The sequence below is a fragment of the Microcebus murinus genome, chromosome 4 (genome assembly GCF_040939455.1).
Source record: "Microcebus murinus isolate Inina chromosome 4, M.murinus_Inina_mat1.0, whole genome shotgun sequence".
NCBI lineage: Eukaryota > Metazoa > Chordata > Mammalia > Primates > Cheirogaleidae > Microcebus > Microcebus murinus.
The window spans coordinates 100,763,101-101,017,992 of NC_134107.1; the positions used below are offsets into that span (position 1 = coordinate 100,763,101).

General features: G+C 45.4%; 3 protein-coding genes, 1 non-coding gene and 1 pseudogene across 7 annotated transcripts; all 5 read left to right on the forward strand.

Annotated features, from left to right (window-relative positions):
• The first annotated feature begins 1,190 nt into the window (after window positions 1–1,190).
• Window positions 1,191–84,162, forward strand: LOC105885144 (UPF0235 protein C15orf40 homolog). Of its 3 annotated transcripts, XM_076001324.1 has the most exons (3): window positions 1,191–1,563; window positions 71,047–71,097; window positions 84,062–84,162. In XM_076001324.1, the coding sequence occupies exons 1-3, from the start codon at window positions 1,191–1,193 to the stop codon at window positions 84,160–84,162; spliced, it is 525 nt and encodes a 174-aa protein (XP_075857439.1). The 3 variants fall into 3 exon arrangements, with proteins under 3 accessions (XP_075857439.1, XP_075857441.1, XP_075857440.1); XM_076001326.1 differs by lacking the exons at window positions 71,047–71,097; window positions 84,062–84,162 and adding an exon at window positions 1,969–2,267 and having other exon boundaries at window positions 1,191–1,580; XM_076001325.1 differs by lacking the exons at window positions 71,047–71,097; window positions 84,062–84,162 and having other exon boundaries at window positions 1,191–1,672.
• On the forward strand, window positions 6,342–59,189 carry LOC105885143 (centromere protein T-like). The gene is given in 7 exon segments (XM_076001224.1): window positions 6,342–6,717; window positions 25,655–25,783; window positions 25,786–26,441; window positions 26,444–26,978; window positions 26,981–27,403; window positions 57,265–57,393; window positions 58,930–59,189. Coding segments are annotated over 7 exon segments (2,508 nt in total).
• On the forward strand, window positions 24,009–24,149 carry LOC142870696 (U4 spliceosomal RNA). Its single transcript, XR_012919045.1, has one exon. It is a non-coding gene; the product is annotated as a U4 spliceosomal RNA (small nuclear RNA).
• LOC105885153 (ubiquitin-conjugating enzyme E2 C pseudogene) lies at window positions 79,815–80,324 on the forward strand (annotated as a pseudogene).
• Window positions 84,163–97,825: 13,663 nt separating the features above from the next.
• On the forward strand, window positions 97,826–240,804 carry UBASH3B (ubiquitin associated and SH3 domain containing B). Of its 2 annotated transcripts, none has more exons than XM_012789887.3 (14): window positions 97,826–98,079; window positions 206,520–206,573; window positions 207,335–207,521; window positions 209,192–209,390; window positions 212,997–213,166; window positions 217,430–217,638; window positions 222,312–222,444; window positions 224,144–224,264; window positions 224,897–225,019; window positions 226,393–226,485; window positions 228,106–228,250; window positions 233,065–233,171; window positions 234,440–234,549; window positions 236,145–240,804. In XM_012789887.3, the coding sequence occupies exons 1-14, from the start codon at window positions 97,919–97,921 to the stop codon at window positions 236,280–236,282; spliced, it is 1,950 nt and encodes a 649-aa protein (XP_012645341.2). In that variant the 5' UTR covers window positions 97,826–97,918; the 3' UTR covers window positions 236,283–240,804. The 2 variants fall into 2 exon arrangements, with proteins under 2 accessions (XP_012645341.2, XP_012645343.2); XM_012789889.2 differs by having other exon boundaries at window positions 97,942–98,079; window positions 206,520–206,577.
• Window positions 240,805–254,892: the final 14,088 nt, after the last annotated feature.

The window sequence follows — 254,892 nt, forward strand, 5'->3', positions numbered from 1 at the left end:
TTTAATAACAGGCTAGATTAAGCAGAAGAAATAATTTCTGAATATGAAAACAGGTCTTTTAAAATAGCCCAAGCAGAGTGAAAAAACAGAAAGTAGAATAAAAAAGAATGAAGAAAGACTACAGAACTTATGGGACACCATTAAGAAAACAAATATTCACATTAAGGGATTTCCAGAGAGAGAAGAAATGGAAACTCCCCAAGTCTTGGAAGAGGTATGGACATCCAGATCCAAGAAGTTCAAAAGTCCTCAAATAGATTCAACCCTAAAAGGTCCTCTCTGAGGCACATTATAATCTAACTGTCAAAAATCAAAGAGAGGATTCTAAAAGTAGTAGGAGAAAAGTGTCAAATTGATTATCAGGGAATCTCCATTAAACTATCAGCAGATTTCCCAGCAGAAATCTTGCAGACCAGGAGATAATAGGATTATATATGCACAGTGCTGGTAGAAAAACAACCTTCTTGCCAAAAATACTACACCCAGCAAAGCTATCCTTCTGAAATAGAGGAGAAATAAAATCCTTTCCAGATAAGCAAAAGCTGAGGGAATTCATTACAACTAGACTGGCTTTACATGAAATTCTTAAGGGAGTGCTACACCTGGAAGCAAAAGATCAATAAATACTATCATGAAAACACATGAAAGTGTAAAATTCACTAGTAGCTATACATTCATAATCAAACTCAAAATACTCCAGTAGTGCAATGGTGCAATAAAAATCTTCTAAACCTCTAGTATTAGAGCTAAAAGTCAAGTTGGTCAAAATAACCACAGCTAAAATTAGTTGTTAATAAACACACAATATATAAAGACATAAATCAAGACAACAAAACTATAAATTGTAAAGGGGAGCACAAAAGTCTAGAGTATTTTTATGAAACCAAAGTTAAGTTGTTAACAGCTTAAAATAGACTATTATAAGCACAATATTTTTTTATGTTAGCCCCATAGTAGCCACAAAGAAAGAAATTGCAGCAGGTACACAAATGAGAGAGAAAGGAATAAAAGCTCAGCATGACAGAAAACCACCAAACCATAAACATAAACAACAGAGAAAAGAAAGAAACAAATGATCCGCAAAACAAGAAAACAATTAAGAAAATGGCATGAGTAAATCTGTAGGTATCAATAACAGCCTTGACTATAAATGGATTAAATTCTCCAATTAAAAGAGATAGAGTGGCAGGATGCTGAGGGCGGGCAGCGGGCTGAGGCAGCTCGGGGCAGCGCCAGGCCCTCGGGCTTCCGCTCAGCTCCCCTCGGGCGCCGGGATGCCTAAGAAGGCTGGTGCGACGAGCAAGGGTAAGAGCCAGAACAAGGAACCAGAGAGACCACTTCCTCCCTTAGCTCCTGTGGCTGTTGATCCTAAAGGTTGTGTCACCATAGCCATCCATGCCAAACCTGGCTCCAAACAAAACGCCATAACAGATTGGACAGCAGAAGCCCTAAGCGTAGCTATTGCGGCACCTCCGTCGGAGGGAGAGGCCAATGCCGAGCTCTGTCGGTATCTTTCCAAGGTCTTAGAACTCAGGAAGAGTGATGTGGTTTTGGATGAGGGTGGTAAATCTCGTGAAAAGGTGGTGAAACTTTTGGCCTCCACAACTTCAGAAGAGATCTTGGAGAAGTTAAAAAAGGAAGCCAAAAAGGAATAAAAGCAAGAAATGAAAAATACATCATTGGGAAGCTTTTTTACTGCTAATGATGATGAAGAGTCTTTTAAATAGGAAAATATATTTGAATGCACAGAAGAACATGGGAAAATATGCATATATTTAAGTAAGATTGAAAAAAGTAGAAATTTTTAAAGTACTGTACATTAATACATAGGTTCTAAAATCCCTGACCCCAAACAACCTGGAGCATGTTATTCTGATTTCATGGCACTACAAAATCCCAGAGCTGGAAGGGTATTCAAGGAGACCTGACTTAACTCCTTTCATCTGTGATGGGGCTTCTTACATGCAGAAGTTGAGAGACTTATTCAAGGTCAGACCGTGCAAGATGGCAACTGGAACCCAGATCCCTAGACTCCTTGTCGAATGCAGTTAATCCTGATTATAAATGAAAATGATAATATCTCCACAACAGTCCTGGAATTCTGGAGATTGCCTTCTAATCCAGTTTACAAATGACAGAGAAAAACCTGTCATGCTGCTTCGTAGTCTTACCTTATATTTTAAGATGTTTAAATGTAAAAATGTTTTTCACATCTTTTAAAGACTATATGAACATTTTGTGAAAAAGTAAGAATAATCAAGACTTTTAATTTAAAAAAAAAAAAAAGAGATAGAGTGGCTGAATGGATAAGAAAAATAAGACCCAAATATGCTACCTACAACAGAGACACTTCACCTACAAGGACACAGACTGAAAGTGAAGGGATGGAAAAAAATATTCTATGCAAATAGAAACCAAAAGTGAGCAGGAGTAGCTATACTTATATCAGACAAAATATACTTTAAGTCAAAAATAATAAAAAGACACAAAGAAGTTCATGATGTAATAATAAATGAATATATTTGGCATGAGGGTGTAATAATTGCAAATACATATGCATCCAACACTGGAGCACCCAAACACATAAAACAAATATTATTAGATATAAAGAAAGAGATGTACTACAACACAATAACAGTAGCAGACTTCAACACTCCACTTTCATCAATAGATAGATTATCCAGACAGAAAATCAACAAAGAAACATTAGATTTAAACTACACTCTAAACCAAATGGACCCTACAAACATTTAATGAACATGACATCTAATAGTAGCAAAATAATGCATTCTTCTCAACTGTGCATGAAAAATTCTCCAGTACAGATCATATGTTGGGCCACAAAATAAGTCTTAAAAAATTAGAAAAGAGGGGAAGCCGTCCACCTGCGGGACCGCTCAGTGTAGCTGGACCCTGAGCAAGGGCTCAGCAGGTCCTGGTCCTGGGCAGCGACGATGGACACTAGGGGCCATGAGGCAGGCGAAAGGGCCTCTCCCCAGTGCCTTGCCTCTGGGCTCCTTCCAACCGGCCCTGGCCCTGCTGGAGGACCATCCATCACCCTGAAGGTGGCGGCTCAGTCACCCGCTCTCATGGCTGTGTGCTTTCTGCACAAGAGCCTGTACCCTTACCCGCCATGGCTTGGTGTCCCGTGCGTCCAGACCTCGCTGGGATGGCCTCCTGTTCTAGAGTTTGGATTTTTTTCTGTCTGCAATTTTGGCATAGTTGGCAGGATCTCAGAGAAGACTCAGGACCCCCGAAGGAGTCGCCCGAACTCGGAGCTAAGGTACCATCAAGGGCCCATTGATGCCCCCAGGCTTCGAGCTGCTCCTCCGGTGGGAACTGGCCTAATTAGGTCACCTATCAGGGCAACTGAAGTTTGCCATGTGAACAAGTTCCAGTCTCATCAGAAGAAATTTGAATGCAGCTGTCTTTTACAGACTCTGAGTCCTGACAAATTTTAAGTATATAACAAGTTTACCTAATCTCTGGGACCTTAGAACCATGGAATCTGCCAAAGCCTTGTTCAAATATCCTCCCTCTAGGCCCAGGGTATATCGCGGAAGAGGGGGCGTGTCAGATTGTAAGGGCCAATTCCGAGGGATGGAATTAGTTTAGGCCCTCCAGATCAACGAGGGGCACACAGAAGCCTAAAGGAATACTGACTGAAATACTTTGTCTTTGCAGGCCACATACTGCATCATAAAAGTTTTCTTTCCTGCTTCTTATAGACTTAGAACTTACTGAGTATAATTTTTATCAGTTGTGGATTTATACAAAAGAAAATCAGCCACCTTAATATAAATTACTAAAGAGACCGAAATGTTGTGCCACAATAAAAGTCTCTAAAATTCCCTTAGCTTAAGTGTTAATGATGCTTATATTTGGTACAAGTCTACCACTAAACCCAAGAATATTGTACCCCAATACTTGTAGGTAAATTAGTTTTGTAGCTTTTCCTTTGACATTTTGCATTTTACTCTTATGTCATCTAGAAGGTTTTAGAGTATTAATGAGTGCCTGTCTACCTCCGGTCCTGTTTGGCTTATTTAATTGGCTGTAAGCCCCATTTTGGCTCTTCAGTCCTTGGCCACAAGGGTCTCACCCAGGGACTAGATGGGCCCAGGGCAGGTAGCCACACCACCCTGGCAACGGATGGGACAAAATGAAAGTTTGGCCATAGATGCTGCCTCTGACAGATCTTGGCCAAAAGGGGGGAATTGTGAACTAAAATAAAATTTTAAAGGCTCACCCCTCCACCGGCTGACTAAATGGACCCCCTTCTGGTCAAAGGAATAACCTAACTAAACTGCCTGCCAGGAGGAAGGAGATCAGACAGGCCTTAGCATGCTCCCCTCCCTTCTTGGGGACATCCTTTGTAACCCATTAACAGGTCTAAGGGTATGCAAGACAAACCTGCAGGCCCTCAATTTACACAACAAATCTATGTCCAGGTGGCTTATCTCTGATAACAGCTCCTTATGTTAAAATGTCCCAAACCTTTAAACAAAACTTCAGCCACAAAAAAGAATGAATGAAATCCTATCATATGTGACAACATGGATGAACCTAGATGAAACTTCAGTGTGCAGCAGAGTTACCTGGAGGGCTTGTTAAAACAAAGAGAGAACTCCCAGATTTCTAAACTTGTCAGACCTAGACGGGTCCAAAAATTTGCACTTCTAACAAGTTCTCAGGTGATGCTGATGCTATAAGTAAAGGGGCTATGCTTTGAGAACTACTGCTCTAGAAGAAAAGAGAAAAAGATGGGAGAAACTGTGTATTTATAGAGACAGCTAATATGATACATGGTGCTTTGTCCCGTACTACCAATAGGACTTTGTGATATATGTGATTTTTTTGCAACAAATTTAATTTCCTAATTTTGTTTAGTTTCAGCCCTTTGGATATAGGTTTCCTGAGCACCTAAAAAAATAAGAAGCCCAGAAGGGTGCTGCTTGACACTTTGTCAAACACATAACTTTAAAAATAAAATTAAATCTCTATTTGATTCTACAGTGTTCAGTTTCTATTTATGTGTTTTAAAATACACTACTCTGTCAGGAGTTCGAGACCAGCCTGAGCAAGAGTGAGACCCCGTCTTTACTAAAAATAGAAAGAAATTAGCTGGACATCTAAAAATATATATAAAAAAATTTGGCCGGGCATGGTGGCGCATGCCTGTAGTCCCAGCTACTCGGGAGGCTGAGGCAGAAGGATTGCTTGAGCCCAGGAATTTGAGGTTGCTGTGAGCTAGGCTGACGCCACGGCACTCTAGCCGGGGGAACAGAGTGAGAATCTGTCTCAAAAAAAAAATAAAAAATAAATAAAATACGTTACTCCATGTAGTGCTGATAATCACCTGGGAGGTAGGCAAGGTAAGAATTTCTATTTGAATTTTACAGGGAAAGACCTGAGACATGCAGGGATTAAACAATTTGTGCAAGAACACACAGCTTGTAACTAACAGAGCCAGAGGCAAATCCAAAGATTCTGATTCCAGAGCTTAATACTGTCTGTACTAAGCCCCACTGACTTTAATGAGATAGTATTGAATTATTTCCCTTCATTCCTATGCAATGTATTCCATTCTCCCCATCTTGTTGTTTAGTTCTTATTGAGCCATAACTCACAGCCATATAAATGTATATAATTAAGCCTTGGTATTCCCAAACTTCTATCAAGGTTGATTTTTGCAACCATCACTTCTAACCTTGATATTTTATGTGTGTCACCAAGCCACCTCCATCCCCAGTGATGATGACATGAAAAATGTATTCTATATAGGACTGGGAATAAATTCTCATATACTTTAAAACCTATCTTGTTATTTTAGTTCTCATTGCTCCATAACTCACAGCCATGAATGTATATAATTGGGCCTTGGTATTCCTAATAGGGTCACTGGGCTAAACCAGATTTTATTAGAGCATTCAACAATCACTTTCAATGGTATTCTGTAGGGAAAAAATTAACAATGACAAAGAAGTATGAGTTTAAAAATAATAATAATAACTGAAGTGATGTGAACAAGATGGCTATCTAGAGATACCTAGCACTCGATCCCCTCCCCACAAGAGAGGGCCAAGGCAATGAATGAACAGCTTAGATTCAACTGGAGTGTCAGAGGGAGAGCGCTGGAGTGGAGGGGGAGTGGAGACTCACCTGTAGTGACTGGAAGTCCAGCAGGGCAGTGTGGAGGCACCCGACCTCTGCAGTCCCGTCTCCCCGCCCAGATCAGAGTCAGGAGGGACTTCCCATTTGGGGGAATAGGTAAGCAGAAGAATCCCACCAGCCCCCGTTACCCCCACAAACACCTACAGTCCTTACAATAGGAGGATCCCATGATTCTCAAAAGCCCTGAGCCCACTTTGGGAAGCTGCGAGGAACTCACACAGCTGCATTGCCCAGGATTAGGAACACAAGGTGTGCACTCCCTACCCCCCAGCTACTCCCCGCCAGCCACGCTGTGGCAGCACAGCATCATCTTGACATCACAGCCACCTCTGGAGTGTGCCCTCTTCTGGGGGGCAGTAGCTACTGCACCTCTCCCGCACTGGGGCTCCATCTCCATTCCACCAAGTCCACTTGGCTGGCTGAACGCCAGCTGTGCAGAGCCTGGCACCAGGATCGGCCGTGACTCTGGTCGTGCACAGCAGGGAAACCAACCTCTGCCACCACACTTTCAGCTGGCAGAACAGTCTGGCGGCCCCACTCTAGGTGAACTCACCCTTGAGCTGTGCAAGGTCAAACCACTGTGTACCCTTCCCCAAACACGAGAGGCCCCAAGCCTTTAAATAGTTGATATGTTCCTAGGATGACGACGTGGCTACGCTTCTTCCACACTCAGGACCTGAGAAACAACCCTGCAGTGTCTCCGTCCTACAGATACCTGGCATGCCCAACAGCCCTGCACTCACAAGCAGGGCCTGAGAAGCATTCCTGTAAACCACCCCTGCAGACACAGCCTCAGACCAGCCAAGCAGCCTCACACCCAGGTCCAAGACCTATAAACCAGCCCTGAGGGCCACCCCCTGCAGTAACACTCCCAAGCGAGCCAAGCAGTTGTGCAGCCATGTCACAGGCCTGAGAAACCGTCCCATGGCCCACTCCTAGCTGACACCCCCCCAGGACAGTTGGGCAGTCTCACATCATGGACCTGAGAAACATCCCTGTGGGCCACCCCTGGTGGGCACACCCCTCAAGTCAGCCGAGAAAATGTGTGATCACATCCTGGGCCTGAGAAATAGCTCTGTGGAGCATCCCCAGAATACATACCTGCCAGGCCAGCTAGGCAGCCATGAAACCATGTCCCAGGCCTGAGAAACAGCCCCATGGGCCACCCACAGCAGACACATAAACAGGCCAGCTGAGCAGTTTTATGCCTGTGTCCCAGGTCCACCTCTCAGTGGACTTGCCTCCAGGATAGCTGAGCAGATGCCTGTGTCCTGGGCATAAGAAACATCCCCACAGGCTGCTCCTGGCAGGCATGCCCCCAGGCCTGCCAAGCAATGGAGCTCCATGCTCCCTGCCAAAGCAATAGTCTCATGGCACCAATCCCAGTGAGCCAAACTGCAAAGTTAGCTAACCCACCATGTGCATGAATATGCCCCCACCTGAGAAATAGCCCAGTGAGCCCACCCCTGCCAAAACTGGGTCACTTCTGCCACAACTCTCTCAGCCTGGGCCACTGAGACACTCACAAACATCACAAGTATGGATTACAGCTAACAAAACTATGTGAAGGCTACACTACTGTATCCAGCTAGAACAAAGGCCAAGGCACCCCCTTCCAAACTAACACCTCAAGACCCATTCATATGAATAATTCTTTCCCTATGAAACCTAATCCATAAAATTAGAAAAGGTGACTTTTCAACCAGATGTGTAGAAATCAATGTTGGCTGGATGCAGTGGCTTGCACCTGTAATCCTAGCACTCTGGAAGGCCGAGGCGAGCGGACTGTTTTTGCTCAGGAGTTCAAGACCAGCCTGAGCAAGGGCAAGACCCTGTCTCTACTTAAAAAAAAAAACAAAAACAGAAAATTAGCTAGACAACTAAAAATATATAGAGAAAAAATTAGCTGGACATGGTGGCACATGCCTGTAGTCCTAGCTACTCGGGATGCTGAGGCAGGAGGATCGCTTGAGCCCAGGAGTTTGAGGTTGCTGTAAGCTAGGCTGACGCCACGGCACTCTAGCCTGGGCAACAGAGACTCTGTCTCAAAAAAAAAAAAAAAAAAAAAAATAGAAATCAATGTAGCGACACATTAAACACAAAATAGTAAGGAAACGTTACACCTCAAAAGGAAAACAACAATTCTCCAGGAACAGACCCAAATCATAAGGAAATATATGTACCAGGAAAAGAATTCAAAATAATAATCTTAAGGAAACTCAGTGATATACTAAAGAACACAAATAGGCTGGGGGTAGTGGCTCACACCTATCATCCTAACACTCTGGGAGGCCAAGGCAGAAGGATTGCTTGAGGTCAGGAGTTTGAGACCAGCCTCAGCAAGAGCGAGACTATGTCTCTACTAAAAATAAAAAGAAATTAGTCTGGCAATTAAAATATAAAAAGAAAAAAAAACATTAGCCAGGTATGGTGACTCACGCCTGTAGTCCCAGCTACTCAGGAGGCTGAGGCAGGAGGATCCCTGGAGCCCAGCAGTTTGAGGTTGCTGTGAGCTAGGCTGATGCAACAACGCTCTAGCCTGGGCAACAGAACAAGACTCTGTCTCAAAATAAAATGATATAAAATAAAATACAAAATAAAACAGGACACAAATAGACAATTAAATGAAATCAGGAAAACAATTCATGATTTGAATGACAAATTCAACAAAGGAAAAGATATAACAAAGAACCAAACAGAAATCTTATAACTGAAGAATTCAATAAATGGTATAAAAAGTATGATCAAGAGATTCAACAACAGACTAGACTAAGCAGAATAAAATATTTCTAAACTTGAAGGTAGGCCTTTTGAAATAACACAGGCAGAAAAAAAATTAAAATACAAGAGAATGAAGAAAGACTACAGGATTTATGAAACACTATTATATTATTGAACACTATGAAGTGAACAAAGACTCATGGGTGTTCCAGAAGGAGAAGAAAAGAAAAGAAGCAAAGAAAGTATATTTCATGAAATAATAGCTGAAAACTTCCCAAGTCTTGGAAGAGAGATGGACATCCAGGTCTGAGAAGTTCAAAGAACCAATAGATTCAACTCAAAAAGGTCTACTCTGAGGATCTCTGTTACTATAGTCAAATTGTCAAAAGTCAAAGACAAAAAGAATTCTAAAAATAGCAAGAGAAAAACACTGGATAACATATAAGGGAACATCCTTTAGATTAATAGCAAATTTCTCAGCAGAAACCTTATAGACTGGGATAAAATAGCATGACATATTCAAAGCATCAAAAGAAAAAATCTATTAGGACTGCAAACTAGTGCAACCTTTGTGGAAAGCAATATGGAGATACCTTAAAGCAACACAAGTAGATCTACTATTTGATCCAGCAATCTCATTACTAGACATCTACCCAAAAGAACAAAGGACACTACAAAAAAGACACCTGCACTTGAATGTTTATAGCAGCACAGTTCACAATTGCAAAGATGTGGAAACAACCCAAGTGCCCATCAGTACATGAGTGGATTAATAAAATGTGGTATATGTATACCATGGAGTATTATTCAGCTATAAGAAACAATGGTGATATAGCACCTCTTGTATTTTCCCGAATAGAGCTGGAACCCATTCTACTAAGTGAAGTATCCCAAGAATGGAAAAATAAGCACCACATGTACTCACCAGCAAATTGGTAGTAACTGATCAACACCTAAGTGGACATATAGAAATAACATTTATCGGACATTGAGCAGAGGAGAAGGAGGAGGAGGGGATGGGTATATACATACATAATGAGTGTGATGTGCATCGTCCAGGGGATGGACAAGCTTGAAGCTCTGACTCCAGGGGTGAAGAGAGGGAAAGACAACACATGTACCCTAAACATTCGTACCTCCATAATATGCTGAAATAAAAAACCAATCTGTCACTCAAGAATATTATACCCAAAAAAGCCATCATTTAGAAAGGAATAAAAAAATCTTTCATAGACAAGCAAAAACTAAGGAATTCATCACCACAGGACTGATCTTATAAGAAATGTTTAAATGAGTCTTATAGCTGGAAGTGAAAAGATGATAATCATTAAAATGAAAAATATCAAACTATAAAACTCACTGGTAGAGCTGATAAATAAAGGAGAAAGAGAAGGGAATCATATCTTATCACTATAGAAAATCACCCAAAGTACAATATTGCACAAATCTTGTCTGAACATAAGAAAGATAAAAAGTAAAAAAATTATGTTATTAAAATAAAAAAAAGAAAGTCACCCAATCACAAAAATAAACAGGAAGAGAGGAAGCAAAGAACAAACAATATACAAAACAACCAGAAAATAATCAAGAAATTAAGAAAGTAAGTCCTCACTTATCAATAATCACTTTAAATGTAAAAGGATTAAATTCCCCATTTAAATGATACAGACTAACTTGCCTCACCTATAAAGACACACATAGACTGAAAATGAAGAGACAGAAAAAGATATTCCACATAAAAAGAATTTGGAGATACCTCAAAGAGCTAAAAATAGAAATACCATTCAACCCAGCAATAGCATTGTTGGGCATCTACCCAAAAGAGCATAAGACATTCTATTATAAAGACATCTGTACCTGAATGTTTATGGCAGCACAATTCACTATTGCAAGGACATGGAAACAACCCAAGTGCCCGTCAATTCATGAGTGGATAATCAAAATTTGGTATATGTTTATAAGGGAATATTACTCAATTCTAAGAAATGACAGCGAGCTAGCACCGCTTATACTATCCTGGATTAAGCTTAAGCCCTTTATCCAAAGTGAGGAGACACAAGATCAGGAAAATGGGCTCCACATGTACTCGCCAACAAACTGGCACTGACTGATTAAAACTATGATGCTCAAATGGTAGTGGTGTTCACCAGGGATTCAGGGATGGGGGTAGACACACATCTTAGGGATGTGGTGATCATTGTGGAGGGGAAGGGCATACCTCTAACCCTTCTTAGGGAGAGGCAAAGATACAATATGTAACCAAAATGTAAAAAAAACCAAAAAACTTTTATCCAGTGTCTTGCAGGTGGGAGGGGGGAGGAGAGGATGGGTAGATGGGTGTATACTTACATAATGAGTGTGCACCACCTGGAGGATGGACAGGCTTGAAGCTCTGATTCGGTGGGGGTAAGGGGGTAGCAAGGACAATATATGTAACCTTAACAATATTTGTACCCCCATAATATGATGAAATAAAAAGAAAAAAAACATAAAAAAGATATTCCACATAAATAGACACCCAAAGCAAGCAAGAGTAGCTATATTTATATCAGATAAAACTGACTTCAAGTCAAAAGATGTAAACAAACACAAAGAAAGGCATTATATAAGTTATTCAACAAGGCCACTATAGCTCTAATACCAAAACCAAAGATGCAACAACAACAAAAAAGAAATCACAGGTCAATATCCCCAATGAACACAGATGCAGAATTCTCAACAAAAATACTAGTATACTGAATCTCACAACACACCATCATCAACAGAGAAAAAATTTTTTTATGAAATTCAACATCCCTTCATGATAAAAACTCTCAATAAGATAGGTATATAAGAAAAGTACCTCAACATAATAAAGGCCATATACAACAAATCCACGGGTAATATCATACTGAATAGGGAAAAGCTCCTCTAAGAAATAGAACAGAACAAGTATGCCCACTCTCAACACTCTTACTCAACCTAGTACTAAAAGTCCTAGCCAGAGCAATCAGGCAAGAAAAAGAAATATAAATGGCATCCAAATTGGAAGGAGGAAGTCAAATAGTCTTTATTTACAGACAACATGATCTTATATATAGACAAACCAAAAGAGACTCTACCAAAAAAGCTTAGAACTAATAAATACAGTACAATTGCAAGATATAAAATCAACATATAAAAATTGGTAGCTTTTCTATACATGAACAACGTACTAGCTGAAAAAGAAAGTAAGGCAATCTTATTTACAATAGCTATCAATAAAGTAAAATAAAATACATAGGAATAAATGTAACCAAAGACCTTTACAAGGAAAAGTATAAAACATTGATGAAAGAAATTGAAAAAGGTACAAACAAATGGCAACATCCTATATTCATGGATCTGAAGAATTAATATTGTTAAAGCGACCATACTACCTAAATAATCTACAGATTCAGTGCAATCCCTATCAAAATACCAATAACATTCTTCACAGAAATTTTTTTAATCCTAAAATTTATATGGAATCAGAAAAGACCCCAAATAGCCAAAGCAATCCTGAGCAAAAAGAACAAAGCTGGAGGTATCACACAACCTAACTTCAAATATACTGTAAAGCTGTAGTAACCAAAACAACATGTTATTGGCATAAAAACAGACATATAGACCCATGGGACAGAACAAAGAACCCAGAAATTAATCCACATATCTATAGGTCACTGATTTTTTACAAAGGTGCCAAGAATACTTTTTGAGGGAAGGGCAGTCTCTGCAGTAAATAATGCACAAAGGATGAGCCTAAACCACCTCTCACTCTATCAAAAGTCAACTCAAAATGAATCAAAGACCTAAAATGATAAAAATATTAGAAGAAAACATAGGGGAAACCCTTCAGGGCATTGATCTGGGAAAAGATTTTATGAGTAAGACCTCAAAAGCACAGGCAACAAAGCAAAATAAACAAATGGAATTATATCAAACTAAAATGTTTCTGTACAGCAAAGGAAACAATCAACAGAATGGTAAGACAACCTACAGAATAAAAGAAAATATTTATAAACTATTCATCTGACAAGGGATTAATATCTAGTATATAGAAGGAACTCAAACATCTCAACAGGAAAAATAAATCTGATTAAAAAATGGATAAATGGACAGGCGCAGTGGCTCACACCTGTAATCCTAGCACTCTGGGAGGCCAAGTCGGAAGGATTGCTTGAGCTCAGGTGTTCAATACCAGCCTGAGCAAGAGTGAGACCCCATCTCTACTAAAAAAGTAGAGAAATTAATTAATTACTAAGAAAGTAATTAATTGGCCAACTAAAAATATATAGAAAAAATTAGCCGGGCATGGTGGCACAAGCCTGTATCCCCGGCTACTCGGGAGGCTGAGGCAGGAGGATAGCTTGAACCTAGGAGTTTGAGATTGCTGTGAGCTAGGCTGACATCACGGCACTCTAGCTGGGGCAACAAGAGTGAGACTCTGTCTCAAATAAATAAATAAATAAATAATGGATAAATGACTTGAACAGACATTTCTGAAAAGAAGACCTACAAATGGACAGCAGGCATATGAATAAATGCTCAGCATCACTAATTATCAGAGAAATGCAAATCAAAACCACTATGAGGTATCATCTCACACCAGTTAGGAGCAGTATTATCAAAAAGACAAAAAAAAAAAAAAATAAATGCCGGCAAGGACACAGAGAAAAGGGAACTCTCATGCACTGTTGGTGGGAATATAAACTTTTAATTGTACAGCCACTATGGAGATCAGTATGAAGCTTCCTCCAAATAGAACTACCATATGATCCAGCAATCTCACTATTGGGCATTTATCCAAAGGAAAGTAAATCAGTATATCAAAGAGACATCTGCACCCCATGTTTATTGCAGAACTATTCACAATAGCCAAGATATGGACAACCACGGTGTCCAACAGCAGATGAATGGATGAAGAAAATGTGTTACATATACATAATGGAATACCATCCATCCTTTAAAAAGAAGGAAATTCTGTCATTCCCAGCAACATGAATAGAACTGGAGGACATTATGTTAAATAAAATAAGCCAGAAACAGAAAGTTAAACACCACATATTCTCATTCATATGTGGAAGCTTAAAAAAGGTCCATCTCAAAGAAGTAAAAGCAGCAAAGAGTATACTGGAAGCTGAGAAGGGTAGGGAGAAGGAAAGGATAGGGAGAGATTTGTTAAAGGATTCAAAATCACAGCTAGATAGGAGGAATAGGTTCTGGTGTTCCACGGTAGGATGACTATAGTTAACAACAATATATTCTATAGTTGTAAATAGCTACAAGGAGGATATTGAATGTTCCCAATGCAAAGAAATGATAAGTGTTTGAGATGACATGATAATTACCCTGATTTGATCACTATACATTATGTGTATCAAAACATCATTATATACCACATAAATATGTACATTTCTTATGTATCAATTTAAAAAATAAAATAAAACCATGGAATTGAAAAACCTAAGGGAATTAGCAAGTGGCAGAAAAATAATCAAAGAATTTGTTGAATAAAAATATGTACATTAGGAAGTTCCTGCTGATAGATCCTGAGTCAACAAATGAAAATTAGATTTAATGTCACAGGAACTCAAGATGGCTGCCTTAAATGCTATGGGAAACCTTATAAAGTCACTATTTTTTTGTAGATCAAAAAACGTTCAAATATTCAACCTAACATGAGAGGATCTGTCCCATCACAGCATCCCTCTGTTCTAAATCTTTTGATGTTGCTCAATTTTCGCTGATATACCTACCAATTCCTCACTCCAGTATGCCCCATAGACACCCAACATTTTAGCCAAATTGGATTGTGCACTATTCTCCAAACTTCCTTTCTTCTGCCTTTTCTTATGCTACAGCCTCTAAAATTTCCTCCCTCTCTCCTGTATCCCTCCTCTGCATGACACACGAGGTTGGAAACTTACTCACAGTACACTCAGATGTGAGAGAAATAAAGCTTGTTGACTTTGTGTCTCACTGATTCAGTGTTCTCATAAGCCCCAACACAGTGGGTAAGTAGGAAAGAGTGTCTACCTAGATTTAGCTGAATCTAGTACAGTTACCTAAATCGCCCCTGTAAGGAACACTTGCTTGTCTCTATATGGAATATAGAATATGGAATATGGAAAACTGAATGTCTGTCTTCTCAAAATGCTCAGTCTCCTGCCTGCCTCTCCAGCTCTTCTCCATAGTGTCATCTTAGTGTATGGCGGGGAGGCAGGGAGTGGCTTGCTGAATCTCACGGTGGAAGTAAAGACTCTGTGGTTCCCGAATGTCTCAGCCTCAAGGGGAGGGAAAAAATGAAAAGGTGGAATTTGCCTTTCCCATAGCCCTCTCTCACTCTCTTCCTTTCCTTTGCATTCTTTACACAAGAACCCTAATCTACCTCTAGATAGATGGATACATCAGATCAAAAAAGAAGATCATGTGCTCAGAGTCTCTTAAAAAGAAGAACATATATTAATATTTACCCTTCTTCCTCACTCCTTCATCACATTTCACCATTGCTATAATTGTATTGTTTGCATTGTTCCAGTGTTTCTTGTATCTCTGAGGAAAGACTCAGCAAGATGAAGAGCCAGGGGAAGGAGTGAGCCAGGCCACTCCAGCAGGGACAGAAGCAGGTGTGACAGGAAGGGGAGGAGAAAAGTGGGAAGTTAGTTGACTAGAAGGTTCCAGAGAAGAAGAAGGGAAAATATTCAACAGAACTAGCCAATCTTAAAAAAAAAAAAAAAAAAAAAAGCAAAAGGAGATTATATATAAAAAATTATAAAAAAAAAAGAAGGGAAAATAGCACATGAAGCAGAATGCTGTCACAGAAAGAGCACATCCTCCAAGAAGCCTCCTCCTCTGTCCTCCGACTTTGTCCTGGACGCCTCTCTTAACGTGCTCCCACTGTGGCACAGGGACGGAAGTTGGACCCCAAGCAGGGAAGCCCAAAGCCTTGGAAATTTTTCCCATGTTCTGCAGGTGACATGGAGACAGCAGGGTAATAGCCCTGAAGGGACAAACTCATGAAGACGTGGGCCACTCGGCAGACAGTGGCTGGCAACCACTGACCAGAAGGGCCTCCCCAATGATTCAGCACTGGGTGACCTTTGAACCTTTGTATGTTCTCGGGGTGAGAAACTTCCAATAATGACTAAGGTTTAATTTCCTGTCAGCAAGTTGGAGATTTTGAGTAAAATGCAATTTGATTTTAAAGGAAATTAAGAAATCTGATATGCTTTGCATACCCGGGTTTGTACACTGAGATCCATTCCCACTATAATAGCTTAGCTTATCTAGAGATAATTTGAACCTGGAGGTGAATCCGTGCTTGCCTTCTTGTAATGTAATTCCTTACACCCTGCCCAGTGGCCAGTCAGCCTGGGCACATGTCTAGGCTGCTCCAATTATCTCATCAAGAATTAATATGAATACAAAAGAGCCATAAACTACACAAGACTTCCCGACCCTTCTCTTTTAAGGTTATGCGTGCTAGGAGATGCATATATTATATACATATGTATGTATGCATATGTATGATATCTATTTTGTATGTATATGGAAAATGATATAACACAATATAATATCTTTCCCATTTACAACAGTGTTGGAAAATTAATTGACCTTATTTTTGAGTAATAAGCATAAGCAACTGATCCCTCTCTCTTCCCCCTCAGCCAAATCAGCAGGTTCCACACGCCTAGACCGTGATTCAGGTTGCTCCACACACATGTTGAACAAATCAGGTTCCCAAGGCCCTAAGCATCCCAAGGCTCTTCACATTCTGACTTTAAACTGCCTTTCCAATTTTATCTTCCACCACCCATGTGCGACACATACACACACATACACACAAAAACAATTCAGCCATACCCAGCAATTTCCCTTTCCTGGGTGTGCCCTTGTCATTTGCACCTTTGTGTCTCTCCTTGGATGTATTCACATGGGTATTTTTCTCATACCTCAAATCTTGGCCAAAATCAAGCTTGTTGTCTGCTCCCACCACTGCCTCCTCCTTCCCCTGCTTCTGCTCATGGGACCAGCTCCCTTCCAGTCACCCAAGTCAGCATCTCTGTCCACTTTCACCCTGAATCTTCCTCAGCACTCAATCCATCCAGTCAGCTCACCCTGTCTTTTGTGTCCATCCCCCTTTCCTGCTCTGGAGCAGGTTTCCTGCGCCTGTACCATCACAGCACTCTCCCACCAAGCTCCCCTTCCATCCAAACTCCCTGGTGGGAACAGACACATAAAGCACTTGAGGGCTATGCATCTCTACTGAATAGCAATCCACTCTTTGTCCCAAATCCCCACAGATTTATTTTCTGGCAAGCTGTAGTAGTGGGCCAAATGCCAACCATCACCCTCTAGAACATGACTGTAACCTGAAGTCCCATTTGGAATCTGTGTCTTCACCAAAGTTCAGCCTATGGCCCAAACTGGCTTGCTGCCGGAGCAAAGAGCAGCTTTTACTTTTTTTTTTTTTTGAGACAGATTCTCACTCTGTTGCTTGGGCGAGAGTGCCATGGCGTCAGCCTAGCTCACGGCAACCTCAGACTCCTGGGCTCAAGCAATCCTCCTTCCCCAGCTTCCCGAGTAGCTGGGACTTACAGGCACATGCCACCGCACCTAGCTAATTTTTTTCTATTTTCAGTTGTTTGGCTAATTTCTTTCTATGTATAGTAGAGACAGGGTCTTGCTCTTGCTCAGGCTGGTCTCGAACTCCTGAGCTCAAGCAATCCGCCCGCCTCGGCCTCCCAAAGTACTAGCATTACAGGCATGAGCCACCGTGCCTGGCCTACATTTTTAAATGGTTGCAAAAAATCAAAAAAAAAGAAAACTACTTTGTGTACAATAAAAATTATAGGAAATTCAAATTTCAGTCTCTATAACAGAGGTTTGTGGGACCAAAATCATGCTCATATGTTTCCCTATCGTCCATGGCTACTTTCACGCTACAATGGCAGAGTTGAGTAGGCACCATGGAGATGTACAGCCAACCAGAAATATTGACTAGTCTTTTACAGAAAAAGTTTGCCAATCTCTGATCTATACTATACTCTTGCCAATCTTGATTATTAAAATTGTTTTTAAAATATTTCTGATGGGAATTTCTATTCATACTTTTTAATTTCATATTTGAACTTTTTCTAGTTTGTGTATGATTTATAATGTACATAATGAATAATTGCACATTATGCACTTCATAAATATACTACATAACAAAGAGTAGGTGCTCAGGCTTACTTTGCACAATCAACAGAGACAGCACAATCAACAGAGACAGCCTAAGTAAGACACATGCAACCACCAGGAAAGTATTGTGAAAACACTAGAATGAGGCAATTTAATCCCAAAACAGCAAAAGATGGAACAAATGTGAGAACTCTACAGGAATCCTCAAGACTCAGAAACAAGTGAAATAATGAGAATTTTTTAAAAAGATAATGTTTGTTTGAAAATGGGCCCTAATGACAATTTTAAATATGGTGGTTTAAGTCCAAGTCCCTATCCTGAAACATCTCAGAGTACTCATATATTTATAAAATATTTACATGAAATGTTTTAGACCAGTGGTTCTTAAATACCAATCCGTAGACCAATACCAAACCTTGATAAATTTTTCACTCCTTTCGCAACAAAATTACAAAAATAAGAAAGATGTAATGGTAATTCCATTACACCAAATATTCGATTAAAAGGGCTATCCTTTTTTTTTTTTCTTAGGAAAAATGAAAAACACTTTCTCTTTCAGTTTGGGAATTTCCAAACACTTTATCTTGAGGAGTTATTATCCTTTAAAAGATAAGATCGCCAAACATGGGTGCAATTTTAAAAAATATTACTTAGCAAAGTAAAAAGTTGGCAACCTTTTATTAGCCTTATTTATTTATTCAGGATTTTTATGTATTATTTTTTGTTTGCTTGTTTGATAGTTTGTTCTCTTGTTTTGCTTTATAATTCATGAAAACCTGGGGGCCCTAGAGTACAATTTACAAACTGCAGGTGCCACTTTGTCCACCAGATGGCAGGGCAGCTCTACACGTAACTTCTTACCGCGCCACTTTCTGCTGCCTCCGCCTGAGCCCTTGGCAGAGAGCGCCAGTTCGTCCTTTAAAAAATATCCTATTTCTTTCCATTAGGATTTTTCCCCAAAGTATATTTTGAGCAGAAGTCTTTTACATCTCAGCCTAGAAATGAATTTCCCCGACAGTGTTGTGTTTTGGCCCTTTTTTATCAAGCATTCGTTATAAATAATCTCTCCTCACAAAACAAAGACCTAACCAAACAGGTCTGAGGTGCAGAAAGGCGGTACGAGGAAAAGGAGGCGGAATTGATCCTGAACGTTTCTCCTTCTCTCTTTTAAATCACTACACAGCTGACGCTCAGCATGTGCGGGGACAAAGACACAGGCAGCGGGACACGCAGGAAAGCGTAGCTGGGCTGGCCCTGAGGAACACGGTTCTTTCAGTGTGGACGACACGGGATTGCCACTTAGGAGACACAAAGGGAAACGCCATGCTGCCACCCGGCGGTGGGGACGGCTTCTCTCTACATTTAAGCGAACAGGACAGTCAGTCCCTTGGTGGCTGGCATCACCGTCTCAAAGAACCGTACACCACACTGCTCCGCTGCGTCCCCCAGTGCCTGTCGCAGGTGTGAGGCCGGAACCAAACAGTCAGGATATTTATTCCCAGACCTCAGCCACGGAACCGCAGTCCGGCCCGGATGCGGGGACGCGCGCACCTGTTCTCCAGACTTGCCATCTCACGGCCCGGTTACTGTCACGACAGACCATTCGGGCACCCAGGAACCAAAGAATTGCCCTAGGGCCCCGCTGTCACTTGGGCAAGAGACTCATCATCACCTTTAATTGGTCAATTTTCCCTAAAATCTCCCATTTCGGAAAACTTGAGTAAATCTGTGATTCTCCCTCAAATGCTTAGCCTCAATGGGAATTTATTGGCTGCATAAAGAAAGTTCCCAATCTTCCTGCCCTCACTTCTTTTTCCTGGCCTCTGGGCCAAGAGCAGAAAGCATACAAAAAGACCCAGAAAAAGTCTGGGTGCAGCACAAGGAAAAATCAAGGCACGGTGTTTCCTCCTTCTTCCTCAGTTTGACCTAAGGAAACTTCTAGAGTACCTGAGTTTAGCTCCAGCCTCCTTTCCTTCCTTCTTTCTTCCCTTCCCCCTTCCCCCTTCCTTCCTTCCTTCCTTCCTTCCTTCCTTCCTTCCTTCCTTCCTTCCTCCTTCCTTCTTTCCTCCTTCCTTCCTTCCTTCCTTCCTCCTTCCTCCTTCCTTCCTTCCTTCCTTCCTTCCTTCCTTCCTTCCTTCCTTCCTTCCTTCCTTCCTTCTTCTTCTTCTTCTTCCTTCCTTCCTTCCTTCCTTCCTTCCTTCCTTCCTTCCTTCCTTCCTTCCTTCCTTCTTTCCTTCCTTCCTCCTTCCTCCTTCCTTCCTTCCTTCCTTCCTTCCTTCCTTCCTTCCTCCCTCCCTCCCTCCCTCCCTCCCTCTTTCCCTCCCTCCTGTGTTTTTCTTCTATTCCCAGAGCACCTCTCTTCTAATGACTTCCCTTGCTAGCTGGGCAACATTATCATACCTGTTTCTGGAACCTTCTTTCTCATCTGTGACGGGAAGATAACACAGCCTCACCAGCGCCCTCTTGTGGGGCTTCATCCTCTGTCTTACCTTTTCTTAAAAACCCCAGTGTTTCCAAATTATGTGCCCTGTTCTTGCATTCCAATCAAACCTCATTTTTCTTCAATCCTAGACTATGTCAGTGTTTAAGAAAGCAGATTACTTGGAGTAATTTACAATAATATGAAAATGAATAATAACAGCCTGTCCCTCCTAGAGTCGTCTAATCCCATCAGAAGTGTAGAAACACGGAGGGTTGGAAGGGGAAGATCCTTAGGGATCAACTGGTGGAAATCTCATATTCTCCAGATGACGCATCTGAATCCTGAAGACATTAAGCAGATGGCCCAGCACAGAGTATTTCATAGAACAGCCCAGACAAGAAGAGGATAGATGCAGGGTACTGACTTCTGCACCGGATTCTTTCCAACATTCCACGCTGCCTTTGGAATTCTATTCCTGTCTCTTGCTCTTGGTTTCTTCCCATTGTCCACCTCTGAACCCATGAGTACATTTTCCTCTCCTCCCCTCCTTCCTAATTATCTCACGTGGGTGGCAGAAAGGCTTCATTCACATTTTCCAGGCTTCGTTGCTTAGAACTCCGGAGGGAATGGTTCCAGTCTCGGCATCCAAGATAATTAAGTGTGGAGTTATTTCGTAACAACAGGTGGAAGAAATTTCTGGAAGAGAGAATTGCATGAGCAAAGGCATGTTGGTGTGGCGTGTGCACATTAGTGCACCTAAGGCCCCGTAAACACAAATTGAAAGGAAACAGAATAGTGGCCTAAGTTTCCAGGTGCAAGAATGGCAAACAACTGACGGTAGGAGAGGAGCAAGAGGAAACAAGGAGGTTGAAAATTGAGCTGCTGGTCAGGCGTGGTGGCTTGCACCTGTAATTCTAGCACTCTGGGAGGTCTGGGGGGGAGGATCACTTGAGTTCAGGAGTTCGAGACCAGCCTGAGCAACAATGAGACCTCGTCTCTACTAAAAATACAAAAATTAGCCGGGCATAGTGGCACACGCATGTAGTCCCAGCTACTTGGGAGGCTGAGGCGGGAGAATTGCTTGAGGCCAGGAATTTGAGGTTGCTGTGAGCTAGGCTGACGCCACGGCACTCATTCTAGCCCAGGCAACACAGTGAGACCTTGTCTCAAAAAAAAAAAAAAAAAAAAAAACAACTTCAAAAAAAAATCAACTGCTGAGTCTAGTAAGCCTATTGTGAAAGACTATCAGAAAATTGTACAGCGGGTGGGAAGAAAGAATCCTTGTGAGGAAGTGGAGAGAATGGTATGACACCACAGACAGCTTTACAAGGCATTGCCTCTCATCACTGGCCCTGGCCTTCCCATTCTCACTGCCCTGGGGAAATTCATAAAACATGAAGGCTCAGGCCTTCCCAGGCCCATTAAGTCAGAATTTCTGTGAGTAAGGCTTAGGCATTGGCAATTTTTATTCCAACATATTATTATGAAAAATTTCAAATCTACAGTTTAGTTGAAAGGATTTTACAGTGAATATGTACGTATCCATCATCTAGAGTCCACCATTATTAATGTTTTTAATTTTTTTTAATTATCATATAGTTACATTGACTTCCTTTGGTGCACAGGCCTTGGAATTTGAACACATGCATATGTGCAGGTAACCACCCCTCAGCCAGGGTACAGAACGGTTCCCTCACCTCAAAGCTTCCTCACACTCTGCTCTTATAGTCACACACCGTCTGCACTTCTAATCCTTGGCAACCACTGATCTATTCTCCATAAATGCAGTTCTGTGTTTTGAGAATGATATATATAGGATTGCACATTATGTAACCTTTTGAGATCGGCTTTTTTTCACCCAGCATAATGTCTTTGAGATTCATCCAAGCTGTTACATGCATCAACAGTTCATTCCTTTTTACTGCGAAGTAGTATTCCTTTGTGTGCATGCATGACAATTTATTCTTTAACCTGTTGAAGGATATGTGGTTTGTTACCAATATTTTACTGTTACAAAGTTACTATAAATATTTGTGCACAGGTTTTGTGTATACATATGTTTTTGTTTCTCCAGGATAAATATCTAGGAGTGAGAATTCTGTGTCATATGGTGAGTGCATATTAATTTACAAGAGATTTCTAAACTTTTTTCCAGAGTAGTGGTACCATTTTTCATTTCTACCAGCAATGTATGGAATTTTCAGATGTCCTCCATCTTTCTCAGCATCTGATATTCTCAGTATTTTAATTTGAGCCTTTCCTGCATGTGTACAGAGGTATCCCACCGTGGTTTTAATTTGCATTTTCTTAATGGCAAATGATGTTGAACATCTTTTCCTGGGCTTATTTGCTATTTATATATCCTCAATGGTGAAGTGTCTGTTTAAGTTTTTCCTCATTTTTAAATTTGGTTGTTTGTCTTACTGATGAGTTTTGGGAGTTTTTTTATATACTCTGTATACAAGTCTTTTGTCAGATATATTAAAATATTTCTCTCTCCCAGTTTTGTTATTCTCTTAGCAAGATCCTTGTTATTTTAAACGGAACATTTAAATTTTATCAACATATAAGTCTCTTTATACACACACACACCTTTATGTCGCAGTTGTGTTATATATTACATCTAATACACTGATAACTCTTTCAGACAATGCTGTAATGTTTGCTTTTAAACATCATATTATAAAGAACTCAAGAGAGATATATTCTCTTATACTTACCCAGATATTTATCATTTCTATTTCTTCTTCGTTCATTTCTGATGATTCAAATGTCTTCCTGGTATTATTTTCTTTTTTGTATAGTGAACTTCCTTTAGCAATTCTCTTAAAGTGGGCCCTCTGGTTCTTAATTTTATGTGTGTGTCTCTGTGTGTCTAAGAATGCCTTTATTTCATATTATACCTGAAAGACATTTTTTGCTGTATTTGGAACTCTGGGTTTATAGTTCTTTCAGCACCTTAAAAGTGTTGAGCCATTTCCATCTGCACTCCATGTTTTCTGATGAGACACCTATAGTTGTTTGAATTATTGTTACTCTGTAGGTAATGTGTCATTTTTCTCTTGCTGCTTTCAGAAATGTTTTTTGTCTGTAGATTTCAGTTTGATCATGCTGTGTCTAGATGTGGATTTCTTTGGGTTTATCCTGTTTGAGGTTCACTGAGCTACTTGAATCTGTAGGTTTACATCGTTCATCAAATTTAGGAAGTTTTCGGCCATTAGTATGTCAAACATTTTTTTAATGTTATGCTTTTCTTCCTCTTCTTCTAAAATGGCAATGACATGAATGTTAGATGTTTGTTTTTGTCCCACAGGCCCCTGAAACTTTATTCTTTCTTTTTTCCATCTTTTTTTCTTTCTGTTGTTCAGATTGGATGATTTCTATTAATCTATCTTTAAGTTCACTGACTCTTTTCTTTGGTATCTCTATTCTGCTATTGAGCCCATCCAGTGTTTTGTGTGTGTGTGTGTTTTAAATCATTTATTGTATTTAAAAATTCTAAAATTTCAGCTTTGCGCAGTGGCAGTATCGTAGCCAATGAGGTTTATCCGAGGCGCGATTATTGCTAATTGAAAACTTTTCCCAATACCCCGCCATGACGACTTGCAATATAGTCGGCATTGGCAATTTTTGACGGTCCCCACGGGGACTGGATTTAAAAAAAAAAAAAAAAAAAAAATTCTAAAATTTCTACTTGGCTCCTCTAAATATCTTCTAATTCTTTGCTGAGGGTTTCTCTATTTTCTTATTCATTTCAAGAGTATTCATGATGGCCAGTTGAAGCAATTTTATAAAAGCTGCTTTAGTCTTTGTCAAATATTCCAACATCTGTGACTTCTCAGAATCTCAGCATTGGCATCTGTTGTCTTTTCCACTGTACGTTGAAATTTTCCTGGTTTTTCTTATGCCAAGTAATTTTGGATTGTATTCTGGACATTTGGGATATTATATTATGAGACTCTGAATACTTTATTATGCTTAAATCCAAAGGAGAATGTTATGTTTAAATCTGATGGAGAATGTTGATATTTTTATTTTTATAGGCAATCAGACTGGTTAGATTCAGGTCACTTTAGTAAACAGTCACATAGTAAACCAGTTTAACAGAATTGCTAAAGCAGTGCCAATTTTTTTTTAAAGATGAAAAATGAAATCATGACTTCTGGTTTTAACATGGTCTAGAATAAAGATGCATTTCCCCCTTTTCTTCTTGGAAATCACCTAAAGGTAACCAACAGAATGTGAAGCAGAAGTGGACACCATTTTGAATAAAAGAAAACCTGAAAATACCTGTGAAAGGTAGAAGGAAGATACTCAGTATACAGCCTTGCGGCTGTTCATCTCTGTCGATTATAGAAACTTAAGTCCGAAAGAACCCACTGAGACACAACACGGGGTTTGGAAGAAAACCTTCTTGGAACAAAATAGTTTGTCCTCCACATAGTTGGTCTTAGAAGAATTCATCTCGTTCAAAGATGATTAATAATTTAAAAGAAGAAAGAACAAGAAACCAATAGATATTCTATTAAGGATACTATAAAAGAAGCTTCCAGATAGACGAACACATGGCAGTTACTGAAGGGTGGAATGCCCAGGGGGGATACAGGCTCTGCACCCCGTAACTCACCCTACACATCTCTTCATCTGTATCCTTGGCAATATCCTTTATAACAAACTGGTAAGCATAGAAAGATACTATAAGAAATAAAGCCAAAAATGGCAAAGCAACAGAAAACACTAATGAGAGGAAAAAAGATCTTATCCTCTTAAATAACTCTTGGGTCAAAGAGAAAACCATAACTAAAATATAAAACACTTTAAAATAATAATGAAAATATTCCATAGAAACAGAAGGAATTATTAATGTCAATAAAAAATAAAAGCAGAAATAAATGAATTAGGAAATGTGGGGAAAATTATAGAATTGATAAATAAACCTAAGACCTGGTTCTTCGAAAAACAACAATAACAAAAAAAAATTTTAGCTAACCTGATTTTTTAAAAATAAATCGACAGCAAACACACAAAATAAGAAATATTACTAGATATCGCGAGAGTTACCTTAAACGTGGTGGAGGGAACTGGGCACCTGCCTCGGACCGGGCAGTGGGGAGGGGTCGCTCCAGAGGCGGTGGCCGACCAGGGCACCCACAGGGAGCCTGCGCCGCGGGCCGGATACTGCGGATCTGCACACCCCGGGGCGACGCCTTAGTGCTCCAGCTGGTGCCCAGAGAGCCCTGCTCCAAACACCTTCCTCCAGGAGCCCGAGAAGCCAAACCAAGACACTGCTGGAGGGAATTCCCATGGAACCAAGTCTAGTGGCAGATTGGTCCATGCTCAAGCCAGTGGGCACCTGGAGGAACAGACACCCCGGACTCTGCTGAAGAACATCCTACTAACTGCCCCAGAATCTTCCATCCTGAAGCCAAAGTCCGCCGTGAAGCCAGTGCCAGCGCCGCAAGTGGTCCAGCTCTCCAGGCGGGAAAGCGGTCGGGGCAGCCCGGAGCTGCAACCTCCTGAGCCTGAGCCCCCCACCCCCACCCCTATCCCCATTCCACCCCCCTCCATGACCCTGGCTCCAGCTTTGCTGGCCCCTGGCAGGAGGAAGCAGAGGCTGAGACTATCGGTGTTTCAGCAGGGAGTGGACCAAGAGCTGCCTGTCTCCCAGGAGCCTCGTGGGAATGCCGATGCCTCGTCTCTCGCCGGCTCCCTCACCCTGACCTTTGCCACACCTCTTCAGCCCCAGTCCGTGCAGAGGCCTGGTTTGGCCCGCAGACCTGCCACGCGCCGAGTCTTTTTGCAGGATGTGCGTGGTGATACTTCCTTGGCTTCTCCAGACACCGTGTTGGAGGAGACCCAGCCCTTCTCCCAGCCCTTGGTGGGCCGCTCCCCTGGTGTGCGTAGCTCCCCGCCCCTCCCCTCTCCCTGGAGGGCTGAGGACACACTGAGAGGGCTGCCCGTCCTCGCAGGGCACGGAGCGGTGGGCATGCCCCACGGAACAACAGCCCCGGGAAGCCAGCTCAGTTTCCGGCAGGAAAGGCAGAGGAGGTCAATGCCCTTGCTCCGGGCTTCCCGAACACCAGCGGTAGTATCCCTGGACATGGAGCAGAGCCCTGACAGCATGGAGTCGGTGAGGAGGCTGAGAAAAGGATGGAAGAAGAAGAAAAAGGCTTGAGCTTGAGTGAAGCGAAGGAGGTGACAGGAGCACTAGGGCCTTGGTGGGTAGAAGAGCCTTTGGGATACATGCAAGTGACAGAAGCAGAGGGACCCCTCTGGGCCGTTGAAGCTGAGGAGCCAGAAGGGTCATCAGAGGGTGAGGAAACCTCTGGTAGGACAGCAAGCCCAGAGTTGGTCTCCAGCACCCCAGAGTTTCTCCAGCCCAAGCAACTTCATCGGCTTCTTGAGCCACCCCCGCCGCCTGGTGCTGCGGTCTTGTCTTCAGAGCCGCTGGAGCCTGTGTGGGCCAGGCTTCACCCTAGGCCCGAGCCACTGGCCCCGGGCCCTGCCAAGATCCCTACAACACCAGACTGAGCCACTATGCAAAACTCTTTAGCTTCTATGCTAAGATGCTTACGGAGAAGAAGGCTCTTGAGATAGTGGAGAAATGCCTAGATAAGTATTCCCAGCATCTTTGCGACGACCTGGAGGCATTTGCTGCCCATGCTGGCCGCAGGACTGTAAAGCCAGAGGACCTGGAGCTGCTGATGGGACGGCAGGTCTTGGTCACCAACCAAGTCTCACTGCATGTGCTTGTGGAAAGGAACCTGCCCCTGGAGTACCGGCAGCTGCTCATCCCCTGTGCATTCAGTGGCTACTCTGTCTTCCCTGCCCAGTGGTGGCCAGGCCTGAATACTTACCCTGTCCCCACCTGGGGCCCCTTGATACCACTTACTATTATTCCAGGTCTTTTCACCATCCCCCCAGCATCAAGAAAGTGTTACACACACACACACACACACACACACACATACACACACACAAAGAATTATTACTAGAGAAAAATTTTCACCCTTACAGAAGAGATTGAAGCCACCATAGAGACTACTTTGCTCAAGACTATGCATATAATTTGGGGAAGTTATATGAAATGGTTGACTTCTTGGAAAAAGATTAATTACCTAAACCAGCCTCACAAGAAATGGAAAATTGAACAGATCAATTACTGTTGAAGGACTGGAACATTTTTTTAATGTGCAAACTCTAGACCCGGAGATTTGCCAGAGGAATTCATCAAGCATTTAGAGAAGTCATTGGCTACTGTGTAAAAGTGATATGAAGAAATAGATGTATGAGCATATTACTTAGAGATAGGAATGTAAATAACAGAAAAAGCAGATGAAAGAGCTCCATGGGCTGCCGCCCTGGAGCAGGACTCTGGAGGGAGGAGAGATAGGAACAAGAGCTGGTCTCTTTTTTCTTCTTTTTCAAGTTGGGACTGGTCTTTTTGACATAAGCTTTTCAGAATTCTTTGATTTTTAACTATGGACATGCACTACTTTGCTAAATATAAAAAATAATTAAATGTTTTAAAGGGTTCATTTGAAATAGGACAAGGGGTCAGGAAATCTATTATTCTGGGAGCCAAATGAAATGCCTGGGGAGGTCAGGTCTCCGCAGCCTCAGATCGAGCTGGCTCTCAGGGAGTGAGCAAATGCCTGAGCTCCCACAAACACTCCCCTTTGCTTAGAATATCAACTGCGCTGGGCTTTGAAGCCCTTCTGACAGCCGTAATGTGGTCTCCATTCTTCTCTCCTATAGACTCCCTGCTGAGCCTGGTTAACATGATCTCTTTCTGCACATAATTCACCTACTGCCCCAGAGTGTCTGAATAATGCCTCTTTCTAAAATACCCTCCATGCCAATAGCATTTCCCCCATAACTTTGGATATAACAGTATCCATAAGACGCTTTACCTAGGTGACTTCACTTTGTGATGTCACCTGCCTTATCCCACTTCTTAGCTTCTTAAGACTTACTTACAGGCACGTTGATGCCTTGTTGATAAGTTTAGCACCTGGTAGAATGCTAGGCAGCTAGCTGATAGTCGGCAAGTGTTTGTTAAATTTTTTCTTCAATAAATATTTTTCTCATGTGTTTAGTCCCTCCAACTAGGCTGGCAGGGCAGCTCAAGCATAGTCACCCTTTTCTTCTGTTCATCTTATCCATAAAGTCACTCTGACTAACTTACTTGGGTAGGATAGTGAGTAAACCAAAATACTAAAACTCTGGCCCTTCTGAGACTGCCTAGTGTGTCTCTGCTTCATTTTTTCCCTCAAACTATGAGCTACAAAACAATGTCATCTCTTGAAAGGTTAGTAGGTGTTTTGTAAAAAAGAAAAAGCATTTTGTCGTAGGCAGTTTTTAAAGTGACCCCACTAATGCCCACCTCTGGTATTCATATACTGCATAATCTCTTATCATTGAGCGTGATTTTCATTTATTGATTGACACCTAATGAATAGAATATGGCATATAGGATATGATATACAAGATTGGGTTATAAAAACACAATGTCTTAAAATAATAAAGTCAAAATACTCACTTCTTAATTTCAAAGCTTAGCATAAAGCTACAATAATCAAAACGGTGTAGTACTTGCATAAAGACAGACATACTGGCCAAATAGAATAGAGAGTCAGAAATAAACCCTCACATATATGGTCAAATTATTTTCATTTTCAAAAAGGATGCCAAAACTATTCCATGAGTAAACAACAGTCTCTTCAATAAATGGTGCCCAGAAAACTGAATATTCACATGCAAAACAATGAAGTCGAACCCTTACTCTATATGAAAAAATTAACCTCAAAATTATCAAAGACTTAAACATAAGAGCTAAAACTATAAAGTTCCTAGAAGAGAACATAAGGAAAAAGCTTCATAATGTTAGATTTGGCAATTATTTCTTGGAAATAACACCAAAAGCATAGGCAACAACAACAAAAAAACTAGATAAATTAGACTCCATCAAAATTAAAAAGCTCTGTGCAGCAAAGGGCATTATCAAGAGAGTAAAAAGGCAACCCACAGAATGGGAGATGTGAATAGATATTTCTCCAAAGAAGATATATAAATGGCCAAGAAACATATGAAGAGATGTTCAGTATCAATAATCATTAGGGAAATGCAAATTAAAATCACAATAAAATGCCACCTCACATTCATTAGGATGCCTATTTAAAAAAAAAAACAAAAAAACCAAAAAATGTGCATAGAGGGAAGTAAATCTCAAAGGAAATCAAGCAGAGGGGAGGGAGAAGGAGGGTATGGATGAAAACCTACCTAACAGGTACAGTAAACACTATCTGGGTGACGGGCACACTTTAAACCCTGATTTGAGAGTTACAAAAGCAATCCATGTAAGGAAAAACATCTGTACCCCCATAGTACTTTAAAATAAAATATAAAGATAGAAAAGAGCAAGTTTGATGATGATGTGGAGAAGAAATTGGAACTTTAGTTCACTGTTGGTGGGAATGTAAAATGGTGTAGCCACTATGGAAAACAGTGTGATGGTTCCTCAAAAACTTAAAAACATAATTACCATATGATTAAACAATTCCACTTTTAGGCCGGGCGCGGTGGGTCATGCCTATAATCCTAGCACTCTGGGAGGCCGAGGCAGGCGGATGGCTCGAGGTCAGGAGTTCGAAACCAGCCTGAGCAAGAGAGAGACTCCATCTCTACTATAAATAGAAAGAAATTAATTGGCCAACTAATATATATAGAAAGAATTAGCCAGGCATGGTGGCGCATGCCTGTAGTCCCAGCTACTCAGGAGGCTGAGGCAGCAGGATCGCTTGAGCCCAGGAGTTTGAGGTTGCTGTGAGCTAGGCTGACGCCACGGCACTCACTCTAGCCTGGGCAACAGAGTGAGACTCTGTCTCAAAAAAAACAAAAAAACAATTCCACTTTTAAGCATATACCCAAAAGTATTGATTTTGAACTCCTGCCCCCAAAAGTATTGAAAACAGGGACTCAAACAGGTATTTGTACAACCATGTTCATAGCAGCATTATTCACAAGTACTAAAATGAGAAACCAACCCAAGTGCCCATTGATAGATGAATAGATGAACAAAAGGTGGTCTATCTGTACAATGGAACGTTATTCAGCCTTTAAAAGGGAGGACATTCTGATGCATATTACCACATGGATGAACCTCAAAGACATTATGCTAAGTGATGTAAGCCAAACACAAAAAGACGAACACTGTGTGATTCTTTATGAGGTACCTTGGGAAGTCAAATTCATAGAGACAGAAAATAGAACGGTGGTTGCCAGCTGCTGTGGGGAGGAGGAATGGGAAGTTATTATTGAACAAGTACAGAGTTTTAGTTTTGAAAGATGAGAAAGATTTGGACTTGAATGGTGGTGATGGTTGCACAACAATGTGAACATACTTTAAGCCACCAAATTATACACTCAAAAATAGTTAAAATGGTAAATTTTATGTTACATATATTTTCCCACAATAAAAAAATAATTATTTTTTTTTTTGAGACAGAGTCTCACTTTGTTGCCCAGGCTAGAGTGAGTGCCGTGGCATCAGCCTAGCTCACAGCAACCTCAAATTCCTGGGCTCAAGTAATCCTTCTGCCTCAGCCTCCCGAGTAGCTGGGACTACAGGCATGCACCACCATGCCCGGCTAATTTTTTCTCTATATAATAGTTGGCCAATTATTTCTTTCTATTTATAGTAGAGACAGGGTCTTGCTCTTGCTCAGGCTGGTTTCGAACCCCCTGACCTTGAGTAATCTGCCCGCCTCGGCCTCCCAGAGTGCTAGGATTATAGGCGTGAGCCACCGCGCCTGGCCAAAAAAATAATTTTTGAAGACACTGTGTTGTATCTTGAATTTTTTCCCCCTACCCTTCACCTCACGTCTCTCTCTCTCTCTCTCTCTCTCTCTCTCTCTCTCTCTCTCTCTCTCTCTCTCTCTCTCTCTCTCTCGGCGAGACCAGCTGGCATGTGTGGGGCAGCTGTGGAGACTGCAAGGACCCCAGATCTGCTAACAGCAACTACATGAGTGAGCTTGGAGGTGGATCTTCTAAGGCCTGTCAGCCACCAGGAGAGTGAGTTTAGACACAAGTTCTCCCAGACAGGGCCCTTCAGTGACCACTCCCCGGCCAACACCTTGCTTTCAGCCTTGTGGGAGACCCTAAGACAAAACCACCTGACTAAGCCACGCCCAGACTCCCGACCCACACAAATTGTGAGAGAGTAAGTGTTTGTTGTTTTCAGCTGTCAGGTTGTAGGGTAATTTCTTAGAGCAATAGGCAGCCAATATAGGTACTGTGGTCAAATACATTTGGGAAATGTTCTAAACTATATACCTCTTTTGTAGATTCCCAAAGGACACTGATATTAAAAAAAAAAAGTCTGAAGCCCTTCTGCGAAGACTACCTATTAAAATTCTTTTATTCCAGCATTACTTAAATTCACTGGACCGTGGAACTCTCTTGTTATAGAATACCTATTAACATTTCACAATATAATGTTCTTCCAAGAAACATAATCGGGAAAAAATATAAGTATACATTTAGTTTGTATCCAACTTGTAAATTCTTTCTGATTAGTATATCATTTTGGAAACCAGAAGAGAGGGGTATTATGTAGGAATCATTCGCCTACAAATAACAGAAAACCTAAATTTTAAGGATTAAATAAATACGGGTTTATTTTTCTGACTTAAGAGGAAATCTGAAGGTGGGCAGCTGCTGGTGCTGGCTCAGGAGCCTGATGAATTCAGGGTCAGAGTCTCTGTCATCCTTGCTCTTTCTCTCACACTTGATGTCTTTGGGAAGAAGGATGCACCAGCTTCAGGCATAATAACAATTGTCAGTCAAGAAGAAGACACAGAACAGGGTGAAATCACTTCTGTCTTGTTATCGCAAAGAGCAAACACCTTCCAGGGAAGGCTTCCCTTTATACGTTATTGCTCAGAACTGGATTACCTGGCCACTTGGAAAAGTGAGTCTGGGGCTAGGCATACTTCTTCCTTGAATGAAAATGGGATTTATTACCAGGAAAGAAGGGGTAAATGGATATTGAGTAGGCAAATAATTGGGTCTATGGTGGAGAGTTCTAGGAGTAGCAGGAGAAATCCACCCCTTACTCCCAGAAGGACAATTCCAGGTTCATGTGTACTTGAATTGTATGTGCTCATAAAATAGTTAAACTACCAAACAGTGAGGAAGCAGAAATTAAAATGTTTAAGCCCAGCTGTGGCAGAGAGATAGATATTTGAGAGGGGGACATAGAAGGCAAAGGGTTTATCATTGTAGCATGAAAATCTCTCAGGAATCGCTCAGCTAGGAAGTTCTTCTTTCCCTGCCAAAATGCAAACATTCTGAATATATCCTCACTTAACAACCTCAGAGGGTATTAACATGAAGCTGGAACAAACCTATTTGCATCTAAACAGAGTAAGCAATCAGAAGAACAGAAACTGCTAGGGAAATGCAAATCCAGGTGGTGAACGGGGAGCAGTTTCAGGATGAATAACCAAGAATTCTTTTGCTACTAGTATGTTAGAGTGATGATAAAAGGGAGATGGGTACTGCTGGAGCACACAGAAGATAATCAGAGAATGACCACAAAAGGAGAGGTAGGATGGGAGGGACTAAAACAAATCAAAACAGATATTTTCCAGGCATTCCTGATCAAGAGTTTCATGAATGAAACGGATACGAATGAATGGTAAGCAGGTATGGGCCAGAATCAGTTCATCTATCATTGCAATTGTTGTGTCTAATAATAATTATTGAGCACATTCTATGGCCAGAATGAGAATTGCTTTGTTTACTTATATTATCTTTATTCTCACAGTAATTTTGCACATGAGTTACTATTTTTCACCAATACTCAAATGAAAAGAATAACATTCAGAAAGGTTTAGAAACTTTCCCAAATCTATATTGATAGTAAGTGGCTGATGCAGGATTTTGACTAAAATCTGTATGTCACCAAAGCCCAAGGGCATCTTTGGTCACTACAACACAGGCAATCTCTATCCATAATATTTTCTTATTTGCAGTTTATTCAATAGATTTTAACTGTTTAGTAAATCTAGTAAAATCTAGTCTTTAACACTTCACTAACTATATAATCAGTTTACTTTTTAATTGAAAAGAACCTAGTGGCATAAGAACTTATTAGAGACCCAGCCAGGCGAGGTGACTCACGCCTGTAATCCTAGCACTTTAGGAGGCCGAGATGGGCAGATCGCTCAAGGTCAGGAGTTTGAAACCACCCTGAGCAAGAGCAAGACCCCATCTCTACTAAAAATGGAAAGAAAATTAATTGGCCAACTAAAATATATAGAAAAAATTAACCAGGCATGGTTGGGCATACCTGTAGTCCCAGCTACTCAGGAGGCTGAGGCAGTAGAATTGCTTGAACCCAGGAGTCTGCGGTTGCTGTGAGCTAGGCTGACACCACAGCACTCTAGCCCAGGCAACAGAGTGAGACCCTGTCTCAAAAAAAAAGCAACTTATTACAGACCCTACCCTAAGTGCAATCCTAAAGAACCTTAGATTTTTGTTGGATGATTGACAGATCATGCATTGCTTTGGTCTGAATGTATGTGTCCCCTCCCCCAAATTCAATTGCCGAAATCCAAACTTCCAAGGCAATGGTATCAGAAGGTAGATTTGGCAGGTGATTAGGTCATGGTGGTAGAGTCCTTGTGAACAGGATTAGTGCCCTTATAAAAGACAGCTGCCTTCCCCCTCCATCATGGGAGGACACAGCAAAAAGGCTTCATCTATGAATGAGGAAACAGGTCTTCACCAGTCTTTGAATCTGCTGGTGCCTTGATCTCGGACTTCTCAGCTCCCAGAACTCTGTGAAATAAATTTCCATTGTTTATAAGCTACCCAGTTTATGGTAACTTGTTGTTGCAGCCCAAGAACACTAAGACACCCATCATCTGGCTACCAGGACCCATGACCAAAATTTTGATAGCTGTGGCTCTGAGAATCCTGGGATGAGTTAAGGCCAAAACCATTTTGTCCGAGGAGTTATGATATTGTGTTGGTACAACAGACCATGGACGTTAGGTAAGATTTCTGTTTCAGCCTGAATCACATAGAAAGGGGGCCTGTAGCATGACTCAAAGCATCAATAAAAAAGAAAAAAAAGAGAGAGAAAAGTAATTTGAAGAAAAAAATAAATAAATAGGCCTGTTTCTCATCTCAGTGAATAACAAACTTGCTGCCCACTGAAATCATCCGGGATCTTTAGGAAACTCTGGTGACTGACACACACCCCAGACATTCTGATCTTATGAGGATGAGGTGCAGCCTGGACACTGGGGTTTCTAAAAGCTCACAGGGTGATTCTGGCATGCAGCAAGCTGGGGGCTACTGAACTGTGCAGTTCTCCTTCTCAGGCATGACCCATGGGTGCCCACCTGGAACACAGCCTTTTGATTGGCAGATCTGAGCCAGGCCAATCCCTTCAGAACAGAGCCTTTGTGGTCCCTTTTGCTAGTGTCTAATCCACATTATCATTCTGGAAGGAATATAAAAACAAGTAGTATTAAGTTAAAACTAGAAAGTACCCTGAGCTGCCTAGCAAAAGAAAAGAAAAAAAAAAGGAATTAAACTCATGATTATATTAGCCTGTCAAGTACAATGTTAAAGCCAATATCTTATACATACAGGAAATGTTGACTTCAATCAAACCTTTATCATCCTTTTTAATAGCTGCTCTTCTGGAAGGCAACAGTGGAATCTACACTCTAAAAGTGATCCATGTATATCCCAGAAAGGTGAAAACCTTATCGTACGGTCATATGGTCAGTCTATGGTAAACCCGGAACCGAAAGAACTCAGGTGTCCTATGAAAATGCTTAAGCAAGTCAAAATTGCCATCAAAATTCTACTAAAATTATTATTGCATTAATATAACTCATGACTACCACTGATATTTACAGTACTAATTTCCTTTGGCTGCAACACTGCCCATAAATAAGAAAACGATGGTGACTTCTAGATAGCCTCTCTCCATAGAGGAATGCTCGTATTAACCTTCTCCATCTCTGTCATACTCCCTAGAGGATCTGACTAGATTTCCTGATGATGATACCATGAGCTTTTCACTGAAAAGTGATGCATTAGCCTGAGTGACTGTGTGGTCCCTGAGAACAGCCACAAAAGCATCCAAGGTCATTTGATTTCAAGCACAGTCGGCCACCCAGAAGGAAGAAACCTGCTGAGTTTTCCTAAGTTCCTAAACAGTGATGGACAACCTGGTGTAGAGGAAATTAGGGTTCCCAAGCTTGAACCCCAGATCTGGCTCCCCACTATCAAGCAGTGTGGTCTCCGCCTGCCAGGCCAGCTCCCCATCTGGAAAAGGAGGGCCGTGGGCTGAATGATCTCGAAGGGCCCTTCCAGCTCTCAGATTCATGGATTTCATAATCCAACTCACAGAACAGCAATGCAACTAGCTGCAGCGCCAGGCAGGCGTGGAAATTTGCAGCTCCCTGGAGTTCCATAACCTTAACTGAATAAGCTTCTTGGAGCGGACTGGAAGTGGTGAGAATTATATGCTTCATTTGTTGACAAAGAAATCTACATGTGAACAGAGAGGTGGTGTAATTACAGAAAAACCAGAAGTCCAGATTTTCCAAGATATTTCAAATGCTAACTGCTTAGTCCTCCCCATTAAGTACATCTTAGTTGTCAAACTATGGTCCCTGATAGTTGGACAAGAAAGTGTACTCTCCATTAATGTAAATCTTTTAGACCTGTACAAAACTCATCTTTGACTTCCAACAGAGGGATGTGCACATTTCTTGTTCTTTAGTATTATTTTGCAGAGATGAGACTTCTATGTATTTTGTCTCAAGAAATGCTACTTTGGCCGGGTGTGATGGCTTACACCTGTAACCCTAGCACTCTGGGAGGCTGAGGTGGGAGGATTGCTCAAGGTCAGGGGTTCGAGACCAGCCTGAGCAAGAGTGACACCCCATCTCTACTAAAAATAGAAAGAAATTAATTGGCCAACTAAAAACATACAGAAAAAATTAGCCAGGCATGGTGGCACATGCCTGTAGTCCCAGCTACTCGGGAGGCTGAGGCAGAAGGATTGCTTGAGCCCAGGAGTTTGAGGTTACTGTGAGCTAGGCTGATGCCATGGCACTCACTCTAGCCTGGGCAACAGAGTGAGACTCTGTCTCAGAAAAAAAAAGAAAAAAGAAAAAAAGAGTCCAGTCGCAGTGGCTCACACCTGTAATCCTAGCACTCTGGGAGGCTGAGGTGGGCGGATTGCTCAAGGTCAGGAGTTCGAAACCAGCCTGAGCAAGAGCGAGACCACGTCTCTAATATAAATAGAAAGAAATTAATTGGCCAGCTAATATATAGAAAAAATTAGCTGAGTATGGTGGCGCATGCCTGTAGTCCCAGCTACTCGAGAGGCTGAGGCAGCAGGATTGTTTGAGCTCAGGAGTTTGAGGTTGCTGTGAGCTAGGCTGATGCCACGGCACTCACTCTAGCCTGGGCAACAAAGCGAGACTCTGTCTCAAAAAAAAGAAAAAAAGAAATGCTACATTATAGGGCACTTTCACATGTATTATCTCCATTTATGGATTCAGGGTCCTTATTCATCAACCCTTCGGGGAAGTTAAATACTTTGCTGGTAAATGTCAGAGCCTCTGCTGACTCAACTCTGGTCTTCCACCTCATTTCTTGTTCAACTTTTGTTTGGAACAATAACAGTTTCCACCCTGAGGAAATTGAGCTACCACTTGATTTCAGGTCTGGGATTTACCAGGCATAAAACACACTTACTAGTATGAAACAAGGATCAAATACTGGCTCACGGTTAGAGTCAATGGCTATAGATTGCACTAGAAGGTTCAGAGTCGACTCAGGACCCAGCAAGCAGGGGCAATGCACAAATAAGCTCTGGGCCCACAGACACTGACTTTTATGAAACTCTAAAATTTTGTTATGCAACTAAACATGGCTACCGATGGTAGAAGCCAGGTATCGAGTTGGAAGCAGCAATCTTTCAGACTGACTCAAATGGCATGGGTCTATACTCTTGCTACTCAAGTGTGATCCAGCAGCATGGGTGTCACCTGAGAGCTTGGTAAAATGCAGACTCTCCACTCCACCCCAGATGCTCTTAATCAGAATCTAACAAAGGCGTCAGGTGGTTCATGTGCCCACAATAGCTTGAGAGCACTTCTCTGAACTCCCCTCCACCCATCCTTGAGGTTCCACAAGCAATGGTTTTATACATGCAACCTCCTCTGCGTGTTAGTAAGTGGGGAAGGTAGCATAAGCCCATAGCTGGTGCCCTGGACATCAAGTTTACACATTCACAGGTCCACAAAAGCAATTCCAACTGTGGAGTATCCCGCACTGTGTGAGGTGCACGGAAGTCACTTAGAAAGTAACTTGTTGGCCCATTTTATAGGAAGAGTAATGCAATTACCAGACCTTCTCACTTTCCTCAAGTGGAACTTGAGAAGATGAGAGGTGAGCTTTCAAAAGCTGATGCCACTAACCGTTCTTCTCATTGCCTGTGCAGAGTAGGGAGCAGGTTTTCTCCCTCCACCCTCCACTGGCATTTCTCTGTCTCTCCCTGCCCCCCGCCTCCTTATTTCTCTCCCTTACCCAGTGTCCCCTGCCACCCCCAACACACCCACACGCACAAAGTTACGCTTTCAAAGTTGAAGAAATGTGAAGATTCATCTCTTCTGATCAGGGCCCAGGAGAGAAGTTTCTGCAGAGACATTTGCATTAATTACCACATTAATTTTTTGTCCCAGCGAAAGCTCAGCAAACCTGAAAGCCTTCCTGCAGGCAAACACCTGCGAGGCCTGGCAGTGGCCTGGGGGCTCTGAGTTAGTGAGGTGGCAATGAGTGCGCTGGAGAGGAGCCCGCTGATGGCTTCCGCACAGGTGTTCAGCATAATAGGGTGTTAATTGGGTAACAGGTGGCAGCACAGAGGGTGCAGTGAGCAGCAGGTTAGGTGACTGCCATAACCTAATTTTAAATAGAGTGGAATTTTCCTTCTCTTTACTTCGGTCTGGACTTAGAAACCTCAGTCGCAATAGAGCGGAACAGTGTATCATCATTTATGCCAATTAAAATTAATGATACTTTCTAAGCACCCAGCACTGAGCTAAGTGCATTATCTGCTTTATCCCTAATCTTTAAAGAAATTCTGTAGAAGAGGTATGAGAATCTTGGTTTTAAGAATGCAGACGCCAAGGCTCAGAACAAGATAAATAACTGCTCAAGAGCACACAGCTGGTAGGTAGCAGTGCTAGCGTTCTCTATCACCAAATAGTCTATGCATAAATCCACTGCACTGTACTATCTCTCTACAGCTGTTTTGTTGTTCTTACGTGAAACAAGAAGCTTCTTGGTCACCTGCATCTGGAGTGTTGTCCTCCAGATCAATCAAACTGATTGATGAAAGTCTAGAAACCACATGAGAACTGGCTAAATCAGGGATGGGCAAACTACCACCTAAATCCAGGCCCACTGCTGTTTTGGTAAATAAAGTTTGATTAGAACATATCTATGTATTTAAATGTTATCTGTCACTACTTTCATGCTACACTTGTAAAAGTGAGTAGTTGCAACAGAGACTATCAGGCCATTTACAGAGAAAGATTGCCCACTGCAGAGATGCATAAATCATTGCCCCTGAGCCTAATTGCAGAGCCTCTACTCAATGCTGCCAACAAAACTGGGGATGTTTTGCCTGAAACAGAGAAAACTCAAGGGCATATACTTGGCATGATGTGGAAATGGATTTGTTTGCAGACCAATGGGTAGAAATTTCCAGGCCTTGTTTCTTGGCCCAACCTAAAGAGTTGTCTGTTCCTAATATTATGAGTTAACTTATAAGGTAATAAGCTCTCCATCACTTTAAGTGTTCACATAGTCAAATAAGCACCCACCAGAAATGTCATAGAGGTTGTCCTTCATGGTATCTGCGTTCCTTTACAACTCCTATGATCTCATGACTGTGAATATCAGTAGGACTAATGAGCCATGAGAACTCTGCACTCTAGTCTACTAGGGTAAGTTCGTTATTCCTCCCCCCACACACACATAGATTAGTAATACTTAAGTTATTAAGTGTCATTAAAGAATAAGCTATTGCAACTTGAGCAGAATTTCAGATAACTGAAGTTTGACATATGGTCAAGATGTATTTATCTTTAACCACCTTTTTTTCCCCAAATTCAACTATAAAAAATTATTTTCAAAGCCAAAAGGGTATGGCTGCTATCAAAAACAAGATGAATTGGTTTATCCATTCAATAAATATCCATCGAGTGCTATAGTGTACAGGGCGAGAACTGCAGCAGCTGAAGACACAGGCCTGGGACTCCTGGTCCAGAAATAGGCAGAGGTGGCTGGGAATCCCAGCCCTGTGGGATAACAAGGAGAGCCAGGCTCAGCAGAAAAAGGGAGCTGGAAAATCTGTGACCACCACCTGGAGCTACGGTTTTTGTTAAAGGTACCTGTGGTCAGGCCAGAGAAAAAAAGGGAGGCTGAGAGAGAGGCTGAAAGGGAGGCTGAGAGGGAGGCACACATGGAACCTGGGCCAGGGCCTCGCTGGACCTGAGAAAATTCTCCATTAGCACCAGCAGGGCGAAGCCTGAGCTGTGAGGACGGGACCCAGTATCTAAGCCAGAGGCTGCTAGGGAACGATTGGAGCTAGTTGCAAAACTACCATACAGGGACAAATGACAGCAAACAGCGGGAGAGGGAACTCTCACTCAGAAACCCGCATTTCAAATCACTCTAAGACTGTTTTACTATATACACTTTGTGGAAAGTGAATTCAACTTCCGAATATTGATTTTTCGGGACTGTTTTTCAAAGCACATGAGGAAAATGAACAGTAAGAATAAAGAGCTGGCCAGGCGCAGTGGCTCATGTCTGTAATCCTAGCACTCTGGGAGGCTGAGACGGGCAGATCGATCAAGGTCAGGAGTTCGAAACCAGCCTGAGCAAGAGCGAGACCCCCCCCATCTCTACTATAAATAGAAAGAAATTAATTGGCCAACTAAAAATACATACAAAAAAAATCAGCCGGGCATGGTGGTGCATGCCTGTAGTCTCAGCTACTTGGGAGGCTGAGACAGTAGGATCGCTTGAGCCCAGGAGTTTGAGGTTGCTGTGAGCTAGGCTGACGCCACGGCACTCACTCTAGCCTGGGCAACAAAGCAAGACTCTGTCTCAAAAAAAAAAAGAATAAAGAGCCAAGAAAATTGATCCTAATAAAATGTAAACAATAGAATAAACCCAACATGATTTTTAAGTAAGTACACCTAAAGCTTCAAAAAGACAATAGATAGAATAACAATACTTAACTTTTAAAAAAGAAATTATGAAACAAAAACAAAAATGAAGCTCATCCCTTTGTAGTAGAGAAAGAAAAAAAAGAGATAACAGCTTTTGTATCTTTCCTGATGTTTCTTCCCGTTCCTCAAAAAGGTTTTGTCTCCCTTTGGTTGCATTCCTACCTTCCTAGGAGGATACTACCAGGCCAGACCCATTAGGTATTGTAATGCCAAGTAGGAAAAAGTAGATTAAGCAGACAAGAAGAATGAGGATCTGTTAGGGGCCAAAGCTGGGGGTAGAATATGAAAGGGGTGGGGGCCTGTCTGAGGACAGCTGTGTGCAGTTAGAAGACATTTTTTGCTGCAATCTACATATTCATCACCGTGTAGGGTAAGATACTTTGGTTCTTTTAAAACCATTTTAGTTGCTGCAGCGTATCTTTGGATCACAGAACTTCCTTGATAACTAGGATTATGGCATTATATGCGTATATAACTTAAACTTAGTTATTTTTTAATTCATTTGGTAGAGATCTTTCTAGAGTGTATTACTTATGTTTCTATTTTCTTGAACTAAATAAATAGTAATTTAACTTCTCTTCCTGACTATATCAGAAGTGTTTCCCCATAAACACAATCCACTTAAATGTTTGAAACAAGATGTTGGAATCAACAGGCCTAAAGGTGGTTCCATTCTCTCCTGAAGGAGAAAGGAAAGGACACAGTCTTTCTGAAATCTACCTTCTGGCTATTTTACATTGCTTTCTTCTGAGTTCACAGCTATGCCATAAATACTTGAGAATGCTAGAAATCCAAATTGGAGGAGTGAACCATTACTGTGATGTGAGAACCTGAGTGCGAATTGTTGGTTGGAACTGGAAAAGCTTCATCCTGCCCTAGTGTTGGCAAAGGAGACACAGGCAACATTACAGAAAGGAGGAAGTTCCCCTGAACAATCTCCCTCAAATCCTCTTCAGATCACAGCAGAAGCTCAACTGTGGACTAGGCTTTTTCCTCTGGAAAGGGGTGCAGATTGGTGTTGTAGGGTGGAGCTAGGGGCCATTATGCTGACCCCAGAGAGTTCCTGGGCGTACACACAGGGTACCAATGGGATACTAGGCAGAGTCATGTCATCCATCCATGGAGCCAAGGAGAACCGACAGCAGAGCCCTGCCCTAAACCCACCTTCTTTTATCTCATCCTCCCCACGAAAATTCAATTTATTTTTTATTTCTCTTCTTTCTTTAATAATAAAAATTATATTTTCTCTTTTCATTTCTTTTTATTTGGATCCAGTCTGTATGCAGAAAATTCAATTTATCAACATTTACTATGTGCTAGTCAGTTTCCTAGGCACTGGAAGAATATGAAGTTGAAAAAAAAAAAATCCTTCTCCCAAAGTGAGTGGAGGAATACAGAGAGAAGTGAGCAGAAGACTAAAGCGTAAGGCAGGGTGAGAGCAGTGTAGAGATAAAGCAACCTGCTTTGGAAACACAGTAGAAACAACCCATTTTTAATAGAGGACCAAAGGAGTCTCACAGAGGAGGTGGAATTTGAGCTTGATCCTGAGGGATGGGAAAGATTTTGATTCCCAGCAAAGGTAGGGAAAGGCATGAAGACCTGAGGGAGCGGCATGAAGAGAAGCCTAGGGGTGTGGAACTCAAGGGCGTGCCCATGACAGTCATCTGCAGGCTGCAACCTGTGGTGGACGAAAGATGCAGAGATGGAGGGTGAGTCATGTGGGGCATGTTACACCCCAGCGGATCCTGAATTTAGTCCGAAGGAATTTGAAATGACTCTGCAGACAATAGAGTGCACGGCCAGCCTTTATGGAGGAGAGACGTATCCTCTGTTCTGGGAGCCCAGCTGTGTGGACTGTGCACACAGGAGGGGACGGCTGGAGCTGTGTACATAAACGAGGAGATCCTCACAAGAGGCAGTGCTGTAAAATACCAAAAACTTCTCTCTGCCTTTTCTTTTCTTTTTTTTTTTTTTTTTTGAGACAGAGTCTCACTTTGTTGTCCAGGCTAGAGTGAGTGCCGTGGCATCAGCCTAGCTCACAGCAACCTCAAACTCCTGGGCTTGAGTGATCCTTCTGCCTCAGCCTCCCGAGTAGCTGGGACTACAGGCATGCGCCACCATGCCCGGCTAATTTTTTATATATATATCAGTTGGCCAATTAATTTCTTTCTATTTATAGTAGAGACGGGGTCTCGCTCTTGCTCAGGCTGGTTTTGAACTCCTGACCTTGAGCAATCCGCCCGCCTCGGCCTCCCAAGAGCTAGGATTACAGGCGTGAGCCACAGCGCCCGGCCTCTCTGCCTTTTCTGTTAGGTGAAAGCTCTTGAAAGAGCCTCCACCTTACTGTGAAGGAATAAGCAAGTGCAGTATATGGAGCCACAGTCTTGGCAAAGACTGGCCCAGGCCCGCTTGCCCATGTTGGACTTTGCTCCATTAATTCCTGGCCCTTCACTGCCTGGAAGGGAGTTTGCCCCACTGCACCGTAACCAGCTCTGTTGATCTCTGCGGGCCATCTCCGTGGGTGCACAGCACTCAGAACAGTGTCTCACGCCCAACCAGCACTATATAAGCAACTGTTGTGTCTGGCTGCACTCTGGGCCTCCTAGTCCCACCTGTGCAAGCTGTACGTGAGAGCCCCAGTCCTTGGCTGCAGGCTGCAACGTTCCAGCAAGTTCCCAGTCTAAGCCAAATAGACCCCCATCTAGGCCAAGAGTTCCAACCTGACAAGGTGATTTGGGCTCAGGGGACCCCAATGGCTGGTTTTTCTTGCATTAAAATAGGTTTCCAGATTGGGCACAGTGACTCACACCTGAGATCCTAGCACTCTGGAAGGCCAAGGCTAGTGGATCACTCAAGGTCAGGAGTTTGAAACTAACCTGAGCAAGAGTGAGACCCCATCTTTACTAAAATTAGAAAGAAATTAATTGACCAACTAAAAATATATAGAAAAAATTACCCAGGCATGGTGGCACATGCCTGTAGTCCCAGCTACTCGGGAGGCTGAGGCAGGAGGATCACTTGAGTCCAGGAGTTTCAGGTTGCTGGAGGTAGGCTGATGCCAGAGCACTCTAGCCCAGGCAACAGAGTGAGACTCTGACTCAACAAAACAAAACAAAACAAAAACTAGGTTTTCAGTAACCCCATAGATATAGCAGTACATGAAGGTCTTTCAAGTCAGAAAGAGCCAACAGGTTGTCCAAGTAGTTTCTAGAGTTTCTTGGCTTCACAGCTCAGCATTTCTTTCCTGCATGGGGCTAGGTGTTTCTGTCTTCATTCTTCACCCCATAGTCAGAGTGATTTTCTAAAATGCAAATGCCTCCATGACATCCATATTAGTTATTGATTCTTGTGTAATAAATGACCCCAAACTAACAGCTGAAAACAATAACAATAACCTATTATTATTATTTCTCAGGGAGCTGGCAGTTGGCTGGGCTCAGCTAGGCAGTTCTGATGCAGGGCCTCACCATGGGTGCAGCCAGGCAGTAGCCAAGGCTGGGGTTGTCTGACACCTTGCTCACTCCTGTGACTGGTACCCAGACTGGGAAGACTCAAACAGCTGGGGGATCCTCAGGCAGCTTTCTCTCTTTATGTGGTCTCTACTCGTGGGACCTCCAGTGTGGCAGCTTTGAGACAGCCAGACCTCTTACATAGCGACCCAGAGCTCCCAAAGGAAGAGCCCCTATAGACAGCCAGTCTGAAGCTATATTGCCTTTTCTAGCCTAGCCTTGGAAATGATTCCGTGTCTTTTCCACCACTTTCTATTTCATAGAGCTGACTCACTAACTCTGGCCCACGTTCAAGAGGAGGAGAATTAGACTTTACCTTTTGCAAGGAAGAGTGTCATAGACTTTGCAGACACATTTCAAAACTATGACACTATCCCTCTGCCTAACATCTTTCCATTGTCCCCATGCCTTCAGATGAAATTCAAGCCCCTTTGCAGGCTTTCAAAATCCATTCTGTCCTTTCTTTTTTTTATTATTTTTTTTTGTGCTTTTTTTGTTTGTTTGTTTTTTGTGGTTTTTTTGTTTTTTTGTGGTTTTTTTTGAGACATAGTCTCACTCTGTTGCCCAGGCTAGAGTGCCATGGTGTCAGCCTAGCTCACAGCAACCTCAAACTCCTGGGCTCAAGCAATCCTTCTGCCTCAGCCTCCCTTGTAGCTGGGACTACAGGCACGCGCCACCATGCCCGGCTAATTTTTTCTATTTTTAGTAGACACAGGGTCTCACTCTTGCTCAGGCTGGTCTTCAACCCCTGAGCTCAAACCATCCACCCGCCTCGGCCTCCCAGAGTGCTAGGATCACAGGCATGAGCCACCGAGCCCGGCCATTCTGTCCTTTCTGATCTGGGTCCCGTCTGGCCATCTGGACTGCAGGCTCGTCCATCATTCCATGCCCCTCGTTCTTGACTCCTCATCCCTAAGATCCAGCCATGTCAAGAGTCTTCAAAAATTCTGCCCTGGGCCAGGTACGGTGGCTCACGCCTATAATCCTAGCACTCTTGGAGGCCAAGGCGGGTGGATTGCTTGAGGTCAGTAGTTCGAAACCAGCCTGAGCAAGAGCAAGACCCCGTCTCTACTATAAATAGAAAGAAATTAATTGGCCAGCTAATATATATAGAAAAAATTGGCTGGGCATGGTGGCGCATGCCTGTAGTCCCAGCTACTCGGGAGGCTGAGGCAGGAGGATCGCTTGAGCCCAGGAGTTTGAGGTTGCTGTGAGCTAGGCTGATGCCACGGTACTCACTCTAGCCTGGGCAACAAAGTGAGACTCTGTCTCAAAAAAAAAAAAAAAAATTCTGCCCTGGCACCTAGAATTCAGACTTATATCTGTATATTCATCCTTATATATGAAAAAATCTTTCTGGAAGCTGCTTAAACACATTGTATCTATAGTAGTGTTTAATCTGGGTTCCCCAGAAAACAGATCCTGGTCCTTCATTTGTGAGGTCTAAGTCTAGGGCAGAAAAATGAAGAAAAAGGAAAACAAGAAAGACATGGAAAGATTGAAGGCAATGTGCTACTCTTCTGGCTGCAGCTCACGGCATGACGCCAAGGGACACGCTAGGTCTTTGCAGGTGTGCCCAGTTGGCTCATGGGATAGCTTCAGAAAGGCCCCGTAGAGAGGATGGCAGGGGAATGGGTCCGCCCTGTCCCTCCCACTGCCTGCTTCCTGTTGGTAGAAGTTCGCCTCACAGGGAGCCGATGTACCCCCACTTTTAAGTTGCGTCCTATTATCCTGTGGTGGCCATTTAGGTTGCCCAACCCCATACCCTGTGGTGTGGTGTTTCTTTCAATTCCAGAAGTACAGAGAAGAGCTGAACATTCTAAGTGAGTTTCTGGCCAAAAAGTGTGGGGCAGGGCATGGGGGGTCGGGTATTCCAGGCAGGGATGAATCCGAAGAATCCGACAGCCTACAGTCACCACACCCCCGGGGCAGGCAGGGCAGGATGGGAAGCTGGCAGTGGTGACCAAATCAGAAAAGATGCCAAAAACGTGTGACATATACAGTTACAGGGCACTACAAAGTGCACCATCGAACAGCATGCCTCACACTGTTTGGTGAAAGGACCAATTTACAATGTTTTCCTATCTATCACACTGGTACTCTTGTAGCATACTATAAAAATGAAAATTTTTTTTGAAAACTGACAAAATACATTCTGAGCAGCACAACTACAGAACGTATGAGTCACTCTTGGTGGGGGCAGGAGGATGTTTTATGGCCAAATGAATTCGAGACACAGCGTTTGCCTGCTGTCTCCTCCTCTCTGAGAGCCTCTGTGTGTCCTAGTTTCTAAGAGACTCTGCAGTGAAGAAGCTGGTTCCCTTGTTTAAGCCAGAGTGTATACAATGTGTTCGATCTTAGAACACATTTCTCACAAACAAAAAAAAAAAAAAATCCAGTAAATGTTATGGATTTTCGCACCGGTAAACTGAAGGTACTGGTTTCTTAGGTACATTTCAGGAAACAATTCAATCAACCTACATATCAATATTAAGCAAAGTAGATGGTGCCCAATACTGCCGGGCAGTGTGGTCATTATAGTCTTGAAAGAGAGATAAAAGCATTATGTATGAAACATTTTAACTAGTACAGGATAACATATAGCCAAGGACTAATGAAAATGGCACAGGGTTTAAGTGCCCTAAAAAGATTTAAAAGACAATAGAAAAAAATTGAAAATTTTATCCAAGATCTTCCCATCTAAAAAGCATGAGAGGCCGGGCGCGGTGGCTCACGCCTGTAATCCTAGCTCTCTGGGAGGCCGAGGCGGGCGGATTGCTCGAGGTCAGGAGTTCGAAACCAGCCTGAGCAAGAGCGAGACCCCGTCTCTACTATAAATAGAAAGAAATTAATTGGCCAACTAACATATATAGAAAAAATTAGCCGGGCATGGTGGCGTATGCCTGTAGTCCCAGCTACTTGGGAGGCTGAGGCAGAAGGATTGCTTGAGCCAGGAGTTTGAGGTTGCTGTGAGCTAGGCTGACGCCATGGCACTCACTCTAGCCTAGGCAACAAAGTGAGACTCTGTCTCAAAAAAAAAAAAAATAAAAAAAAATAAAAAAATAAAAAGCATGAGATGGGTGGTGTCAAAGGTAAAACAAAACTCAGTAAAATATTTCATCAAGGTTTATTCTGAGCCAATATGAGGATCATGGCCCAGGGAAAACACAAACCCAAGAAGCCTTGAGCAAATGATCATGAGTTGGTCAGATCATAGTTTGGTTTTATACATTTTAGGGAGGCGGGTGTTACAGGCAAAGACAAACATCAGTACACGGAAGGTATACATTGGTTTGTCCTGAAAAGGCAGGATATCTTGAAGCGGGGACTTAACATGTCTTAAGTACATTCAGAGATTCTTTAATTTGCAATTGATTAAATCAACAAAGTTTCGTCTAAAATCTCGGAGTTAGCAGAAAGGAATGTTTAAGTTAAGATAAAGATGCAATGTTCGAGTCAGGTTGGCAGAGCAAGCCACAGTATACTGGGTCAAAATGACCTGGTTAGCAAGACTGAAGGTCTGTAGGCATGACTTAACTCTTACCTGGCCGTAGGTCCTGTTTATAATTTAGTATCTTATTGCCACAAAGAGTTTGTTTTGTCAGTCTTTCGATCTCTGTTTTAACATTAATGCTGGTCAATTATTGTGTCTAAGCTCCAAAAGAAAGGGCATATAATTAGGCATGTCCTACTCTCCCTCATGTCATGGCCAGGAACTTATTATTATTATTATTATTATTTTTGAGACAGAGTCTCACTTTGTTGCCCAGGCTAGAGTGAGTGCCGTGGCGTCAGCCTAGCTCACAGCAACCTCAAACTCCTGGGCTCAAGCAATCCTTCTGCCTCAGCCTCCCGAGTAGCTGGGACTACAGGCATGCACCACCATGCCCGGCTAATTTTTTCTGTATATATTAGTTGGCCGATTAATTTCTTTCTATTTATAGTAGAGACAGGGTCTTGCTCTTGCTTAGGCTGGTTTCAAACTCTTGACCTTGAGCAATCCACCCGCCTCGGCCTCCCAGAGTGCTAGGATTACAGGCATGAGCCACCGCACCTGGCCCAGAAACTTAGTTTTTAAGGTCCCCTTTTAAGGGTCCTAGGGTCCCCTTTGCCAAGAAGGGGTCTGTTCAGTCGGAAGAGGGCTAAGGATTTTATTTTTAGTTTACAGTGGGAGTGTAAATTAGTACCGACATTTTGGAAAACTATATGCAAGCTCCCCAAAAACTAAAAATAGAATATCATATGATCCAGCAATCCTACTTCTGAGTATTTATGTAAAAGATTTGAAATCAGTTTGTTGAGATTTCTGCACTCCCATGTTCATTACAGCACTATTCACAATAGCCAAGTTATGGAATCAATCTAAGTGCCCATCAACACATGAATGGATAAAGAAAAAGTGGTACATATACACAGTGGAATACCATTCAGGCTTTAAAAAGAAGGAAATTCTGTCATTCCCAACAGCATGGATTGGAGAACATTATGCTAAATGAAATAAGCCAGGCACAAAAAGGCAAATACCACATGTTCTGAATTATTTGTGGAATGTAAAACAATCAAACTCAAAGAAGTGGAGAATAGAGTGGTGATTATAGAGGCTGATGGAAGTGGGGAACCAGGTGATGATGGCCAAGGGTACAAACTCTCAGGTACACAACAGTAATAAGGTAGCTTTCATTTTTTGAGATTTATTGCACAGTATAATGAATATAGTTAAAAACAGTATATTATACATTTCAAAATGGCTAGAAGAGTAAATTTCTAATGTTCTTACCACACAAAAATATGATAAGTATTTAAGGTGATGGATATGTTAATTAGCTTTATTTAATTATTCCACAGTATATTTGTAAATCATAACATCACTCTGTACCCCACAAATATATACAACTATAAATTGTCAGTTTACAATAAAATTTTCCTTAAAATGTAAATAAATTAATTAAAGGCACCAGAAGCAAACAACAGAATTCTACAAATGTTTACCAGACAATTCCAATTGAGTAAACTATTCTAGAACATTAAAAAAGAAAGTTTCCAAATTCTTTTTATGGAGTCATTCTATATTGATACCACACTTAATAAATATATTATAATATAAAAACTTACAGACTAATTTGTGAATATGAATACAAAAGACCTAAATAAAAAGTATCAATAAATATAATTTAGGAACTTGTCAGAAAATAATTTACCAGGACCAAATAGGATTTAAACCTGGAAAGAATGGCTAAATATTAAGAAATCTAGTTATTCAATTTACCAACTTAGCCTACTAATTAATCAAAGTAAAAAAATAAATAAAATTATATATCCAGATACGCTATAAAATCTTTTGATGAAATTAAATATCCTTTCTCAATTTTAAAAAAATTATTTGTTAATAAAGTATAGCCATGCCTATCTACATCTATATATATCTTTTTAGCTATAGAAATTCTAAACCAAAGCCTGGTATCGAGCTTAATGGTGAAGCGCTATAAACAGTTCAATTAAAGTCACAAAGTAGACAAGTTTTTTTTTATTATCATTTCTTCAACTTAACATATTTCTGGATACTCGACAAGGCGGATAGACAAAAGAAATACATATTTGGAAGGAAAAAAGCAAAATTATTTTTCGCAGGTACTATGATTAAGTGGGCAACTATAAAACTATTAGAAGCAATAAAAGAATTCAGTGAGCTGACTATGTAACAAAATATAGATTTTGTAATAATAAATGTCTAAAAATAGACTCCTTGAATAATATTAATAAGAATAGCTTTATTACACATAAACAAGAACATATTTTTTCCTACTAACCAACATGTTTTTTCCCTACTAAATAAAAATCATATTTCACCCTACACAGGCTAAAAATTTAGTCTGCCGCATTTTCACGGATGCTGGCAGAGGACATGAGACTCCTGAGTTCCAGACAAAGGACATGCACAGTAATCACAGTAGTCAGACTATCAGCATTTTCTTTTGACAATTCCCTGAGCTGTAAGGGCAAAAAAGGGCCAAGTGACATCTGCACATGCTTTAGGTGGCATTACTGGAGAAAAACCCTGAGTTAGGGAATCTGAATATTTTATTTTATTTTTATTATTTTTTTTGAATATTTTATACTAGACATTAAGCATGCATGCCCTTGGCTCCAGAGGAAGACACTATCTTTTAAGGCTATTTGCTATGCAAGCACTCTTGAAAAAATAATCTAGAACAAAGGCAAAAGCACAAGATATGTAGAAAGATGAGTGAAAAACCCTGGAGAATTGTCTCCCAATACTATTTATAGAAAACTTTAAATGGCTGGGCGCTGTGGCTCACACCTGTAACCCTAGCACTCTGGGAGGCCGAGGCAGGTGGATTGCTCAAGGTCAGGAGTTTGAGACCAGCCTGAGCAAGAGCGAGACCCCATCTCTACTAAAAATAGAAAGAAATTAATTGGCCAACTAAAATATATATATATAAAAAATTATCTGGGCATGGTGGCACATGCCTGTAGTCCCAGCTACTTGGGAGGCTGAGGGAGGAGGATCGCTTGAGCCCAAGAGTTTGAGGTTGCTGTGAGCTAGGCTGATGCCACGGCACTCTAGCCGGGGCAAGAGAGTGAGACTCTGTCTCAAAAAAAAAAAAAAAAAAAAGAAAGAAAGAAAACTTTAAATGCTACTTAGGGATATAAATGAAGATTACATAAATTGAAAGATCTACCCATATTCTTGGATAATACCACCAAATATATGAAAAGTCAAATTACTCTTAAATTAATCTACAAATTTAATGCTATCCCAATTAAAACACCAACAGGTGGAGCAACAAACACTCTCATTCATTGCTGGTAGAAATAGAAAATGGTACAGCTACTTTGGAAAACAGTTTGGCAGTTTCTTAGAAACCTAAACATAGCCTTACCATATGATCCAATCAGCATGCTGCTAGGTATTTACCCAAACGAGTTGAAAACTTATGTTCACACAAAAACCTAAACACAAATATTTATAGGTGCTTTATTTATAATTGCCAAAACTTAGAAGCAACAAAGATGTTCTTCAGTAGATGAAGGGATAAAGTGTGGTACATTCATATAATGGAATATTATTCAGCAATAAAAACAAATGAGCAGCCGGGCGTGGTGGCTCACGCCTGTAATCCTAGCACTTTGGGAGGCCGAGGCGGGCGGATTGCTCAAGGTCAGGAGTTCGAAACCAGCCTGAGCGAGACCCCGTCTCTACCAAAAATAGAAATAAATTAATTGACCAACTAAAAGTATATATACAAAAAATTAGCCGGGCATGGTGGCGCATGCCTGTAGTCCCAGCTACTCGGGAGGCTGAGGCAGTAGGATCGCTGAGCCCAGGAGATTGAGGTTGCTGTGAGCCAGGCTGACGCCACGGCACTCACTCTAGCCTGGACAACAAAGTGAGACTCTGTCTCAAAAAAAAAAAAAACAAAAAAAACAAAAAAAACAAATGAGCTATCAAGCCACAGAAGCACATGGAGGAGACGTAAATTCGAATTGCTAAGTGAAACACATCGGTATGCAAAGGCTACATACTGTATGATTCCAACTCTCTGACATTCTAGAAAAGGCAAAACTATAGAGATAGTAGTAAGATCAGCTGTTGCCAGGGGGCTGGTGAAGAACCAGGGAGAGAGAAATAGGTGAAGCACAGAGGATTTTCAGGCCAGTGAAATATGTATTCTGCATGCTATCGTAATGATGGATACCCGACATTATGCATTTGTCAAAACCCATAGCATGTACAACACAAAGAGTTAGCCTTAATGTACAGTACAATCTTTAGTTAATAATAATGTATCAATACTGGTTCATCAATTTTAACAAATGCACCTACCAATCCAAGATGTTAAAAATGGGTAAAACTATGGGGTAGGGAGGTGGAAGTGTATAGAAACCTTGTACTTTCTGCTCAATTTTTCTGTAGTTTTCTAAAACTATTCTAAAACAATAGAGTTTGTTAATCTGAAAATTTGAATGAATAAATAAATAATTTAAAATATCAACAGGGATTTTTGTTAATATAAGACAATCTAATTCTAAAGCACATGTGAAAAAATATACATAAAAGAATAATCAAAAAACCCTGAGAGGGCCGGGCGCTGTGGCTCACGCCTGTAATCCTAGCTCTTGGGAGGCCGAGGCGGGCGGATTGCTCAAGGTCAGGAGTTCAAAACCAGCCTGAGCAAGAGCGAGACCCCGTCTCTACTATAAATAGAAAGAAATTAATTGGCCAACTGATATATATATAAAAAATTAGCCGGGCATGGTGGCGCATGCCTGTAGTCCCAGCTACCCGGGAGGCTGAGGCAGAAGGATCACTCGAGCCTAGGAGTTTGAGGTTGCTGTGAGCTAGGCTGACGCCACAGCACTCACTCTAGCCTAGGCAAGAAAGCGAGACTCTGTCTCAAAAAAAAAAAAAAAAAAAAAAAACCCTGAGAGGCCAGGTGCGGTGGCTCACGTCTGTAATCCTAGTTCTCTGGGAGGCTGAGGTGGGCGGATTGTTTGAGTTCAGGAGTTCGAAATCAACCTGAACAAGAGCAAGACCCCGTCTCTACTATAAATAGAAAGAAATTAATTGGACAACTAATATATATATGTATAAAAAAATTAGCCAGGCATGGTGGCGCATGCCTGTAGTCCCAGCTACTTGGGAGGCTGAGGCAGAAGGATTGCTTGAGCCCAGGAGTTTGAGGTTGCAGTGAGCTATGATGACATCACTGCACTCTAGTCTGGGCAGCAGAGCGAGACGTTGTCTCAAAAAAAAAAAAAAAACAAAAACAAGAACTTGTTATAGTGATTGACTGTAAGAAATGGTGGGCCAGTACTCAGAGATAAAAGACTCACCTATGTCTTTTCACTATGTGCATTTATTACTTAGAGAAAGGGGGTGAGGGGAGAGAGAGAAGAGTGAGGGCAGAGGCAAGCTTCCTACAGTCTGGAATGGTTTGGGGAGGTTTCCTGGAGGTGAATTCAAACTGTTTAGAAGAATGGGAAAATCAGAGCAAGCATGGATGAATTTGAGCTGTACATCCTGAGACATAGGCATCAGCTAACTAAGCATCAGATAACTTCAAAACACAGACAAGCAGCCCCCAGTCCCAAGGAGCCCTGTGCACATGTGGGCTGAGCCTCCAGGTTCTGAGATGGGGGTGGGGCAGAGGGAAGAAAACTTTCCCTCTATGTGTGTCTCATCGAATGGGAAAAAAAAAATGACAGGGCTTTAAGGGTTGTTTCAAGAGGCAGCTTAGGGTAATGGAAAGATCACTGATTTGGCAGTTAGTAGAAGCTCCTGAGGTGGGACTTGGCAATGCCATGCTAAAATGAGAGACGTCCTTTCCTCACCGTGTTACTTTCCAAGACCTAGGGTTCCAAGACCCCCATCCTCCAAATAGTTTCAGAGTTTAGGATAAAACTGTTCTTCCCACGTTGCTTCACCTGAGGCCCTGTCCTCCCATCCCATCTGCTCCTGGGATATGGAACCCAAGGGGTAGGGTGAGGACCAGGGTCCTCTGTGTCACTTCAGTGGACCTTGACCACAGGAGGGATGATGTCCCCATGCTGAAAAGAGACTGCGTCACTCCTTCCCCAGGACCCTGGAGCAGCACACATTAGTCTTCATAAAGGTCATATATCTGAGCACCATCCACCTCCTACCTCAAGCAGAAACGTGCTTCTGGTCTCTTCCTGACTCTGGAGAACCTCCACTGAGACTCTGTGGCCTAAAGGTTGATGACCTTTGGTTGGTTTGGCTCAAAATCACTAACTGGAGCCTTCCACTCTTGCCACCTTAGACGAGCTTCTTCTCCTGCTCATCAGCTTCCCACTGTAACTGGGCCCTGGCTCCCAGCTGGAGAGAGTAGTTGTCTGCCTCTTTGCAGATTGCTGCCTTCCAGCACCAAGCTTTCCAGAAATTCCACCCTAAGTTACAGTGTACAATGGTGCCGGGCTTTGGAAAGGCCACACATGGTTTAGACATCCCTCTTTCACTAGCAAAGGTGACCTGCCACTCTCTGTACTACATTTATTCCTATTTTGCTGCAGGAAGCTAGAGGCTGCTCTTCCTTTTTCCAAAGTCCCAGCCCTTCTCGAAACACTTCACTAAGCGCATCCCTAGTAAGAACCTGCTGGAAGGGAGCCTGCTCCACTGCCCCATTTCTACCACTTTCTGAAACACAGAGAAGGCAAAGAGGAATTGTAAACATACTCTCACAGTCACAGACCTCCAACAGAGTGAGACTCTGAAGCCAGTGAACTTAAGGGTCATTCCCTGAGAAATACGGGCAGAGAAACATTCCAAGCTAGTGTCATTCTTTTGTGATGTTGGCAGATCTCTCAGTTGAAACGAAACAAAAAAATTCCAAATACTTTTTAGCATCATAATAAGGACAATTATTTAAGGACATACAGAGCTTTGCTAATGGGGGAAATATTCTTTCCCAGATATGGATTCGGGTGGTACTATCTCTAGACAAACCTTATGTTTGTCTTTGAGAGATGTTCTTATTTGACAGGTCAACTAGTAAAGGAATCGACCATAACAATTCTCCTTGGAGGGAAGATTGGAAATCAATTGGGCACCAACATTCACTGCTAGTCGTAGCACCCAAGTTCATCCTCTCCCTAGAATATGCAGTGTTGGGCAGACTTCAGTTCATTGCCTGTCTGGTGGAAGCCCAGAGTGACACAGAGATTGCAGGACTCAGGAGGGAACCAGGGAGTAAGACTCCTTCCTCTGAAATGGAGTGAGCTTTCCCTAATGGATCCTGTGTCACCTGGTTCTAATCCCAGGCACGATGACAGATCACGGCACCAGGATTCATATGGAACCCAAACAAAATACCAACATTTGTTTTCTAAACTCTGTAAGGGATCAACTAGAAAAATCAGGGCCCAATAAAATACCTCTAACTTTTCCTCATTGCCTAACACAGCTCTTTGAATACAATACACATAGGCAATACATATTTGCTATGCATTTCAACTAAATGGCTTCCATTATCACTGAACATTAATTTATCTGGTTTTATCCTTGTAGCAGATTTCCTCAGTTAAAAGTCCTGAAAAACTCTTTGAAAATGTAAACATCATTAAAATTTCATCCTATGGTTTTCAACTCCCGAGGTCAATAGTGCCAGTATTTTTCATCTCTGTTCAAGTACAAATTAGCTCTTAGATCAGATGGCTGTTGCAGCCCTGTGCTCTTCTTTTCCAGAATAATCGTTTCACTGTGCTTGGAATCAGCACGGCGGCTGTCGGAAGGGGAGGATGCAGGGAAAAGCTGTGAGGAGGCTTTGTGGGTTGGCAGATGCTATGGTTTTCCTCTCGGTGCAGCAGTTGTGTTGAGCTATACATTTTTGCAGACACATTCCTTTGGCAAACAGACTGCTCATTTTGATTTATACTTCCAACAGACTGGTGCCATTATGTGCCAGCAGGGAGAGGGGTGTTTCTCCAGGGACGGGAATCCAAGGCTGACCACTCTCATCAGAGCCAGCCCCTACGGGGTGCAGGCCCCAGGGGAAACCACAAGGGGTCGCCTCTCTGCACAGGTGAAATCTGTGTGTGACAGTATAGGGGCTAGAAGGCTGCCGGCTAGAAGGCTGCTGGCGAGAATGGCTGGAGCTGTGAAAAGGAGAGGCGATTGTAAACTGACTAAGCCACTTCAGCCTCGCACAACTCCTAGGTCCATTTTGAAGTTTAAAAAAGGTGAAATTCGGCCGGGCGCGGTGGCTCAAGCCTGTAATCCTAGCACTCTGGGAGGCCGAGGCGGGCGGATTGCTCAAGGTCAGGAGTTCGAAACCAGCCTGAGCAAGAGCAAGACCCCCGTCTCTACTATAAATAGAAAGAAATTAATTGGCCAACTAATATATATATATAAAAAAATTAGCCGGGCATGGTGGTGCATGCCTGTAGTCCCAGCTACTCGGGAGGCTGAGGCAGCAGGATTGCTTGAGCCCAGGAGTTTGAGGTTGCTGTGAGCTAGGCTGACGCCACGGCACTCACTCTAGCCTGGGCAACAAAGTGAGACTCTGTCTCAAAAAAAAAAAAAAAAAAGGTGAAATTTAGCTGCTCCCTTGCAACCTTGCTACCAGATCAAAATGAAAATAAGCCTCAAGTCAAATACATACAAAAGGCCCAGTGTGGTGGCTCATGCCCGTAATTCCAGCGCTTTGGGAGGCTGAGGCAGGAGGATTGTTTGAGGCCAGGAGTTTTAGACTACACTGGACAACATAGCAAGACCCCAGCTCTTCAAAAAATCAAAAGAATTAGCTGGGTGTGGTGGTGCATGCCTGTACCAGCTACTCAGGAGGCTAAGGCAGGAGGATTGCTTAAGCCTAGGAGTTCAAGGCTGCAGTGAGCTACGGTCACACCACTGCACTCCAGCCTGAGTGACAGAGCAAGACCCTGCCTCTAAAAAATATATAAATAAATAAATAGCAAATATATACAAAAATTTCTTAAGCAGTTTTTATCAAACTGGTAGAGAACAGTTCATATAACTTGTTATGTAAACACAATGAACTCCCAGCTCTTCAAATATTCTGCAAGGGAGGCAGGCACAGCATTCCAAGGGAAGGATTCTGTTACCCTAAGGGTCAATATTGGGCAACCAGAAATCTTCCTAGACCAATAGCTGGACACAGGTCCACAAAGGGAGAATTCCTTTGGGAAAGAAACCAGGTCTTATTCACACTCTCTTCCCCTGTTGTAGACTGTCCACAAAGCAGGCCACCAACATTTCTTGCCAGGCCATCAAGAGGTAGAGTGTAGTTCTCATTCCCTTGAATCTGGGCTGGTCTTGTGATTTGCTGTGACCAGTAGAAGCTGCTGGAAGTGACATTGTGCCAATCCTAGCCCCAGACTATCTGAAGACTGACAGCTTCTTTCATCCTCTTGGAAGCCAGCCACCATGTAAAGAAGTCTGGAGAAAGAGGCCACATGGACAGAGTGGAGCCCTGGAGGATGAAAGAGAAACAGAGGCCCAGCCAGTCCCTGGCCACTCCAGCCACACCAGTTAAGGCACCACCGAGTGAGCCTATCTTGGACCTTCTAGCCTTAGCTGAGCTACCCCAGCCAGGACTACAAGGAGCAGACATGAGCCAGCCCTTCCAAACCCTGCCAAAATTGCAGAATCAGGAGCAAATAAATAGTTGTTTTTTCCATCCACTGAGTCTGGAGGTGGTTTATGACATAGCATTAGGTAACTGAATACCCCATTCTGCCTGCCCCAGCACAAAGCCACTCACATACATAGGAGTAGCACAAAGATAGGCTAAGTACAGATATCACCTCCTCCAAGAAGCCTCTCTTAATCTCCCAGACTTTGATGCCTCCTTCCTTATAAGATGCTAATATCCTGCACATTGCTCTATTATGACTCTTCCAACATTGTTTATTATAACAACAATGATAAATGTACTATGTGCCTGTGCCTCCCCCATCCATTTGGCTTAGGGTCAGGAAGCATGTTACCTCCATGTTCGTATCCTCAATGCCTTAACTATTTATTGAAGGAATAATTCACTGAATAAATAAATGGAAAGTGAGATATAGGTCAGAGTGTAGACACCCCCCAGAAAGAACAATCGTACATAACTTTAACTTTGTAAACCAACAACACAATCGGGAACAATCAAAATCCAAAGGGAATCCAAGCCAACGATATCATTCTCCACTCCCCAGGAATCCGACCTGAGCCCCTAATCAAGGGAGACTTGAGTTTCTGTCTCCTCTCTCAGAGTCCCTCCAGGGAGGTAGCTAAAAACCTGGCAAGGCCAAGATGCAGCTGTCAGGAAAGAAGGGACTTGGGACATGAGCTGTGCACGCATGGGACAGCCAGGCCCTGGAGATTGTCGGCCATGTGGGGCCCAGGCAGGCAGAGGTGATAACAGGGTCATAGCTAAGAACTGTGGGAATCATCACTGCTGGCGGCCCAGTTGGTGTCACTAGAACACACCTCCCAGGGGTGGTTCCAATGGGAAAGGTCTCCAGCCCCTTCCTGGTGTGAGCCAGCCCCCAAGGGAAGCACATTTTCTCTAAACCCCTTCCTCACATCCCTCCTCCCACCGTGTACACACATGCACACACACACATCCCTGCCTGGACACTACCTGCACACTTTCACCTGCACTGTGAACAGGGAAGACAATGACTTCAATACCCAGGTCTCTCTGAGATGACGGTTCCCACAGGTTGGGACCTGGAGCAGAGAGAAAGGCTGGACAGCAATGCCAGGAATCCAGGGCTTTGCACCTTGCTGCGTGACCCTGAATCTGTCATCTTTCATTTTTTGTGTGGTATAAACTCAGACTGAGGGCTTGTTCATTTGTTTTTTTCATGAACTAGTCAGACAGTTGAGAATCTGATGCTATCACTTAGATTTCCTGATATCCAACTGTCCATCCTCCCCCACCCCCGAAAAGAGAAGGCCATTGTATCTACTCCAGGCTTTTTGAAATAGTTAATCATTGAGCTCATCAGAAGCACCTGGAATTTGACAGGTTGAAATAATCGTCTCTAGGTAGGTCATAAGATACTATGGTGCTTTTGTACTGTGTCGACTTAGCTAAGCTAGAACTGTTTCCCAGAATCCCCTTGCCTGTGAGGTTCTGGATCAGGGTTGCCCTCCAGGGAAATGTGCATGGGATCGAGCCGGTGGAAGGGAAGCAGCAGCGATTACCAGGAGGGTCAGGTGTGAGACTTCAGGCCATGCACCAGTTGGTAGGTGTCGCTGCTCACCTGCTGGCTTCTCCCATCAGCAAGGGCAGTAACAGGACAGTGGCAAGGCTGCAGTTTCCCCAGGTCCTGTTGGATCACCCCCTTTAGGTCTTCGAGTCCCAGGCCAGGCATGTCTGCAGTTCCACAGTGCAGGGTACCAGCCTCTTCCCACGTTATTAGGATCAGATGTAGTGGGATGGGCGGGTGGGTTTGGGTTCTGCCTTGACTTTATGGGTATGCTCAAATTTGTCCTCACGGGTTCCAGTTTATTCCTGTGGATTCCTGTTAGTCCTCACTTCGCCCTGCCCAGCTTTTCTTCCCAATTATCTGCCCCGCTAGCCTTTGGCAACCTGGTGCCCACAACCAGAGACAGGGCCTTCTGTGGACATCTTCACCTATTGTGTAAGTGCCAACCCATGTGATAAAGTCCTTATTCTATGTCACTCATAGTCCTTCTGCTTGCCGGATGGAATCCCAACTGTTAATACTTATGACAGGCCAGGCGCAGTGGCTCACGCCTGTAATCCTAGCACTCTGGGAGGCCAAGGCTGCCGGATTGCTCAAGGTCAGGAGTTTGAAACCAGCCTGGGCAAGAGCAAGACCCCATCTCTATTATAAAAATAGAAAGAAATTAATTGACCAACTAATATATATATAGAAAAAAATTAGCCAGGCATGGTGGCGCATGCCTGTAGTCCCAGCTACTCGGGAGGCTGAGGCAGCAGGATTGCTTGAGCCCAGGAGTTTGAGGTTGCTGTGAGCTAGGCTGATGCCACGGCACTCACTCTAGCCCGGGCAACAAAGCGAGACTCTGTCTCAAAAAAAAAAAAAAAAATACTTATGACAGTATTTTTCTGCCTCAAAAGTGTGGTTCTGTAGGTGAATAAATAAACAAATGTGGTATACCCATACAGTGGACTATTCAGCCTTTAAAAGGAAAAAAAAAACCTGACACAAGCTACAACATGGATGAACCTGGACATTATGCTAAGTGAAGAAATCCAAACACAAAAAAGGCATGCACTATTTGATCCCACTTATGCGAGAGACCTGGAATAGTCAAATTTATGAAGAGATAAAGTAGAAGGGTGGTTGACTGGGCATGGGGGAAGTGGGGAGTCATTCTTTAATGTTAGCTTGTATAGAGGTGATAAGGAAACCTCCATCTATTACTTGGCATTAGCCACTGGAGACCCCCACCATTCATGGAGGACCCGCATCCCCATAGTACTAACCTGTTACCTGGCCCAGCAACTAATCTATTACCTGGCATCAACATAACACTAAGCCTATTACCTGGCGCATCAACTAACCTACACCTGATATCCCACTCCTTGGGCCACCCCAACTTAATAAAAGTGGGAAAAATCGGACGGGGCTCAGAATTTGGTGGCGAGGCCCCTCTGAGCCCACCAGCAAAGTAAACTTTGATTCTCTGACTCTCTGTGTGCCACTCGGTTTGTCCTTGGGGCCACCCGCTGTAACACTTGCTATAACAGAGGGTCAATCTGGGGAAATGAAAAAGTCCTGGAGGTGAATGGTGGTGATGGTCACACGACAACGTGAACGTGCTTAATGCCACAGAATTGTACACTCAAAAATGGCTAAAATAGGATATTTATTATACACAATTTAATACGCATATTTACACATATATACACATGTTTAATATACATATTATATTATGTATATTTGATCACAATTTAAGATGTGGTACTTATTTGATAGTTTGACAAATGAGAAAATTCTCCTCCCCCATCTCCTGTTTCCCTACACCTCATCTCAATTTCTCTCTAAATCTGAACATTTGGCACATATGTGCCACCTGGTATACTAGATGTAGGCCAAAGATGTCACTATTTAAAAAGCCAGAAAAAGAAAAGCTTGCTGCCCTACAGTGCCTGCAAGGTGGCAGCCTGGGGACAAACTTTATAGACACTGAACTTCCCAGTACCGAAGTCGCAGGGCCAGCTGCGCAACTGGCACGCAAGCACGCCGTCCCTGCCAAGTGAAGCAGTTGGGTTAAAAACATTAATTATTTGAGTAGACATTTCAGAACAGCTCTAGAAGGGGAAAAAATAATCGATGACTAAAAATAGGTCAAAAATAAAAGTAAAAGCCTGAGCAAGAGCGAGACCCCATAGCTACTAAAAATAGAAAAATTTAGCCAGGCATGGTGGCACATGCCTGTAGTCCCAGCTACTCAGGAGGCTGAGGCAGGAGGTTCGCTTGACCCCAGGACTTTGAGGCTGCTGTGAGCTAGGCTGATGCCACGGCACTCTTGCCAAGGCAACAGAGTGAGACTCTGTCTCAAAAAAAAAAAAACAAAATAAAACAAACAAACAAACAAAAAGTATGACACCTTAAAATCTGTACCCCCATAATATGCCGAAATAAAAAAAGTAAAAAATAAATAAATAAAAGTAAAAAAGCACTGATTTCCTATTTCTATCTGGACTTTCCCAGTGCCTTTAGATCATCAAATCTGATCCTGAGCCTCCATCTCTGCCCTAAAAATACCTAATCTTCATTCACAGTCTCTTTCCTGAACCTCTCACTCTGTCCCATCCTATATTCCACGGCCAGTCTTACTGAATTTGTAGTTTAGGTCTCCTTTTCTCACCTCACCATTGGAGACTCGCACTTGGCATCACCTGAGTGGCTTTGGCATTGCTTTGGTTTGGTTTGGGTTTTGCCTTTTTAACCACAACTTAGTTTCCCCCAGCATTTGGCCACCATGACCTGGGCTCTGCTGGTATCTCGTAGCTCCTATCCCAGTAGATCCCCCCCCCCCCGCCCAGATTGCAGACACTTTTGCATATTTCTTGGGCTGTAGCTATTCTTGCACTATTCCCTGCTCCTTACGAGGAGGCTTAGTGAAGTGGTGGGTGTTAGGGATGTGGAATGAGCAAGGTATGCCCTCACGAAGCTTCCACTCTAATCAGAGAGAGAGAAGGACTATAAATACATAATGCAACTTTTTTTTTTTTTTTTTTTTGAGACAGAGTCTCCCTTTGTTGCCCAGGCTAGAGTGAGTGCCATGGCGTCAGGCTAGCTCACAGCAACCTCAAACTCCTGGGCTCAAGCGATCCTCCTGCCTCAGCCTCCCGAGTAGCTGGGACTACACATAATGCAACTTAAGATAGAGATAGCAGGGTAGGGGAATGCCCTGCACCAGCGATGAGGGGAAGGAGTCTGGTAATGTCTACTTTTAGATCAAGAAGATCCCTCCAAGCAGGTGGTATTCGAGCTGAGACTTGAAAAGAAAAGAACCTGCCTTGAGAAGATCTGAGGAAAGAGTGTTCTAGGCAGAGTGAACAAGGAACGTGGAGTGTTGGGGCAGGAGCTGGCTGGGACTGTGAGGAGATAAGGTTTGAGAGACTGCAGCAATACGTGAAGGACTGTTTGTTCAGGCAGGTTGTGCCTCGGGAAAAGACATGCAGATGAACCTTTCTGAGGATGCTCCCAGTGCAGAGAAAATAGAATGGGAGAGGAGAGCAGAATGGCAGCGGAGAGACTGAAGATGCGAATGCAGAAAAGTCTAGGTGAGACTGAACAGTGACCAGAGTGTGGCAGAAGGGGTGGAAATGAGGGAAGTGATGAGAAGCGGTTAGATTTGGGACATATTTGAAGAGAGAGATGACAGGTACTGCTAATACACTGGGAATGGGAGCTTGGGAACAGAATGAAATCAAGAATCTTAAGAAATTTTGGGCTGGGCGAGGTGGCTCATGCCTGTAATCCTAGCACTCTTGGGAGGCCAGATTGCTCGAGGTCAGGAGTTCGAAACCAGCCTGAGCAAGAGCGAGACCCCGTCTCTACTATAAATAAGAAGAAATTAATTGGACAACTAATATATATAGAAAAAATTAGCTGGGCATGGTGGCGCATGCCTGTAGTCCTAGCTACTCGGGAGGCTGAGGCAGGAGGATCGCTTGAGCCCAGGAGTTTGAGGTTGCTGTGAGCTGGGCTGACGCCATGGCACTCACTCTAGCCTGGGCAACACAGCGAGACTCTGTCTCAAAAAAAAAAAAAAAAAGAAAGAAAGAAAGAAATTTTGCCCTGAGCACCGATGAATGGTATCAGACAGGGAGATTTGGAAGAGGAGCAGGTTTGGCAGGGGAAAATGAAGGATTCTGCTGTGGGCACCCACATACAGAGGTTGTAACAGCAAATGACCTGGAGAAAAAAAAAAAAAAGATTTTCTTTCTCTTTAACACTTCCCTCACTCTTTTTGGGAACTGCAGCCTGGCCTGCGGATTAAGGCTTTTGTTAAAGCTCCCAGGTGGTGGTGGCCATGTTGCAGCCCCCAAGGTGGACAGCTGGTGGAGTTCACCGGCTTTGTCTTTGGCAGAGATGGGAGGATTAGAATAGTTAGCCACTGTAATTGTTTGAACTGAGAACGCGCCCTTTAAAAGTTCTGTATTTCCACCTACGTTCAGGAAATTTGGGATTTTGAAACAAGTCTACCATCTTTCCTCCTTTGCAAAGTAAACTCTCTTTTCTTCCTCCCCAAACTGCTTGTCCTCATTCTTCTGATTTGGCCTTGTAGACAAGTGGCCGAGCTTTTGGTAACAAGGTGATGTGGTCAATTATAGGTAAGAGTCTCGAGATGAAGAGAGAAATTCAAACCAATGATATAAACATGGGAGTCACAGCCAGAGAGAGAGCAATAAAAGCTGTTGTAAGGTTTTTCGGTGGTGGCGAAAAGAAAAGAGACACAGAAAGAGAAAGAGTAGGGGGGGCCAAACCACGTGGCTTTATTATACACTCGTGGACGAGGTTCTGGGGCCCCAAGAGCGGGGGCCCCGGAAGTCGCCGCAGTTTGAAGGGGCTGAGGCCTTTTATACCCTTTGGGCGGGGCTAGGGACTTGTGGCGGGAAGAGCTGGGATTCTCTATTGTGACCTTGGAAGGTCGTTGAGAAATAGGAGGGGATGGAGGTATTGTGGAATCCAGGAGCGAATCCAGGTGGAGATCTGGGTGTGGTTCCTCTCAGTGGGGCCTGGCAGTTTGTCCTTGGCAGGTCAGGTCACTAAGCATTTTCTTTTTCCATCTAGGGAGGGGAGGGGGCCCCTGCCACCAGCCTTACAGCTGTGACCTAAAATAAAATCTTTTTTTGAGAGAGAGAGAGAGAGAGTCACACTCTGTTACCCCAGGCTAGAGTGCTCTGGCATCAGCCTAGCTCACAGCAACCTCAAACTCCTGGGCTCAAGCAATCCTCCTGCCTCAGCCTCCTGAGTAGCTAGGACTACAGCCATGCGCCACCATGCCCGGCTAAATTTTTTTTTCTATATATTTTTAGTTGACCAATTAATTTCTTTCTATTTTTAGTAGAGACGGGGTCTCGCTCTTGCTCAGGCTGGTTTTGAACTCCTGACCTTGAGCGATCTTCCCACCTTGGCCTCTCAGAGTGCTAGGATTACAGGCGTGAGCCACTGCGCCCTGCCCAGAAGGATCTCTTGAGCCCAGGAGTTTGAGGTTGTTGTGAGCTAGGCTGACGCCACAGCACTCTAGCCCAGGCAACAGAGTGAGACTGTCTTGGGAAAAAAAATTATTTTACAGAGTCTGGCTTATTTTTCCATTGACAAAGCCTTGAGCCTGACAGCAGTCGCTTGAACACGGCCAGCATGGACAGAGAAGGATGCCTGAAGGAACCCAGCAGAGCAACAGGGCACCGTGTTTAGAGGCCAGCCCTGGGAGGGAAGGTGGGAAGGACATCAAGAGAGTGGGGTGTTCTTGAGGCCAAACAGACAAATTAGAGCCCAAAGTAGAAGAAATTGTAATCCCCCTTTACAGGCTCTATTTATAAAGCAGATAGAAAGTTTTGCCAAGGTGTTTGGACTCCAAACCACCTGTAAACTTACCAGAACATCTTGGCTATGATGAGAACACTAAGTCTCAGAATCAATCCAACTCCACACACAATTGACTGGTGTTCAGATTATCTCAGATCCAGAAATCTAAAAGCAAATCGTGTCACATTCACCAATATAAAACCATTGTCCCATTGTCCCTAGAAAGGGTCAGCCCTTCTAGGAACTTCAGAGTGGTTACTTTTAAGTATACAACCAACAGAGTCTATAGATAACAAATAGTTCTTTAGCAAAACAGCAAAGTTTGCTTTGCTTTTCTTTTTTTAAACAAGTCATATAATTTGCCTTGGTATGCAGGAGAATGTTTTTGTTTTGGGAACCAAACTCCATACTCAAAAAAAAAAAAAAAAAAAAGTTGTTGTCTTTTTTATCTAATATTTCTCTGAAATTCAATTTAGGTCCCAAAGACTTTTTGCCTAAGGCTTCAAACTGGGTCCTGTGTGCAGTGACTTTTAGCAGGAGGCCCTGGAGTGGTGGGGTAGCCCGGGCATGGAGGAGACCTATGTCCTATTTCCTTCTGTTCTTATCTCAACGTACTGAGGGCATCTTCAGCCCACCAAGGGCACTGGCACGGTCAAAAGAAGGACAAAGTATTTGAAAGTAGATTTATTTCTAAAAGTTCAAGCTGTATTATTGCCGTAAGTATAAGAGAACGTATTGAAATAGAACAATTGTTTGTTCTATTGTTGCCCAAAGGTTTGATTTTGGGGGAAAAAACATACTATAGCAGCAAACGAAATCTTCGGTTGAGTCTAAGGAGAGTATTTCTGAGAACACAGTTTATTTCCTATGTTGCCAAGGTAACTGGAACATCAGCCCCACCCATCTTAAGTGCACACCACGTGGACACAGAAGCAGGACAGTTTGTACGTAGACAGGTTTCTGCTGGGTTTATCATGTGGCAATGACCGTCACAGGTGTCTGGGAGTGACTTTGACAAATTAGACGTGTCACCATGCAATCCTGAAAACAGACTTTTTTTTTTTAAAAGCCAAAGAACACAGAGGAAATGGCCTTATACCAGAAGAAGTAAGATAAATGTGTAGAGGGGGAAAAAACTTAACTCACATTAGGAGGCAAGTAGACCTCTTTAACTACAAATGTGAGAGAGGAAATGCATTTGGGGAAGATAAGCAAGCAGAGTCCAGTCCATATGATAAACAATCTCAGATCTGAGTCAACGGTCCAGTTGAACCCGAGTAGGCAGGATAATAGATACAGGCACGGACCTGGAAACCAGGCATTGCTGGAGTCCAGCCCCAGCTCTGCTGTTCCCTGTTTAGGGAAGTTATTAATCCGCACTGAGACTCAGTTTGCGCCGCTATGGTAAAAACACCTCCCTCGCATGTTCAGGAGAATTAGAAGAGACAACATATGGAAGCAAGTCACCACAGTGCCTGGCACACAGCAAATTCTCAATTAATGAAAATAAGCATAATGATAGCTAGTTCCAAGTGAGACACCAAGTGAAAATTCAGTAAGAGAGACCTGGATGACAAAGAGATTAAAATTATATCATATAATGAACTGAAGTTTTTATCATGGAAAAAAAAGATTCAAGAACTATCTTTAAAAAAAAAAAATACAGGGTCTAGTCCTATTGCACAGGTGGGAGTGTAGTGGCTATTCACAAGTGCAATCTTACTGCACTGCAGCCTCAGATTCCTGGGCTCAAGGGATCCTCCTGCCTCAGCCTCCCGAGTAGCTGGGACAACAGCAGCAAGCCACCAAATTCAGCTCAAGAGCTCTCTGGAATCTACTGGTATGAGGGGCTTGAAGCTAAGCAAATTTAAAAGTGTTTTATATTCCTCCAATGGATGCTTTCAGATCAAAGATAAAAGATAAAGGGAGATAAACAGTAGCCCTGAATAAGGAAGACTTTCCGTCTGAAGCGATGCCTTGATAAGCAGTGCATTCCCCAGGATGGCAGCTGCTCTGGCTAAGGGGGAATGACCTTCGCAGGGCTGTTGTCAGGGAGTTCAGGCCTAGGCTGGATGCTTGCAAAGTTTCCTTGCAGCATTGAAATCCTGGTCTGCTTCGTTGTGTTGCTTACTGTGAATATTATCAAATCTTTATCGATCATCTCTTGAGCATGACGGTGGGGCAAGAAGAGAGAAAAGGGTAAACAAAGAAGTAGAGAACACAGTTCCTTTTTTTTGAAATTTTTTCTAGTACCCTTAGGCAAACAAGATACACAATTCAGCTTAATTCAGTAAATATTTATTAAAGTTGACTTTTTGGCAAAGCCTAGGCTTGTTGGTAGGAATTCAAAGAGGAATTGAGATAGCCCCAGGAATCCTGGAGAAGTATATATGAGAACAAGTAGTATAAACCAATAAGATGGTGCATGCAAGGGTTAAATTAATTTTTTGCACTCTAGATTCTATATGAATGCAGAGGAAAGAGAAATATTTTACTTTGAGCAGGAGCATAATTATGTATAATCAGTAGTGCCCTAGCAAGTCTCTTGTACACACAACTCTCCTTACTAATCGCAGCAAAATATGTCTATGTCTTCATTTGAGGACTTGCTACAAGCAGAGTCCAAGGACAGAAGCAGCAGGTGCCTGCCAGACTTCAAACAGGGACCTTCAGCCTTCCTGCATGGAGACACTAAGGCAAGAAGGCAAGAAAACAGGACAAAAGGAAAGGGTCCTCTCCCAGCCTAACGATGAGCCAAAATAGTATCATTGACTTATTTTTCATTTTTTTAAATGTGGTTGCTTTAATCTTTAAAGTGGCTTAAAACGGCCGGGCGCTGTGGCTCATGCCTGTAATCCTAGCACTCTGGGAGGCCGAGGCAGGTGGATTGCTCGAGGTCAGGAGTTCGAAACCAGCCTGAGCAAGAGTGAGACCCCATCTCTACTATAAATAGAAAGAAATTAATTGGCCAACTAATATATCTAGAAAAATTTAGCCAGGCATGGTGGCGCATGCCTGTAGTCCCAGCTACTCAGGAGGCTGAGGCAGAAGGATCACTTGAGCCCAGGAGTTTGAGGTTGCTATGAGCTAGGCTTACGCCATGGCACTCACTCTAGCCTGGGCAACAAAGCGAGACTATGACTCAAAAAAAGTAAAAACAAAAAAAAAATAAAGTGGCTTAAAGACTACTCAGTCCTTTGGTAAATTCACCGCACTCTAATGTGCCTGGTCATTCTGTCTTCCTTGGAAAAAGAAGTATTATTTTTTGAGCCTCTACTTCAGATTCTTTATTTACATTCTCCTATTTTCTGCTAAAATACTATTATGTGAGTATTATCACCTTCACTTTATCAATGCAGAAATTAACATACAGAGTTGTAAGTACCTTGCCCAAGGTAACACAGTGGAGAAGAAAAAACTCAAATTCAGATGTATCTGGCTCCAAAGCCCATAGGTTTTGTTTGTTTGTTTTTTGTTCTTTTTGAGACAGAGTCTTGCTTTGTTGCCCTGGCTAGAGTGAGTGCCATGGCATCAGCCTAGCTCAAACTCCTGGGCTCAAGCAATCCTGCTGCCTCAGCATCCCGAGTAGCTGAGACTACAGGCATGCACCACCATGTCCGGCTAATTTTTTCTATATATATTAGTTGGCCAATTAATTTCTTTCTATTTATAGTAGAGACAGGATCTCGCTTTTGCTCAGGCTGGTTTCCAACTCTTGACCTTGAGCAATCCGCCCGCCTTGGCCTCCCAGAGTGCTAGGATTATAGGCCAAAGCACATAGTTTTGAACTACCTTACACTGTTTTTCCACTGTGCCTTATGGTATGCACACCTACGTGTTGATGGTGATGATGATGATGGTGGTGATGGTTCACAGACCATGATGATGATGGGAAGGAGGAGGATAGGATTGCAATACGCTGATGAACTCAATTACAGAATCAGGTTCTCATGGTTCTAGGAAGAGAAGCAAGACAATGTTAACAACCAACACAAGAGGGACCTGTAACACTGGTCTACAAGAGACAAGACAGCGTGTCTAAAGAAAGCCTACCCACTCTTGAATCCCAGGAAGAGAAGCAGTCCTGGGAACACAGTTGCTGCCTCCAATATAGCCAGTTGAATATTACATTTTTATCCTTAACTGATTTAAAAGTCAACCATTATAACTTTGGTTAAATTTACAGGAGTCTGTTAACAAGACATTAAGATAAAATTTTGCATCACCAGTGAAATTACACTTGGCTTAATCAGACATGATTTGATTTTATTTAGAGGCATTTGATATTTAGATTAAATACAGACACCTAATTTTCATGAAAAAATTATTTTTCAGTTAACCCATCGAAGATGCCTATTTTGAATGGAAACAAGGAACTTTCTAGTTTAATCCCAGTATCAAACCCAGCATTCTCATTAAAACAAAAGTAGTCAGATAAGGTCATTATGCTCCCAGCTGAACTGTATGTTTTCAGAAGTGGGAGAGGAGAGGAGGGATTGTAAGAAATCCAGAGTAGAGGGGGAAGTAGAAAGAGAAACAGATGGTCTCAGATTTCTAAGCCGGAAGCTTTTTTTTTTTTTCCTTTTTGGGGGGGTTGGTTGTTTACCGTTTGTAATCTGAACCCAAAACAGGAGACCAGATGCAATTGCCTTCTGGTGACAACTCACACAGAGGTGGTGGCTGGAAAAACTCAGCCCTATCCACGGTGTGGTGAGTACAGGGGCCACAGGTCTGGAATGTAGTAGGGTGGGTGATGCGTCTTCCGATTCTAAAGAGAAAAGTTATCATCTTTCAAGTTCCAGCTTCATATTTCCAGCTTGCTGCCATGCCACTTTTTCAAATACAACATATCCAAAGTTAATTTAGCAAACCCCTCTCCTTCTGTCCTAAATAAATTTCTCTTCTTGAATAACCAATTTCTGATAATGGCATGACCATTTTCCTAGTCCTCCAGACTCAAACATTTCTCACTTGCTTCCTGTATCTAAGTTGTTCCCAATCCTCTAGAAGGGGTAGCTTTACTTCCAACATGTCTCTTAAGCCTGATTTTTCATTTTCAAGTGCACCGCCAACATCCTATTCAAAACAATTTCTCACCTGGGTTTTTGCAACATCAAAGTCAGTCCTTCTGCCCACGCCTGTAATCCTAGCACTCTGGGAGGCCGAGGCAGGAGGATCAGCCGAGCTCAGGAGTTCAAGACCAGCCTGAGCAAAAGAGAGACCCTGTCTCTACTAAAAACATAGAAAGAAATTAGCTGGACAACTAAAATATATCTATATATGTATATATAAAAATTAGCCAGGCATGGTGACACATGCCTGTAGTCCCAGCTACTCGGGAGGGTGAGGCAGGAGGATTGCTTGAGCCCAGGAGTTGGAGGTTGCTGTGAGCTAGGCTGACGCCATGGCATTCACTCTAACCTGGGCAACAAAGGGAGACTCTGTCTCAAAAAAAAAAAAAAAAAAAAATTAAATATATGCAAACATAAAATTAGTTGTGAATATATTTTACTTAAAGTCCTTATACTACCATGTAATTAAAACATTTTACATTAAATTAAACATACATACAAAACTAATAAAATTAAAATACATTAATTTAAGTCATGGTGTGTAGTTTTACTAAAACTAGTAGTTTCAGTAGTTAGTTTAGGCATGAGTTTAGTAGTAAATACCAAATACTAAATAATAATGAATAGTATTAGAAAGGTGAATTCACTTGTTGTGTGTATCACTGTTATTAACTTAGTTCTTTTTATTTGGGGTTGTGGTAGGTCATTTTTTGAGTTACCGTCACATTGTATGTTTAACAATTAACACTTTTACAACTGTCCTAAGTTATTTTTAATACTGTACCCCATAATTCTAAAACAAACTGTAATACTTTATTGCATACTTACTTGTTAATGAACAGTTGCAAGTTCCATTGCACAGAGAGGGGTACTCCGGAAACTCCCATTCCTAAGACATGGCATGGATCAAACGTGTTCTTCAGAATCTAGAAAGCCTATACTTCCATGTGCCAGGTAAGAACTCAATTTCCTCACTCATTTATTTAACCTGATTCAAAACCTCTGCTTCTTTCTGGCACTGGGATATCATGTTGCCTTAACGTGGTGTTGATGCCATTGTAAGCACAAATTTAAACACAGGAAAGTAAATGCACAAGGGCAGGATTCATTTTTCTTTCTTTCTTTCTTTTTTTTTTTTTTGAGACAGAGTCCCACTTTGTTGCCCAGGCTAGAGTGAGTGTCATGGCATAAGCCTAGCTCATAGCAACCTCAAACTCCTGGGCTCAAGCAATCCTTCTGCCTCTCCAGTAGCTGGGACTACAGGCATGCGCCACCATGCCTGGCTAATTTTTTTTGTATATATATTTTTAGTTGGTCAATTAATTTCTTTCTATTTTTAGTAGAGACGAGGTCTCGCTCAGGCTGGTTTTGAACTCCTGACCTTGAGCAATCCGCCCGGCCTCCCAGAGTGCTAGGATTACAGGCGTGAGCCTCCACAGCCAGCCAGGATTCATTTTTCTTAGCTTTTTATTGCTCAAAATATTAAGCATGCACAAAGTAAGGAGAATAGCACAATGATTCTCTTTGTACCCTTCACTCAGCTGCAACAGTCATCAACTCCTGGACAATCCTGTTTCATCTATATCCCCATGGGGGACACATTCAAACCATAGTAGGACCCTATACTCTGGCTTCAACTGACCAGGCCTATCTCTCACTGTGCCCCTCCCCCATGCTGCTAGAAATTAGTCTGAGGGGCCTTTCTCTGCTCCCCTGCTTGCCCTCCCCTTCTGCTCCTGACCTGACCTCCCCTCCTTGCACTACTCTTTTTTTTTTTTTTGAGACAGAGTCTCACCTTGTCACCCTGGGTAGAGTGCAGTGGCGTCATCATAGCTCACTGCATCTTCAAGTTCCTGGGCTCAAACGATCCTCCCATCTCAGCCTCCCAAATAGCAGAGATTACAGGTGTGTGCCACCATGCCCAGATAATTTTTAAATTTTTTATAGAGAAAGGATCTCATTATGTTGCCCATGTTGGTCCCGAACTCCTGAGCAATCCTGCCACTTCAGCCTCCCACAGTGCTAGGATTGCATGCCTGTGAGCCCCATCGCTTGGCACCGTCCTTGCACTTCTCATCGCTGCTGATTGAAATCCTTCCCATTCTTCAACGCAGCCTCAGGCAACACCTTCCTCACAGGATCTTTACTGATGCTCCAACTGAGCTGGCTTCCTCCCTTTCCTGAGTTCAGCTAACATTTTATCATACTGCTATTATCACAGTTTTAAAATGCTACCTGATTTGTTTTCATTTTTATCTTTTCCCTCTTTCTAGACTGCGAGGTTTTTAAAGAAAAGCGTTAGGTGTTCTTTTATGTGTATTCCCTACCAGGTTTGGATAGAGCTTTGCACATTTCCTTTTAACAGATGTTTATTGATTGAGCAGAGCTAGCAGAAGCTGATTCTCTTCACGCTTGCGCCCTCTTTCTTTCTCTCTCCTTGATTCCTTATTCTCCTCTGTTTGAGTTTAAAACCTTTCACTAGCTCCCCATAGTCTTGAAGGCACAGTCTAAACTTCTTGACAGGACTTAGAAGGTCTTAGCACGATCTGGCTCCTGCCTGCCTCTAGTTTTATGTTTTCCCATCTCAGAAACCAGCCCTTCTTCCTTTGATTACTGAAATTCACGTACTTATTTGCCTCCTGCATTCTCACATTCCACTTTTTGTTTGTTTGTTTGAAGCACTCTCTTTCCTAACCCTCTGGATCTCTTGTGATCATCTAGTTTTGGGCTTAGATATTACTCCCTTTGAAAAGTCTTCCCTTGTCTCCTAAATCTTGCCTAGGTGTCCTTCCCATGAGTTCCCATAAAACTCATAACTTCACTAGAATAGCACTTATCTATCTGCACTATAGTTGTTTGCTTACCTGTCTGCCTTCAAGAATGTCAGCACCTGTCTTAAAGGCAGGGCCTTGCATCACTCAGCATCACACTGAACTGGAGCTTAGAGTGTGTGTATTACTGGTGCTGATGGGGACAGGAGAGGTGGTAATTGCATGATGTGAGGTTGCAGAGAAAAACAGAGGCCACAGTGAAGACAGTCTTGAATGCCATGCTCCTATGGTTGAATGTCCCCTCCAAAACTCATGTTGAGGCTGGGCGTGGTGGCTCACGCCTGTAATCCTAGCACTCTGGGAGGCCTAGGCGGGCGGATTGTTTGAGGTCAGGAGTTCGAAACCAGCCCGAGCAAGAGCAAGACCCCATCTCTACTATAAATAGGAAGACATTAATTGGCCAACTAATATATATAGAAAAAAATTAGCTGGGCATGATGGTGCATGCCTATAGTCCCAGCTACTCGGGAGGTTGAGGCAGGAGGATTGCTTGAGCCCAGGAGTGTGAGGTTGCTGTGAGTTAGGCTGACGCCACGGCACTCACTCTAGCCTGGGCAACAAAGCGAGACTCTGTCTCAAAAAAAAAAAAAAAAAAAACTCATGTTGAAATTTAATTGCCATTGTAATGGTATTGGGAGTTTGTGCCTTTAAGAAGTGATTAGGTCATGAAGGCTCTGCCCTTGTACATGGATTAATGCCTTCATCCCAGGAGTGGTTAGGTATCAGGGGAGTGGGCTTCTGATAAAGGGATGAGCTGCTTTCCTCTCTCTGTCTCACTCCCCCACTTGCCCTTCCACTGTGTTATGGGCAGCACGAAGGCCCTTGACAGATGCCAGAGCTGTGCTCTTGGACTTCCAGCCTCCAGAACTGTGAGAAATAAATGTCTTCTCTTTGTATTTTACCCAGTCTATGATATTATATTATAGCAGCAGAAAACAGACTAAGACATGTGTCAAAGAATTTGGCTTTATCCTGAGGTCAGTGGAAAACACTTTTAGGTAGCTTTTAGTTTAGAAAAGACATGAGTACATTTCCAGATCAGGTTTCAGAGAGAGGACTTCACCTACAGTGTTGAGGATGGATGAAGACGGCCCAGACTTGCCCCTAACCCCACAGTCACCTCTCTCACCAGCCTTGCCCTGATCTTAGGGCACTCTGCATTCCGGCACACTGCTGATTCCGGACCCCTGGCCAAACTGACCAGTCCTCGGTGCTTGTATTCTTATTCAGTGACAGCAGTTACATAACCAATTTGCTAATGTGCTCGTAGGGCCACAGACTACTACACTAGTCTTTGTAGCCATGGAAGTGTGGTGCAAGTTGTCAGGACCCCTGAAGTTAATTTTTGTTTTAGTTATAGCCAGCCATGGGACCTTGGGTCCCCCAAACAGGGCTCAGGTAATGCTAATTTTTATTGTTTTGGTTCTCTTTTTCTTACACTCTCAGCAGACCAAGCTTTTATGAGTACATACACTATTATTTGCAAGTCCATTCCTAATTTAATTGATAACAATAGCCCTTTTAAAAATAATACTCTCCTAGCTCTCTGGGAGGCCGAGGCGGGCGGATTGCTCGAGGTCAGGAGTTCGAAACCAGCCTGAGCAAGAGTGAGACCCTGTCTCTACTATAAATAGAAAGAAATTAATTGGCCAACTAATATATATAGAAAAAATTAGCCGGGCATGGTGGTGCATGCCTGTAGTTCCAGCTACTCAGGAGGCTGAGGCAGGAGGATTGCTTGAGCCCAGGAGTTTGAGGTTGCTGTGAGCTAGGCTGATGCCACAGCACTCACTCTAGCCTGGGCAACAAAGTGAGACTCTGTCTCAAAAAAATAATAATAATAATAATAATACTCTCGGCTTATTCTGATTAACTTAGTACCAGTATTTAAAAAAAACCCCAAAAACCTATTTTAAGGTGTACTGATTTGTGAATAGTTGTGTTCATGCTTGTTCTATTGGGTTCTAAATCACATAGTGACATTCTCTGATTCTGTCCTTTTGTCTCGGAGAAGGGAAGGCACTACCACATTGGGACCCGTGGGCCTCTGCATACCTCATTCTCTGCATTGGGCTGAGTATGGAAGCCAGACACCTTCATTTACTTCACAAATAGTTATTAAGTGCCTCCTCAAGTGCCCAAAGTGCCAAGGGATATTGTATTATTTTCTCGATAGTGTGAGTCTGGATTCCCTTGAAAAACTGAAGGCAACTTGTAATCCTAGCACTGTGGGAGGCCGAGGCAGACGGATTGCTCAAGGTCAGGAGTTCGAAACCAGCCTGAGCAAGAGTGAGACCCCATCTCTACTATAAATAGAAAGAAATTAATCGGCCAACTAATATATATAGAAAAAACGAGCCGGGCATGGTGGCGCATGCTTGTAGTCCCAGCTACTCAGGAGGCTGAGGCAGCAGGATTGCTTGAGCCCAGGAGTTTGAGGTTGCTGTGAGCTAGGCTGATGCCACAGCACTCACTCTAGCCTGGGCAACAGAGCAAGATTCTGACTCAAAAAAAAAAAAAAAAAAACTGAAGGCAATGTTTAGGTGGCACAGGAATAGTGAAGGGGTAGTTTATATAGAAACTCTCCCAATATTCCATAGAAAATGCTTCCTCCAGTTCGTTAAAGTATGAATTTTCTTAGAGAATTGTTCCCCTTAGACCCTGTGCATACTCAGCCTCTCTGCCTTGAGACAGACACAGAAGAGAGGGAAGAGGTCCAAGATTTGGAGTCAGAATCTCTAGCACTTATGAGCTGTCAGGCAATCTCTTGGCCTCATAAGCTGCAATCTGTATAATGGGAATAATGCAAGCAGATACTGTTCTGGAAGGGCCACAGGATATCATGGATATAAAGTGACTCTATAAAATGCAACATGGTGTTCAAATGCTCGGGATGTTATCATTATTTCTTCCTTTTTCCTCTTCTCTCTGTTAGCATGGCTCAACTGCAACTGAGTTGAAAGGAAAAGAGTTGAAGAAAATGGAGGACTAGGAGCCCCGGGGCAATCAGAGAAGGGAAAGGCATTAGGGTGAACAGAGCAGAGGCTGAAGCCAAGACAAGTAAAAAGAAAACCAGCCCTTGTCCTTTGTTCCTTCTTTCCTCCCTCTCGCCCTCCTCCCTCCCTCCCATGTAGCCTCACTTGAAGGAATCTATCAAAAGATGGAGGCGGGCGTGGTGGCTCACGCCTGTAATCCTAGCACTCTTGGGGGCCAAGGTGGGCGGATTGCTTGAGGTCAGGAGTTTGAAACCAGCCGGAGCGAGAGCGAGACCCCATCTCTACTATAAATAGAAAGAAATTAATTGGCCAACTAACATATATAGAAAAAATTAGCTGGGCATGGTGGCGCATGCCTGTAGTCCCAGCTACTGGGGAGACTGAGGCAGTAGGATTGCTTGAGCCCAGGAGTTTGAGGTTGCTGCAGGAGTTTGAGGTTGCTGTGAGCTAGGCTGACACCATGGCACTCACTGTAGCCTGGGCAACAAAGCGAGAGGCTGTCTCAAAGAAAAAAAAAAGACTGAGTGACAGAGGACAGAAGAAGTTGGCTTGCAGGGATGATGAGCCAGGCAGTGAATGTGCTGCAAGTTGCCAGGCATTGGTGGACACCCCAGTGGAGACCCTGACGTCCACTAAGTTGGAGATGACTGGAAAATGGGACAGGGACGATGCGGACCTACTGGGTGTGCTGCTCCAGAACTCCGATCTTCTGGAGCTCTATCCCACCATCCTGCCTTCTAGTGACTTCTAGAAAACCCCAGGAATAGCTTTTGCATATGCACCCTGCAGGTTGCAAGGCATTCCATTTATTTTCAATAGCTTTATGCTCTGAGTAGTATCAACTCTGTTTTAAAGGTGAAGAATCTGGGGCCCAGTGGTTAAGTGACGTGGCCATAAAACAGAAGCAAAAACCAAACGCTAAACCCAGTGATTAACGCAGGACACAAAACCTTAAACACTGATCTGAAATCCTTGGACTTGCAAAGGAGGAAGCTGTCCTGATGGGAGGGGAAGATAGTCTTATTTATTCTACCACTCCCTTAGCTCTTTCTCTCCCTCCTCCCGTCCTCTGCTATTTCTCTCCAGAGTATCCAGCGACCCACGCCATCCTCCGCCAGCTGCAGTTCTTCTTATGACCACAAAACACTTCCCACTTTCTATCTTTCCACAGACCTACGAGAGCAAAAGCCACCACCACAAAGGGAAGCAGTTAAAGGAGCCCATCCCTCTCTCCTCATCCTCTCCCTCCCCACCTCCTCCTGCACCCCTGCCTTGTGAGTACAGCAAGCCTTTTAAACCCCTCCAGACTAACAGCAAGGGACAACTATTGGGGGGCTTCCTGAACTGCCTTCTGCCCCCCTGGTGGGCCTAGGAGATTTGCAGTCGCCAGGCATTTCAGGATATTTACTTATTTTCATTCCTTGCACATCATTCCTGCAAAACCAGCTCCAGCTCTCATTTTGTAGCTGTTACCCCAGGGAGATTAGTAACCGGCAAAGAGCCATCCTCCCCAGGTTTTAATGAGTAGAAGCAGGAAAACTCATGAATTTGGAGGTGGCTGAGCCTGAACTCTGTTTTTTACCCCTATCTGTTTGTTTCCTTTCCCTTCCTCCTGTTCTAATGCCAGTATTCCTGCAGTCAGCAAGTTAGCTAGACCAGAGTCCCCTGTGAAGGACTCTTCCTCACAGCAACCACATGCCCATTAGTGCCCGACTTCACTCATTGTGCCTTATTGTCAGGTCATGTGAGCCAACGTTGGGTTCAGAAAATATGGTCACCTCATCTGTAGGTGGTCACATACCTTCCCCAGGGGCTCGGCAAGGTCTGCCTCATACCAGATGTTTCCTTTTCTTTTCTTTTCTTTTCTTTTTTTGAGACAGATTCTCACTCTGTTCCCCCGGCTAGAGTGCCATGGCATCAGCCTAGCTCACAGCAACCTCAAACTCCTGGGCTCAAGCAATCCTGCTGCCTCAGCCTCCCGAGTAGCTGGGACTACAGGCATGCACCACCATGCCTGGCTAATTTTTTTTCTATATATTTTTAGTTGGCCAATTAATTTCTCTCTATTTTTAGTAGAGACAGGGTCTCGCTCTTGCTCAGGCTGGTTTCGAACTCCCTACCTCGAGGGATCCACCTGCCTCGGCCTCCCAGAGTGCTAGGATTACAGGCGTGAGCCACCGTGCCCGGCCCAGTACCAGAAGTTTCTTGAGGAAGAAAGCCTGCTTGACTGTGTCTATCTTCTTATTTTTGTAGCCTGTGCTTAGCACCCCCTGCAAGCTTACAGGAACTTTAGCAATGAAGAGCTAAGATGAAAGACACCTAAGCAGACACCCACAGCCAAAGCCCTTACGAATGACATTCTTGCCCTCAAGGTGTTCTCACCTGGCAGTGGAGACAGGCAACTACCTGGAATATGGATGTTGTCATTTTGGGCTTGGTCATGAAAGGTGATTCCCAATTTCTTCATCTGTAAAATGGCAATAACACTGCCAACTTCCCAGGGCTCTGTAAGACAGCTGTACGGTGTGATAAGTGAGAGACGCCACACAAATGACAGTTACTCTGATCCATCAACCTGCATAATGAATGAGGAAATAAGGGACATATGCATGAGTGAAGGAAAAAATGAATGCAACAGTTTATTTTCAGTCTAAATGGAGGATTTTGTGGTCTGCAATGCACTTTTTTTTGAGACAGTGTCTCATTATGTTGCCCGGGCTAGAGTGCTGTGGCGTCAGCCTAGCTCACAGCAACCTCAAACTTCTGGGCTCAACCAATCCTCCTGCCTCAGCCTCTGGAGTAGCTGAGACTACAGGCAAGTGCCACCATGCCTAGCTGATTTTTTCTATATGTTTTTAGTTGGCCAATTAATTTCTTCCTATCTTTAGTAGAGACGGGGGTCTCACTCTTGCTCAGGCTGGTTTCGAACTCCTGACCTTGATCCATCTGCCCGCCTCGGCCTCCCAGAGTGCTAGGATTACAGGCGTGAGCCACCGCGCCCGGCCTGCAATGCACTTTTATATACTACCTCATTTTAATCTTCACATCCCTTTACATAGCACTTTGCAGAAATCTTTTTGCAGACCAGGAATATGAGATCGGGAATTGCCTGAAGGGGACTAGGTCAGAGGTAGCAGAATCAGAACTTGAACTCAGGTCTTCTCCAGCTAAGCCTGATGCCGCAACCATTTCCCTCTGGCGTGTCTACCTCCTGCTGAATGCACGTCACCCCCTGTTGCAGTCAGCTAGAGTGCCTTCCTCCCTCACTGTCTTTCCCATACATCTATTTTATTTTCTTCACTTCATATATGATTACCATGATTTGACATCATCTTACTTGTTTTTTTTTTTTTTGGGACAGAGTCTCACTTTGTTGTCCAGGCTAGAGTGAGTGTCGTGGCATCAGCCTAGCTCACAGCAACCTCAAACTCCTGGGCTCAAGTGATCCTCCTGCCTCAGCCTCCCACATCTTACATGTTATTAAGACTGTAAGCAATTCCGTGTTCCAGGCCCTGTGCTGAATTTGACCTCCAATCATTTTTCATGACAGCCTTATGAAGATAGTATCATTCTTATCTCTATTTTATCTAGACAGAAACTGAAGCTTATAGAGTTTAAGTTACTTTCCAAGTTTAAACAGCAGTAGCAGATTTAATCTAAGTAGAACATTCAGATATTTGACTGCAACAGTCGCATTTTAAAATACTGTGCCAAAAAAAAGGTGAGTGGTGCTAAGGTAACACTTGCCAGGCCTGGCATGCCCTGGGCATGCGACCCAGACTTCTGCGACCCCTCCCCAACCTCTTGGGCAGGCAGACATGCGAGTGCAGAGGAACACTCCAGGAACGCAGGGCCTAGCATGCCTGGGCATTGGGGCCAAGGGCGGAGACTTCCGGGACCCCCACCTCCTGGAACAGGTGAGATCTGTGAAAAGAGGGGTACACACCAGGAGCTCACACTGCTCTTTGAGACCCTCCTGAAAAAGGTCGGAAGGCTAAGGACGCTGCCAGGCTACTCCCCCAGTTACAGCAGGAGCTGATGACCCTCATGATGTCTGGTGACAAAGGAATTTCTGCCTTTCCTGAATCAGACAACCTTTTCAAATGGGTAGGGACCATCCCTGGAGGGGCCGGCACAGTATATGAAGACCTGGGGCATAAGCTCTCCTAGAGTTTCCCAGTGGTTACCCTTACAACGCACCCACGGTGGAGTTCCTCATGCCCTGCTACCACCCCAACGTGGACACCCAGGGTAATATCTGCCTGGGCATCCTGAGGGACAAGTGGTCTGCCCTATATGATGTCAGGGCCACCCTGCTCTCCATTCAGAGCCTGCTAGGAGAACCCAACATTGACAGTCCTTTGAACACACATGCTGCTCAGCTCTGGAAAAACCCCAAAGCTTTTAAGAAGTACCTGCAGGAAACCTACTCAAAGCAGGTGTCCAGCCAGGAGCCCTGACCAGGGCTATCCGGACTCTCCCTGTGTTGTCCTTTTTTTTTTTCCTTAGATGGTCTGTCCTTTCCAAGATTTCTGTATAGGACTCTGTATCTTGAGCTGTGTTGTTATTTTGTTTCTGTTTTTTAAATTAAGTCTCTGGTTGGGCCCTTGTGATGTATATTAAATAAATACATTTTGGTTGTTTTTTTTTAAAAAAATACTGTGCTATAGCACTCTGGGAGGCCGAGGCTGGAGGATCACTCAAGGTCAGGAGTTCGAAACCAGCCTGAGCAAGAGTGAGACCCTGTCTCTACTTAAAAAAAAAAAAAGAAAGAAAGAAAGAAATTAATCAGCCAACTAAAAATACATAGAAAAAAATTAGCCGAGCATGGTGGCACATGCCTGTAGTCCCAGCTACTCCAGAGGCTGAGGCAGGAGGATTGCTTAAGCCCAGGAGTTTGAGGTTGCTGTGAGCTAGGCTAATGCCATGGCACTCACTCTAGCCTGGGCAACAGAGTGAGACTCTGTCTCAAAAAAAAAAAAAAAAAATTCTGTGTTAGTCTCCTAAAAGGGCTGTTTAATTACTTTTCAGGATGGGGTGCTATTTTTTTTTCAGAATTAATGTGTAACTTCTGCAGCATCTCTTAAGAAAATTAGCAGCATTCTAGTATCTACCAATTTCAGGAGGATTGAGGACTGCTGAATCAATGATATAATGGATGGGTGCAATAAAGGAGTGATTCGAGTTTATTTTTCAGACAAATGGAGACAAGCCACAGTATGGGCCTCATTAGTATCTGGCTGGAAAAGGCGTGTTCTTACTCTTCCCAACAGATTTTATTGAAAACTCTTTCAGCAAGAGCATCTGCTGCCTGGTCAGAAAAGAGAGATAGCCTGGAAGAGCATTTGTGGATGACAGGAAATTAACTTAAAGCTGCTGGCTGTCACCTGTCAGGACGGGTATTGACTATAAATTACTGGAAATCATAGACAATAGTGGAAAGATCACAGATTTCAACTTCCAGTACTTACTAACTGTGTATGGTAAGCCTCAACTCTCTGGGTCTTGCTTTTGTCATCTGTAAAATGAGGAAAATAAAACCTTATTTACAGGGGTGTTATAAGGATTAAATGAAACCATTCATGTAAACTACCTGTCGTGCAGTTGGTGATAAGTTAACTTTAGTCTCTTTCCACTATCCCTTGTTCAGAATGATTTACTAGTCCATATATGAGATGTGATTATGAAATAAAGAACAAGATCACTATTGCAGGTAAACATACTAAAATGCATGCTGCCCCCAGCATAGCAGTACATCCTGGGAAGCTACCCACTTGGTCCAACTGCACTGTGTTTGCTCCAAACATATTTGGGATGTTTCTGTCTACCAGTCAGCCCCCCATGCAGAAGGCATTCGCAGGAAATGAAATCAACGATGTCTTATTCATCCACCATGAACTGTTACTCATCCCGAACAACTGAATGAGTGATTATTTTCAAAACAGATCAACGGATAAGAGCAAACCACAACACTAGCACCACTTTACAGAGTGGCCATCCATCCCTCAGCTTCTCAAGTATCACTCAGCTTCCAGAACTTTTTCCAGATACGCTCAGAGATGCACTTGTTGGCAACTTCACCAGGAACCACTTTCTAAATGGGGAAGCTGATCGGCTCCGAGGGACATAGTGGATTAGTCACAGGAGGCGAGGGATGGTGACATTCCTGAAAACAGAGGGGACCAGAAATAGAATTACAAATACCTAGGGCACTCTCTACTCTTGAAAAAGGTTTTAAAACACTGGCTCTAATGAGGGGCGGGGGAGCAGGTGACATGTAACAAAGCTAACGTGGGAGAGAAAAAAACCCATTTCAGGGAAAAGCACTTCCCTGGAGATGGTCTCAAGAGCGTTTGTTTACAGAAAAACTTGCTTTGACTGTGAACATCCTGAAGAAGAACCATTTTACTTAGATTTCAAAGGCCAACCGTGTTAATGCTCTTAACTTGTGATTACTAGCTGGGTCTGTGGATTTATGAGTAGCCTGTGTGGTCATGTGAAAGAGGAAAAGTCCAAGAACCAGAAGCCAAGCAGCTTGGAAGGTTCTGGGTCTTTGGGGCCCATGCTGGGGATTCTCTCATAGAGGTAAGACCACCCTGTGTTTAAATTTGCCATCTTTCCTGCAAAGGCATCACCACCACTGGAAAGAAACACAAACTCCTTTGTAACTTGAAAGGCCTAACTGCAATTTCTTAATTTAAAAAAAAAAATTTGAACATTTTTAAACCTACAGAAAAGTTGAAACAATAATACAACAAATGCTTGTATGTTTCCTCACCTAGATTCCCCAACTGGCAAGTTCTTGCCATACCCACCTCCCTTCACTTTGCGTTTATGTACACTCTTCCCTTTAGCTGAACCATCCAAAAGTGGGCTTCCATCTCATGACATTTTATCCCTAAACCCTTAGTCAGCTCTTCCCAAGGACAAAAACACTCATAATCACAGCACCATTATCACATCTAAGAAAATCAACATTAATACAATCGCAGCGTCCAACACCAAGTCCATATTCCCATTTCCCAAAATGCCCCCCAAATGTCCTATTTGCAGGTGATTTTTTCAGATCCAGGATCCAATCAGGGTTTAAGCATTGCGTCTGGCTGTTGTCTCTCTAGTTTTCCCCCATAATCAAACAGTCCACCCTCTCCTTCTGATATCCATGACATTGAGTCCTTTAGAGAGTCAAGGCTAGTAGTCACCCTGCAGATGGGTCCACGTTCTGGATAAGTGACTCTGTCCTCAGAACTAGACAAGAGCACCACAGAGGACAGGATGTCGGCCTTCTCCTGTGTCTCATCTCAGGAGTCACATATTAGGCTAATCCACGACTGACAATGCCAATTCGAGCGCTTGGTTCAGGTGGTGAACCACCAGATCTCATTGTAAAGGGGCATTTCCCCCTCTGTAATGAACAGATAGTCTGTGGCGTAATACTTTGAAACAATGTGAATATCCTATGCCCCAACCACCTTTTCACCCAATGGCTTTAACCCAATGGCTAATAGTGGTTTTTAACTGTATCGGTTATTACATTGAGGGTTACAAAATGGTGATTTTTCTAATTCTATCAGTTTCTATTCTTATCTGTTGGCAATCTTTTGTAAAGAACCGTTTTCCCTTTTCTTTCCCCCCTTTTTCCTCTTTTATCTTTTATTTATTTATTTATTTTTGACACAGGGTCTTGAGCCTTTAACTCCTGGGCTCAACTCCTCCTGCCTCAGACTCCCCAGTAGCTGGGACTACAGGCACGTGCCACCATGCCTGGTTAATTTTTAAAATTTTTTGTAGAGATGGAGTCTTACTATGTTGCCCAGGCTGGTCCTGAACTCCTGGCCTCAAGTGATTCTCCAGCCTCAGCCTCCTAAAGTGCTAGGATTACATACATGTGTCACCACACCAACCCCTTCTTTTTATGTTTTAAAGTATCACTATGGATATATAGATTTGTTTTTCATTCAATCCATTACAACCGAATAAAATCATTTGGCTGCAGGGCAGTTGCTGGGGGGAGGACTGTTCAAATTGGATTTGGCTCTGGGAACTCCTTCAAGCTAGCTTCTGTGACCTTTTGATATAATACCATTAGTCTTGGGGCAACTCTCTACTTTCTGGCACAACAAGATATTCTAAGCCAACCTTGTGTTTTACCTGCCTCTAATCTGTAATCAGCAGCTCTCCATGCAACCCTGGTTCCTTTGACTTAGAAACCAAAATCTAGGTGCTAGGTGTGCTCTCCCTGAAAATTTTAAGCACAACTTATTTTTTACTATTTTCAAGATAAGATCTTGCTCTGTTGCCCCGGCTAGAGTGCAGTGGCATCATCATTGCTCACTGCAACCTCAAACTCCTGGGCTCAAGTGATCCTCCTGCCTCAGCCTCTTGAGCAGCTGGGACTACAGGCACCCGCCACCACACCCAGCTAATTTTTTTTTTTTTTTTTTTTTTTTGAGACAGAGTCTCACTTTGTTGCCCGGGCTAGAGTGAGTGCCGTGGCGTCAGCCTAGCTCACAGCAACCTCAAACTCCTGGGCTCGAGTGATCCTTCTGCCTCAGCCTCCCGGGTAGCTGGGACTACAGGCATGCGCCACCATGCCCGGCTAATTTTTTATATATATATATCAGTTGGCCAATTAATTTCTTTCTATTTATAGTAGAGACGGGGTCTCGCTCAGGCTGGTTTTGAACTCCTGACCTTGAGCAATCCGCCCGCCTCGGCCTCCCAAGAGCTAGGATTACAGGCGTGAGCCACAGCGCCCGGCCACACACCCAGCTAATTTTTCTATTTTCAGTAGAGACAGGATCTTGCTGTTGCTCAGGCTAGTCTTGAACTCCTGAACTCAAGTGATCCTCCCATCTTGGCCTCCCAAACTGCTAGGATTACAGGTGTGAGCCACTGTACCTGGTCTTCAACACAACTTTAAATCAATAAATTTCTAGGTCTCTGTTGCTTGTCCCTATGTTACTGAGACATGATGAGGGTTACAGCAATATTACATGACTCCAGAGGATAGTTAAACCTTCATCCTGAGAGGATCTCTATTTTAAGTGCCTTTCAGAGGCTAAGGGACTCATCTAAGCCTTCACTTGGCCTCTCCTGAGAGACTAGTCTACACTGCTTTAAGGAACTTGCCATACTCTCATAAAGACTATTAAGTCATAAGACATCTTGGAGCCAGCCCAAGAAAGAGAAAGGAACATTAATAGTATGGCTTTGTTTTCAGAAAACTGATTTAAACACTGATTTACTCTTCTTCATTACGGTTTTTTTTTTTTTTTTTTTTTTTTTTTTTTTTTGAGACAGAGTCTCACTTTGTTGCCCAGGCTAGAGTGAGTGCCGTGGCATCAGCCTAGCTCACAGCAACCTCAAACTCCTGGGCTCAAGCAATCTTCCTGCCTCAGCCTCCCGAGTAGTTAGGACTACAGGCATGCGCCACCATACCCGGCTAGTTTATTTTCTATGTATATTAGTTGGCCAATTAATTTCTTTCTATTTATAGTAGAGACGGGGGTCTCGCTCTTGCTCAGGCTGGTTTCGAACTCCTGACCTTGAGCAATCCGCCCGCCTTGGCCTCCCAGAGAGGTAGGATTACAGGCGTGAGCCACCGCGCCCAACCCATCACTATATTAACATGAGTAAGTCACATAATTTTTCTGAGCCTGTCTTCCCCCCGCCAAAAAAAAATCTATTTATGGTAGCTTCTTCATATTCTATTTTCTGAGGGAGATAGTATCAATAATTAAAGGTATTATGCCTGAAAGTGTTAGAAAATTGAAAAGAGCTACTAAATAGGAACAAAATGGTGGCATTTTCGGTTGACTGAAATGGCTTAGATATTTGAAGACCAAGAGCAATCTCCATCCCTAGCTCTTTAATGAAAGTCTCTAAAGGGCCAGTTTGAACTTGCTTTTGTTCTCCTCTCTTAGTTTCCCTTTACAGGAGCTGCTAACACATAAGCAGAGAGCATCCCATGAGGCAAGTTTTAGGCGTGGTCTGAAAGCTCCATCCAGGCTCACAGTGGACATGGCCACAGGAGCACCCATGCTTAGCCTGAGCAATGACTAATATAAAAGCCAGAGCCAAGAAAACGGAAAGAACAGAGTCTCTTGTCATCTAGACATGTGTTTTCATACCACACTTCCCACTGAACATTGCAGATTTGCTCAAATGTCACCTCTCTTGCTGGTTCAGGCCAGCCCATTCTAGAAGGGTCATTTTCCCCCTATGCCCCCATGCCCCAAGCTTCCGGTCATTCTTGCTCCACTTCTATTGTGTGTCCCTTAGACCTTCCAAGGACTGGCTTTGTAGAGAATCACTTGGGGGTTGCTCACAGCACCCCGCATCAGAGACGTGAGAGGGGGATGAAGGTCTGTCTCATCGCCAAGGAAATGGAGGTGGGGAGAGGAAAGTTTCTGACCAGGGCTCTGAGCCAGTCCAGCCAGGGTGGGTCTATGGGGTAGAACAGAGTCTGTTGGCTTCAGTCTCAAAACTAGGAAAGAGAGGAAATGCAGTTGCACTTGTTAGGATGCCTCTCATCTTAGCTAAAATGAGATTGAAGTCAACTCACAGAAATTTATTAAACCCCTGCTGAGGGCACAGCTACAGTTAAGGCACCTAGAGCCTCACTGAGCTCCCATTTTACCCTGGAGATAAGCATTTAAGTAAATGAAATGCCTTTCACTGCACTTGGCACTATAATAAAGGGGGCACAGAAGACAAGGAGGTTGTAGATTCCATCCATGCAATGTGGGCAAGGAAGGGTGGTAAAGTCAGGCAAGACCTCTTAAAGGAGGCCAGGAGAAGGAAGAGTTCCAGGAAGAAGGAAGAGCATAAATTGAGGAGAGTGGCCTTTTCCAAAAGGGCTTAAAAAGCATGATTTACTTACTCATTTCCCATCCCTCCGCGTGATCTGTCTCCTCCCCTTAGCCTAAGTCATGATGTTAAAAGAGCTTCTCCTGAACCTTGAAGTCCATCCTTCCTTACAATCCACTGCTCCAGGGAATACTGGCATAGTAGGCCCAATAATGGTCACCTGGAGATAGCAGGTCCTAGGCTCTGGAACTTGTGTCACGTTATAAGGAAAATAGGGTTTTGGAAGGTGTAGTGCAATGAACAATACTGAGATGGAGAAAGTATTCTGGGTTATCTGGATGGGCCTCAAATGCAATCCCAAGTGTTCTTATAAGAAAGAAGCAAAAGGAGATTTCAGAGAGATACACACAGAGGAGAAGGTGATGTGAAGACAGAGTAGAGAAGGGCTTGAAGACGCTGCCTTAAAGATTGGAAGGATGTGACAACAAGCCAAGGAATTCCAGAGTCTGGAAGAGGCAAGGAATAGAGTCCCCCTAGAGCCTCCAGAGGAAGCTCAACCTTGCTTACACCTGATCTCGCCCCAGTGATGCTGACTTAGGGCTTCTGGCCTCTAGAACTGGGAAAGAATAATTTTTGTTACAGCAGCCACAGGAAACTATTACGAGCAGATTCCTCCAGAGATCAAGCATCTCCTTTGTCCAGGAGTCTTTGGGAAAGAGGGAGAGGAGAGAGAAAGAGAATGATCTGTTGCTTGCTTTGTTAATTTTGCTTTTGCTTTTCAGCTGGTAGTCTGGCCACCCATCCCCGACAGGGGTTAAGCTGGCCAACAAGGGCAGTCTCCACTCCAGAGAGCCACACCGTGTGAAGGCTTGTCCTGGGTATTCAAGGACGAATAGCCTGACTATGTCATCTCTTCTTCTGGGCTTTTTCACACACTACCCACTCAGAGCACAAATTTTCAAGCAAACCTTCTTTAGGCACATGCCTTGGTTCCAATCAGCGGGGGCCTGAGAATCCACTGAGTACTATTTCCATCAATGACAAATATTTACAGGCTCACATGGGAGGTACAAAGAATATAATGATAGTGCCTAATCCCCACTTTCAAAAAATTTAGAATTCACTTGGCTAGGCCAGATCATTGGCCATAATTTTACTAAAAAGGTATGAAAGAAAGCATGTTAAAATGTTACCATTCATCACTTCTATTTGAAGCAATTATTTTTCCTTCTTCTTTATGATAAAAATATTTTCTGTATTTTTACTGTATTGTTCTATAATTCCATTTATAATAGAAAAGGAATCAAATTTCAAAAAGACAATTAAAAAGTAAAGGGAAAATAAAAGGTAGTATATTCTATGAAATTTTAGGATTTAAAAAGTACTCTGAGAGTTCTTCTTCTTCTTTTTTTTTGAGACAGAGTCTCACTCTTGCCCCGGCTAGAGTGCTGTGGTGTCAGCCTAGCTCACAGCAACCTCAAACTCCTGGGTTCAAGCAATCCTCCTGCCTCAGCCTCCCGAGTAGCTGGGACTATAGACATGTGCCACCATGCCTGGCTAATTTTTTCTATGTATTTTTAGTTAGTCAATTAATTTATTTCTAGTTTTTTTAATAGAGACGGGGGTCTCACTCTTGCTCCGGCTGGTTTCGAATTCCTGGTCTTGAGCAGTCCTCCCGCCTCAGCCTCCCAGAGTGCTAGGATTATAGGTGTGAGCCACCGCACCCAGCCTGAGAGTTCTCAGTAGCTGGGCATCTGGGAAGGCTTTCTGGGAAGTTCAGGACTTTTTCAGACCTTGCAGAATGAGCAGCATTTTGAGATACAACTCAGACTTGCCATTGTATCTAAGTGGTTTTGGATTGCTAGCCCAATCATTGGGTGGTGATGCATTTCTCAGTTGTGTAGGCAAAGCTGGGAAGACATCAGCCAAGGAAATATTCCTGTAAAGAAGCTGGTTCTTCAGGAACCCAAATTCTGAACACTGTGTCAGTTGCCAGTGGCAATTCCCCAAGCCCCCATAGTTCTGCCATGTGGGTCTTCAGAGGTGACTTAGACTCCCAAATGTCTGGATTTTGCACATGATGTGTCCTCTGCCTGGAACATCCTTTCTTTCTTCCCTTCTCCTTCTACTCAATCTTGCCCTATCCCTACTGTCCCAGTCCTCATCTAATTAACTTCTACTCATCTTCCAGTGTCCAGCTGAGACATTACCTTCCCTGGGGAAGCTTTGATAGTCATCCTCCCACCATCTGCCCCTGTAGCAAGTTGAGCAAATGTCTATGTCTCTTAGTCATCCATCCTGTTGTGTCATGGTCTGGTCATTTCTGTCTCCTGCTAGACTTTGGTTCTATTTACTTATTTATTTATTTATGTATTTTAATTTTTGTTAATTTTTTTAGAGACAAGGCCTTGCTATGTTGCCCAGGCTAGAGTGCAGTGGCTATAACAGGCACAATCTTAGCACACTGCAATCTTGGACTCCTGGGCCCAAGCAATCCTCTCACTTAAGCCTCCCAAGTAACTGAGACTGTAGGTTTGTGCCACCTGCCTGGCTTCCTGCTAGACTTTGCACTCCTTGAAGCCATCCCTATCTTTGAGCCCAATACCCAGATATCTTAGGTATCCAGTTGTTACAAAAGGGAAGAGGGAAGAAGGAAGGATCTTATTTATTATTTACTTGTTAGTCACCTGAAGGACTGAAGTTTTTGCTTTGTTTTGGTAGAAACAGGGTGTCACTGTGTTGCCCAGGCTAGTCTCAAACTCCTGGACTTAAGTGATCCTCCTGCTTTTAGCATCCCAAAGTGCTAGGATTATAGGCATGAGCCACCACACCTGGCTAAACTTGATGAGATTAAAAAGATTATCTTAACACTGGATCTGCTACAACCTCGCTTTTACCCACATATCTTCACCAAATAGTCTAGACCTGTGGGTTCAAGCAGTCCTGTGGTTCACTTAATATCACATTCAAACAAATTATCTACCAAAATGAGTTGACTATTAAAATATTTCAATTGATCTTAATTAATTGAAGTTAATTATAATGTGCCCTGAAGTTGGATTCAGATATATTAGTTTTCTTTTTTTATTGTTGTTTAATGAGGAGAAGGAAAGAGGAGTTTATTAATTTGCCTACAAAGATATTTTAGTTTTCAATGCTGGTTCTACTGATTAGCAGCTGTGTGACCTTGGACAAGTTTACATAATCTCTCTGTATGTACCTCAGTAGGTTTATCAACTGTTCTTTTAAGTATCTGCCTGACAGTGTTGCTGATGGGAAGAAATAAGCCTACGTGAAAGTCTTAGCACGTAGTGACCACTCGACATGTTCTTTTTCCTTCAAGGATCATCATGAACAGATTGTTGTAGGGTAGGGAAGCTAGGAAGAGAATATGAAAATTGGCAGGAGCAGGCAATCAGCCTTTAATCACTGAGCAATCATCCTGTGCACTGTGCTTTATGGACACCAACTGGTTGAATTCTTGCAGCAACTCTTTAATATTAGATGCCGAGAGAGTAACTAACTCCATCTCACTTTTTTCTTTTTTCTTTTTTTTGTGAGTCAGAGTCTCACTCTGCTGCCCGGGCTAGAGTGCCGTGGCATCAGCCTGGCTCATGGCAACCTCAAACTCCTGGGCTCAAGTGATCCTCCTGCCTCAGCTTCCCGAGTAGCTGGGACTATAGGCATGCGCCACCATGCCCAGCTAATTTTTTCTATATATTTTTAGTTGGCCAATTAATTTCTTTCTATTTTTAGTAGAGTTGGAGTCTCGCTCTTGCTCAGGCTGGTTTCGAACTCCTGGCCTTGAGCAATATGTCCGTCTTGGCCTCCCAGAGTGGTAGGATTACAGGCTTGAGCTATTGCACCTGGCCCCGTCTCACTTTTTTCTACACGCGTTCAGTAGTGTGCTCCTCCCTGTCTCCCTCGCCCCCCAACTCTCAGGGCCAGAGAGAAGCCCCAAGGAAGCATTTTGCCAGTGTCTACAATGTAAATACTCCCACCGTGACTAATTTCAAGCTACCAGTGGTTTGGCTCTGGGCATTCCTGGAAAATTTAACAATGGGCTCTCTTACCAGCTACTTGAACAATGGGCTCTGGCACACCAACCCACTGCTTGTCTTAATTCTCCCTTACTCACCTTCTTTTGTTCTTTTGAACATTCTCATCTTAGAACCTTTGCATTTTCTGTGCCCTCTGCCTAAAATGCTCTCCTGCATATCTTCATTTGGCTTCATATCATTCAGATCTTACCTCTAAATATTACCTCCTCCTAGGGGACCTCCCCTGTCTTAGTTTGCTAAAGTAGCTTCCCACCCTCAGTCACTGTTTAGCACATCACCCTGTTTTCCTTTCTTCATAGCACTTATTGTGTGGAATTTATATTTACTCATTTATTGTCTGTTTCTCCCTATTACAACCTAGGCGCCTTAAGAACAGAGACTTTACCTTGTTTATTTCTGTGTTCCCAGCACATAATAGGTGATAATTGAATAATTATCGACTGAATGAATGAACTTGCTCAAGGCCAAATGATTAACAAGGAAGAAAGTGTTAATAAGTCAAACCTAGGAGACTATACTCTGGAACTCCTTAACTATTTTAAGGTAATCCTCAAGTGGCTTGTAGAATAGTCTAGAATACAGAATAATTATGTAGCCACAGGCAAATACGATGCAAAGAAATCTCTTATGTGCTGCTAGTGGGAATATAAATTCTGTTACTACTTTGGCAAACATTTTTGCATTACCTTCTAAGTTGAAGATGGCCCAGCAATTCTAGGAATATCTCAAAAGTAATTCTTGCACATGTATACCTGAAGACATGTAAAGAATGTTCATAACAGTGTAGTCATAAGAGCAAAAACTTGGAAACAATCCAAACATGCATTCATGGGAAAGTAAAATATTATATGGCAAACAAACCAATGAATTATACAATATTCTACAGTATGGATATATCTTAGCCATGTATTAATACTAGTAAGCCAAAAAAACTAAATCCCAAAAGATTACAAACAGCATTATATAATTTTATGATTAAAACACTAAGAACTTTTGGTATATAGTTTAGAATTACTTATAGATTCGATAAAAACTATATGAAAAGAAAACCAAAGGAAAGATGAACACAAGGTACAGGGTTATCTGGCTAGGTTTTTTTTTTTTGTTTTGCTTTTATTTTTTGTTTATCTTTTGAGACAGAGTCTAACTCCATTGCCCAGGCTAGAGTGCCAGGACCTCAGCCTAGCTCATAGCAACCTCAAACTCCTGGGCTAAAGGTATCCTCCTGCCTTAGCTTCCTGAGTAGCTGGGACTACAGGTATGCACCACCATGCCTGGCTAATTTTTTCTATTTTTAGTTGTCCAGCTAATTTCTTTCTATTTTTAGCAGAGACGGGATCTTGCTCTTGGTCAGGCTGGTCTCGAACTCCTGAGCTCAAGTGATCCTCCCTCCTCAGCTTCCCAGAGTGCTAGGATTACAGGCGTGAGCCACTGCGCTGGCCTTAGATATAGGTTATTATCAAGGTTCTAACTTTTGTTTTAGGTGAAAGGTTTGTGAGTGCTTATTATATTATTAAAAATGAACTGAATAAATAACTAGCTAAATAACTAAAAGTGAGCCATGTATGATGAATCTAATTCTGTGACCTCATGGTCTAATTAAAGAAAGAAACTGGACAAATGTCATGAGAATGGGAAGGTGAGTTGTGCACAGAGAAAAAAACCATTCTATTAAGCCCTCAGCAAGCAAGGGCGCCTTGCTTGGTACTTCCATATTCATAACTCATTTAACTATCGCAAAAGTCCTATGAAGTATAAGTATTCCTGTTTTCATTTTAAAGATGAGGAAATTGAGGTAAATTATTTTACTTACTTTCCCAAACCTATAACCCAACCTTAGAATGGGACTTGTTATAAAGGATCACTAAACACTTTTTAAGGATTTTTTGGGGTAGGGAATGGGACAGACAGTGGGTGAGGGAAGTGGGGTAATTGGCACTTTTAATTTTCCAATTTTCAGGATGAAGATGAAAGAAATATGACTGCCAGAGTACTTGGAAATTCTGCCTATGGCTTGGCAAAAAGGAATTTTCCCAACTTATATTTTCATAGGTCATAAGTTATTTAGGTTTATATCATGTACATGCACGAATTAGAAAACTATATCTAACAATATGCACAGTTTCACAGAGGTTCATTAAAATGCATTTTATAAAATTTCAAAGTAAACTGATGCTTAGATCTTGCAACCCCTGAGACCACTCTAAATTTTCAAATGGTGAAAATTATCTTATAATTATCTTGGTCAAGTTATCTTGTTTTGAGTTTTTTAAATTACGGGATTTTTTTTTTCTTGTCTCATACCTAGCTTTATATAGTTGCTCAATTTTATTCTATTTCTTAGAGATAAAATTTACCCTTATGCTGCCTGCATTCCTTTTGTATGAAAAAAAAGTTGTAGGGGAGGAAAAACTTCTTTTTTTATAGCTTGTGCTGTTTATTTCACAACACATCTATTGTTACACAGCTAGACCCTGAGGCTGTGGGTGGGTGGGGGGGATGTGGCCTTTACGAGGAGGAAGCCAGGACAATGGAGTGTCTCCTAGGGGCCTTCCAAAATAGACGTGGTGGGATGTGTGGTCAGAGATGGGCAAAAAAGCAATAAAAGTAGCCTACTCCTGTCTCTTATTCTTCCTTTGCAATTGAGAGAAATGTCTTAATTTTTTCAATATGTCAGAAAAATATAAGCTTTCTATTGGTTTAGAATGATGCTCCAATGTTTTTTTTTTCAGCCTGGGCCTTTCCTACTGTGGAACTTGGCTTCACAGATTCAATAACCCATCAACAATCAAGTAAATGCTACTGCGGTGTGCCCAGCCCTGTGCTGAGTCCTAGGGACAAATTTAAGACTGTGAAATCGTCCCCAACCTTCAGGTCCTTGAATTTGGGATAGTTGTGCTTGGGGACGGGGCAGGACCAACGTGACCTTTTAAAGTCCATTTGCTCTGAACACTCCACGAGTTGTGCTTTTCTCTTTTCTCCCCAACCCACCTCTCACTTGCCTCTCCCTCCCAGCAACCTCTTTCTACACTGACCAATCCCACTCCGTCCTCCTTTACTTTCCTTTTATTAAATTACGACCTATCAAAACTAAACTGAGCATTAAAGATCATCTAATTCTGTGTTTTTCAAAATTAAAAAAAAAAAAATTTGTTCCAAACCCTTTTCCCACAGAAAACCTTAGGTAAAACTCCCAAGACACAGAGCTGACCAAGTGGACTTCTTATAAAGGGCAAGAGAGGACGTGTTACCCGCTCAGTCTTCAGTTGAGTAAGCCCAGCCCCTGCCCCCCAAAAGTTCCTGAGGGTTCCTTGACAGAGACGGAAGGATCCGCAGCCTAAGCTAACCCCCTCATGCGGCAGATGAGAAAGCTGAGGTCAGAGAGGGGCAGCACATCGTTTCAAAATGTCCTGGCCGCGAAGAATCCCCTGGAAGTCTAGAGGCTAAGTCATTCCCAGTGGTTCCCAAACTGCCTTCTTTTGACAACATTCCGGCCCTCGGGACTGGAGATATTCTGCAGACTTTACTGCCTATGCTTCATTCAGTCGCTTGACCTTTCCTCAAGGACAGAGAGAATAAGAAGGAAAAGACATAGGCCATGCTTCCCAAATGACGAGTGCAGCCACCTGGGCCCGACCTGGGCCTCCCCATGGCCATCTCAGAAGGCCTACCATGCCGAGAAGGTATTCGGGCCAATGTGGGAGAGTTGAACCATGCTCACGTGAACAAAAAGAGCTTTGTGGTCCAGGGTGGCTTCTGACATGACCGGGCACAGGGACATGGCAGCTTGTTTCCTCTTCTGAGGGGGCAGCTTAATGCTGATGTGTCAGCTCCATGACTGTGTAAGGCCCTACTCCGGCCTCTCCCCTCCCCGCTGCTGTAAGATATATTGTCACATGAACACTGTCCTCTCTCTTTGTAATATAGCAATATGGACGTTTACAAAGCTTCTCCTAACTTTTGAAAGTCAATATAATTAAAGCACGATGCATCTTAATCGCCAGCCCCCAACTCTGTGCAGAGCAAATGGCAGCAGTCCTGAGTAAAATGAGTGCTCGCAGCCACCTCAAGAAGGGTGGGGAAGCCAAGCTGGGGTTTCTGTAAAAGTGCCCCAGACAAAATAGTTTGCATCTAAGGTGCCTGGTTTTCCACAGTGCTTTTTCCAGGCTACCTAAAACTATTTTGGTATCCATCATTCCCTCTATCTCACAATTTGCCTAGAGGCAGGGAAAAAGACAATTAATTCAATTTTTCTGGGGAAACAGACATCCAGCAATTTTATGTCATGGAGCATAAGAGGAATCAAAAAGCTATCTTAAAGGCTAACATTGTCTTATCATCATAACAATGACGGTAAGTGGTCGTCTGGCTAAATGTTAAGGGTTCAAATTCTGACTCTGCTACTTAGTAGTCTTGTGACATTGGACGAGATACTTGACCTCTGTCTGCTTCAGCATCTTCATTGGTGAAGTGGCTGATAATATGGAAGTACCTATTTCATAGCCTGGTTAAGGAATCAAATGAGTTACATGGGTAAGAAGCTAAGAACAGCACCAGCATATAGTAAGTACTCGATAACTTTGAGTGATTAGTATTTGTGTAGTGCGTTATGGTTTATGAAGCACTTCCACAGACATTATTATCTCTTGACTAGGATCCAGATCACTTGACTCTCAGCCCAGGCATTTGGGAAAAAATCAGATTATTGGGTAAGGTCCAGCATGCCTTACTGAACACATCCACGGAGGCCAGTCTACTAGGTGATGGTGTTTCCAGTCCAGTCCTGTCTTTTTGTTCCGTGCCCTGGAAAAGCATTCTGCAAGGACCCTGGGACATCCTCTCTGCTCTGGAAGAAGCTCCCACCCAGGAGGCATAAAGTTTCTTTCATGCTTTATACAGCAGGAGGCAGAATTATGCACATTGGTACTTAAGCTCCAGCTGTCTTATCTCCTTACTTCCAAACACCACTGGATATTCTTTAAAAAGTCAATTCTGGGCCGGGCGCGGTGGCTCACGCCTGTAATCCTAGCACTCTGGGAGGCCGAGGCGGGCGGATTGCTCCCAACTATCCTGAGCGAGACCCCGTCTCTACTAAAAATAGAAAGAAATTAATTGACCAACTAAAAATATATATACAAAAAATTAGCCGGGCATGGTGGTGCATGCCTGTAGTCCCAGCTACTCGGGAGGCTGAGGCAGGAGGATCGCTTGAGCCCAGGAGTTTGAGGTTGCTGTGAGCTAGGCTGATGCCACGGCACTCACTCTAGCCAGGGCAACAAAAGTGAGACTCTGTCTCAAAAAAAAAAAAAAAAAGGTCAATTCTGGGCTGGGCGTGGTGGTTCACACCTGTAATCCTAGCACTGAGGCGGGAGGATCGCTCAAGGTCAGGGGTTTGAGGTTGCTGTGAGCTAGGCTGATGGCACGGCACTCTAGCCTGGGCAACAGAGCAAGACTCTGTTTCAAAAAAAAGAGAAAAAAAAGCCAATTTCAGGCTCAGGGAATTAAGCTGGATCATTTCCCGTGGTAAAACTAGATACCTTATAAAGCAACATCAAAAAGCTACTCCATGAGTGCTGGTCACCATCCTTCCCCCACACTCCAGGCAGGGAAAGAGTAAGGGGCTAACATTTCTGGAGTACCCAGCATGTGTACGTCTAGGTTTCCACGATCAGATCCCTACAAATGAGGAAATGGGGCTGTAGAGGGGAGAAGTAATTTCTCCAAGGCACCACAGTGGACAAAAGCTCTAGTCACACACTTACCGGCTCTATGATCTCCCTCAATTTCTCTGAGCTGAGTTTTCCCATCTATAAAACTGGGATAATGTTGCACACGTCCCACAGGGTCATTGTGAAAATCCAATGAGTTAATTCATTCATTATACGTAGCACAATGACTGGCGCATACAAGAGCCCAATACATGTAAGGATTTATTATCATTATTACCCAAAAGAGAGTATCAGCTAGGATTCACTCTGTGCCTCTTTCATTAAACCAAGTGGGGCTCTTGCCTCTGACTGAGGACAATGACTTTGTGTCCAAATGACAGCGCTTTAACATCCCTCAGCCAGGTTCATGGTGTGGGCATGGGGTATTGTTATAGCTATGACTTCCACCTTCTTTGCAGTGGGAGTTGTTTTGTACAATCTATGTACGATGCAATTCATTTATCATTACTGTGCAGTGATGAGTCAGTCTTTCTTTGAATCCTTTTATTGAGAGGATACTCACTCCCTCATGAAAATCAGCCTATTGCATTTTGAACACCTCTTATAATCAGGAAGTGTCCTTTCTCTGTTCCTTTTCCCTCTACCCTCCCAGCCCTTCCTTCTTCTCCTCCTCCTTCCTCCTTTCTTTTTCCCTTCCTTCTTCTCCTCTCTCTCCTCTCTCCACCCCTCCCAGGCTCTTGCCAGTTCAGAGAACCTGAGGTCCTGCTTTTTCCCTGAGGGCACTGTCCAGTGGCTGCCCAGTCAGGAGAGCGTAGGAGGTCTTTAGTGCAGTTACTTGGCCGGCTGATGGGAACTCAGCTCCCAGTGGTCCTAACAACCCTCTAGGCTTTGCAGAATCTTTCAGAAGCAAAACCTTTTTCCTGGGCCTTATGGCTTGGCCTTGTGGTCCATTAATGTCATCCATCGGTTCACTTGATTTCCATTATTAACCCCATCTTGAACCACATGAAACATGCAATGGGTGGATCTGGTGTCTGGAGCCCTAGCTGGGCCGATATGCGAGCCAAGGAGAGGGCTGGGGCGCTAGGGGAGCCCAAGCACGCAGGCAGCCTTCTCCGGTTGAGATCCTCCGCCCGGGGCAGCAGGGCTACGGCTCGTGCCTGGCCGCGAGCAGCCTGGGGCGGCGCTGCAGCTTTAAGAGAGGGGCGGGGCCCGGGCGCTGGCTGGGCAGGGCCAGCCCACAAGGCTCCTTTTCCTTTTTGATCCATTCAAAAATTACTCATTGCAAATTCCCGGACCGCTCGGAGCGGAGAAGGGGGGGGCGGAGGAGAGGGTACTGCGGGCGCGGCGCCGGGGCTCCCGGGAGCCGGAGCGGCTGCCGGCCGGTCCCGCAGAAGCAGCTGGCTGCGCTCCGGCTCCGGTGGCCTCACCAGGAAGCGTCAGAGTCTCGACACGGGGAAGCTCGGAGCGCCGCCTCCGCCGCCGCCTCCCGCCCGGCGCCCGGTCCCCGAGCCCCCTCCCCGGCCCCGGCCGGACTCCCGCCTCCTCCCCGGACGATCCGGCTCGGGCGCCCGCCCCGGCGATGGCTGGCCGCTGAGCCATGGCTCAGTACGGCCACCCCAGCCCGCTCGGCATGGCTGCGAGAGAGGAGCTGTACAGCAAAGTCACCCCCCGGAGGAACCGCCAGCAGCGCCCCGGCACCATCAAGCATGGATCGGCGCTGGACGTGCTCCTCTCCATGGGCTTCCCCAGAGCCCGCGCGTAAGTGGCCGCGCCCGCAGCCCCGCGCGCCCCCTCCCGCCCCGCGCGGCCGGCCCTCGGCTTCGCTCCGGCTCGCCTCCCCGCGCCTGCCGCCCGGGCGGCGCGCTCCGCGCTGCCCACGACCTGTTGGGGGCGGCAGGGGCTCGCAGGCAGCCCGGGACTCGCGTCGCGGCGGGTGTGCAGAGAAGACGCGTCGCGGGGCGCCGGGCCGGGGGCTCGCCTTGGGATGCCTGAAGCCGGGGGCGAGGGCACCGGATTGGGGAGCCGGGTCGCGCTCCGGCGGGTGGAGCTAAGCTGTTCTCTCGCGCGCTCCCCCAGGTCTCCGGCGCCGAGCCCCTGGGGAGGCGGCGCCCCACGGAGGACTCTGGCACCCTCTCCATCCCGAGCGCTGGGCTGGCCTGGGATCCCCTGGTAGCTGGGAAGCGGCTAGGGACTGCGGGGCAGGGAGGCCGGAGCCCCTGTTGCAGCAGCCGCTTCCAGCTCCGGATGTCTGTCTCTGGTGCGGTCTCTGGAGTAGGAGGAGCGGGAGCGTGGGTGTTGCTGCGTGTTCGCTGATAGGGAGATGCAATGGGAAGGAGAAGCGATCCCTCCAGGGGACCTGGGTTCTCGTCAGTGGTGACGGCAGCGCAGAAATCTGTGGGTGCCTGCGAGTAAGGAGGGGGAGCCGTCCTCCTTCTTCCTTCTTCCTTCCTCTTGGAGAGTGGGATAGGGAAGGGCAGAGAGAGCGCAGGTGGCATCCCTGCAGCCTGCTGGGGAGAGGCCTGGTTGCCAGCACAGGGCAGCAGCAGCAGGAGTCGTCTTAAGCCAGTCAACTCAAGTCCGAGCGGCTGGAGCCCTGCCCAAGAGGAAGCCAAGGCCCGCGGCCAGGCTCTGCTCCCTAACGTGAATCCCTGGCGTGCAGATTTCTTAGGCCTGGGAGCCTGTGAGGGCTCAGCCTTTTTACACCTTCCAATTACATCACCTGAATGGGAGAGTTGGGCAAACTTTATCAGGAAGGGCCAAGTAAATGAAAGTCAGTCCTTTTTTTTTTCTCCCCCTTTCTTCAAGTGATAGCTTTAGGTCTCCCTTCTCCTGCCCCTGGGCAAACCTTGTTTATTCTTTACTAACTTGGTTGTAACCTCTTAATCAAAGCAGACCCCTGAATTTATCATTACCCAGCCTGTGGGACAGATCCACGTGGCTTTGGAAGGTTGCAAAATGGACTGAGGGTTTGTGCCCTACACTGACTTGCAAACACTAGGGTGCAGGTTCCTGATGCCAGAATTACTGGGAGAAGAAGTTGTGAGCTCAGTGGGGGTGTGCCAGGTGTGAATGCTGCAAGTTAGGTCCTTTGTGTGGATGATCAATGTACATCCCTCACCTTAAAAACTGGAGGTAGGAGCCAGGAAGTCAGCTGGGAAATGATGCAGAATTAGCATAGTCCCAGGCAACTGCCTTTTCTGAAATGAGGCCAACATGAAAGACCTAAATTGCTTAATTAAGGGAAGAGATACTTAACTGAACTCCTCAGACTATCATATTTGCTATTCACCGGCTTTAAGGGGACATCTTTTTTTCCTGCACTAAGTCCAGGGCGCCTTGCTATTTCCTGACAGATTAGTATGATAGTCTAATTTGGGCTTGCTCGACCCCTGAGATCCCATAGTAGCTAGCAGGTATTGAGTACTTACTATATAGTGTTCTTTTTTTTTCTTAACTGATAGTCGGAACATAAACTATGTACTGTTCTACACACTTTATTACCCATTTTATCCTCCCAATAACTCATTGAAGAAGGTACTATAGGCCCATTTTATAAATTGGAAAACTGAGGTTTAGAAAGGTTATATAACTGGCTTAAGGTTATGACAGTAAGCAGTGAAGTTGGGATTCAAACACAGGCATTATGTCTGTACAACCCAGGCCCCACATCATCTAGGGCCAGGATGTAAATGATTTAATGTGGCTAAAATATGCTTAGAACAGTTTTTGGCACATACTGGGCGATCATTAAGTGTTAGCTACTGTATTACTTTTTTATGGCTGCTGTAACAAATGACCACAAACTGGATGGCTTAAAACAACAAATGTATTCTTATAATTCTAGAGACCGGAAGTCTAAAATCAGTATGGGCTGAAATCAAGGTGTTCACAGGGCGGTGCTCACTCCTGCAGGCTGTAGCGGGAAATCCATTCCATGCCTCTTCCAGCTTCTGGAGGGGACTGGTATTTTTTGGCTTGTGACTGCATCCATTTCATTCTCTGCCTTCATGGTCATGTTGCTTTTTCCTCTCTCTGTGTCAAATGTCCATCTGCATGACTTTTATAAGGCTACATATGATTGTAACTAGGGTCCACTGGAGAATCCAGCATAATCTCCCCATCTCAAGATCCCTAATTTAATATTATCTGCAAAATCTTTTTTTTTCTTTTTAACCAGATAAGGTAGTGTTCATGGGTTCTAGGGATTAGGACACAGATAGCCTTTGGGGACTCATTATTTAGCCTATCACAGCTACTATTATTATTATTACTAGAGCTGCCACTTTTTTTTTTTTTTTTGAAACTTTTTTTTTTTTTTTTGTTGGCCAGGCTCAAACTCCTGGGCTCAAGCAATCCTTCTGCCTCAGCCTCCGGAGTAGCTGGGACTACAGGCATGCGCCACCATGCCCAGCTAATTTTTTCTATATATTTTTAGTTGGCCAATTAATTTCTTTCTATTTTTTAGTAGAGACGGGGTCTCACTCTTGCTCAGGTTGGTTTTGAACTCCTGACCTTGAGTAATCCGCCCACCTTGGCACTCCCAGAGTGCTAGGATTACAGGCGTGAGCCACTGTGCCCGGGCCCTAGAGCTGCCACTTTTTACCAAAGAAGTAACAGAACAGAGAGGAGGCCTGGAGGGAGGGAGTTTGGGCGTGTTGCTCTATCTTTCTTAAACTCTCTGCCTGGAAGGGGGCCGAGCCCTTGAAGTTTGCCTGATCTAGTTGGACTCCCTGCTCTCATCCGATTCCCTCCTCTACCTTAACTCAGACAGGCTGCCGCGGTTGGCCTTCCCCTTAATAACCTAACAGGCCGATTGGAAGAAGGGGCCATCAGGGATTTTAGAGAGCAGGCTTTTACCTTCGATTTGGAGAGTTGAGAATAAAGACAGCAGGGCATCAGGTTCAGTTTATGAGAAACCTCTTTCTTCAGCCTTAAGCCTAGAGGGTGGAGCATGATGAAAGTCCAGAGCAGGAAAGAGCAGTCATGGTCTCCTGGGTTCAGGAAGACTTGGATGTGGTGCCTCAAGAGGGGATGACACAGTTGTCTCAAACCTGGCCCTTTCGAGAGTGGCAGCATTTAGGGCTGTCAGCTCTGATTTCCCCTACCGGTATAACTGGGCCTGTGTTACTTGGCACCAAGAAGGGACACTTCACCTGGGCTCTGGGTGGGCCAGCAGAGTGGGCTGAGGCCAGCAAGGCCGGGTCCCATTGCAGCCCATGCTGTGCTGTGCTCCGGTCTCAGAAGTCACGTCAACCCACAGGGCCTTGCTGGCGTCCTCTTAGGAGAACATGATTAATAAGTGCATATGCTTGTTAAGTGCTTGACAGAGCTAAGAGGACCAGAGGCGGCAGGGCTGGCTCAGGAAGGGTGCCCTCAGGGTGTGTTCTGTCTAGCTCCTTACTCCCCCTGAACTAGGCTAGATTTTTTTCCATCCCACCATATGAACTTAGTTCCAACTTAGACACTGGTATAGAAGAATCTGCCACATGGGAAGGGTGGAGACGGTGATTTCAAGTGTGTGTGTGTGTGTGTGTGTGTACACATGCAAGTACAAGGGTAAGGTGTTAGGGAGGCATCAGGAAGGAAACTTTCAAGGGGCCAAAATGGCCTATCCCTTCCTTTTTCTTTCTATGTCCACTTACACTTCTCTGTTCTAAAAGTTCTAAAATTAAAGGTCTAGCTTCCTCTAGGCAAGTGAAGCTGGTCAGAGGGAAAAGGAAGAGTGTGTGTCAGGCAAAGGCCTGAGGAAGAAGAGGCCTCAGAGGCCAGGACGGAGGCTGAGTCTAACACTGGGGAAGGCAGGCCAGGACTCTGATAAGAGCTGCCACTTTGCACAACCCGACCTGATGTCAGAGCACTAACGTCCCCCAGCTGAACTCTGCCGTCTCTGGGGAGATGAGAGAGGCTCTGGTTGCTTCTGTAGCTCGGGGCCAACTCTGGGACTTGGAGCAAGCCGCTGAATAATTGAATTTGAGGAGTCCTTGCTGATAGAACTCTTATCTTTTTTTTTTTATTTTTTAATTTTGAGGCCACCCATGGCTTGAACTTTCTTTGTCTACAGCAAATGGCATTCAAATGTTTACCAGCAATGGAGAGAAAATCATCCTGGGAAGGAGACTGCGGCAGGGGTCAGAGGTCCTGAGCTCTGGTCCAGCTTCTGACTAACATATGAAGAAGCTTCGAGGTCTTTCGTTTAACCCCTTTCCCTCAATATCCTGATCAGCGTCTGTACATGGCAGTCTCTGTCATGTGCCATGGGCTTTGCGAAGACAAAATGAGATAATGGACAGGAAAGGACTTGGGAAAGTGAAGAACAGAATCTGGACGCAAGATGGTATTATGGCACTATTGTGTTGGATTGGAAGGACAGAGAGAAGGGGAGATGGGGGTTGAGGTGTCTGGCGAGGAATTACACGTCCTAATGGCTTGTCCTTTGTTTCTACTGAGAATATGTGAACAACACCTAGTTAAAGATCAGGGTAGCGGCAGAAGGAAAGAGCTGGAATGAGCGCCTTCGACTTGGCGTGGACAGTCAGCTGTGTTAGCTATGCCTCACTGCCCAGAGAGAAAAGCAGCTCAAAGCTGGCTGCACGAGGAGTTCAGAAGCATCGTGTGGAACCTGTGAATTAAAGTATCTGGTTTCTCTGGCTGTCTCTAGCTTACCTGTTGGTTGACATTGGATCTCATGAAAGCACTTGGCCAACCCAGCATCTCTGAAATGTAGCTGACTCCAGGGTTGGGGCTGCAGGGGCCTTGGATAGAAAGAGAAAAAAAAAAATAACAGAGCCTATTTGCAGCTGAAGGGCTCTTATAGACGGGCAGGGCAAGGAAGTCTCCATTCTACCTGCTGTGGCCAGGCGCCTACACAGTACTCGCTTACATCGGTGTTATTGTGCAGTTTAAAATTGCTCTCACATGCATTAAATACCCCACAGCAGTCCTGCGAGGTGAAGCACACGATGTGTGCTCGTTTTAAAGATGAGGACATTTGAGGCTCAGGGGGTTCGGGGACCTGCCCACAGTCACACAGTTGGTGTGGGGGGGCCATGTTGCCATAACAGCCTCAGGCTAAGACTGCAAGTCTAGTGAACTTTCTAGGCTACACAGAGGTCCTGGTCAAAATAAGAAAGTCTTGACATGCTTTATTTTTAGCTTTGCTGAAGTATAAGTTATGTACAGTAAGCTCAACCAATGTAAAGATTGATGCATGTTGACAAACGAGTGTACCTGTGGGATCACTGCTACAAAACACAGCACGTGCATTGCCCCTAAAATTGCCCCTTTACGGTTAGTCATCCCTCTGCCCCTAGCCCTGAGTGACCACCAGTCTGCTTTCCGTCACTATGGATTCGTTTGCATTGTCTGGACTCATGCAATGCATGCTCTTGTACCTGGCCTCTTCCTTCACCGTAACACTTCTGAGACTCATCCTGCACGCGTCAGTACTTTGTCTCTTTTTATTGCTGAGTAGACCTTGAGGTATTTGGATAGTAGGGTAATTCTAACCCCTTACACACAGCTTCTATGAAAGTTCCCCCACATGCCCTGGTTTCTAATAATACTTTAGACTTTTAGACCACATCAGAGCTTACAAAGCAGATTCATGTAATAATCCCTCTCAGGTCTCAGACACTGATGATGTGATGAGGAAACTGAGATCCAGAAGATTAAGTGGTGCAGAAATTGAAGGGCATCCTGCCTTATGGCTCTATCCTGTGGTTTTTGTCACTACCCGGCTCCCTGCCTTCTGCCACCTCAATCTCCAGCTGCCATTCAGGGAGAGGACAGTAATTCTCAGAAGTAAAGGCTTTGCTTTTCAGAGAGACAGCAAACCTGGGGAGGTGTGTCTCTCACCAGCTTTGCAAAGTGCAGCTGGTGACGGCGCGGCGGTGCTGCCAGTACCTCCCCCGTCCCACAGGCATCGGTGTGTGTTAAGGTGGTGTCCCTCTCCTTGGCATCCAGACACTGAAGAGCCCCCGTTGTTATCCGCCCTGTCCCTCCTGCCCTGATAGACAGAAGTCTGAATTTGTGGCAGGTGTGCAGATGGCTTGGGTTTGAATCCCAGCTCTGCCCCTTACCAACTCAGTCACCTTGGCTTAGCTGAACACGCTGCACCTCAGTTTTCCTGTCTGTAAAATGTGGACGATGACAGTCCTTACCCTGAAGAACCATTGTGAGGTCCAGCAAACAGCTGGAGAGTGCCTGGCCCTCGGCAGACCTTCAGTAGTAATTAGGTAGGTACGACTGCCACTCAAGTGACGATGTTATTCCCCACAGCCCCGATGACGTCTGGTTCCTTGGTTGCCCTCCACTTTTACGTTTCCCGCTCCTCGCTGAGCTGCGGGCACAAAGTAGTGAGGGGGTTAGAGCCGTGCCGGCTGGCACGTTCTCTCTCGACACCGCATTCTGTTCCTGTGCACTCTCATTCGCTAGAGTGCCCGCAGGGTGCCAGGGCTGGGTGGAAGCAGCCCCAGAGCAGAACCGGTGCCGCCCAGGCTGCTGACTGTAATAAATGGCTGGGGCTGGAGCTGTGAAGGGCTGCCATATGGTTGTCTTCTGATTACTCTCAAATGGAATCAGACTGGAGCCCTGGCGTGGGGGGGTTGGCGGAGGAGAGAAAGAGGAGGGGAGAGAGAGAGAGAGAGAGAGAGAGAAAAGTGCTCAAGAACAGATCCTCTCTGCTCTGCACTGTGACAGGCACAGCCCCAAGCAGGATGCAGTCAGTGCTGAGAGAGTGAGATGCCTGCGGTCCTCATCGGACTGAACACTCTGGTACTTGCCCAAAGGCTTATGGGAGAATCTCTGGCTTTTCTCTTTTCCCTAGAGGATGGGTGGAGTCCCGGGCCCTTGCCGGCAACTCAGAGTGTGGGATAGGTGATCCCTTTCTTGTTGCATCTTGCTCACATCCCCAGTGTCCTGATGTCTTTGCAGTCATGCTCTTTGCCACCTCCTACTTATGAGGATGAGGTCTATGGTGAAGTGTCCTAGATGAACATTCAGAAACTGAGCTCTTCCTGGGTGCACGGCATCCTACTGCTTTCTGTGCAGTCCTCAGGAAGAAAAGGCAAACGTCAAGTTTTACCACCTGGCTCTCTGAAGCCAGCCGCCCTCCCAAGCTGGCTGCAGATCCTTGACAGGGACCCTCCAAGAAGTACATCTGCCTTTTCTAGCCTCGGGAGGACGAAGGCTGACAGATATTCTAAAGGCTCTGGATTCTGTTCCCAGCCTGCAGGTAGCTGGTGGTAACACACCATGAGAGCAAACTAGGTCTGTCTTTCTTTCAGACCCTGGCTTTGTGCTCTCCCTGTACTCTCACCTATTGGCTGCTTGGGCCCACATACATCCTTTTCCTTCCCAGGCCTCAGTGGTCTCAACTGTAAAAAGGGGTTGAAGTCAAGCACCTCTAAGGTCCCTTTGCAATTCTGGTGACTTCAGGGTGACATGGACAAGCGTTTTTGAACAGCACAAGGATGCTTTCACTGCTTCGTGTGTGCTTCTCTGTTCCAGAGCATTCGGCTTTTCTGTTTTTGTTTTTGTTTGCTTTTTCGCAGTGCTTTATTGCCAAATTCTTCTTCTCTCCCTTTAAAGAAAACTCTTTGGGACCGTTGGTATTCTAGAGAGTAAATAAACAGAAAGAAAGAAAGATATGAGGCAATTACAGCGGTGGGGAGTCATTTAACTAGTAGGCATTAGTATAATTTTCAAATTGGTACATAATGTGCTTTCTTGCAAAATGTAACCAAAGTGCTAGTTAAATAAGAGAGGAGGTTAGTGCCCTGAGCCTAGCACCTGGGGCAAATAAATGGCTCATGGGCACCTTTTTCATTAAAGGGACATCTGCCCTTCTGCAGAGTCACCAGCTGTTGGTGTAACACTTCCCGTTGTGCTGTTCCCTGGCCCCTGTGGAAGCATAAACATTCCCGCACATAAAGCGACCGTGGTGGCGCGCTCCGCCCGGGCCAGGGCTGTTCCCACGCAGAGCGGGAAGCTGAACGGCGCACGCCGTGGCGGCTCACAGCAGCCTGGAAAATGCCAAGGGGGAGCCAACAGCACAGATGGCCAGAGGCAGCCGAGTGTTTCCAATTTCTTGCAGGTTTTGTTGGATGAACCTTCTCCGTGAGTCAGGTAGCAGGATTGTTTAGAATCCTAGTTCTGTGTAGACCGTGCCCCCTTCAAAAATATTTACCGAGAGCACGCGTTGTCTAAATGTTTATTCTTTTAGCTTGGGCAGGAAGCACTTAGAGGGTAGGAAAGAAATCTGCCTCAGTGGCTGCGTTTGTGTACGGTCAGTTTAAACACACACAAACACGTGCACAGGGTTGCCGGGGTTCTCAGCCAGTGGCATCTGCACTGTCCTTTCTGAATCCACCTCTCCTTAAACTGCATGCCCGCCCTCCCTCCTCCTGGCTTTGCCTGTCGCACTTTGCCTGTTCTGGAGATCTCGTTCAGCCATGGCACGTGTGGCCCTCCCTCCCTTCTTCTCTTCTTCTCCTTTCTCTTCTCGTCTCCTCTCCCTGAAGCCTTACGAAGCTTCACCCTGTGAAGCAGGCGAAGCGCAGATCATTTCCAAATGACCTGGGAAGAGGCAAAGCGATCTTTCTAGAGCCTCGACCACTTTCTCCACGACGGCTTCCCTGTGTAATGCCATTCTTTTTTTTTTTTGTTTTTTCTTATGTACTGTGTAGACACTTCAGCATGCGTTTATGGGCAACCATTATATCCTATCATAATAGGAGTTGGGAGTACAGAAATAATTAGATATAATCTCCACCCTCGGGGAACCGGCAATCTAGTGTGGAAGATGGAAAATTATGCTAATGTGTGGTAAGTGCGGTGCGAGAGACAGGAGAGGTATCTGCGAGAGAGGAGGAGGTGACACAGCCAAACTGGGAGCGCTGGATTAAATTTGAAGCACAAATAAGACGAGAGAACCATGCTCTGCTTCAGTTTGGGAGGAGGGATTTGGAAAGGCTGGTAGACAGTTCAGATGATTTCATATTACGCCCAAGTGCAACATCCTGCTTGGAAAAAACCTTCAGAGAGAGGTACACTCTCAGAATTAATAGCTGGAATTGCTAGTGGAGCTTGTCTAGTCCGATACCCTCTTTGTGCATGACCTTGTCAAGATGCGACAGCTAGTCTGTGATAGAACCAGGGCTCAGGCTTGCTGACCCGAGTCTAGATCACAGTTTCTTTTCTTTTCTTTCTTTTTTTTTTTTGAGACAGAGTCTCACTCTGTTGCCTGGGCTAGAATCAATGCCGTGGCATCAGCCTAGCTCACAGCAACCTCAAACTCCTGGGCTCAAGCGATCCTCCTGCCTCAGCCTCCCGAGTAGCTGGGACTACAGGCATGCACCACCACGCCCAGCTAATTTTTTTTCTATTTTTAGTTGTTTGGCTAATTTCTTTCTATTTATAGCAGAGATGGGATCTCGCTCTTGCTCAGGCTGGTCTCGAACTCCTGAGCTCAAGCGATCCTCCCGCCTCGGCCTCCCGATCACAGTTTCTTTTTCCCACATCAGGCTCCTTCCCTGAATCCAGGCTCTAAGAAACAGCTTCTGATTGACTCTGTTTTCTTGGAGGAATGGGCTGATCTGTTAGTCTGTACTAGCCCTTTTGTATTGTTTTTCTCATCTTCTCCTTTCACTCCTCTCCTATGGTGGCCAGCTGTTTGCATCTCAGCCGATAGATGATGAAGCCAACCTGTCGATAGGCCACCTCTGAGGAGGAGGGTGGGATGGTTGGGTGAGGAAGGCCACTCACACCAGGGGGATCCATGGTTGTCTCAGTCTCCACCCATGCAGGCAAGAACAAGTTATATATTCTGCTACGGCAGAAAGAACGTTGGCTTTAGAGACAAAAGACTGGGTTCAAGTTGGAGATCTGTCACTTTCTGAGGATGTGGTTTTGAGCAGTTATTTCTACAGGTTGGATGAAATTAAAATGAGGCAATGGATATAAAAGTAATGAAAACCGCAAGAAGTCATGCACATGCAAAGCGATACTATTATTTGTTAGCAACCGTTGGGTCCTGGTACTTTGAGGCTCTCCCAGAACGTCCGTGAACTGCTGGTTTTGTGCAGTGTTTGGCGGGCTGTTCTAGTCTTCCTCCCTCGCCAAGCTCTGCTGTTTCAGAGAGGCTGATTCCGTCAGGGTGAGGGACACGAGGAGCCACTCGAGAAGCCACTTCCACCCAAGTGAACACTTCCTTCTGGAAGCTTAAATTGATACTTCATCTCTTTTGGGAAGTAGGGACATGAGTCATAATGAGTTAGCAAGTGGCTTTTGTGAAATACAAGAGGTTTTGTAAAATACAGCAAATATAGCCAAAGACATGTGTAGTAGTTTCCTACTGCTGCTATAAAAAAATGACTACAAACGCAGGGGCTGACAACCTCTTGGTTTGGAGGTCCGAAGTCCGAAATGGTTATTACAGGCCAAGGTCAAAGTCAATAGAGCTGTGTTCTTTCTGGAGGCCCCTTGACTTTTCTTCTAGAGTCTGCCTGCATCCCTTGGCTAGCAGCCCTCTCCTCTGTCTTCAGAGGTCATCGGTCCAACCTCTGCTTCTATTGTCACAGCTCCTCTGTCTCTGACTCTCCTGCCTCACTCTTGGCCCTGTGAGGATGCGTATGATTGCATCTCTCCAGCTCAGGATCCATAGCTGAATCACATCTGCAAAGTCCTTTTCCCCATGTGTGAAGTCACAAATTCACAGGTTCTGGGGATTAGGATGTGGTCGGCTTTGAGGGGGGGCTATCTTCTGTCAACCACAGCATTGTGTGTGTGAGCACTTGGTCTGCCTGTCTCCTTAGTTCATGAGATTTCACGCAGAAGACAGGTCTAGTAGTTGCTAACTCCTCATTTGTTGTCTCATCACCCTTACCTTTCCCGACTAAGTGCTCACAGCTAAACTTCACTGAGTGCCTACTATGTGCCAGACAATATTTTAAACACTTTACTTGTGTATTATTTTGTTTATTCCTCATAACAACTCTATGAGATAGGAACTATTATTGTCCCCATTTTGCAGATGAGAAAACTGATGTGCGGAGATTTTTAACTTGCCCAACATCCCCCAGCTCGTAAATGGTAGAGCCAGGGTGCGAACCCCAGGCAGTCTGACTCCAGAGTCAGCGTTCTTAGCCAGCACCCACAGTCTTGATATCCAGTTGGTGTTTAGGAAAGTTTGATGAACAGCAGAAGGAAGGAAACTTGAGGTCCAAATAAACGATGTGAGGTTCCTAGATTACACAGCACTGGGTCAAGAGAGCAACCTGACTTGCCATGGGTTGGTCTGTTAGTGGGCCCCAGCTAACTGCAATGTGGTTAGCTGTCTGGTGATGTGATCTGGAGTTGCGATGATGTTATCACCCACTTTGGAAGCTTGTGTGTGCGTGTTTCTGTATTTGAGTGTGTATGTGTGTATATACCCTTCCCATCTCAGCTCCCAGCTGTGAGAAGGTGGGCTCAGGGTTGTACTTAGGAGCCACAGAACACCAAGTCCCTGCCAACCATCTATTCCAGCCACCTGCTGCTGCAAACAGAACCTCCATGGTAGAACTAGGAAGCATATTCCTGTTCCTGTGGCCTCGAGGAGGGGCTGGTTGGGCAGGATGCAAGTGGTTTGCCTGATACTTGAGTTTGTGGTGAAACTGACAAATGTTCAAATTCCAACTCCACTTCGGCCAAGTTACTAAGCCCCACTGAGCCCCAGTTTTCTCATGTGTTGAACGATGATAATGATATCTGCCTCAAGGAATTGTCATGATGATTAGGTGAGATGATGGGTGTAAAGGTGGTCAGCGCAGAGCCTGACCCTCAAGTGCACAATCCATGATGCTGGCTAAGGTCACTATCTTTAGGATCCCAGTGTTGAGTAGGGTGCAGAAGGGGACTTGAGGTATAAGTTCATTAGCCATTCTAAGGCTTTGGCAAGCGTGTGTTTCTAAGTTCCCTCCCCAACCTCTTCAAGACTTGGGGCCTGGGGATAATTTAAATAGTGTTGGCCGAGCGAGGTGGCTCACGGCTGTAATCCTAGCACTCTGGGAGGCCGAGGCTGGTGGATCGCTCAACTTCAGGAGTTCAAAATCAGCCTGACCAAGAGTGAGACCCTGTCTGTACTATAAATAGAAAGAAATTAATTGGTCAACTAAAAAATATATATGGAAAAAATTAGCTGGGCATGGTGGTGCATGCCTCTAGTCCCAACTACTCAGGAGGCTGAGGCAGGAGGATTGCTTGAGCCCAGGAGTCTGAGGTTGCTGTGATCTAGGCTGATGCCACGACACTCTAGCCTGGGCAACACAGTGAGACTCTGTCTCAAAAAAAAAAATTTTAAATAGTGTTCAGTTGGTCTGCTGAGCCCTCTGGGGAGAGGGCAGGGAGGTGACTTAGGAGCGTGGACTGGCTCTCTCCCTCAATGCACAATGGGAACCACACCACTCCTGCCTCTGCCTGGCCTCCCTTGCAAGCGCACAGAGCTACTGTCCTCCTTGTCAAGAAGAATCCGTGACACAGCAGCAGTGCCGTGCTGATGGGAGTCAGCTCCGAGGTAGGTCTTGAAAATCAGCTGATCAATCAAGACGAGCCGCGAGGGGACCTCGGGCCTGCAGCAGCCTTTCTGCATGAGGATGGAGGAGAATGCCTGAAGTTCTTATCTTCCTCCAAATGTAAGATCACAGGCTCGCAAAAGGAAGGCGAAACAGACAGCCGGGCCCCCTTGCTGTCTGGCTGCCCAGGCGCCACTGCCCTCCCAGTATCACCTCATCCGTCGGGCCCCTGCAGGGCGGCGGCGTGTAGGGCTGTCCTGCCGAGGAAGGGGAGCTGGACGCCAGGAAAACCGCCTCGGCGAGGTGGCCTGAGCCTTCCGAGTGTGTCTGCGCTTAGGGGCCTTGTGTAAACAGAGGAGGCTGCTGTCTGCTGGGCAGCTGGCTCCGAAGCTCGTGGAGGAGGGGATCTTAGCATTCGAAGGGGTGGTTTGGGTCGGGTTTTTGTTCCCACTTTCTATCTTCTGCAGTCTGGGGCCCTCGCCCTGCATTTCTGAGTCGTCCTGGGGAACAGGTGGTGTAGGGCTACAGGTGTTCAGTCTGGGAGACACGAAGTGATAGGGAGGGCGTTGAGGCAGGGCAGAAAGAGGGTCTTATTAATTCAACAGACGTTGACGTGAGCAATGACTTTGTGCGGAGAGAGTCGTCTGGGCTCTGGAAGCAGGAATATGAGTAAGGCCCAGTCCCTGACCGCCGGAGTGCCCTGCCTCTTAGGGAAGACAGACTCGGGCGGATGGCTTTGTGGTATGTAATGTGATATGAGGGACACGGAAGGAGGGTGTCTCTCCTCTAACACCGGAAGGGCTGTCGTGTGAAAAGGGGTTGCTCACGGTATGAACTTTAATGGGTGATTTTAATTGCTGGGGGCGGGATCAGATTTCAGTTCAGGAGAAAAAAAACAACTTTTGGAAGCCAGCGTTCCAGCTATAGACACTCTGCCTCCTCAGGTAGGGTTTCCTCTCGCTGGTCCCGATCAAGAGCAGCAGAGCTTCCTGACCTGCCTCCTCGGAAGGACCCAAGGGTCCTGTGTTGGAGTCAGGGACATATCTGAAGTCCCCAAGGCACACCAGGCGGGACCAGCCTGGGATGTGAGGCCTGCAGCGGGGGACAGGGCATCTGAGGGCGTCCTGTGCGGACCAGCTTCTGGGTAGCTGCTTTCATGGGCGTGATTCCCAGGGGTGGTAAGGAATGGATCGTCCCTACCCAGCGGCTGAAGTGATGAACTGATGGGACTTGAGCATCACCTGTTGGGCAAGCACTCGCCTGTGTATACTATCGGTTGGCTGGCCTCTGGGCACGCCACAGTGAGTTGTGACCAGCTTTTGGGGCAGGACGTGGTGCTCAGGCAGCAGCAAAGGAGATGGCAAGCACGTCCAGTGTAACCAAGCCAGGGCAGAACAGAACCTTAGGAGGAAGAAAAGGAACTGTTAAGCTCGAGAGGACAGGAATGCAGGTGCTTGAGGCTCCTGAGGATGGCTTCGAACTTGGAACAGACAGAAAGCTGGCATTTTTAGCAGTAAGAGGAATAGCCTTTAATTCCCTTTTTTTTTTTTTTTTTGAGGCAGAGTCTCACTCTGTTGCCTGGGCTAGAGTGCCGTGGCGTCAGCCTAGCTCACAGCAACCTCAAACTCTTGGGCTCAAGTGATCCTCCTGCCTCAGCCTCCCAAGTAGCTGGGACTACCGGGACGTGCCACTAAGCCCGGTTAATTTTTTTTCTATTTTTAGTAGAGACAAGGTCTCGCTGTTTCCCAGTCTGATCTCCAACTCCTGACCTCAAGTGATCCTCCTGTCTTGGCCTCCCAGGGTGCTAGGATTACAGGCATGAGCCACCATGCCCAGCCTGCAACACTTTTTGTGCTAAAGGGTTCAAGACTATTTCATTGTCTGGTTCTCTTTGCTCTGGAATTACTTTTACTACAGAGAGAATTTTCTTCTTTAAAAGAGAAAGAAAAATGATGATGAAGAAGGAAGTACTCTCATGTTTCTTCAGTCATTCTCAGCTTGCTGTTGCGTTCCTGCCAAAATATTAGAGTATCGTTTTATTTTATTTATTTATATTTTTTAGAGACAGACTCTCACTCTGTCATCCAGGCTGGAGTGCAGTGGCATGATCATAGCTCACTGCAACCTCCAACTCCTGGGCTCAAGCGATCCTCCTGCCACAGCCTCCTGAGTAGCTGGGACTACAGGCACGTGCCACCATGCCTGGCTAATGTTTATGTTTTTTGCAGAGATGGGGTCATGCTATGTTGCCCAGGCTGGCCTTGACTCCTGGCCTCAACTGATCTTCCCACCTCAGCCTCCCAAATTGCTAGAATTACAGGCGTGAGCCACTACGCCCAGCCAGAGATCATTTTAGAGCTGTGTATCAAGGGTTCAGGATGCCCCTTTTTCCTCCTTCCACTAATTTCTTGTTAATAGGGGTTTTGTTTTTTCCAACACATATTTATTAAGTCTGTACTGTGCTAGGATCAAAAGAAACAAGTATGAATAAAAAGAATGGCTTCTACTGCCTTGGAGCTCCCAGTCTAGTGGGGAAGACAAATAAAAAATTAAATTAAATTAAAATAAAAAAAAATAGAGTGGTGAACAATCAAGTATATAGCATTCTTCTAAATGCCTAGAAACACAGAGATATAAATGATGCTATGGAATCTCACAGGAGCTAGTGAATAACTCCGTTCGGGGGTCCTTAGATCCTCCAAAGAGTTGGGTGTTGTCAAGTGAATTCATTAGGTCCTCAAGGGTTTTGGACGTAAATGCCACTCAAACATCTTTTATGTGCCAGTCACCAGCCTCAGTACCTTCCCAACACTGTCTTTCTTTCTCTTCACGCAAACCTATGCAATTAGTATTGATAAACCCATTTTATAGGTGAGGAAATTGAGGCTCAAAAAGGTTATTCAACGTGCAACATGAACAAATGGCAGAGCTGGGGCCCTAACCCAACTTTTCTAGGCTCCAAAGAACTTTTATTAGACTCATGTTTAGAGTGTCTTGGTTTCTGCTTCGCTGGTTTATTTTCGTTCCTGGATCACAGCTTTAAGCTCACACACGGAGCTCTGTCGCACCCTGACTGGCAAACAAGCGTTGCTGGCAACGCAGTCAGCTGCTGTTTCCTGTGTTTAGAGACCACATTGCAGGAGAGTGTTTTAAGAGCTGTTTTGAGTGTCGATTCTGCTCCTCCGTGAGAAAGTGTGGATGGCGCTTCTGAGAAAAAGGAGGTGGCAGTGGATGCTCAGTGTTCCGTGGCAGTTCCCACTCGGTGGGGGTTTGGGGAGGAATTTGTATGTCTCTGGATGAGATCAGAGTCTTTGTTTTGTTTGGTTTGATACCACGTGGCCTCCTGAAATCAATGGACTGTGAGGTCACAATTCTAGAACTTGCCCCCGCTGCTGGTCTGCCCTGTGACTCTGGGTGAGAGAGTTTACGTCTGCCTTGCCCATCTGTGCCCTTTAGTCCTCCAGAGTTGCAAGGAGCACCTCGGATGAGCCAAGCTCTGCGTGGGTCCATGGGCTCTCGAGATAAGCAGAATGCACCCCAGCCTCCGTGAACCCCTGAGATTAATATAGCCACGTAGATGGCAGATAATCATAAAACCAGGAGGGACATGCTGGAAGGGGGGCCTGTTCCCTTCCAGTTTGCAAAGGGCCGTTTTAGAACTGTGGGATATTTGGAATTTCTTTATTTATTTTTTATTTATTTTTTATTTTATTTTATTTTATTTTTTTGAGACAGAGTCTCGCTTTCTTGACTAGGCTAGAGTGAGTGCCGTGGCGTCAGCCTAGCTCACAGCAACCTCAAACTCCTGAGCTCAAGCGATCCTCCTGCCTCAGCCTCCCGAGTAGCTGAGACTACAGGCACGAGCCACCATGCCCGGCTGATTTTTATATTATATATATTAGTTGGCCAATTAATTTCTTTCTATTTTTATGGTAGAGACGGGGTCTCGCTCAGGCTGGTTTTGAACTCCTGACCTTGAGCAATCCGCCCGCCTCGGCCTCCCAGAGTGCTAGGATTACAGGCGTGAGCCACCGCGCCCGACCTATTTATTTTTTAATATCAGCATATTATGGGGGTACAAATGTTAAGGTTATGTATATTGCCCATGCCCCCCCTCCCCCTGGATTTTTTTTTTTTTTTTTTTTTTTTTTTTGAGACAGAGTGGCTCACTTTGTTGCCTGGGCTAGAGTGAGTGCCATGGCATCAGCCTAGCTCACAGCAACCTCAATCTCCTGGGCTCAAGCGATCCTCCTGCCTCAGCCTCCCGAGTAGCTGGGACTACAGGCATGCGCCACCATGCCCGGCTAATTTTTTGTGTATATATTTTTAGTTGGTCAATTAATTTCTTTCTATTTTTAGTAGAGACGGGGTCTCGGCTCAGGCTGGTTTCGAACTCCTGACCTCGAGCAATCCTCACACCTCGGTCTCCCAGAGTGCTAGGATTACAGGCGTGAGCCACCACGCCTGGCCTGGAATTTCTTAATTAAATAGAGACAGATAGTGAGACCTCACATTTGTGTGGACCAGCTGTGTGTTATTTCACTCTTTCCTGCATCCCGAGGGAAGCAGCGAGTAGGATTTCCATTTTACAAATGAGAAAAGCGAAACAGATACATGAAAGGATTTATCCCACTTGGAAGTGGCTGTGCCAACTTACTGGGAGGCAACTGGCTTCAGAGACTTCAGCCCTTCCACCGCGCCCTCACAGCCCTCTGAAGATCTCACTTTAAAGTTTCAAAATACCGATGTGCCAACAGTCCTCCACTCATTTCTTTCACCCGAGCTCCCTTCTGTGTTTCTGGCTGTTGCTGTCAATCAAGAGGTGATCACAATCTGGTTGCCACTTGCCCCTGTGGTCTCTTCTTCCCCACCTTTGACTGCTCAATTCCTTGCATTTTCAGCACCTCTGGGTCTTGCTCAAGTTTGCCAACGGATCCATACATGCCTTCTTCCTGAGTGCATTTTTCTCTTAGGTGAAATCATATACAGTCAGCCCTTCACATCCATGGCTTTCACATCTATGGATTCAAGCAACTATGGACCAAAAATACGTGGAAAAACACTGCATCTGTATTGAATATGTACAGATGCTTTTTGGTCATTATTCCCTAACCAACATATTAATAGTATAACTATTTCCATAGCATTTACATTGTGTTATGTGGTAGAAGGAGTCTAGAGATGAGGTACAGTACACAGGAGGATGTGCATAGGTTATAGGTAAATAGCACACCATTTTATATCAGGGACTTGAGCGTCTGTGGATTTTGGAATCCGAGGTAGGTCCTGGAACCAATCACCCACAGATACCGAGGGACGACTGTACATCCTTTTCAAATATTTTCTCCTTTGAGAAAATTTCTCAGATTGCATTGCCCATTTCTAATTCCTCTAGCCACTTTTCTCCCTTCCCATCTCAAGGCAGAACGTGTGTATGTGCGCATGTGCTGCCCCAGCACAATGTATGTGGCACGTGCCATGTCCATGCACCATGCCTCTGGTGGAGCATCTGTCATATCACATCATCAAGGTTGGCTTATGTCAGCTTCCCAGACTAGACTGTGGCCCCTCGGAGTGACAGTGTCTTAGTCTTTCTATTTCCTTAGCCTTTTGCATGGTGCCTAGTACATGGTAAGCACTCAGTTCATTCATTCATCCCTGTATTAATATTTTACTAATATTATATTAGTAAATTGCCTTAATTACATAATTAAAATTGCATTATTAATATTATTTGTGTGCCCTGTGCTAGGGAAACAATGGTAAGCAAAACTAGACTTGTCCTTGCCTTCATAAGCTTAATGAAAGCTTGTTGGAGGAATTTGAAACTGATCAGCTTACCTATGAAAGAGGGCTACTGTCTTGGCTTGGGTTGCCACAACAAAAGACCATGGGCTGAGGGGAGCTTACACCACAGACATTTATTTTCTCACAGTTCTGGAGGCTGGAAAGTTCAAGAACAGGGTCCTGCAGGGTTCAGGTTCTGGTTAGGGCTCTTTTCCTGACTCGCAGACAGCCACCATCTCACCTCACTAGGTCCCCAGATGGCAGAGAGAGAGAAAGAGAGAACATTCTCTGGCCTCATTGGTCTCTTAGAAGGGCACTAATCTCATCATGAGGACCCCACCCTCATGACCTCATCTAAACCTAATTATCTTTCAAAGGTTCCATCTCCAAATACCATCTTGTTAGGGTTTGTGCTTCAATATATGAATTTTTTTTTTTTTTTTTAGAGACAGAGTGTCACTTTGTTGCCCAGGCTAGAGTGAGTGCCGTGGCGTCAGCCTAGCTCACAGCAACCTCAAACTCATGGGCTCAAGCAATCCTCCTGCCTCAGGCTCCTGAGTAGCTGGGACTATAGGCATGCGCCACCATGCCTGGCTAATTTTTTCTATATATTTTTAGTTGGCCAATTAATTTCTTTCTATTTATAGTAGAGACGGGGGTCTCGCTCTTGCTCAGGCTGGTTTCGAACTCCTGTCCTTGAGTAATTCGCCCGCCTCGGCCTCTCAGAGTGCTAGGATTATAGGCATGAGCCACCGCGCCCGGCCATCAATATATGAATTTTGAGGGAACACATTTCAAGTCAGTCCATAGCAGCCATCCATGACCTTCTGGGGAGAATACCTATGTGAATTTGTTGGTGGGAATTTGAGGCCAGGTGGGACAGGAAGATGCTATATAGAAAGAGGGTGGCATATTCCGGGGCAGGATATGGCTTCCTCCATACTCGACCCCCTCCTGCCCATCCCCCTCCATCCTAGCCCAGCCCGCTCAACCAGCTGGGTTGGGGGTAGTGGGGACTGTGCTCTCTGCCCCTCCCTCCACTGCTGCCGCACTCAGCCAGATCTGTCTGGCTGCCCCCTGCCCCTCTGGGTCCAAGTGACCAGTGGGGAAATAGAAACCGCCAGAAGTGAGAAGGGAGATGCCTGCAGCCCCTAGGAGTGAAGGTGGTAAAGGCAGGATCTCTTTCCCAGGCCTTCCCGCTAACCAGTTTGCCACACTCTCCTTGGGGGTGCTCCCGTAGGACTCACTGGGGTGAGTGACAGCCCTGCTGGTCCCACTGCCATCAGCTCCTAGGTCCTGCTACTCAGAGGAGGCTGAAAGATGTATTTCCAGGAGCTTCTGACCCTGGGGCTCAGGGAAAGGAATTGCTATTTCCAAACTCTCTAAGAGTTTCATACCCAAGCGGAATCCCCCTCTGTTTGCATTGCTATGGAACTAATTCCCCCATCAGTTAGGACTGAGAGTGTCCATTTCTGAGGCCTGGCCTAGGGCAGGGAAACCACTCACCAGGATTCTGAAAGTGGGGTTTCTAGTCCCAGCTTCTTGCTTGATTTGTTGTGTGACCCTGGGCAATTCATTTGTTCCATTCCAAAAAAACCATATTATACCCTGACGAGGTATCAAGAACTGTGCTCACGGCCGGGCGTGGTGGCTCACGCCTGTAATCCTAGCACTCTGGGAGGCCGAGGCGGGCGGATTGCTCGAGGTCAGGAGTTCGAGACCAGCCTGAGCAAGAGCGAGATCCTGTCTCTACTATAAAGAAATTAATTGCCCAACTAATATATATATAGAAAAAATTATCTGGGCATGGTGGCGCATGCCTGTAGTCCCAGCTACTCGGGAGGCTGAGGCAGGAGGATCGCTTGAGTCCAGGAGTTTGAGGTTGCTGTGAGCTAGGCTGATGCCACGGCACTCACTCTAGCCTGGGCAACAAAGCGAGACTCTGTCTCAAAAAAAAAAAAAAAAAAAGAACTGTGCTCAGTTAGTGGAAATGTAGGAATAAACAAGGCCACCTCTGTGTCATACCCGTGCAGGGACCTCGGTGTCATACCATGTAACTCAGGCTGCGAAGCGGAACATGAGGTACTAGGGAGCTCACTAAAAGCCCCTCAGCCCAGACTTGGGGAATCCAGGAAGGATCCTTTCAAAGGAGGTGCCACTTGAGCTGGGTTGGAAGGACAGGAATTTGGACAATTGGACATGTTGAAGCTAGGGGGTAGGACGAGGAGGGGTGTTCTAGGTAAAGGGGTCAGTGTTTACAGAGGTATCCCAGACGAGAAATCCTGGGACTTCAGGGGAGTGTGTTTGGGGTTATTTTCATGAGATGCATGGTGGCCAGTGACTGGAGGAACTGGCGACAGTCGCATTGTGCTGGGGAATCTGAGTTTATTCTGAAGCCTCTGGAAAGGCACGACAGGGTGCTGGGCAAGTGCATGGTATAACCAGATTTGTCTGAGAGAGCCTAGCCTTACCATTCAAAATGTGGTCCTCAGACTGGCCATTTGGTACCAGGCAAGAGCTTATCAGAAATACAGAATCTTGCCAGATATGTTGGCTCACACCTTTAATCCCAGCACTTTGGGAGGCCGAAGTGAGAGGATTACTAGAGGCCAGGAGTTTAAGACCAGCCTGGGCAACATAGCGAGACCCCATCTCTACAATAAAATAAAATGCAGAATCTCAGGTCCACTCCAAACCTACTAAATTGGAATCTACATTTTAAGAAGAAGCCTCTGTGATTGGTGTATACGTTCAAGTTTAAGATGCCTGGGTACATTGTAAGGGTCTGCAAACTTTGTAAAGAACCACAGAGTAGATATTTTAGGCTTTGTGGGCCACATGGTTTCCGTGGTGACTATTCAATTCTGCCGTTTTGTAGTGCAAAAGCAGACATGGATGATGTGTACACAAAGGAGCATGGGTTTGTTCCAATAAAAGTTTATTTATGGACACTCGCACTGGAATTTCATATAATTTCCATGTGTCACAAATTGTTATTCTTTTGATTTTTTTTTTTAACCATTTAATAATGTAAAAACCATTCTTAGTTTGCAGGTTGTACAAAAAGAGGTGGTAGGCTGGATTTCGCCGGCCGGTAGTTTGCTGGCCCTGATGTATAGGTCCTCAGCTTTCAAATACTCCCTCCTGAGTTACATGATTCAGAGAGGTGTTGTGAACGTCAAATGAGCTGGAAGGACATCCAAACTAAGCCCTTATTTTTTGGGTGAGGACAAAGAGGCCCAGAGTGGGGAAAATGACTCGCTCAAAGTAACACAGCTCGTTCCTGATCAGGACTCAAACACAGGCTTGCTGAATTCCAAGCAAATATTCCTCACCTATTCATTGTGTAACTGACTTGAAAGGAGACTAGAGTCCTATCTGTTTTTTTTTTTTTTCTGCAACTGAAACAGAATAAAGAATGGGGAAAAGGCAAATTAACCTTCCTTCTGATATGTTACAAATGGTTAGTTAAGGGCTTTTTCATGTCAGAGTTGCTATGTTGAAGCCAAAATGCTATAAGCAGCTTCAGTCTGTCCTGGGAAAATGTACTTTGCAGAGCAAGACCCCAGGCATTGCAATACCTGACGTGGGATAGCAAATCTCTTCTTTACTTAGCAAAATAAAAGTTAGATTAGATACTATTCTATAACAAACGAAGTTTGGCTAGAAATTATTTGATGTATACCTATTTGTTTTTGTCTAAGCCTTGCTGATTCACAGTAATTAATGAATCATTCATTATGACAGTTATTTAAAAGCATAATAGAATGAATCAAATATTACATTTCTTTTCTTATCCAAAACTGTAGGATGTCATAGTGATTCTTCTTATAGCAAAATTCAGGACATTGTAGATTTTTTAAAAAAATCTACCAAAAATTTTACATCCTTCATGAATATATTAATATATCCCCAGCTCTGGCCCTTTTTCTGTTGTCCGGGCTGATTCCTCAGTCAAACAGAAACAGTTGCTCACAGGGGAAATGGAGTTTTGCCTTCTTTTACCTCCACTGCTCTGCTTTTGGACACAGAAGACAATGATGAGATTCAGAATATAGGTCTCCAACAAGTCAAACTGAATAATTCACTCTGACATCACATATGCAGGGAGGTCCTCAGGGAACATGGATAAGCATCCCTCTAAATAAAGCTGAGTCCTGGGAAGTAGGGGCCCGGTCATTCATTGTTCGAGTTTCCTGTTCCTTGTTCTTCCACCATGGCACTGGGAATGCGCACTGCCTGCTGGGGTGGCAGGTGCAAATTCATATGTATCCTCCTACACACACACACAACACACACACACACACACGCATGCATTCAAACACACATGCATGCAAACACATGCACACCCCTCTTGCTTGCTTGATCCCTTCAGAATTTGAAAAAAAATGCGCTTCGACTTGGAGGCTGGAAGAAGCCTGTGAGGTCACTTAGTGCCTTTGGGGAGGGACGCAAAGAGCCGGGTCTGCTGTTGCCATCACACAACCGCTTGGTCGGGGCGTCCGTGATCCAGGGTGCTCTGCCTAGGCTTGGGAAGCCTTGTGCGCTGAGCATGGCAGCAGCGAGTCTGACTCATCGCTGCCACCCGGGGTGGCCCAGCTGTCAGAGCAAGATTGGCCTCTCTCCTCCTCTCCGATCTCCCTGCCTTGTCAAAAAAGCGACCGGTTGTGAACCATCCGCTCGTATAGAGCCTCTCAGGAAGCTCACAGGGAGAGGACAGGCGAGTGCAAATTCTCCTCCTGTGTAGCACCCTGCTGACTCACTTTGAGGCCTTGAACAAATTGCTTTTTCTTAAATAATTAATTACAGCAGTTTTCACTTATTTAGTAGTTGACTATGTGGGTAGCACAATGGAGCCACTGTTCAGATCCAAGTCTGACCCACGGCACAGCGCTGCCTGCCTCTCACCTTCCTACATGAGATCTCACTTTATCCGCACAGCTGCTCCTTGATACAGATGGTAGTGAGGTTCCCATTCTACAGATGAGAACACTGAGACACAGAGACGTTCACTTGTTCCATTCAAGGGGCAAGAAGTGAGTCTAAACTCCTGACTCCATATCCCATATTCCTTTCAGTCTGCCCTTTTTTAGCTTTTATTTTTCCATATGAAAAGTTGAAAAATATCTTTTTCCTTTGGTTCTCTGAGCCTGAGATAACACATCTCTTTCTAACCAAGAGCTTCTTTGAGAAAGATGTTCATTAGGACAGTAGAGCCCAGCTCTCCTCTTGTTCTCTTCTGGCAGAACTAGAGGAATAACCCAGCTCTGGGCTGCTTGGACCTTCCTCTCCCCTCCAAGAGGGACTTGCACCAAGCCCAGCCTATCATGAATAAGCCTGTTCTACAGAATTCACCAGACACCCTGCAGTGAGTAGAAATGTAATAAACTACTGATTAAAAATATTCGGTGGCTCCAGGCACCACGGCCCACTCACTGGGACTACCCTCACCTGTAGTTCCAGCTAGTTGGTAGGCTGAGGGGAGGGCGGCTTGAGCCCAGGACTTCAAGGCTGTTGTAGTGTGCAGTGTTCGTGCCTGTGAATAGCCGCTGCACTCTAGCCTGGGCAGCATAGTGAGACCCCATCTCAAAAAAAAAAAAAAGTTAATGGAAAATTCAAACTTACATTAAGGTAGTGAGAATAGTATGATGAAACAAATGTATCAAGCAGTTCATCCCTGATTTATTCCATCTATACCACCTACTTCCCCAACCTCCTCCAGATTATTTTGAATTAAGAATTAGATACCACATCATTTTCATCTGTAAATATTTCAGTAGGTATCTCTAAAAGATTATAATTCTTCTTAAAATATAACCATAGGAGCATTATCACGCCTGAAACAATAAATATTTAATATCATCAAATATCTAGTCAATGATCATATATCCTCAATTGCCTTATAATTTAAAAAATTGTGTGTGTGTGTGTGTTTCCAATCAGATCTATACTTGAGATGGAGGGTTGTGTGTCTCTTGGCGTAATTACCCCTCTGCCCACACTTCTCTGATTTTTTTTGTGTGTAACTTTCCTATGGATGACCAGGCCAAATGTCTGGATTATGTTCATTTTATCCCTGGGTGGCATGGAACATCTATTTCTTGTGGTTCTAGTTTTGTAGTTAGATCAAGAGGAAACTATCAATGTTTAATATAGATTTCATTGGGAGCAAAACCTCACTTGACCAAGAACTCTTGGTAAGACATGAGATACAGCTCACATCCTATAGGAGAAGTGGGAAACTCACTGAAGAATAAATAGGCTGAGATGAGGCATTTGTCTTATGCTATCAGTTTACAAGGTGTGTCCTAGCCCAGCAGTCCCCAACCTTTTTGGCACCAGGGACTGGTTTCATGGAAGAGAATTTTCCACTGACTGAGGCAGGGATGGTTTCAGGATGATTCAAGTGCATTATGTTTATCGTGCAGTCAAACCTCTCTGCTAATGATGCTCTGTGTTTGTAGCCACTCCCCAGCGCTAGCATCACCGCCTCAGCGACACCTCAGGTCATCAGGCATTAGATTCTCATGGGAGTGTGCAACCTAGATACCTTGCATGCACAGTTTATGGTAGGGTTTGTGCTCCTATGAGAATCTGATGCTGCTGTAGGTCGACAGGATGCAGAGCTCAGGCGTTGATGTGGGTGATGTGAGTGATGGGAAGTGCCTGTAAATACAGATGAAGCTTCGCTTGCTCACCCGCTGCTCACCTCCTGCTGTGCATCCGGGTTCCTAACAGACCATGGACCAGTACTGGTCTGCAGCCTGGGGTTTGGGGACCACATGTCTGTGGCCCAGGGCTTGGAGACCACAGTCCTAGAGTCTGTGTTCACGTTCAACCCATATACTAAATTGGCTGGAGATACCAGATTGGCCAATGAGGAGTGATCTAGTGAATAGGAATTTATTGAGTACCTACTACGTGTCTGCCAGGATCCTAGGTGTTGGTGATTCAGAGTCAAATAAGGCCTCGCCCTGGTGCAGAGAATCTTTTTTTTTTTTTTTTTTTTTTTTTTTTTGAGACAGAGTCTCACTTTGTTGCCCAGGCTAGAGTGAGTGCCATGGCGTCAGCCTAGCTCACAGCAACCTCAAACTCCTGGGCTCAAGCAATCTTACTGCCTCAGCCTCCCGAGTGGCTGGGACTACAGGATGTGCCACCATGCCCGCCTAATTTTTTATATATATATTAGTTGGTCAATTAATTTCTTTCTATTTATAGTAGAGACGGGGTCTCGCTCTTGCTCAGGCTGGTTTTGAACTCCTGACCTCGAGCAATCCGCCTGCCTCGGCCTCCCAGAGTGCTAGGATTACAGGCGTGAGCCACCTCACCCAGCCAGATCTCTCATTCTTTAACTTTTTTGGCTCATCAACATATCTTCATAGGTCTGAAACTGCATATCTTGTCCTGACAAGAGGAAGATAACATCTTTCTCTTACCAGTTCTGGGTCTTCTCCTTGGATTATCACCGAGTTTGCAGCCAATATTCCAGCAGCCACAGAATAGGACAACAGAGGAGGTGAAGGTCCCCTGTGCCCACAGTAGAAGGACAACTTAGCTTGTTTTTATTCTTCTTTATTTATTTGCTTGTTCTCTGTCCCCTATCTCTGCATGTAGCTTTCCGAGAGTAAGGACCTTGACCGTCTCCTTCATCTCTCTGACTCTACTGCCGAGAAGAGTGTTTGCCACAGAGCAGGGGCTCGGGACATGCTGTAGGCTTAATGAACCTATCCATCTTTGTCCACTCCCTGTCCTTCCCACCGAGGGCAAGACTTTCCTCTGAGGGTTTCCCATGAGAGTACTCCAGTTCACAAGCAGAGAGGCGCTTTTTCAAATGTAAAATGCTGTGATGGGACACATCCCCCTGCCAAGGCCAGCACCTCCCGTTTTGATAGCTCATTATTACAGTCTGCAAAGCATGTCTGTCTCCTGGCCTTACTTGAGCTTCCCCCATTCGGGTGAAGGCTGAACAGATCATGTTATCACCATTCATCGAGGAGGAAACAGGCTCTGAGAGGCTGAGTGAGTTGCACGCGGCCACGCGGCCACATGGCCAGGGAGCAGCAACGCAGCCACTAAAACCAGGTATATGACACTCTGCAAGACCACCAGGCTCGTGGAAAATAAAAACTGAAAAGGAGCCGGTTTCTCCCCAGGTCGCTTGGGAAGCTCTCGGGGGGAAGTGCGGTCCCAGCTAGGGCCTTAAGTGGTTTGAAGTCCTTTGGGGAATGGGATAGTTGGGGCTGCTTAAGTGCTTGGCAAAAAGTCTGCCAGACAGAGGCTAAGTGGAGCCGGGAGAAGCAGATTTTTCTCCTGAGCTGAGTCATGTCAGGGAAGAGACAGATGCCCATGAAGGAAAAATATGGTAGTAGACTGGTCAACACAGGGCTGCGTGTAGAAACAGCAGACTGGCGCCCAGTTCTATGAGAAAGCCCAGGGTCCCTCTTGACTCCAGGGCATGGAGTGGGGAGAGGAAACCGTTTCTCCCCGCCGGGGCACACGGACACTGTTGATGGCAGAGCCGGAGATTTATAGCAAAGGTGGAAGTGGTGCTGAGATGGCCTTAAATGTTAAGAAAACAACTATAAAACACATTTGGTGGCTGGATCTGTGCAGGATGAGTAAGGCTCTTGGCCGTGACCTGCAGGGAAAGAACGTGGCCCTGAAAGAAAGGCCACCGGGCTCATGAAGAGAGCTCAGCATTGCCCGGGGGGAGAACAGAACCGAGGATGTCCTGACTCTTCTCCCTGTCCTGCCACAAATGCCACGCGGAAATAACTAGTCTGGGTGTTGACTTTCTCCTTTCTCTCGTTCCCTTCTTCCCCACCTCCACTCCCACGTGCCCACCGGCAGATCTCAGATAAATAGACCCGTTTCTTTGAGCCCTGTTTTTTCCTAAGTAAAACCAGGCTGTTTCTATTTTTCTGTGCCTCTAGTAAGGTGAGGTGCATCAGACATGAAAAGTTGAAAGTTTATCGTAAGCAACGCAAATGGCAGATGGTTTCGAAGCCATCACCTTAGCCACTTTAGGAGTATGTAATAAACGCGATAAGGTCATGGCATTTTCAGTATGCAAAAGATGGCAATTTGCCATCCTCTTGGGAGCCTGCCTGATTCTCGTTGAGCAGTGACGACTGATGAAATGGCTTGTCATGTTGATTCAAACCTTCCACTTGAAATGGTCCCTTGCAGTGCTGGGCTTCCAGTGGGAGGTTTTGCCTCATTGTCCTGCAAGGGGGAAGATTTTGGAACTCAAGGAAGATGGAGAACGGGTGTGTTGTGTTGGGGGGCGAATGGAGGAGGGGGTTCTGGGAGAAAGATACTAAGCATCTACTACATGTCCTCTACTGTGCCATTTAATTTTTTTTTTTTTAAAGATGAGGTCTCACTCTGTCACCCAGGCTGGAGTGCAGTGGCCCGATCATAGCTCACAGCAGCCTCAAACTCCTGGGCTTGAATAATCTTCCTGCCCCAGCCTCCCGAGTAGCTGAGACTACAGGCATGTGCCACCATGCCTGGCTGATTCTAAAAAAATATTTTGGTGGAGGTGAGGTCTCACTGCATTGCTCAGGCTGGTGTTGAACTCCTGGCCTCTAGCGATCCTCCCACCTTGGCTTCCCAAAGTGCTGGGATTACAGGCATGAGCCACTGCACCTGGCCTACCATGTGTTTTATATGCCATTTTATTATTTTCAACAGCCTCTTTAAACCCATTTTACATATGAGAAAGTTAAGAATCTGCGCAGCATCTCTCAGTTAGTAAATGGGATCAGCATTCCAGCCCGTGTACGCCTGGGGCCCAGCCGTGTTCCTTCCCCCGTGCTTGGAGTCTGGCCACGTCTCCCAGGTCAGCTCCTTCCTGGTGCTCTCATGTCTCCATTTGCCAGGTCGTGAAGCCAGCTCTGTACTGTCTCATCTCTCGATCCTGACACAAGTGCCTCATTTAAATGCCTAATAATAATAATAATAATAATAATAATGATAACAATAGTAACAATAAGAGTAATTGAGGAGAGGTAGAGTGTTCATGACTCTTGTTTTATTTTATCGGCTGGTTTCATTTTGGATTCTCCACCTGACTTCTTTAGGCCATAGGTGCCTGCGCCTGTTACCTTGGCAGGTGCCCCAACCTTAGAGAGAGAACCGTTCATCTGCCTTGAATTTCCACTCGATCCCTCACTCAGTCACCGCGTGTCTCAGGAGTAAGGTGAGGGGACCTCTTGGATCTGACGGGGGAGATGCCAGTTGTAAAGAACCTGAATCTGTGAGAGGGCCTTCTTCAGAGTCCCGACACATCAACAGGGACAGGAACAGGCCATTGGTTATTTCTGATGGGCCTTTAACTCCACAACTTAAAAAGTGATACATGCTTATTGTGTAAATTTTGGAAAACATAGAAAAACACAAAGAACAAGCAAATAAGTTGGGATTATTACTCAGCAATTTGTTGTGAACCTTTTTCTGTGTCGTTAATTATTCTCTTAACATGATTCCTCATGCTTTTCTAATATGCCATTAAATGAGTATATCATTTAATCAGTTGCCTATTTTTGGAAATCTGGGTCATTTTGTTGAGATGGATATTCTTACACATAAATTTTTGTGTCCTGAATAGCAGAGTGGAAATAAAAGCCTGAGTTTTCTCTTTTGTAAAATGGAAATATAATACCCATTTGGAAGCACTGTTATGAGGATTATATATGACAATACATATAAAGTCCTTAGCACAGTGCTTCATGCATAGTTGGTGCTCCATAAATGGTAGCTACTACTATTATTATTTTTTTATCTCAGCATATATATTATGGGGGTATAAATGTTTAGGTTATGTTGTTGCCTTGCCCCCACCCCCCACCCCAAGTCAGAGCTTCAAGCACGTCTGTCCCCCAGATAGTGTGCTTCGTACTCATTATGTATGTATAGACCCTCCCCTCCTGCCCTCTCCCATCTGCCCAATGCCCAATAAATGTTATTCCTATATGTCCACTTAGGTGTTGATCAGTGAAGCCAATTTGCTGGTGAGTACATGTGGTGCTGGTTTTTCCATTCTTGGGATACTTCACTTAGTAGAATGGGTTCCAGCTCTATCCAGGAAAATGTAAGAGGTGCTATATCACTGTTGTTTCTTAGAGCTGAATAGTAGTACTCCATGGTACACATATATCACATTTTACTAATCCACTCATGTATTGATGAGCACTTGGGTTGTTTCCACATCTTTGCAATTGTGAATTGTGCTGCTAGGTAGCTATTACTATGAGTTAACCTTTTTTTTTCCCGAGACAGAGTCTCCCTTTGTTGCTCAGGCTAGCATGAGTGCGGTGGCGTCAGCCTAGCTCACAGCAACCTCAAACTCCTGGGCTCAAGCAATCCTACTGCTTCAGCCTCCCGAGTAGCTGGGACTACAGGCATGCGCCACCATGCCCGGCTAATTTTTTTCTACATATATATTAGTTGGCCAATTAATTTCTTTCTATTTATAGTAGAGACGGGGTCTCGCTCTTGCTCAGGCTGGTTTCGAACTCCTGACCTTGAGTAATCCGCCCGCCTCGGCCTCCCAGAGTGCTAGGATTACAGGTGTGAGCCACTGCGCCTGGCCCACTATGAGTTAACTTTTTATCTGATTTTTTATGTTCTGAAGTTGAAAGCTAAGAGTAAAATTATGTCCTCATAGTTTTGGAAGGTTGTGTGGTTCAGTTGTGTTAGCCTGTCTGAAGGTCACGTAAAACAGGAAGCCGCTGTGACACATCAGCCCAGCCACTGCTTAAACCTTAAACCGATCAGGGCAGGCAGCACCCACCCAGAGATGGGGTCCTGGCAGTCAGACTGCTGTGCTCCTGAGCATCCCTGGCCTAGACCTTCTGGGCGCCGAATCCACTGGCCATCATAGGCCATGCGGCTGCTAAGGTTTAGATACATTCCAGGAGAGCCAGCTAGAGACACCTGAAGCTCTGCCTCCCTCCAAAACTCCTCCTTATCCCCTTATTTCCCATCACTGTGTCTCGATTGTAGGAAGGATGGCTGGGGTGGTGTGCTGGGCTTCCTGTATTCGCCGCGGCTACTGCAACAGGGTTTGCCTTGGGAAGAGTGAGTCAGATGGGTCACCCTGCGCTCTATAATACACTGCTAATATCACAGGATTTCAGAGCTGAAAGAAACCCAGCGGTCATGGGGACTGATTCCCCCACTTCTGTGAAAGGCTGAAGCCCAGAGCATTGAAATGATTTGCCCAAGGCCATGAAACAAAAAAACTGGCAAAATCAGAACCAAACCCCAGGTCTTCCGGATCCCTCCTCCATGCACAATTTTTCCGCCTGGGCCCTGCTCGTTTCCAGCAAATGAAAGGTCGTGGTCAACTTGTTGTCCAGATATGTTTGCCTCTCTCTCCAAAACAGAATGTTTCTCCTGAAAAGTTCATCACTGGAAAAGCAAAACCACATGGCTGTGTGTGCTGCCCGGTGCCTCTGCTGAGCTTTTCCTGCAGAGCATTCTGGTAACATCATCAGGAAGCAGGAAGGAACTTTTATGGTCTTATTTCTTCTCTACCCTCTCAAATGTTATTCAAATGGCCGGCCTCGGTGGCTCACGCCTGTAATCCTAGCACTCTGGGAGGCTGAGGTGGGCGGATTGCTGGAGGTCAGGAGTTTGAAACCAGCCTGAGCGAGACCCTGTCTCTACTATAAATAGAAAGAAATTAAGTGGCCAACTAATACATATATATATATATATATAAAAAAAAAAGTAGCCGGGCATGGTGGCGCATGCCTGTAGTCCCAGCTACTTGAGAGGCTGAGGCAGGAGGATCGCTTGAGCCCAGGAGTTTGAGGTTGCAGTGAGCTAGGCTGACGCCACGGCACTCACTGTAGCCTGGGCAACAAAGTGAGACTGTCTCAAAAAAAAAAAAAAATTTATTCAAATATTTGAATAAAGTCACTCTTTTCTGGCCCAAAACTTTTGCAGCCGAGCAGCATCTCTCTCACTTCCTTGAGTGCGAACCAGGGGAAACTGGCCTTCGCTACCTCAGGTGCTGTCAACACAGGGCTGCGGGTGAGGGAAGAGCAGCTGCAACCCCTTCCCTGTGCCGAGGTCACAGTTGTCAAAGCCGGGCCGGTATTCTTCCCCGCTGGGGAGCTGCTGGACGCTGACTTTGCTCCTCCTTCAGTTTAAGCCTTAAAATCTTTATTCGAAAGTGTTTTTATTCAGCTTTCAAAGACACCAGTTCATCTGTTATTGCCATAGCCACCCACCACTTGCAGGAAAATCCCGAAATGTCAAATTGTGGGTATTTTATAAATGAAAAAGAGACATTTCTGGAATCAGTGACAGGGCTGCCTTGATTGGCCTTCTGCTGGGTAAGTGTGGAGCAGGTGGTTTTTGCCGAGTCCCACGCCTTAAGCAAGAGGCCATGGTGGTCACGTGTGGCAGGGTCCTGTGCTTTGGCCGGGGTTTGCCTGGTGACTCGTGGACTTAATTGTGCTCTCAAAGGGCACGGTCAGTGCCACCCCCAGGCAGGCCCAGGTCCATCCGCCCAGGCTTGGGCAGATCCTGAAAGCGTGCGGTAGGCCAGCTAGGCTGAGGTCACGGAGCAGCCCAGAGTGCTGCTTAGAGCCCTGGAGCTTTTCAGGCCCAGGCCCGTGTCCTGGCTCTGTCACCTGCCTCCAACACGATTATGGAGTGTCAGCTAATGCCAGGTCCTGACAACACAGAGAGGAGACCCATTTCCTCCCCTCAAGGAGTTTAGAGACTGGTCGGGAGAGAAACGAGGAGTGAACTCATGATTACAAATGTGCTAAGCGCTGTAATTCAGGGGCTCATGTCGCAGGCACACTGAAAAAAGTGGCTGTTCGTAACACGAAGTGGCGAGGAGAAACCGTCAAGGGAAGAGGGCATGACCTAAGATTTGGAGGTTTAGAGTTAATCAGCTGGAGGAAAGCAGATGGGGAAAGGACAGACGTTCCACGAGGGGAACCGACGGGGTGGACGAGGGTGTGGAGGGATGAGCGGACATGGGTCACTCGAGGAGAAATAGTGGCTGGAAGAAAGAATGATGAGGCTAAGCTGTGCGTCCATCCATTCACCCACTCACTCATTCACTCACACAATTGTGTTGCATGCCCACAGTTTTCCCATGTGGCTTTGCGAGGCTCAGGGGATGCATGCTGGGTACACAGTCATGAGGTGGGCTGGGGAGGTGGCACTAGGGGGACCGTGGGGCCTGATTTGGGTGACATACAGACATGCATGACACTGGGAAAATGATGAATCATATGGTGAACCATTAGTCTTTTTACAGATCTAATTACAAGGCGAATCTCAGTTCAGAGCTAATTGATCTTTAATAACTCTCTAGTGCTTGATAATCTCTCTTTTTTTTAATCAGAGCCCTGGGCCTTAGGCTTAGAACACTCACAGCACAGGATATAACTAGAATTCAGTAAGATTTCCTTATTTCCTGTTTTGTCGTTGTTGTTTGTTTTCTTTTTATGGCAAGTGGTAATAGTTTTCCATTTATGGTAGTCATAAAATTTTCTTCAAAAGGTATTTGAGTAAATGGGTTATTTTAATGAAAAATACTTAGGGCAGGCACGATGGTACATGCCTCTAGTCCTAGCTACTTGGGAGGCCGAGACAGGAAGATCACTCAAGCTAAGGAGTTCCAGACTAGAGTGTGCTATGATCATGACTGTGAATAGCCCCTACACTTCAGCCTGGGCAACATAGTGAGATCTGGTCTCGGAAAATTAAAAAAAAAAAAAAAAAAAAAAGGAAGAAAGAAAAATACTTAAATAGAGAGAGTACAAAGGCAGATATAGCAAAACTAGTTAGTCGATATGGAAATTGCTGAAGTCTAAGAAGCACCACCATGGATGATTTGAAGCCAGGGGAGTGAGGTTTTAAGCATGGGGAGGAAAAGCACCTAACCAAGACTTGCTTGGGCTGTGGGTTCCTTGAGTCCCAGGTCCCAGTGTGCCCCCTTGGTTTCGAGATCCCTAGCTCCTCCAATAGAGCTTGGTACTTAGCATATGCTTAGTTTGGGGTATCCCAGAGCATACTGTTCACAACTGATCTGCTTTAAAATCCAAAACTTTGCACTTATTCCTTCTACCCATTCCTGTCCTCACTCAGTCGCATGGATGCTTGGAAGGAGCTGGAAGCTCTGACATTGTCTGGTTGGAGGCTGGGGATGGGAAGGAGTTTCCAGTACTGGGGCCAGCAGGGTAGGGAGCATACTCGCCTGGATCCTCCTCTGCAAACCTGTTGAGTTTGCAAACCAACTTTGTGTTTATTTATTTATTTATTGAGATGGGGTCTCACTCTGTCACCAAGGCTGGAGTGCAATGGTGTGATCATAGGTCACTGTAACCTCGAACTCCTGGGCTCAAGTGATCTTCCCGCCTCAGCTTCCCAAGTAGCTGAGACTAAAAGGCATGTACCACCATGCCCTGCTAATTTTTAACTTTTTTTTTGTAGAGATGGGGTTTCACTATGTTTCCCAGGCTGGTCTTGAACTCCTCCTGGCAGTCCTCCCACCTTGGCCTTCCAAAGTGCTGGGATTTTACAGGCGTGTGCCACCATGCCCGGCCAACTCTGTGTTTTGATAATACTTCAACCCCTCCTGGGAATGTCTCCCTGGAGTCTATGGTGGTCATTCTTGTTATTCGCAGAGAGGTGACAACTAGAGACGGTAAATGCTAATAAGTGTCTGATACTGTCACCAGCTCAGTAGCTCTTAGGGGACTTTGTGGTTTCTTTCTCTCTTTTATTATTTTTTTACTTTCCCCCCACTATTCGTTAGTGTTTGTGCATGTCTCATTTTATGCATGACGATCCTCTCAGTGCCTTGGGCTTGTCGTTTGGACCCTCATTACACTGAGCCTAACTCCCCGGAGGGCTAATGATGCTCAGGAAAGAGGGAGGAAGAACATCCCAGCCATGCCAGAGGGGTTTAAAAAGCGAAGTTTTCAGTTAGAGCTACCCACAGCATGGAGCTGTTGGGGAAGTTACTGAACAGACACGTTGAGCTTATGATTTCGCCCAGCCCGATAACAAATAATTTTAATTCCTCACTTCTGAGCTAGCAGAATTTCAACCTTAATGATGATTTCTACAGGGCACTAAGTCACAAAATAGATATTTTAAAAGGCTTTATGAGCTCAGGACTAGAATAAGTGGCATGCATGTCTGGCGGCTGCCCACCCTTCCCTGGGCCGTGCTTAGTCCCAAGGCCTTATCAGAGCAGCATGGCAGGTGGCTGCAAGGCTTCCCGTCTGTGCAGAATACACAGAGAACTGCCCAACTACACGGGAGGCCCCGGTCTGCTGACAGAAGTTTCTCCTTATCTTGTTTTCACATCCGTTGCAACATGATTTCTGTTCAGAGCAAGCGTGGGTGGGGGTTCCCCCTGCCCTGCCCTGTGCTAGCTGTTAAAATAAGAGGGTGGTTTATTGTTTTGTTTTTTAAGTAAAGATCAGGCCACCCCGAGTTAGTGACTCCAATGGGTCACTGGAGGGATTTGTTCACAGGCAAAGAAAAACCAGCCCAGCTCTTTTGAGGATACATCTCCAACAATTTATATGACAGCCATTTGATTTTGAAGATTAGGGTCTGGGGGAAGTTTGATGTTTTGTTTGACTGCTAAGGGGAATTAGATAGCTCTCAAAACATTTGAACTACATTTTCAAACCCAGTGAAACACCAGGAATGTGCTGGGAGGGATGGCTCATGCCTGTAATCCTAGCACTGTGGGAGGCCAAGGCAGGAGGATCGTTTGGACTCAGAAGTCTGAGACCAGCCCAAGCAAGAGTGAGACTCGTCTCTACTAAAAATAGAAAGAAATTAGCTGGACAACTAGAAATATATATAGAAAAAATTAGCCGGGCATGGTGGCGCATGACTATAGTCCCAGCTACTCGGGAGGCTGAGGCAGGAGGATCGCTTGAGCTCAGGAGTTTGAGGTTGCTGTGAGCTAGGCTCACTCCCTGGCACTCCAACCCCGGCAACAGAGTGAGACTGTGTCTCAATAAAAAAGAAACACCAGGAATGGTGGCATGCAATTTACTATTAACATTTCAATTCCACTTTCCAGTCCACAAAGCACTTTTATATATGTGGTTATTCCCATATTACAGAGGAGAAAACCGAAGCTCAGAAATATTTGGAAAATTGTGGCAAAAGTCACATGTTTTACGGCAAGGCTAGAATTCAAACCCGGGTCCACTGCCTGCCAGTTCTGGGCTCTTTTTCTTCCATCCTCTGGTTCAAGTTGAATCCATTTGCTGCTTCAGTGGAGGCCATGGAAGTCGAGGCTTAGTGAGGGCAGGGTAGCCAGGTAAAACAACTAGGGATCGTGTCATTGCATTGCGGCATAGATTCATAGGTTTGCAGCAACTTAGAAATAGAATGAAGGAAAGAGCTTATTCAGCAAGCAGCTACTGTGCTGGGAGCTTTTTGGGCCTGACACTGCGTGGGGTATGCATGCATATAGCTCCTCATTTGACCCTCAAACAGCCTCTGGAAACATGTTTTCTCATTCCCATCCAGTGGATGAGGGCACTGGAGCTTGGAGGTGTAAGGAAATTGCATAACAAGCGGTGGAGCCTGAATTTGAACCTAGGTCTGTCTGATTCCAAAGTCAGCCCAGTCCAACCCCCGCATTCTGCCGGTGAGGAAACCAGGGTGGCAGAATGACTGCTCTGGTCCCACAGCGCCTCACGGGCAGAGCTGGCCTCGGCAGAGTGACCTCAGAGCTCTCGCCAGCGCACCGGGCAGATCTCATGTCCTGGAGCCGAGATTCTCCTCCGTCCTATCAGACGGAACGTGGTCAACGCTGCGGACGACCTCCTCTCCCCTCAGCCACGCCCCTGCAAGTCATGCCAACCTTTTTGTTGCAATTCACACTAGGCTTTGATTTCTACTTTCTGCTGCTCCTCACCTTCCAGAATCCTCCATGCCACTCATCTAGGCTTGTGTAAAAGGTGTTCACAAGTCACCCCATTTGACCATTTGACTTTTACATTTTCTCCGTGCTTTGCACCAAGGTAGGAGAGAATTGCGGCTGTGAAAAATGAGGGTAGCATAAGGCTAAAGTGGAGGAAGAAGAAGGATGCATCGCTTAATGGAAACCACACCCACGGTATGGGAGAGCCCGGGGTGAGCGTTAGGTAAGGCAGGCACCAGCTGCGAGGACCCTAGAAACCAGGCCTTGGAGTGCCCCAGGTGCCATGTGTGGAGGCGGGCTGAGCTGCCACAACAGCCAGAACCTGAAGCTGGTCCCCCGACGCCCACACACCCACAGCCTCCACATTCCACCCTCCCGACAGCCAGCACGCCCGCCCCTGTGGGCGTCTGTTTGCATCAGTACTGCCATCGATGATCGTTCCAACCTGAGGTTGTGTGTATAAATGTGTATGTACGCAAACCACACACTGGGAGTGGTTCTAAATCTCTGGGCCCCTGATGGACCCTCAGGGTTGGGGGAGGCTGAGGGTGACATGGGAGGGGGGGAGCTCATGTCTGTTAGGTGCCTGCTATTCCTAGGTTATTTTATTTAATCCTCACGCCAACACTACGAGGTAGGTGTTAGTCCCATTTTACAGAGGGGAAGACTGAGAGGCTCACAGTGGGTAGGTAATTTGCTCAAGGCTGTCTAGCTAGCAGGCGGCATAGCTGTGATCAGAACGTGGCTTTCTTTCCAGAGCCCATACTCTTACCACGCATCAGATATAAAGGAGTACCTGCCTTTGACACCTTAATAAAAGGCAGAAAAATATGACCCCTGGTCTCAAAGAACACACAACTCTGGAGAGTGTGGCACATGGAGTGACAGAATTGGGTTTGAATCCTGGCTCGGGAAGCTGCTGCGTGTTCTTGGCATTTCCTTCACCCATTGTACTGTCTGCTCGTCTGTGAATTATCTGTAGGTAGCATTGTCTGCCTTCCAGAACTATTGTGAGAAACATATCGCATGACGGAGTTCTGATTAAGCCCTGTGCATGTGTTACCATTTAACTTTGGAAATCGGTCGAGGAACTGGCATTGGCACCACCGTCCAGCAATGGAACCAGACGCAGGTTGTTGTCAGGAGCTCGAATCACCTGGGCTCGCTCAGTGGGCAGGTGTGCAGCATGCGACATCAGCTGTGGGTACCAGAGGAGGCCCAGCGTGCTGCACATCAGGGAGGCCTGGGAAAACTGAGGCAGCCACCTTTTCCGCGGAGCAGCCCTGCTATTGGAGTGAGGAAGAGGTCAGCTCGGATGATTAGGCGGAGACCTCAGAGTTCTTCTTTACAGACTCGGTTCGAGATCCAATTCCTCAAGGCCTTTAACTGGTACAAAGTCCCCAGAGCTGAGTGGAATGGTTTAACATCTAGAGCTTTGTCTCCTTCCTGGTTTGGACCCTGACCAGAGTTACAAACAATGAGTACACTTCTTTCAAAGCATTTCCCACGTTTAGGATTCTGTTAAGCTTTAGGGGCTTATTGGATAAACTTAACATTTCTTTTCTAAACGTCATTATGTCTTAAATTTTTTCTTCTTATTCTTTTCAACTTAAACTTTCATGCCTTCATCTTCTTCGCTCTCATAATTTACTTCTCATCTTGATGTTAACAGGGCGGGATGTAATTCGGAGAGGAAATGTCATTGTGGACAGGTGAGGAGGCTCGACTCTTCACCGGGGTAAACTGTGAAGTGCCCCAGACAGGGCTCTGCGATGTGGGGAGCCCAGGAAGCCCGTGTGCGTTCAGAGCTTGAGAAGACACTCTCTGCTCCACACTTAATCGGAATCATCATGTTTCATCACAAGGGAGCATTAGTGCCATGGGTTATGTTTTCTGTTTTATATTAAAAATTCCCAGCCCCCAACATCCTAATCCCGTCAAGCCCTTGTGGGCCGGTACCAATTTGCATGGTTGTGCGATTCTGTTCCATCTGCTTTGAATTTCTTGGCTTTTTTTGTCCAAAAGGCATTAACAGATCTAGTTGTTTCTTGGGAGGGTCTAAGGACATTATTGATTGATTTTGAATTACAAAGAAACAAAAAGACAGTGGGAAATGTTCTAATTGGGTCTTTTTATTATGCGGTGTAGCCTGAAGTTCCCCAGGGTAATTAATGGGAAGTGCAAAAAGTTTAATGTTCCAGCCTAAAAGGCGGTGGGAGAAATTACATAGCATGGAAATAATAAAATGAACTCTTATTAATGAGAACGAGGCTCTTGCAATGGCAAGTTCTGCTGGTCACCCGATGGGAGCGGGAGCCTTTCAAGCTTCTCTTTTGGGTAGTAGTCACAGTTTCCGACATCTGTGTGCTTTTTAAAATGAGCTTGTTCTTCCTTCTGACACTCATCTCAAGGCTCCACTAAGACGAGGAGGTCTGCTCAAGGTCACAGGGTCCTCGCTGGCATCAACATGTGGTCCTGTAGCATCCACTCGCCAGCCCACGGCTTCCTAAGGAACTAAGGTTGTTCAGGGTAAAAGGGACAGAGGGCTGAGAATAGGATCAATTCTTTCTTTTTGACTCTTCCCTCAAGATGTCCCTACCTTGGTCTGACAACGTTTGTCCACAGCAAGCCATCCTGCCCCTCTGAACTCTGAGGGCCTGCATTGGCCTTCTCCCTTTTGAGACTTTATACTGCTATGTTTTAATCTTGACTCCCAGGACCGGGTGCGGTGGCTCATGCCTGTAATCCTAGCGCTCTGGGAGGCCGAGGCGGGCAGATACCCGCTCAAGGTCAGGAGTTCGAAACCAGCCTGAGCAAAAGCGAGAGACCCCGTCTCTACTATAAATAGAAATAAATTAATTGGCCAACTAAAACTATATAGAAAAAGTTAGCTGGGCATGGTGGCACATGCCTGTAGTCCCAGCTACTCGGGAGGCCGAGGCAGGAGGATCGCTTGAGCCCAGGAGTTTGAGGTTGCTGTGAGCTAGGCTGACGCCACGGCACTCACTCTAGCCTGGGCAACAAAGCGAGACTGTCTCAAAAAATAAAATAAAATAAAATAAATAATCTTGACTCCCAGCGGAGACTACAGTTTCCTTGAGGGCAGATGCTGTGTTCTTTACCTCCTTATATATCCGTTAGTCCTTACGTGTGGATTGCAAGTACTAGAGTGTATTTCCAACAAAAAGGGATGATCAGCAAACGCCTTATAAGGAAGAGTAGCACTTGTTCCTTGGAAAATGGAATTATTTGCTTGAGTAACAAACTCATCTCCAACATAGTCATGTGCAAGGAAACATTGCATCCAATATACTAATGACATCAGCATGGAGGGAGATATGAGTCTAAATTAAGATCTTTTGAAAGCACTTAAAGGAGGGCAGAGAATATCATCATATAAAGTAGAATATAAGGCCCTATACCTAAAAGGCAGATCCCTTGTCATCATTGTTCAAGATCAAATTGGAGACTGCAGTAACCCCCAGATTGCAAAAAAAATTCTAGAAGCCAAAAATGTGTTTTAGGTTTTGGGGAACAGATAAAGCATTAAACAGGAGGAAAAATCATCAGATTTTTAACTCAGGAAAAATGTATATTCTCCTTACTTGTCTTTGGACTATACTAATGTCATTAAATGAAGGAGTGGAATTGCTATAAAACTTACTACTAATCCTGATTTTGCATTCATCCGTCATTCATTTGTTCATTCATTCACTCATTCTTTTTTGTTTGTTGTTGTTAACTGACTTGCTTTAGTTGTCAAATAATCACTCATTCTTTAAACAAAACACATGCTCCCTGAAAGTGGGTGCTGTGTTTGGGTGGTTTCTGTTTTTTTTTTTTTCCTTTTTTTTTGAGTCAGTCTCACTCTGTTGCCCAGGCTAGAGTGCCATGGCGTCAGCCTAGCTCACAGCAACCTCAAACTCCTGGGCTCAAGCAATGCTACTGCCTCAGCCTCCCGAGTAGCTGGGACTACAGGCATGCGCCACCATGCCCGGCTAATTTTTTCTATATATATTAGTCGGCCAATTAATTTCTTTCTATTTATAGTAGAGACGGGGTCTCCCTCTTGCTCAGGCTGGTTTCGAACTCCTGACCTCGAGCAATCCTCCCGCCTCAGCCTCCCAGAGTGCTAGGATTACAGGCATGAGCCACGGCGCCTGGCTCTGGGTGGTTTCTGGAATGGCCTCTTCCCTCTTTCCCCCAAGCCTTGGGCACTGCAGATACATAGTAGACGTTTACTGGACTGGGTTAGTTGCGGACGTGCCCTATATATACTCCTTTGATTTCTTTTTGTTTTTTTTAACTTTTCAAAACAAATAGCAGTCAAATGATGCTTATTCCCTTGGAAAATATGGGAAAATCTGCCTGATTGAGAGTCACAGGTGAGGTTTAGAAACTTGGGCAGTTTATCGATTTCAAAAAGAGGCTTTAGAACACTTTTAGACATTGTGAATAAGTGGGGCCATCGGAGACTCAAGAATTTAACACAAAGTTCTTGGCATAAATATAATTGTGTTGTTTTATTGTACTTTTGATCCTCTTATTTTGTGAGGATAAGCATCTCACTCCTGGACACAGGAAATGACCTAGTGAGGTTCTAAAAGAAAGAGAACATGGTCGTCACCTGGGATTGGTTTAGTGGTTGGCAGAAAAAGCACATTTTTCTAGAGTGGAAGAGAGATTAGCAATGGCACAAGCCCTGGGAAAATGCACTGTAGGGACCTGGCATTCTTGGAATATGCTGATCTCCAAGTTTCGGAGTGGTTGTCCCTTTCTATCTTGGTGGGCAAGAGGACCTCTGGGCCTGGGGGGCCTCTGTCTCCCACATGACAACAGTGATGGCCTAGAAAATGACTCATCTGGACTCGGAAACCAACCCGACTTGCTCAAGGCGCTTGTGGCTACGGGTCTCATCTAGACCAAAACAAAGTTCTGCCAACAGCAGCAAGTGCTCTGAAGGCTGCGTTAGGAACGTTAGAGGAACCAGAGCTTGTTGACCTTTTTATTGATGACTGAGTCCTTGGCTGGAAGCCTGCCGTTGACGGGCTAACGGGGTGTCGCACGGAGTGTCTGAATCACAAACTCCGATTCTTCCTCTGAGAAGGCGGCTGGAAGAAGTTCACATTTCTCAGCTTTGAAGACACCTTCTGCTCTTTACCTCAGTTGGAGATGGCCTTGTGAAAGGTTGCGCAGGTCAGCCGTGGCCACGAGAATAGTTTCCAGGGAGACCTGAGCTCGGGGAACTGAAGGGCTTCGTTGCGACAGATAGTAAGAGAATTCCGCGCGTCTCGGGCTGGTGGGATATTAGAGAGGCCACTTTCCCCAGAGACGATAAACAGATGTCTCTGGAAACAGTTGTTTATTTTATTTTTAATAGAGATTTTATTCTGGGGTTTCTTTAAGGGCCGAACTTTCTAGAAGTGGCAGTGGGTGGAAATAGGCAACTGTCTTATGTTTGCTTTATTTGGGGGATTAGAAGAAAAGACGGTCACTCAGGTAAAAGACCTGTGGTTAAAGAAGGATTTGTTTTAGGGCTCCAAGCCTCGTTACTTCTACTGGGAGAGGGACCAGGTACTAGCCTGGCCAAAAGTATACACGTTTGGGCCAGATCCCAGGCCCCTGGTTCTGCACAGAGAGAAACTATCCCCATGGGCACAGGCTGCCCTCCAGCTGCCAGCCAGACTCATGAGTGCCAGAGAAAAGTGGCTTTGAGGCTCCACCATGAAGAATCAATCCCCGAGCCCACAGTGCCTGAGGGCCAGCTCCGCTTTGCACACCATGGCGATGTCGCACAGAAACTGCCAAAGCCAGGTCTGCTCTCTGGTCCTAACGACAGGAGACTGTTTCCCTAGGAGCTACCGTCACAAACGTGCTTGTGGCTCCTGGGCTTCTTCACCAGGAACCTTGAATCTCACCAACCCATTGAGGCACCCCCCACCATCACGCCCCCCCCCAAATCAGCTAGTGGGGTGGGGGTGGGGTCTGTGGGACTTGTGAGTAGATTAACGGGAAAAGAAAGTGACTGCAAATGGAGTCTTCCTGACCTCTCATCTCTGCCATCCAACTCTGTCACAGGACTTTGTTCCACCCTTGCTCTGCCTAACTCAGTCCTCAGGGGTTGAAATCTTTCTCTTGTGAAGAAAACAGTTGACCAGACTGGAATCCTGTGATCCCAGGTGTGATGTCAACCTCCACAAGTCACGCCGAGGCACTGGGACACACGTCTGATGTGTGATCTATCTAGGCCTAGATAGATCTCAGGCCACCTAACATCCTAGGGGCTGCTCCTAAGAGGCCAAAATGTTCATCATGAAGAGAGAAGATGAAGGCATGTCTTCCTCATTTGCCAGAGCTCTAGTTCTGGACTCACAGCTGGGGCTTGGGGACTTTGGGACTTTAGAAAGTATGGATTATTTGGAAGAATTCATCTCTTTCTAAACAGAGTTTAAAAATAGATTTGAGAGACCTCTCCTCAGCCATACAGTTTTGGTGGCTTCTGTATAATCTGAGCACTCAGAGGCACCCAGAGGTCTTGTTTGTACATCTGGCCTGCGATGGGAAAGTTCCTCTCATAAAAAGGTCTGGAGAAGTGGATTTGTTGCTGACAACTCGTGTTGTTAAGCTACAGAGTGTACACTGCGCATTTCCCTCCAGCACCCTGGATACAGGATTCCCTTAGGGAGTTACTGGTCCTCAGAACTGAGTGCGTATGGGATGGGGTTCAAGGATAGCCCTTAGATTAATGAATTTGAGGTTTGTTGCTCTCCTGATGTTGGAATCCAGAAAGGAGTGGAAAGCTTTCAGAGGAATCATGTGGATGGATAGTTCTGAAAACCCTTGGCTAGAAGGAGTACCGAGAAGTTACATATGTGTCCATGAAAGCAATAACATGCAGCTTGGTTCATATAGTAAAAAAGTAATATGGTTTGTCTCTATCTAAATCTATCTGGGCTGAAGGGCTGTATTCTTCAGTCATGACCTTGGCCCTAAATCCTGCTAGTGTTGTCATTAGTCCACAGTGAAGTGCATGAAGTATTACAAAAAGGACGCTGGAGAGTTGCTAGGTGATCTTCCTGGGGGGGAAGTGCCCTTTATTCTGAGATTATATCCATCTTACTTCTTTGGTATCAAAACATCCTTTCTTTTATGAACTGATAGTGGTAATTGATGATGAGGACTTGAGATTCAGATTCTTTTTTTTTTTTTTTTTTTGAGACAGAGTCTCGCTTTGTTGCCCAGGCTAGAGTGAGTGCCGTGGCGTCAGCCTAGCTCACAGCAACCTCAAACTCCTGGGCTCAAGCGATCCTCCTGCCTCAGCCTCCCGAGTAGCTGGGACTACAAGCATGCGCCACCATGCCCAGCTAATTTTTTCTATATATATTAGTTGGCCAATTAATTTGTTTCTATTTATAGTAGAGACGGGGTCTCGCTCTTGCTCAGGGTGGTTTCGAATTCCTGACCTTGAGCAATCCGCCCGCCTCGCCTCGGCCTCCCAGAGTGCTAGGATTACAGGCGTGAGCCACCGCGCCCGGCCGAGATTCAGATTCTTACTGGAGAAAAATTAAAAGTTAACAAATCCACATGATCCACCCCCACCCACCCCACTGGCCCTTGTTTTCAAAGTGCATTGTTCTGTAAAATCCAAGTATCTGGGACCAACTGGTCTACCCATCTTCTTGTAAGCCATCAGGCAGACAATACTTTCCTGCTCCCTGTCCCAAAAGAACAGTCTACAGCCCTACTCTGCAGATTTTCCCAGTATTTTCCTCCTGCTCCTGATGGGGAGTTTTTTTGTGTGTGTTTGTTTGTTTTTGTTTTTGAGACAGGGTCTCACTCTGTTGCCCAGGCTAGAGTGAGTGCCGTGGCGTCAGCCTAGCTCACAGCAACCTCAAACTCCTGGACTCAAGCGATCCTCCTGCCTCAGCCTCCCAAGTAGCTGGGACTACAGGCATGCACCACCATGCCCGGCTAACTTTTTCTATATATATTAGTTGGCCAATTAATTTCTTTCTATTCATAGTAGAGACGGGGTCTTGCTCTTGCTCAGGCTGGTTTCAAACTCCTGACCTCGAGCAATCCGCCCACCTCAGCCTCCCAGAGTGCTAGGATTACAGGAGTGAGCCACCGCGCCCGGCCCTGATGGGGAGTTTTAACCTGTAACCTTTTTCTAGCCTGTGCCTTCTCTGCGTGGTGCCCTCTTCCTTGTCTCTTCCTAGTGAAGCCTTCTAGAGTCTCCTTGCAAGACAACTAATCTGCCTTTTCCTCCTCTGGGCTGCCCAAGCCCTTGTTTATACTTTATTTTAGCACTGGCCATGGTAAAAGAGAATTATTGGAATGAGCCTCTTTCTTACTAAGCTCTGAGATTCCTGACAGCTTATCTTTTTTTTTTTCTTTCTAGTGTATATCAGGAACAACAGCTCATCTTTTTATGTTTTTTTTTTCATCATTACTAAGCACAATGCCTGATAAATATATATGTGTTGAATAAATGAGTATCTTAAATCTCAGGTTGCAGTTAAAGCCTATTGTCTCCTTTGTCTCCCTCGGGAGCAATAAACAGCTACTCTCGTGTATAGTTTATGAAGCACAAATACTATGAGGGAGCTTTCTCTTCTCCTGACATCATATTAATATGAGTAGAAAAGGCTGGGCGCGGTGGCTCACACCTGTAATCCTAGCACTTTGGGAGGCCGAGGCGGGCGGATATCCGCTCAAGGTCAGGAGTTCGAAACCAGCCTGAGCAAGAGCGAGACCCCGTCTCTACTAAAAAATAGAAAGAAATTAGTCGGACAACTAAAACTATATATAAAAAAATTAGCTGGCTATGGTGGCACATGCCTGTAGTCCCAGCTACTCAGGAGGCTGAGACAGGAGGATTACTTGAGCCCAGGAGTTTGAGGTTGCTGTGAGCTAGGCTGACGCCACGGCACTCACTCCAGCCTGGGCAACAGAGCGAGACTCTGTCTCAAAAAAAAAAAAAAAAAAAAAATACTAGTAGAAAAGCGCTAGGCCAGAAATGTGAAAACTGGGCTTTAATTCTGACACTGGCCACTTACTCTTTGGAAACTCAGTTTTCTGTCTGTAATGAAAAGGGATTGAGAGTATCTCTAGAGGTTCTCACCATTTTCAATACCCTATAGAGGGTGGGAAGGAGGAGTCTTCAGAGGGGAGATGCTGACTATTCTCCAGGGAGTTTCACTAAATCATTTTGAAATTTAGTTTTGTTTGGTTTTTGGTAACCTAACTGTGCATTCATTCTTCCAACAGATTTTATTAGCAAATAGACAGCACCACTCACTTGTATCTCTCAAAAGGCCCACACAAATTTTGGAGTCTGGCACCTCTCAATTTGATGCTGGTGTGAGTCTTGGCTCTATCTTCTAGAAGCCATGTCATGTGGGGCAAGTCCTCATTCTGGGCATCAACCTTCCTCACCAGACGAGTGTATATAATAATCCTTCTGTCATAGTTATTGAGAGAATGAAATGGAAAAATGTATGTAAGACATCTAGCCTGATGCCTGGCATGTAATAAGTGTTCAACACATGGTCATTTCCTATCGCCTCCTCTGAATGCAGGGAGCATGTGCATGACTACCCGAGAGCCAGCCAACTTAAACCGGATAAGCTCATTCACACTGTGGTATTAGAGACTTAGAACTCTTTGACTTCCCTTCCCCAGCCCCACCTTCATGTCTACTCTGTAAAAGAGGCTGCAGAGAGACGGCAATGCCAATATCTGTGCTATAGGAAGAATTTGGTAATCATGGGGCTTCAGGAGTGAAGGTTTTGGGGGAGAACTTACAGTTCGGCCCCTCTAGAAGCCAGGCAAGTGTCGTGCGTGGTAAGCAAGCTTGAACTTGGCTAAATCAGGAGGGGATGGGGAACACGTGTGGGTGTTGGGGTGATTAGAGATTCAGTGAGTGTGTGTGTGTGTGTGTGTCCTGCCGCTTTGATTCCCTTATTAAAGAGAATGAAAATAAACTCAGCAGCTGCTGCTTAACTCTTTTCGGGTATAGGTCCATGATCAGCAGAAATCTTTCAAGTCAGCAAGCACTCCTGACATCCTTGGTGGAATTATCCAGTGTAAGGCTTTTGCAAGTGTGGAGTTTTTGAGTCCCCACCTAGCCTTTTCTCCTAAAGATCTGAAAGAGATTATCACACCGCCTCAGAAACTAGGCCTCTAAGCTGTTTTTGGTGTGTGTGTCTTCATTCATTAGCTTGGATTGAAAGAGCATTCTCAGTCATGGATTTAAGATAATGTGCAATAAATGACATAACCTTGCTCTCAGGACCCTACACAATAGAAGGAAGATTAGACCAACAGAAGTAAAGTTAGAAGATACAGGTAGATGCAATTTAGGAAATGCATTCAAGAGGAGGAAGAGCAAGTCCCAGAGTGTGCTGGTAGTTGGGGAGCTGGTGGGGCCACCATTACTGTGGTGCTTATTAGTCGCCCAGCACCGTGCTGTCCTTTGTACATATTATCTCACTTTGCATCACAGCCATCTGCAAGGCAGGACCAATCTCCTCCTATTTTTTTGAGAAAAAGGCTCGGAGACATTAAAAATCATACCTGGGCCAGGCGTGGCAGCTCACGCTTATAATCCTAGCACTCTGGGAGGCCGAAGCAGGAGGATCACTCAAGGTCAGGAGTTTGAGACCAGCCAGAGCAGGAGCGAGACCCCATCTCTACCAAAAATAGAAAGAATTGGACACTAAAAATATATATAGAAAAATTAGCCGGCATGGCGACGCATGCTTGTAGTCCCAGCTACTCGGGAGGCTGAGGCAGAAGGATCGCTTGAGCCCAGGAGTTGGTTGGAGGTTGCTGTGAGCTAGGCTAACACCATGGCACTCTAGCCAGGGCAACAGAGTAAGATTCTGTCTCAAAAAAATAAAAAAAGAAAAAATAACAACATACCCGATGTCCCCCATTTGAAGCATGGTGGGCCCAGAAGTCAAACCCTGGTCCATCTGGTCGCAGTATCCCCACCCTCTGCCTCCAGGAGCACGTGATCTTGAGCTGCAGTTAAATGACAGTGAATCCTGATATAGCCGAGAACCCGGGAAGATAAAGGAACCAAGGCAGAAGTGGTAGTGGGGCTGGAAGCTGCCCTGGAGGGAGTGCTGGGAGGATTAGGGGGCACAGAATTGGTAGACTGTGGAAGCTCAGAAAGCCCATGCCTTAGAGCTTTCGCTCTCTCATCCCAAGAGGAGAGGAACCCCAGGCGTGAGGGCCGTGGCCTGGGGTGGGGGTGGTGGTGGTGGTAGTGGAGTGGTCATGGGAACAGCTAGGTATACATCCTGGACTTTCTGGGACAATCTTAATTTTCAAATCATTCATTTCATTGACAGATCATAGACAAAACCTTGATCTTGACTCTCGTTTCAGAAAATAGGGTCAGCACTAAAGTCACTGGGTTAGGAAGTCTGGGAGCTTGCTGCCTGAGGCCTGCAGGAGGGGAGAGTCTGCACCCTCCTGCCCTCGCCTGTGTCCAGGGAGGACCTCCTCGGCCAATTCCTGGCAAGGAAGCTTCCCAGGCTCGCAGCCCCAGGCTCCCAAAATTCATGCAGCAGGTATTTTGCGGGTTTGGGGGCCAGGGCATCCTCTGTCTAAACCCTGGAATTCTTAGTCATTTTAGTACTTAGGGAAAAGAGAGGAGAGGCAATTAGATCCCATTCACAAATCCATCCCCTTCCTTCCTTTTTTCCTTTCCTCACTCTCCAGCCAGGTAGATCCCACCACAAATTCTCAATGGCCCCTGAGTGCTAGGTGGGCTCAGAAGACTCAGAGTGGAGGCAAGCGCAGGGCAGGGTGTGGAACAATAAGCAGGTGAGAATGAAGGCATGATGGGCCGCGCACTGGCAACCTTTCAGTGCTTGTGAGGACACACGCCAGGAGTACATACACCTGTAAGCCTCCTGAGCATGCTTCCCAGGCACTTCAGCTCGGCCTTGGCCTTATAACTACCTCCTTCTGCATAGTGGGCACAGATGCACGTGGGAAGAAAATCCAGGTTTCCATTAGATTTCCTGTGCTTAAGTTTGGGCAAGATCATCTGCTCTCCTTGAGCCTTCATTTTTCCATCTCTAAAATGGGAATCCTAATCCTGCCTTTGATGTCCCCTTGGCCATACACAGCCCTCACAAGGGCACTGTGGAGACAAGTGGGTAAAAGCAAAGAATCTTAAGGCTAAAAAGAAGCCTGGGGTTCATTTTGTCCAGCCCTCTGCCTCCAGCCACGCTCTCCACACAACAATGCCCATACCCGACAAAGGAATGTGCCAGGCCGGGAAGACCACCTAGGAAGGGGAACCCACAGCTTCCCCTTGGTTGGAAGCCAAGTTGCAAGTTGTCATGCCAGCTTTTTTTGTTGTTGCATTGCTGTTCGCCATCAAGTAATTCAGGGCATTGGAAAAAAAAAAAAAACTTCTCTGAAAATGAGGGAGTGATTTGCAGCATCTGTTACTTCCTTTTTAATTGAATCTGTTCTTCTCAAATGCCAGGAGCAAGTGCCAAAGTCAGCAGCAGAATTCAGCTGTGTACATTTTGAAAGAGCTGGGAGATAAGTTGATGTGCACTGTACGGATGCAGCTCGTACAGAAGCCAGATGGCCACATTGTCCCCACAGTCCCCTGGGGGGGGGTGGCTGCTGTGAAGCTGCAGGGCGAGGAGGTGGGAGGTCAGTTAACTTTCTCTTAAGGGAGATCTGCACCCAGAGTGGACTTGGGCTCTTCCTTGGGGGGTAGCGGAAGGACGTGACATGAGATGTCCTTCTCAGCAGCCTAAAGGGACTTGGAAGCTCTCATGCTTCCTTCCATCTTGCCCCTGAGTGGCAGTTGGGCACAGCCAGGGTCCAGTTGGTCCCAGCTTCTTTCCCCTTACCTTCCATAACCTTGTTGAGCACCAGGAAAGCTCCCAAGGGAGGCTGTGGAATTTGTTACCCTAGAAAGTTCGCAGTCAGCCCTGCCCTGGCCGGGAGGCTCAAAGGGGAGGACTCAGCAGGCTTCACGGGTACCTTCCTGCCCCATGGTGTTAAAACACAAACAAACAAACAAAACCCTCACCCTGAAGCGTATAGAACTGTACTAGCCTCAAGTGCACCTTCTTAAAAGCAGGTTCGTTTCCAGGAGAAGCGGGGATTTTGCCCCGGGACGAATGAGCCAGGAAGGTGCAGGGATGAACACTTCTGAGCTGAGATGCAGGAAGGCGACTGGCTGTTCATCGTCCTTCTCTGAGGGGCCTATTTTCTGAGCTTTCATAACTGTGGCTCGGAGATCGTGATGTGCCAACCGCTCAGCCTTTATATGTCTTGAAGTAGCTTGGCATTAGTGTTCCTCATTGTCAGCAGGGACGTGGAGGCTCACCCGGGGATAAGGCCTTCCTTGGGGCACACAGAAAGTGTGTCATATGTCCTAAGACCAGACCAGCGCTGCACGGGGGAGAGAGGCCTTGGTCTCGGAAGTAACAAGCCACGCGACAGGCTGACTGTAGCATGAGACGAGTGCGTGTGAAAGCGTGAATCTCACCCGCCCGAGGAAGGCAGGAAGTTACGTGAGCTGCGGTGATAGATCTGTAGATGCGAAAGCCCTGGGAAAGGAGCATCCCTGTGGAAATGGAAGGGATATTACAGCTCTAGCCTCTGTGATGTGCGTATGTGCTTTGTTCAAGGACATAAACTTTTTGTGAGAAATGTAAAGAAACTACAGGCATCTTGCATTTTTCTGAGACCCCCTGCTCAAATTCTGGGTAAGACTTTTTCAGAGAAGCATAGTATTTTATTTGATGAACTTTGAAGCTTATTTATCCCAGTCACTCCCAAATCTGGCTACATGTCACAATCATCTGAGGAGTTAAAAAAAAAAAAAAAAATATATATATATATATATGTTTCAGGTGTACCCCTGAAGATGCTGATCCAGTTAGTCTTAGGGAGCCTGGGAGTCTGAGTTTTTGCTGAGCTCCGCCAGTAATTCCCATATGCAGCCAGCCTGGTGACCTACTCCAGTCCTGTCTCCCATCACATGCTTGCGTCCCACCTCTGGCTAACTTAAGCAGGAAAGCGTTTTAGGTAGCTCACAGAACTGATCAGGAACCTGGATAACCAGGTTCTAGAAATAGGCAGGAACCAAGGATACTGCTACCAGAGACGCTTGCCACCACCCCTACACTTTTGGTCACTTCCTTAAGGGTCCGTATTTTTAACGGGAGCAGCTGATTGGCTAAGCCCAGGTCATACGCCTGGGCGTTATCTGCAGGAAGCTGCCAGAGAGAACACCTGCCCCAACAGCTTCCTTAGCGAGGCCTCCCCCCTCACTCATGGCGGGATTCCCCCTAAATAAGAATCGTTCTCAGATACTGGATGGACAAAACGACCGTTGCTCTGTACAGTGTTGCAACAGTGACCAAGACTGTGCTTGAACTCTTCCACCATCGGGGAGCTCACCACCTTACAGGGCAATCCATTCACTCTCTGCATATATTCGATAACTAGGAAGTCATTTGCATGAAACCTAAATCTGCCTTCCTGAATTGCTACCCACTGAATTGCTACCCACTGATAAAAGGTTCAAGCCTTTTATCAAAAGCTTATAGTTATGGCATAGTCAAGAAGAAAATCTTCTGAGCTTCCTCTTCTGCCTTTACTTAAAAATCTGAAACAATTGAGAGGCAGACCCTTTCTTCAGGGAATTTGGTCGAGAGGCGGTATGATAAAATGGGGTGAGCACACGACAGAACTCGGTCCCGGCTCGGAATCCTGGCTGTGCTGTTTATTAGTCCTTCGACTTTGGACAAATTGCGTTACATCTTTGACCCTCAGTTTCCTCACTGGTAAAACTGGAGATACTTAATGATGGCGGGAATCAAGCCCAGACACTTTACAAATGTGCTATCCCTTCCATCCTGGCTCCCATTAAGGCAACGGCAGCTGTGGTGGGAAGGTAGGGTAGGACAGTGAAGAACAGAGGGGTCAGGCAAGCCTGCATTTTGAGCCCGGGTCCCACTCACTGTCTGCATCACCTTGTACAAATTATTTACCTTCTCTTGTGCTCATCTGTAAAGTGGGTACAATAATAGTGCCTTCACCATAGAGTTGTTCTGAAGACTAAATGAGATATTAATAAATGCTTACCTAGCACCTGGCACACATAACGCTTGAGAAATGTTACGTGATTGGCAGCTGGGGGTGCCACTCCAGGGCCGGCATGGGCCTGGCATTTCTGCCTTCGAGGGAAGGCCACCCCTGTCGGAACAGGTGCTGTGCTGCCTTCTGCGCTTCTGCAGAAACCACCCAGAAAGCTTCTGAATCCATGAAACCTCCCATAACTGCTGTAGCTTCTGCAGCGCTGTCGTCTTTGAGAGCCATTTACCCACCCTGTCGCCAGAGACACAGCAGAAACTGCTGGAGGAACGCTGATCAGAAAGTGCCTAGTGGTGCCTGCCTGCTACTCTTCTCCTCCCATCTGTTCCCCCACTTCCCTCAGAGCACACATAGACACACATCTTTTTTCTCTCTCTCAAAACAGGGAATCATTAAAAAAACCAAAATCCAAACATGGAGCAGAAGTTTATGCTCGAGTCTCAGAACACAACACATGGCTCCCCAGCCGTTGCCAGGTTCCGCACGCCACAGAGAAAGAGGTCTTCCTCCTCCACCGCCTCAGCCCCCCAGCTTTGGGACTGCCTGCGGCAGAGGCAGCACCCCTCCCCCAAAGACAAGAGGGTCGTGGGGTTCAACCCCTTGAATGTTAGTCAAAATTATAATGCGTTTTCCTCTCTTTTGACAATGTTCCAGAAATAGGGGTGACTCAAATGCTTGCCTTCGTCTCTTTTCAGCATTGGAGCTAGAGGCAGTGGGTAATGTGGAGAGAGGACGCGGAGGTAGCATTTTCTGGTCATGATGCCCCGTCTCTCTGCGGGGGACGACAAGCTGTGTGGTGGCAGCGGCAGGCTGGGGCTGGTGAGAACCCCAAGAGGAGGGGGCGTCTTGGCACCCGGGGAGGGCTGTGGCATCCCTCTCGGGGAATCTGTCTGCTCAGAGCTCTCAGTCTGCACCGCTCTCTGCAAGACGTGTACTGTCTCCACCCACGAGCAGATAACACAGCCACGGTACCCTTTTCCATCAAATTCCTGTCTGAGGAGTCCAGTTCAGTTACCCAAACAGTGAACATCAGACAGAAGCGAGAACCCCCAGAAGAATTTGCTGGAAGGAAGAAAGATGGAAGATCCTTCTCTTTGCTCCCAGAGGAAGACTTTGGGCATGGCTCCTCTAGCCTCATGATTTGCAGATTACATAATAGATGGACAGAATCGAGTCGACTGTAGTCTCATCTCCCTTCTCCCCTCCCATCCAAGTATCAACACAGATCGGTGCCTACATTTCCCGTGGCATAGCGGAGGCCAAGGTGTAACGATCTGAACGAGGTTTGACTAACCGCGTGGCAACAGGGCTGCTCTTAAATCCAGATCATTCTCATGGGGTGGATGACTGCCTCCATGTGGCAGAAACCTCTGTCCTCCGAGTCCCAGAAAAGTCCTCAAGTGTTGCCGGACTCCCAGCATAAGAGGGCGAGGCCTGTAGACACGGAGATTCTCTCTTCCTGCCCCATGGAGGCCCACCTTCTAAAGCCTTGTTGCCTGCCCAAGAACAGCCACATCCTGGACTGACTGATGACCGGAGGGCCAGGTCCCCGCTCTACCCCTGGGGAAGGGATCGTGCCCTATGGCCCCCCAGATAATGACATCAGAAGATAATGGACCTGTGGCCGTCTAAGAGATTTCCTGAGGACCACCCCTCCCCCCCACTGAGATGAGCCCAGGAGGAGGGTGTCCCTGCCACACCCAGGCCTCCTGGATCCTACGGCCTCTGCCACAGGCATTAGGCGTGGCTGTGGCTACAGATCAGCGGGGAAGAAGTGCCACAAACAGCAGAGGCACTTGTAAATGTCAACTGCCCTCAGTGGGGGTTGGAGAGCCGTGGCTATAATTAGTGCCTCTAGTACCCCGTGTGCCGCAAAGAGGGAAACGGCCCCCCGGAGAATGTATATTTTTCTGCTGCTGTACCCCATGATGTCACCGCAGGTGCCTTCTGGCTGACCCCAAGCTTCTCGTTGCTCACCAGGAACTGCTGTGACTGTTGGTGGCAGTTCTGCAGCTCTGAGAAGTCACAGGGGGCCTGGTCAACCACCAGCAAATGACTTCCTGTTCCCTTCCCCCTGCTGTCCCCTCCCCCGAAGCCCAGCCCCGTGACACTAAGCCAGCACTTGCCTGGTGAGAAGGAATTCAACTGTATGGGAATCTCTCACCTGGGAGTTGAACACATCCAAGAAAGTAGATGCCGACACACCTAGTAAAATGTTGAAAATACAGTTCGCATAGAGTGTTTCTTGTTTCAAAAATCTCCTAACGTAAAGCGCTAGGGCCTAACATTCCTGGCAAACTGCTCAGACTTTAGTGGATGGCATCCTGCACGAATGTTTAGAGACAGGGTCTCGATCTTGCTCAGGCTGGTCTTGAACTCCTGAACTCAAGTGATCCTCCATCTTGGCCTCCCAGAGTGCTAGGATTACAGGCATGAACCACCGTGCCTGGCCAATAGTACTTTTTATATTAATAGTATGGAATAAAGAATATATTTTTGATTAAAGCCAAACAGGGATAATAGAGGGGCAGAGATAAAAATCTAACTCATAGAGTGTATGTGTTTTGTGGCAGGAGGGATAAGATAGAATCATCCTCTTTCCACTCCAATGTGACAAAATTTCTCTGTGTGACTTGGGCGATGGAAATAAAAAATGACACTATTGAGCATTTTTTTTCCATGTGCCAGGTACTGTTCTAAGAACCTAAGAATGATTATCTTAATTCTCATTACAACCCAAGGTGGTGAGTATCATTACAACTCTCTGTTTTGCAGATGGGTTAACCAATCCACTGAGGTTAAAAGTAACTTGCCCAAGACCATATAGATAATGATTGGGAGAGCCAGGAAGTCAGTTCCCCTCCCTGAGCTTCAGTTTTCTCACCAGAGAGTTGGTTTAGCTACTCACTAATGTCCACTGATGCCCAAAGTTCTATATCTGTGCTAAAGTTACCTGGGAAACTTTGCAGAGTATGTGGGAACTTGGGGGTTATGTTAGTGGTGTTTATGGAAGAAAAGAAATGATTTAGAAAACTTAAAATAACCTGTAGTTCTTCAAAAGCCTTACATTTTCTTTTGCCACCTACTTTCACTACTCTCTCCTTGTCCTTCCTTTTCTTCTTCTTCTTCCTTAAAATAAGTCTCCAAGAGGGAAAAACTTGTAGTAGGCAACATGAGCTCATCAAAACCAGGCATCTGTCTATCCCATGACAAGCCAAAGAGCCTCCCAGCAAAGGTAGTGACAGTTGGGCTTAGTAGTCTGAAAGATCATTTCATCTGTTTCTTTTCTTGCAAAATTTAAAGCATTGAGACAGGGAATCCGCCCACACACATAGCTCACCACTGCTACAGCCTGCAAACAACTAGCAACTGAGAAAACCACCACAGTAAGGATATCTATAACCAAGGCATCCTTCCAAAACCTAGATCGCCATCAAAGCATCCACAAGCAAAGCCAAGGGTCCATACCCAACATACATTACAGATACCCCCTTATGAGTAGGGGAAGGGGGTAAGCCCCATATAAACAAAAGAAAATCCCAAAATAAGAAGGGACAGCTGCTCCAGATGAGAAGGAAGAGGTGAAAGAATTTTGGAAGTATGAAAAATCATAAAAGGACACCCCAAAGGGGAACACCAACTCTCTAGCAATGGATACCAACCAAGTTGAAAATATTGAAATGACAAATAAAGAATTCCAAATATGGATTGTAAGGAAGCTCAATGAAATCCAAGAGAAAATGGAAAACCAACTCAAAGAAACCAGAAAAACAATTCAGGAAATGAATGAAAAGTTTACTAAAGAGATCAACATACTAAAGCAACAACAACAAAAAATAGAACTTCTGGAAATGAAAAATTCATTTAAGGAAATACAAAACACAGTGGAAAGTTTTAAGAATAGACCAGGCCAGGCAGAAAAAAGAATCTCAGAGCTTGAAGACAACTCTACTGTCTTTAGGAAACATATCTAACCTACAACAACTTGTACAGACTAAAGGTGAAGGAATGGAAAACAATATTCCATGCAAATGGAAACCAAAAGAAGCAGGTGTAGCTATTCTCATGTCAGATAAAATTAACTCTTAATCAACAGTAGTAAAGAAAGACAAAGATGATCATTATATAATGGTAAATGGAGCAATTCAACAAGAAGACATAACAATCCTAAATATTTATGTACCTAATTCAGGTGCACCCAGATTCATAAAGAAAACCCTACTAGATCTAAGCAAAGAGATAAACAGCAGCATTGTAATTACCAGGCACTTCAACACTGCACTGATAGAACTACTCACTAATAGAACTGGATAGATCATCCAAGCAGAAAAATTAAGAAATACTGGACTTAAAACGGGGATCTAGAGCCAATAGGCCTTAACAGACATTTACAGAACATTTTACCCAAAAACTACTGAATATACATTCTTCTCATCAGCATATGGAACACTCTCCAAGTTGTTCATATCTTAGGCCACAAAACATGTCTCAACAAATTCAAAAAAATAGAAATCATACCATGTATCTTTTCAGACCACAGTGGAATAAAATTAGAAATCAACTCCAAGAGAAACACTCAATTCTACACAAAGTCATAGAAATTAAACAGCCTGCTGTTGAACAATTATTGAGTCAATAAAGAAATTAAGATGGAAATCAAAAGATTCTTTGAACTGAATTGACATAGGGGACACAAGCTATCAAAATCTATGGGACCTCAGCAAAAGCAGTCTGAAGGGGAAACATCATAGCCTTAAATTGCCTATGTCAAAAAGACAGATCACAAATTAACAATCTAGTTACACATCTTGAGGAACTAGAAAAGGAAGAGCAAGCCAAATCCAAAGTCAGCAGAAGAAAAGAAATGACTAAGGTTAGAGCAGAACTAAATGAAATGGAAAAGAAAAAAAAAATACAAAGGATCAATAAAAAAGAAGTTGGTTCTAGGCCGGGCGCGGTGGCTCACGCCTGTAATCCTAGCTCTTGGGAGGCCGAGGCGGGCGGATTGCTCAAGGTCAGGAGTTCAAAACCAGCCTGAGCAAGAGCAAGACCCCGTCTCTACTATAAATAGAAAGAAATTAATTGGCCAACTGATATATATATAAAAAAAAAAAAATTAGCCGGGCATGGTGGCGCATGCCTGTAGTCCCAGCTACCCGGGAGGCTGAGGCAGGAGGATCACTCGAGCCCAGGAGTTTGAGGTTGCTGTGAGCGAGGCTGACGCCACGGCACTCACTCTAGCCTGGACAACAAAGCGAGACTCTGTCTCAAAAAAAAAAAAAAAAAAAAAAAAGAAGTTGGTTCTTTGAAAAGGTAAACAAAATTGATAGACCTGTTGGTAGATTAATCAGGAATAGAAGAGAAGGGACCCAAATAAGCCCAATCAGAAATGAAAAAGGAGACGTTACAACTGATACCACAGAAATACAAAATACCATCTGTGAATACTATGAACATCTCTATACACATAAACTCAAAAACTTAGAGACTATAGACAAATCTCTGGAATCATACAACCTTCCAAGACTGATCAGGAAGAAATAAAACTCCTGAATAGACCAATAACAAGCAATTATATTGAAGCAATAATAATAATAAAAAAAATCTTGCAACAATAAAAAGCCCTGGACCAGATGGATTCACAGCTGAATTTTACTAGACCTATAAAGAAGAGCTGTTTCCCACAGTGCAGAAATTATTCCATAACATCAAGGAGGGAATCTGTCCCAACTCATTCTTTGAAGCCAGTATCACCTTGATACTAGAGCCAGGAAAGGACACAACAAAAAAAGAAAACTATGGACCAATATCCCTTATAGATGCAAAAATAGAATATATATAGAATATATATGCAAAAATCCTCAATAAAATACTAGCAAACCAAATTCAATATCACATCAAAAAAAATAATAATAATAATCCACTTTGACCAAGTGGGCTTCATCCCAGGGATGCAAGGGTGATTCAACATATGTAAGTCAATAAATGTGATTCACCATATAAACAGAAGCAAAAAAAAAAAAAAAAAGACCATATGATTATCTCGATAGATGCAGAAAAAACATTTGACAAGATTTAGCACCCTTTCATGATAAAAATTTCAACACATTAGGCATAGAAAGAATATATCTCAAAATTATAAAAGCCATACATGAAAAACCCACAGCCAACATCATACTGAATGGGGAAAAGTTGAAAACATTCCCATTAAGAGCTAGAACAAAGCAAGGATGCCCACTTTCACCTCTTCTATTCAACGTAGTGCTGGAAATCCTAGCAAGAGAAAAAAATAAAGGGTATCCAAATCTGGAAGAAGATCAAACTATTGTTTTTTGCTGATAATATGATCTTATATCTTGAAAACCCCAAAGACTTCAAGAGTCTCCTGGAATTGATGAATAAAAAGGTTCAGGCTATAAAATCAACATACACAAATCAGTAGCATTCCTATACACCTATAACAGTTAAACCGAGAGTCAAATCAAAGACTCAATACCATTCACAATAGCTACAAAGAAAATAAAATACCTAGGAGTGAAAAATCTATACAAAGAGAACTATGAAACACTAAGGAAAGAAATCAAAGATGACACAAACAAATGGAAAAACATATAAAAAAGAAAAAAATTAAAGTGTTAAAACAAATTGTGTAACAGTTGTCTATAATGGCTATTTCCACTTGCTATCCTCCTTTTCTCTTTTGATCTTATTCCAATCAAGCTTTGGTCTCACATCCCACCAAAGCTGCTTTTGTCAAGGTTACCAATGGCCACAGCATTGCCATGTTCGGTGGGCAACTCTATCCTCGCTCAGCAGTGTGTGATGCAGGTGATCCCTCCTTTCTTGCCACTTCCTTGAAGACACTTGGTTTCCAGGAGTTTTTCCCATCTTGTTCCTCCTATCTCCATGGCTGGTTCTGCTCTGACTTCTTTGTGGGTTCCTCCTCATCTCACCTCTAGATATTGGAGGGCACCATGGACCTCTGCTCTTTTCTTTCTGAACTCACTCCTATGGTCATCTCATCCAGACTCCTGGCTTTAAGTATCATCAACATGCAGACAATTCCTAAATTTACATCTCCAGCCTAGTTTCTCTCCTGCTTTCCAGACTTTATATTCAAAACTTCCTTATGGATGTCAATCAAACATAGCTCGTCCTACAGTCTTGCCGTCTCCAAGTAGGACAACTCCTTCCCTCCAGATGTTGAAGTCTAACCCCTGGAGTCATCCTCAGTGCCTCACTTTTTCTCATATCCAGTCCATCAGCAAATCTATCAGCTTGACTACTACCACATGTCCAAATCCCTGGTGTTCTCTCTTCTTTGTAATATTGCAGTTGCTGCCTACTTGGTCTCCCTGTTTTTGCTTTTGCTTTCCTACAGTCTACCCTTGTCAAAATAGCCAGAGATCCTTTCAAAACGTAAGGCAAGGCAGATCGAATCCCTCCAATGTCCAAAATGCCCCAGAGTTTTCCCTATCACAAAGTAAAATCGAAAGCCTTCAAGTCCCTACTTAGTGTGTTTCCTTCCTACCTCTCCGAATTTTACTTCCTAACACCTTCCTCCTTGCTCATGGTCTGCTCTTTGTTCCTTGAACACACTAAACACACTACTGCATTTGGCTTTCTACTTGCTCTGCCAGGAATGCACTTCAGGTAGACATCCCCTGGGCTGCTCCTATCCTGGTAAATATCTTATCTGATCTTGCCAAGTAAAATAGGAATCCCTTCCTACCCTTCCCTGCTTTACTCTTTTCCGAAACACTTATTGTAAGGTACATGTATTTATTTATTGTCTGTCCTCTCCCCTGGAATATAAACTCATGAGGTCAAAGATCTTTGCATGTTTTGTCCATGGCTATATCTCCAAAGGCTAGAAAAATGTCTGGCACATGGTAGGCGTTTGGTTTGTATTTGTTAAAAGAATGAATGACTCTAGGTCAGTTTCTACAACACATTCCAGAGGACCAGCCAAGCTCTTTATGGAATTCTGTTCACTTAGCGTAAGTGAATCTTACACTACTGGGCCTGGGAGCGGGAACACGGCGGCTGGGAGGACCACTAGAACTTTTTGCTCTAAATTGCTTTTCCATAGTTTACCAGACCAGGATTTCAGCTCTACCTCAAAGCTTCCCTAAGGATATTTGTCAGAGTGAACTTGCCTGAGAGTTCAACAGTTCTCAAGAATGGTTTCCCTGGAAGGTTCCATGTTCGAATACCATCCCTTTAAAAGCCCTTAATCCAGACTGCCTGTTCTGCAGACATTCTCAGATGCATTATTTAAAGTTATTTCCAGTGGCATGTGGGTGGGAGGTGGGAGCTACATTTGTTACTTAGTGGTTTCGAAAAGCCTTCCAGGATCTCTTTCCTTTTCACCCTGGTGAGGTTGCTCGCTTTTAACCCTTCTTTCCAAGTCACCTAACATAACCTCTTCGACTTGGTGGCTCAGCGGCAAATCCCCTAGTGCACTTCATCTGCGGTGGAGTGAAATTTAGAAGTATGCCACTCCCTTCCTTAGGGATGCCTCTTAGGAGAGGGAGGCTTCTTTACCTTGAGGAGCCAAAGAGTGACATTCATAGAGGATCCTGTTTATTGGATGAACCAGTTACACAGACTTTCAATTCTTTGGAGAATGCTCCTGTCTGTGATGCAAGGCATTAATCATCATACTTTTGAAGAATAAAAATGTTGCATTGTATTTGCATGGCCTTTCCGCATGCCCTGCCACCCTTCACATCTGTTATTTCATTTGTCACTCGCAAGGCTTCCTGCTGTAGACAAGTTATGTCACATTTTACAGTTGAAGACAGAGGCGTGGGGGTGGGGCAGTGACTGGCTGAGGGCTGCTCTTGGTTGATAGCCCAGTTAGATCCAGAGCTCAGGCCGCCTGCTCTCTCACTTCCTAGACGTGCAGGACTTTCACTTCAGCATTTTGCCTCCCCTGACCATTGGTAGGTGTCCCTCCGGTTCTCCCCTGTGCTCCAAGGAGCCCAAGTACTGGTCTCAGGCGCTCGATGCTTGCCTTTTGCTGCAGGAATTCATTTCTAACTTGAAACATCTTACTTCTGCTTCACCTGACTCTGCCAGGTTCTGAGACAGACAGGAGAGGTCCATGTGTCTCTGTGTGTTTGGGACTGCTCTCTTTCTAGCAGAATGCTTGGTGGCTGAAAGAGCTATCTGTATATCCATGGAGAGCTGCCCTCTCTGAGTTCATGGGTATCTAAGCTCCAACTCGGTACAGAGTTGGGCTTCCCTTCTGGACATCCATAGTGAAGTCACATCCCTTAGAGATTCTCCACTTGCAATTCACAGCTAATAGGTGCGGTGCATGTCGTCCAGAAAATGGGCATGCTTGTAATTTTGATTCGGGCAGTGCAAAGGCACTTTATGTAACCAAAGCATTTTTACCCCTGTAATATTCTGAAATTAAAAAAAAAAAAAAAAGAAAGAAATTCTCCACTCGCCAGTCACGCAGCCCTAGCGGTTATCTTTTAAGCACATTACTCAGACCTGGAATTTATTTCACCACAGTTATAATAATGCCAGGCTTTGTACAGTGCTTTAGAATTGTGGCTATGCTTCAGGAACATCCAGAAGGTTCCTGAAAATATGAATTCCTGGACCCCTCCTTTGGAGATTTTAATTCAAGACGCTTAAGAAGGATCCGGAAATGTATAATTTAAAAAAAAAAAAAGATTGGTTTTTTTCCTTGGCGTTTCTGACAATTAACCAGGCTTGGAAACCACTGTTGAGATTACAAAGCCCCTTTGTATATAATATTTCATTTGTTCCTCACAACACATGGGGAAACTGTTAACCTCCTTTGCAGATGTGACTCAAATATGGTAAATAACTTATCCTAAGCCTCCAAGTTCGTGAATGGCAGAGCCAAGTCTCCGGCAGAAGGCCTCTGTCTCCAAACCTGATTGTCTTTCCACTCAGCCTCCCTTGGAGACTCATTCTCCTGTTTCGGCGGGGGCGTGGGGGGTGCTGGTTTCCCCTCGCCCTCTGATTGCTCACCAGGGAAAGGCCACGTTCAACTGCTCTTCCCTGAGAGCGGCTCTGAGCAGGTTTGGAGAAGACAGTGGAAAGATAGGCCCCAAGGAAGCCGTTCAAAAATCCATCCTTTATCTGGGCCCATCGAGCAGGAGTGGCGTGCAGGCTCCACCCTGGAGAAGTCACCGTGGCCACCAGGCCAGCAGCAGGGACTGCAGACCAACCCACAAGCGTGAGTGGGCGTTTCCGCCCAGTTCCAAGAAAGAGTTCTAAAGAGCACAGAGCAGAAACCACTGGCCACTGGTGTAGAGAGTTAGCGGTAAATCTTTCCTCTTTCCATATGCATTGTGTTTAAGAGCTAGATCGTCATGAAGAAACCTCAGAACATCTCAAGTTTCACTGTAGTAGGAAGGATGCAGGGAGGCCCTGGGAAACTCTGAGTGCGTTTTCTGCTGCGTCTGGTTGAGAGGATGTCAGCGAGTCAGAGCAGCTAGAGAGCAGGGCTCTTTTGTTCTAGCGTGTCCTGTGCCACTGGGAGCTCCCGGAGTTGAAATGCCCATGCTGGCTTGGGTGGGTGTCCCCGCTCAGCCCAGAGTCCCCGTGTGGCTGCTCTTCTCAGAGTTTTAGAAACTGGAACATGGTGGACCTTTGCCTTATGAATGGGAGTTTGATTTCTCGTTATTTCATTGTTTCATTTATTTATAGACATTATTGCACAGGGATCAAAAGCCTGAGAGCTCTGGAGGGAGATTTCCTGGATTCAAACTCTGGCTCTGTCATTCACTGGCTTTGTAATTTATGTCCCTGTGCCTCAGTGTACTCATCTGTAAGACTGTGGCAACGGTAGCACTTGCTTCTTCGGGTTTTGGTGAGGATTATTAGATAAGTTATTATGTGTAGAGTGCCGAGGTCAGGGCAGGCACATAGAAGGTGCTGCGTAAGTGCTAGATGTCACTACTGCTTAGCAAACAGCCAGGGCAACAGCCAGGGGCCCTGCCCTGTGGGAGTTCACCGTTTACTGGGAGACAGACACAGAAACAGACCACGGAGGGGCTGGGCGAGGCCTGAGCTGACGTCTTAGAGGAGCTAGTGGCATTCGATCTTAAAGTGTCAGTAGGAATCCCTCAGGTGGAGAAAAGGGTAAAGGCATTCCGGAAAGTGGCAACGGCATGCACAGGACCACAGAGCCACGGAAGCTCCCGCATGCGCAGGGGACGAAGTGGAGTGGAGATTGGGACCCACGACCAGGAGGTGGGAGGTGAGGCGGGAGGTCAGTGAGTGCCGTGGTAAGAGCCACTGATACCAAGGGACGTGGACTTCGCCTGAAGGAAGGGCACTTGGGACGTATCACGGGCCCTGGAGCAATATGCTCAAATTTGTATTTTAATAAAATCACTCTGATTGCTGCGAGAAGCATGGCGCACAGTTAAGAAAAAAAAAAGAAAGAAAGAAAGGAAATAACCAAACCCATGACTCGAGTGTTTCACCCTCAGTAAACTTGAGTTTAGATCACACACCAATTCCAAGAAGGCTCAACATCGAGTGTGACCAGGAGGCAATGCTTTGGAGAACTGGGGCCAGTTCTGCTCATGACATTCAGGGTGACCTTGAGAAGGGCCCTTCATGTGTCTGGACTCCCAGTTCTGTAGGTGCCATGGGGATATCAAGCTCCCTCCCATACTCCATCTTTAGATAATGCAAGAGCAGTGTGCTGTGTTCTGTCCCCCCGAAATACAGCCAACTCACAGGGAAAAGTGGGGCCCCAGAGCTTGTTTCATTTTTCTATAGGATAATTTGCATTTAATATTATCATTGAATACGTAACATTCTTGTGGTTCAAAAAGCAAAATGATAGAAAAAGTTACCCATCGACACAAGTTTGCTGCCACCCCTGTGCAGCTCATCCGCCCTGTCCGCTTACTAGTGTCGTGGTTGCTTTACGAGCAAATGCAAATACAGACTTTGACTGTACTCCCTTTCTTGTATAAGTAGAGGCACTTTTGGAATGTGTATCAACAAGGTCTTTGAAAACTAAAAATCAAACTGGTGAAGGGATTTTTGACTAGTCCAGTTATTCCTCCTAGAGTGAAGAAAAAGGAAAACGGAAGCTTGGCCGTGCCTTTGTTTCCCTCCTCTGTGCAACAGGAACGAAATCCTGTCTACTCTGACTCCCTGTGGGAAAGCTATAAAGTCATTTCGCATTCGCCAACCTCTTTTGAGTTTTCTGGCGGAAGGGATTCTCAGAGAAATACTTCCCACTTGGCCCCTGGTCCCAGGACCTACTCAGAAAAAGAATCCAGACTGCTAATTGATAACAAGTTGTTGGTTTTTTTTCTCCCCTCTAGCTCTTCCTCTCAAAACTTCGGAGCCTTAATTGGCCGCCGAGGTCTCTGCCAGGGCCATGTGCGTCTGATTTTAAGCAGCATCCTGCCGGAGGCGCCTGCTGCACACATGTGGCTGCGAGTGCTTCGCCTGGGACCTTGCTGCAAAGTTCTTCTTTTTTTTTTTCCCCTACCACATGTGCTGAGCCACACAGAAGTTTTAAGGCTCCAAATGACAGTGCAGCAGTCAGCCAGAAAGGGCTGTAATTAGCTAGAATCGCAAACTCCTCCTGGTCATGAAGACATTGTGTCTTCGCTTACCGGGGAGAATTTCTTGCATCTCTCTCGGGTCGCTGGAGAGGCTCAGAGGAAGGAAGCTGTCTATGCAGCGGAGGAGGGGCGAGGCTAGCTGGTCTCCAAGGTGCCTCGGCTCTAAAATTACACTGTAATGGCATCTTCTTCAGGGCCCAGCATAGATAGGGGGTTGACATTATGCACAGTAAGCTCAGGGAGACAAGGACAGCGAGGCTATTGTCTGCAAGCCACAGAAGCTCCTTAATGTTTTGAAAGGGTTTTGTTTTACTGGGAAGCTTCCTGGAAGTTTTTTTCTGGAGGGGAGGGTGTTTAATCTGGTTTCTTGGGTAAAGCTCAAGGCCATTTTCTGTCAGACGTGGGCTTGGCAATGCGGAGCTCCGTTCTGGGCCGTGATTCACAGCCTTACCAGCTTTGTGAATTCAAGACGTCCTTGTGCCACGCAAGGACCCAGAAAGATTTTCAGCAGTCTTTCCACCCTGCCCGCACAGCCAGGCGGGACAGCAACCATTCTGAAGGCTCGAAGCTCTCACCTAGAGGAAATGCACCTTGAGGAGGACCCGCCCCTGCCTGGCAGTTTTAGCCCGTCTCCAGGCAGAACCACGCAATTGTTCTAGGTGGATCTTCAGGAGGATGCAAAACTATCGAGTTCCTGTTAGGAACATTTAGCAGTCCGAGTCATTTCTATGCACCTCCCTTAGGGAAGACTGGCCCTGGGTGGCGCGGTGGATGCCGGCTGGGAGACACTCCTCTTTGTGAGTTGGCACACACATCTTTCTGCCCTTCCTTGCGCTAGGAACACTCTTTACCGTGCTGCTGTTGGAGCAGGTGGGGGGACTGGGAGGAAAGGATAGCTGGTGGCCGGTGTTCAGCTTGAGGAGCAGGAAACCCGTAGATTGGAGCCACCAGCCCCAATGTCTGTGTCTTAGATCTGAGCTGTTAAGACCCATAGCCACTCCTCTACAATTAGTGGACTGTTCTTCTCCACTGAACAGCTCCATATTTATTTATTTAGAATAAATAATACTCACCGAGGTTGGAGTGCAGTGATGTGACCATAGCTCACAGTAACCTCGAACTCCTGGGCTCAAGCGATCCTCCTGCCTCAGCCTCCCAAACAGCTGGAACTACAGGCATGTGCCACCATGCTCGGCTAGTTTTTTTTTTTTTCTATATATATTAGTTGGCCACTTAATTTCTTTCTATTTATAGTAGAGATGGGGTCTCACTCTTGCTCAGGCTGGTTTCGAACTCCTGACCTCGAGAAATCCACCCGCCTCAGCCTCCCAGAGTGCTAGGATTACAGGCCTAAGCCACCGAGGCCGGCCATTTGAATAACATTTGAGAGGGTAGAGAAGAAATAAGACCATAAAAGTTCCTTCCTGCTTCCTGATGATCTTACCAGAATGCTCTGCAGGAAAAGCTCAGAATATATATATATATTTTTTTTTTTTAATTTTTTTTTTTTTGAGACAGGGTCTCTCTGTGTTGCCTAGAGGCTGGTCTTAAACTCTTGCCTTAAGCAATCCTTCTACCTTGGCCTTCCAAAGTACCTGGATGATAGGTGTGAGCCACTGTGCTTGGCCCCAACTCACTATTGAAATGTTAGCTTCCCCAGGGAGATATGTGTGAGCCCTAGGCTAGCACAGTGTCTGGCTCATGTGGATGCTCGAGAATTGGTTGTTGGATTGGGTACTCCATTCGGCAACATTTATTGAGTGCTTACTATGTGCTTTGCAATGTGCTAGATTCTGGTGATGCCAAAATAAGACATGACCCCTCCCCATAAAGAATTTATAATCCAGGAGGAGAGGGGCCTGTGTACTCCCAACATCCAGCATGGTGGCAGAAACACAGACACTGGTGGCTTTTGAGCTTAGTATCATAAAACGTCAGAACTGGAGGGTCTTAGGGATTGTTGAGCCCCTTGTTGTCACTTCAGAAATGAAGAAACTGATTGGTGAGAGACTTGCTCAAGGCCACCCCGTCAGACAGGGACAGAGAGAGTGCTCAGCCCACAGTCCCTGCTTTCATCTCACTCTGTCACCCCATGCAGCTTGGCTTTGGCCTTTAACTAAAAAGATCAAATCGTGAAAAGTGGAGGCAGTACCAGAGAGAGCAGGAGCCCACTTTCATTGCAGGTCTACTGTGGCTTGGTGACCCAAATCCCATAAGGACTGGGAAGTTCTGGACAGTGGCTGTCCGACTTAGGCTGTAGAGGTCTACACACAGGCAGCAGGGGCCCAGCTGCCTGCGGTTCCCAGCGAGGCTTCATGCTCAAGAGGCCAGAAAGCCCACTGGCTGAAGGCTCGTCACTCTGGCCTTGTTCAGCTGAGGAGCCAAATGGCTCTGGTTGAGGGTCCGGCATGTGAGAGGTCCTGGTACTTGAACCACAAACAAGAGCTTTTCATCCTGCTAAAATCAGGTCAGTACCTCGTTTGACCCCGATTCAAACAATCTAACAGTAAAAAGACATTTTTGAGACAATCATGGAAAAATGAATGCAGATTTGATATTTCATGACATTAAGGAATGATTGTAAATGTTAGATATGGTAATGGCAGGTGATTATGTTAAAAATAGTCCTTATCAGTTAGAGAGGCACACTGATGTCTAGATTGTTTTTAAATAGGAAAATGGCCAGGCCTGGTGGCTCATGCCTGTAATCCTAGCATTTTGGGAGGATTGCTTGAGGCCAAGAGTTTGAGACCAGCCTGGGCAACATGGCAAGACCGCATCTCTAGAAAAAATAAGAAATTAGCCAGGTGTGGTGGTGCATGCCTGTAGTCCCGGCTACTCAGAAGTCTGAGGCAAGAGGATCAGCCTGAGCCCAGGAGATTAAGGCTGCAGTGAGCTATGAATCCTGCCACTGTACTCCAGCCTGGGCAACAGAACAAGACCCTTTCTCAATCAATTAATCAATAAATAACTAAATACACACATATATACATACTCAAAGCAGGGGGGAGAAATGTTTTGTTTTGTTTTGTTTTAGTAGAGACAGGGTCTTGCTATGTTGCCCAGGCTGGTCTTGAACTCCTGACTTCAAGTGATCCTCCCACCTCAGCCTGCCAAAGTACTGGGATTACAGTTGTGAGCCTCGACACTCGGCCAAAAAGAAACTTTCATAAGTGTTCTGGGATGGGATGATGTATCTGGGATTTGCTTTAAAATACTACTGAAAATAAGTTGGGAAATTTTAGGTGAACAATTTGGGAAAACATTGATAATTGTAGTTGTGGAAGCTGGGTGATGGCTACAAGGAAGTTTGTTATAAGATAGTCTCTACTTTTGTGCATGCTTGGAAAATTCCACAATAAAAAGTTAAAGATGATCGGGGCCTGGGTCTCTCCCCTTGCCCTCCACGCCCAGCAGCGAACCCTTCCAGAACGGGGGAGACTTGCCCTGCAACGGCAGAGCAGGCGAGGGTGACACTGCTGAGACCCTGCGGGAATCGGCTCGAGTCTCTGGCTATCTTAGAGGACGCGTGGAAGGGCAGGAGCACTGTGTGAGTGCGGTTATTCGAGGGCCTGTGTGATACCGCCCACCGCCTGGCAGTGCCTGTGGAAGCCACCGCCCCCCGCAGCCAGATGAACCCGATGCCATGCTTGGCGTTTCCACTCTCATTGTTAGTCCATCTCTGTTTCAGGCCGGCCTCCTCAAACCTGCCCAGAGTGGCCCATCCAAAGCCAAATCTTGCTTGAGCCGTGACACAGTGTATTGCCAACGCTGCACACTGTTGCACGACAGAGCTTACCTCTTCCGCCCTCTGTGATACCAGTATTCGAGTCCTTATTCACCCTCTGTCAATGTCTGTTCCTCTTTCCTTTCCCTGCCTGAGAGTGAAAGCATCACTGATCTACCCTCAGTGGTCCTGCAGGATCTGAGTGACCCAGCCTGCACGACGTACAGGTCTCACTGTCGCAGCGGTCCCTGCTTGTCCTCTGGGGTTACTTCCAAGACCCCCAGTGCACGCCTGAACCTGCATAGGACTGAACCTGACTGTGCCCATCAGATCTCCTTTCTGCCAAATTTAAAGCCTTTGCCATCTTAACTAAGTACTTCACCACTCACTGTGCCTGAAACTTCTGCAGTTTGAGGTGCAGCGACAGCAAAACTAGCAAGAGATTCTTCTACCTTCCTCACAATTTCACGGATAGAAGATTCAATTTTACCACACAGCAACCTCAGAGCACAATTTTTTTTTCTATTTCCTTATTAAGTCAAGAACTTTCACCTTTTTACTTAATGGAACCGTTTTCCAGCTTCCTTTTGGCATATGTGAGTTGCCGGCATGACTACTCTTGTGCTTTGGGGCCATTATTAAGTGAAATAAGGGTTACTTGAACACAAGCACTGTGTAATTACGACAGCCCATCTGATAAGGGAGACAGCCACTAAGTGGCTAGCAGGTGGCCGGCATAGACAGTGTGCACACGCTGGGCGGAGGGAGGATTCACAGCCTGGGTAGGATGGAGCAGGATGCATGAGATTTCATCCTGCTACCCAGAACCGTGTGCAATTTAAAACTTAAGAATTGTTGATAATTAAAACAAAGCATCGCGAAATAAAAAAAAAAGAAAAAAAAATTAAAGAAAAAAAAAAAAAAGAATTGTTGGCCGGGCGCGGTGGCTCACGCCTATAATCCTAGCACTCTGAGAGGCCAGGCGGACGGATTGCTTGAGGTCAGGAGTTCGAAACCAATCTGAGGAAGAGCGAGACCCCCGTCTCTACTATAAATAGAAAGAAATTAATTCACCAGCTAAGATATATATAGAAAAAATTAGCCGGGCATGGTGGCGTATGCCTGTAGTCCCAGCTACGCGGGAGGCTGAGGCAGGAGGATTGCTTGAGCCCAGGAGTTTGAGGTTGCTGTGAGCTGGGCTGACACCACAGCACTCACTCTAGCCTGGGCAACAAAGTGAGACTCTGTCTCAGGAAAAAACAAAACTTAAGAGTTGTTTGTTTCTGAAATTTTCCATTTAATATTTTCGGACTGCAGTGGAAAGTGACAACATGGATAAGGAGGAACTACGGTACTAGTTCATTTCCCTTTTTTACTCTCTTGTCATACTCATTTGTGAGCTTTTTATACTCAGCCCTGCCTTAAGTCTGGTCTTCCTATGGCCATGCCTTTTAGTATGGAGTGAAGAATCCTTAAGTCCAAAGAGTCATGCTTGCCTGGAGCCGTGCTTCCCCCTGCCCCGACCCCAACACGCACATGTACACACACGCAGACCCTCCATGCTGCAGATATTAAGAACCTAGATGACTAGGCACCTGCTGCCTGGGTCTCTGGCCCGTTTGCAGCCTCCCAAACAGACACCCCTAGCCTGAGGACAACCAAGGAGCCTCTGTTTATAGGCATGGGGACAGAACTTTGACATGCCCCTGGGAGATCCGTACGCATGCGTGTGAGGCCCCTGGTGCCCAGAGGAGCCAGGGTGGCACATAAAGCAGACGGGTCAGACCACAGGTAGAGAGATCAGAGACCACCAGAGCTGCTAGCTCTTCCCAGGCTGCCACGTTCTGGCACAGAATGCCAAGGAGTCTGAGCATGGAACCAGGGCATTATGAATGTATATCGGTTGAAGTAGGAGGCTAGGACATACCAGTTGGTTGGCTTGTTTTATTACTTTTAAACATGCAGACGTTAGGTATGTGAGCCTCCCTTTATATTCTTGCCCAGGCCCTGAACATTTTAGGTATCTATTTCCTGATGGAGACACAGGAATTTTGCTGTCGTCTTAAGGAAGGCTCGTGCTCTCCCAGTGGTATTTCCTGCAACTTGTAAAATACAACTTGTGAAGTCCTATTGTGGCACCACTGATTTCCTGTGTTTATAATGGAAGTGAAATCATGGTTTGGTCTTTCTATCCTCAACAAGCCTCAATTATATAAGCTAACACGCTAATTAAAAATAGCCTTAAAGTGTGCGGGGAGGCTTGTGTAAGTCAACAACTGTATCATAAAAGGCTTCTCCTGAAATTTCCTATGCTCATTCAAAGGGACTGGCTGTGTTCTAGACTCTATTCAATAGATATTACCCATAAGACCCAAAAAAGTTAATCTATTTTAAAAATTATAGTTTCTGGCCGGACGTGATGACTCACGCCTCTAATCTTAGCACTCAGGGAGGCCGAAGCTGGAGGATCACTCAAGGTCAGGAGTTCAAAACCAGCCTGAGCAAGAGCGAGACCCTGTCTCTACTAAAAGTAGAAAGAAATTAATTGGCCAACTAAAGATATATAGGAAAAATTAGCCGGGCATGGTGGTGCATGCCTATAGTCCTAGCTACTCGGGAGGCCGAGGCAGAAGGATTGCTTGAGCCCAGGAGTTTGAGGTTGCTGTGAGCTAGGCTGATGCCACGGCACTTTAGCCCTGGCAACAGAGTGAGACTCTGTCTCAAAAAAAAAAAAAAAAAAATTATAGTTTCCCAAAATGGCTCCTCCTATTCAAACAGTGGCAGAATCCCATCCTTCCTCCCTGCCTCCAGTGAAATATTTCCATCTCTCTCAGTGAGTGATAGGGACCATCGCTCTGCCTACCTAGTATCAAACAGAAAGGTTTTGAAGGCATTTGGGGTATCAGAGCAAAGGTCTTCCATCCATACTGGTTATGTAATCGCCCTTTCTCTCTTTAAAGACCCAAAGTCCTTGCGCTAAATAGAAAATGCAAAAGAACTTTGGATATTGGGGATTGAACAAATAGGTGGCTTCGTACACGATAGAAAATGTTTTCTCCTTTGCTCTAGAAGACTAGCCTTTGCAACTTCCCACTCGCTCTATCTGAAACCCCAATTAAATTTTAATCCAAATCATCATGAATGCAAAGTGCTTTCTTCAAGCATCATTATTTCTGGGGCTCCCTAGTGCCCGGTTTAATAAATGCTTCAGGGAAAGATGTCTGGCAGTGCCTGGATGAGGGCATTGGCTTTGGAAAGGGGAGTCTTGACATCAACAAGTATGTCAATGATAAGTCACTAGAAACATCCCAGCCATCCAGTTTGCCTGGTTATGTGTCTCGGGTGCCCTGCAGCCAAGCTTGGCCCAAATCCAATTTCACGTTGGCAATTCCTGCCATTCAACATGTTTGGCTTTTGTTTCTTAATGGGTGTTGACAGACAAAATCTACTTCCCACAATCCTCCTGCATTGACACATTCATTCCATAAACACATGTTGAGTAGCCCTGGAGTCTGTGCCTTACACCCACCCACGGGCATGTCAACAGATTATTATATGGTATTAATAGTAATGATAAGAGTGTGTGCTAGCAGAGGAATGTATAGCACTGTGTGAACTCAGAAGAGTGTCTTGCGGCCTGGAAGAATTGGATGAGATATCTTAGAGAAGACGACAGCTGACTTAGAGCTTTGAATCATGTGCAAGAGAAAGTACAGCTGATTTGGGTAGCTGAAATTTAATGTCTCTTCTCTCAGGATTTGTGCTCTAAAAGCTTTTGGTTTTCCATGAGCACAGAAAAAAGGTCAGTGGCCTGGTGATCATCGAGGGGCCTTTTGGGAAGTGCAGCAAAGAGAAAGGAAACAGGAAGGAGCTTGGTGTGGCTGAGCCAGAGGAAAGAGTTCTGCCTGGGCAGGTGAGGAGGACCAGGGGGAAAGGGGAGGGGCTCAAAGGCTGTCCCACTCTGCTCTGACCCCACCGTTTTGCTTGGGTGGTGTTCATAGATTTACTAGCCATTGGTGGCTTCCAGTGTGGCACTGGGGTAGGTACTGGCTGTCCAGCAAGGCTGGTCGGAACAGCTGGGGCACACTTTTGTCTGGCTCGATCTTCATCTCAAAGACGTGGCGTGCTTCACATACAAACCTCGGTGTGACTGCTGCCTTGATTCACATCTCGAAATAAGTCCTCATCACTGGATGAGTATTTTAAGATGCAGCTTTCATCAAGAAGTTTCCATTAAAGCAATTCCAGTAGAGTGTGTAATCATTCACCCCCCTCATCAGACATGCTTATCTTATAGAGTTATGATGAGTTCAAGTCTCACTTTTTTAGCTCTATCTTAGAAGAAAAAAAATAGAAAACTTAGAGAAATGATCCTGCATCTGTGTCAAAAGTTTCCCTCTGCATTTTCAGATCGGTTTTTTTCTGTGTCACCCTTGCTCTTTATGGATTTTCTTATCACAGTTTTTTCTAACTTCCTGTTTCCTAGCAAACTTTTTACAAATTCATTTTGGTTTGTGTTAAGCCAGTTAAGAGTGAACTTTTCCTTTTTTTGGAAGCCAATACTTTTTCTGGACCTCCTTATTCGTTGTCCACTTGAAGGTCACAGCTATTTCAAATGTTTTGACAACCTTCAATTATTTGTACTTAAGGGGTTTACTAGAGAAGGGGAAATGCATAAATTTACCAGCAAAATGACATTAGAGTGATCACATGGATAATACCCCATGGCATATATTCCTCATTTGTTTATTTGTCCTTGGAATGTACTTAAAATATCATTTTTATCACACTAAAGTCCTTCATTTGCAATTCTTATTCATATACTAGATAGGTAAAAATAAAAAAATTACAGTGGATAACTCACCAATATGTGGGTAACCAAAGTGATGAACTAACAAGAACAGGTTGTCACAAAGACAGACTAAATGTGCAGTCCTCTAGTTAAGGAAAGAAATGCAAAGCTAGACAGACAGGAAGGCCTATTCCACCAACCTGACTCACATAGACCTAGACTTTACTCCTTCAGTCATTCCTCATTTACTGAACACCTTATATATAATAGGTGTCGGAGAGTCAAAGAAGGAAATTCCCTGTCTTCTTTGGGTGCAGTAAAGGAAAACACAATCTGACAAATGCCCAAATAGAGTTGAGAGTCCCTAGTAGGAACAACTAATTCCACTCTATTTCACAGAGAAATATTTGATCTGGATATAGAAAAGTAGGTCGCAATATCTAGGTGTGGAAATGGGGAAGCAGTGTTCCAGGCAAGGGGCCCGGGAAGTGCAAAGGCAAGGAAGGAAACCAGGTATTGAGGGAGGGAGAGTTCAGGATGGTGGGATGTAGGGGGCGTGGGAGGGGAACAGCAAGGTCGAGCCTACAGAGATGGATTTGGCCACCGCCGTGGAGCACCTTGGATGCCATATGAAAAGGATTTGATCCTATAGGTAACAGGGAGTCCCTGAAGGTTTAAGCAGAGGCAATATGGTTGAATCTAAGTTCTAGAATGATAACTGTAACAGTAAGTGTACAGTGTATAAGGTAGGAGAAAAGATGGGAAACCAGAGTGCACTTGCCAGGTACGAGACAAAGCTATTCGGGCTTAAGACAGTGGAGATGCAGATGGGGCAAAGGAGGTGCAGTTCAGTCCCACTTAGGATGCTTTGGTACCTGCAGAGGAAGGGGCAGAAGAAAGATGGGGAAGTCAAGAATGCTTCCTCATTTGTAGTTATTTCAGTATTGTGGCCAGTTTTCCGAGTGCACAGATAAAAATGTCTACTGCCAAGCCCAATTCCTGCTTCCTCTCCATGTTCTTCCATCTCCTTTCAAAAATGTGGAACTCACCCCTAGAGTTTGTTTGGGACACAGCCTCATTCTACACTCTGACGCTTTTAGTTCTGAGGACTTGTAAGGTACAAGACTTGGACTTCCTCCTCTTTAATTCAATAAACACCACTGGCATCATGTTGGAAGAGAAGACATTCACAGTGAAGACCTGGTCTTTTCCTCCAAGAAGGTCATAAACTTATGGAGGAAATAGGAACCCAGGAAGGATGAAAACAAAAGGACGGGGGAACAATAGAGAGAAGGCTGGGAGAATTTGGGGAGTATTTGGCATAGAAGGTGGTGCTTAAGTGAGGCTGTTCGTTTGTACTGAGCATCTACCACGTGCTCTGTACTACACTTGACCTTGAGAATAACAGTCTGATATATACATACAATAAGAAGGAAGACACACATTAAATAAAATATTTAGTCACAAGCTGAATGAATGGATGATTAGAAAGAGAAATGCAGGGTGTCATGAGAATGTGTAACTGGGATCAGGAAGCCGGGCACGATGGTGCACTCCCGTAGTCCCAGCAACTCGGGAGGCTGAGGCAGGAGGATTGATTGAGCCTGGGAGTTCAAGTCCAGCCTGGGCAACATAGCAAGACTCCATCTAAAAACAAAATAATTAATAACAATAATAACAGTAATAACAATAATAATAAAAGACCAGGGAAACCAAACTAGAAGATTAAAGCTGAGATATGAAAGGTGGGCAGACACATTGGCGTAGGGGAGGGGAAGAGTGTTTCAGAAGAGAGACCTGCATGCTTACTTGCTCAGTTGTGAGAAAAGGCAGCATGTTCAAGGAACTGAAAGAAATCTAACATGGCTGGAACATACAGAGAAGGGTGGGGTGGACTAACGTATGGCAAGGAGGGGCCAGAAAATAACGATCACATAGGCTGGTTAGCCATGCTGAGGTTCTGGAACTTTATCCTAAAGGAAAGAGGGAGCTGCTGAGATGTTTTAAGCCGAAGAATGTGAGATGATTGCATATTTGGAGAATAAGTTGGAAAGGGCAAAACTGGAGGCAAGGGATCTGTTGGGGAGTTGTTGGAACAGCCAGTGTGAAAGGTGAGGATGGCTCAGCATAAAGAGAAGACAAGGGATTGAAGAGAAGCAATTTGTAACAGGTTCAGGAGGCTGACTTGGACGGGACTTAATTGGTGAGATATGCGAGGTGAGAGAAAGCAAGAAGTCAAGGGTGGATCTTAGGTTTCCAACTTGGGAAACTGGGTGGATGGTGTGTCATGAACCAAGAGAGTCCGGAGAGAAGCAGGGTTGGAAGGAAAGAGAGTGAGTTCATTTCTTGAACACGTGAGGTTTAGTGCAAGCAAGGGATTCAAGTGGAGATTTCCAGTAAGAAAACAGGTTATGGAAGCCCAAAGTTTTCGAGGGAGAAAATCGTGGGACCTAGAGATTAGGGCCTCATTGGCAGGTAGAGGCAAGAGGCATAGCCATGGGAATAGCTGAGACCTCCTAGAGAGAATGAATAACACGAGAAGAGAAAGACTGGACAGGTTCCTGAGGAATACCAGCAATTAAAGTGCCTGTCCAGAAATCAGAGTTTATAAAGAAAGCTGAGAATAAACAGCTGGAGAACACAGCAGAAGAAAAACCAAAAGGGTATAGCACTGTGGTCCCCAGTGAACCCGTCTGTGGCCTATTAGGGAATGGGCCACATGGCCCTGCCACCCCCACCCCGCTGCCCACCCCACGTCCGTGGATACATTGTCTTCCATGAAACTTAGGAACCTGGGGGGCTGCACAGCAGGAGGTGAGCCGGTGAAGCCTCATCATCTATACTTACAGCCGCTCCCTGTCACTGGCATCATCACCTGAGCTCTACCTCCCCTGCCCCGAGTCCATCTGTGGAGAAATTGTCTTCCATGGAACCGGTCCCTGGTGCCAAAAAGGTTGGGGACTGCTAGTACAGCATCAGGGAAGTACAAGTAGAGAACAAAGGGTGGGTGGCAATGGGAAAGGCTATGCAGAGGTCAAGAGAGAATGGCATTCAAAAAGCCCATTAGAGTATAATGATTCGAATTATCACTGCTACTTACTGAGTGACCTCAGACAGGTTATTAACTTTACACTGAGTCTTGTCTATAAATTGGAATGATTGTACAGTATTTAGATCAGCATCTGTTAAATGATTTTTACTCATTATTATTCAGTGATAATTCGATGAAGTTAGTGACACGATAACTTTAGGGACTTGAGGTGAAGCAGTGTTGGTGGGGAGGTGATGAATTAGAGTGCCTTTTAGCAGGAGGGCAAAGTGACCTTGAGGATTTGGGAGCGATTGTTTAAATGCAAAGGAGGAAGAGATGGAAGATTCAGGAGATGGATGGATTGGCTTTCAGTGGGACTACAGTAAAAGAACACAGGACAGTTATGAGCCAAGGAACCTGAGGTGCGGAGCCACACAGTGTAACAAGTGTGATAGTCAGAGGATGGGCACAGGGCCCCAAGCCTGTAATCCCAGCAGTTTGGGAGGCCGAGGCGGGAGGATCCAGGAGTTTGAGACCAGCCTGGGCAACATAGCAACAGCATAGCCTATAGTCCTAGCTACTAGGGATGCTGAGGCAGGAGGATCACTTGAGGCCAGGAGTTTAAGGTTGCTGTGAGTTGTGACCAAGATATTGAACTCCAGCCTGGGTAATAGGGCGAGACTCTGTCTCAAAAAAAAAAAAAGTATGATGGATTGTTGGGAAGATGCAGGAAGAACTAGGGTGGGAGTTGAGCCTGTAAAGAATTTTAATTTAGACATTTGAATTTATTTGAATTTTACTCTATGAGTTTAAAGGAGCCATTGTCAGTTTTAAAGGAGTGGAAAGTTTAACTCCATTGTTTTAGGAAAATTACTCTCACAGTAGAGAGAAGGATAAACGATAGGGAAGAAGATTTAGGTAAGAGCCATCCACATTGTGGTTGCTGGTGGAAGAATTTCAATGCAGAGCAAAAAAATCACTTGTATGTGTTTGACCTTGACTAGGTCACTTAAATTCACCAAGACTCAGTTTCTCCACTAATAAAATGGGAATAACAGCATTTGTGTCTGAGATTCTTTGGGGTATTACATATCAAGTACCTAGGATGGTGCCTGGTATATAGTAAGCACTTCAATCAATATTATTCCCATCCCTTAGGTCTTGTCTTCCAAAAACTTTCAAAGAGTAGGGCTAAATTTTCATCTCTGCTCATTTTCATCTTTGCTCACTCCCTAATTTAGCAAATTGGCAGAATTTATTTGCTGCGTACCAAATTTTCTTGGCACGAGAGTTTGTTTTGGGGGCTGGGCAGAGACTTAAAAGTATCACTTTCCCACTGAGATTTTAAGACATTTACCTGTAAGATGGATAACTCATTCTTCCTGGACAGATGGCAAACCCATGAAGCCAGCCCCTAATGTCTTCTCCAATATTCTCCTCTCACCCTGTCTTCCATGATAGCTGCTTTGGTTAAATTCATTTCTACTCAGAAATACTTAGTTTCTGAAAAGGCTATATAGCACGGGTTGTGTTGCGATAAAGCCATATGCTCTGAACATCTCACATCCTCACAGATGCCATCTTGTTTTATCCATTCAATAAATATTTATTGAGTGCTTGCTTGGTGCCTGGCATCTGCGGTGCAGAGAATAATAATTCAGTTCTGCACTTTGAATGATCCCACGTTTTGCGGGAAAGCAGGATCTAAAGACATAATTTCAGCAGACTGTGGCTAGGTTGAGTCCAAGTTACCAACTGGCTTTAAAGTGGGACTGGAAGGCCGCAGGAAAAAGTTTCAGCAGATACGGCATTTGAACTGCATCTCGAAGTGCGAGCTGGATTCTTCCAGGTGAAGAAAAGGGAATGGGCTTTCCTGATGAAACAACACGTGCTTGAAAGAGAATGGCTGGTTGTGAAGCGGGTGAATCGTGCATTGTCATGGGATTAGGATGCCAGCAGCTATTTGCTGAGAGCTCAGTGTGCGCCGTGCATGGTGCTGAGTGCTTCTTGTTCTATTTCACTTGGTGCACACGGAACAACCACATGAGCTCGGCCCTATTGTCATTCTCATTTTGCACAGGATGTAAATGATGCTTGGAGAGATTGTCACTGTGATCACACAGTGATAAGCTCTGATTTGAATATAAGCCAACCCGTACACCAGAGCCCGTGCTTTCCAGCCACCCCAGTATACCAGATGTGTGGACCATGGCACAGAGCATGAGGGGTGAGGGGTGCAAGCTGAAGGCAGAAAGGTAAATTGAGGCAGCTTTGAATTACTGAACACTAAGATAGGGTTGTTGTAGACAAACATCATTGCATGTTTGTTTTCTGTATTGTGAAGTGAAGTAGAACCCATTTTATTCAGATTAATTTTTAGCAGAAGACCTGCTTCAGTGGGAGATGATTATGTAAATAAGACAAGAGAATTAGGATTAGTAATCTCACTTAAAAACAAATTGTTTTTAGGGATTTTGTTTCTTGCTTACTTGAAAATGCATATTCATATATAAATGTATTTTCAGTCATCAAAGTAAACCCCAGTATATAAAAGTACTACAAGTTATTAGCCCTTTATACCCTCAAATGATAAGATTTATTTTTATTAAAAAAATAAAGAATTCAGAATTTCACCTCAGCTAGTTTAAGGACTAACATTGTGGTGCGAGTCAGATTTTATAGGAACTTGCACAGAATAAAATATCTATTGAATTTTTACTTTTTGCTTATAGAACAATTTTATGGTGTTTTTTAATTTTTTCTAACAGCAAATTTCTAAAATTTTTAATTTCATGCTAGCACGAATATATCCATGAAGTATTTTGAGCAGCAAATACAAAACCAAACCAACAAAAAGATAAATCAACACAAATAGCACTCGTGTTGGCCATTTACTAGTAAATGAACATTGGGGTTAGAATTCTGTGAATGAGCGTAACTGGAGACCACGTTTGCTTCATCTCAAACTCCTCTTCCCTTTAAGATCTAAGTTTGTTCACATAGTGGCCGTTCAACCTCCCACTCCATAACAACTGCATAAGTAATCAAATGCTCCAAATCCAATACTTTCACGGGTTTCCTGGAAGGAAGGCTGACCCCTTTGGATTACGAGGCCCAGGGGTGCTTGGCTTGGAAAAGCCCGGACCAGGAGCAAGGAGGCCAGCTGCTCCCCTTTCCTCCCGTGAGGCCCCATGACTTCCAAGCCCCGAGAACATGAACTTTCTGAACTTGGGTGACCAGGCTGCTTCGGAACCTCTTCTGCAGTCAGCAACCCTGTTTCGCTCTTCCCCCCTCCCTCCCACGGGTTCTGCTTCCTGGACCCTTTTTGCTGACCAAGGAAACCAGCCTTGAGCAATTCCTTGGTATTTCACCCAACCCAAGCAGTCCAACTGCCTGAGAATGGCTCCCCTGCCCTTTTGCCAGATCTCTTCTGGAACCTGGGCCCTCTCGTGAGCTGAGATTTAGCCTGGCGAGTCTGAGGATGGAGCAGAATCCTGAGAGCCCCTCCCAGCCTCTCGACAAAACTAGTTCGGCAGCAGCAGCGACTCTGGTGTTGGATGCCGTCCAAGGTCATCTCAGGCATCTGCTTCCTCCGGGCAAATTCCTCATCACTTGTCCGTCCACGAGTTGGTCTCTGACCTCAGGCAGCACTTAAGCCTGGAAGGGTCAGGAGAAGCTTTTAAGGAAAAAGGTGGGACTTGGAGACAGAGAGATTTGGCCACTGCTCCAGACAGGAGAAGCAAAGCAAGCCAAGGAGATCGAGAAATCCTCCCAAGTGGGGGAGGCTCTCATTTCAGTCCTGAAGATCTCCAGGAAAGGAAATTCCAGGGCTTCCCCTGAGTCTCACCCATCCCTTTTCCTATGACCTCTGAGGTTCTATTTTGTAGGCTCTAGCTGTTAAATATGTAAAACCTAAAAGGAAGGGCGGGATAACAGAGGAGGTCGTGATCCGCAGTAGAAGTGCTAGGCTGGCGGAAAAAGCCCATCTGGGCTCGTTTTGCGGTCCCGCTCTTGTCTCCTTGCAGCCACATGCGGGGTGTCACTAGATCGTATTCTCTCAGCTGGTTTGGGACACCCCCACTCGATCCTCCAGAACCCCCTTTGGCAGGAATACAGCTCAAAGGGCTCCCTCGGGCGTCACAGCTTTGAGGCCAATTTCCTTTGCAAGGTCACTGCTGCAGGAAAATGTTTTTAATCACTTTTCTCCGAGAGAGGGGAAAAATGAAGTTTCAGAAATGTCATTCACCCCCAGAAATGTCATCTTACTATGGCCTCCCTTCAATCTTTTCTCTGTAGGTTGTGGAAATTGCCTCTGGCAATTAAAGTACATAAATGGATGGCCCCCACCTTCTGAATTCCTGAATCTCTCATTGAACTTGAGCCAGGCCAGCTAGGGTGTTTGTTCATGTGTGTTTGTGCGCACACATGTGCATGCGTGTGTCTGTGGTGCGGTGTGGTGTGTGCAAGAGATGGGGTACCGCGGCCCACTTGGGACTCAGGTGCCCCCAGCCTATGGCAGCTCTTATTCCTTCTCTCTTTAGTCTTCTCTGCTTCCTACTCCCATCTCACCATCGACTCTTGCTCGGGTGTACCTGGCCTTCTTAGGTTTACTGTGTTCAGAGCCAGGATGGGGGAGATGAGTTGTGACTTCCAAAACGGAGAGTCAGGATTATGAAGTTTACTTCTGGGACCCTAGAACAGGTGACTTAATCTCTTTGTTCTTCCTCATCTGTAGAATGGGTATATTAGTAACCTCATGGAGCTGCCGTGAGGATTTAGGGAAATGCTGGTAACAAAAACACTTTGTAAAACACGAAGTGCTGCAAGGTTTGAACATTAGAAAGCAAGCCCCTGGCCTCTTTCCTTTTGGAGTGGGGTAGCAGGGTGGCGGCAGGGCACAGAGCAGAACATTTCCTTTGCAGAGGAGCGTGACCGAGTAAATAGCTGAGGGCCTGAGGGTGCACAGGTCAGGCCAGGAGGGCTCTGGGGAGGAGTGATTCCCAAGGGACAGGGGTTCCATGTTGACAGACAGGGAGGTGTAGGGTGCTCCCTTCTTCCTCCAGGACAGCCCTGGCTGAGGGAGGGGTGACATCGGGTCTGGGTTGCTGCATCAGATGAGCCGTTCCGAGCTCCCAGCAGGACTGACACTGCTCAGGGGCTGGGCCAGGTCAGGGCCTCTCTTATCCCTGCTCCTCTGCCTGCGGAGCAGACGCGGGCGCCGGGAGATGTCCCCTCTGAGTCCAGCCCGTGCACCTGGGCCCCGTCACCGCGTTTCTCACTTCACTAGCACCTCCCCTGCCCACGCGGCTTCCTGTTTTGAAACCACCAATGGATGGAAAATGTGAGCACTGCCGCTTGAACGGCCCAGGCTGTGTGTGAGCCGTGAGAGCGCGTGTTGTGAGAGAGAGTGTGCGAGCATAAACGCGTACGTGCAGGTGTGAGCGTGACGGCATGCGGCATGCGTGTGTAGGCGTGCATGTGGGTGAGCGTGTGACTGAGTGTGTGTTGGGTGAGTACATGGGCGTGTGTTGTGTACAGTTGAGCATGTGTATCTGTGTGTTGTGACTGTGTGACTGATCATGTGTGTGTCTCTGTGTAAGAGTGCTTGTGTGTGACCATGTGTGAGGGTGCTTGTGTGTGTGGTCATGTATGTGCACGTATGTTGTGTAAGTGTGATCATGTGCCTGACTGTGTGTGTGACCGAGCATGTATTGTGTGAGTGTGATCACGTGCATGACTGTGATTGTGTGACCAGGTGTGAGCATGTGGTGACTGTGATCACACGTGTGACTGTGTGATCGTGTGTGTGTGAGACTGGGGCCGAGCCCGGGTGTGTTGCGTGGCCTGAGGAAGGCCCACTGAGGCAGAGGGCTTGTCCTTCCAGGGGACCCGCCTGGCATGGGCAGGAGTCTCGAGGAGCCCTGGCCCTCCCAGGAACCCTGTCTGCGTGCGTGAGCGGCAGGAGGGAGGCGCACGGTAAATCAGCATCTGCAAGCGTGTCCTGCAGGGCTGCCTGAGGGCTTTCCTCTCATCCCTGAAAAACTCAGCCCTCAGCTCGTACAAAGGTCTCTTTTTTCCTCAAGCTTCAAAACGAATAATTTCCGACCCCTTCAAAATGGCTTCCTGAGAACCCCTCCTGGCCGGAAGGGCGGGCAACGCGGCGGCCGTGTCTGTGTCCCCGGGACCCCGCGCAGCTCCCGGCAGCCTGCAGGGGCCAGTGAACTCATTCGGCAGGGGTTTATGGGGTGCTGACTGTCCCCCAAGGATCACTCCGGGCTCTTGGGGTTCAACACGGTTCATAGCGACGTCTCTGATCTCAGGGGCACATGGCGTTGGAGGGACAACTACAGCCCCCGCATACGTACGTAAATGTCCCGTGCTGAAATGCTGGGTGAGGGTGAGGTCCTGTCGTTTCTGGCTAACAGCAGAGGGGAGGCCACAATCAATATGCCTTTCTTCATTTACAAAGATAATATTATTGACCCACAGGCTTTTGAAAGTAAAAACTTTCCCTAGTGAGAAAATACCAGTGGGCAAGCTCACTCTGCCCTCTGTCCCCAGCCACGGCGGAGCCTCGTGGCTCCCGCACCCCGGCTCCTCCCCTCCTCGCCCCTATTGCTCCTTCTCCTTGTCCAGATGGCGCAATTCCACTCCTCATCAAGGCCCAGCTCCAGCCCTGTCCCTGCCGTGGGCAGGGTCAGTCTCTCCCTCTTGGTGCTCCGCCTGCACGTTCCACGTGACCAGGGAGCGTGCGTGTCACAAGCATGGGGATTATTTGCTCCGTGTTTGTCTCAGCTAAGCTCCTTGAGGCCAGGGGCTATGTGTTGCCTATCGCTGACTTTCCCAGAGCCTGGCGCAAGCCCTCCTCCTTCTTAGGAAGACCGGATGGGTGGGTGGGCAGCGGATGGCTGGATCAAATCTCCATGGCCCACCTTGATATGATGACAGATGCAAGCTACAGAGATGGCAGCAAGGACCACGCAAGGGACAGCATTTTAGCAGTGGCGGATGCTGAGTCTGGGCTGCGTTCGCATTTTTATAGATGATCTGGGAAAGGAAGTTCAGGGTGAAACCCTCTTATCCGTGGGTGACACAGAGCTCTTTGGGTAGTGAGGTTCCACACGAGTAGGGTAGCCCGGGGAGGAGCTCCTGAAATGGGAGTGGGGGGACACGTGGGAGGTGGCTTCAGCCCGAGGGCGAAGTGGAGGCAGAGGTTATCTGAGGTCAGAGATGGAGCCCTTGGGAGCTTAACGCAGGCAAGTAGGAGCCAGGATCTGGGAGTCACTTCATTCAATCAACGATTTAAACACCTACTGTGCGCTGCACTGTGCCCAGGCCTGTACCTCCTGCCCTTGTAGATCTCAGTCTCATGGAGAAGAATGCTCTCAATATAGTGGGAAAAAATAGACATAGAAGGAAATAAGCAGAGAGCAGATGGGCCAGTGCAAATAGAAGAATATTACAAAGTGCCGTGAGACCTCTCTGCTGTCTGGCGTGGGGACGGCCGGGGAGGAGTCGCTCACTCTATGCTTATTTCATGAATATTTCAGGGCATTTACCGCGTGCTCAATTCTGAAGGCACGAAGTTAAACAGAGCCTTATCTGAGAAGAGCTTCCTTCCAGTCCACTGGGGGAGATGGATTAGTAAAGTGTGGGAGGGGCCCTGAGAGGCGATTTATGATTCAGAAAGAAAGTTCTCTGAGGATTTCACTGAGAAAGTAAAGTCTTACCCTAGTCATCCTTGAATTTCATTAATCAGAAAAGAGGAGATGCGGACAATCCCAGCAGAAAAAGCAAAGTGGGCAAAGGTTCAGCAGAGAGAGTGCCAGGGTGTGTTGGGGCAGCTGCAGGGGCTCGAGACAGAAGTGGAGGCTGCGTGGTGGGGGGTGGCCGCGGGACAGGGCTGGTGGGAGCCGGCACAGGGTTGGCCAGCAGTTTGGGGAGCCCCTGAAGCATTTCAAGAAAGACAAGGGCATGATGCAGGTTACTATTTTAGAAAGATTAGCTAGCTAGGCACAGTGGAGTGTGCCTGTAATCCCAGCTACTCAGGAGGCTGAGGCAAGAGGTTTGCTGAGCCCAGGAGTTTGAAGCCAGCCTGGGTAACATGAGATGCTGTCGGAAGAAAGGAAGGAAAAAAGGAAAGGAGGGAGGGAGGGAAGAAGGGAAGGAAGGGAGGAAGGGAGGAAGAGAGGAAGGAAGAAAGGGAGGGAGGAAGGAAGGAAGGAAGGAAGGAAGGAAGGAAGGAAGGAAGGAAGGAAGGAAGGAAGGAAGGAAGGAAGGAAGGAAGAGTGGATGGATATTCCAGTCTTAGTGGAGAATGGGAGCAAAAGTGAACCCGGCAGCTGACAGAACCTCTGAAATCATCCAAGCAAGAGTTTACGCCTTGGGAATAGAATAAATGAATAGATCCAGAACGAGCAGAGTGGAAGTGTCTTATGACATCGGCCTACAACCTTTGGGAAATGTCATTCTCTTAGTGTACGTGCAGGGACAGTGCCAAGCTCAGGACCTAGATGAATACTAGATGGGAGGGGAGAAAAGCACACCAAAGTCACGGGGCCAGAGCTGGGCTGTGGCTCTGTGACCCTGGGCAGTTATCTGAAATGCCTGAGTCCCTGCTGGGACTGCTGTGAAAATAAAGGCAGATAACATAATTTTGAAAGCTCTTTATAAACAACAGGGTCAGCAGCTGGAGTGATGTTGGGTGGTTTGGGCTCCTGCACATTGAAAGATAAAAACCGAGGCTGGAGAAGGTCCCAAAAAGGGCACTGAGGTGATTAAGAGGTTGGAAAGGTTTCTTTAGAGAGACACAGTGAAAATATTAGAGCTAGTCAATCTGGAAAGAACAGAGAGAGGGTCCCAAAGTTTAGGCTTCATAGCACAGGCGTGGAGAGGGACTCTGGAGTCAGACTGCCTGGGTTCAAATCCTGCCTGTACAACCTAGGAGCCACATATTGCCTTGGGATGACAATAATAGCTGATTGTTGTGAGGATTGACTGGTGTAATCATGACCCAACTGTTGTGAGGATGAAATGACACAGTGCAGGTGAAGAGCAAAGTGCACTGAGTGACACATGATATGCATTTCAATCACCAGCAGCTATGACGTTACTAACTGGGAAGAAGATGAGCACGTTTAGTCCCAGATCCTGCAAAGGGAGAGCAACACCACCTCCCTTGTGCTCAAAGAAATACAAATAAGAAAAGGTAGAGTGACCTCACACAGCGGTTCAAAACCGATGAAATCCATCATTCCAAAAGAATCCTGTGAACAACCCCGGACTGTCATCCTGCCCATCAACAGTAGTAGGCGGGAGTTGGGTAGCAGCTGCCTCCTTTCTTTCATTGTTTAACTTTTTATTGTGAAAATTATCGAACATCCACAAGAGTAGAGAGAATAGTAGAATGAGCACCCATGCGTCCTCATCCAGCTTCATTGACTATTAACATCAGAAGCCAATCTGGTTCATCCAGCTGCCCCCTGCAGACAGGGCATGCACCAACCCAGCTCCCCGGGCAGCATTCATTCTCCTCATTCTCCTTGCTTGCTCTTCCCTGAGCGAAAATGGAAAATGGCTTGTTAAGTGTCATTGAATCTCAGTTTAGCTTCCTTTACATTGAGCTCAATCATTTAAGTTTATGCAATTTATCATCACAAAGCATCTCTTGGCATTTTTATCTTTTCCCCGATTCTTCTCTGAATACTTCCATTTCCTCCTTGCCCACAGTGGATTTTGAACCCAGAACAAAACACATGAGTCTTGTGAGGGTCGATCCAAGGATTACAGTGATGTGAGGCTCAATGCAAAGCCCACTTCCCACCCAGCTCTAAGCTCCCAGCAGCCCCAAACTGTGTCACAGTCCTCGAGTCCCTTGCACACACTATGGCTTAACCCTGAGTTGCCATTTTTTTTTTTTTTTTTTTTTCTGAGACAGAGTCTTGCTTTGTTGCCCAGGCTAGAGTGAGTGCCGTGGCATTAGCTTAACTCACAGCATCTTCAAACTCCTGGGCTCAAGCAATCCTACTGCCTCAGCCTCCTGAGTAGCTGGGACTACAGACATACACTACCATGCCCGGCTAATTTTTTCCTATATATATATTAGTTGGCCAATTAATTTCTTTCTATTTATAGTAGAGACAGGGTCTCACTCTTGCTCAGGCTGGTTTCGAACTCCTGACCTTGAGCAGTCTGGCTGCCTTGGCCTCCCAGAGTGCTAGGATTACAGGCATGAGCCACCACTCCCAACCCTGATTTGCTATTTAACGAATCTCCTGGATGTCAGCGAGGGAGCAAGTACATGGAAGGAAGAAGGAAAGGAGAGCCCTCAACTTTGGCTGCACCTACATGGAGAACATTTTCGCAGCCAAGACAGCCTGGGACAGCTGTGTGTCCTGATCCCAGAACGGTCCCTGCACACGGCACACCCCAGACCACACGTGGCAATATGCCTATCGTCACTGTGAAAGGAAGAGCCTTCTGCTGACACATCGAAAGTACTCAGATCAAATCCCTTGTGGCTTTGGCTGTCATCAGAAGCCCTCCCCTGAGATACAGCTGAATCACATACTGCATATCGTTAGTTGGTGTCTAATTTGTGGGGCTGGCAGCCTGGAATGTAGTGATTGCAAATGATACCAATCTCTGAGCTGAATTCCAGAGTGAAACTGCTTCTAAGAACTCCATAATTAAGTGTGGCAGAGACTTATTAGGCATTTACTATATGCAAAGCAATTCATGTGTTGGCAACACTTGCCAAAGCCTCGAAAATAATCACAATTGCTTGCATTTGCATTGTGCCTTGCATCTGGCATCTGTAATATTAACAGAGGAAGTTTATTGGGTGCCCGCTGTGCACCAGGCACTATGGCAGCAAAAACCTCCAGACAATACTACATGCATTGTTACCACTCTCCATGGTCAGATGAGAAACCGAAGGTTTGCTATTTTTAAGCAAATTTCCCCAGGGTCACACAACTAGTGAGCGGTGGAACAGGATTCAAATCCAGGCCTGTCTATCTCTCGGGTCAATGGGTTTGACGACTAAACCACACTGTCTCGTAACTCTAACAAAGTAATCATTATTTGTGAGATAATCATTATTATTCCACTTGTATAGATGAGACACCAACCCCCGAGGAGATTTTCCCCACATGGCAGCTAGGCAGTAGCAGAGCAAGGCTGCCCCCACGTGCAGCCTCAGAGTGGCCCGTGTGACAGGAGCAGGCCGCCCAGTGTTGAGACAGCTCAGTCCCAGGGACCCAGCCTTTCCTTACTGCTGGCATAGTGCTCAGGCTGGTGGGGAGAGGCCAGGTGTTTTCTACACTCACAGGTACAAACAATGTAGCCCCAGTGACCCTCGCAGAATATTGTTGTTATACTTTTGGCCTGAACCCCCAAAGCTGCAAAGACCACCACTCAGCCAATACCACATGTGACTATTTCACCCAGCAGGAGGTAAAGAGCCAAGCCCCACCCACCCTTTTATAGTACAGAGAAGCAGAGAAAGCACCCTTCTCAAAGGACCTGATTCTGAAGAGGCTGAGAGACTCCGCCTGCATCCCACCCAGCGGTGTGAGTACCAGCTCTGCATTTCCACAGTGTCCATTTTCTGCAAAGCATCGGAGGCTAACCTAGTGGGCTCAGGATGACAATCCGACTGCTTGCGATTTTCTTTTTTTTTTTTTCCTTATACTTTTTCTATAATTTCTTTTTCTTTCTTTTTTCAGACATCAGATCTGCCAGTGCGATGCTTGCATTTCTTTTTTTTTTTTTTTTTTTTTTTGAGACAGAGTCTCACTTTGTTGCCCAGGCTAGAGTGAGTGCCGTGGCGTCAGCCTAGCTCACAGCAACCTCAAACTCTTAGGCTCAAGCGATCCTGCTGCCTCAGCCTCCCGAGTAGCTGGGACTACAGGCGTGCGCCACCATGCCCGGCTAATTTTTTCTATATAAATTAGTTTGGCCAATTAATTTCTTTGTATTTATAGTAGAGATGGGGTCTCACTCTTGCTAAGGCTGGTTTTGAACTCCCGACCTCAAGCTATCCTCCCGCCTCGGCCTCCCAGAGTGCTAGGATTGCAGACGTGAACCACTGCGCCCAGCTGCAATGCTTGCATTTTTAACATCCTACTCCAAGCACTACCTCTGTCAAGGAGCTGGGGACAAGTCAATCGAACACTTAGACCCCATTCTCCACCAATAAGATGCAAACACTACTTACCCTCCCCATCAACCGCTTAGGAAGGTTGGAAGAACAGACAACTTTGCCAGCATGCTTTGAGATCCTAGGAGGAAAGACACAGAAACTCCTTTTCCGCCACGATCACTGAGAAGGGCACTAGTTAAGCACTGACAGTGTGATAATTGAGGTAGAGTGGGGTGAACGTCCATATTTCAGTGCTCGCCAAGAGGGACCAGCACCTGCAGGTAGGCAGGAAGAAGTAGACTGTGGGCCCTCGTTTTGGACCGTGTTGTTCACAAAGCTTCCCTGCCTCTCACTTTTTGGGAAAGTGCATAATCTATTGCCGTGCTTGGCCAAGAGCAAAGAGCTTTTTTTAAGTTACACCTGGCAGCATTTATCTCATCATGATCCTATGAATTAGATACTATTCTTCTCTATAGATGACGCGATCTGGTTCCCAAAAAGTGAAATCTTGATTCTCATGCGCTAAGGAGACTCTTCCCCTCCTTGGTCTTTCTGGAAGCCTTTGGGAAGATGCCCTCCATGGCCCTGGAAGAGCTAAGGAGCAGTGAGGTGTATGTCCCTCTCTGCCCGACTCCTACCCCCGTAGCCTGTCCACAGGAGGCTCATTCTAGTCTGAGAGGGATTGTGGCTGGTTGGGGAGATGCTGGCAGCCGGGCCGGCAGCTGGCTTCAAGGCCACCACCAAAGCCCACCTCCTGGCTCCAGCCTGCCCTATAATTAGGTGCTTTAATTGGCGCTCTGTTTATACTTGGCCAGAAGTGTTGTCCTGGCTGAGGCCTCACTCAGACGCTGCCTGGCTGCAGCCCCCACCCCCCCGAAGATGGGTTTATTATGAAAGGGACAGTGTCTGGGGCCACATATCCCAGCTTCCGCAGTAGACTGGGAGCTTGGGCTCGTCCTCCTGTAGAGTCATGGCTGATCACAGTGCTCCACTCTCCCTAGAGTGCTGTTTTTAAGAAACTGGGCTCCACATCGCAGCTGTCATTGCCGCGCCTCACCCTAGCCCCATCAGCCTTCTCCAGTGAGAGAAGCTTCTAGATGAGTAGTGGAGCCCTAGAGGTTTGATCCAGAGTGAGACCAACTGCTGCTACCAAATGGAGTCCGATCTCCAAAGTAAAGCCGCTGGCAACTAAAACGCAGTTCCTTTGATTAGGCTTTATACCTAAAGTATAAAGAAAAGGAGGAATGAATTAATTATGGTATCTTCCTAGACACAAGTATTTGAAATTTTTATTCTAAAACAGGATATCCATGAAAGGAAAAGCATGGTCCTCCTGTGCAAAGCTAGTTAAACTGTCTTTACAAACAGAATTTTCCTCCTGGCTTACCTTGCCTGCCGTCTCTCTGGCCCCCTCTAAACCCCCTCCTACAGGGTCAGCCATCCTGCCCCATTGCCAGGTACCCCTGAGGTGCCAAGCGCTGCCTAAGCACAGTCACTCTCTTGGAGTGCTGTGCAACATTGTTGAGGAGCTGAGACACACAAAACAATCTCCTCTGGGAGAACATCTTACAATGTGCCAAGCAAGCTGGGCATTAAGAGTGACAGAGTTGTTGGGGACTGGAGTTAGGGACAAGGTGAAGTCAAGGGAGCAGATGCAATTTGCAGACGGGGAAGAAGGAAAGGCATGCGTGGGACATGAGGCACATTTATACAGGATCAGGCTCACCTTAAGAAGGTCCAATCTGACCATGAAATAGCAGCTTCCTAAGCAAGTGGGGCGGATGATAGTGCCAAATACTGGAAGGAGTTTGGTTTTGATCCTGTAGGGCAGGAAGGAGCCATTTTAGTCTTTACAGCAGAGGGGCATGATCATAGTGCTGTTTTAGCAGAATTATTTCCTTGGAGGTGTGCATGATGGGTTGAAGTAATGATCCCAAGGCAGGGAGGGCAGCAGAATATTCTCCAGGGTTATGGCAGTGAGACTCAGCAGCAACACGAGGACAAGGCCAATAACACAAATGTCTAACTCTTCAGAGTTTCTAGAGTATTTTCTGTTATATTATCTCATGTGATTTATCCAACCAGTCCCTTGAGGACAGTACTATTACTCTCATTTTATAGCGGAAGAGATTAAGACTCAAGGGGCTAATGGCCTCCCCCCCACCTGCCCTTCTGATTAGAATTTGGACTAGAATCTGGGTTGTTTCTTTCCTGATCTTCTTTTCCTTCCGATACATGTACCTCCCTCCTGTCTTATTTTTCATAACCCTCTTAGCACCCAAGCTAGGGAAATACCAATGGATGCTCAAAAATGAATATTATGAAAAAAAAAAAAACGAGTTTCTTAGACAAAACCTGCTAAGTAATTCTGAATGATTAACTTGTCTGTACTGATACTACAATATTCTTTGCCCTTTCTAACCTGTCTATCCATCAATTCCATAAATGCAGTCAACAAATCAAGTGTTAATTATGTGCCAGGCTCTTCACTAAGTAGTTGAGGTGAGCAAGGCACATTCTAGTGCAGCGATGTTCAGCTGAACTTGCCGTGACGGTGGGAATGTTCCACGCCTGCGCCGTCCAACACGGCAGCCACCAGCACCTGAAGCATGGCTGGCGTGATGAGGAACCGAATGTCTTGTTTTATTTAGCATGTGGCCGGTGGTGAGCGTTTTGGCCAGCGCAGCTCTAATGGCTCTTGGAATGGTGTTACAGACAATGGGGAACTCCACCCTCAGTGGCGAAGACAAACTACAGGGGAAATGAGTCTTTTTGTGGGATCAGTGGGGGCTGCCGTGCTGGCCGATTGCTGCCACTCCAGAAGTGATGGTGGGCCTTCAGCCTCCTCTCTTTTTCTGCTCAAGGAAATTGTCTTTCTGATAGGCTAAAACTGGCACCTCATTTTCCTGAAGAATTATTCTCCTTGGGTCTGCATTACTGAACACAGAACAGTGATCGGGGGATTCCAACCTGCATTGCATCTGGGAGATCAGCTGGAGGGGCAGGCTGTGCACGTGTGGCTTGGAAAGAGAGTATCGGGTCCCTTCTGTAAGCACAGGGAGGCTCGAGGAGCCACCTGGAGGAGGGGCTGGAGGGTATTGCAAGTATGGCTTCTTCTCCGTGACCCCTCCCTCCCTGCGGGCTAGTCTTCATGATTAGCCCAGCCTCTGTTTGCCCACTCAGTGTTATCTGGGGTTAAGGAACCAGCCCAACTTCCTCCCTGCGGTGGGTGGGAGGAGGAGAGGAGCCGCAGCACACAGATACTCACAGGCTCTTAGAACAGGAAGGGGCTTTTGAGAGCCATGTGAGCCCCTTTTCATTCTCCACGATTGCTGGAAAGTTGGGGGACTTTCCTGAGGCCACAGAGTTAGTGACAGAGCCAGGAATAGAAGCCCCACTGCACCGCCAGCCTGGTCCTCCCCACAGTCAGGTAGAAAGAAGGCACAGGTCGGAGCGGTGGAATAGGCACCTGACAAGGATTTGTAAGTCTTGGGTTCTAAGGTAAGCCCTGCACCAACTCACCATGACCTTAAAGAAGTCATTTTTCTTCTCAAAGCCTCAGCTCCCTGCACCATGCAATGGAGAAGTCAGACTACACGATTCTCCTCCTTTCGAGGTTCAACACAGAATGTATATAATGAAAGGTAACCCCACTGCACCGCCAAACCACACACCACCGTGAACAAAAGCACAAGGACTGTGCAGCTCCTCTTCCCTCTCTCAGGGTCTCGGTCCATAGAGAAGACCCAGATGACCCAAGTGGCAGGTGGGAAAGAACCTGAAAATTTTATACTTTGGGTTTTTTTTGGGTTTTTTGGTAAGGAAAATGAGGATCAGGTTATGGGTTTGAAGGGAGAAGGAACAACTGGGGCCAGAAGGTGTGGCTACTTGCAGTGCTGATCTGCCACCAAAGGGCTCTGTCCAGCCAGCTTCAGAAAAGCCTCCAACATGAATGAAGGTGGTTGTGCAGAAGAAGGCATTGCATGGCCTCTGCTCTCAGGTCCCACCACAGTGGTTCTCAGCCCGGAGCTGCTTATCTTCCCTCCCACCCCACCAGCCCTCCTTATCTGCCAAGCAGGAAGCAGGGCAGGGGAGAAGTGACTCATTTAGATCCTCCTCTGAACTGGGAACACAAGTCAACTTAGGCTTTGTCAAATCAAGCTCAAGGTCCTACAATTCTGAGACTGGATTTATACTTAGGAAAAAAAAAAGAGAGAGCAAACTAGAAAGTCCTTTTATAAATCTCATGGCTAAAAACAAACCTGGTATAAATATAGGTAATGAATTATAATTAGCTTTGCTTTTCATTGCTTTGGTTAATTTGATTCTCTGTTTCCTGGGGCTCGGAGCTAATTACAGCAGTCTTTTGTGTCCACACATTGCAGGGTCCTTCTCCCCGTTACCGCGTGGGCACTGTTCACAGGTGTTCCCAGGCATGTCATGAGCTGGTTACGGAAGGGGGCGATTCATTAGGGTGGAAGGAACCAAGCCCGATTTAGGCGTAAGCACTACCATGTGTTGGCCTAGCAGGAACCAAGGCTGACCGCCTTCAGGGGTGGCATTGGAAGGTGACAATATGAAGGAACTGTGTGGAGAGTTCTCAGAAGTGTTTGGCCTTGAAACCCATGCAGAGCTACCCAGAGCTGAGTCAGGTCCTCCTTGCACTCCAGAAATGTGGAACTGTGTCTTGACACTCGGAGCCAGTGACAGGATCCGATTCTTCAGCTTGCACGTTTAGAAGCTGAAGCCTAACTCTGCCTCTCTCTCTCTGAGCTGGTGTCCTCCTCTTTAACATTTGCCTCCAAGACCTGCCTGAGGATGAAATAAGGTATTGTTACATGACACAGGCCTTCTCACACTTCCTTCCTCTCCTGCGTCCTCCGCTCTGCACCCATGTATTTCCAGTGTCTAGTTTCTAAATCCCAGAGAAAGGGCGTGTTCGGCTCTCTGCAGATGCACCGTCCTTCGCATCTTTGATGGTTGCAGCTGCTGCCAAAGGCTGTGGCGCCCCAGTGTGGAGGGCTGTGGAAGGCCTGGGGACACCCAGTGTGGAAGAAGTCAAAGGAGGAAGCTGGACCCCAGGGCAGGAGGGCTGAGCCCCGAAGGAGGAGCCATCTGTCTGCCCTGCCAGGATCACGCTGTAGGGCCAAAGTGAGATGCTCCCTATGGAGGGGATCGATCTCAAGACCTCTCACATTGGCACTGGCCCAGGAGCTCAAGAGGTTGCCCTAGATCAAAAGGAAATTAAGCAGCAATCTAAGCGACAAAGACAGAAACAGCAATGGAATGTGCAAGGAGCACAGTCTGGTGCGTTAGGTGACCAGGCTTCGTGTCCTGGGCAAATCACTTACTTCTGTGGATCTTAGTTCCTCATCTGTAACAGGAGAGGATTGAACTAAGTGATCTTGGTCTCCAAGGCCTGTGATATGTAAGCATGGTATTGTATCTCAATGCATATACCATTATTAGATCCCGAGTCTCTTTGTCTACACACATACACACACACATATAGACACACCACAACTTGCTATCACACTCAGGTCTGAGCATGTTACAGTAGATGTTGTGGATTGAATGTTCATGTTCCTCCAAAGTTCCTATGCTGAAATCCTTACCTTCAAGGTGATGGTAAAGGGGGGAGGCGTTTGGGAGGTGATGAGTTCATGAGGGTGCAGCCCTCATGGGTGGGACCAGTGCCCTTATGAAAGGAACCCCGGAGAATGCTCTCACCCTCCTTCCACCATGCGAGGATACAAGGAAAAGTCAGCAGTTTGCAACCTGAAAGAGGGTCTTCCCCAGAACCCGACCCTGCTGGCGCCTTGATCTGGGACTTCCAGCCTCTAAAACGAAGATAAATAAGTTTCTATTGTTTGTAAGCCACCTAGTCTATGGTACTTTGTTATAGAATCGCAAATGAACTGAGAGGGTACACATCTGGTCAATCTCCACATTTCAGATGGTGTAGCTGTATTTTCTCAATCCATAATGTAAAATTAGTAATGTAAAATTGCCGTTCGGGCTCTGTTTCCTTCCCTACTAAGGCATTGAAGGAGGAGGGCTCTAAGGGGTAAGGATTCTAAGTGCTCAGAAGTCCAGAGGGAAGACAAGACCCTATTTAAAAACTTAGGCCGGGCGCAGTGGCTCACGCCTGTAATCCTAGCACTCTGGGAGGCCGAGGTGGGCGGATTGCTCAAGGTCAGGAGTTCGAGACCAGCCTGAGCAAGAGCGAGACCCCCGTCTCTACTAAAAATAGAAAGAAATTAATTGGCCAACTAATATATAGAGAAAAAATTAGCTGGGCATGGTAGCGCATGCTTATAGTCCCAGCTACTCGGGAGGCTGTAGGATCACTTGAGCCCAGGAGACTGAGGTTGCTGTGAGCGAGGCTGACACCACGGCACTCACTCTAGCCCAGGCAACAAAGTGAGACTCTGTCTCAAAAAAAAAAAAACTTAGCCACTCCTTTGAGTCAAGGCTTCCTCGGGGTCCCTAGTCTGGCGAGGGCTTCAGTGTGTTTGCTGCACCCCAGAGTTCAAGTTGCCTGGCTCCCTGAGCTCTGGGAGCTGAGGCACTGAAGGAAGAGGTGGCAGGAGGGGACAGCTTGGGGGACTGTCGTTGGGCCAGCAGACAAATGGCTGCCTGGGGAGTTTCAGACCCTCTCACTTCCTGGCGTGTTTGGTAAAGTCCCATTTATAATATCTAAAGTACCCCATAAAAAGGGAAGCAGTAAATCATTTCAGGAGATTGAGCCTGGCCTCTCTTAGCAGCTTAGCAGTGTTAGGACAGGCAGGGTGGAATTTCCTGGGATTTCAGCTGCAGAGTAAACCTCCTAGATCATCAGCCAAGAACTGTTTTACCAAGGGCTTGGTCCAGGAGAACCCCAGAGCAGGCTTAACTTAGAGTTGGGAAGGCAGGCGAGGGCGGTCAGCGGTGGGGCTGAGGGTGAACCCGGCAGCTGCAAAACACAGACCTCGTGCCAGACTCTGAGCGGGCCGCCTCCTCAAGGGCATGTCGCAGAACCACACAGACCTGGGTGATCAGCCTTGGTTCACACATGCAGGGACTGCGCTTAGAGAGGTTCTGTCTGTCTGATGCTGAAGTTGTCTTCCCTGCCCCTCTGCTCTACCCCCCTTTCTTAAGTCAACAAGCCTTAGCTCTCGGCCTAGAATGACCCAAATCACGTTTTACCTGGTGGCAGGAATGCGATTCGATGCGTTCATGTTGAAGGAGTCAGATCTGGGTAGCCCCTCAGGCCCTTCGTGCTGAGCTTGGTCACACCTGCTCATTTCAGCTGCTGCTCAGTCCACGTTCCTTTCCTGCCTATTTCCCCTTTCCTGAAAACCTGGGCGTATTTGTTTTTTTATTACTCAGTATTAAAAACACAGTGGCTAAAAACACACACATTTATTATTTCTCATATTATTATCTCTGTAGACCAGGAGTCCAGGCCTGGCTTGCCTGGGTTCTCTGCTCAGAGTCTCACACGGTGGCCATCACTCCGTTGGCTGGGCTGTGTTCTCACCTGGAAGCTTGCCTAGGATCCACCTCTAAGCTCACTCAGGAGGTTGGCAGAATTCGTTTCCTTTTGTTTGTTTGACTGAGGGTCCCAGCTTTTCGCTTTGTTGGGCAGAAGCCACTGTCAGGTCCTGGAAAGGCTGCCCCTAGTTCCCTGCCCCGTGGCTCTCTCCACAGGCTGTTCACAGCATGCGGCTGCTTCAAGGTCGGTGGGAGAGTGAGTCTCTTAGAGCCCTGTATATGCGTCATCATGGAATCAGAGAAGTGACACACATCGCCTCTGCCATATTCTGTTGGACAGAAGTTAAGTCATGGGTCTCACGTACACTCAAGGGAAGGGGATTATACAAAGGAGATTATACAATAGCAGAAGGCAGGATTACTAGCATGTCACCTGAGGGTCTGTCTGCCACACTGGATATATATAGCTTTAGCAAATACTGTGCCAGCTACAAAAACAAGAAATGGTCTCTACTTCAAGCAGTCCACAGTCTATTGCAGAAGACAGATAATTTTAATATAATTGGAAGGTGCTAAAAGACAACTACCTGGCTGTTACGGGTGCCCAGACCAGGCAGGGACAGCTTCCTACAGGAGACAAAAGCCAAGTGCAGTGTTAAAGGACAGGCAGGAGCTGGCCAGGTAACTGAGGGTGGAGTTGGCCTTGTAGAAAAAGGAACTGGCAGGAGAAAGGTTTGAGTGTGAGACCAAAGCCAGGGGCAGGGTATTTGAGAGTGACGCTGAAACGGGAGACAGGGGTGAGGCCATGAAGGGCTCCGTGTGCCATGTTAAGGAGTTTGCACATGCTTTTAGAGATGAAGGTCTCTAAAAATAGGATGGGAAGCTTTATGTTGTTGAATTCTGGATGGCAGCAGGTATCTAAACTAGACAGTCTGCTCTACTCTGAGTCCCTGCAATGCTCACTCCTCTTTCTGCCCCATCCTATCCCACACCTAACTGTGCTGGTGGACTCCCAAGACTGTTCGGTTCTTTTGCTAGCCTGGATTTTGGTCTCCGTGGATGTATCTCTTGAAATAAGTGATCAGCAGAGTGGGATTTGACTGTGTAGGAGTTTTTGCCATGACAGTATTTCCTCTGGTAGAATTTGACTTATATTAATAATCTAATTTGGAAGAGGTTTAGATCTTTTCCAGAGTGTCAGCCGGCAGGACTAAAGGGGCAGAGGGTGATTTCTCTTCAGTGGCATCTCCCCGCTCTCCTTCAAAGGTCCCCCAAGAATCCCATAATAGCAACCCGTCTTTCTGGTAGAGGACCCTCAGCTTAATTCTCCAAATCCAGTGCTAATTTTTTTTTTTTTTTTTTTTGAGACAGAGTCTCACTTTGTTGTCCAGGCTAGAGTGAGTGCCGTGGCGTCAGCCTAGCTCACAGCAACCTCAAACTCCTGGGCTCGAGCGATCCTTCTGCCTCAGCCTCCCGAGTAGCTGGGACTACAGGCATGCGCCACCATGCCCGGCTAATTTTATATATATATATATATCAGTTGGCCAATTAATTTCTTTCTATTTATAGTAGAGACGGGGTCTCGATCTTGCTCAGGCTGGTTTTGAACTCCTGACCTTGAGCAATCCGCCCGCCTCGGCCTCCCAGAGAGCTAGGATTACAGGCGTGAGCCACTGCGCCCGGCCAGGGCTAATTTTTGTTTGCTCACATATTTCTTATTGAAATGGACCTCAATCATTCTGAGGGGGGAGGTGGTCTGAGGGGAGGGTGTAGACGAGAACGTGGGTTTGAAAATCAGACCTGGGGTGAAACCCAGGCACTGACTGACTGAGTTGCCTTGAACAATGTTCCTAATGTTTTTACCCACCATTTCCACCACGTGTAAAGTGGGCCTGCCCCACCAAATTGGTTCAAGGATTAGATGAGACAATGATACCTGTAAATGGCACTCATATGGCAGGTACTTCATTAATGTTAGCTCCCTTACTCGCCCCCGATCTGTTTGCTGAAGTGGTAATATGGTGACTCCACTTAAGGGCAGGAGACGATACGTCTTTATATTTACAGCCCTTAAGACCGTTTCTGGAAGGCCGGGCGCGGTGGCTCACGCCTGTAATACTAGCACTTTGGGAGGCTGAGGCGGGCGGATTGCTTGAGGTCAGGAGTTCGAAACCAGCCTGAGCAAGAGCGAGACCCTGTCTCTACTATAAATAGAAAGAAATTAATTGGCCAACTAATATATCTAGAAAAATTTAGCCGGGCATGGTGGCGCATGCCTGTAGTCCCAGCTACTCGGGAGGCTGAGGCAGCAGGATTGCTTGAGCCCAGGAGTTTGAGGTTGCTGTGAGCTAGGCTGACGCCATGGCACTCACTCTAGCCTGGGCAACAAAGCGAGACTCTGTCTCAAAAAAAAAAGACCATTTCTGGCAACAGAGCTCCACTCAATACATGCCTGTTGAAGGGATGTTTAGTTGAATGAATAAATGAACGAACTGTTGGTTGGAGAAAACAGCGCCGTCACGTTTTGTAGGAAGTCCACGTGGAAGATCGTCACCCTACTTCACACTGTCGTGACCTGGGAGCAGAGTGGCCACAGCCGGTCCTGACACCCACCTGCTCCCCTCCTGACTCTCGGGAGGATATCGGGCCCAGCAGCCAGGCACACACAGAGGGCCACATCCTGCCTTTCCACCTGTGTGAGCTGAGCCACGTAACACAGTCTCTCTAAGCCTCGCTTTCCTCACCAGCGCAATGACGGAAATAATGGCACCTGCCTTGAAGGATGGAGGGAGGATTGGATGAGATCACCCATATTTAAAATGCTCGGTCCAGGGCCTGGCCCCTAGCAAACACTCAATAAATGTTAGCTGCTAAATTCCTTATCGAGACCAGTTATAGAAGGGTGACGATGGCTCTCCCTGGTGTGTGTATGTTTTCTCTGAACCCACCACGTCTGAGTCAGACGGAGCCTCTGATGTAGCTTTGGGCTGAAACCATTTCAGAGAGACTAAAAATCATCTCTGTTTCCATCAGTCAGAACATTGCCAAAAGAAATAAAGAAAGAAAAAATCATCTGTGCTTAAGTGGTTTTAGCTGATTCTAGTGGTTCGGTGGGGGGAGGGTAGAAATGGGAGGAGGAAAAAATTAGCCTCTCTTGTCATCTGCAGACTGAAAGGACTCCTCACTTTGGCCGGCTTCTCCCAGATCTTTTTCTTTTTTCTTTTGGTGGGGTGGAGTGGGCGCTGTACCCTCTTTTTGTTGTAAATCCCACCGGCCCAGTGGTGGCCGTGGAGGTTAACCTCGCTGACCCTCACTGCTCCTTTGCTCCCCAAGATCCCGCCGTGCCCCAGAGCTGACGCTCGGGAGGACGCGGGGCCCAGTGGGCAGGAGAGGGCTGGGTTCTAGCCACGCCTCTGCCCTGCATGGACGAGCGAGGCTGAGCAGTTCTTGCCGCCTGTTACTCACCTGTGCAGTAAGAACGGCAGTGATGCCCTGCCCACCTTGTGGAGCTGTCACGGGGACCCGTGAGAGTGATGATATAAAAGTCTTACGAACAGCTTCAGCACTGCCATGGCACTGGTGTCTCGCACCATTTTCGTTAAGTGAGCTCGGTCCTTTTCCTCCCTGAGGGCAGCCACTGCACTCTCAGTTTTCTGTATCTTCCCCCAGAACCTTTCTGCCTTTGACGCACCACAGAGCCCTGTCCCCCCCCCAGGAGTGTGGGGTTCGCCGTGCTCTGCGGTGGCCGCCCACCCTGCCCAGGGCCCCGCTGGACACACAGGCCACCTTTGCCCCCAGACCGGCTGGGCCTCCCTCTGCGGGGTGCAGAGACTCCACACAGCTGACCCTGTTCCTCCAGGGGTGGCCGATTGCCACAGTGTTCTGTAGAGCCCGCAACCTAGAAATGGAATCTCCCGAACTGACAAAGAATCGGAGACTGACACCGCAAACGTGAAATTGAACCGAGCGGCGAGTTGCAGGACTGACCCACATTCCGCTCTCAGATGCCTCTCAGGAAAAGTGTATGGAAGCCTGCGGAAATGGCAAAGTCCTGGAGAAGATCTACTCATAAAAGTACAAATCATGGCCATATTTATGGACCACCGGTTATGAACAGGGAACTGTGCTAAGTGTTTACACCTGCGATCTCGTTCTGGCGTCACCGTCCCCCTGGCTTGCTCTTGTCCTTGGGTAAGACAGAGGCAGCTTCTGATCCTCTGTTTCTCAGGAAATAATAATAGTTCAACATGCACAATGGATTGAACTTTGGAAACTTGCGTCTTACTCCCTTGGGAGGTATTCAGCTAGGCAGTGATGTGACTGCTCTGTAGAATGAGGAATAAAGGCTCCACAGAGAGCGCTTGTGACAAGATCTGAAGATCTTAGAGGAAAAAGACAACCCTCACCAGCCTCTGCTCGGTGCCTGACGGCTGCAGGCATCCAGCTCCGGGCTGTCACGGCTCCCTTTGGATACCTTCGAGGAGCAGAAACTCACGCCCTCCATGGACATCCTAGATGATTGCGGACAGTGCTGGAAAATGTTGCTTTCCTTTTGATCCCCCGGCTCCCAGCTCTCAGTGGCTTCCCACTTTCTTCCTGGTCGAATCCAAACTCTCCTGCCTGGCTCCCAACAATCTGCACTGTCTGTCCCCTTCTCTAGAAGGCTCTTCTGCAGTAGTCACCCATCGTGCCTTTCCTTGTGTTATTGCCTTATCTAAAAAGCTTTCTCTCCTCCCAAATCCCATACACTCCTCAACACCTTCCTAGGTAGCTGTAGATTGTTTTAGCAGAGAAAGGATCTGGGTCCACTGGTGCCCAGTCTTGAAATATTTCTGTTAACATGGAACGTACAGACATTTATTCCAGGGAAATTGCAAAGATTGATTCCATACTATGCATAGGCGTATGTGCAAATGTTATTTCTGTTAAGTACCTAATATATGTCAGACACTGTGCTGAGCTCTTCAAGTACATTATCTGATATGAATCATTACTCTACCCTGCGGGGTAGGTATTGTTATCTTCATTTAAGAGATTGGGAAAAGGAGGCTCAGAGTGAGTAACTTGTCCACAGCCCCACAGCTAGCTACAGTCTGGCTCCCAGGAGTGTGCTCTTTTTACACCGCAAACACTCCCACCTGTGCCTCTGTGCGGAAAAGCCTATTGATCTTGAGGGGAGGAAAGGCCTTGTCTAGATCCCAGAGAGACTTATAACAGAGGCAAAGAGAAATGTGCTTTATTATGTCACCACCCATGGGCTAATGGCTGGTTTCCCCATTACAAACGCCCGCCTCCCCACAGCAGAGGCCAGAGCTCCGGCCCCCTTTGAGCAAGAACAGAACGCAGCCTCCCCTGTGGGCAGGTGGGCCCTGCCTCATAACAACATGGGGAAACCTAAACAGCACTTTCCCTGCCAGCTACCCCCGGGAGAGCTGCCTAATAGGCTCTTTATGGGATGGAAAATAGAGGCTTGTTGATAGGACAGAAAGAGGGGCCTTGACATCGGTTGGGGTCCTTCGGCTGGAAGACCTGCTTAAGCCCCCAAATAGCTCAGTAATGCTTTTTTTCCCCTTCTCTGATTAGCTTTATAGGAAAGCCCAGAGCCTTTTCCTTCCAGTAGGCCAGCGGTGGTGGTGGCGTGGTGGCCCCAGCAGGCGTGCTGTCCCATCGATTGTTAGATGTGCGGCTCTCAAACAGGCCACGGCAGCTGAAGGCAGAGGCCATTAAGCCCAGCTAGCTGAAAGGGTTCACCGCCAGGAGACTGATCCTGAAATTGGGTCTTTATGATCAATATATCTCTCTCCATTAGTTTCATTTCCTCGGAAGGAAATGGGCAGGGCCATTATGGTTGGTGTTATTGACAGGCCCGTCTCCCCCCCTCCCCCAGCCCCACCGGGAGCAGGCTCGTGGGCAGGACACTGGAGATGCGGCTGAGGAACGGAACTGCCCTGGCGCTTTGCAAGCCTGTTATCCTGGCCTCGGTGACAAAAAGTAGCTGGAATTCCTGTGTGAAGTCGGTAGAATAAATGATTTGGTTTTACAGGAAAGAGTGACCAACTGCAGCAGCTACAGAAAAGGGTGGCATGAGTGTGGGCGCAGTTGGAGGCGTTTGTCTGGTCTAAGTGCAGTCTTGCCTGGCCGTCAGGAGACGTGGACAGGTTGGTCTCGAGATCCTTTGCAGCTGGGAAGTCACTGCTAATCACTCACAGCTGCTTCTGAGGATGTCGAGACACTTTATAGATGTCACATCTTTCTTAAACTCCCTGTGGGCTTGTTCATCACTTCCTTTTTCAAGATGAAAAAACTAAAGCACCAAAATGAGAAATGGCTTTTTTGCAGGGAAAGGGCACCTGAAAACCAGTGCCCATGTTCCAGCTCCTGCAAGAACCTGCCAGGGCAGCAGTACGTGGCCAGTCCCTGATTTTACTTTAGCCGGGAAGGCTCGGCTAAAATCACTGCCTCCCCTCCCTCCCTTCCTTGGCTTGTGCAGTTCTTAGCTGCTCCTCCAATGCATCCCCCACCTTGTTTGGCCTCTGACCATCAGTTAAATGTGGGACTGAATCCAAGTGTACCTCATGGGCCACTGGTAGCTGGGAGGGTGACCATATCAGGAACCGCGGTCTCCACGATGCATGGGCAGCGGGAGATGGGAGGGGCTGTCGCGTGTGAATTCAGGGGACTCAGCAGGTTGCTCTGCCAGCGTCTCCCACCCTGGCCACTGGAGCGCCTGGCTCTGCTGGCTCCGTATTTTGTCTTTTTGCCCCTCATATGGGACTGTTATGCACGTTGGGGAGACTCCAGCCCGGGAACCAACCTAAGCCGATGGGAGAGAAAAAGGAAGCATGCTGACTACAGCGTGGGGGGAACTGAACCTTTGCCAGAGGAAAGAGGTAGAATCCAAGAGGAATACCCAAAAGCCCGAGAAGCGAGTCACTTCTGACGCATAGAAAAAAAGGCAGAGGGAACTTCTCCTTTTTAGATTAGAAGGAGTTTTTGGTGTTTAGTCATAAAAGCCTCTTTTTTTTTCATGTCTAGACTTGCACCTACAGAGACTGGATTTGATTTTACTCACTTTTTTTTTTTTTGGATGCTAAAGGAAGGCCTCTGTTGATTTTACTAAGGTAAATATCTGGGGCACAGGCCCAGAGACAGACAGACAGACACTGAAATACTCAATATGCCCAGCTTCCTCCGCTGTCAAGAAGCCCCCTTCCAACCTGGAAGACACCCCAGGAATCTGGAGTAGATCTCCATGATCACACCCAAGGAGGGCCACACTGGCCACTTCTCTCCAGGTTCCCAGGGACGAGCTGGCAGGGAGGCCATCAGCTGGGACTCCACGGGGCTCTGGCCTCAGTGCTTCGACAGGAGTTCCTGCTCTGACCCGAGACAAGGATCCCAGCCCATGCAAGCCATTCAGAGGGTGAAGGGAAGGAGAAAGTTGGTCGGGCTGCTTGTGCAGACCCCCAGATTATGGGACTCAGCAGGTACTTCAGAAGAGGAGTGACAACTCTTTCATGGGGGTGAGCTCCACCTCAGAGAAGAAGGTTAGCAGACTAGAAGCGGTTGATAATTAATTAACCACTTTGGCAGCCACCGCCTGGTGTGGATCACTTGCTCCCAGCCCACTGGAGTCACTGTGTTTGTCATGTTTAGACCCCACCTCCAAGGCATAAGTCATTTGGAAGCCTTCATGCCTGAAAATTTACGTGCCTTTAAGTCCCAGACATGGTACCCAGGCTGCTCCTGGGCTGTGGCTGTGACTTTAGTGTCTTCACCCTCCGCTCACAGCTTCATGGACGGTAGCCTCACCCCTACACGTTACCTGTGACCACTCTGGGCATCATCTGCGGCTCAGCTGAAAACTATAGCAGGCAAGGGCTCATCTGGGGTCTGAAGACTCTTGTGTCACCCACCCAGCGTGACTGGTGCACTGTGGGGGGGGGGTGTCCCCACTGTCTCCTCGTCTCCAGTGGTTAAGGGAGAAGAGAAGTTGGAGGGCGTGGTAGCTGCCAGGGTCCTTCTCAGCAAAGTCGAGTGGAGAGAGAAGCTTCTCCTAGTGAGAGTGTGGCCTCTGCGAGTCACGAGCTATCACGAACTGCCCGTCCTCTCCTGCCGTGGACACAGAAGCGGTTGTCACTTAGGAGAAGGAGCATAGGGACATAAAGTGGGATATAGCAACGGGACATTTTTACTTGGCTCTGGCATGTGTCTGTATGGGTACATTTTACCTGCCTCTGGACTGGGTCCTGCTTCCAGCCCCCACCACACACTGGTGGCCCCAGCCCCTTCCCCACCGCAGTCCAGATTTCTAATAATCCTTGATAGTAATTATTTTTAAAGCTAAGCACAATACAAACTTCAAGTAACTGGAAAGTTCAACGAATTAGTATTCTACTTAATTGAATCAAGGTCTTATCATTCTGAGGGAATACATTTCCATTTCCATTGGCATATATATCACCTCTTGTTTTTTTACCACAGGTGGCAGATATTTGAGTTTTGTCACGTGGCAATAAAAGGGGAATTCTCCTTTGCAGGCACGCGATGAGCCACTCTAGAGAACCGGGGGGTCTGGGCTAACCTATCCACTTCAGTCAGGGATGTCTTGGGTATTTATTGACCTCAGTATTGAATGAGTTGGGAGCAGAAGGTATTCCTTAGACAGGAAGTAGGAACTCAATGGGTGGCCCAAAAGAAATGGCTGGAGTATAAAACAGGAAGAGACAAGGAAGCAAAGTCAAGCTAACAAAACACATGGTACCTAACAACATGACCTGTGTCTGTTAATGATGCTTGGTCCAGCTATTAGCCTGAAGCAATAACTAAACTCTTTGTCCACCATCACCCCCCCCTCCCCAGCCCAAACTCATTTCTACTCCTACATTCTCATTCAGGAGATGTCTTTACCCATTCAGGTGATCTCTCGACCTCTGGAGTAGTTTAGTGTACAATTTGAGAACCTCAGGCTTAGAAATTGTCCGCTGTTGGGTTAGATCCCCTATTCTGGACTCTTGGCACACTGCACATCCCCGTGATGGCCCTTCGAGTATTGGGTGGTGATAAGCTACTTGTGTGTCTTTCTCTGAGGCTGTGAACCCTCTCAGGCAAAGATCATGCTCTCCTCTTTGGACACCAGCGATATTACAGGGCCTGGCTGGCCTACAACTGAGAGAAACCGAAATAACAGGCAGGTCAGACACAGTGGAACCCCAGAGAACCAGGTGGCCCTAGAGGAAGTCAACCTGGATGGCAGTCAAGCTCAAATCTATGGTTCTGAGAGGGAACGAGAATCCCACTGGATCTGGAAATGGTCCCAGCCTGCACCTGCCTGGTCAGGCCTGAGTCAGCCGAGGGAACCAGAGGCTGATGTCTCAGAAAGGGGCCAGCAGAAAGCTACACTCCACAAACTCTTGGTTTTGTTTTTTGGTTTTCATTTGGTTTCCTGGTAAGAGTTCCTTAGGAGGAGAAGAAAAAAGAGAATGGAAGGGAAGCAGAAGGGAAAGGAGGGAAGGAAGGACAGGAGGGAGAGGGAGGAAGGGAGGGCGGGAAGGAAGAAGGGAGGAATACTTTGTCTCAGGCAAGCTACCGGGAAAGGGATTTTTCCTTTCCAAATCTCCTTCAAAGGCACGAGGGTGTCTCTGTGACCCTGGGGCCAGACCAACCTTGAATCCAAAAATCAATGGAGATTTCTGCACAGTGGGAGGAATCCCAGACGCCGTGGAACGAGGCCATCAGTGGGTGCTGCAGGTCCCTCCCCTTTTGGCTAATAATTTCCTCACAGCTGTGGCCTGATTTTTTGATTGGCCATTGTGTTTATCTTATTTGTGCAGTTCTTCCCCATCCTTAGTAGACATGTGATTTTGCATCATTTTTTTTTTCCTTATTCTGCAACAAATGAGCCCTAGACATAATTGGGAAGGTTGGGACCAGGATCAGAAGTCAAATTTGTGTTCACATATGATAGAACTTCAACAACTCATGTGTTCCACCGATTCTAACCAAGAGGGTCCCATTTAAACCACTAATTGCTATAATTTGTTGCTAAAATCCAATGGCTGGGTTACTGGCATTTTAGTTTAAAGGGACATTCCTCTTTTATCTGCTCAGGGTCTCAGGCCATCTCTCAAGTGAACCCTCTGCCAACTTCTGAGTTGTTCTGAGGGTGGCAGACGTTCAGGCTCAGTCTGGGGTTTGGGGTCCACCCCACACACTCCCACTTGCCCTTGGCATTGGCCCCACTGGATGGCCCATGGATGTGGGTGCTCTATGGCAACAGGCTTTCTTCAGCAGAGTGGAGTGTTCTCCTGCGCCCATGTTCGGTCTGTTCTGTGGGCAGAGTTCTGGGAACAAACTCAACGCAAATCAGTGCCAGCCTAGCAGTGGGTGAAAGGGTAGCAGGGTTTGCCCGTGACTCATGACCCAAGGAAAATGGGACCTTACTCCTCTTGCAAACTGCCTGGGGAATTGCAGTCCCCTGTTTCAGATAAATAACTAGTTTCTAGAAATTTTCAAAAAAATAAAACTTTAAAGCACATTACTGCCAGAAATTTCTTCCTGGTAGCTAACTTGAGCCCTTTGTACTGTAGCCAAGATTTATTTTATTTTGGCCGACCCTTACCAAAATGGTAAGGGTCTTTGATGCACCAAAGTAGGTGCATCAGATACAATAACCCTCCACAAAATGAGGACCTCTCTGACTAGGTGTTCTCCACAATGAAGAATTTGAATTTCCTTAACCTTGCATCACAGTCTTATCACCCAAACCTTTAATTATCTTTTTCAATTTATGTCTTTGAACCCTTTCCAAAACTTGTCTTTTGAGTTACGGAGACCATAACTTAATTAGATCTTTCATTTCCAGAGGATACTCCTAGCGCTTTGGAAGAAATAAATTAAATTTCAGTCGGATATATTTCATTGGAGGAAGGGTGTAGAAAAAAGAAATTGGATCCTTTGTATAAATAGCACATTGTCTGGTACCATAAATGAGTTTTCCTTTTCCCAATTGTTTCTGAAACAATGGGTCCTTTTTTAGTCAGTTTACTCCCTCAGAGATTCTAACCTCTGAAACATCATGATTTGCATTCTTCTGTGGGTACATGACTTCTGTATGGAAAAAAGGGAGATGTGTGGATCTGATTGTCTGGTAAGCTGCGAGGAAACAGACGAGCCAGCAGTTAGGTACCTGGTCAAGGTGCGGGGATGGGCATGCGTGGGGCTCTGTGCTTCTAGCCTTTTCTGCACCAGGTTCTGTTCCGGGGGCATCAGAGGGGGTCTGTCTTGCTTCTATGTCTCTTACAATGCTGTTCTCATTAGCTGTGCAGATTGCTTTATTCTGATCCTTTGGTATCCATGCTCATGTTTTCATGGGGGACAAGAAAGGTCTCTAACTTACCTTTGTGCTGGAGCAGAGCGATGGCGCCTGGCCTTGGAGTCTGGCCTTCTCTCAGCCACCACCTTAGCCAGGCTGCTGTACACGCCTTTCTTCGCTTCTTTCCACCTGGGTTTTATCCCGTGCGAAATGAAGAAGTTGGACTCACAGGTGATCTCTGAGGTCCCTTCCAAGCTGACCCAGCCAGTCTCCCAGCATTGGCTGTTCTAATTGCTCCATAGAGGGGTAGGACAAGGAAGGAGGAGGTGGGTTCAGCAGACAATCGGGAAAAGGTTGTCAGATTCCCTCTCATCTCTTCTACCTCCCAAGGACCCTGAATCAATAGAGTGAAAAGGGACAAGAATGATCACCTATTGATCACCTACAATGTGTCAGGCACTGTCTAAGACTCCTTATGAACACTAGCTTATTTAATCTTCACATCTCTCTCTATGATGTACGAGGTGTCTTCTACCTCCACGACCCCCACTCACCTCCCCCCAATCCCCAGCCAGATGTGTCTATGTCCCTCAGGTCTCCCTTGAAATGTCACATCTGCAGTGCAGCCTTCCCTGACCCTGACACCAGCTTAGGTCTCCCTGCCTATGTTCTTGTGGTCCCCTGTGCTTTCCCTCCATTGCACATTGACACCAATGTAATTAAATAATTATCTGTATAATTAATATTTTCACGCTTACTCGACTGAAAAGGCACCTGCCTCCTTCAGGGCAGGGACCCTATACATCTTATTCATTACTATATTTCTAGAGCCTAGCACAGTGCTGGCAAAGTAGTTGAGAGTCAGTAGATATTTCCTGAACAAATGTAAGCATGAATGCATGAATGAATGAAAGGGTGGATGACTAGCAAAGCTGTATCCCAACCCAGAACTATCTGGCTCTTGGAGACCTGTCTGTAGAATTTCAGAACAGCGCTCCTTGTAAGCTTGAGCACTGGGGCCTGCTGCTATAAGCATCCTGTGGCTATCGACTCATTATTAGTAGGGCTTTGAGTTGTCTGTCCAGAATAGGGAATGAGAGCTGCACTGCTCTGGCCATTCTCTTTTACCCAGTGCTGCTTGTCCCCAAAGGTATCTATAAAACAGTTGGAGATGATGGATCCAGACTGGGGCTGTTGGTGGTGGTGTTTGGAAGCGGGTAGAGGGAGGCGATGAATTGAACCAAACCAGTTGTCCTTGTGGGCATTCAGCCCCGTGCCTTAATGACCATCAGCGCCACTTCTAACCCATCCTGCCAAGGGGCTGCAACAAGAATCTGCTCTGTCAGGGATCTGGGTCAGTGAGAATGAGTGGGTGAAGAGGAAGGAGGAAAAACCAAGACATGACAACCTTTTAGAGAAGCAGAAATAAAACGCTAATGTGGAAACTGCTGAAAATAGACTTGCTTGGGCTGTCAGGCTGCATGCAAATCCAATGCTAATTACATGGAAATTAATTACAAGTCCTAACTTCCATATGCCTTGATGTGACCCGTGGGGAAAAACCTGCTGCCGGTGTCTCCCCCACCCCGCAAAGGCGCGGCTGGAACACGGCTTTGATGTTGCCTCCTTCACACCCAACGCTGGGCTGCAGTGAGAAAAGCTGAGAGGAGGCTAAAAATACTAACAATAGAAATTTGATTTCTTCTTCCAGACAAAAAGCCCTGGCATCCACAGGAGGAAGAAGTGTTCAGGCAGCATGTGACTGGTTGGTATGAAATAAATAAATTGAGAAAATAGCACATAATTAACTCTGAGTGCATGTGGATGAGTGGGGCTGGGCAGTCTTCCTCTAATGGACCCTGCCAGGGGGGACATGAGCCAAAAGACGGTGTGACAAGCCCATTTATCAAGTCTATGGCCTCCCCTGCCCTGGCCCCAGGATGTGCTCCTCCTTGGCACTAGTTAGAAAAATTGAAAATAAGTCCCTTCTCACAATATCTGCCCCCTCTAGTCATTTTAAGATTCGCTTTAGGGGTGTGGATGCTGGGCAAATCCAATTAGAAAAACATCCTACTGACCTTCCGGGATCTCACTACCCAGGGCAGATCCCACAGGGCAGCCTTCCCGAGGGCTTCCTTATCTTTGGAATGTTCCTTCTCTTTGGAGCCGAGTATGTTCAGTAGACTGAACTGAAGGGCAGGCTGGGTTGTACCTGTACCACTGAGTTGGAAAAAGCTCTGGAGTTTATCTGAGAATGCTTCCTGGAGAGCAGTTTTAGGATTTTTTTTTTAAGGAGTTGTGGCATGAGGAGGTTCTGTGACAAGCAGAACAAAAGTTGGTGCATCTGAGAGCTAGTGACGAAGTGTGAGCTTCAAGGAGCAGGTTTTTAAAGCATGAATGAAAACCCTTCCCCGTGCAGTGTGCCTGGGTGCGGAAGCCCATGGAGGGTGGATCTGTCTCTTTTAGTTCTTCCTGCCCTACTGTCACCCTCCAGCGAGGCCCCCTGGGCTCCCTTTTCTCTTACAGGTTATTCTCCCACGTCGGTGACCCCTTCCTGGATGACCCCCTGCCCCGGGAGTACGTCCTCTACCTCCGCCCCACCGGCCCCTTAGCACAGAAGCTCTCCGACTTTTGGCAGCAGTCGAAGCAGATCTGCGGGAAGAACAAAGCGCACAACATCTTCCCCCACATCACCCTCTGCCAGTTCTTCATGGTGAGCTGCACCCCACCCTCCCACCCAGGGAGCCTGGCTCCTGGTGTCCCACCAGCCCCTTGTAAAAGGGGAGGCCCCTCGGGAAGATGGCACAAACAGCTGTGGGTGCCTGGAGCTGGGTGGACCTTCAGGGGATCAGTGTGGTCCATGGCGAGGGTCTTACTCCAACTCCTCCTTCATATCTGCGGGGCCCAGGAGTACCCCAGGTCTGATGTAGCATCGTGATGACCGAGTGCTCCCGTGGGACCCTCTGTGAGTGGCACGCTGGTCTGGCAGCGGGAATAGATCCACTGATCTAGCTTCCCCCTTGTCCATTTCATCCCTCTCCCCTCCTGTGACAAGGAGAGAGCAGAGACTGAGACACAGTGGGGAACAGAAGCATAGTCTGTAGACAGGGAAAGCTATCTCAGCCTTGTGACACAATCCATACTTTTTTTCCCCTTCACTAGCTCTTTCCAGAGAAAGCAAAGATACACTTTATCTGCCATAGTCAGCTAGTCTATAATCCTGCCTGTCAGAAAGCTTAACGACCAAATTAAATCCCCCTCACCATATAACAAATGTAAATACATTTCAGCTACTTAGCTCTCCGTGTTGGTAGAGAAGAGCTGATTTATCCACGTATGTTCAAGACAAAGCAGAATGGTAGCATTTGAAGACAATTTTTTAAAAAATATTTTGCTTTGGTTTCTCCAGATGTATATTACCCCCGTCCTCTTAGATTAAAATATGTTCCTAACACCTTCTCTTTTACCATTCACTCTGAAAATTAAAGCGATTATCATTTCCTCTTAGTCATCCCAGGCACTTTCTCTAAAGCCTTCAGGGTTTTAGAGACACTCATTGTTTCTTCCAGTGCTCTCAGGAAGGTAGGAGGATGACGTCACAGCTCTCCGAGACTCATTCTTCCCAACTATCCTGAGGGTGGAAGTACAGTCAACTTTTGATCATCTAAGAGGACTAGAAACAGTACAGATGATGCAAAACAGTTGAAAACACCCAATGTATCCTGGGATGCTGTACTCTCTCTTTCCTGTCACATTCTTCCTTTTTTTTTTTTCTTTTCATGAGCAAGGGGAACTTTTTTTTCAACTGAGAAATAAGCATTATATATTTATAGTGTACAACATGATAGTTTACGTATACATTGTGGAGTGGCTAAATTAAGCTAATTAATTATATATATATACATTGGCTCACGTATTTATTTGTGGTCAGAATACTTGAAGTCTACCGTCTTAGTAATTTTTAAGCACGCACTGCATGGTTATTAACTGTAGTCACCATGTTGTTCAACAGCACTCCCTAATTTATTTATCCCTCCTAACTGCAATTTTGTGTCCTTTGATCAACATCTCCCCAATCCCGCCGACCCTGCTTTCTGCTCGGCCAGTCCTACTGCGTTTTGGCTGTGTTCACAGGGGCCACTTAAGGAGCAAGGAAGTGACAGGAGAGGTCTGCGTTCCCCAGTTTAATTTACCAGTTGAATAGTCTGTGTCCGGATAACTGGGAGTCCGCGGTTCTCCGTCTGCACAGACAGGAGTGACAGTTAAATAACTGCGTTATCAGCCTCCAGGCTGGGGTTGGGGAGGGGGGTGCCAGTGCTGAGTAGCAGCGGACGCCCATTTCTCCTTGTCGCTGAGCGAGGCCTGCCGGTTTTCCCCTGCCAGTGCGAGGACAGCAAGGTGGACGCCCTGGGGGAAGCCCTGCAGACCACGGTCAGTCGCTGGAAGTGCAAGTTTTCAGCCCCGCTGCCCCTGGAGCTCTATACCTCCTCCAACTTCATCGGCCTCTTCGTGAAGGAGGACAGCGCCGAGGTCCTCAAGAAGTTCGCAGCGGACTTTGCCGCGGAGGCTGCGTCCAAGACCGGTGAGCAGACGCCGCTACCGAGCCAGCCCCGGGCCCTGCGAATGGAAAAGAGCTGGGAGGGAGAGCGGACAGGAGGTGTTTGGAGAGGAACGAGGTGGAGTCAAGAGGTGGGGGGCCCTGCAGGAATGGCACACATGACAAAGGACACTGTCGCGCCCCACACCTCTCAGCTCCCTTGTGAAAATACTCAACTACGGTTCTGCTAGCCTCGCTCCCTAGGTTAGGCTTGCTCCCTACGCACCCAGACTGAAGGATGCAATGACTGTCCCCTTTGAGCTAGAATGTGTTCCTCTGCAGCGCCACCACCCCCTCCCAGTTCAGAATTAAAGAACTAAAGGAATTAATTAAGCATTAATTCCTTTCTACCTCCAGAACTCCCGTCCGTGCAGTTGTTTATCTGGTTCTTACTGTTCACTTCGTGGGGACCCCAAGCTTTTCTCAGGGGGCAGCATAGGACAGAGGGAAGAGTAGAACTACTTAGTATAAATTATCATAAAATCCACTGAGCCAACGCCCTTCGACTTTTCTGGAACCCATTTAGATGGGCCCCTAAGCCTCAAAAGTCCGTCCAAAAATGTAACCCCTACAAGATGTGCTTTTCATGGAGCTCTCAGTTCAAGCCAACTGAGATTCCCCATCCAAGGAATTAGCTTCCAGGGGTGCTCGAGGCAGGAGGCACGTGGAGGGGACAAGAGGGGGAAGTTGGCAGAGCTGTCCTGTCTGACTGCAGGGCCAGACAAGCTCGCTCAGCTCAAAGACAGCCCTTTACACGGGGACAAACAGACAACCCAGCAGGGGAGGGAGCCTCTGTTGGCTCACCCCGGAATGAAATCGCAATCAGCAGGTACTTACTGGGCCCCTAGTATGTGTTTATCCACAAGGAATGCAACCGAGAAGAGAATAGGAAGTGGCTTCTCCTGACCAGAGGCACAGCTGGGAAACCCGGTTCAGGCCCTGTGTATAGCTCTGAGAAGAGAGAGTCTATCACAGGTGGAGTGGTTTGATCTTCAGAGAAGGAAGAAAACGTGCCCTGAGAAGATGTTGCTCAGGAGAACAGAGGCGGGGCCTTCCAGGCAGCCGGGGGGCCGGGCACAGGCAGGAATGGGAGGCCGTGAGCAGTGGACCTGAGAGGGGGGGAGGGTGCCACACCTGAAGCCGAGTGTTGGATGCAAAGATCGGGGAGACCCAGAGCTTGCCCCCCACTCCCGTTTCATGGCAGGCCAGAGAGGGGAAAGGCCTGAGCAAAGCCACTCAATTTGCTCCTTAGCCTCCTGGCCTTTGGCCTGCACCTCACCTGCCATCGTTCCCTCTGCTATTGTCATCACTGGCTCAGGCCCTTGGCGCCGTGTTCCTCTGTGCCGGAGAAGTCCCCACTAGGGCTTCAGACTCCGGGAGAGTGTGAGCAGGGCTCGGCGTCACTGCAGGGGCACAGTGAGATCTCTAGTCTCAAAGGGACCCCTGGGCCTGGACACCATTTCTGTCCCTTGGGAGGGGAACCTCCTTAGACTGCCCCCCATGCTCCTCTCCTCCCCCAGGGTGTAGTCTTCGGTTTCTGACTTCGGTGGAGCCTGACATTTCACAGGGGCTTAATATTTCAAAGAAATAGCATAACCGAGAGGCAAGTTATTTCCTGTTCTGATCCCGCCGTCTCAAGAAAATGGCTTTTTTCTTCATCCCACAGTAGTTATTGTCAGAACCACTAAATCCCCGCAAGAACCAAAACTAATGCCGTAGCCACAAAACCCAAATCCTTTGCAAATGAGAAAAGTGGGTCTCAGCCAAGACTGCGGCAGATATTCAGAGTATTCACTGAGTGACAAGTCGAGGCCCCAGCTTTCCACGTGGGAAGGGGATAAGACCAGTCCCTGTGTCACTAGAACTCGGCTGGCTTGGTTTCTCTGCCTTTGTGTGGCCCCCTGGTGGTGGTCTGGAGAACTGGTGACCCTGCCCAGCTTAGCTGGTCCGGCTCCTTATACTCTAGCGTGAAAAGCAAGCCATCCTGTCTTCACTCTAGAACTTATGCCTTGGTATTCTAGAGTTGCTGGCAGACTCAGATACCTTCAGCAAGTAGATCTAGTGTCCTCCTCTACTCTGGGTGACTTAAGCAGATTCATCCATGTGCATTCATTCATTTAAAAGGTACAGAAAACCTACGTAATATGCTGAGGGGGGATACAGTGTGAACAAGAGACGAACATCTTATCTCATGGAGCTTACACCAAAGAAATGCAATGCAGTGTAACAGGAAAAGCACTTAAAACCAAAAGGTCTAACTTCTGGTTCTATCTTGGCCACTAATTTCTCCACATGACTTGCCCAAGCCCCTTCACTTCTCAAATTCCCTAATTTCTTTCTTTCTTTTTTTCTTTTTGGAGACAGAGTCTCACTCTGTTGTCCCCGCTAGAGTGCCGTGGCATCAGCCTAGCTCACAGCAACCTCAAACTCCTGGGCTCAAGCGACCCTCCTGTCTCAGCCTCCCTAGTAGCTGGGACTACAGGCATGCGCCGCCACACCTGGCTAATTTTTAGTAGAGACGGGATGTTGCTCTTGCTCAGGCTGGTCTTGAATTCCTGACCTCAAACAATCTTCCACCTCGGCCTCCCAGAGTGCTAGGATCACAGGCCTGAGCCACCGCACCTGGCCCCTAATTTCTTCTAGTTGCATCTTTTTCATTATTCTAGCTTGGGCAGCAGATGATTCTTCGTCATTGAAAGTACAAAAGAGAAATAAAAGTCATTCCTTTATGTAGGTAGGTTTGTTTTGTTTTGTTCTGTTTTGTTTTTTGAGGTATCACAGAGTAACAGTCTATATACTTGAAGCCAGTGCTTCTCAACCCGTGGCAATTGCTCCCCAGGGACACGTGACAACACTGAAGTCATTTTCACAACTTGGAGGGTGCTACTGGCATCTAGTGGGTAGAGGCCAATTATGCTGCTAGACACCCTGTTATGCACACGACATCTCCCCACCTTCCCCCAACAAATAATTATTCAACCCACAATGCTGTTGAGAAACCCTGCTTTCAACTTTGAAAACATCCATCTTTCCTCTCTCATTTCTCCATCATACTCACCCAGAAGCTAAGAGACTTGATTCCAGAATGAAGACAGCATAGCCTTGGGAGTCACACAGTTACAAAATGTACTTTGCTCTTTTTGTTTCGTTTTCCTTTTTATTTTTGTCTTTTCTTTCTTCTTTTTTTAAAAACCATGGCTTGTTGAAAAAATGTACTTTGTATTTCGTTATCCCTTCAGGCCTTGGGTCCTCGTGTGAATGGTGGGGCTGGCAGTAATCAACTGGAGGGGCCGAGGGGGAGCCAGCCAAAAGGAGGTCCCCCAGCCAACCCAGAGCTCCTGCAGAAGAGCCATCTGCACGCGTGGCTCTTTGTCTCTTGAATGGTGGGGCCGACTCAGAGCCTCTTCCCCCTGCCACTTTGTTGTGCTGCTGTGAGGGAGACGAACAGCTTTTGTCTAACCCAGGGACTATCTTCTTTGTTGTCTGGGAGACAGAGTTTATCAGGGCTCCTTTCTATGTTCTTCCAGAAGTCTCCACCATCGCTATGATTGCCACCTTCTAATAAGAGACTTTCTTCTTCCTCTCCTCCAGAAGTACACGTGGAACCTCATAAGAAGCAGCTGCACGTGACCCTGGCTTACCACTTCCAAGCCAGCCACCTACCCACCCTGGAGAAACTAGCCCAGAACATTGACGTCAAGCTCGGGTGTGACTGGGTGGCAACTATATTTTCTCGGGATATCCGATTCGCTAACCATGAGGTAACGTCTCACTGCACTTCCTGGCGCTACCAGGTGTGGGGATGCGACCAGAATCAGCAGCTCGCTGCTGCAAGGAGATGGCCACCAAAGGGGACACATGGAACAAGCCACGGAGTCAGTTGGGCCAGGATTTTGTCCGGCCTCTGCCCAACATACAGGGAGTCTTTCAGCGTACATCTCTCCTCTCTGGCTCCCAAGTGGCTCATCTGGGGGGACGTCTCCAAGGCTGTCCCCCTGCCAACCTTATGGGAGTGACAAAGAAATGAAATGGCAGAATAGATAGAAAATATGTTGAAAAAATTTTTAATATTATACAAATTTCTGGTATTAGTAGAAGACATCATCCTGACCTTAGGTGAATTGAAGACCACATAAATAAATAAATAAATAAAACCCTGCAAAGACATAATTAACTGACACTTGCTGAGTATCTGTGCCATGCAAGGTATCACGGAACATACTAGAATTTTAAAATGTGGTCCTGTCCTCAAGGAGCTTTGAGTGCAGCAGGGGAGAGAGGACAGACACACATGAAAAGGAAGCTCAGGCCAACCATTGCGAGAGTTCGTGCCCTTCGCAGTGGAAGCCGAGTGGAGCAAATGAATCCTATCGCAGGCAGGAAGACTGGTGTGATCCTAGCATCCTTCTTTCGAGGGAATCGACACTGCTTTCCAGACAAGCATGTGCTGTCTCAGAAGAGCACCGTCGTCCTGTCTGTCCCGAAGGTAAAGCTGAGACACAAAGAGATCAAGTGGCTGGTCCAGACCTAAATAGCAATTTAAGACCAGAGCTGAAGCCAGAACTTAGGTATTCTGATCAATAATGATGGTAACATGTCTTAAAAAAGGCCACACAGATCGATTTACGAAAAAAAAAAAAACAAACAAACAACTTTTCGTCCAACTTAACTACATTTATTAAGCAACATTTACATTTGTTTTTTTCAATAGCAGAAGAACGGATGTTTTTGTTAGTTTACATAGCTTGTTATCATCTCTTTCAGGCTTTTAGGCTTTTTTTAGAGATGAAAAATAGTTAGAACCTCGGGGTTAAGACCAGACAACCTCACCGTTATTTTGGAAGTGTGAGGAAGGGCCGATCCGTGAATCAAAGGTTCACTGCTAAGCATTGTGCCCTGGCAGTGTTAAGGACATGCAGTTTTGTCTCACTCTGCTGATGGGAATGTCATGTCCTCCTTTTGCACCATTTGGTGCCGATTTCTGTAAAGGCGCACTAAGCAGTCTGGGCCTGCTCTTACTTAAGAATTCTGACATCTCCTGCAATCACTTAGGTTGAGCCCTAAAGATAACAAGGGAGGTGTGGCCGGCTGGACTCCTTCTGATGGCAAAGAAAAAAGAAAGTCAAGGGTTGCATACAGATGGCCTCTGAGAAGTCACCTTTCTAAGAGAAGGAAGGTGGCAGTGGAATTTTACAAGGAATATCCTCTAATCAACAGTGCCCTCCAGTTAACTCGAAGGGTAATTGCTTTTCTGCCTGACCCACATTCTGCTCAATTGGCATGGAGGGAAGAGGCAGCGAGCACCCACACGAATTATTTTCTAAAAATAACTTGGCCTCTTTTATCTCTTATTTGTAAAAGCTCATTTATTGCAGCTCCTTCTGATAAAGCTCTCCTTGGCCCCTTTGGACGAGATCCCCCCCCCCCCCGAGGTCTTTTGGTCTCACCTGAGCCCTTCTGCATATGGAAACCTCTTCTTGCCTGCCTTCTTCCCTGTGTCCCCAGGAGGCAGTTTTGAGAGATTGTTCCAATGAGGGGACAGATATCCAGAGAAGGAAAGTGGTTGTAGGCAAGGACACTCAGCAAGGCACAGTGATGCTTAGGAAAACTTCAAGTTCTCATCCCTCTGCTATTTAGATTCTCACTGGGTTTGGACTTGCAAATGCCTAGTTGTACTTGACATTGACTCTTCCCTGTTAGTGATTACACTGGGCCAAGCCAGTTCCATAGGCCAAGCAATAGAAATCCAGAGGAAGGACAGAGTTATACAAAAAGCATAAATTTTGAAGTCCAACATACTCAGCTTCAAATCCTGGCTCCATCGCTTTAGGAGTGAGTGGTTAGATTCACTTTGACAACTTATAAACTCTCCAGCCAGCCCTTAGTTTTCTCATCTGTAAAATGGTGATGTTTTGCTAGACTGTTATGAAGACTAAATAAGAGGATGTGTGAAAAGGCTGTAACCCAGCATGAAGTGGATGCAAAAGAAATATTGTTGCAGCTAGTACTGTTCCTCAGAATGCAAAGGGCTTCAAAGGCAATGTCGTTCAGTGCCTATAACCATATAGGGCTGAGACTGCCCTTTAGTCATCAAACTTTAAGTTCAGATTCAGTGTAGTAAGGGAATAGACACACCTGAGTTGCACTTGAGAATTCTTAAACGTACATGCCAAACATAAAAGAACGAGTATAATATAATATAAGCTAGCATGTGTCTATCTCTCATACTTAGGCTAAGTGTTTTTATCTAGTTTTGGTGAGTAAGGAATGAGAAGTGGGGACATTAGTCCCAGTTACAATTTCAAACTTATTACACTACCTAAATCCTTTTATTGTTCATTCATAAATCAAAGCCACTTATTGTCCAACTACTCTCTGTGTACGACATAGTCTCTCCAAACTTTGCTGTGCCTCAGTTTCCCTGAGGATACTCTACAGCTAGAATGCTCACCTCCGCTATGTGATAGGACAAAGGAGGAGTTCTCTGAAGTTGCATTGCGTTTCTCGAGGGTAAGGCAGTACTGGGCCAAAGGCACCATGAGCCAAGACCGTGCTCTGTTTCAGTATCTGAGGAACTGGGTGCCTCTCTCCACCTTGTTCCAGGAAAAAGAATGTTCCTTTTCATGGACCATCACACACCCAGCTTGGAGATTTACGAGATTTCACGTGACTTTTTTGGTCATTGTTGCACCCTTTAAGCTGTTTGAACAATCCTGCAGAAAACCTTCCTGGCTTGTTTGGAAAGGTGGTTAGCGTGCGTATGAGGCAGAGGGACAAGAGAAGTGAGGAGACGATCAGAGAACAGGAAGATCTTCCACTGAGAGATGCTGGAGTCAGAATTAGGGAAAGAAACAGGTGCCCTGATTTAGAAAAGGGAAATCAGAAATCCAGTGGTGCAAACAAATTCTGTGCATTATGGATTTTATCCTCTGAGAAGAATCACACTTTTGCTGGCTCCTTCCATTAGAGATGTCCAGAAGGACATTCTCTCTTCCCAGCACGTTCTGGTGTGTCACCTTGACACCAGCGAGCTGGGTAGCTCACAGGTGTATCCAGCACAGCGTCCAGGGTCAGGGCTACTGGAAGGAAGGAAATCAAATGGGGGATGGGGTGCCATGGTTCAGTAGGAATAATTATGCCCCTTCTGTATACAAGGCTCCATCCTAAGGCCTTTTCTTAGATTGTCCAATTTAACTTTTACAGTCTAGGTATTATGTGACAGATGGGAAAACTGAGGCCAAACAAAGTTAAAAATATGAAAGTGGGATCCAGAACATTTAGCCTCCAACTAATGGCTTCGAAGCCTTAGAAAAAGCGATTCAAGCATTCTGCTCCTTGTGGTCCCCTGTGAAACAAATAGGATGTGAACTATCTTCCTTACTAAGGAGAGGTCGCCTGCTGCTCATAACAAAGAATAGTGAAATGAATGTCTTCTAAAGTACCTTCATGCCTGTACTTATGATGTTTATATAAACCAGGAAAGGGACACACACACACAAGTGGCATGGCCTGTGGTTGGCCCAAGGAGCCTTTTCTGAGCCCAAAGAAGGAACATGTTCTCTCTCTGTTCGCTGCTTAAAGCCGATTACATGCGGACATACCCACTGATGTCTATGAAAGACATATTTTTTCTTTCAGGGTCTTTGTTAAAGCTGTATAGGTTTAAAGAAAGGTCCTTGAAGGCAGGGGCCATGTCTTATTTAGATAGCTAAGCTACATAGAAAGGGGGATACTTCATTCCCCAACCCTTCCCATCGGAGGGTCACTCTATCTGAGTCCTGATGGGAAGTAAAGCCATGCCTGAAGGAAAGTCTGGAACCATCCATGCCACCAGGCACACACCCACAGTACCCGGAAGAGAGAAGTGCTCGCTGCTCTCTTTGGAACCTCCTCAGAGCCAAATCTGGTCAGAGCCTGTGGGCCTCAGGGGCTCGTGCGCATGGCGCCATCTGGAGGTGTACAGCGTTAATGCAGAACACGCAGTCCCAGGCGTGGGGCTCACTCATCCCCTCTTCCTTTTGCAGACGTTACAGGTGATCTACCCCTACACCCCTCAGAACGATGACGAGCTGGAACTGGTCCCCGGGGACTTCATCTTCATGTCTCCAATGGAGCAGACCAGCACCAGTGAGGGCTGGATCTACGGCACGTCCTTAACCACCGGCTGCTCTGGGCTCCTGCCTGAGAATTACATCACCAAGGCCGACGAATGCAGCACCTGGATATTCCACGGGTAAGCAGGCTCCAGGACTTTCGCCCACTGCTCTTTGGAGAGCATTGCTATGGCAAACTTTGAAGAGGTGGTGGAAATGGACTTGATCCTAGACACGCAGTGCCCCGATAACAGGAAATGGAGTCCAAGGGGAAGAAGGCTCTATGGCTTCCAGAATTCCCAGAAAGGAGCTGACTTGTGGCATGGAAAAAATGTGAAACGGGTTGCTCTGCCTCACTCTCCCCTCCCCCTTTTATGTGGCTCTCTGCCTGAGCTCCCGATGAGAGCCTAAACCGAGGCTGCTTGGCGGTCCATTTCTTCTGGCTATAGGGTGGTGTCATCTCAGTGCTATGTCTTCACTGCTTTGGGGCTTCTGTCCACCTTGTCCTGGGTCATTACTCAGACTCTGGGGTCTGACCGCCCCCCCCCACCAGAGCAGCTGGGCAGATTCCCACTATGCCAGCCAGACCAGCAGTGGAAGTGGCTTCGAGAGTTAGGAGCCCTAACTGTACCCCTCACTTGCTAGGTGACCCTGAGCAGGTCCCCACATGCAGCACATGTGTGCCTAGACAACGGAGACCGTGTCTAAGCCAATGGCAATTGCCAGAACCCAGAAAGGGTACGTTGCTTCCCCAGTCTTCTTCAGGGCCATAACTTTCCACCCATCCCTTGTTATTGTTTTGTCCCCATCCCTTCCTTATGGTCCCATGTTCAGAGTGGCTTCTGTTGTCTGGCTAGCTTTGTCCCGATAGAGAAAACAGGAACAAAAGGCACCTTCTCTCTCTTAATCCAAGCAGCTCAAAGCCAGCGCTTCCCTGACACGCCCGGGCGTCTAGCCAGGGTGTGCTGCCGCTTTGTTTCTCGCACTCTTGTTTCTGCCATGTGGCAACAGGGCTGCGAATCAGAAGCCCTGAGCACCAGCTGCTTGGTGGCTCACATTGTTACTGCCACCATAAAAGAGAAGCAGAGAGGGGCGGTTTCAGCAAGTGTTTTGCCTGGAGGGAGAAAAGAAAAGAAGGTCCCCTGCCCTGGTGAACAACAAACAGACAAACCGCAAGCCCAAAGATGGGAAAGAATATTTTCTTCCTGAATAACCCCACCCACAATCCCTTCTGCTCCCCCCAACTCTCCCACCCCACCCCAGCCCATGAACATCCAGCATTTGGTGGCACAAAATTAGAGTGTCAAAGCTGCCTCATGTTCTCCAAACTTTGCCTTTTCAAAAATGTTTCTGAAGATCGAAATCCCTAAGTTGGGTTTCCAAAGTCACTATTTTATCCCTGTGAAAACAAATAAAGCAAAATATACACAAATAAACCAAGCACTAAAAGATTTGCCCAGTAAAGCACAGCTCCTGGATCTCTTTCTTAAAAGTAGCGCTACGCGTGGGAGAAGAATGTATACGAGCAGGGCTGCCAACCTGCTTAGGGTCACTTCATTCAAACCCACTCTGCCCTGAGTTACAGCTCAGGCTGAAGCACGGGTGAAGCTAAGTGACTTCAGTCCGTATGTCATTTCCTTTTTTTTCTGAGAAATTACCAGTGATGTTATTTCCCTGAAATTAAACCATCAGCTTCCACAGCCAGCCCCACAGGGAGTAGGGAAATACTAATGTTAGGCGTTAGGACATTGCAATTAAGAGTTTAAGTTTTGTTAGCTGGGTGTGGTAGCATGTACCTATAGTCCCAGCTACTCGAGAAGTTGAGGCAGGAGGATCGCTCGAGCCCAGGAGTTTGAGGTTGCTGTGAGCTATGATGATGCCACTGCTCTCTAGCCTGGGCAATAGAGCAAGACCCAGTCTCTTAAAAAAAAAAAAAAAAAAGTTTTAAGTTTTGATTCTGATAGTCTTGGATTCAAATCTTAACTCTCCCACCTACCAGCTGTGTCACCTTGGCCCAGTTGTATCCCCCTCTGAACCTGTTTGCTTATCTAAAACGTGGAGCTAATACTCACACTTACCTTGCAAGGCCCAGCTTTACGTGGATCGGTCAGGTATATATCAGCACTGTCTATAAAGTAGCCTTTCACGTTACGATTGCTCTTTTTTTCCTAGCTCGTGTTTCCCAGTCCTTGCTCACGTGCTCATCAAAGCAAATGTCTCTTCCGCAAAAGCGATCCTATAAGCACTGCACTTTCCTGTTCAAACTCAGAGGTAGAAATAAGTCAAGGAGGTAGAACCCGCTGCCCTGTAAGCCAGACCTTCTCCCAGTCCTCACCAAAGACAGACTCGAGGAGGCAGAGCCATGGGGGAGCTCAGGCATGAGCTGGCTGGCTTGCTGGGAGGGTGCAGAGGGGATCCAAGCTCCACGCTGGGATTTGAGGTCAGCGACCTCTCTCGACCCTCCCTGCCCTGCGCTCCTCAGTTCTCTGAGTCCCTTCCGGGGGAATATTGTCTCGCCGCCTGTACTGGAGTGTCTTGCCTGGTTCTGAGCATCCCTAGGTGTGTGTCAGTTGATGAAGCCCCTTTGTGTCCTCTGAAGCAGAGTGAGCTGCCTGACCCCTCCGGCTTAACAGGCCTAGTGTGTCCTAATATGTCCTGGGGAGGAGCCAATGGTGCTTGAGAGAACATTCTAGGTGTCAGGCACGGCCTCCTCCCCTCACTGTTCTCAGTATAAAGCATCTGACTATTGTCTTACTGGGACTGACAGCCACCAGGCTGTCTCAGAGTGAGTCAGCTCCTTTGATTACAATGACAATTAGGACGGGAAGCAGGCTCCTTGCCACCGTGAGCTTAAAGATGGAGAGAAGGGACCCTATCTTTTATCTTCACAGCTGCAATAGAGCAGTGAAGAGACACGCACAGGCAAGATGTCAGCACGATTCCAGGTAGTCAGACACTGTGGGCCCCGAAGCTTTGATGAGTCAGGCAGTAAGACTGAATTTTCTTTAACTGTGTGATGTTTGGGAAGGTCTCGGTTTAAAATAAAGGAGAACAGCTGGTCTATTAGACTGTGCGAGTAGCATGAGATTTCCTTGGGCTACAGTTACTTAAATATTGCCATAGCGGGTTTCACTGGGCTACACGCCAGACATTCTGATGCAGCTTTGTTAAACTGTACGTTCCCCGAGTGTTGCTCCGCGGCAACTGAGTCACGATCCCCACCTGCAAGGAGGAGGGCCCAGGCACGAGCAGTTTTTAAAGGCCCCCTGGTGATTCTGATGTACTCAAGGGCTGAAAATCACTTTTTTAAAGTACGAGGCTTCAGAGACCATTGTTTATGAGTAGAATGAGCCCATCATTTATTTACAGTCAAAAAAGGGCCACTTTTGAGAGTGAAAGGGGTACTAAAATTGTATAATTTTTCCCAAAAAGTTTGCTAACAATTGTTTAGCTTTATCATGTTGTTGAATATAAAAAGTTCTTTTTAAAAATAAAATTATAGAGGGCTGGGTGTGGTGGCTCACACCTGTAATCCTAGCACTCTGGGAGGCCGAGGCGGGTGGATTGTTCTAGGTCAGGAGTTCGAAACCAGCCTGAGCAAGAGCGAGACCCCATCTCTACTATAAATAGAAAGAAATTAATTGGCCAACTAATATATCTAGAAAAATTTAGCCGGGCATGGTGGCGCATGCCTGTAGTCCCAGCTACTCGGGAGGCTGAGGCAGCAGGATTGCTTGAGCCCAGGAGATTGAGGTTGCTGTGAGTTGGGCTATTGCCACGGCACTCACTCTAGCCTGGGCAACAGAGTGAGACTCTGTCTCAAAAAAAATAAAAAAAATAAAATGAAATAAAATTATAATAATGCTGTGTTTAAAATGAATAATTCGGAACAGGTGGTCAAGTTGCAGGGGCAACAGACACAAACCAGTACTGCACTGGGCAAACTGGGGTGTGGCTCCCCAAGTCGTGCAGAAGCAAGACATCCTCAACCTAACTGCTCCCCATGCCTCTGTCCAGGGATAAGGGCGAGATGTCTGCTGGATTTGCCGAACTACCGCATTTAAATGGCACTGTTTATTAGATGAAGCTTTGTGGAGGTCTCGCTATTCACGATAATTTAAACTTGGCATGCTTTGCCTGACTTCCTTTCCGGGAGACCTCTTTTGGGCTTCTGTAGTCACACTCAGAAATGAGAGTTCTTGGCTCACGGCTCTAAACATCTGGCGAGAACAGTCTCCTCTGAAATTATTCTGTCTTTAGTCGTCCTGTTGGAGGTGTTATTGAGGTGGGGGTAGGGTTGGGGGCCGGAGAGGGTAGGATAGAGAACAGTGGCTGTAAAGTTTCCTGGGCCGTTAGGACCTGTGAGTGAAGTGGTGGAAATGCCGAAAATCCCCATTCATTCTTCACTTCAGCTGGACATTACCATGGAAAATATTAAAGACAACAGGGATTGTTTATTTCTTTTGAACCAGAAAAATAGCTGCAAACAATGGTACATAATTGATACCTCATTATTCTTTAACATGCCTTTGGTGCCAACCATGCTTGCGGCATCCTAATAAGCACAAAATCATCGGGCCCCATCCCTGCCCAGAGGGGTGAATGCATCTGTCCATCTACCCCTGATTTATTTACTGCAAGACTTCAGTAGAAGACAAGATGTTCCTCCAGGAATAGAGCGTTCTGTTCAGCCCTCCCCACCGCTGCGCCACCCAGAGAGTGTCCCGTGCTGATCCCGTGCTCCTGTTGAGCCCTGGAAGTGCTGATGACTCCTGGGCAAAGCAGTTACCATCTTCCCTGTCTTCCATCGCAGTTCGTACTCAATCTTAAATACTTCATCGTCCAACTCTCTCACGTTTGGGGACGGAGTCTTGGAGAGGCGGCAGTACGAGGACCAGGGACTGGGAGAGACGACGCCCCTGACCATCATCTGCCAGCCCATGCAGGTAGGCGGGTCATCAGGGCTACTTCCTCAACCATAATCCGGAGTCACTAAGAACCTCTTTATTAACCATGAGACATCTCCCTGGCTGTCCCCACAGGGTCTTTGATCTCTTGGAGAGAAAGTACGTGATACCCAGTAATTGAAAGCTAAGAAGGATCAGCTATGTGGTGCCGACAACCACCACCAGCATTTGAGTCCAGGCTAGTAGGGAAGGTTGTTGCCAAGAGAGAGGAGGGGAGATTTTATCTCTAAAGTAGGAATAATGCCCACAGTTGTATCTATTTGGTAAATTCATTGTGAAGATTAAAGAAAATAATAAAATAAGGCTCTTAGCCTAGTAACTGGCATATAGTGAGTGCTCAATATATGTTAGCCTGTCCAAGAAAGGTTGGAGACGGGAGGAGTGGGGCAGTAGCTATTGCATAGTACAGACAAAAGCAAATTGAAAGTTCAAGCATGTTGAGGGTCAAGAGAGTAGAGATCACTCTGGCTGGAGCCCAGGTTTTGAATCAGGCAACAGCAGGGAAAGCAATGGGAAAGACCCTGCCACCGTTCCACGTATTAACCATGTCAGGGCAACCAGAAGCAAGGTCAAGTGCTGGCCAACGTGAACCCGGCAGCACTGAGGAAGCTGGGAACAGCTGACTGCATCAGAAAGAAGGAAGGTAGAAACATGCAAAGGTTCCACCCAGCAGTTACAGAAACCAAAGTCACTTGGACATGCCGTTGACTAGACTTGCCTATCTTATCGTCCGGAGGTAGCGGTTGTCCGCCCCGAACATGCGTGTAGTCAGACAACTGCACCCACGCAGTGATGAGGATAGGCAAAACGGGGCCTCGCTGCAGGAGCAAGACCGTGAGAACCACGTGGTCTGAGCACCACTTTGGAGATGAGGCGGGGACATTTGTGATACTAGAAGTCCTCGCCTCCTGAGGAAGTTGAGGAAGCATCCCTTTTAGGGAGGAAGCATCCCTTTTGAGGAGGGAGCTGGCCCGCTAGGTGGCTACCTCTGCACTAGTGGCTGGTTGTGCCTCTGAGCTGCAACTTCAGCTGGCCTTCGTGTTTCCGTAATAGCCAAATGCTACTCCCACCAACGGCGGCAGCAGCATTTTCACAACCCTCCTTATTTTACAAAGCACCTGCAGTTTACCTCTTTTGAGCCTCAGAATGACTTGTCAGGTCTGTAGGATGAGTCTTACCATCCTCATTTTGCAGATGGGCCAACTTAAATGCAAGGCAGTTAAAAGGCTTGTCCAGGCCGGGCGCGGTGGCTCACGCCTGTAATCCTAGCACTCTGGGAGGCCGAGGCGGGCGGATTGCTCAAGGTCAGGAGTTCGAAACCAGCCTGAGCAAGAGCGAGACCCCGGCTCTACTAAAAATAGAAAGAAATTAATTGGCCAACTAATATATGTAGAAAAAATTAGCCGGGCATGGTGGCGCATGCCTGTAGTCCCAGCTACTCGGGAGGCTGAGGCAGGAGGATCGCTTGAGCCCAGGAGTTTGAGGTTGCTGTGAGTTAGGCTGATGCCACGGCACTCACTCTAGCCTGGGCAACAAAGTGAGACTCTGTCTCAAAAAAAAAAAAAAAAAGGCTTGTCCAAGTCATACCTCAGTGGAACTTGTGCTGGAGACCACCCGGCTCCAGCACGTGTCTACTTTACCACGTGTTTCCTCACTAACAGCCTTTCTTTCTCCCCAGCCTCTGAGGGTCAACAGCCAGCCTGGCCCTCAAAAGCGATGCCTCTTTGTGTGTCGGCACGGTGAGAGGATGGATGTTGTGTTTGGGAAGTACTGGCTGTCCCAGTGCTTTGATGCCAAAGGTGAGTCTTTGGCAGGCCTGCTCAGCATACGCAGGCATACTCATCGTGGCCTCTAGGGGGCGCAGCCAAGCTACATGTATCCCAATGGAGTCTTTCATGGTTTTGTGCTATGGAAAATGTCTGTCATCTATAAGTCCTTACTGATTGAGTTTTAAGGAAGAGGTAAGTTTTCTTGTCACCATCCTATAAACTGGGAAACCAGGGACCAAAGATGGCAGATGTCTTGCCCTAGGTCATAAGGAAAGTCAACAGCAGAGACGTGCCCTGATTCCATGGCCAGGGTTCCCTGCGTTAAATCACCCCGGCTCATTAGGTTCCATTTTCATTTGAGTGGCATTTTAAGATAGGGAGGTTTGCCTAATCGGAGAATCCCACCTGCTTTGGAGTGTCTGGTTATTACTCTCACTCAGAAACCATCTCTTGTCATTTTTGTCGGCAGAATGAGCAGTGAATTCCAAGTCACTCTCTGGAGGAAAGTGTCAGCCTTGATATTTTCCATCTGCTCCCACGAGTTCAGTTTGGTCTCTTTGGCCAAGTAGGAATGGGGGTGGAGAGAGTGTCAGGATCAGTAAGGGAAGCCCCAAGGAAACAAGAAACTCACGTGGCCTTTATCTGACCATTTCTTTCTCCAGGCCGCTATATACGCACCAACCTGAACATGCCTCATAGCTTACCTCAGCGGAGTGGTGGTTTCCGGGATTATGAGAAAGATGCTCCAATCACCGTCTTTGGATGCATGCAAGCAAGACTAGTGGGTGAGTGTCCGAGAATGACTGCACGGCATTTCCTGGCTGCTTCTTCAAAAGACTGGTGCCAGTGGGTATGCAGTACACTTCCTGGGGGCTTCTATAACTTCCCTACAGGTAATATATTTCTGCAAGTCAAAAGGGATTTATTATACAACCATTAGGTTTGGGACACTGGGCTCAGCCCTGGCTTGGATTACCAAAGTCAATGAGGGGTGGTCCTCATTGAGGAGAGTATGACCCAGCGGTGGGGGAGGTCAGGCTTGGGTTCCTTAGGTCACTGGTGTAGCAGATAGCTCAGCTTCTACTTCAAGACAGCAGCCTCTGCCACATGGCTGTAGGAAGAGGACAGGAGTCAGGAGCAGGGAGCCCTGGCGTGGCTGAATTTATAGAACCCAACTGATAATTTGAAGATGCCCAGTTCTTTGCAGGCTCATTCCATACCTGCCACGCAGAGGTGGTACCTTGTCCTGTCCAGTCATTTCACAGATATTTATTGACGATTTACTTTGTGCAAGATATTAGGATATGTGTTGGGGAACGAGGTGTGAGTCCCCACCTTCAAGAAAACAAATTTGTGCGTGGACAAGCATCATACAATGTTATACTAAATAACAGAGCCATGCACAGAGTATTATGGGAACACAGAAAAAAAGTCTTAGAGGAGAAGCGAGGTAAGCTGGGAGCTGAAGTGGAAGTTACTGTCCGAGACAGAGCAGGAGGGATGAAAGGGCATCCTCAGCGGGAAGAACCACATAGACAAAGTCACAGAAGTAAGAAACAGCATCAAACGTCCACAGTGGAAATGAGCAGTCTTGTTTCTAGGGTATAAATTGTGAGGCAGGGCAAGAGATGAGGCTGGAAAGACGGACAAAGAGAAGTTCCCAGAGGACCTTGACCACCACACTGAGGTGTTGGGACTTTATCCTGTGGAGAGAAGAAGTGGATTCCATGAGGGAAGGGTTAAATTATCAGGTGTTGGGATTTATCTCTGGTGTCCAAGAATATAAGTTGAGATCTTGGTTAGCACAGAATAAAATTCAAACAAGGCCTAATTTTCATAATATAAACCTTCTCACCTCTGTCACAAACTTGCAGTCACAGCATGGTCCTATGTTCCTGGGTCTCTCCTAGGTGGGTGTTTTACCGCTTTTAGCGCCAGGCAGAAGGAAAGAACAAGACAAGCAGGGGTCTGTCACTTGTCCTCTTCCAGGGGAACACTGGTAAAGGGGTCTGTTAGAAACAAAGCTGAAACCACTGGCTGCACGTGAGCCCCAGCTAGGAACGAGGGGGTCCACGGAGTCTGCTTGGCCCCTCACGTTGAGTGCTGAGCTGAGCTGAGTAAATCTGTCGGACTGATTCTTCATCTGTTTTGTTTGCAGGTGAAGCCTTATTAGAGAGTCACACGGTTATTGATCACGTCTATTGTTCCCCGTCCCTACGCTGCGTTCAGACTGCACACAATATCTTGAAAGGTATAAGACTCTCAGGTTGACGAAGGTCGAATAGTCCATCCCTCTGTCTCTAGACAGCCCCACACCTAAATTATCTTGGAGTCATGGGACTTTAGCCAATTGAAAGGTTTCAATCTGGAATTTTTAGCAAGGATTCTTTCAAAAGATGATCTTGCACAAGTCACAAAATCATACTTAGGCAGCCTAAGCAAAATGAAAGGGATTCTACTATTAATAATAATGTTTTTCTTGAGAATTCAAAACTCTCTTGGGTGAATTGTAGGCTTGCAAAATATTTAGAGCTTGTGGAGCATGATCCTTTCTTTGCACTTAACACAGTCAAATAATTTTTGCCTTTTTAGATTTGTTGTTTGTCTGTTGTCTACAGTGCTAATGGTACTCTTTTAAGTCTCAAATCTTTTCTTTTTAACTAATTATCTTTAGAGACAGTCTCTCACTCTGTCACCCAGGCTGGAGTGCAGTGGCACAGTCATACCTCACTGCAGCCTCAAAATCCCGGGCTCAAGCGATCCTCCTGCCTCAGCCTCCCGAGTAGCTGGGACTACAGGAATGCGCCACCACATCTGGCTAATTTAAAAAAAATTTTTTTTTGGTAGCGACGTGGACCTCAATATATTGTCCAGGCTGGTCTTGAAATTGGGGCTTCAAGCAAACCCCAGCTCAGCCTCCCAGAGTGTTGGGATTATAGTCATGAGCCACCACACCCAGCCAAAAGTCTCAAATCTATTTTTGTTTTGGGTTTTTTTTTTTTACTAGGATCCCCAATGTCCAAGAAAGTCTCAAATCTTAACCATTTTTGTTTCTTTAGTTAATTAGAAAGACTTTAAAAGCATCATTGCTATAGATATTCCACTTTCTATGGAATGTGAGTACAGCTTTCTCTCTATTCTCATTTCACAGGAAGGAAAACTAACAGTAACAGAGTTAGACTGTTTACTTAGACCACACAGCGAGTGAGGCAGAACTAGACAAGCCAACAAAGAACTTGGCACTGTATTTGAGTCTTCTATTCTTTAACCTTCAGTAAACCTTCTCCTCACTACCATAAGGCATTTATGTATTAAATTTGCACAGAAAAACTGGACAATAAAATATAGATAGCTAAGCAGGGATTATTTGCATGACAATAGAACACAGGATTTGTGCACTGGTACTTGTGGATATTCAACATTCGATTTTCTGACAGAGAAAATGAATAATATACATGATATTCAAATACGATGTAAGCCGTTGTTATGTAGTGGATGGTAAGAGATAAATCTGAAGTTTCTTGGTAAGACAATTATAGAATTTACTTTAAAAAGAGGAATGTAATATTCACAGAAGTGAGTAAATTATGTGGATAATCACTTGTGGGTTTCTTTTTCCTTAAATCAGATACCACATAAAGTCAACATACATCCTGGGGGTATAGCAAGAATATTAAACTCATGTGTTTGTAACACAAAACAATTAAAAACCCTTGTCCAAACCCACTTGCTTCTACTTTCCTGTAGCTGTATATAGCAGCCAGTAGGAAAGAGAACAGCTGATTAATCGGCATTTTTGTAACCCTTTGGCCTATAATTTATTTTTATTATAGCAGCACTTTCTTCATCTTCATTTTACTTTACCTCTAAGGTTTACAACAAGACAGTCACTTGAAGATCCGTGTAGAGCCTGGCTTATTTGAGTGGACGAAATGGGTTGCCGGGAACACGTTACCTGCGTGGATACCTCCGTCCGAGTTAGCTGCAGCCAACCTGAGTGTTGATACAACCTACAGGTAACCCTTGGAAACCGCTACGTCCTGAGGCCAGTGTGGAAATACTTTCAACACCATCACCAGGCCAAGTTCAGGAAGGAGATGAAGGGACAGACACCAGCTATGGGCAGTTGTCCATGTTGGTGGAAATCAAGCTATGTAATTTGGGAAACCAAAACTGGAGAAAATCCAGCATTCCCATGTATTTGGCATTAATGTGAATTAGATAACCAACCCCCAACCCACTGTGTTGGATTTTCCTGGCTTTTACTATATCCAGTTCAGTGTAATAATAAAACCATTTTATCTTCCAAGAATAAGCACCTGCTAAGGATAATGCAGTTGAGAAGCTTGCCAGGAGATGAGGAAGATGACAATGTCTTGCTTTGGATTTCCACTTTTGATTTCTTAAAGCAATTTTAATTCTCTTTATTGTCTTCATTTATTATTGCTATAACCCTAAAATGCAGGCAAGCCATTTTTATATAGGATAGAGTTCAAGTGGCTTGCCCAAAGTTATACATACATTGAGTGACCACACATCATAATAATAATGGCTAACTTTCATTGGTCACTTTCTGAATGTTCTGCGTGTCAAGCATGGTATTAATATAATGTGCTTTGCAGTGGTCTCCTTCCTATTCCTTTGCTTTTTCAATTAGACCCACCTGTCTGTGCTGAGATTTTAAAAAGTGGTGGTAGATTGTTCACAGGTGAATAATCCACAGGTATGCATAATTAAGAATTGTCCACTAATAATATAATTATACTAGCTATCAAAACTCCACTCAGGCACTTGTAAAATCTCTTTGAGGAGGAACAGATAGTCACAACTATTATAGTGGGGAATTAAGTTCATATTTCTTAGGGCAGAATTTAGAACAAGTGGCCAATATAAGCAGAACTGACTTCCTTGTGATGCTGTTGACCTTTTATTTCACATATCTACCCAAACCGCATATGAAGCTGCATGCATTTCTGACTAAGGTAGGAGAGAATATCTTTTTTTCCATGCTCATTTTTTTGCTCTGCAAATAAGACCTCAGATAACCCCACTAATTCATATTGTGTGTTATTTTTTTCTTATCTTAAAGGAATTAGCATTCCTCAAAAATAAAATTAAATGAATCAAAAAGATCCCCTACTAAAACATGTCACATTTTGTTCTGTCCCTTCTATGGCCATGATTTTTCTGTTCTTTATGGGGAAAATAGCAATAAATTGTCCCCATGTCGACAGACATCATCCTTCTGGCCCGGATAGAGTGGGAGTTGCTGCCAACATCAATAAAGTGACTTTCATCACTTAACACCAGCCCCACCCAGGCCAACTTGGGCCAACTGTGTCTGTAGCTCCCCGCTTAGGTGCGTTCTGCACTGCTTCCCAGGCTGACTTACAAAGGTCTCCAGATGATTCCAGTCAAGCCTTGCAGTGTGCACAGACTCACACCCACCAGCAGTGCAAGCAGAAAGCTACATGCTGAGCCTGGACGTCAGGACCCAGGCCTTAGTCCAGATTTTCGTTTCCTTTCCAGCGAATCAACCATTAACTATGCAATATTTGGTGAGGGATTTGGGGGAGGAGATGAAGCCTCTAATTCTATAAATTAACTGAGAAAGCCAAAGTTGAAGCATGCGAGAGGGACAGCCCTAGAGTTTAACTCCCTATGAAATTAATGATGCCAAATGAACAGGGCTTTTGAAGCAAGTAAGTGGCGCCCAAAGGATTGAAGACACGTGGTGCCAGGCAGAAGGGCAAGCCCTGAGAGGTAGGGTAGTGTGAGTCAGGCAAACCCTGCTTAAAAAGCCTTACGGCAGGGGTGGACAGAGAACAGGACAGAGGCGGGACAGGAAGCCAAGTTAGGGAAACTAACCAGCCTGGTGACTAATACGTAAGCATCACCCACAGCAAGACCAGCCTAGGGTCTTGGAGAGTCTTCAGCCGGGGGTGAAGAGCAGCCTCAGTCTTGGGGAGCTGGGCCAGAAGGAGCAAGATAGAAAAAGCAAAATACAGACCAACTGGGCAAGGCTTCAGAATAGGTCCCTGACTGGGCAGAGAGGGGACCGGGCGGGGGGCATGGAACTGGAACAGTAGAGGGAGAATGAATCAGACTTTGGTGTGAAGCTCAAGGCAGAGGCCTGAGCAACAGCCTGGCCCAAAGCAGGTTGGGGAACAGAGAGTGCACCAGGGAGGACACTGTTCTGGGGGTGCCACCTGAGAACCCAGGACACTGGCTTCCAGGTCTGGTGGGCACTGGGAAGCCCACCTGACTCTGAGGGCAGTACAAGGGCCCTGTGGATTGGCTAGCAGCATGACAAGTCCTGCTAATGGAGGCAGGAAAGCTTTGACTCTGCCTCATGCCCACGAGGGCCAGTCAGACACTGGAGCTATTCAGAGGTTCAACTTCAAGGTGCTGGGAGAAGCCAAAGGCAAGAACCGATCAGCGGGAACCAGATCCCAGCATCTATCCCATTCTTCACCCACATAAATCTCACGCACTGCAGTGACTCCATGGGCCATACAGAGTGGCCTTTTGTCACTGAGCCTGGGAGCCTCCTGGGAGACCAGGTGACACAGTGGTGATGGAGCTGGATGAGAGGTGGGGATGGCGAGAGAAGGCAGGGGAAAGAGTTTGCTCCAGAACAGCGAGGTACAGCCCTGACAAGTGGTGGCTCACGTCTCTACCCACCCCCCAGGGTGCTGTGGGATTCACAAGGTTGTTTCCTGGGAGAAACGTGCATGCAGAGAGAACGTTAGAGAAGGGCAAGTTCTCCTTCAAACGGAACCGCATCCTCCCTGTCTGGACAGTAGGCCCCCGTGCGCAGAAGGGCAGCCTTAACAAGGACACAGGCAGGAGCTGTCCAGGGTGCGGGATAAGCTCACAGGTCAGATCTCAGACCCAGGCTCAGTTCCAGGCGCTGCGAGTTGCTCGTGGTGGGATCGCGGGCAAGTGAGCTGCAGCCTTTCGGAGCTTCCGTTCCGTCATCCATAAACTTGGGATTTGTGGAAGGGCCGCGGGGAGGATTACAGTGAAAGAATGCAGGTAGGACACTTGCACAGAGCCTGATACATGGCAACCTCTCGGTAAATATTTTAGCACTGATAGTAGCAATACTAATGTGTTATGATCAAGATGCCATGTGAATTCTCTGTAAGAACTCGCTGCCCACTCGGCCGTGCGCTAAACGCACAGAAATGAAAGACGAAATAAGAAAGCAGAAAAGTGAAACGACGTAGTTGTAATTAAAAAAAAACAGGAGAGGCCGGGCACGGTGGCTCACGCCTGTAATCCTAGCACTCTGGGAGGCCGAGGCGGGCGGATTGCTCGAGGTCAGGAGTTGGAGACCAGCCTGAGCAAGAGCGAGACCCCGTCTCTACTATAAATAGAAAGAAATTAATTGGCCAACTAATATATATAGAAAAAACTAGCCAGGCATGGTGGCGCAGCCTGTAATCCCAGCTACTTGGGAGGCTGAGGCAGGAGGATCCCTTGAGCCCAGGAGTTTGAGGTTGCTGTGAGCTAGGCTGACGCCACAGCACTCACTCTAGCCTGGGCAACAAAGCGAGACTCTGTCTCAAAAAAAAAAAAACAAAAAACAAAAAAAAAAAAACAGGAGAAACATCTCGTGGACCAGAAACCACAAAGAAACTAAATGGTGAAAGAGGGTAGGAGCAGGCTGGGCCCCATGAGCATTGGTGACCGGGTTTGAAGACATGCAGGGTCACCAGGACGGGAGGCCCCACTTTGATCGTCCTCTTAAGTGCCCTTGTAGATTGTGTCATAATTATCGTTTACATCAGTAGCTTACTTAGCCCTTCCACATGCAGACAGCTCCTCAAGCACAGAAACTGGGCCCTCCATCTTATGTCCCCTGGGATTCTCCTAGTGCCAGGTGTATTTTGTGTTCAAAATAAGAGAGAAAGAAAAGGAAAAGACTGGTGAAAATTGTCTGGACGTGGGGGCTCACGCCTGTAATCCTAGCACTCTGGGAGGCAGAGGCAGGGGGATCCCTTAAGGTCAGGAGTTTGAGACCAGCCTGAGTAAGAGGGAGACCCCGGCTCTATTGAAAAAAAAATTTTTTTAAAAAGACTCGTGAAAATTGTGTAAGCTCACAAATCAGATGGACTTAATGTCTGTTTTTAAAACCTATGCTCAGCCGGGCGTGGTGGCTCACCCCTGTAATCCTAGCACTCTGGGAGGTCGAGGTGAGTGGATCACTCAAGGTCAGGAATTCGAGACCAGCCTGAGCAAGAGTGAGACCCCCATCTCTACTAAAAATAGAAAGAAATTAATTGGCCAACTAAAAATATATAGAAAAAATTAGCCAGGCATGGTGGCGCATGCCTGTAATCCCAGCTACTTGGGAGGCTGAGGCAAGAGGATTGCTCGAGCCCAGGAGTTTGAGGTTGCTATGAGCTAGGCTGGTGCCACGGCACTCTAGCCTGGGCAACACAGTGAGACTATGTCTCAAGAAAAACCCAAAACTATCCTTGCATTTAGTGTGTAAGGCTCCTAATGAGAGACCTAGGAAATCCCTGCTGATCTAAGTAGGTAGAGAGGTCTAATCTCTGCTTTGCTTTCTCTTAGCTATGTGACTAGGACTGCCAATAAACTGCTATACGTTATCCTGTGGGTGAAACATGCACTGAATGTCTCATTTTTCAGCTAGACACTGTGACGCCCTACATACAGGCTTTGTTTCTGTATACGTCAATATAGTATTAACAGATATGTTAGAACTTTAGAAAGGTCTTGAAATAAATGTTTAGAGTGATATCCTTCTTTTCTCTAGAGCAAAATATTTTCATTTCCTTTGTTCATTTTTCTATTACAGACCTCACATTCCAGTCAGCAAATTAGTGGTTTCGGAATCCTATGACACTTATATCAGTAGAAGTTTCCAAGTAACAAAAGAAATAATAAGTGAATGTAAAAGTAAAGGTAGGTGGTAGTATCTTGGACTCCATGTTTAACTATGTGATCATTTTTCCATCATGCTTAATAAGCTATTCAAGATGTTTCAATTTGCTTTGGCAAACTTGCTTAATAGGAAAGAAATATATTTCCAGACTCTCTTCCGGATACTTTCACATTGAATTTGTAATATTCTCTGAGTACCTAAAATGGTAGATATTTCAGAAGAATACACCAGACTTAGGCGTTGTATTTAATAACATAGAGTCTGCATTACAGCTATTCATTGGCACCCTATGAAGGAGGTTTCCTCTTTCAATTTCCAAAAGTTCTCCAGCATACCACTGTCTTTCCTATAATTAATGCAGGAGCACAGACACCCACACACAAACACACCTACACAAATACACCTACTGTCCCTGCTATCACCAACGAAGAGCAGTGTTCTATACAGCTCAAGTCTTTTTGCTATTGAATTTCCTAAACCTTGAGCTCAAATATTTAATGATATGTATGACTGTAAGTTTTTTAGTCAAAAAGGCAGATTGCATAAGAGTATGCATGTTCTCAATATCCTTTTTTTTAAAGTTAAAATATTTAAATTCATAGGGCAAAGACGGAATTATACACATGACCGTATTAACAGTAGATAGCCGTGGGCAACATAATTATGGATAATTCCCACCGTCCAATTATCACTCTTAAGACACTCACGACCGTAAAGGTACACAGCATGTTCTGTCGACGAGAAAGTTTCAAATTTTCACAATTCAACAGTGGCAACATTCAAACCTATATTAGAAGGGGTGGCACAGAGAGCCCTGTGAACATAGAATAGGTCTGATTTCGATTGTGGTGGTGGTCACACAAATCTACACGTGATAGAATTGCATAGAACTGCATACTCACATGTACACAAAGGAGTGCTTGTACATCTGTTGAAATCCGAATAAGCTGTGTGTGTTGTACAGTGTCTGTTCCCTAGGTTTGATAATATGTCATAGTTATGCAAAATGTTACGGGGGGGGGGGGGGGTGTGAAGGGTGCATGCCACCTCCCTGGTGTGTGTGTGTGTGTGTGTGTAACCTCACATAAATTTATAATTATTTTAAGATAAAAAGCTTTTTTAAACAAACATTAGGCTGCCTTAACAATAACAAAGCATTTTCAAAATACTGTTTGGGCAAGTTGTCTTCTTGTGTATGTTCGCCCGTCTCCACAGCACTTAACTTCCAGTATTTATTTCATATGTCTTTATAGAAACGATCTTCCCATTCCTTGCTTTCCCCCCCCAGGAAATAACATTCTGATTGTGGCCCACGCATCTTCCCTTGAGGCATGTACCTGCCAGCTTCAGGGCCTGTCACCTCAGAACTCCAAGGACTTTGTACAAATGGTCCGAAAGGTAATTCATTCTTGCGTTTATGGGGCCCGTGGTGCCTAGTAGTTTTATAACAGTTCAATGACTGGCTGGTAGCTAAGTTCTTTGAAGTACGTGTTTATGCTGAGCTGGGAAGATTCATTTATTGATTCACTCAATCAAGATGTATTGAGTGGTACTCTGTGTAAGGCACCTTTATTAGACCTTATATAACAGACAAAAATGTTTTAGAGCTAGTTCCAGCTTCTAAGAGCTAAAATTTAGGGAGCAGCTAAGAATTATAAGCAAATTGCCTGAATTTCCCTGAGGGACCTTGTATTGGATAAACAGAGGTGAGTCCAAAACAGAGCCATCTGAAGGATTAGCCCGAGGTAGGTAGGTAGGCAGCCCAAGGATTGTAGCAGTTTAAAATGATCAGGCTGAAAGGCAAAGCCAGGAACAAGGGAGCAAGACAGAAAACCCTTGAGGCTGACCTACACATCTGGACTCTTCCATTCGTGCCTGTTGACGCTTTCTGGTCAGCTGCCGCCCACACACTTCCCTTCAGGCAAGTTAGGTACTTCCTTTCTCTGTCACCAGGGAATCTGGTTCAAACTCAATTGCAATTTTTTTCCTCATTATTAAAAAGCTTATTTATTCATCTGCCCATCCCATTAGCCTGGAAGCTGCCGGAGGGCAGAGATTTTTGTCTTGTTTATGGATGCAGCTCTGGACACACACACACAAATGCGTTTTGAAATTGCCATGACTACTGAAGTTAGAGAGGGCACAGCTTCTACTTTGAATGTTACAGATCCACATGGGAAAAAAAAAAGCAAGGTTAAAACATGCAAAGTTTTAAAAGTTGAATAATTTTTCCCAGTGTGTCCACATATAATTTTAGAAACCTTTGAGCTGCCCTTTTTTTTTTTTTTTTTTTTTTTTTTTTAAATTGAGACAGAGTCTGGCTCTGTTGCCCAGGCTAGAGTGCCGTGGCGTCAGCCTAGCTCACAGCAACCTCCAACTCCTGGGCCCAAGCAATCCACCTGCCTCAGCCTCCCGAGTAGCTGGGACTACAGGCATGTGCCACCATGCCCGGCTAATTTTTCTATTTTTAGGAAAGATGGGGTTTTGCTCTTGCTTGGTAGGCTGGTCTCAAACTACTGAGCTCAAGTGATCCTCCCGCCTCAGCCTCCCAGAGTGCTAGGATTATAGATGTGAGCCACCACGCCTGGCCTGAGCTACCTTTTTAACTTGACTTACAATTAGGAATTAGGAATTACCTCTTGACACCCTCACATTATATGTGTTTTGTTTTGTTTTGTTTTGGTTTTCATTTTCTTTTCTCCTACCCTATTAAGCGACAAAATTATAAAGAATTAATTGCACTAGGGGAGCTCGTCATTTAATCCATCCGTCTGATGAATGCTCTTGCAATGTAAACACTCCTCCCTCTAATATATCAGTTTTATCCATTTCATTTTTTTAATTGATCATTGAAGGGAACGCATTTCTACACATCCCCTGTTCATTCCTGACTATTATTCTTTAGGGCCACCTGAATATCTTTGTGTCTAGGCGAAAGTTAAAGAATTGAACCTCATCTTCTGTCTCCCCTTTCTTTACTACTCTTAACTCAGATCCCATACCTGGGATTTTGTTCCTGTGAAGAATTAGGAGAGACGGGAATATGGCAGCTGACAGATCCGCCCATCCTGCCCCTGACCCATGGACCAACTGGGGGCTTCAACTGGAGAGAGACCTTGCTCCAAGAATGAACCACAGGGGTGAATGAGAAGAAAAGGGCTTATGGAGATGTGTCTTTTTGTTGTGTTCAGTAACAGTGGGAAAATCTCCACCACACTCCAACCGGACAGCTCGGAATAATTTAGCATATTTCCTTTCATGCTTAAAGTGCTTATGATGAGACCATAAATGAGAAAAAGACTTGATTCAGAAGGAAAAAAAAATTGTTCTCTCTGGACTCTTGCCTAGCTAACAAGGCTTTGGAGAATCGTCTTCCTGAATCCAGGCACCTGCTGCAGCAGAGGACCTTTCTGCCTTCCACCTATGCACGGCTGAGAAGTCTCACTCCTCCCAAAGGGAGCGGCCGGCCCGCTGCAAGGGCTGCAAGAGGAAAGTGTATGCACAGAATCCCACCGGGGGAGCACTGAGCTGCCAGTTTGGGGATGGAATTTTCTTTTGAACTCCATTTTCCAGTTAGGCAGAGCCAAGCTGAGGAATCCTTTAAAGGTTATCAGAATACATGCCCTGAAGAGAGTTGTTCTTAAGTTAAACATCAAATTCCACCCTCAGTCGACCCCGTACACCAGTGTCACTGGCTCAAGACACCTGCTTGAGGATGCTAACATTTGCCTTGGTACCGCCACATTTTCTCTACAGCGGCTGGCCCTTCTTGCTACAGCCTGTCCCCTTTGCTTCTGTCTGTGAAATGGGGAGACAAAGCACTTTTGGATACTCAGGAGGAAGATAAGATAAAGGTGTGAAGTATTCAATCATAGACGCAGAGAACTTGCAAAACATAAAGTGACTTGGAATTACCCGTATTGTAGCCTAATGAGCCACTGCACTTCTAAATCACCATTATTTGTTTGCCTTTGCCCCTAGACTCTAGACTACGTTAACTAGTTAAGGATTTTGACCTTTTGAAGGGATGTATATTAGATACATTACTTGAGTTAGCAAGAAGCTCATTCTGTGCAATATGGACATCTTTACAAACCATTTCAAGGGGCAGGTTGTTGGACACTTACAGTACCTGTCAAACACAACAGAACATCCACAAATGCATCAGTTATACCAGGGATATATAATGAAGTCAGGGAACTAATTTAAATGCTGACAGTCACGACTGCACTGCTACTTGTGCTATTGGTTTTTGTTTGTTTTTCTATGGTAATTTAAAATATATAGGTAGGGCTATTTAGAACATTTGAAAAGCCACATCCTGTGGTTTCTCAATACACCTACTTCCTGCATTTAGAGGGAGTTTATTTAAAAGAAAAATAAATGACAATCAAACCAATACAGCAGTTATCAACGTCCATTTAATTGTGTGACTGGTAGACTATTAATGGCCACAGACAAAGGTCTGGTATGGTATAGTTCACTCTGTAGAATATGTGTGCAAAGTGAAATCACAGCCATTTAGAGAGAACATTAGTTAGTGTAAAACAGATCTATATATGTTGTAGCAACATGGAATAAATTTCAAAACCCAGATGCATAAAACATGGTATGTAAAAATAGATCTATGCTTGTATTTAAAACTGGAATTTGATGGGCCCCTGGACAGAAGAGGAAGTGAAAAGATGCTGGCTGTATATGTTAATCAGCAAAAGGAGTATGGATGTATTTTTTTAAGTCACTTAGAGGGAAATATGTCATGAATTTTACATTTTAAGACACAGATCATGGTTTCTTTTAACATTGCACAAACAAGTGACCCAGCTTCTGGGTATGGAAATACCCCTGTGCTGACATGTTTATATAAATCTTTTAGCTTTAAAATGTTTTTTTTGGGGGGGGAAGATTACTCCCATTAAAGATCTTAAGTGAAAAGTCACATTACAGCTAATGTAATGTCGATACCATTCATTCTTCTGGTATTTGAAATGAAGCAAATCCACTGTTTAATTAGATCTATTATCTTTATTAGGTACATAGCAAATTTTTGTGGGCTCTGAGTGCTTGGAATAATGCTTGAACACCTCACATCAGATCTCCTTGAAACTGTAGCCATGTGTTCTTGGCAGCATCAGTACTTGCAGAAAATACAGCCCAGAACTGGCTCTCGGCTCCTTCTCTCGCAGTTGTCTTAGTGCTGTGATGATCTGATAAATCGGTTTCACTGAGCTACAATTCCTGTCCTTAGTCCAATATGGACACGGCCTTAGGCAATGGTCTATGTGAGCAAAAGGAGGCAGAGATCTGAAATAATATTCTGAATAATTAAGTGCAGGAAAGAGTTTATGCCTAGGCTTTAATTATCCAAATTACTTATCAAAATGGCCTGAATGATCAGAATTCCCATTAAATTCTCATGGCACATTTACCTATTTAAGAAACTAAACTTGGACTGCAACTGAGAAATTTTTTGGAAATCACATTGAATCTATGTATAACAGAGGAAACAGACAACTCTATTACCCGATTTTATATCATCCAAACGTACTAGGTTGATATTACAACCTGAAGTTGAGGCTGTTTTTTTTTTTTTTTTTTTTTTTTTAATCTAAGCCAATGCTTATTAGAATAAATGATGTGTGGGGAGTGGAGAGAGAAGGAAGGACAAGAAAGGAAGGGAATGCCAGTTTAGAATCAAATGGTTTCTGGTATCGAGAAATTTTTTTTTTTTAATGTAGAAAATTATCTGAAATAAACTAGGTGACATGAAATTACCTGGAGGATTTAATCTGGGATTGAAAGTCTGGAACAGTTTCCTACTTCAAAAGTATGCCACATCGATCTGCTAATGCTCCAGTATTATTATTCATAGATAGGACTCTGCTTTCCGTGATTTTAAAATGCCACATCCATTCCTCCTGGTCCTCCGTGGACTAGAATAATTGGCACATTTTAATGCATAAGCTGGGGGTTTCAGTTTCCCAGGCTCTCTTCACCATTGCTGCGTTGGTAGCTAGGAGCTTACTGCTTCACCCCAGTATGGAGTTCAGATTACAGTGTTCCCTGTCACATTCAGATTTTAGAATCTGAATGGCTGATTAAATGGCCATGTGATGGCTGAAAGAGGGGGTATTTTTCACCCTGTAGTGAAAGGCTTGGAGGAGTCTCTCCTTTTTATTTTACTTATACTTTAACCAAAGAATTATTTTAAAGTAAGCTTATATTTGAAAGATGATTTTGCAAAAAAATAAAATAAAAATAAAAACTATATCTTCTGGAATGATGTCAGTTTGTGATGATCATTGTTGATGACTTCCTTGTTAGTGGTATTTGGAGTGCATATAGATTGTCTTCCCATTGTGCCAACATTACCATAAATGTGTCTTTTCCACTCAACTAGCTGTATTCGTATTAAAATGAAGTCTCTTATTTCAATTACTTGGTGTCACTGGGAAAATTGAACAGCTACAGTAAGAGAAGTTCCTATCTTGTGGCCTTTGTGGAAAGGCTTCCCTGAGTGGGAAAACGAAGGCATTCCCCCGTAACCCAGGCACTCTGCAACCGCAGTGTTTAATTTAAAAGCAGTGATGAATTGCTCTTTTGAAATTACTCTAAGTAATGCAAGCGTTAGCATACAGATGAACCTCCGTTCCATTCTCACAGGCTTCCGCCAGTCAACTGTACCGAATCTGCACGAACTTAGATAATGAGGTGCAGGGTTATTTGCATTTAAATTGTAATCCAGCACACGTGTGAGAAAGAAGAGGCGCTAGTCTAACAAGGCTGCCTTGCGGGAGGGAGGAGTCTGGCAGAGGAGGAGGAGGGTGGGGAAAAGAGCAATTTAACATCTATTTAGGTTAATGTTCACTTTTCCAAAGGTGATGGGGGATATTTTGTTAGGTGATGGCAGAATGCTTTTCATTTTTAAACATAGGATTAAAATTGGATTCGCTTCTCTTTAATACTTCACCATATTGAATTTGCCTAGGAAAGCGATGAGCTATAATGAAAATTTGAAGGATGGGGGAATAAAAGATTATCTCTAATTGAAGAGGAAAACTTGACTTTTAAATATGTATAATATTAGGTATGGTGTATGAAGGTTTAAAAATATAGTGATGAGTAGTCAAACTTAATATACAATCAGTTCTCACAAATATGTTACACGGTACCACTTAGCTGCTATTACCCAAAAGTTGGGATTTTGGAGCTGTTCGACTGTTGGTGGACTCTGTACAGGATAGATACGGATAATGGGCAACGTTTACTGCTTCTTTGATTGCCACGCAAGATGGGAACGCCATTGCAAGGCATTTTGGTTATGCAGAGACCATTCTAAACCTGCTATTTTAAAGAGGTGTATCAGTTTCTTTCTCATTTATAAGGCTATTGTATGAATTATTTTTTCCTTTGTGATTCAGGTGTATTTATTTGACAAATGTTTGTAATTATGACAAAGAAAACCATACCTAACTGTATTGCCAAATTCCTTGTAAACTATCTGTGGCTTTTGTGCTTTTCTGGCTGAGAGCTCTCTCCTCTTGATACAGCTACGGCACCATTGTAATTAGTTCATTCCCTTTCAGTAACATCTCGTTTAAATCGTTCATAGATGATTGAATAAAGAGAAACTGTGTTCTTAGTTGACCTGGAGCAATCTCATGTTAAATTCTGAGTGGTCTCTTTTTTTGTTGTTGTTGTTTTGTTTTGGCTGTATCAGCATCAGAACTGAGTGGTCTCTCTTTTCTATCACGTTTTCAGATGTTACTTTGGTCATTATTATTTTGTAAACGCCCACTGAGAGTGTGATTCTGCTTCCAGAGGGTCCGAGGGGCGCCTGCTGCTGCTAGAAAGGGGAGGATGCTCTGGGGGTCTCTGGTCCCTCTGACCAGGTGTCAAGCCTCTGAAAACCCACCCATAAGAGGAAAAGCAAGCTCCAAAATGCTTCCACTGCCCTCTGCACAAACTGCAGGTGGCGCAAAATATCTTTCCTTCCACCTCTGAGGCCCCTATAACAAAAGACAGACTAACAAGAGAAAAGCATGCAAATTTATTCAGAGTTTACATGACGCAGGAGCCTTCATAAGGAAATGAAGACTTGGGAGAAAAAAAAGCTAAACCTGAATATTTTTATACAAAGTTTGATGAAGAATGGACAGTGTAGGGGTGAAGGGAAGACTTCCTTGCAGAATGTTCTCCGAAAAAACAATTCACAAAAGGCAGATTCATTGGAGGAATGGCGTACAATTTTACCTATTCCAATAGCGACTCAATTCAATAAGCCTCTTCATAGAAAGCCCAGGTGGTAGTTTTCCAGGTTTAAGATAATTGTTTCCCCTATAAGCAAGGGGTTTCTTGGAGAAGGTGCTGAGGAGGCAGTCCCCAAAAATTCACTCCCAGACTTAAGATAGCAAAGACACAGACAGTTGAGGATGGTATTTGTGCCTATGGTGCCTCCAATATCCCACAAATTTGTGGGGGGCCACCAGTCACAGACCAATTAATCTGTGACAGTGGGTAGGTCCTTCTAGGATTGGATTTTCCCGGGGCTAACCAAGCCACAAGGTTTGAGACCACAAAGCCCCGTAGGGATGGGACCTTTTGAGACAGACTCCCCTGCGAGCTTGACACGTTGAGAATGAAGAGTGCACTGCTTACGTGTCCTCAGACTTCCAGTCTTTTCAGACTGGCCACCTGGCATCACCCCAAAAAATCACACACAGACCAAGAGAGAGTGTTCCCACTTGGTCACAAGTCATGCTCTCGATGACACAAGACGAGACCTCACCAGGTTTTTATTGGGGGGGGGGGGACCCACAGCAAAATTTGCCTTAATAGATGACCATGTAGTCAGAACCATAAAACCAACTAGCCTGCAGGGCTGGCATGAACAGTGGGCTTACAGGTGTCTTAGGCCCATGTTCTACCCTGTGGTTCCCTTCTTTATGACAGAATGATACAGAAAGACAAAGACGAATGAAAACAACCAAAAAAAGATTTTCTGAAAGGAAAGGCATCAAACATTAATATTCATACCAAAAACTATACCAGAGTCGCTACACCCAGAACTAGTCACACATACTCTTTTCTCCCATTAACCAAGATTTTGGAGAAGAAAAAGAAATCATGATTTTATTTCCTGTCTACTTGGCCAGATTCCAGAGAGAGAAAGACTGGGAGTCCTGCTAGTAAGAAACTCTTACCCCGATGCTGGCAGGTCAGACTCCAGATTCCCTTGAGTGTGGCTCCCAGAACAGCAGAGCAGCTTTGGTGACCCAGCTCATGACCCCAAAACTGCAGGGGGCAAGGAAAAACTTCCCCTTCACACTCTGAAGTTTTGCTGAAAAATCAACTCATAAAAGGCAGATCAATTAGAGAAAAGGTGTGTGAAATTTATTAACGCACATGGAGGCATCACGGTGCTTCCCACCGCCCAATGGGATGCAGAAAAGTATACACCATCTCAAGGTTACAGAAGGGATGGGGGCTTGGAGCATGGCCCAAACCAGGTTATGGTGGAAAATTAGGTTCTAGTGGCAAGACAGGTTATAGGAGGGAGAGAAGATGAGGCTTGGCTAGCAGAGGTGGCCTTGTCATGTGGATGAAATCTCACAGGTAGCAGCCCTCAGGAAGAACAGATGGTAATTGTTTCTTTCAGACTTTTTTTGTTGTTGTTGTTCCTGCAATATATTTCTTTTTATTTATTAATACTTAGAAGAATACAATGTACCGTTTTATGGAGCTTTTTCTTAATAGCAGATAGAAGACATTTTGCATACAAATACAGGCAAGAAAAAAATTAACACGTGACTTTTCAAAGTAAGAACAAGGAATACACCAAATCTACAACTTGGAGTTGAGGGAATTTTTTTTTTCTTGAAATAGGTGCTTTCTTGGGCATGACATGGCCCGATAAAAGCTCTAGACTTTGCAGATTGCAGCGGCATGAAGCTATTTCCAACACAGTGGATGAAGATGGATCTGGGGTAGAAAGGTGGTCATGGCTTTCCTCTTATATAAAACAATTTTCTTCTTCTCAAAATATCTATGCTGCAAATAGACACCCTTGCCCCTCAACCCACCCAACCTATTCTAAAAGAATAGCAATTTCAAACTTTAAGCCTCCTTCTGGCAAGATCCCAGTTAAAGAGAACCCAAAGTTAAAATGTCTTGAAACTCCTAGTTGTTTTCTTTCTGAAAGCAGACACAAATTTAGTGCTTTTCTCATTTGCCCTTTTTACTGAATGAATAGATGTTTTATTACCCTTCATTTGATCAATATACTTGGGAAGGATGTTTATCGAAAGCCTATGTCACTGCCTCTGTAGAAGAATGAAGTTAATGTTTAGATGGTGGCACCTCTGCCTATACCTTTGAGCACATTCAGTTAGGCATTTGGTTCAACTTCTGACTTAACATCTCATTGATTCAGTTTAAACATGTTACTTAATTGCCAAATGTAGAGAAACCAAAAAAAAAATAAAAAAGATGAAAATACTATGTTTTTAGTCTTTCAGACTTTTGAAGGTGTCAGACCCTAAATTAGTCTTTCCTAGATCTGGACAAGAGAAGGCCTGGCTGCATCAGTGTAAATTCTCCGCAGACGCAAATGTCCCCACCAAAGACAGCTTTGCAGGGCTACATCTCCACTTTAGGACCACCAGGTTCACTGTCCCGCTGTGTAGTCACAGACCTGGACACCAAAACAGCAGGAGTTGCAGGGGAGAAAGTTTAATAATCACTGGGCAGCTGAATGAGGAGATGGGAAGAGACCCTCAAACCTGTCTCCCCAAAGAGTTCTGGACCCGGTTCTTAAGGATATTCTGGCAGGCAGGGGGCTAGGGAATTGGCACAACTGCCTGGCTAGGTCTGGAGGGATGAAATTGTAGGGATGTAGAAGCTGCATTCTTGCACTGAGTCAGTTTCTCAGCTGGGCGCAGGGTTGGCTGGTGTCAGGGGGCCCATTGCAATGTGGGGTCTGGAAAATATATAAGAAAACAGTCTTAGTTTTCCTAACATTGAAGATGTTATCCATAGTAGCAATTAAGGGAAGCTATAAGACCTTATGCCAAAAGGCTACATGACTCCTTAAGTATAAAAGTAAACAGCTATAAGAGAGTGGGTAATGGGGCAAGCACTGGTTAATGCTTAACTGTTTTTTTTTTTCAAGACTTCTGTCCTTGTTAAAATCTCAGTAACTTTATTTGAATTAATTTTATAAGGATGATTCCACCTCTGTCTGCTGGCTATCTGACAGCCATCTCAAAATATGTCAAAGAAATATATTTTAAGGTAAAACATTTTTATTGCCTTCAACAGTCATGGAGAAATACAATAGGGCAAAGAGTAAGAGCTCCTGGTAATAAACGGAGGGAAACTTAGCAGGCCTGTTTGTTCAGATTCTTCTCCGTGTCAGTCTGTCTTCAGAGATAAGGATGCTCCTTTCTTCTGGGTTTAGGGAGGTCACCTCTCTCATGAGGGTCTTGTGAAATGCTCAGGGGCAGGTCAGGGAATCCTTCCTGGGTTTCACAACCTGCTTCAAAGGAGAAGCGGTCAGAGTGACCTTCCTGCTCCTATTGTTTTCTCAAATTCCTTTATCTTACAATATTCCATATGCTGAGGTGCTACATTTTGGGGTAGCATGCCCTGAACCCCATCAGAGCTTTCATCCCTCACCACTAGCAGGTACACCAAGAATGATACACAGAGTAAGAATTTGGGTAAGAGAGAGGGTAAATGCAGCTCACACTAGGTGCTACGCCACTGGAAGCCCTAGCACCCAGCTTTTTAAACGATTATGTGTTAAGCTACTAGGATTTTAAAATAAGCCTTTGAATGCAAATTTGTGCCCAGGACATGAATGCAGATTTTCGTTGACACAACTGTCTACTGCTCTGGCAGGGTTTACTTCCTGAGCAAACATAACAGCTAATGTTCGAATCTGACAAAAGACCAGGCTATGTTTAGCCTTCTGGCTGGTTCCCAAACTCATTTTTCTGCCCTTTTGTGATGTATGTTAAGGCTATTTGCACATCCAGAGAAAACGAATCAGTATACTTTGCATTTGTTTAAGCTTAAATCAGCAAAATATCTGGGTATTTTCTTTTTTTAATTGTTTGAGGACCAAAAAACAATCTTCCTCCTAAAGAAACGGAATACTTCATTTTGCCAGAAATAAACATGTAAAACCCAGATAGCTTGCTCCTGCCATGAAAAGAGGGAGGGGCTTGAAGGGGAACGTAGTTAGGGAACCGGGAGGAAGATCTGAGGTGGTGAAAGGAAGGAAGGGCAGAAAATGGTAAATGGAAGAACCAGGTGGAGAGTTTACCAAAAAGGCTGATGAGGTTCTAGGTAGCAAAATTAAGGGGAGTTCGTTTCTCATGGGTGAAATATGATCCAAAAGAGAATAGAAAAGCTTTAAAAAATATATGAAGCTTGAATATCAGCTTTTAATTTAGCTGACTTCTGACCACAGAGCTCTTTAAAAAAAAAAAAAATCTGAGTATCTTATTATCAAGTTTTAGCTGGGTAAACAGAAAACATTCTTGTTTTTTTGGCTTTTCTTTCCCTGAAATTTGTAATTTAAAAGGAATGGTTTCTCAGGTAAGACTGGAAATGAGTTTACATTTCAAAAGGTACAGAGAAATAATGCAGGTTTTTAGAAGACCAGGATAACTAATGATCAAATTTCTCCTTTTGAGTAAAAGTTCCATTTTAGCTCAAATAAGAAGGCAGATATCAAACACACACACACACACATTTTTATCATGCTTTGATTATAAACCAAAGTTGTAACTAACGAATGTCTCAAGTTTAAACTAATAAGCCTTTTTATGGTTTGAACTAAGGTAGCCCTTTCGAGATTCAGACCACTCCCACAGGACAGCCAAAGAAAGAAAAGCTCGGCTAGTCACAAATGGGATATATTCCACATTTTTGTCCAGCAGTTTTCTTGGGGCTCCCAACCCTTTGGTTGGCTGGCTGTACATGAAGTTCTGATAACCTGAGTGCCCTTGATAGATAGAATATCAAAAAGAGAGAACAGTCAGCAAGCCAAAACAGGAAAACAAAAGTTGTCCCGGGGCAAAAAAGATAATTAACTAATGTCAAGAGTCATATAAATAGTTTACAAATCTTCTAAGGTTTTGTGACTCAAAACCAGTAAGACTTTTTATTGCTTCCTACCAAGAAATGCAAGAATTTTGTTCCATAGAGGGAGAATGCAGTCCCTCTTAAGATCTAAAGTTTATCCCAAAGATGGCCTAAAACAGCAAAGACCGTCATTGTTAACAAAGCAATGAAAGTTGAGACGATTAAGGCAAATGTTCTTGACAGCTGGCATGTTTGGACAAATAAACATTTTGGACTGGCTGGCCAAGTGGCCTAAGTAGCTGGACCCATTCTTTACACCCTCTAGGGTGGCTAAGACCAGAGAATAAATTCGCTGGTTATGAAGCCAAGCTTCTCAAGACACAAAAACGAGACCAAAGGAGAATATTATGATTTTCCTCCTTATGACAAACCTCACAAAAGACAGATAAAGAGAGAAAAGACCATCTCTGGGAGTCTCAAGATAAATGACCAATGACCGGATGACCTAAAACAAGTCCACAAGAGTCACAAATTCAAAGAACTAATGTTTATAATTTTTTCTCCTGTTATTTTAAATTCGGAAAAGAAGAAAAGACAAGTGGTGACTCTAACCATCCACTCAAGCAGACGCCACAGGTAGAGATCCAGGAGTCAGACTGGTAAGAACTCTTAAACCTCTTACTACCTTTGTCAGGCGCTAGGTTTCTCAACTATAGCTTCCAAAGGAGCAGAGTGGTTTTGGTATCCTGCTAGTTACACCAAATCTGTAGGAGCAAAGAAAATTTTCTTCCCCCTCTGAAAGATCTAGAGTCTGCTAAGCAAACTGACAATAGATTAACAGGAGAAAAGGCATATATGTTTGTTAACACACACATGGACACAGGAATCCCACAAACGTGAAACACAAAGGACCAGGTGCTTGAGGTTTAAATAGCATCTTAGTAGGGGAGAGGGAAATGGGGGAGGTAGGACATTTTGAGAGGTAATGAATGATTTGAAGGGAATTAAATGAACCCAAAGAGCAGACAATAGTTTATAAGTGATTCTCTTTGGAAGTTAAGTGGGACCAGCAAGTTATGGAAAGACAAGGAGCAGAATTGCACTGAGAACTAAGGTCTCATTAGGCAGATAAACTCTCTTAGGTAATCTCTTGGAGTTGCTCTTAGAAAAATAATTGTCAACTCTGTCTGGCATTGTAGAGACAACTTTTAATCTCTTCTCTTCTCTGGTGCTTAATCCTTCCTGATTATTTGATGAGATTTCTCAAAAAAAAAAAAAAAGTCTTAAGACATTTGCCTGTCTTTTGGAAGAAGCATTCCTCAGTCAGATAAGGGAAGTTCTAGAGAGAGCCCCTTTCTGCACTTGGGGAAGAGAGTAACAAGAGGTTAGAAAGTCTTTTGTTTCAAGGCAGCTTCTAAGGCCTTTCTATTTCCTTTAATTTAATAGTGTGCAGATGCCAAAGCACCATACTTTGGGGTATTGTTCTCTGAGCCCTAACAAGAAGGATGGTAAAAATGAATGTGCTGATTGAATTCTGTGATTTGTCTAAGAAGCTGCCTTAATGATTTACCACTTTCCCTTTGTATAACTCTTTCTAATTAAAAACAAAACAAAACACTTTCTCTTTTGATCTTCATAACAATTTCACAAGGTAAAGAGATCAGGTTTTATTAACTCATTATATGAAAGAAACTGAGTCTGTGGATTCATGGATCATTCTACAATATCTATTGAACACTACATTTCTGGCAGGGTGGCAGGCTAGAGTGGCAAATACGAAAGCAAGGCCCCTGCTGTCATGGAGCAGGGAGACAGAGTGAACACATAAGTAAACAAGATAATTACAGATTTTGATAGGTGCTGTTGAGGAAATAAATTGGGAAATAGGATAGGAAGCAACTTTGGGAGTGATATGGGGCAGGGGTACTATCTTAGACACGGTGGTCAGGAATGGTGTCCCTGAGCAGGTGGCAATTAAACTCTCATAGCTACGTACGATCTGGTCGTGACGAAGAACTAAGCGAGGAGGGTGTCAGGAAGTTACACGAGCAGAAACCCCAAAGTGGAAAGGAACTAGCTGGGTTAGAACAGTAGGGGTTGGGGAGCTAAAGCAGAGCGAGCATGGCAGAAAGTGGAGGAGGATGAGGCAGGGTAAGTGGGCGAACCCAAAGACCTAAGGTCTCATAGACCAGGGGTCCACAAACTACCACCCACAAGAATCTCACAAACAAGCAGGATCTGGCCCACAGCCTGTCTGTAGAGCTACAAGCTAAGAATGGTTTTTACATTTCTAAATGGTTGAAAAAGAAAACAAAAGGAGAATGTTATTTCATGACACATGATAATTATATTAAATTCAAGTTCCAATATCTATAAATAAAGTTTTATTGGAATACAGCCTTGTTCATTGATTTGCATATTGCCTATAGCTGCTTCCAGGATACAAAAGCGAAGTTGAGAAATAGAAATATTTTAAATATTTGCTACTTGGCTCTTTACAGAAAACGTTTGTTGTCCACATTATAGACTGTGGTGAAGCATTTGGATTTTATTTGAAGTCCACAGAGTCTGGCACAAAAACGAGTTGGCCTGGCATGACAATGAACAGATTGGTGGCATCCAGTGACTGGCAAACTCACAGCCAACATTTATCGAGCACTTGTATTTTTCAGACACTTTTCTAAGTATTTTATACATGTGCACATCTTTAATCTTCCTGACAATCCTATTTATTAGATACTATTAGCCCCAATTCATGAAAGAAGAAGTTGAGTCTTAGAAAGATCCGAGAATTCGCACACGGTCAGCAAATTTAAAGTGTGAAAGCTGAGATCTGAACCATGTCAGCCTAGTTCCAGAGCCTGGGCTGATAGTTTAAAACAGGTTTTGTTGTTGTTGTTGTTGAGACAGAGTCTCACTCTGTTGCCCGGGCTAGAGTGCCGTGGCATCAGCCTAGCTCACAGCAACCTCAAACTCCTGGGCTCAAGCGATCCTTCCGCCTCAGCCTCCCAAGTAGCTGGGACTACAGGCATGTATCACCATGCCCAGCTAATTTTTTCTATTTCTAGTTGTTTTGGCTAATTTATTTCTATTTATAGTAGAGATGGGCTCTCGCTCTTGCTCAGGCTGCTCTCGAACTCCTAAGCTCAAGCGATCCTCCTGTCTCAGCCTTCCAGAGTGCTAGGATTGCAGGCGTGAGCCACCGCACCCGGCCTAAAATAGTTTTTTAAAGAAGATTTCATGAAAATATTGCAGAAGGCTGAGGCACTTGGGGGATCCCTGGGTTCTTCAGAACACAGTGTGGAAACCACAGCTTTCATCCAATGCCCCCATCGCAGATGAAGGCACCAGGCTTGTCATTTATCCTGGCAGAGCTCTGCGAGCTGGAAGCTGAGGCTGCCCCTTGCTGTTCTGTGGTATATTCCCCCAAACCACGATTTCCTTCTGAAATCAGCTCTTACTTGGATTGTTTTCAGAGTGATCTATTTGGTTAGGTTAAGTAAGTCCCCACCCCCATGAAAGCCCAGGCTCACAGTGGTGGGATTCCTAGGCAGAAGTGGTCAGAAAAACAGCTTACTAGTCCTTTTCCCCGCCTGGGTGCCCACACCCATGTGCATCCCACTAAGCTCTGCTGCTCCTAGGAAACTTTTCTCTGAGTCAGTAATAACTAATTGCAAAGTAATAACTAACTGCAGCTCTGGCTTAGAAACTCCACGGTGACATTGGGTTTCCCAGCAGCCAGCAGAGAATCCGGACACAGGGTGTGAATTAGCTGAGAAACCTGCTGGGAGATGCCTTTTACCCTGGCCTTGGGGAAGACCAGGACTCCACACAGGGGCCATTAAAGGTCAAGAAGAAAGTGTAGGCCCCTCGTGTAATCGCCACAACAACAACAAAAAAACCCAGCAACTTCTACACATGAGGAAATCCCCTGTTTTCTGACCCTTAAAACTGTCGATCTTTAGTCTTTTTCAGGTTCCTCCTCCACTGACATCTCAGGTTGACCAAGGTGATGAAAAATAGGATGTTTGTTTATTTCTTTAGAAATCTGTCCCCACTCTGCCACCCCATCAAATGTTACTGTCTAGTAGTATTGAAACATAATATGAGGATTTTATAAAACGGGGATTAAAATGACAAATCGGCTATCAGTGATGACATACAAGGTGGTCAGCGGACACTTTCCCATTAGAAAATAGGTAGAAGGTCTCTCTCTGACCACTACACTCCAACCTCATCTTTTCTCTCCATCTGCTGAGCAGCCACAGGCTGCTTCCGTGGGGTGGTAGGAGTAGGAGGGACCGTGCAAACCAAAGTGCATGCATGTCATCCACACGTGACCTTACGGCATTTCCCCCATGGGCCGTTTTTGATCTCTGAGTCCAGCGGACTATTGTGACATTTGTCAAGGTTTTCAATCAGTTGAACAGCACACCCGTGGGTGAGTAAGACACACTCGCCATTGCCCAAAGTGCAATTTAAAGTAACTTCTTCTTTAATGCTCTGGAAAAATTATCAATCAAACATTTTTTTTAGATTCCAGAGCAAAAAGAGTAGCGTTTACATCTCAAATGGAGAACCCATTCCTTCTTCCATTCACTCACTCATTGGCAACCTATTCTGAGTGCTGTCCTGGGTCAGGTTCCCTGGGAAACAGGGGCTGAGAGAGAAATCTGTGCACAAAAGTTTATAGGTGAGTGTTCTTGGTGACAAGAAGGAAGCAAGATGGGGTAGAAAGGGCTGGGCTGGCCTGAGATGCAGTCACAACAAGGATCCCAGATGATCCTGGTCCCCTGGGGAGCTCCGGAGCTGGAGCCTGCCCCTTCAGAGATGCTCTTGCATCTTGAGGCACGGGGACAGGACCTTTAGACACCCTAATGGGTGCCCCATGGAAGAGGTGTGACCTTGGGTGAGCTGGTTTTTTCCCACTAGGGCAGCCCCCAGAGAGGGACCCAGCTGACATGCCCCATCCTTCCAAATGCTGGGGGACGCAGTGCTTCTGTGCCGAAGAGGGAATCTGGTGGCCCATCAGAAAATACACCCCAAGCGCCAACTAAGGACCGACATTTAACATTTAATTAACTCCCCCTGCTAACCTGAAATCTTCCCTTTGAATTAGATTATCACAAAAAGCGATTGTGGGAACACACCAGATCCCCTTTGAAGTTATTCTACAACCGATTCAATTTAATAAACAAATATTAAAAACTGTACTGTGGGAAATACCCCGCAGGCCCATCTACAGGTGAGTGGGTAAGCAAACTGTGTGGCATATTCCAGTAATGAAATACTCCTCAGCAACAAAGAGCAATGGATTCCTGACACGCACTACATCATGGAGGTCATTATAAATATTTATGCTGAACGAAAGAAGGCAAAGAAGAAAAGTACATACTGTATGATTCATATGAAACTCTAGAAAATGAAAACTGATGCCCAGGGATGGGAAGCAGATCAGAGGCTACTGGAGAGGGAAGGTGGGGAGGAGTGAGAGGGAGGGTTATGACAGGCAGGTGGAAATTTGGGAAGTGATGGATATCATCTTAGTACATTCAGGCTGCTATAACAAAACATTTTAGACTGGGTAATAAACAGATGGAATAATATATTGCTTATAGCTCTGGAGGCTGGGAAGTCCAAGATCAAGGCACCAGCAGATTTGACACCTGGTAAGGACCCTTTCCTCATAGATGGTGTCTTTCTGCTGTGTCCTCACATGGTAGAAGGGCAGGGACTAACAAGCTCCCTCCAGCCACTTTTATAAGGGCACAAATCCCATTCACGAGGGCAGAAGCCTCATGACCTAATCACCTGCCACAGGCCCTATCTCTTAATACTATCCCATTGAGGACTAAGCTTCAACATATGAATTTTGGGAAGACACAAATATTCAGATCATAGCACATATGTTCGCTATCTTGTTTGTGATGATGATTTCATGGGTATATGCATATGACAAAATTTATCACATCAAACACTGTATTTATTTTTTAAAGACAAAGTCTCACTATGTTACCCAGGCTGGTCTCAAACTCCTGGCCTCAAGCAATCCTCCCACCTCAGCTTCCCAAAGTTGCCGGGATTATAAGTGTGAGCCGCCACGCCTGGCCAATAAAGATACTTAAAATCAACTATACTATAAAAAGGTCTGTGCCAGGCCTTGGAACTACTAGAGAAATATGAAGCAAACTCTGCTTCCCGAGAGCTCAGAATCTAGCAAGGGAAACAAATGGATATTCAACTAAATATAATATAAATTAGAATAAAAACTAATATAATAAAAAGAAAGAAACTATTATAGGAGCAAAGAAAAGGAGGGAATTGATTTTTCTGGAAGCATAGAGGATAGTGACAGCTAACTTTTTTATGTTATTTACCATGTACTAGACACTAAATATATTAGATCCTTTAGTATTCACAACTACCACATGAGTGGGTGCTGTCATTATGCCCATTTAACAGGTGAGAAAACTAAGACTTTGAATTCAGAGAGACTGGTTCTAAAGTCCATGCTCTTGATCAGTAGTTACTGCTCCTCTGCGAGAAGTGCCACATTTGATCTGGGCCTTGGAAGATGGATCAAATCTTCCAGAGAAAAAAGGCCATTTTAGACAGAGAGAGCAGTGTGAACTATGATTATGAAAATGTACTGTATGCTGGAAAAATGACAATTTTCTATGGGTATATTTGGGGGAGTGGTGGACAAGGAGTTTGGAAATGTAGATTGGAGTGAGGGCGTGAATGGTCTTGAATGATTTACTAAAGAGTTTGGTCTATGATCTTCATGGAATAGGGAACCACTGAAAGTTTTTGAGCCGAAAAATAACATAATCAGGTTTGTGTCTTAGTAAGAGAATGGAAAGGAAAGAGACCTTACGCTCACTTGCCCCGGGTGTTATTAAGGGAGTAGGGGACAAGGCGCAAACATAAAGCATCACTCCAAAGTAAAGACAAGACATTAGCAGGAAAATCAAATGCTTAGACACCCATCATGCCTTAAATATAAAAATTAGAAGTCCCTGGAAGGAATCTCATGGACAAAGGGGGGAAAAAGATATGTATGTATATGTGTGTGTATATATGCATGTGTGTATATACGTATATGTAATGTATGTATATATGTGTGTGTACACACACACACACACACACACGCACTTAAAAATCTTGGGCTGTAGGCCGGGCGAGGTGGCTCACGCCTGTAATCCTAGCACTCTGGGAGGCCGAGGCGGGTGGATTGCTCGAGGTCAGGAGTTCAAAACCAGCCTGAGCAAGAGCAAGACCCCGTCTCTACTATAAATAGAAAGAAATTAATTGGCCAACTAATACATATAGAAAAAATTAGCCGGGCATGGTGGCACATGCCTGTAGTCCCAGCTACTCGGGAGGCTGAGGCAGGAGGAGCGCTTGAGCCCAGGAGTTTGAGGTTGCTGTGAGCCAGGCTGACGCCACAGCACTCACTCTAGCCTGGGCAACAAAGCGAGAGTCTGTCTCAAAAAAAAAAAAAAAAAAAAAATCTTGGGCTGTATTCTCAGTTTTACCACTGACTCACAATATCACTTGAGGCAAATTTTTTTTTTTTTTTTTATAGTAGAGACGGGGTCTCGCTCTTGCTCAGGCTGGTTTTGAACTCCCGACCTCGAGCAATCCGCCCGCCTCGGCCTCCCAGAGAGCTAGGATTACAGGCGTGAGCCACCGCGCCCGGCCTTGAGGCAAATTTTTTAATTCTTCATTTTTAATTCTTCATTTTTCAAAAGGGACGATGCAGTTTACTCATTCTTTGCCTTATGATCCCTGGACAGCTTGTTAAGCACACAGGTGGCTCCCATTCCAGAAAGAATTTGGCTTAATCTACCCGGGTGGACCCTGGTAATCTGTGTGTCTTAGCTAAAGGCATTCATGTCATTGTACAATTTGAGAGAGATTATATCCTGCTAAGCTCTCTAAGGTAGCCCTACTTTCTCTCCTCTCTTTTCTTTTCATTCTCTTTCTACCTGTTAAGCTAGATAAAACATTTGAAAGATACTTCTGATGAGTAAGGTTTTCCCTACCCAAACTGTCAACAAATCTACAGAATATTAAAACTAATTTCAATTAGAACCCATAAGTAGTATTTTCTTTTTTTTTTATTTTTTTATTTTTTTATTTTATTATTTTTTTTTTTTTATTTTTCTGTTCTTAGTTTATGTACCCGTATTTTCTTTATAATTTTCCAAACATTGCGGACTGAACTCTATCTTCTAAACATAAGTCTAGTAGTATTATATTTTGCTATATGTGTCCCTGGAAAAATGAAATAAAGTCTATCTCAATTTGCCCAATTAATGAAAAAATTAAACACCGAAGTTATTCATTTGAATATTATTTCCCCCCAAAATCATATTCTCCTAAAAGACAAAGAATTTATATTTCATATCTGACCATGTCTTAGGACAGTGCATAGTAGATGCTGGATAGGTGGAGAGGTATGAGTGGATGGATGGAAGGAAGGATAAATGAATGGATGGATGAACAGGTGAGTAGGTGGATGGATGGATGGATGGATGGATGGATGGATGGATGGATGAACAGGTGAGTAGGTGGATGGATGGATGGGTAGATAGATATACAGATTTCAAGAATGAGTAAATATGTGAATGAATAAATTCATCC

Excerpts from the sequence above, each read along its gene's own strand:
- UBASH3B (XM_012789887.3), top strand. The coding sequence starts at position 97,919 with ATGGCTCAGTACGGCCACCCCAGCCCGCTCGGCATGGCTGCGAGAGAG. Across the intron at positions 209,391-212,996 it reads GGAGGCTGCGTCCAAGACCG|AAGTACACGTGGAACCTCAT; the intron begins GTGAGCAGACGC and ends CCTCTCCTCCAG. Across the intron at positions 224,265-224,896 it reads CCAGTGCTTTGATGCCAAAG|GCCGCTATATACGCACCAAC; the intron begins GTGAGTCTTTGG and ends TTCTTTCTCCAG.
- LOC105885144 (XM_076001324.1), top strand. The coding sequence starts at position 1,191 with ATGCTGAGGGCGGGCAGCGGGCTGAGGCAGCTCGGGGCAGCGCCAGGC. Across the intron at positions 1,564-71,046 it reads TGTGGTTTTGGATGAGGGTG|GGCAGGATTCATTTTTCTTT; the intron begins GTAAATCTCGTG and ends TAAATGCACAAG. Across the intron at positions 71,098-84,061 it reads TTTTTTTTTTTTGAGACAGA|ATCTTGCTCTGTTGCCCCGG; the intron begins GTCCCACTTTGT and ends TTTCAAGATAAG.